Source organism: Aquila chrysaetos, chromosome 6 (assembly GCF_900496995.4).
Source record: "Aquila chrysaetos chrysaetos chromosome 6, bAquChr1.4, whole genome shotgun sequence".
Lineage (NCBI taxonomy): Eukaryota > Metazoa > Chordata > Aves > Accipitriformes > Accipitridae > Aquila > Aquila chrysaetos.
In genome coordinates this window covers 19,370,071-19,658,428 of record NC_044009.1, presented here as the reverse complement: position 1 = coordinate 19,658,428, position 288,358 = coordinate 19,370,071, and the positions used below count along the sequence as shown (strand labels likewise).

Genomic DNA, 288,358 nt, shown 5'->3' with positions numbered 1-288,358 from the left:
AGGCACATCTCTCCAGAGCTGCTGCTTGCACCAGCAGACATCTCTTCCTAAACTGGTGTATTCAGAGGCTGGACCAGCCTCTGTAATGCTCAAGTGCCTGGAGATTTTTGGTGCTGCTTTGACATCTGCTATTTGCAAAGTAAAATCTGGTGGAAAATGGACAGAAAAAATTCCACCAGTTTCACTGTTCATCCTTTAAGAAATCTTGATTGTTATAAAAATAGTTGCATCTCCCTCCTCCCCTTGTTCCCTTGAAAATACTACTGAATACAGCAGGAGGAGGGACAGGGGGATTACTTGAATTCTTTCTAGATAAAGCTTGCAAGAATTTTTTCTAATTACAGTATAGCTACACTTAAATGGAAGACAAAAGTACTGATCATTTTGTTGATGAGTTCCCATGTGGCTGCTGTATTTGAGGTTACTGTAGAATCCCAACATGTGGCAACAACTATTTTGTTTCATCCCTGTGCTTTTTTCCTGCCACATGCTTTTTGCTTCATTTCCTTCTTATAACGCTGTAGCATATTTGCTCTACCTGAGCTTGCAACTTTATTAAACACCATTATAGTCCATCTTGTCACAATATCAATGTATTGCTACTTTCAGTGAAAAGGCTTTGTGTATTTTTTTAATTAAAGAGGATGTATTTTATTCTTTGGAACTGTAAAATCATAAGTAGAAAGACCAGCATAAAAACACTGAGAAGTAATTAATTACAAATGGGCTTCTCGGCACATAAGGAAAGGTTTTCATTTTGATGTTAATATACTGAGGATATGATTAAAATGCATCGGGGAAAAAAGCTTATACAGTTCATTTAAACTGTATTGGGTATGAATAGCAGTTTCACACTTCTCCTGTGGAAGACGCTTACCTGGAATTTAAAACGTGTGCACCTTAACACATAGCTCTGAAGTATTTTCTGTAGTGTCTTCTGAAGTAAACTGTCATGTAGCCTGGGGTGAATGGTTTTGCTACTCAGTTTTGTATCCAAACAGCAGTAATAAGTGGTTGCCCACTGAGGTATAAAAGTATCTGTGTGTGTGCCAGTACTCTAGCGCTCTCAGTTGCCAGAAATGCTGGGGGGAAAAAAAGGGGACGGACACACACACACACACACACGGACACACACACACACACACCCCCCCCCGTGTGGGGGCCTCACCTGCATCCAGCAGTCTGTGAGCTAAGGGTCTGGTCCCAGGGCTGTATGTTTAAGAGCTGTGATATATTTGTTTTAAGAAGGTGTCTAATGTGAAAATCCCTGTATGTATTTGGGTTTCATGCCACTTTATGGGCAGCAGGTTCCTCAGGGCCCATTGGGTTTATTATCCTTGTTGCTTCTATTCTTTTGAAACTTGGGGGAAGGGGAAGAAGAACTCTTTGCCTTTGTCCTCATCCTCCAAGTTTTGCATGGGCCTTGAGCCCTGCCTCTGTAGATGCATTTTTAAGGGCAAGACCTCTATTGTGACTTAATGCTGACAATGAGACAATATTATCAGAAGCCTTTTTTGTGACTATTAACTGAGACTGTGTGTTCTGCCATCCAGGAAGTAGATTAATTCCCAGATAGTGGTCTTGTTTTCTTCCTTTCATGGTGTGAAAGTACTGTTTTCATGGGTTAATTATCTGCATGTAGCAAGGAACAAAGGTCAGGGATCTGTGCTGGTATTCTGAATAAAAGTGAATTTTCTAAGTAATTGCTGAGAAAAGTCAGGAGTTAAGAAAAAAAACTGGACTTTGGGCTCATGCAGACCACAATCGCTCCTCTCCTGCCTTCTGAGATGCCACTTTATTAAAAAAAAATATAAGCTAGTACTAATAAGCAGAGCCTCCTTGATGTCAAGAGACATGGAAGGATCACAGGACATAAAGAACATCATCTTTCCCTTCCTACTGTTTGAGCTGCAATCGTTTGTTGTGGCTATGAGTGAGCAGATCTCTCAGAAAATGAACAAGCTACTGTCTTGTTAAGCATGGTAGAATTTAATGAAAATGTGTTCTTAATTTCTGGGACCCCATTTTTTATTTCCTCTCCTATACTTGCTAAGGAATTGTTTGTTAACTTGCTAGTCATGCAGGGGTGCATCATAGAAGGGGGAGTGAGATGTCTGATGAAGGACACAGTTCTGACATCTCTATGTTTATAATGGGAATTGTTTTCCATGCTAGTATCCTATTCCAACATATTTGCTACTTAGAAGCAAGTACACAACACCTTGTTTTGGTTTGCTTTTTACATCGTTGCGCAAAACTCTGTGTGTCAGAGCACGTGGATCAGAGTCGTCTTAAAATTGGCTTGTTCATTACCAATTAAAACAAGAAATGATAGTGCTTTTCTCTGTTTTAAGGTGGCATCTCTGAGAAATGACTTTTCAAATACTGTTTTAAACACTTCAATCTTTTGATGAGAACTCTAAGGCTGAAAGTAGTATGTTAATTAGTAGAGCAGCGAATCAATAAATGTATCACAGTTGCCTCATATACTGTCCAAATAAATGACTTCAGTATTTTACATCTGCTTTTCCCTTCTTTACCTCTCACACACACACACCCAAGATAAAGAATTTAAGATCTTTGCTTCACTTGCAGCTGTACGAAGGACAAATTAGAAACTGCTACTTTCTGTGAATACAACAGACTGATGTATTAAGATTTTTTTTCTGAAAATGGCTTTTATTGGTACAGCCAGATAAAGTAATTTATTTTAGATCCATCTGTGCAAATAGGTCCTGTTGAAAAGGCTGACTGCTAAGACTGTTTGGCTCTCAGAATGAATCTTCCTTTTGAAAAGTGTTTAAAGATTTTAAGCTTAGCCCTAGACATCAATTTCCAAAAGCTTTTGGACTTCAAACAATGAGCTTAACTAGCCTCTAGAATAACATGAAAGGTAGTACAATGTCCAGAACATCTATTGAAAAAACCTCTAATATCTCTAAGTGCCCAATTTATCTCTGGATTTAACTTTAAAACTGATGGAATTTTTAAATGAGGAAAGAGTTCTTCTAAAATATAATCATAAGCTGCTCTAAAACACTGTTCTGAACCGACTGGGACAGATTTAGTTTCTTACATACCTATTTGCAGTAAGATATGCTGCTTGAGGAGATGATTTACTGTTTCTGTCAAAAGGAGATGCAGTTCCTCTTGCAAAATTGTTAGAGGCTGAGTCTAAAGGGATTAGCAGATTTTAAGTTTAAGCTTTTTAGTGTGTCGTTTGGTTAATTTATGGTACTTCTTTTAGTGGCTGTGGAAATGGTCTGCTTTCTAATATGGTACCACTGATAGTTTTATAGGGAATTTTAATTGCTTTACAGTTAGCATTTTTAACTCTCTTCTAACCCCCTTCTTTGTTCTTTCCAGAAGTGAGGGCTCCAGCTGTTCAACTCTGGTATATCTACTTTCTCCTTACTTGTGTTCTTAATTGTAACACACATACATTTTAGACACGGATGGGAGCAAGCTGGTTTGTCAGAGTAACGGCAGATGTCTTCCTTCCTCAAATGTCTCCAGTATAATAATAAGGAGACTACAGAGGACTTACCAAGATGCAGCCTTGTCCACACAGACATGGCAGTTGTCAGGTTTTCATACCATTTTATTTTGCACTAAGAGAAAAAGGAAAGAAACAAGATTTCTTCATTTATTACAACAGTTCTTCAGTCAAATTTGCTCTTCTGTGATGATTGTTTAATCTAACATGTGGTTTAAATGGTTTTGAGCTTCTGGGTGTGTCTTTTGAATTAAAGTTATTCCATGATGTTGCATAACCTGGCACGAGGCACTGGAGGATATAAAAATCCTGAACCATTTTCCTTCCCCTGTAGTTCTCAAAATAGCCTTTTTGGGTGATCAGCTCTTCCCATGGGAAGTTCTGGTTTTATAAATGGGGGGGTGCAAAAGTCCTCTCTGGGGGTGCAATGTCTAGAACTTCATGTCTGAGAACCTAAGGTTAGGAGACCAAACCTTGTAGTTCAACAGAACTATGACGTTGGTCACTACTAAAACAAACCAACATCAATCTCTAAAGAAATGACCCAGAAAATGACCCAAACTGCCTGCTTCTAGAGCTATGGCTTCTGTGGTTGAAGGGGGTTTTGGTGGTGTTTTTTTACTACTTTGTTTGATACTTCTGACAGAGTGTATCTGACCTCATTGCCTCACTTCTGGGTAAGTCCTCTCAGTATTTCTTCAAAGCCAGTTAAGGTGGGCTGGTTGGTTTTTTGTGGGTTTTGAGTTTGGGGGGGGGTGTCCCCCTGAAGAATTTGACCTGTGTTCCTTCTGTTTCTTAGTGTAAAATGACAGTCTTCCAGCATTGGTTTGTTTCAGCTGTTCTCTGTTTCGACTTTTAAAGAGCAAGTGATGTATTTAGCCTTTCACTGGCTTTCATTCAGCTGTTGGCATAGGTGTGCTTTCTAGGTTTTTTTTAAACCCAACTAAGACATGAATGTTACATCTACATACGATCACTGAAAGAAAAGAAAACACTTTGGAAAATGAACTGAATTTTTTTCAAGTAATCAGTTTAAAATAGAAAATTTTTTCACTACTCTTTCTTCTGTCATGATCTACTTTGGTAGATAAAATCTGGATCTGTCACCTTTCCATCTGAAGCATCCGTATACAAATGTATCTATCCATGATGTCTCTGAATGGAATTTTTCCAATAACTATTTGATGGTGTCCATCATAAATTTTGTTGTCAGCTGCGTATCAGTCACTGAACAGAAAATGGAGCCCTTCCTGCTGGGAAGGGTGATTGCCTGTGTCCTGGTTGTGGCTGGGATAGAGTTAATTATCTTTCTAGTAGCTGGTATAGTGTTATGTCTTGGATTCAGTATGAGAAGAATGTTGATAACACACTGAAGTTTTCAGTTGTTGCTAAGTAGTGTTTAGACTAAGTCAAGGATTTTTCAGCTTCTCATGCCCAGCCAGCAAGAAGGCTGGAGGGACACAAGAAGTTGGGAGGGGACACAGCCAGGGCAGCTGACCCAAACTGGCCAACGGGGTATTCCATACCATGTGACATCATGCCCAGTATATAAACTGGGGGGAGTTGGCCTGGGAGGGGGGAATCGCTGCTCGGGAACTAACTGGGCATCGGTGGGCGAGTGGTGAGCAATTGCATTGTGCATCACTCGTTTTGTATATTCCAATTCTTTTATTATTATTGTCATGTTATTATTATCATTATTATTTTCTTCCTTTCTATTCTATTAAACCGTTCTTATCAGAACGAGTTTTACCTTTTTCCTTCTGATTCTCTCCCCCATCCCACTGGGTGGGTGGGAAGTGAGTGAGTGGCTGCGTGGTGCTTAGTTGCTGGCTGGGGTTAAACCATGACAGCCTGTTACAACCCTCTTGTCCCTCCCAGTCCTTTGGGCTATTGATCAGTGTTAGAAAGGTGGTATTTTGAGGTGTTAATTGGTATTTTACAACTTGTATCATTTCTCAGGACCACTCTACCTAGCCCCTTTCTGGGATTAAAAAGATGGTGTTCTGAATCCCATTTTTCTTTGGGAATGTTACAGAGTTGTTTCTAAGACCATGCTGGCATCAAATACCTGCATCTCTCCTTATCACAGAAGGTTGTTAGTGAAATTAATTTCCTTCTCATAGTCTCCAATTAAAATGCAGTTTATCATGATATACTTTACTGTGACTTACATGAAAAGACTTTAATGCATTATTTTTCAGCAGTGAAAATGCTATTTGTAAGGCTCTGGGTGATTTAATGTGGCACTGCTTATACATTTGGGAGGAGAAAGCAAATTCTTGATCAGTTGATGGATTATTTCTAAATTGTCTTTGTCCTTAATGTTACAGTTGCTAATAATAATTTATAATGCTTGACCATTTTCTCCTCCTTTAGGAACAGATTTTTAAAATTGCTGTATTTGGATCTTCTTTCCCAAAACCTGTTGTTTGTTAGGTTTTTAGCATTTTTATTGTCTTGTTCTGTTCTACAGATAGACACAGTGTCATGATATGAGGGATAACCTTGATTGCTCCAGTGTCACTGGTGACCGTGAATATATTTGTATAACCTGAGGAAACCTCAGTGTAATTACTAGCTATCAGGGAATATTACTCTGATACTCATAACAATTTCATAAATAATAAAGTTTCAAAGGATAATAGGGGCTATTTTCTATTGGGATTTTTAATCTTCTAAAACAACAAACAAGTGTGCCCTTCACAAGCACTTAAATGCATGATTGAATCCATTTTTTCAAGAAAAATAGCTAAATAAATCCCTGTTTTTAAGGATATTCTCAAGTGTTGTAGATAGCAGCTGTCTAAGTTTTAATATTAAGAGAATCATTGAGGTTTTGAAGACTTTGGTGCTAGTTTGACAGATGCACCTGATAATCCCAAATCAATTTCTGTCAGATTAGAATAATTTGACAGGTTTAGATGTTGATGGGGGGGGTGGGACCATTTTGCTTCAGTTATTCTGCCCAGCTATTCTAATTAATCTCCACTTAATTTAAAGAAATTACTTACTGTATCTGTTAATGAGTTAATTTGTAATTCAATTAGCAGCACCATTTGCAAGCCTTTAATGTTAACAAAAACACCTGCTGAACTGCTCAGCCTGCATTATACCTGGGAGATGGCAAGATGAATCTTCCTCCCCTGGCATGCCAGGGCAGGCAAGGCCAGGTCACACCACTGCCCACAAAGATGGACTGGTACCACCTGTCTCAAATACCAGTAAAATTTTACTCCTTATAAGCAGCTGTCAAATGGTGGCTAGGATGGGTTTTTTCATGCAATGTTTTCTTATTTGGGTCATGATGTAAGTATTGAGCTTTCAGTTACTGTATGAGAGAAGTATACAGTATAGGACAACCTGTTCAGCCTCTTGCAATCAAATAGTGTCCTTGTGGATGGATTGTTTCAACCCAGCTGTTAGCAAGGAGGTGCTCTCCTCTCCCGCAATACTAAAATATCATGCTGTGGTGTGTCCTGTCTGTGTGTTGTGTCCCCCACCTCACTCTGTGGAGATTTCTGGTAGCCATTTAGCAAAGCAGTTAGGTCTATGTTTAGTTTTATTGTCTATAGTGCCACTGAAAAGGGAAAGATGCACCATAGAGTTTTGATTGTTAGCAATGCCCTGAAAGTTCTTTTTCTGGAAAATTTTAAATAAGGTGAACTTATTGGACAAATAGATCTTTTCAACTGTAATCTTGGCTAAACTGGAAGAGAAATTGTGTTGTAGTAAGTGCTCTCCCTGATATAACTTATACAGTATATGTTACTATAATTTTTGTTACTTTAAACAGAAAAGAAAGGTTTTGTTTTGAAAAGCTTGTAATGAGAATACTGACAAAGAACAGCTCCATCTTAAAACAATAACAACAAAAACCCCAAAACAAAAAAGCCCCAATCAAACAAAAAAAACACCAAGTCGCTTCTATTATGGAGGAAATAGTCCGCAGATCAGTCACTTTCTAAAACTGTTTTACACCTGGTTGCACTCATTAATTGAAAATAGGAAGCATGCTCCTTAGCTATGTTAAGCTATAATGGAGCGAAGAAGATAGATGTGAAGTCATCCACTCAAAATGCTTACACAAAGGACAAGTCCCTTGGTAAATAGAAATTTTTTTGGTAGGTATGATAGTATGATCTAAAATGGGGATAACAACATAACCAGAGTAGAAGAAGCAGGTCTGCATAAAAGTGGCACAACAGGAAGGGTAACATAGGGTATCATAACACTTAGTTCACTGGGAAAGGAAAGGACAGAGGAGGGAAAAGAGATCAAGTGTCTGTATTTCCTACTAGACTGTGACTCAGGATGGGATTTGAGCCAAACGACCAGATTTAATGCTTCTAATCACTTTTTTTCTTCTAAGGTTCTTTTATTCCCTTCATGACTAGCACCATTTAAAAAAGACCTAACAGGCCAATGTTCATCTCAATTATTCTCTTTCAGGTTTGTGGGTACTCACAATGCCAAGTATTCAAGGCAATCCAAATTTCCCTGCCATTGGTAAAGGGAATTAGATGCTTGCCCCTAACACACAGCCTATGTGCTGTATGTCCACAGCCCCATTTAAGTAAGGGTGACAATGTTAAACTGAGGTTATAGCTTCTGAGTTTTTTAGATATTTAGGATCACAAATAGATTACAATAGAGGCTAGTGGGAGGAAGGTAGAGAAGAACTTGGCAGCCTATTGAAGACTGGTAATATATGTATCATTTTAAATATAAGAGTTGCTGGTTCATGCAGTAGCAGGTGTACCACTGTAGTGAGTCTCAAACATACAGACCTTTGGTATCTGCATTCAGAATTGCACCAGTTGTCTCAGAAAATTATTTTTGAATGAGCATCAATGTAAAATGACAGTCAGCTGGCTGCTGGGGCGGGGTTTGTTCGGTTTTGGAGTGTTCTAGGGACTTGGAGGTTTGTGTTGTAATGTGGTTCCCAGGAATTGAAGCTGCAGTTTAGCCAATTACTGGCTCCTGTTATTTCTTTGTCTGTGTGACTGGAAGGCCCTTACTCTGTGATGTGCTTTAAGAGCTCTTTATTTGTGGCTTTTAGGAACAGGAAACATAAAACCACTATAATTTTACCTCTAAAATTTACATTGGATTAATTAAATAGACTGGGCAATGTAGTTAAAAAATCATAGTCATATCTTTTTTTGCCACTGACTTTTATGACTTGCTGTTATTTTCATATTCCTAAAAATATGGGTTCCTGAACTGGGATGCAATATTTAGAAATGTATTTCCCTTGGTATGCAACTCAGGATGACATTAGCTCTGCTAACTTAATGTTAGCTAAGAGCTCCTCTTGAACAACTTAACTCTGATCCTTAAATACTCTCTGACTTTCCAAGATTTTCTCATTTCATAGTTACAGCCAGTGGGTTTTTTTTCCATACAGCTGTATTAAACACGTAGTCTTGGATTGTTGCCAGTTTACCAGGTCACTGAACTGCCACCAGTTTACCTACACACTTTTTCATCTTACTGCCAAAATAATCTTTGTGCCCTCTGCACTTTCACAAGTTTTTCTCGCTATACGTGCTTCGTTATTGAATTACATCAAACCTGATCCCTTCAGGACTCAAGTAATGTCTGGTTTGCTGATGTCAACTATGTCTGGCAGTAGCTGTACAACTGTAAGTCTTGAAATTTAGAAATGAACTATTTAGGCTATTATGGAGTTAATTAATATGTGCACTGTAAAGATTTTTAATTATGTTGTGAACATCTAAGTCACAGTAATACCATGGTAAAATACTAGCTTGTATCATAATTGTTGCTCTTATCAGTCAGGTCTTTGGCCTTCCGTGCCTGAAAAGCAGAGGGGGAATTCTTCCAACTCAAATTGTTATCAAATACTTTGATAATCCAGTAGTAACTTTGAAGTTATTTTGTATTGTGTTTATGTCAGACAATTACTTTCACAGGATCATGGGATAATTCAGGTTCAAAGGGACCTTTACTCTAACCTCCTCCAAGCAGTGTTAGTTGTGAGGCAAGGCTGCTCAGGGCTTTAACCAGTCAGACCTTGAAAACTTTCAAGTGTGGAGACTGCACAGCCTGTCTCGGTCCCCATTCCTTTGCTTAACTGTCTTCATGGTGAAAAGATTTCTCCTTTCCCTTTCACCTTCACACAGTTTTTATGAATATCTGTAGTGTTTGAAGTTAAGGGAGTTTTTTCATACTCTTTATTAAGCTGGCCTAGCTTATTAGTTTATAAATGTTAGGAAGTGATGGGACAACATATAGTTATTAAAGCAATGCAGGATACTATTGCAAACCTGAAGTGGAAGGGTTTCATCTGAGCTTTCCGCTTTGACACAGAAAGGGATTTTGTTGTGAAAATAGTTTCCATTCAAAACTGAAGAACTGTGGCATTTTTCAGACAAATGAGATGTTATAATATAATGTTCTGTAACAATATAATGTTCTACATCTTCAGAACAGACATCTGAATGGCTGAAGGTCGCTACAGCTGAACCAAGTTGTCACTGTGCAATGACTAGATGCTCCAAGGCTAGTTATCACAAAAAGCGCACTGGGCTAGACAGCATCGGTTTGTGCTTCAGTTGGCAGAAAAGCTGTGCTGTCCCTGGGGACCCTGATCCAAGGCAGAAGGAAAGCCTTTCCAGAGCTGAGCTCTTTCCAGTAGAGGAAATGACATCTGCTTGTATTGTTTTATACCTGTTCTGAGAGTCTCTGCTGAACAGTCTACTGCGTTGGCGTCCAAGGCTGCCAACCCAGCGTACCTCACAAGCACTGCAATTTTGCTGTAATCCCTCCCATGTGAATTGAGGCACACTCTCTGTGTGAATTACTAGGAAGAAAGATGGGAATCACCTTGTTCTAGCAGAAGCACTTTAGGAGCAGATACTGAGTGTGGAGGATGACACCTGCACTGGTCATAACACCCGCTCCGTTCTGAAGTGCTGTCCCTTTGTCTCCCATAGCAGACTTAAGGGGGTGCTTTGTTTGGTTTATTAAACTTCATTTATCCCCCACCTCTTTCTTTAGTTCTTCTTAATCTTCTCTTCCTTCTAGTGCTGAGGAAAACAGAAGCCCACACAGGAAAATACTTGGTAGGCTATTTACTCAATAAAAGTCCAACAATGTCACTAAGAGAAGGGGAGCCAAATTCCTAACAACATATAAGTATTCATAATGATGGACTTCAAGCTGTCTTGATGACAAAATTACAGTTGCTTTTTATTGCAACTTTAAAATACTGGTGTCCACATTTAAAATACCAGCCCCACTCTAGAGCAGAAATGAGATATTTTAATGTTAGTTCTTCATTGTAGGCCTTTGTTAGGATATATGAAGTATAGACAATGGCTGAAATGGGCCTATAGATTTGCTAGCTTGAACACTTTAATAAAAGTCTTGTATAAAGCCTAAAGCCTATGTTCTGAAAAGGGTGATTAAAAGCACTGTTGTTGCACTAGGTCAGGTGAAATGTCCAGCCAACTTGTGTCTTATTTCTAACAGTAGCCACTTGAGGATACTTAAGGAAAGAACATTAAAAAAGGTGTGGAGCAGAGGATCATCCTTTCCCTGGTATGTCTCCAATTTAAGGACTTCCTAGGGCAGTATGCATTTTTCAGTGCTCTGGAAAATGTCAAGATGGCATACTGATGTGTATAGGCTCATTCTGATCACTAGTTAGATAAATACAGTGTGGAAATAGAACTAGTGTTTGTCATCTCTTCTACCCTAATAATTTCTCTCAAAATTTATCAGATAAACTGCATTCAATCTGGGAAATTCAGACTCATAGTTAAACTGTAAAAATCTCAAGAATGGGAATGTTCAGCTAAGGCACACACATACCCTAAACCCAGTCCTTTGCCAACAGTATGCATTAATTATGATTATGATTTAAGTATTTTAATATGGTCTTTGCTTGGATTAGCTGCAAAAAATGCAGCTTGTTTTTGGAAGACTCATCCAATTGTTCTTTTTTTTATTGTTTCCATCACTATAGGGCAGAGTTAAGGCTGTTTGGATGCCCTCAACTGTAATTATGCAATTGCAAGCAATTTATCCAATGTTTACATGCATATAATACATTGTATATTAACTTCATTGACCCTAATGCGCTTTGGATGAGGTCCAACATAGACGTGTTGCTGAATTTGTAAAATGCTTTGGGATACTTCAGATAAAAGGCACTGTGATAAAGTGGGAGTTAGTAATTACCATAAGCACGAGGAAGTGGTTATACTTGACTCTAGCTGTTGACCCATAACTCTTGGAAAGAAATTGAAAGCTAAATGATAGATATGGCAGAACAGCATCCCATCAGAAAAGCTATGCAATTTCATAGTCTCTAATCTAACTACGCAGTTCTGAAGGCAGAAGGTGAGATATTTTTGTCTGGTTACAGTTAAAGTGCCAAGTTGTTTGGGTTTTTTTCTGACTTGCTCTTTGCATGCTGAGCTGTAGGCTTATCTGAAGTGTGTTGTAGCCTCTGAAGCATCAGTATGACCAGCTGCGCTGTTTTAAAGACAATGCCATTCTGCAGTGTCCTCCTTCCTTTAAGCAGTCGTAACCATCCTTTCTTTGTATTGCTTTAGTACAGTGACACACAATGCACGTGAAGCACAGTCTTTGTAATCCTTCTAGTGATTTGGTTTTGGCATTTATCTTCATGAAATTACTCAGCTAAGTGTCAGCAAGACTGCAGATTGACATGGTCAGATACCCAGCAGAACAGGAATTTGCAATGTTCCAAATCTCATGAAATCTGGGCATCATCCATTTGGCTGCCAGCAGCGAAACCTGGTTAGGAGAAGACAAGCAGAATGTATCTGAGAAGTTACAGTACAATGTGTCTCAGTAAAGCCAAATTAGGAGGACTGCAAGTGGTTTTGCTAAGTGTGTGCTTGCAGGTAAGTGTAAGGAAGGTAAGTGTATTGCTTCTGAGGTAAGGAAGGAAGAGAATACTTGACAGTCTCATTTGTATAGGAAGCAACTACTAAGTACATCTTGTCATTTTCTTGGGATTTATGTTTCTTTTTTAAAGTTGTCTTTTCTGTTTTTTGAACAGAAGATTGTTCAACCCCTGTATCTTTGTATAGAAAACTATATAGAAGATGATCACAATGCTAACTATCAATCATTGAATGTCATGATAGCATAGCCGAGAGCTTTCTCAACAGTAGAACAAACATGAAAACACTTACAGGGTCTTGCATTAAAAAAATTAAATAACTTTAAAACAACCATTGACTCGTCTATCGAAAATGGATAGTGATGAAAGGAACTTGGGCAAGAGGGCATTTCTTCCAAAGACTTGAAGGGGCAGATGCTCTTTCAAATGTGAAGTATGCTACTGAAATCAGCCTATCTCTGCAAATTCTGAATATAAGTTCCAGAGGTGATGTACAGTTCCTGTCCCTTTTTGAAAGGATCATGCTGTCTGTGGCTTAGGAACATGAATTCATTAGCAGGGTGTTGCTTGTCCCCCCTGAGGAGTGTCCCTCTTCTGCAGAGCAGCGGCAGGTGCCCTTTGGATTGTTGTTCAGCTGCGGTGGTGTGGAGGGGCCTGGAGGCACCACAGACAAAAGGGGTTGTCCTGGTTTCAGCTGGGATAGAGTTATTGTCTTCCTAGTAGCTGGTACAGTGCTATGTTTTGAGTTCAGTATGTGAAGAATGTTGATAACACTGATGTTTTCAGTTGTTGCTAAGTAGTGTTTAGTCTCAAGTCAAGGATTTTTCAGCTTCTCATGCCCAGCCAGCGAGAAAGCTGGAGGGGCACAAGAAGCTGGCACAGGACACAGCCAGGACAGCTGACCCAAAGTGGTCAACGGGGTATTCCATACCATGGGACGTCACACCTAGTATAGAAACTGGGAAGTGGGGGTGGGGAATCGCCGCTCGGGGACTAGCTGGGTGCCGGTTGGCGGGTGGTGAGCAATTGCACTGCGCATCATTTGTACATTCCAATCCTTTTATTATTGCTGTTGTCATTTTATTAGTGTTATCATTATCATTTTTAGTTTCTTCTTCTCTGTTCTATTAAACTGTTCTTATCTCAACCCGTGGGTTTTGCTTCTTTTTCCCGATTTTCTCCCCCATCCCACTGGGTGGGTGGGGGAGTGAGTGAGCGGCTGCGTGGTGCTTAGTTGCTGGCTGGGGTTAAACCACAACAGGGGTGTGAACTTCCTTCCCATTTCCTGGTGCTTAAGGACTTTGCCATTTTATTGGAAATATGAATTATTATATTTCCTATATTACATAGGAAATATTTGTCGTGGTGAGTAATTAGCATGTATGTCATAGCAAAGGCCACAACAAATGTATCTTTAGAAAACAGATAGCTAACATCTCTTTCCTGGGGTGCCAGTTTTTGTGTACAAAAGCTACTCCTCACTGATGCAGAGATTCCAGTGGAAGTCTGTAAAATGCAAATATCCTTAGTAGTAAGGTGGATGTCAGAACCATCCACATCATTTACAGGGCAGCTGTATTTCTGGACAGAAAATGTCCTTGATGTATTTAAAAACAAAAAACCCCTCACAGCAAGGAGTTCAAACCCTCCTTTCCCAATGAGAAAGAAGTTAAGTGTGCTGTGTGGCAGTAAATATAATCTGCTTACAAAGAAGGCATATTTTTGCCAGTAAAGCAATTTATTTAGAAAAACAGACATATCAATCTAAGGTAATTACAAATTGCAACAGGAAAATTAAAGTAAGTACCTAAGAGGCACTTGTTGTGGAAGGAATTTTCAAATAGAAACATACTGGGTGGAAAAGTACAATACGTATTGTTTCTGTCCACAGTCTAGATTACTTGCTGCATTAATGTGCACTAATGTACATTTATGCACTCCTGCTAATCATATCCAGAACCCTTCTGAAGTAAATAAAGACTCTTTCTGTTCCAGCTAGTCCTGTTGTACAAAGCATAGCACTAATCAAGCAAGTTATCAGTGTAATTAGGGAATAGAAATCACTAGGGGCATCATGCATTATGATTTGTCTGCTCTATTTTTAAGATCCTGAAATGCAAATGGGTAATAAATTGTGTTAGTGATAAATTGTTTTTACTTTATGTTGAAATTAGTATGAGACAGGCACCCAAATGACACATATTGACAGAAATCGCTGGTTTCTTTCATCCCTTCCCCCCACTCCCCATGCATGATGTGTTACTGAAGCACCTAACCCTATTTCCTTGCCAGAAAGACAAGAATGGGGCTTCTGTTAGGTCCTGTGCTATCCTAGACACAGATGCTTTTCTCTGCCTTGCAGTGCAGGGAAGGGAGGGGCAGAGGGGAGAAATTGGAGGGAGTCAGGAAAGCAGGTGCAATGGTCTGTGCAAAACACTCTGAAATGCTCACTCTGCCAGAGGATATCTCTGAGTCTGGGGGAGGGAGGGTGTCCTGAGCCTGGATACTAGGAAGTGAGAATTTGCTCATTTTACTTGACAAATTACCCGCAGGAAATCTCTGGCAGGAGCTAGAGCCTGAGCGCTGTCCTTCCTTTTAGAGCTCCAAAAGTGGTATAGAATAAAGCATGTGACAGCAGAGACCATCAGCGCAAACTAAACAGCTATGCATGTTGGCTTGGGTGGACTGGGAGAGTGATAGTGGCTAAACTAATTGATTTTAAAAGTAGGAAGGTCATTGCACATGAGCAACAATTCTCTCTTCCACATCTGTTTGCCTGAGCCATTCATGTTTCAGCTAGAGCACAGACTTAAATTCCCAAAATTATTTGTTGTGGCTTCTTCTGTGTTTCTGTTTATAACCTCAGAAAATTCCTGTTACAAAACCACTTCTGTGTCATTTGGGAGGATGTAGAACCACATCTTCTGGAAATCAGTAACCAAAGATGGTCCATGCATGTAGGAACAAAGGAGATGTGGTCTGAACGAAGAGGAAAGCTCAAATAGTTAATTTGTTTTTAAAGCAGCAGTTACTTAATGGAGAAATTTAATCAAACATCCTTAGTTCCTCAGGCAAGTCAGTGCACAGCTATGATGGAAAGATGCCACACAGGAGGATAGGAGGTCCCTTACCACAGTCTGAGAGGAAAGCAATTGTACAAGCAGAGAAGGATCTGGCCCACAGTACTTGTAACTTCTGATTTTGTTTATCATATTATATCATTTGTTTTCCATGAAGTAATGGAAATGGTATCAAGTGACAGGCGACCACTAACAGTTTAATCCAAATGTTGGTATTCAAGATGCAGAGTGAACAGGTAGTGAACAGCTTCATCCCTGTAGAGAGAGGGAGAAATTTCTTTTCCAAATGTGAATAATTTCAAAGACTGAACACATCTCACATGTTTCTACATGTAGGAAAATAACCTAAATGTATTTGAAAGCACTTCATTTTCTTTGAATTATTTGCTTATCTCTAAGTGATATAAACCAAGCACACGTGGGGTCTTTCTGGGAGGTGAAGAATTGGTGTCTGTGTGTCATAAATAGCTCTCTCCAAATATCTAGGCCTAGCAGCTCTGAATAAAGAGTAGTTGTTAAAGGGTACACAGGTGGATGCAGACAGCAGGAATTTATCTACAGTTACCTCGGAAAGAAAACTGTCTTTCCACGTGTGTATTGACCAGCGCATCCCAGGAGTATCTGCTGTCAGGTAATCTATTGATTGCAGACGGATTGTTGCAGGAAATAGGAGAAGTTATTGGTCAAAATATGGTTCTTTTAAGAAGATACCAGCAACTGGAGCTGCTCAGAATTATTAACTGCTAATAAATTAGCTGACATGTTTGATCATCTCCCTCCTCCCTTTCCTCAGACAGCCTGATTCCTGAAAACACATGGTGATCAGATCTGTTTTTTTCAGTGTTTGAATAAAGTAGGTTTATTTTTTCTCAGCCTTTCAGTAGTAGATAAATCAATAATTGTAATCCTGAGGGGCAAGGAGGAAACATTTCCAACTGGCTGTGAGTCTTGAGCCCACAGCTTGTAGGAATCACCTGATGAGAAAGGGATGTGCAGGTAAAATATATTCAGGCTGCAGTGAAAGAGAAATGTGAGCAATGAAACTAAACTTAGCAAAGAAGTTAGTGGAAACCAGAAAGGAGTAAGGGCTGCAGATGTTGGGCAGACTGAACGAGCCAAAGGATGCTATTGGTCCATGGCTGCTCTCCCTCTACATTTGTTGTGTCTGCTGGTCTTTGGACTTATGTATTTTATGGGGGTTTTGCATTCGTTTTCTTTTAAGGCTATTTTCAAAATAAAAAGCCTACATTTTGTTAAAATGAAAGGAAGTACAAATATTATTGGGGGTTTTGATATGGCAGTGGTTTTGCTATTGGGATGCTACAATTTATAAGCAGTAACTTTTCTTGGCATCTCTTCATTGTTTGATGTTAACTAAATGAAACATTCAAATTACAAATATTAATCTGAATTACAGGTTGTTTGAAAAGAGAAAAGATTTCCACTTTCCACGTAAACAACTCCTAAGAGGAATATCTTGTTTTGAGGGAGGGAAATTAAAATAGAAAAAGCCAACCAAAACAACAACAACAACAACAAAACCAAACAAAACCCCCCCACAAACCCAAACCAACACAAAGTAAAAACCCACCTCCAAATATTTATCCTGGAATGAATTACCAGTTGTGCTGTGACAGGAACACACATCTGCAAAAACCAAATGTGTACTGAAATAAATACCACAAATGGGTATTTCTTGCAGTAGGTATGCAGTTCTATACAATGTATCTGTAAATTATCAGTGTATTGGTACTATTAATGTATGTAGAGGAAGGTATTTATTCTAAACCAATTCATGATTTGTCAAGCGTTGGGAAAACTCCCCTGTTAGATTAGGTTAGCATGAAAGCCTTATTTCTGCTGCTTCACATACATATTGCACACTTGCCTCTGTGCTTTGTCTTTATTCCACAAAGCAAATAAGCCCCCAAAGCAAGCAAAGTACCTAGCTAAATGCCTTGCTGAATAGGAATCAAGATCCAGTAGGTGCCTTAAGATCCTGATTTAGCAAAACATGTAAATAGAGACTAAAATCTGAGTGTGCTCTTAGCCTTCTGCAGAGGGATTCAGGAAAGCATGTGCTCTGAGGTCTCAGCTGAGTGAACCGCTTCAGTGCATGCTTGGTTTCCATGAGTAGTACTTCTTTCAGCATCAATAATAAAGCACTTAGAGCACTGATTAAGCAACTCGCACATTGGAGGCAAGATTAGCTTCAGCTGATCATATCTTTAGCAGCTTCTGTCTCTTTTATACCTTTCTCCACTCCTTTGAACAGTAAACAAAAAGAAGGTATATTTACAGCTCTGACAGAAATGGATTTGGGTTTCTCTGGAAATGTTACCCTCCTGTTTAGACAGGATCTGCTAGCAGCTGGGATAATCAGCAGTGTCTTCATGTGTGCTGTTCTAGTCATCAGTGTCAGAAGGTCATATTCTTCCTTCTTCTTTATTAAAAAAAGAGGGTGGGGGGAAGGAATTATATGTATTTTTAAAAACTCTTAATAACTGAAAAAATCTACTTTATGAAACATCTACTCATCAGTGCTTTATTATACAATCCAGTATGCCCATATGAAACTCCAGTGCCAAAGGAAAAATGAGATGACAAAATCCTTTCAATACAGAAACACAGCTGAACTGCAGCTCTATTGCTATGCAGAGAACCTCAGCTCTCTGTAATGTGCACTGCTATTGCAGTGATTGACATGTAGTCCCAACTGCATGCTTTGGATGGGGACCTCAACCTCCGTTTGATGGTACAAGCCCAGTAATTTTGGATGAGAACGTGGTGTCATCTGAGTGCTTATTGGAATAGAATCTGCTTTGTCAAGAGTATCATGTAAAATCTGGCTGGGTTTTGGTGACACCAGTGTTTCAGTACTCTGTTGTAAGAACATTAGGTCACATCCAGGTCCTCTGGATCCCATTTTAGTTAAGAGAATAAATTCTCTCCACCTTTAATCTTCTTCCCAAATCCCGTTCCTCCAGTTATCAGGTGAAAAGCAGAGACCAAGTTGCAAGGCTCATGTAGCATCCCTTTTCATGCTGGAACTCACTGGTTTCTGTAGATTGCAGTTTTAATGGGTACTGAGGTAGAGGCCAGCATCAGGATTCAGTGCCCTTGTTTCCCCAGGACCACCATCAGTCCATCATTTTCTTTCATGGTGTACTGCTAGTTCAAAAAAAATTAAATCTAAATGGGAGAAGGGGAGGGGTCATTTTTCATGAGTAGCTGATAGCAGTCTTTATGTACCCCAGAAAATGTCAGTTCAGACAATGTACCCAGATGAAGAAAATCAAAGTGTGCAGGTGCCATGGGTGAGTAAGTGTATTCCTTTCCACCTGCATCCAAAGAATGTGGAGCTCCATGTTCACAGGCATGAAATACAGTTGTGGTTAATGCTTATGCAATATCTTGGATGCAGAAGGACAGCAATCTTTAGGTTCTGGGACACTTTAAGAAGAGACTTTTGTCGCTATGGTCTTGGAAGTTGTCTGCCTTACTTCTTGGATCCTCCCAGTGCGGTATTTCTGAACAGACACTACAGGATTTGCAAGGCAATGCAAAATGACATTGGAGATACCAGTCCCAAACAGAGACAGGTGAATGTATGATAGATACCAAAAGGTCAAATTCTGCTCTGACATTTACAAAGACGTCTCTAGTGGTCTTGATATTTTTTCTATTATTCCTATGCTTACATTTTATATTCATGTTGTCCAGATCCTACAGTTTTCACCTCCAAGCACACCTCTTATTTTAACCATCTCTTTATACCTGTTCTCCCCTATGTGTGTCTATGTATTAAAATAATTACTAGATACCTAGCTATACCTTTTATATGAAGTTATTTAGGGTTGGTCAATTGGACCACCACAAAAGCAAGAATATGTTTATAGAATATTAGCTAAACCCCTGGTTTTCTCAGAAATCAAATCCAGTAAAGGTCTAGTAGATGACTTGGGAAACCTTGAAAGAGGGAAAGTGGTGGGAGAGCCCTACATTCCAGGCACAGCAACCTATCAAACGCTAACAGTCATAGGTGTGGAGCAGAGACCAATGTGCAAGGAGAATTGCTGTAATGAGTTTAGGTTGCAATAGGAAGCAAGCATAAAAAGATGAAGAACCCTTAAGCCTAGGCTGGATGGGAGCAATTTATAAGTTCCTTGCAGGGCTTATTTTACTTAAAGGCCAACAGAAGAGTCAGGCATATGTAGTCTCATAAGTCTCAAGTTATGGTGCTTTGTGGATACCATGTAGTTAAAAGAAGTTTTGTCCCATTCCCTAACAGTAACTAGTTAAAACCAAGATTATTAACTGCAAAATAACCAGAAGACCAGGTTTATCCTTAAGTGAAGAATTTCTAAAGGCCAGGAAATAATTGGTCTGAATTCTGAAGTTTGCTCTTCTCTGGCTTTGTGAATGCATCAGTAACTTACATTCCTTATTACTGCCTGCAAATCATGGGATATGACAGCTTTGAGAATCTGCATGTCCAGTGTGCTCTCACATTGACTGTAATTCAAAAGGTGATGTCTGAAGAACTTAAAGATGATGAAGTCTAATTTGTTTGGAAATGCTGAAGTTCTTTGTGCCCCCTCAGTTCAATGCCCTTGTTCATGCTCTAAAATACACTGTTTTAAAGTACCTGATAATATGCATTAGTGTGCTGCTTCTCTTTCTTCCTGAATTTCAATCCCTACCCTGGGTTGTAAGAGGATTTTGCAAAGTAGAAGGAGTTTCAGACTTAGAACTTAGTGCTGTTTTAGGTTGTGGAGGGGCACTCGCCTTGTCACAGCTTCCTAAGTGATGGGCAATTGCTTAATGTGGTTCTTTGTGCAGCTAGTATGTTGGAAGCATAACTGTCACCTCGTGTATCTTCCTTTCAGTTAAATCAGAAGGACATACTTGGCTATTACAATCTAACACCTAAAAAATGGCGTGAACTGCTAGTGAAGTTGCATGTGAAAAAACTTCACTTAAAGGTATTTCTGTGCTTTTTTCTTCTATTGTAAGCCAGAACCCCTTACCCTCAACAAGAATGTGATAGTAAATTAAATGCATTCATAGACACTGCAGGACAAGACAATGTAACTGAAGTGGGAATTCTGTAGTGATTGCAGTGCTTGTACCAAGAAAGTCAGATTTTCTTCTTTTTCTTTTCTTTTCCACCCTTTTGTGGTTTAGTTGCTTCATCAGCAAAAACTGGGTCACACAGAGTGTTCATTTGTTTTTCAAAACATTCTGGACTTAACAGTGCCATAGAAACTCTTATTTTAGTAATATTGCTAATCATAAAATGATATGTGATTAAGTGCAAATTAAGTAGTAAAACTAAATAATTGAGTGAATAAAAAGAACATTAAACTGAGCAGAAGGTGATATTAGGAACATTAAACCACAGAGAAACAAGTTTTATATCAGAGTAACAAATAGGTTCTCTAATCTGAGATCTGTATCTCATAGCTTGTACTCAAAAAGCAGTTCTTCACTTGTAAGGGAAATAGATCTTTAAATACTCAGAATGCAGTAGCAAGTTTCCCTTCTTGTCTGTCTGTATGAGGTGAACACAATTGGGAAAGAGATTACAGATAAATAAAGGGATATTGAAGTGTCAGTGATGACAAAGTATGATCTGATTCTGCTGTTGGGCTCTTTAAGTAGAGTGGTGAAACTGAATTTGTATGTAAAGTGACTTTCCCTTTTTGGTTCATCTCCCTTTTTAAAGCATATATGGAGAATAACTTGTTCCACTGCTGTTGCCTCTCTTCACAGGTGAGTTTTGATCAGAACTGAGCTACTGATGCCAGATAACATTTATTTTATTTCATTCAAGCTCTAGAAAATGACCACAGAAAGCTTTCCAGAAGTGGAAATAGTTACGTGATCTCTGCCAAGGAGCAAGTGTGTGCTTATCTTAGATCTGCAACCTTACATTCAGAATTAGCCCCGGGTGCTCACAAGTCAGATCTCTGAGTTGGTGCATCCCAATCTGTTTTTTGTTTCACCTGTGAATTGTGCAAGTGCAAACTTTTGTGTACATAAAGCAGTTTTGTAGTTTTTGTCTCTTACATCACTGGATTCTTTTTGCCATTCCCATGTTGCCTAGATTTTTTCCTTTTGTGTATAATACAGCTTGCTTCAATTCTAATGTACTGGAGTTTGTGTGTTTGCTGCTGGATGAAAGATTCAATATTTCTCTAATTTTAGTTTTCCATGGCAATTTAATGACTCCAGGTCATTCTTAAAAGACTTTATGTGGCATGACACTGCATTTACTGTAAAAGGAAGAATAGGACATGTATCACTTTTTTTTTTTTTTTTTTGAAATAAAATATAATGTAGAAAAGAAAAAAATGCAAGTTTGTTTAGATTTTTCAATGGAGTGAGCAGTAGGCTAGCTAGCTAGCTACCTGAATCAGATGAAGCTTTCCCATTGACAACATATCAAACATAGAAGTTGTGGAACAGTATTTTAGAGGAAAAACTCTTTTTCAGATTTTAAGACATTGAAGAATATTATTGCAGAGGATGAGATTTGCAACTAAAAGATGCTATAGTCTTGATAATGGAAAACAAAACATTGACAGTTTTATAAAGTTCAAGTAGCTGTGCATAACTGCAAACCAGATGTTACAGCACACTTTTGATCTAGCCACTCAGCCAATATCCACATTGGGAATGAACAGCTCCTGAAAATAGTTTTCAGGAGGGGAATGAGGTTCATCCATTCTCTCTGAATAAATACATTTGTCTTTGCTTGTCTCCCTCATTGCTCTCATCCTATGAACTATACGTATGAGGGCCAGATTTTTTCTGTGCAGAGAAGCAAGGCTTGTCGCTGGCTTCACTAGCTAAGAAGCTTCTGTCTGTAACAATTTCACCAACAATGAGGATGTTTATTGAGTAGATACCCACTAGAGGTTGGGCATTTCAATTACAGAACATCACTCCTTGCCAGAGCCTGCCATAACAGATGTCTTATTTCCTAATACAGTACTGAATTCTCTCTGACATCTGAATTTTCATCATGGAAATGCTCTTCTGCAGATACACAGGCAAAATAAATTAATCTGCTGTGCTCTAAGTGAAAGAGAAAGGGTCTGAGCCTTTTTGTGTGTGTGTGATGCATAAAGCATGGCAAACAGCAAAACTCTTGATGGCTTTGTTATGGCTGTTTGTTTTTTAAGTAGTAGAAAAGTATTCTGAAGACATATGGAAATGCAAAACAGGCTAAGCCATGAGATCTGATGGGATATGTGATGAAAAGCAGGTGTACCGTGTAGGAGGACAATGGAATAGCCTCCAGCACTTTATTTATGAGAACATCCTTTATCTCTGCCTCTCTACAGCAGGCGTGTGGCAAAACTGTCTTTTCAAAAGTGGATCAAACAATGCTACCAACACATTCTTCTCATCTCCCATTTATCCTTCCACATCTGTCATACAACCCATTTATTTTAGGCTCCAAGGAAAGTTGAGAAATTAAATTTTCTGCCAACTTGATTTCAATGGCATCTTCTTTTGCTTCAGATTAATTGGTGCACATAGTGTAACGTTTTTAAATAAGCTGTTATCTAATGCAGTGAAAGCAATGGAGAGGCAAGGGGATACCCTTTAGTAACAGTACAGCTGCTACCTTATATGAATGCTGTGGATTATCAAATGTGACTTCTGGTCTTCAGGTTCTCTTCAGGAAAGACCTATTGGTGGCAGTCCCAAGAACAACTCAATTCAATAGATGTGGGCACAGAAACATAACATCTCTTTGTACTAAAATACTCTGCCTAGAGTCATCAGAAAGACTAGCTTGCCAAGTACTACTTAGGTGGCCTGTGCACCCATAGGGGTATTTCCTCATGTCATGGGCATGCTGAGATGCGTCTAGGAACTGAGTTGAGACCTGGGTTGTCCTTTCCTGAAGCCATTCAAGCAGCCTCCTGCATTTTCCCTGTCCTACACTATTTTGAATAGAAGCATATTACAGAGAAGCATCAGCTTCTCTTTACTTGATGGTGAAGAGAAACAGCCATTAGTTGGACATTTTCCCTCAAAAAAGAAAGAATCTCTTGTTTCAAATCCCAATGAGACCGGCCTTGCTTTTATTTGATCCTTTTGTCAAAGCCTCAGTTATCACGTCTCTAGGAAGAAAAATGAGGAGGAGTGGGTATGGAGAAGGGGACAAGTAATGATGAGGGAATAGCTAGAAATCAGAGTCCACAGAAATGTGTCAGTTTAGGTTCATCCAGTTCTGCATTTAGGTCTATCTCTATTCTCACTGAAATTGGTGGCATGACTCCCACTTCCTGCAAAGAGATAAGAATGAATGCTGAACCTACGGAGCTGTCTGTTTTCTGAGGATACTTGTTCTGGAGATGAAGAGAAATGGAAAATCGTCAAACACACTGTCAGCAATTGTATAATTGACTATTTGACCACTGCTGCATGATAGCTGCAGACAAGAGCATTGGGCCTTTAGCTTGGTGTAGGTCAAACATTACTCTTCTGCATGCAGCTTTGTAAAGATGTGGAACAGACTTTCCAAGACAAATGTGCAAAAAGAAACAGAGTAACTGGGATCAGCTGTAGCCATGAATTTTATGAATGGTTTGCTGGAAAGAGCGTTAAATGTTAACTTTGGTCCAAATACGAGGTCTGCATTGTTTCTGTTCCAAGCCCGCAGATGGGTAATTCACTATGCAAGAGGTTTTCATGGCCAACATTTCAAGCCATCCTATTTGCCTTGGAACAGCTTTCCTTAAAAAGAGAAAGATCTTAACTTTTTGTATCAGGAAGTTTTTATTTCTTTTGGATAGAGTGTAAAGAGAGGAACCAAAGGAGAAAAACTGCCTGAGGGTCCCCCCCCCACCCTTAAGTGAGCAAGATAACACAGGAATCTTTCATTAAACTGGAAAGTGACAACTGAAGGTTAGATGGGAATGCTTCTTTCATAAAATGTGCGCTAAGCTCTGGAGGTCAATGCCGCAAGATGTCATCCTAGCTAGAAATTTAGTAAGAGCCAGGAAAGTGGCTGAAGTATTAATAAATTTTGAAATACTTATTTAAAAAAGAAAGCTTTAGAAGACATTTAAGGCTTTGTGGTATAAGCTCATTCCTAGACCATAGTGAGAGAACTTCTCCTTGTATCATCCTTGCTTCTCTCTTTCCTTCCTGTCTTCTTTCTGTCAGTGGCCATTGTCCAGCTGGCATACTGAAACACAAAACTCTAAATCAAAGTACTCTGGTTTTTCCCATTTCAGACAAACTGAGCCTGCTCATCATGAACAACAGTCTCAAACACATTGCTCATGAGACGATGTTAAAGTATTACTCCACGTTTGCCATACAACAAGCTATGAGTTAATGTTCCTAGGTGTCCACCTTCTATTTTCTACTGATTTCTGTTTGTGTTTAGCAGACAATGAAAGCAGCATGTTGGTGAGGATCCTTTTGGTAAAATCCATTGCACTGACTTACGGCAACTGTCTGCCTAGAAAGATTCTACCTTAGCATGCTTGACGATGCTTCCCTCATTTTATGCTGGTCTTTCTTGTAATTGAGCAAATGAGCCTTCCTAAAGAACGATGCTTCACCTGATGCTTAAACGACTGTGAAGCTGATGAGGACTTCTCGTGTGTCTGTTCAATATCTGCATGCATGCCCGCATGCATACTGCTTTTTAGATCTTAAAATGCAATCTCACTCTAGGGAATGTTTTCCTTTCTCCCAGATGGAAGCTTTTAAATATCTGTATTTAAATAAATGTAAAAAACTCTGCTAATTAATTCACAATAATAAATTTTAAATGTTAATTTTCTCACCCATGTCCACTTAACATTGTGGATAATGAAGACAGGTGATGTGAGCAGCACTAAAATTTCTATCTAATCAACACCAAGATGAGATCTATGCTTGTAAGAGTGAGGTGACACAACAGTGTAACCACACACATGATACCCTAAGCATTTTTCCCCCAAAACTGCAAATGTATTTTCAACAAAAGGCTAATATTTTGCCTTCTATTTTGTCCCACAAGCATGACTGGTAAAGTTTAGAGGTTGCTTGCCCCTTTCAGCTGTAGCCTTGAAATATGAAAATGCAACATTGCCATGGTAACAAGCTGCTTCTACCATCCATAAAAATAAAGGGCCAGCTATTTGTTTCCAATGATAACATCTTATGTTTAACTGCCTTGAGCAGTGCTGACAGGGTCAATCCTTGTTACAGTAGTCAGTTCTTCTTGGTCAAACAAAGAAAAACACCTGCTAAAACTGACTGTGATGGACACAATCGTAACATTAACTGATTTTTTTTTAATCCTGTAAACAATTAAATGGGTAAAGTACCCTTCTGCCCTGCTCCCGTGCGAGGTCATGTTGGTTTCTTATTTGGAGAAACATATGATGGTAAATTTAAGGTATTTTGGGTTTTTTAAATATGGTTTCACTCCAAAGTGCTTTACTGTCTAAGATGGAAATGCCCCAGTGAGACACAATCTGGTGAGAAATACCAGAGACTGCCATCTAAGACCCTTCATAGCAGTAGAAGTAAAATACAGTCATTACAAAAACATACACAGCCCTCTGGCCTAAAAGATCATTTCATTGTGTCCTCTGCTAGGATTTCTGGCAACGTTCTTGTTGACCTTCCTGCTGCTGTACCCAAATGCCTCATGCATGCCCTCTTGAAGGACAACACTCTTCTCCTCAATATACAGTTGAAAAATGGAACACAGAAATGGTGAATGGGAGTATTTTTACACAAATGTATTTTCCTGTATTTAGAGCAGATTGTGCCAGAAATTACAGGTAAATACTTAGCTGCGTTACAGAGCTTGTACTCCTAGAGTCAGTAAATGCAATCTTGTAATTAGTGCAATGAATTATACCTAGGCATTATATTTTGCTTTTTTTTTAGCATTATTATTATTTTTATGTTCCATTTGTTTGGGACTAATTTCAAGTTTTCCTTATTCTGAAATGCCTGCTAGTTATTCTGTCCATCATTCAGGTGAACTTGGGTACATCAGGCTTAAAACTTGGTCCTCCTCAGCAGAGACACTGCTTGGGATGTGGATGCTTTGGAAAGGTTGTCTGGAGTGACAACGCTTTGGAACTTGAGTGTACATCAATACCTATTGGAATCTCTGTGTATTGCTCTTAAAACATAAATCATGTGTAGACGTCTAGAGCTTGGGACAGACTCAATAAATCAAAATAATTACACTTAATGCTAAATATTCATTACAGGGCCTGACACTGTGGTAAAATGTAAAGAATCTATACTTCCAAAGTGTACCAGATGTTCCAGTAATGTTCCAAAATGCATATGTTGCCGATATGTCCATATTTCACAGTGAAAGCTAAGCCTTGCTGAAGGTCTGAGGGGCGTGAAACCATGTTACTCATTGGCTAATAGCAGGCTTCATCCACTGACAAGTCAGGCCATTGATACACAGCATGCAGTGATAGCTGTGACCACAAATGGACAAAAAAATATAGGTTTAAATAACTTATATGGCTTTTTGCGCTTATGGTGTACAAGCATTATCTTGTGCAAAGGTTATTCAGGGCCATCCCATCCCTTTCTGCATTTTGCTTAATTGGACTCCAGAAGCATTCAATAGACAAAAAGGTGCTTCTGCAAGCACATTTGAATTGAGGTCTTTGAGTTTTCAGAGAATTTTCTCCTCCCTTCGCCAGTTTATAACAGAAAGCACCTAGGGAGCACTTTTCATTCCTCTAGCCTTATCTTGTGGGCTTGATCAGTAGCAGGAGGATAAGTCAGACAGTGTCTCTTCATGTTCACGATCAGTTCCCTTTGAAGAAATCTTGCGGTGCTATCCTGAGGTGATGGGAGTCCTTAGGAAACCTATCTTCCTATCCCTTTTAACAGACCAAAGGAAATAACTGGTTTGCAATGGTTGCCAACAGTGCAAATGCTGTGAGGGGGCTGTTGTGTGGTTCTCAGCTAAGTGATGACTCCATGGGACCTCCTTTACTGATTCTGAATACACCCAGGGTAGCTTCGTACTCCTTCATGGCATGTCCTCTGTGTGTGCTCTGTTCAAGCTAGCTGAGACTGTATCACTGCTAAAAAAACCCTGTAATTTCTTAAGCAGCAGGACTGTGGGTATGTGACGTAGGTCCACACTTGTGCATGTGATCTGTGCATCTCTTCTGCACTGACTGAGGGATTGTCAGGGGATTCTTAATTGTTAATATTGTTGGATGTTTTCTTCAATGCTTGTTTGAATGGAAAAGTTGACCAATCATCATCTTTTCTTGACATGAATGTTTTAAATAATGTTGGTTACCTTCTGCCTCCTTGCTTTCTTACCTTACTAGTTAAAAGTATGTCTTTTCTCCAGTAGTCAACATTGAGGTGACATATCTAGATATAATTTTTGCCTTTGAATCTAATAACTATTCAAAGAAAACTGCCCATTGCTGCATATGCTACTTCCTAGGACTTTACCATCATTATGAGGGTAGAATCTAACTGTTTCTTTCTGTTTTTCATGAGTGGAGAAGGAGGCTTGCAGAAGTTTGATCAAAAGTAGTGTAAGATTCGTGTGTTTGTTCTTGGTGTCCTCAATTTCATCTCCACTCAGCAATAATAGGACAAATGACTCTCCAACAGGACACCGATGCTCCCAGTTGATCAGCTTTCTGGTGACAAAATACTTAGTGAGCTTACTTGGAAAGCAGTATGTGTGATATATGAGGCTCTTGTCTCTGGCAGTTATACTTTGAGTCCTGCTTACTTCAGTACCAAGGTTTGGCATTGTAAAGTTCATCCTCCTCTACACCCTCCCCAATTTTTCTCCCCTCTTTTTTTTTTTCTTAAGGCAGTGGCAAAATTTGTAAAATGACTGAACAGTAGAAACTACAAGAAGAAAGCTGTTAATCTTTATAGATCAGTCCTGAGAATTTGAGATAGGTTTAATCACCCTTTAAATGAAAATGTTGTGCACTTCTGTGTGATTCATGCTCTTGTTAAAGTTTTGCTGTGAAACTCCAGCAGACTTCAAAGATGAAGATCAGGCCAGCTACAACAGGTAGAGGGGTGTGTTTATCTTGAACATTTCTCACTGTGGAGGAGAAGAGAAAGGAAAAGGGAGAATGACCTTTCCAATCGTATCTCGGGCTTTACTTCTTGGAGACAGAATGCAACAAAAAAAAAAAAAAAAAAAAAAAAAAAAAAAAAAAAAAAAAAGAGACATTTAGTTTTGCCAAAGGACATTATTAGAATTAAAATAGGCAAAACTCAATAGACAAATTATCTTCCTATAACTAGTCAGTTACATGTGTAAATTCAGATCAAATCACACTTTTCTCAGGGCAGCACCATGGTATGTGACAGTGTAAAATAATTTTGCTATTTAGATCATATTATTGAAAATAGAGAGGGTTTTCAGACTATGATTAAGCAAAGCCTTGGGGATCCCTTTGTGCTTTTGGGGCACAGTGGCTTTTTGCCTGGAGGTCCTGTTCCTCTGCTTCAGAAGCCCAGGGCTGTGCAGATTCTCCCTCCCTGCATGGCACTGCTGCGTTAAAACAAAAAGGGAAAAAAGGTAATGAAAGATTTTTTTTTTTGGGGGGGGGGGGGGGGAGCTAAATGCAAAAATGGGTTTCCTGTCCATGTAAAACAAGTAATAATTTATGGACTTTTAACTGGGCTGGCCCTCATTACATAGTAGTAAATGTTGATGCTAGTATCTTACTGTTGGCTTACGTTTTAAAGCTGTGCACATTTAATTATAGGGTACCATTTAGAAGGGAAACTCTCTTCAAAGACCACACATGCATTACTGGAAAGGATATTGTGGTGTGAGAGAGATCCAGTGGTAGGCATCCAATGGTTTGCTTCTACCTGAACTTAATGGATGATAATGCATCTTTTATGTCATGTATAATGATAAATTTACTACACTAATAAGTCCATATGCCATAACAATAGACCACTGCTCCAGTAAGTTCCTCTTTTATATGAAGAATTGCTTGTGTATTGAGAAGAGGTTGACAGGTAAATTGCTGGATGCTACCATCTTTGGTTCAGTGATGAACTATGTCTCCAACAAAAACTATTAAATCAAAGTCTGTTAATGAAAGCAGGAGGGGAAAACAAGAAATTAGGTAAGGAGGAAAATCACTTAAATTCTCTGAAAGTAAACATACAGCGAATAGGGACTACTATAAAGAATTGCTCTGCTGGACTGCTGATCTGCAAAACAACTTTTAAACTGTTTTGCAAAAGAAAATATCCAAATATTTATTTCAAATAATTTGTGTGTAGGTAATACACCTCCAAGGCATTCTGTTGGTAGTAGGCAGCTACTAATCCTTTAGTTTTTCTTAGTACCTCAGTATTCAAAATATATGTGCAACTATATATTCAAAATATATTGAACTCTAATCAAACAAGATATTCAAATAGTCTGTGTTTTTACAAATTCAGAATTAACTGGAAAAAATCTCACAAACATAAGATTTCCATCAGTCCCTCCTTTCTCACCCCATCTCCCTTCCTCCCTCCTATTCTCATCCTTCCTCTTGTTTCCATCCCCAGTGTGCAGTGTGGCCCCAGCGAAATATGTTCCAGAAGGAGCTAAAACAACCTCTTTAGACCCTAGATGCAGATGGCCTTCCATACTTTTGTTAAAAGACGCTATTATTTTACACTAGAAATTGTGTGGTTCTGTTTTACAGGATGTTAGAAATGCTTTTTCCTCACGCAGATTTAGAGGGAATTTTTTTTTTTTTTTTTTTAGGATCATAAAGATTACCTGTCCTATACAAGCAGAGCTGAAAGCAATGCAATTTTCAGGGCTGCTGAAAAAATAAAATCACTGAATATGTGCATTGCATTTTGTCCAGGTAATTTATCTGGCAAGCAGTAATGGTGGTTGGATTCTTCAGTTGCGTTAAAAAAGTTGTGATTCTTCAGTTGCATGTGTGTGTGTTTTGAGGGTAAGAGTTTTTGTGGGAATAGAAATTGGTTTTGGTTCATTATGGCAAAGGGGGAGCTGAAATTAATTGTCAAGTTCCTGCTATATCAGCACAGTGCACTACTTGTGAGAAGAAATTTCATGGCAGTAGTGACCAAAATGGATTTTAAGTCAGCTGGTGAGGTCTTGACATGTTACCCATGTCTAACACTTAATCACACTAATATGTTTATTTGAAATGTAGATGTGACATCTACAGGACCATGTCAGTCAGAGGTAATAGCATGCATTACTCTAAAAAGAAATGAAAGAGTGTATGTAATGATCATCACTGCACACTGACTATTTGAGAATCTGTTGTGAGAGCAAATCTTGTGAAATCTTCTAAGCGTTAGTGAAGATAGTGACCACAGGTGGGGTATTGTGAGGGGAGAGGAATGAGTGGAGTAATATGGAGTATTCTAAAAGGCCCATTTCTGAATATATATTTATCACTTGCATTTCTCCTGTGCCTGTAAATTATCTTTGAAACCTATACCTAGCTGCTGCAGTCCATATATAACACACATATACATAGCTCTTCCAGAAATATTCTTTTGTTCTTTTTTTTTTTTTTTTCTTTTGGTATTAAACTGATGTAAAATTCCCAGAAGAATTTTGGGATAGGTGTCCGATCACTCAAAGCAGTGATAAGAAAACCATCTCTTTAAACTGATTTCTTTTGTATCCTTGAGCACCAGGCACACACATGCTAAGCATAAATAGTGTCCATCTGCACTTTGCAAGAATTTTAAAATAAATAAATAAATAATAGTTGTAAAAAAAAACTTTCACTGTTAAATATTTCCCATTATCTTCTGAGATAAATTACTTGCTGACAGATCATCTGGCACATTCCTAAGTAATATTTCTAACCTACTGCATTGGTTACAATGAAATTCAGTGGAAAAACAGCCTGGAAATGTGTAGTTCACTGAATTTCTGTAGCAGGACACTTGCATATAAGGCATTGGTATACAAGAATCCCTAGCCAGTTCTGGGGATCCCCTTTTTCTGCCATACATTTACACACAAGACAGCTGCTGCCCCACACAACTCATGATCTGAATGTCAAACATTTCTTGAGTGAACCAGAGGGATTAAGTGATGTGATGGAAATATATCGTAAATATTTTGCGCTTTAAATCAATGCCTGAGCTCTAGGGTTTTCTAACTAGTTCTTAATAATTTAAAGGTCCAGTTTTGTTTCATGTCTGTCGAAAATAGACAATGGATCACTATTAGTGACCATTTGGGCCACAAGGAGTTCACAAACCTAGACATGACTTCCCACATAGGGTTAGTTATAGAAGAACAAAGCTTTCCGAAAGAGCATCGCAAAGGGACATTCCTGTGTGCTGCTGAATTGCAAAATGCAAACCCTAGAAAGTTATTATTTAAGCAAGAACATCTTCTAAACACTCAACAGTTAAAAATAAAACTAAAAAATCTGACTTCAGTAGCAAGAGTTGCATGGGCCACTCCCTTAAAATGGGGCAGTAGGGCAGCTGGAGGAGGGGGGGGTGCTGGCAAACAAAGGTGTGTTTACTTTTTGAAGGTAATTCTCCACCGAGTAGGTGAAGGACCTCTGTAAGAGACACAAGGTGATCCTCTGCAGTGGGAGGATCTTAAATGCATCATTGGCACCCATTATTTCAGCTTATCTTTAGCTGAACTATTTTAACATAAATTAAAGGTAATGGTTCTTACAGTAGATCTATTCAGCAGTGAAAAAAGCACAGAAAAAAAAATTTTAATTGCCATATTTCAGCAGATTGTTGTGAATCTGGACCAGGTGGAACTGTGCTGGCTGATCCTCATGGAGGCCATGGCTCAGGCCCACTGCACAACGGGACTGGATGGAGAATGGATGACATTTGTCAAGAAGCAAAAATAAACACAATTATCATCATCATTATAGTCTCATTGTTTGCTTCACTAAAGAATGAATGTCACAACAGGTTTTTTTGTACAGGCTATTATTAGAAGTTGACCTTGGCAACATGTGCCAGAACTCTGCTAAAGAGACCATTTTATTTGAAAGAAATTTGTTCTCCTTAAGCAAAATAAAAGCATGAATTTAAAACTCAGCTATCATCTTTGAAAAGGCACGGTAGAATTTCTTTTCTGTGAATGACGAGAGAAAATGGACAATTGTGAGCCAAGTTCTGCTCTACGGGCTTAAAATCATCTCTGCTAGCGTTATGGAAAAAATTCGATTAACTTCAGTAAGTGTTGGGTCAGGCCCATGTTTTGTAGGGTATCTTACTAGTAGAGTCTATCCCAACACTTCTAAACACAAGGAGCAAAACAATTATCAGTGGCAGGCTGCAGTCTGTAAGGGCTGCATATGCTTGCATCAAAGCTAAATATGATCCCTTCTTTACTTGTGCAAAAACATGTGTCAGCCTTCATTGTGCTCCTTTCCTACACATTTGATTAAAGAATTATATAAAGTGAAGCTGTTTGAAAAAAACACATATGCAACTTGAAGGATTTCAGATTTTTAATTATTAGTTTATTATACCTTATAAGTAACAGAGGAAAAAGTTGCAGACAGAGCTGTATGCATCTTTGTTTTCCTTTTGGAGCAACTTCAGACAATGCTATTGCACTGTATTAGCACCAATTTGTTCTCTTCTGGGGCCAATGAAATGAAACCTTAATTTGGCTCAAGGACTGGGAAACCAGTAACCCAAATGTCTTCATTGACTGAAAACCTCTGTAAGCAGAGTGACTAGATTTATTACTTTTTCATTGCTATTCATATTACATTAGTAGTAAGGGTACAACACATCAGATCCTCTGCAAACAGATGCTTGGAGGCATAGCCAGCTCGTAGTGATGATAAGTAAAGGCTTTTTCTGTTGCAGAGCACACTGTAGCATTGAGATTCCTGAGTAAGCTCTAAGCTGGATAATCTGGGTACCAAAAAAATGATTTCGTGACTGTAGTGTGAAGTCACCTAGCATTTGCTGTTTGGGTTTGAAGCATATTTTATTAGCCTATTTTCCAGTGACACTCACAGTAGAATTAACATGTAAGGAAGAAAGCAGATATAAAAATTAATAGAAGACTTCATGAGACAGAGGTTGCACGCAGATCATTATGAACAAGATAGACCTGCTAGAGGCTACTTAAGTGCTGGGCATCTTCTGGAATCCACTTCTGGTCTCAGTAGCCAGTCCTTCTAGTGCTCAGGCTGCCTCAGTCATCTCCACTACATGTTTACTCTTTGCTTTTCCATCTGTTGCCCCAGCCTTTTGATGACAAAAATGGCTAGCACCCTACCCTTCACCGTCTGGGCAAATTTACCCATTTCACCTGTAGTTGGGTTCTCAGTCTGATATGTTATTTATCATTTGGGATAATAGAAAAGCCAGGCATTCATCTCTTGTTTTTTAAGCCATGTTCACGTAACAGGGCCACAGTTCCCAGACATAACTAATGTTTTATGCTTATTGTGGCTATCCACTCCTACAGAGTGCTGGAACAGTAGCCAATGCACATATTATTAAATGCATAGCCATTTTCCAAACATTTTTTGGCAAATCCCACTAAAATACTCTTGAGAATAAAAAGCTTAATTAATTACACTGAATGTTCAGGCATTGGATCCAAAATGCCACAATAGAGAATTTAAGGGAGAAAAATATTTGAAAAGAAATCTTGTGTTCCTGTTTATGCCAAAAGCCATATAATTGTTCAGCTTTATTTGTGAATATAAAAATGGAAGTTTTATCCCCATGATCATTTTTGCAAGGAAAATACAGATAATATTTGTCAACCGTAAACAACTAATTCTAATGGGAAGTGAAGACTCTAAATTGATGAAGACATGAGCATGAGATAGGAGTTTATCAAGGAGTTGCAGGGGATTCTGCCTGGGACAACACATAGAAATAATTAATTTCACAGTATCATCACCAGCTAGAAAAAACTGATGATTTAGAGAAAGGAAAAAGAAAGAGGAAAAAAAACAACAAAAACTCTTATGTCAAAATGTCTGAGCAGTATTTCCTTGGCTGTCTTGCTTTCAAGAAAATACTGTCCTTTTGCTTGGAGTCAATTTCAGGACTTTTTCTCATGGCAGCCTCTTTTAGTTGTCTGCCTGTGGCCTGATGCTAATGGAGCTGATGGTCACCAATATTCAGAATGTCCTGACAAGAGTGTTTGGGTTCAGACAGCCATTGCCTCTGCAATCCTTCCCTCTAAAAAGCAGCTTTTCATGTAAGCAAAGAAATGCAACTGAGGTACAGGGGATCCCATTTTATGCTACCTTCTTATTTATTCAGAAGAGGTTTTACAAACTGCTTGAGAAGCTTAATAGTCATTTAGTAGTTGTTCAGATTCTATTTTAAAAGATTTAAATGTTATACCAGAATGGAAACTTAAGTATCTATTGGTTTGACTCTGGTATGAATAATATCAAGTCTCTAGTGTTTCCCACTGATTTTCTTTGGAAAGAACTCAGATTGGATGCAGCTAGTACAATGAGACCTACTACACTGCATCTAGAATAGACTTGCTACATCTACCTGTATGGTGCAGGCATCCAAACCTGGAGACATGGAGGAAAAAAACAGTAAAACTTACTATTAAAAGTAGACTGATTTTGTATTTCCTGGCCCTAGCTAGGGAACAAAGATGTCATGGAACTGCAGAATTGCGAGACACAATTTTTGTGTCATTAAAGTTCAAACCCATTCTTGAAAACAAACAGCTTCTAAATTTAGCATGCTTTATCTATTCTTTTTCAAGCTCCCTCATCACCACTTTTCACCCATTAGCTTGTGACATCCATCATAGCCTCAGTGCAAAGAAGCGGGACATCTGATCTTTTCAACTAGAGGTGAGGAGGGAGAGCCTGACATCATCAGTGAGTGCCCACCCAGGCAGAGTGCTCTGATCTCACTCCACTTTGAAATATTCAATTAAAATAGGTGTAAAGGATTGACAAGACCCACTGAAAGTGGCTGAATATTTCAAAGAAAAGAACTTGTCATGCTGGGCTGCAGGGTGTGGGAATCTACATAGGAGGGCAAAGAGAAAAAGATTTTTAGTTATAAAATATTCAGGAATATCTTGGCTCAGCTGGGGAAGGAGGATAGGAATCTGCTGCTGCTGGAAAAGAAAGCTCACAAGAAGAGTATTTCAAATTTAAACATACCTGTATTATTCATCCTATCTTGAAAGAGATCGGACAGACCCTGTGCTTGGAAAAGTTGATTTTTGTTTTTGAAAATCCTGGGTTTGAATCATGGCCACTGTGGCCAGATTGCCACCATTGGGTGGGGTGAGGTGAAATGGGTGCAAAGCCCCTTCAGTTTAAAAAGGTGAATTTGCAACCACAGGTACCAAAACCACAACCAGCCTTTGCACTGTTTGTTTGGGTTAGTGGCTGACTTTTCAACTGTATGTTTTTCCACTGTGTGGTTGGAGATTTGCTTCTAATCACGTTGTTTTTGAAGGCTGGTCTACTAAGGCAAAAGGAGAAATGTTTCTTTCTCCCTTCTCAGCAGACTTACTCCAGGCTGATGGTTGCTTTCATGCTCCCCTGACTCCTTCCACTAGGAGTTAAAGTGGGGTGATAGCCGGCCTTTAGTTACTCTTGCCACAAAATTACAGTTCATAATTCCCTCCATGCCCACTAAAAAAGCATTTAAAGATTTTTCAGCTTTTGAGTATGTGATGATAATTTCCTGAAATGAGAATGTCATGGTTTAACCCCAGCCAGCAACTAAGCACCACGCAGCCGCTCACTCACTCCCCCACCCACCCAGTGGGATGGGGGAGAAAATTGGGAAAAGAAGTAAAACTCGTGGCTTGAGATAAGAACGGTTTAATAGAACAGAAAAGAAGAAACTAAAAATGATAATGATAACACTAATAAAATGACAACAGCAATAATAAAAGGATTGGAATGTACAAATGATGCGCAGTGCAATTGCTCACCACCTGCCGATCGACACCCAGCTACTCCCCGAGCGGTGATCCCCCCGCCCCCACTCCCCCCAGTTTGTACACTAGATGTGACGTCCCATGGTATGGAATACCCCGCTGGCCAGTTTGGGTCAGGTGCCCTGGCTGTGTCCTGTGCCAACTTCTTGTGCCCCTCCAGCTTTCTCGCTGGCTGGGCATGAGAAGCTGAAAAATCCTTGACTTGAGACAAAACACTACTTAGCAACAACTGAAAACATCAGTGTGTTATCAACATTCTTCACATACCGAACTCAAAACATAGCACTGTACCAGCTACTAGGAAGACAATTAACTCTATTCCCAGCTGAAACCAGGACAGACAAGAATCATGAAGTTACAATCAACTGGGTATTCAAATGAACAGCCACGAGCTGCACTTGCTCCTGTGAAACGTAAGCAACAGCGCTGCATGGATTTCTGTCAGTTACTTCCAGCAGGAGCAGCTCTTTTCTTACATACTGTAAGGGATGTGTAACAAGTTATTATGGGAGAGGAATAAGGAATAATTGGAGAATCCTCCGGGATCCATGAGTAAGGGGATCCAGGAACACAGCTCAGAAACATTTAGGAAGAGATCAGTGAAGGCATGGCGAGGCTTCTGTAGCTGCAGCATACTTCTTCACTGCTGGCACAGCTCATAATCGGAACAGACACAGACTCGGGCAGCTGCCCGGAGAGAAATCTCAGCAAATGCTAGCAGCTCTTCCTTACATCCCTGGCAAACACACATACAAGTCTTGTTTCCTCCGTAATTCTCCTGTCTAGTCGTATATGGAGAACTCTCCTATATTTACAAGATGTTTAAGTTCCCTTTTCTCCACCCTACTATATTTCAGACCCCACCTCAAATGCCAGCCCAGGGATGTGAAATGTTGTTTCCTGATTAATTGCTCACAGCCAGCCTGTATGCATCCTGCTGTATAAATGATTTGCGGGAATTTTTTGAAAATGACATGCACACATAAATCTTGAGATGATTCCTACTCATGCTGGTTTGTGGGGGCTTGTCTTCATGAATTTATAGTTTACAGGAAACCAAATGTGCACCCTACTAGAAATTACTGGAAGAAAATGCTAGTCTTATTTAACTGGAATGAGGAAAGCAGTTTTTCTAGCACCTTTGCAGATCTCCTAAAAAAGAGCAGTAGAAAAATTATTGATACCGCATTTCTCTTCCTCCCTCTGTATATGCAGAATACAGCCTGCAGCCTCTATGTGGCTGGAAGTCTGTGATTTCTGACTTCTCATGTAAGAAGTGCTGGTCATCTCCAGCTTGAGTATCTTTCTGTGGGCTTGCATTTTAGGGGCTCCAGTCTTCTACATTGGAAGATTCAGGTACCCTCCTCGGTCCTGTGGTGGGAAGTGTCAGGAAGTCCCACACATCTGGGTGTTCCTGTGAATTCTTGAGGTCTTTGTTGCTGTCCAGGAGCATCTCTCGCAGGCTTATTCTCTTGAGACACCCATCAGGTCCTGTGTGTGGGGTGGTGGGACAGACAAGGTCCTGGCTAAGGCAAGAAAGCGCAGGTCTCCTCTGCATGCCTGGTCACGTGCAGAGTGCACCCCCCAGCCTCGCCATTGCAACCTGAAAGAGCTGAGACGTTTCTCTTACCGAGTGCCTGCTCTGGGTTAGAGCCTGTATCATGGGGATGATAGGGGAGTCAGGGAGGAGTGCTGCCAGCGAGCATGACTGAGCCCGACCTGCAAGAGGACGGGAGCTCGTCCAGTCCCATGCTGTGCCGGAGATCTGGCAAGCAGGCAGGAGTTCCCACTGGGAGGTTGCTTTGTAACCCTGGCTGTAACTGTCAAAGCTTTGTGTAATTCTTTTGAGATTTCTCAGTAAATTCCCATTAGCGGGGAAGAGCGTGGTGACTCATTGCGTTACCGTATGCACCAAGAGCAGTTTGCCAAAACCACACTGGCTACAAGCCGCTGCCTCCTCCAGGAGGGCTATGCCCTGGTTGGGGGGGCCTGCAGTGCTCCCTTGATTCCATCAATGCCTCCAGCTTCAGAAGGCAATCTTAGGGTTGTGCAGTTCAAGCTTCTATGTGGGAACAAGGGATCTGCTGAATATGTCCACTTAAGAGGACTATTAGGGATGCTCTGGTCCAAGCTTTCACCCCAGCCATTTTTCTGGCTGTGCTCCACATTAGGCTTAGCTGAGCTCGACTGAGTTGTTTGTGACAGCTCTCCAGTGCTTTCCTTCCTTTTATCCTGGCATGAGGGTCAAAGGTGGCTCTCTTCCCTGTGTTGGGAAGAACAGGCTAAGAGATCAGTTGGTAAAATGCTGCAGCCCCTTCAACTCTGGGAACAGGTAACAGTTCAAGAAAGGGATGAGAGAAGAGGTGAGGGCACTTTGGAGGGGAGAAGGTCAGACAAGCTCATGGATATTGTCTCCTTCTATTAGTCTTAGCCCGTGTTTGTATCCAGATCACAACCCATCAAGTAACTGAGTCTTTCCTTTAAATAAACACTTTTTCCCTTCAAAAACACATACTGTTTTACAGTTGAAATACTTTAGGAATGTGTTCCTGATATTTCTACAGCACTCATTTTTTGGCACTCCAATAGTCTTTACGATGTCACTGCCACTGTCCTGGGTGGGTCTGTGCGGTTTGGTGTTTGCATGCAGATCTGCGCCTGGCTACCTCCCTCTGGTTCATTCGTATAGTGGATACAAAGCAGATCTAAAGCTCTTGTTTCCCATGATATTTCAGAACAGCTTTATTCTTGACTATCCAGTGGAATTTGCAAATAAAGGAGTCTTACCCAGCTTTATAATCAAAACCTTCTGTGTCTTCCAACATTAAGCGGAGGGCTTTGTTTTGTTTTGTTATTTAAAGAACAGATGGGGTCTGGCATTCTGTTAAGTGACAGCTGAAGTCATCCCGGACACATTTCCTTGTGTTTCGGGATGGAAACCAAAGAAAGTGAATTGAACTGTGTGCTCATCCTCTCTCTTTCGTGCATGCACCCCAAAATGCATGCAGTGCCAGTATTGGCTCTCACAGCTCGACAGTAGGATTGCAGCTACCTCAGGGGTTTGGGTCTAGACCTTTGTTATTGTGACGGAAAGCAGATCCTGGTATTCTGAAAATGTTGGTAAAACCTGACATAATGGGAGAAGCAATTGTGTCATGGCAACTTTCTTGTCCATTAATTAAGAGTGGGAGTTCACACTCCTCAGCTTGTCCCTGTCTCCCGGCAGGGACACAAGGAGATGACAGCTGGTCATGTTCTGAAGTTCAAGATGGAATTTATTAGAGACTACTGTTATTAGCTCTGGTATTTCTGTTGACAAACAGGCATGAGAAAGTCTCTCTTATTACCTCACTGTCACAGGAGAGCATTAAGCGTAATTAAGTCTTGGAGAAGATAATCATTAAGTACAGTTCTGCCATATCTCAGAAACCCTGGTTACTCATCTGCCACGGAGCTAGTCTGTGCTCTGAATGTGCCGCCTTGTTGCCTGAGATGAATAAGGCTATATTCTGAGCTGATGTAGCTGACTTAGTTCCACCAGTTGGTGATATACATCCACCAATGTTCTGACTTTTAGACAGGTCATTATGAATCTGGTCCCAAATCTGCCAGCTTCAGTGGACTTTGGCTTTGGCCATATGTCTACAGAAACATGGTTCTATAACATATAGTAATTTCCATAATGGCAGATTCCTGGGGAAGAAACGTGTTCTGTTTTCATTACATCTACTGTTGTGTTTCAGTTCTAACAGCAAACTAGAAAGATCTCTGAAATATTCCAGTCAATCTCATAACATCTTAAAATATCTCTCCCTAATTAAACAATATCCAATTTACTCCTTGTGTAGGAACAGAATGAAGCAATTTATCTGTGTCATGGTTTTGAGCCCACTCTGGACAGCGTTTTTTACTGTGTGGATTGAATAAAGACATCCCAAATAAAGTATTTCAAATTCTTCAAGCTTAACCCTGGCCTGCCTCTCAAAATATAAAAGATGCCTTTTAATACAGTATCAAATATCAAACACTTGTTTAAACTGTTGTATTTGCTATCATAGTGGTTTATTTTGATAGCTTTTGATGTAAACCTGTGTAACTTTGTCAGAAATTTTTAATATTGTCTTATATGTGATCTAATGTGACCCAGCAGATAGATATTCAACAATATAAATTCCACCAGGACAATCAGTATATTGGTACCAAATAGGGTTTGATGAGTGTATTGCTATCGAATCTAAGGTTGTTCTCTAGAATTAAATGAAGCTGGCAACATGGAGTATTTGGCTGAAGTTACCTGCAACTCCACCAGAATCTACTCATGGTGTAACATTCTGTGTGGTAATATTAATTATTTAGCTTATTTTACAATTGTTGGAAAGGATCGTAAACCAGAAAATTGAGAGCAAAAGTAGTGGAATTCCACATAACTACCCTTTCCTAACTTTTCTTCAAGATCTTTCTCCATCCTACTTGCTTCTGCAAGCAGTGTCTTAAAATGAGTTTAGATTTCTACTAAACTCTCAATGCTCCCCAGCTCTTATTGAAGCCAAATTTATAATCTTATTTTTTAAATATGTTCCATAGCGTGCAATTACTTCAGGACAATGGTGTTTGCTGTGGTTTAACCCCAGCCGACAGCTAAGCCCCACGCAGCCACTCGCTCACTCCCCCGCAGTGGGATAGGGGAGAGAATCAGAGGAGTAAAAGTGAGAAAACTCATGGGTTGAGATAAAGCCAGTTTAACAGGTAAAGCAAAAGCCACGCATGCACAAGCAAAGCAAAACAAGGAATTCATTCACCACTTCCCATGGGCAGGCAGGTGTTCACCCATCTCCAGGAAAGCAGGGCTCCATCACGTGTAACAGTTACTTGGGAAGACAAACGCCATCACTCCAAACGTCCCCCCTTCCTTCTTCTTCCCCCAGCTTTATATGCTAAGCATGACGTCATATGGTATGGGATATCGGTCTCATCAGCTGGGGTCAGCTGTCCCAGCTGGGTCCCCTCCCAAATTCTTGTGCACTCCCGACCTACTCACTGGTGGGGTGGGGTGAGATGCAGAAAAGGCCTTGGCTCTGTGTGAGCACTGCTCAGCAGTACCTAAAACATCCCTGTGTTATCAACACTGTTTTCAGCACAAATCCAAAACACAGCCCCATGCTAGCTACTATGAAGAAAATTAACACTGTCCCAGCCAAAACCAGCACAATGTTAAATTAAGCATTACGTACTATTTGGAAAGGCTTATTAGGTATGTATGACTGCTCAAAGAACTGCTGGGTGCAAAGATGCAGTCTGGAGAAGTTGTCACCTACATTCAATTGTGATGTGAGCAGTGAAGGTCATGAACAGAGTAGGGAAGAAGCACTAAAGTTACTCCATAACTCTATGATACTTCAAAACTTAAGCTCTCCAGCAACATTCAATTGAGCAGTTCTGTTAAATATAGCACTCTGCTTTAGCCTTTCATTTTGGCTGTGACTCTTTGAATTCTCATCCAGCCTCCTCCACTCTGTCTGTCTTGGTAGTTTTCCTGCTTCCTTTTGCCCACTCTTGGCTCTCTGCTCCCTGTCTCCCTTGCCAGCCTTCCCCTGTACCCACTCTGCCACGGAGTGCGAGAAGGGAATCGGTCACTGCAGTGGTCTTGTGAAACGGGACGCTTCCTCCTGCGAGGGGTCAGGCACGGGACAGGCTGCATCAGGCACTTTCTCTTCGGTTGGCTAAAGAACAGCTATTTAACAGCCTGTTTCATAGCTTTGGGAAAGAGATCAGAGAATGATAGGGGCTTCTTTTTTTTTTTCTTTTTTTTTTTCATTCTCAGTCTTCATCTCACAATGCAACCGCCTCCTGTTTCTTTAAATCTGCAGCAGGTAGATAGGCAGGAGGCTGGAAAAAAAGTTTTAAAACCGTAACAACAGGTCTCTAAGAAAAGGGCAAGTTTTACGTGCTTCAGCTGAGGCAGCCTGTGAATTGAATTCTGCCAAATTCTTTGTTCATCTCACTTTCCAGCAATGCCCTTGTCTGCCCTGAGCACGGTCCTCAACTTCTCTTTTCTTTGACTATCCCCACATGTTGGAGGAATTCACATTCTCATTTAAAATGCTAGTATTACTGGCTCTGACTTCTCATATTTTCTTTTCTTCAGACACTTTCAATGCTTGGATGGTTTTTTCTAGCCAGAGCTCAAGAATCCCAGGGTTATATGAAAAGCTGTTTTTATTTAAAGACAGTATTTTGCTGCACTTCTTGAATATGAAGAAAACTTTGCAAAATAACTTAAATGTTCTCTACAGGCTCAAAAGGCAGCAAGGGGGCAATTCTCTGCTTATTAATATCTTGGGGTTTGATCAGCCTTGTGGGTTTCGGCAATGTGACACATACTGGTTTACAGCTGGAGGTTAGCAAAGCTGAGCACAGGGGCTGTTCTCTACATCTACAAAGAGCAAAATCAAGACCTCACATCCAAACACCCTGGAGTTAGAGGTGGATTCACTTTCCTATGCAGAGTCACCTCTTACCTCAGTACCTATGTGATCTGAGGTACCACACAGATGTCCCTTAGAAAATATGCATCTAGTTAAGGCTTCAGCAAAATGATCCCATATGAAGCATCCAGGTCTGATGAATGTACCTGCACGGCAAGGCTCATGCTTTCTCCCTTAATGCTGCTGGTGACTGACGATGAGAGTGGACTGATGACCCTGGCAGGTGGAGGAGCTGCACTCTCCTGTCTTACAAGGATCGTGGGAAGTGTAAGCAATGCACCTTGCTGACATGGACAGACTCCCCAGTTCACGCTGTTCCTGATGACTGCTGAATAGCAGAGCTTTGCAAAGCCCAGGCTCTCCTAGACATCAGCTGCTTTCACTGTGCTTGAACAGCTGAAAGAGGTGCCTGAGCCAGCACCAGGAAAGGGAGACTGCTCCCTACAGGGAATAATTGCCCGGCTGTGGAGAAAGGCATAAGGGGGCAGGAACTCCTTGCCGTAAGTCTCATCAGGCCCAGGTGAAGTGAGGGACGGCACACGTTCACTTACCCGTGCCAAAACCCAGAAGAGGCCAAAAATAAAATATTATCATTAGCAATATTCCCTTCCCATAGCAATGTGTTAAGTCTGTAGTAACAAGACTAGAGAAGGTAACTGCCCTAATATAATATTCTTTCTCTGGTAAGAAACAAAAGCTCTTCTCACCTAGAATGACCACCTTTCTGCTATTTGAGAGAAGCAGAAATAGGGTGGGTCATGACACTTGCGCTGGGGAAACTTTGAAAAGAGGAAAGACAATATTCTTATTTTTATTGCCCTGACAGTTCTCTGTCAGTGGACTATATGAGTACATGTTAAGCAGTGTTATCATATAGTCCAGCAGTTTATCTCCAAAGAGAGCTTGCTGATGGTGCTGTGTTTATAGATCCTAACCTGTATTTCTTCAGAGGTCATGTAACATCATCCTGAAGCCTTGCATGTCTCTGCCCTGTTTGTGATGGGTGAGAAATGGAAATCTCTAGGCAAAGTCTGTTCTGTGCACCTAAGCTCAGGAAAAAAAAAAAAGATCCAGATTTACTATCCCACAGCACCCGCTGAGAGACTGGAGTCACCACTGCTCTGCCTGAGCAGTGACCACTAGTCCACAGACTCAGTCCACTCATAGCTAAAATACAGTTTGTTCCCAGGTCATTCAGGTGGAGAGGGGGGACACTGAATATTTTACCTTCATGTGCTCCAGCAGTTTCTTGCAGAATGGCAAAAGTACAGTGCTCTAGACCTGCACAGATCCCGTCACACCACCAGGATCTTCACCCTAGAAGTGAAGCTCAGCAACAGTTCAGCCAATACTGTGGAAGGGTTGAGGGGGCAGCCTGTTTTATTCCGTTTTATATGGTTTATGCCGTTCTTGGACCTATAATACTGAGCACTTTCCACCAACACCAACATATCAGGCAATGTAACTGATGATTGGTGTTGAAACAGTTACCCAATATTTTTGCCTGAAAGCAGAGGCTGTGTATTTCTTTGTTATAACAGATTTGTGTAGTCCCTAGAAAATGGAGCCCAGATCCTTATATGCACTAATTCAGTGACTGACATGATTAGTTTCTTTTAAATTATGAGTACTCATATGGTGGTTTGATGTACTAAGTCAGTCCTATGTTTATTAATAGCTTTCATTTTATATTTGCTTCCTTATCTTTTTAATAAAGTGAGCATATTACTGAATAAATGTGGTACAGTTTCACTGATACCACCAAAAGTGGATGTGATGACTGAATCATGGCCACAATTAAAATAGAACAGATAAATCCAGGGACTCAACCTAGCAAATCACGAGATTAATATGGCAGATAACTTGTCAAGGGTTATGCAAAAGGTATTTGCTTTGTGGTGCTTTGGCATGAGGGAAAGTTAAAGGAGACTATTTCATTTCAACCCAGGGCTGGAGCCTGTTCTAGGCAGCATGGTGTGGTGACCTAGACAGCAAAGACACACCAGTCCCTTCTGGTCCTAGACCCTTGCCAAGTGAGACTGCCCAAAACAGATGGTAATCCATCCTGGTTCATTTAATTTGCCCTCAGCAGCTCTATGTGAATGGTCACTCGTTAAATCTCACTGTTGTTGCAAGTTTCTAATTTATTGTTGGTTTTTGTTACTTCCCCCTTCCGCACACTAACGCAGAATCTGTCAGCACAAAGATGCTATTTAAATCCTGCACGTTAGCAGTTTTTAAATAACGTCCCTCGCTAACTGCGGACTATACGCAGCTGATGGTGGCAGACACAGAAAGGGGGGAGGAATGGAGGGGTGTGCTTTTGAGAACAGAGAATAGCTAAGAAGTAACCAATATTAAAAGTTCACTAAAATCCATGTGTTTGCATTCACTACTGAAACATGAAGATGTATTTTCATCGTGATAAAAATAAAGTGCCTTTGAATTTTCTCTGCTTCATGTTTTTTTGGCATATTAATGATCTGTGGTTCCTGGGATCCATGTGATGAGCCCTCAGCCTGTCTCTGCTGGAAGCCGTCTGTCAGGTTTTCGGGTGGCCTGACCAGACAGGAGAGGAGAGATGGTTACTCAGGTGACATTGATGGTGGCCAGAGAACTGGTGCTTTCCTTCCTTCTGGCCCACAGTTTCACACAGTCATTTCCCAGTGAAGTGGCTTTGGGATCCTTAGTGTCCTAAGTGGGTGGGAAGGAGGGGACGCACTCCCACTCCCCTTGCATTGCTCACCCGTGAGGTCCAGGTTATGGCGGAAAATCTCATAGCCAAACAAGTACAGTTGCTGTTTGCCTGCTTAATTTTTTCCTGGAATTGGCTCACTCCTCTGTAGCCAGGTGTTCTTCCAGAAACATGGATTACGGGGAGGTGGTGGGTCCGTGCCAGGAAGAAGGGTGTTAATGCCGCCACTTAGGTTAATGGACATTAGTTCTGCTGACTGTGGGTCTAATGATCTAATCTGCACAGTCACTGCCTTTTCCTTACAGTTGTTATTCCTCAATCTAAATTAGGAAACTAATAGTTGTAAGATCATAACTTGCTCTAATGACTTTTAACCTAGAATCAGAAGCTGCTTTTGCATGTCTCAGAATAGATTGCTCTTCTAACTAAACAATTAAAATTTTCCCAGCTCAGCTGGAAGCTGAGCCTGTGTCCCTCATGTGTAGTCTAAACTGTATGTAATTAGCTCTTTAATTTCTATTAGAATATGAAACGGCAGCCTAAGGTTCATCAAAGACAAGACAAATCCCATAACCTTTACAGGAGTGGTAGTAGTTCAGTGTTTGTGTGCTATCAGATTGTGGTCACAGCGGCAATTTATTCAAAAGGAGTTTTGCTGCTCGCTCTTTGCAAGGACTCCAGCTTCTGGTTTTCCCCTAAAACAAATGCCTGTTTAGGAGAGTTGATCCTTGGTCATGATGTAGAGAAAAAAAACAGTATGTGTCAGAAAGTAAGAAACCAATCTGAAAGCAGGCAGGAGCTGAGCATGCACCGGTCTGTAACACGTGGGTTTCTGTCATTGGAAGCATCTTCTCCCCTTAAGAAAAAACACTTCCTTCTGCCGCAACCTCCTTACTTTACCTCCTTACCAGGAGCAGTGCTTTAAAATGCCACAGCAGAGGAGGACGGATGGACAGTCAGGCAGGGGACAAGGACAGTGGGTCACCAACCCATTTCTCATTTGTGGAGGCCGAGCCCAGGAAAGGGGTAGATCTGTCTGTAAGGCCATGTAAAACTTTTTGGAAATACTTTCCTGTTTAACACCTTTCATCAAGAGTAGCTGATTGTCAGTGCCCTGGGAGAAGGGTCGATCTAGCTTTAGTACATGTTGTTCTTTGCCCTACATTACTTTAATTGCCTCTCTCCTTAACAGACGGGGATTGAGGAACAGTACCTGCATTGGCTTCTGTATTCAGCTTCTTACTGCAATTAAGTGTTTAAAATGTCTTCTCATCCCCTGGTACTATAAATATTTAGATAGCTTATTGTATGATTATATTTTTGCATGCCTCTTGTGGTACAGGCTGATGAGGATTTTGAAAAAATCTGTAATGCCAAGAAATTGGGGAAAACTGTAGAGGTCCATGGGGTTTTGTACATTTCTAGGCATATTTGTTTGTGTTGCATGTAGCACGCTATGCCATTTGCTATACAGCTAGAACATTTCATAATTTTTTCTCCCTGCAACAATTACCCTACTAATAGTCATTTTTCATTATTTTAACTAGTAACCCAGGTGTGCTATCTACATTCCAGAGACAGAAGCTCAGTTTTTGAGTCAGATAAAATCTAGAAAGGATGTAGACACAGAAACACAAAAATGGGGGTGGGGATCATGTAGAATCAAATGATCACAGTAAAGACTGGGACAAATCTCATCATTTTAGATGCTTGCTTGGTTTTCTGTGTTAAATACATTTATCTCCCTTTTTCCCATCATATAAAGTCAAAACAGAAAAATATACTGCAAATGTACATTATGCCAATTCATGCAGATTTATTAAACAGGCCTTCAACTAATGTGAGCAAAGATACCTCTTCATCTGTCATAGGAAAAAATTCTGGTAAAATTTTAGTTTCAAAACTAATGACTGATTATTTTTTTTGCCATTCACTGTTGTAGGGCCAAGACCCAAGTCACCCCTTCTACTTCACAGTAGGTCAGGAAAAGTAAACAGCATCCTTATTTTTCTCTAAAAATGTCCTTTGTTAGTAAACATTGATACTGTATGTGTCTTGTATATTTTTAAAGGATTCATCCCAATAGCCTATGTTATGCTATTTCAGGATGTTGGCCTTTGTTTTGCCCCCATTCTTGAGGGTAAATCCAGAGTCATTTGACTGAGGTCAGGGAAGTTATACTGATACCAAGCCAGTCTAAATGACAGATGAATCAAACTACATAGCTAACTCGGACGAAGTTTATGCATTGATTGAGTTGGGTATAGATTTTTTTCTGATCTCTCTGCATATAGATGAATTTTGTTTCCAACAGTCATCTGCTGGGAAAATAGAGATGCTGTATTTAGCACAATCTAACTCAAAGTGCAATGAAGTGTGTAGAGACATTCCTGTTGATAACTGAGTTTTAGGTTGGACCCATACAGTTTTGAACAAAATTCACATTATATTGATTAATCAAATTCTCAAAAGCAGGAATGTTGTAACACCTTCCAAATCGCATGACAGCTGCTTGCAGAGGTGGCCTTCCAGCATATGGGAAAAGCAGTATCTATGCAGCAATCTCCTGCAAATGAACCTGTATCACAAAGCCAAAAATTGCCTCCAGTGAGCACTCTCTGACCAAGGAGAAGGTAGCTAACTAACAGCTGTTTTCCAGCTGACTCAGAGAAAACAGCTGCTATCAAAACAGTTGCGTAGCACTCAGCATAACAGCAGCCAGGTTTTTTGAAGTGCCTTCTAGGTATAAAGCCAGAATTTAGCAACACAGCATCTGTAATTTGCAGGCATAGGTTTGTGTGTAAAGGAATGGAGCCAGCAGGAAAGAAAAAAAAAAAAAAACAAACCCACAAAACCCAACAACAACAAAAATTCAAACTCTGCTTGCACAGTAGATGCAAAGAAGTGAGTTTGTGTTCCAAGATGGGGGAGAAACAGAATGCCACTTCTCGCTTTTGGGTGACCATATATACAACAGCTGTTGTATCTGCATAACTTTGTGAAAGATGTGGCTACCTTTCAGAAAGCAACTTACACCAGATGTCCTCAAGGAATGAGCAATTCAGAGGTGTAATTGGAACCAAACTTTGTGAACAGATGAATGATAATTCAGTCGTCCATCTAGAGCTGGCAGATATACCTTGTTTTGCTACCCAGAATTTTTTGCTGGTTTGGGCTTCATTAGTCTGGCAATGTAATAGACAATGTTACCCAGGTATACCAGGAATGTTCTCCTCTTTTAAGATCCACTTAGCTATTTGCAAGCTGTGTAATCTGTTGATCTGCTTAGATATGAAAAATTGTGGATAGTTATATCATTAAGTATGCGCTTTAAGCAGAAGACAAGTGATCCAGCGATATGGGAGTGCCTTTGTTACTTTCATTATCCTCTGCACAACAGTAAGAAAGATGATCTATGGCTAGATATAAAGGGATCTGTGGGGAGCCACTTCATTTCTGTCTTTGTCCTGGACTGCCTACTGTATATGAAATGGGTAATGCTTTCATTTCATCTAGGTGAAATAAATAGAAGTCACCTTACTTAAGCATTTGACAATTTTTTTTTTTCAGAAGTAGAGATGGTTTGAGAACAGCGACAAGTGAAGAGAAAATGAAAAAGTAGAGCAGAACTTCTACCAATTAACAAATGTTGAGCTTTAAAGAAAAATTAATGAATTGGGGGGGGGAGCTATACACTATACTTTTGAAGATACATATTTGTAGTGACCCTCAAAACACAGTACACAAAAAAGTGGGTGTAGCTACAAAAGGACACCAGCGCTTAGGAAGATCTGTGCTTGTCTACAAGTAATGACTTTTCTCCAGCTGTTGGGGATTAGTAGATTAGATGACATACCCTGTGTCTATGGCTCTTAATAGGTGATTGCCATGTATTTTTTTTTCCTACTTGTGATGCTTTTGTTTGGAGACCTGCTCAAATTTTAAAAATTTGGGAAGTTAATTTTATAAAGAGTAAGTCTCAAGAGAAAAGTTACTGCGCATATACCATAGCAATCAACAGTGGATATAAATCAAATTGTAGGCAGAGTAGTAGTTCTCTGAAATACAGGTTGCCTCCAGAAGTGTATCAGCCATCCCGGGATGCCACCTCTTCAGATGCTTTGGACTCTTTTCCTAAAGTCTCATTCTGCAGCTATGAGCTGTTCCTCTAGTGCTTCCCAGGCCGATTACATATATTGAATCACCTGGAAGGAAATAATGGGTGACAGAGGATATCTGCTCAAAAAAAGATGAGAAACGAGATACATAAAAATAATGCCGCTAAAATCTGGAAGACAAGTTATGCAAAAGTGGGAGAAAAGAGAGGCTGGTATGATAATTTCCCAGTTTTCTCCAGGCTTAGGCATCTTATCTTTGTCTTTGAGATGCCCTCTTTATGTCCCCACACTTTGTGAGTACCTTACTATCTGTAGCATATTCTTTATACAGGCCAATGCAGTTATCCTCATTTTATGGATGAGGATTTGTACGATGATGCTAAGATCACGCTGGAGTGTGTGGTTGAGTACTAATGTCTCTCCAAATTTTAGGACACTGACCTAACTTTGGACTACCCTTTTAACATATCAGGCATTCATGCAAAATGCAAAGTGTATTCAGCAGCTGATGACAGCTGGTACAGATGCACCAAAGCAAATCTCTTCTGTGACTTCCTGGTGCCTCAGGACACTCATGAGGAACAGCCGAGTTTGCATGGCTGGAGGATGTTATGCCTTACCAGTCCTACACTGCTGATTGAATCCAGTTCAGAGCAGTCTGGTAGTATGTCTTGGACTCAGAAGTTGCTGCATACAGTTCAGCTTTTGAGGCCTTTTTGTGTACAAGAAGCTCTAAGAGCATCAGTACTAGATTTCTGTCTACTGGTGTCTAATTTGTGTCTAATGACCTTTGACAAAGGTCAAAGTTTAATATGGATTTTATCTGTAGTTGGGATGATTCAAGCATCTCCTCTTGAGGTCCTTTGGTGTCTATTAAAAATTAGCTTAGTTCAGAGCATGCCTAGGGTCTCTGTCCTTTTCCTATTGTCTACTTCAATGAAACTTACAGGAATTTAATTACTTTTGAGAAACCTGTGATTCTCTAGTTTTGTTGAAAGCAGCCAATTAAATAAATAATGGATGAGGGAGGAAGGAGTTGCATGCTCATAATCAATGTGTTCACATAAGCCCTATTTCCACTGGAAACAAGGCTGAGACCTGATCTCCTCACTGTACCATGAAGCTGTTTTGACATGTCTGATTTCAACAGTGAGGATGTGGCAGTAGTTATCTGTGCTAAAAATGAGCAATAACTGAAAATGATTAATGCCTCTACAAAGCAAGCACACATAAGAACATAATACTTGTTGTTTGTTTGAAGTTCTGTATGAACCTTTTTCCCCTAAAGTTTTCACAGTGCACTTTTATGAAATTACTGAGCTCAAATGGACACATACACTCAAAACAGTCTAAGGTTGCACATGCATATGTATATTGCAACAAGGTTAAATAATTTCTCATGACAAGTTAGTTTTCTTGTGGTTATTTCTCCAGTTAGACGCAAACCAATGGTGATTTCATTAATAGCTTGCAGTGCTCTAGTACTAGTGGAACTCCCGATTTGAGTGACTTAGCTTTTCTAGCAATAGAGAGATGATCTCATTATCATTCAACAAGCCAAGCAACTTCTGCTGGTTTGAACTGCTGAAATTGATGGGACAATGATTGTCATCGTTTTGAGTGCTCCTGTGATTACTTCCTGAGGGTATTACCTGGGAAGACTCTCTTAACATCAAACACCACTTACTATTTTGTCCACTGTTGCATGATAAATAACAACAAAGAAAAGTCTGTAATCTTGCTAATCTACTCTTTGCCAAACTGCACATTTTATAAATAGGGCAAGGGGAAGGCAAACCACTCCTCCCCATTTCTCAGCATAGATCGAGTGACAGAGGGTGAAGTGATTTTCTCTGTACTCCTAAGGTTTCATTACTTTTTATAAAATACAGCGTAGCCTGTTAAGAGGAATGACAAATTATAAAACCTAAATTACAGTTCCCTAAATCAATACAAAATATATATTTTGGTCACAGTATTTTTTTCTCTCTTTCTTCACTTACTTAGTAATTAACAAAATTCTGTAATGTGCTATGGGTCTCCTAGGTATTACAAACAGAGAGAGTATGCAGTAATTGCAATTGAAAACCCCAAGCTAGCTATTTACTTAATGCTGATGTATCTTCATGCTTTGTCACCATCTACAGCAGTGCTGTAATTTTGCTTTCATTTTGTACATTTTCCAGAAATCTTACTTCTAAGCTGTTTGATGGTCTTTAACAAACATATCGTTTACAGAATGCAATAGAGCGTCTGCCTCTGGAGCACCATCTCTCGCGGGTAGGGGTTGTTTAGATAAGTAGTCTTGGCTCTGTTGCTCCTCCACAGGCTCATGCATGCCCTTGGTCACTGCTGAGCTGGGCTGGGAACCCAGCCAGACCACACCACCAGCCCTCGTGGCCTTCACGCCATGCTTTATACAGAACCGCCTGGCGCAGGGGAGGGACAGGCCACATGCTCAAGTCTTCCCCCAGTGTAAAGTCAGAAAGTACCTTTGAACCCACATTTGGGAAGTGGTCCTGAGTTTAGATCCAGCCATGGCTTCCCGCCTCTTTGCGTCAGCTGTAGCCAGCAGATGTGACTCAGGTGAGTGATGGTGGGCAGCTCAGGTCTGCCCTGTGCAGCTTTTCTAATGAGGCAGGGAGACATTGTCTTTTTAATCCGTACTGGGGCTGCTTTCTAGCACAGAACAAATTTCTGCAATAAAGTGCTTGTATGCTGTCTTTAGGTACCATATAGAAATGTAGTGGTGCAGACATACTGTTGCTTTTAAGAAAGTGTTTTCTCTATCTTTGAAGGTGCCAAGTTGGTTAAAAAGTGCATTTGAAGGTCAAACAAGAAAACAGTTCATTTTGGTTCAGCAAAATAACCCAAACGTGCTTATAACAATAATAAAGAGGATCTGACCAGGCAATCCAGACCTCACTCCCCACATCTTTTGGGCCATTTTATGTTCTCTGAATGATACATGCAAAAGTCGTGGATTTATGTAGAACAGATGAATATGATTGGGAAGAGGGTTTGGACTGGATCTTCCCCCTTACTATTACAAAATGATACATACACTGTTATGGCAATGCAGACTCTTCACAATGATTAAGCCTAAGAAAAAAGAAACAAGTATTTTATTATATTCAAATAATCTTTACTTGAAATAAGTATTATTGACACAAAAAAAGGGCAACTGTCTTACTCTGAAAAAAAGTGAATAGTTCTAAATAAAACTTGCTGCTCGAGGTGTGGAAAATCCCCGATGCTGCCAGAAGGTCTGTTGTACAACACCTAGTACAAGGGTCACCTGTCCCTGCATAGAGTCAGTGTCCATTACTGCAAGACTACAGAAAAAATACTCCCTCTGGGTTCATGAGCTCTTGAGGATTCATGTTATGACACCGCATTTAGTGAGCGGTGTAAGAGCAGTACTGCTGTTACCAATAGTTCTGCCTTTCACACTCCTGAAAACCTTGAATCTGTGATTATTTTGCTTCATTTGCTGAAGCCATTGGCACTAACCTCTACTCTAAAGACATGTGATGCTAAAGAATTTTGTATGCAATGTTCATATCCAATCCAGATTGTTTTAGCTTTCTATTTGGATAGAGCTTAGAAGGTGCTAATCACCTTTCTATCTCCCAAATATGGTTTGTGCCAGCACGCAGCATTAACAGGCCCCTTATATTTGATTGTGCACAGTTGGAAAGCATTATGCTTCAGTATCAAAGAACATTTCAGGCAGTAAGCTATTAAGGCAGCCATCATTTAAATTAAAAAAGGTGCTTTGGCTTAAGTGTGGTTAATAGGCGCTGTTCTCAAAACAAAGGCTGAAACTTCCTGATGTCACCCTGCAACTGAGACAGGGTCCATGCGCGCACATGCTGAGCATTTCCTACTGTTTACATTTCCCTCGCGTAACCTTGGTGTCGCGTGTAACTGGGATGCGCTGACTTCAAGAGGGTCAGCAGACTGAAGAGGGCAGGCACTGAACAATGTCGGGGAGTTCAAACCACTCTGATCCCTAAGCATTGCTTGGACAATTTTTTTCAAGTAGTCTTGTGTGCAGAATTTCTGCCTTCTGGTAACTCAGAAAGTACTTTTTTTTCCCTCATGGTCCCATATCTGTTCAGAGCTGGATTCAGGAAGTACCAAGATAAATGAAAGGGTTTTACTTGACTGCTAAGTAGGCTTTTCTAAATCTCCTATGCTGTACAGTTTGCATTAGTTTTAGATTAAGTTTATTTTTTAGATTATCCACACTGGTTCAGCAATCCCTTCTAAAGCCCAAATGATGCAATAAATAATAGCTGAGGAAATAGGGAACCAGGCTCCAAGTGGAAGAATCTTCTTTTTAAGGCACACCAGATGTTCAGAATGGGAGATTGAATCAAGGCACAGATCCATAAAATGAGAAGCATAAAGTGAAACTCTGTGTTTCCTTTTTATCAAATTTCTGTTCAAAAATTCCCATCATCCCTCACCACTACCAGAACAGTTCTGTAGGGGAAGCCATGAATTCATTAGATAGCTCATATTTGCAGAACCACCACCTTGTCTTCTACACTTCAAGGTGAGCTTTTTCTTCAACAGTTTCTAGTGCTGTAATAAAAAGAAATGAGCACAAGATTCTCAAAGTTCATAGGGAGATAGTTGTATGTAAATCAAGGAGTAACTATATTAGCCGTGAAAGCTGATGGAAAAAAATCTTGGCTAACTAAAATAACTAACTCGCATTGATTTCAGTGGGATCAGAATGTCATCCAACTTTCTACCAATGCTAATACCAGTCTATACTGCTTATATGAGAGGAATTGTGGAAAAAAAGGGAAGTTACAACCTTGCGGAAGACTGGAAGCTTTTTTACATGTCTCCCAAAGCTTGTGGTACCCTATTAATATGTTAAAGGCTGCAGTTCAGGGATGTAATTTACATTGACATAGTTTAAGTTCAACAGTTCTTTCTTAAACCTGAGAGCAGAGTTTCATGCAAGGTTTTGAAGAGTATCATGGGTTGAGTGACATTCATCTTCTGTAGAAAGCACAAGTGCGGAAACCAAAATAAAGCAATTTGATCCTAGCTCAACTCAGCCCAACTTCTCAGCTAAAGTTCATCCTTTTTTAAAAATAGGCTGAAATACAAGAAGTACCTTCACACAAAACAGGCAGGACACCTAACTTACCTGACAAAACTAACCCAACTACTTTCCTTAAATTCCCTCTGTGGCCTGTGAGAGGAGTGGAGTAGGAGGGAGCAAGAGGAGAGACACATATGCACACACACACAGATTTAGGAGCAGGACCTGAAATTAGGAAGTATTGTCCCTCTGGAGGACACAGAAGGAAGGCAGGTCACTCAGGGGACTCCTAAGGTTGGATGGTGTCAGTACATGCCCTGTGCCTTCACCCTCATTTTGCTTGTGGCTGTGTACGTGGTTTTGGCACACTGTGTACGACAATAATACTATATTATTTTATTATTCTACTATATTACATAATACTGTAATATTCTACATACTTCCACTATTGCTCGATGGGGGTAAAATACTACAAGCCTGCATTTCTCCTTCCTATTATCGTGGGATGCAGCAGCTCTACACCTTCACTTCTATAGCTGCCTTTATCAGGCAAGACTGAGAGAAAAAGGTATCATTAGTCTAATAATGAGTGTGTGAGCTTTTAGCAATTACATTTTCTCTCTACTTTGCTCCCACAAAGTGCCAGGTACCTATAGGGAAAGAGATTATGGAAGTAAGTTACATTTTCTCACTAGCCTAATGAGTACAGATACATACAGAGAAAGCGTTCCCTTGGCTAATTATTTAGTCAGCAATCACTCCAGTTGTCCCTGCCATAAAACCAAGAAACAGAAGGAGTATAATAAATATAGACTGGGGTCGCTGACCAGGAAAATATATCACAGTTGGGTGGCGTAGGCCTCAGGATGTGCTATTTGGGAAAACTGCATTTAAAGCATCCATAGAAACAAATTTAATTAAAATTTGAATAAATTTTCAAGCAGAATTTCTAGTTCATACACTACATGGCCAGCTGTCTGAATAAAGTTACATTGTAGAAATCCTCTCCCTTGCTTTGGGAGTGATTAAATAGCTGGAAGAATCTGATCGCTTCTACTTTTGCTATCTATCTTTACTCAATTCACAAAATTTAGGCTTGGGATATAAATCACTGCCCAGATTCCCAGACTGAGATCTTCTCTTCTCTTCTCTTCTCTTCTCTTCTCTTCTCTTCTCTTCTCTTCTCTTCTCTTCTCTTCTCTTCTCTTCCCTTCCCTTCCCTTCCCTTCCCTTCCCTTCTCTTCTCTTCCCTTCTCTTCTCTTAAAAGAAAGCAAAAATGGCAATTACTGCACTCATACAGTTCTAAAAATTCATTTCAATGCTCTGTAGAATTGCTAACTGTGAGCTTCCCTCCTGGACTCCTTCCCCTTAGGGGTGTTAGTTCCTATATGCTTGAGAAAATCAACTCTAAATAGACACAGCTCAACGGTTTAGTTAAGAAAATCTAACTTATTAACTACATAACCCCACTGGGACTGGCAATACCTCTTCTTGCACAGAAACAGGGGTACTGTAGAGGTATTATCTCAGCTTTGTCTAGTCTGCTTAAACAGCCCTTAAATCTCACTTAAAGAATTAAAGGGGAATTTCAAGCATGCTTTACTGAAAGGGGGTTGCATTTTTGCCTTCAGTTATCAAAAATAACTAAGCTAAGAACTTTGATATTTTGGGGCAGGTCTGGAGAGAAGATGCCTCAGTTTCATGCAATCTCTGTCTTGCCACCTTCCCAAAATACAGTTTGAGTGGTTATTTTCTTCCCGGCATGCAGCAAAAGCAGCTATTACTCAATAACCAAGAAGTTGTCTCAGTCCTATGAAAGCCATAGGCCTCATATCTTGAGAGCCATCTACTGGCACCTTATCTATTATCCACATATTAGATATCCACACACGCTTCTCAGCTACAGAGCTGACACGTAGCAGGTTTTACATCTTCCTGCTATGATATAAATAAGAGCTACTTAAAGGAGTCTAAGCTCCTAAGTCATCTGCAGGGGATCTCTCGGAGACCTTATACCACCGGACTCCTCCCATGCCCTGTCTGCACGCATACAGCGTGGCAGTGGCTAATGCTGGACATGGGACTGCAGAGAACTTTTCATATCGGTTGTGTGTTTCTCCTGCACAGCAATTAATAGTAATTGCCTTGCTTTGAAGTCGTGGCACATTTTATGAAGCAAAGGAAAAAACAAGTGGCGAGGCTGTATTCTGGGCAGAGTGTGCCATTTCCATAGGAAGCAAAAGCCTTTGCTGGTCGTATCCTGCTTCTTCCCAGCCCACCCAGCTGGATTGAGATTCCCCCCCTCCTCGGGCTGCAGCAGGAGGAGGGTGGACACTCGACCGAGCCAGGTGGTTGTGCCAGAAGGTCCCGCTTCTCCCAGAAGCATGGGACCACTGGATAGCAGCGTGTGTGCTGTGCCTCGAAACCTTATGGGACAGGGGCTGGGAGTGGAGTGGGGTCAGCAAAGACACAGATCATCAGCAGAGGAAAAAAACAGTAGAGAGGTTGCGGAGAGGGATGAGTAACTTTGCAGATATCAGAAGCGCAAAGACATCTCGCTTACCTTCAGTTTGGGTCTCCCAATATTAGTAGATGCAAAAGCCAGTTTTATTTTCATGTGTCGGGCAGTAAGTACCTGGGATACTTCCTGTTTGTGCGTGTCACAGACCTATGAAAAATGACTGTGTGCCACCATTTTCAGAGCAGACAGGAGTGGTATTTAGGATGGCACTCTGCCTTTAATTCCTCTTTTTTTAAACAGAAGCTATTAAACTTTGCATTTAAGGCAGCAAGGCTGTCTCTATTATTACAGAGCTTTACTTGATGTACTTTACAAGTCTTTTTTTTTTTTAAGTTACCATTTATATGTATCATTTGACATCAATGTTTTAGCTAGTGAAGCATCTTCATTTGCATTTTTTACTGTTTTGAGTTGGTATGCCTTCAAATAATTTCTAAATAATAGTTACTTTTGCCTGACTGATCATAAAAAATGTTTCTATCACACCCTAGCAATGACATTTTGAATAAAAAATTAATTACATGATCGGGAGCGAAATGTTTTCAGGTTTCAACAATGCTTCTCTGTATTGCTGTTTTGTTTCATTTAAGGTAAAGTTAAATATACACATGATAGCTTGCAAATCAGATAGGAGATTAGTGTGGCTTGATAAAATACTATGCCTGGCTAAGTATTGTTGCTATACATTAAATAGGAAACAATATTAGTTTTCCTTAGAATATCATGACTGTGCTAGCTGTTGGTAGTCTGTTGTGTACAATGCCAGTATTGACAAAACATCCCTTTCAGATCCATGGATAGAAAATGCCAAATGATCTGTTTTTCAGAACATAGCTCTTCTGGCCCTCTCCCTTCTCAGAAATGGAATCTGATTTTGTAATACCTAAACTGTGAATTTTTATGCACGTGTGTGTGTGTGTGTAAAAAATTTCTAAGGATACTGACTTCCGATCCTCATGAGAATCCTTCTTATCAAATCCTTCAAGAGTCTTAGTACTTTTCTGTTATACTTAATTTTCATTGATGCCCCATTCCCAAGAACAATCAGAAACGCTCCCATGACCCTTTGTTCTCTGACCTGAGACAGGCCAGATGAAGGCTGCCCATCAGCCTTTCACTGCTTAGTGCACCGGACCACACCACCACTCTGGCATAGTCACTTTGGCATGACACCGTGACAGAGTAACTGAACTGAAGTCCACATTCGTGCATATCTTGATATTCGCCTGGGGCATACAAGTGCCCTTTGTTCCCACAAGCATCATGTGTGACAGGTAAACAGTGTCTTTGGATGCACGGTCTGGTACCCACACCATGTGCTCGGTTACTGTGGCAGGGACGCTCATGCTGGCAGTGCACACAACGGTCAGACATTGCCCATCGATGCTTCTCATAAGGAGGGACACTGATGCTAGATCTCCATCCATATGCAAAAGGAAAGCATGGACAGGCTGCTATCTGTTAGAATCATTTAGCAATATATCAGGAGACATGGAGCAGGGCTTACAGATACGGGCTGCCACAAGGTGCTGAATACGAAATGATTGTTTATTGTTTCATAATGCATGAAGTAGGAGTATCAAATGATGTTAGCAGGTGCCAAGTTTAAGAAAGTTATCTTCTCACACAGTACATGAAGCTCATGATCACAGGTCCTCCTGGCTGCCATATGTTTGTGTGGTTCATGGGAAATTCATGGTAATAAAATCTATTTTTTATGGGGAGCTATTAACCACAGAGACACCAGCTCTTGTCCCTGAGCAGTCCCAGCCTCCAGCTGCCTGCGAGAGTACAAGGAAAACACTGCTATAACCTTGCTCTGATCTCCTACTCTCAGCTACACATCAGAGGACCCGTATGAGGTATTTCAGCACAGTGTGTAGTGTCTTCCGTGGGCCTTCAGCAATGCTGCCTTTCTTGCAGGAAACGGTACTCCTCCTTCGCTGCATCTGTTACACAGCTGAGCGGTACTACCTACCTGTCCTCAATGGTCTACTGAAAACAAGCAGAAATGGCTCATACGTCTGTATGTTGAGCAGTACTACATCTGTCTGCGATTGGGCCCTCTCTCCTCTACAGACAGACACAGTTCAGGTGTTTCTGTTGACAGCATTGCCACACGGAGACAGGGGTGGATAAGTCAGACTGCTTGGCACTTGTTCAGTTAAATTATTAATTCCCCTTGGTGGTCTGCAGGAATTCTATCTAGATAGAAGGATGCTATGCAGTCAGTTGGGGTGAGCTGAATGTAACTTCTGCAAGATCCACCTTCATAGAAGATGAACCTAAAAGTTGGCTGAGAAACGCCATTTGAAAATTCTGTTTTCTGTCTCCAGGTTGTTCTTTTTCATTGAAACAGTTTTATTGCCTGCTAGGAAAAAAAGAAACCACTACAATTCCAATGAGGTAAAGTAGCTAGAAAGAATAGCTAGAAAGACCAATGGTATGCTAAGGCTGCAGTTACTCTTTCACATTATAGCACTTTCATGCTCTTTGTCTTGAAAAGAACTCTGGGCAAAAGAGCCCAAAGACAGAGAAGGAAAATAATGGGAAATAAGAGACGGATGTTACACTGCATCAGACAGAAGAAATAGTTCGCATGGCCAAGAAACCGATGTCACACAGAAATTATATCAGTGACTGGCTGCTGTGGGTTTTCTCCGTGCAGGCCGCAGTTCTGCATCTCCATTTAGTACTGTGCTGGGAAGAGAGCTGCAAAAATAAAGCTGAAGTATCTCCACAATGGTAAAGGTCCCCACCATCACCACCTCTTTCTGTATTTGATTCTTTGAAGAGCTGTCAAGCCACTTAATCCATTGTAGTGCTGTCTGTCCTGGGAGATGGAGGTGATTTCTACTGCTGGTAGCAAAATGTCCAGTGTTACAAAGGTGCTTGTAGGAGCAAAGCTCTTTGTAAATCGATCATGAAATAAGACTGTTAAGTTGGCTAACCCTGCTAGTAAACCAGAGTTATGAATTTCTTCTTCTCCCTTGAAGACATTTTGTTGCTCTTCAGGAATAAACACTGCTGAATAACCATGACTTTATATAAATAATACACTCCCTCCTACAAGCTGCATGAAATGTTAAAAATCCAGAATGGACTATAAACGGATGCATAAATCTTTAGGATCCCTGCATTTCAATCCATCTATTTAAAACTGAAGGTAAAAGGATCACAGTATTTATTCGCATTTTCCATGCCCTTTGTGCAATTTTTTCTGACATCAATTTCATGTGCGGAGCAGCACAAAATAGTGTTCCAGTATATATTGCAATACTTTGTTCTGTTTCTTGGCATGTGCCAGCACATTCAGTTGAAAGTAAAGCATAACAGAAGACAGCTTTTTTGGCATAACAGGTCACTAAAGTAGTGGAATGTTTCAGTCAAAACTCAAAGTGTGAGACACATTGCTGAAAGGCAAGTCGTCTTTCAGGAAAAGCTGAGACCTTTCTTCATCTTTATACATGAGGAGTCTTGCTCTGAAGCAGTTAATTACAATGAAAAATACGGCACACTTTTCTCATAACTAGCCATGAATTGTACTTGGATTACACACTAGCTCAAGTGAAGAATAAGAGCCATATTTCTCTCACAAGTAAGGGGAAAAAAAGTCTGACAGTATGTAGATGAATGTAATCTACTTGTTGTTTATAGACCCAAAGGATCCCTCAGAGCATTAAAAATCCATGTGATATCCAAGAGTGGTATACTTTGCATTGAGATATGTGATTCAGCTGAAAGCTGTATAAAATCTGTAAAATTGCACGCAGGCAAAGAGTACCGTACTGCCTGTGCGTTCGAGTGAAGCCATGTGTACTTTTCCTGCACACATAGAAAATAGATGATCATAAAATCTGCTTGAGATTCACAAACTTCTGACAGTAACATGTGTGTAGGCTAAGTCTGCCAACTTTTGGTCAAACCAGGCCTGAAAGAAAATACACAGACCTGAAATAAGCATTGCTCTTCCATGGTGGGGAGACACTCCATCTTCATACACAGCAAGTCCATACAGGTTGTGTGTCCTTTGCTGGTCTTCTGCTGGAACAGGCAACATCCTTTCCTTCTAGGCTGGGTCTTCTAACTGGCAGCTGGGCTCCCAAGCCTTTTCTGGTGGGGTCTTTGGAATCAGACCAGCTCTTCTGTCAAGAGGAATTGCCATTGAAAATAGGTGACCCCGACGCTCCATTCTTTTTAGTACTGGCTAGGACCTTGTTTGGTCAAGTCTCTTGTAGATTAAATAGATTTTTTCCACTTTTTTTTTTTTTCTAGGAGCTAACACTGCTGGTGGTATCTTGCAGTAGCTCATGCACGTGGTGTGGCTCTCATTCTCTCAAGAATTGTGCAGAGTGAATTTTTTTTTTTTTTAATACTGTACATACGTGTTTCATAAACACGTTGCAACATGGTTTCAGCGGTGAAGAGGCTAACTCAAATGTCCCTCGTACATTTGGTGGGATTTCTTCTTAGCAGCTGTGGAACCTTACCCCGTACTTCCAGTGCTGACTTGAGGAAAATGTAGTTGATAAATATTAGCTGGACTGTAAGAAGCCTTTTTTCATTGGTGTTCTTGATCAAGGTCACCTTCCTAGGGCCTTTAGAGACATCAGACACAGGCCATAAAGTGTTTTAAAGATAAGGATCCACGAACTTAGCTTTATAGTCTTTGGGTAGACTGAGCAGAAAGAGAACGGGTGTTGTGTACCCGTAGCTTTTATTGCTGAGGAGGTTTTGCTACACTCGTCTGTACCAGTTGGCTTCTCCCAAGTTCTGGGAAACTTTTTGGAAACTGCAGGCTTCCAAGAGCAGCACAGCCAAGATGTAATACAAGTGTGAATAACTGAGGTTGCATAATTCATCGCTAGTACACCATCTCCTAGCCAAGCACAGCAACAGAAGGCATTACTCACAGACGTGGCTACGTGGGACTGGGATCAGGTGCAGTCTGGCCCCAGGCCTCAGCTGCCGGCTACTGCTGCCCAGTCCTAGCTAAAGGAGTGCAGTGCACAGCCAGGGCAGACCCTGCCCTCGCATTGAGCTCTTCTGAAACATCTCAACCAGCTGCTTTTCATCTGGGAGCTGATCTCCTCCCAGCACTGGTACATGCAGCATGACCACGTGTGTTGGATAAAACTGTATCAGTGTCAGCTGCCCCAGAGGCCTTTCATCTGCCTGTTTCATGTCGTATAAGCATCTCAAAACTGCGCAGACCTCAGAAAAGCTCCACAAGTGATGGGTTTAATATTCAAGATGTAGTCTCCCCTCATCATGTACTAGAAGGGCCCTTCCAAGAAGCATTTGGATCACTTTTGCTGCTTATCTGGCACTGGAGCCAAACACGTAACCACAAGGAGCCATACCGATGGCTCTTGGTCTTTGGTTCTTGGTTTGGACATGGAGAATGGGGAGCCAGGGCACACGTGTCATGACCTCAACATCTCACTGAGAAGACGCTTGCCGCAATTTGTACATCACGCTAGCATAATGCTGCCTACGTGGTAGTGAACCCGTCGCATGGTTTACAAGTAGTAGTTTTTGTGTAGCTGTGAGATGGGGTGGGAACATCGGGGAGTACAAGAATTCAGGTGTCAACTCGCCAAAGTGTTGAAGTATAGCTGGGAATAACGTGTTACCAAGAGATTGTGCGTGCAGTGTCGCATTAATAGGGCAGAAGAATGTATGCTTTGGAGCTAGGAACTACATGAAAAAATGATTGTATCTCAGTCTCTGTAATTCAAAAGAAATTGCTAGAGAGAGTACTGGACAAATGGGGCTTGTGGGTCTAGCTGTCCCTTTTGGAACACTGACAATGTATTTTTATCATAAAAATGTTTTCATAAGTAAAGTTTTCATATCAACAAGGAAAATCTTTTTAAAGAAAATACCAGTGCTAGTCACAGCAAAAAAACGTAGTACTGTGCCTTAAGCAGATTGCCCTTCAGACAGTTTCACGTTCATAGTTCGAGCATCATGTTGTGACAATTACAGGACCTCTGGTGGAGCTTCCATATTCCAAAGTCAGAAAACAAGTATAAAAATAGAGGGGCTCCTTTGTCTCCCCAGGCAGTGCCTGTTGTCTGAGTGGCTGACAATAAAGCAGGGTAAATGTAAGTCAGAACCACGTGCCTGAGACTCGGTCGCGCCGGTGTTATACGGCACTCTGGGGAGAACACGGGCCGTAGCCAGGCTTCTGCTGCTGTATTTAATGATACTCTGTGAATGCCGGATACACTTGCAGTATCATCTTGGGCATGAGTTACAGTGACAGGAGAGACAGATCAGAGAGAGCCTGGCTGCAAGACTAGGAAAGACTGGCCTAACAGTTTCATTCCCTGTATGGTCTGGTTAAACTGGTCTCTAAATAAGGAGACCAGTGGTGATCTGTAGCTATGTGGAAATGAAGGGGGGGTTTGGGGTGGAAGAAGGGACAAGGTGGAGGAAAAGAAGAAAAAGAGAATGAGAATAGAAACTGTGGGCCATGGTAATTGCAACCAGGGGAAAATAGAGCAGTGAGACCACATAGAAGACCCAGGGAAGTGGGAAGAAGCAGCAGGCGAGGAGCAAGAAGAAAGGAAGAGAGAGCAGGACATTCCCCTGGTGAGACCGTGTGACTGTGGTACCTGGGCAGCCAGGACTTTTTTTTATTTTTGAGCACCTCAGTGATCAGCCAAGCAGAGAGCTGAGTTTCAGCAAGCAACAAATAATGAATATGAGAAAGAAGCAGCAAGATAGAAACAAAAAGGAAGAGATGAGAGGGGAAAAGGGAAGAATATGATAGTAAATGGAATAACAGAATGGCATGAAAAAGTGAAATAAAGACCTAAAGGGAAAGAAAAAAATTGATCTGGCACCAGGTGCTCAGCTGGCAGATGCTCTGTAAGCCCACGGAAGGTGAAGGATAACATTCAGTGCAACCACTAGCAGGCAGTAAAAATTAGTATTTCCTTTCTGCTAGGCGCTGCTTAGGGCTTGATTAGTCAATAGGAAACAGTAGGCACAGGGATTTGTGTGGATCTTCGTCAGAGCTTTAGCACGTATTGGAATGTGCGATTTGATACCCTTTTAATTGTAGCAAAGGCTTCTGGACTACAGGTGGGTAGATGAGGTCAACACGGAGAGCGGCAGGCGGGCAGAGCAGGGAGCAGATGTAGATGTATGGGTCAGAAAGGAGGCAGAAGAAAACCTGTCTTATAGCTTATGGGGAAGCCAGATAGGAATTACATGAGCATAAAATATTCCTTGGCTCCCGCGTACCGGGCCCCCATGTGAAGGGATGCTAAGCAGTAGTATGCGGTATGGATTTGTATAGACCCCTCAAAGCGTGGTTCCATCAAATACGTCAGCCAGTACTTTTAAAGAGCGAGTCCTAAATCTTTAACTTAGGGGTTGAAAGGGAGGTCACGCTTTCGGGAAAAGCAAACTTCCAGCAGGGCCTCCGCACGCTCGTTCGGGACCGCGGGGAAACCCTGCCTATTCCCGCCCGCGGCGGCTGCCCTCGGGGCTCGCCCCTGCCCGCCCGGGGGCCGCTGCTGCCCCGCCGGAGCCCTCGGGGGTCCCGAGCTGCGCCCCGCAACGAGAGGAGGGGGCAGAGGAGCGGCGGGGCCAGCCTGCCTGCTCGGCCGCTGGGCGCCCGCCCCGAGTCCCGGCCTCCCGCCCGGCGGGACGGGACGGGACGGGGCCGGCTGCTCCGGACGCGGGTCCCGCCTCCCCGCTCACCGGCCCGAGGGGGCGGGCAGCCCGCGGCCGCGGGGATTGAGCGCCCGTGTCTAGAAAGCGCTTCCCGGCTGCCGTCTGGCCAAATCGATCCGATTTTTTTTTTTTCCCCCCCCCCGGTCTAACGCGTCCTTGCCGCGACAGCCGCCGGCCGGCCCATCCCGCCGCCGGCACGGCCGCACGTTAAGTGCCGGGCGGGGGGCGAGGGGGTCCCGTTTACCTGGCAAGTGTCTGTCGGCTTCGCCACGCCCGGGAGCCGGCGGCGAGAGGCCGGGGGCCCGGAGACTCGCGGAGGAGGGGGCGAAGCTGAGCCGCCCCCACCCCTGCGGCGGGACTGGGACTGGGACTGGGGCAGGGGCCGGGGCGAGCGGCTCCCAGCACCGGCGGCAAAGCGGAAAGCACCGACCGGGGGTGGGGGGGTGTGCACTGCTGCTGTGCTCCCGCCGCCCGTCCTGGCCGCCGCCTCCCAAAACTGAAGCCCCGGAGAGGAGGAGGACCCGCGGCGAAGGGGGCAGCGAGGAGAGGCGGCTCCCGCAGCCCCGTGGCAAAGCGCCGGCCGGAGGCGGAGGGCGGCGGCAGCCGGGCGGCCCCGCTCCGCGCTCTCCGAGCCTGCGTTAGGCGTTGGGGGGCAGAGCAGCCCTCCGTGCGGCCGTGATGGTGCATTTTTCCTCCGGCTCCGTGCCGGGGATGGTGCTGCAGCACGACAAGCCCTCGGCCGCTGCCTGCCGAGGCCGGGCAAGATTTCCCTCTCTCTCTCTCTCTCTCTCTCTCTCTTCTCCCTGCTTTCCCCGCTGTGCTCGTTTCTCCCCCTCGTCACCTCGGCGGCCGTGTGCCCGCTCCAGACCCCACAGCCGCGATGGTGTTTTATTTTCCTAACGCCGCATCCGCGCGTGATGAGATACCGGCACCCGGGTGCGCGGCCAGCAACTTCAGCAGCGCCCGGGCGTGTGCCCGTGCGTGGTAGTGGTGGTGGGGGGTCACGTATGTGCATGCCTGCGCACCCAGGTGAGCCGGCCACCTGGGGCTCTGCGCCGGCCGGGGGGCGATGCGCCCACATGTATGGGCGCGCAGGGCGGGGAGCGGCGGGGAGCGGCGCTGCCCGGCCCCCGCCCCGTCGGGGGTGCCCGCAGCTCAGCGGCGGTGCGCGGCGCGGGGGTCGCCCCGGGGCCCGGGGGTGCCGAGCGCGGGCGCGGGGCCCCCGGCCCCCTCTCGCCGCCACCCCCCGCCCGGCCCGGCCCGGCCCGGCCCGGCCCCGGGCGCTGCCGCGGGGCGCAGCAGCACCGCCGGCCCCGCCCGCCGGGCCCCGCATCCCGCTCGGCCAATGGGGGCGGCGCGGCGGCGGCACGTGACGCGGCGGGCCGGGACCTGCTGCTTCCCCCGCGCAGAGGGATGCGGGCGGCAGAGCGGGGCAGGCGGCGGCGGCGGCGGCTGCGCGGCGGCGGCCCCTCCGCGCCCTCCCCCTGCTCCCCGCCGCCCGGCCCCTATGGCAGCCGCTTCCCCGCCCCGCCGCCGCCCGCACCCCCCGCGCCGCCCCGCCGGGCTCCGCCGCTCGCCCCAGCGTCGCGCCCGCGCTCGGTCGCCGCTCGCTGACCCGCTGCCGCCGCCGGCCGGGGCCCCGGGATGCCCAGCGGCCCCGCCGCCCGTCCCTGCCGCCCGCCGCGCCGCCCGGGGGGCACGCCGCCGCCGCCGCTGCCGGAGAGTTGAGTTAGGAAGTCATGGTGCCCTGGGAGCCCTCCCCGCCCCGGCAGTGCGGCGGCGGCGGCGGCTGGACGCTCTGCGACTGCTGCTGCTGGCTGCTGCTGCCCGCCGTGCTGCTCGTCCTCGCCCGCCCCGACAAGCTGGCGGCCTTCCCTACCTCCTTAAGCGACTGCCAGACGCCCACCGGCTGGAACTGCTCCGGTAAGCACGGGAGCGCCCCGCGCCCGGCGCCGCCGAGCGCCCTGGCAGCCCCGCGGTGCCCCGCCGGGCGCTCAAAGTTGCGCGGGCGAGCCGGGGGAGGCAACTTCGGAGGGTGATGCCGCGTCCCGCTGAATACGCGGGAAGAGAGAAGGCGACAAGTCCCGGGCGACGGGGCTCGCCGCCGTTCCCGGCGCGGCCGCAGCCCCCGGGCGCCCCGCTGCCCCCCGCGCCGCGGGGCCGGGCGCGGCGGCCGCGCCCTCCGCCGGTGCGCAGCGCCACGGCTGCGGGCGGCTCCCCGCGGCACGGCTCCCCGCGGCACGGCTCCCCCGGCCCCGCCGGAGCGCAATTCCCCGCTTAAACGGGGCGAGTCGGCGTGTGGCTGCGGGAGAAGGGGCAGCGGGGAGACGGACCGTGGGTGCGCATCCTGCGGGCGGCTCCGAACTGAGAGCAAATCCGGTAGAGGGGACGCCGCCACAACGGGAACCCGGTGCCTGTTCCTTAAAGTCGGGCTGACCTTTATAATGAGTTTCCTATGGAGGTCAGCAGCCGGCCCTTCTCCGACACGTGAAGTAATTCTGCAGTTGGACTGCGATAGCCTTCCAAGGGAAAGAGCGTTATTTGGGGTCACGCGTGCATCGCACATAATATGTTAGGCTGGTGGGGAATTTCCACTGTAAGCCCTCCACCTTAAACATGTAGCGATATGGTTAAGAGCGCTTGGGTGTTTTTTAAAAAAATGATGGATTTAGATCTTAATGGGTTCGGAGTCTGATATAGCTGTTTTGTTTAATACCTTGCTGCATGCTGTTAGAGTGGGAAGTCAGCTAGCGAAATCTGAAATTCATGCTTGTATTCGTGAACTGAATCTTCAGTCAGATCTGTTGGTTTTTCCTGGAGAAAATGAAGGCAAAGAGCTAGGTTCGCTCAGCGGCTTGTGGGGAACCTGGCACTTCTCCTGTTAACTTAGAGGTGATCAATCTTCATTGGGATCAGGCAGACCATCAAGGAAAACACACAGCCTGTTTGTCTTTATTACTGGGGGCTTTGTTGCATCATGGGCTGGAGAAATTCCAATTTGGACTTTTGTCCAACAGATTTGCCATCGGATGGGGATAAGTTGATGACATTTCCAACCCAGAGCCATGAAATAGCATAATTACTGGGTGACTTTTGAGGACACAGAGTCCGTGAAATAATAGAAAAAAGTGCGTGAGGTAGTGGGGAAGAAGGACTAAGAGAAAGACTGAGGGAGAAACAAGAGAAAAAGTGGAAAACTGAGGACAGGGAAGGACAAAAGAAAATCTGGACTCTATCGTTTCATCAGCAAGGTTATTGTGCTGCGTGCATTAAGATGCAATCATCCCATATTGTTCCTCTTACTAGACCAAAGCTGACGTCTTTTTTTCTTTTTTTCCCTCTTTACATTTGAGGTTATGATGACAGAGAAAATGATCTCTTTCTCTGCGACACCAATACCTGTAAATTTGATGGGGAGTGTTTAAGGATTGGAGACAGTGTGACTTGTGTCTGTCAGTTCAAGGTAAGAAGATTGATATTTCATTCTCTAATTTACTAATGAGAATACAAATCAAGGATCTCCCTTTATAACCTATCACTTGGCAATTTATTTCTCTACGTGCAGAGAAGTTAGAGGGAAAACCCGGCAGCATGTATAAAAGCTGGCAGGAGAACCAACTGGTGTCAAGAAGACATAAGTTTCTCTGGGAAAATGCAGATGCTGTGGCTTTAAATGTCCCTTCTGGTCTGCAGCTTCAGGTTGTGCATTTCTGATTTTTCGTCTCTGCCCTTTTAACGAGGATTTAGAGTCCTTTCTAAATTCATTTCTGATACAGATCATGGCTTATTGTATTCGGAGTTCTGATCTAGTTAAAGAAATGGATCTGTAATGTGCTTATGCAATATTTTCAGGAAGGGCTACATAGTGACAATGCTTCTGCCTGTTTATCTGCCCAGCTGATCAGATTAAGGAGCAATCCCTCTGTTCCAAAATCATGAACTTCCTTTAGGTTTTATATACTTTTACGGGGGGGCTATTACTGAGTACTAGGGTTTTTCCTTCTATTTCTTCTCTCTCCCTCTTGCAGCTACATCTGAACCTTAGGCATTCTTAAAGTCAGACGATTTCATTATGAAGGATTCCATTTAATATGTTTTAGCCAACTCACAAAACAGCTGTGCTTTACATAATGACCTGAATAAAAACTGAACAAATTAAAGGAGTTTTAAGCATGTACCAGCACGTGTTGCATGTACGTTTATGTCCCTGTGGTTTCTTGCATTTTAATGCAGATCTGTGAAGTTGTGGAACTTGTAACGCTGATTTGAGTGTTTACAGTAGAGCAGGCCAAGTAGTGCACAGTTCAAGATCGTGCACATCTGTGATGATTAAGTTATTATTGAGCTTTGATAGACTATTTGCTTTGAACCATGACAAGTATCGTTTATATTTCTAGAGCCAAATGTGTCTTCAGAGAAAAAACCCAAGTGATAAATTCCTTCTTTTAAAACAAAGAAGGAATTTTCTGTAATAAGAACAAGACAGTTGTTTGCAGAAGTGCTTGTGTTTCCCGTGTTGGGAGAGAATTCATATTGACCATGGGTTGGTTTTTTTTGTTCCACTTGTAGTTTGCATGCAATCAAAAATTCAATGTGAGAATGCTGTTCTAAGCATTTGCCTTGGCTCAGCATGTGCAGTGATTTAAGGGCTGGTCTGTTTTCTCTTTCTAAGACAAATCTGTAATGCAGTGAAATGTCTGTGACTCGTCCCATTGCCTGGTGGTAAGCTGGGGCAGATGTTGCCCCATGAGCATGGGGAACTTAGAGCAGCCACAGAGAGCACTTGGGTCTTGTCTTTGGTCCCAGTTCAGTGTTGCCATTTGGCACAAAGCAGTGGACTCGTAGCCTAGAAGGAGCAAACTCAGATGTTACTATCAGCAGGGAAGAAGGCATTGGGAGTGCTGTTTTCCCAAGGCAGAACGCTGGTCCCTGGTGATTCAGAGTACCTGAAGCTAAGTAAACCTCTCTGGGCTGTGTTGCTTCCTCTTTGAGAGGTGAACGCTCTATATATGCTGAGTTGAGCAGTTCTGTAGGGGCGGTTGAAACAGATTTAAGGAAATCAGATAATTGGTATATGAATATGTAAATGAGATCAAAAGAATGAGTTGGGCAATGGTAGGCCTGATCACTAGTAAATGGGTTGAAATCAGCAGCAGTCTTTGGTTTCAGTGGCCTTTGGATCAGGCCCTGTAAACACTTACAGCTCTTTGTCTTGATTTGAACCCTCCATGGAGCCGCAGGGCTAACTGTGACCTTGGAGGGCAAATTACCTGTGGCTGAGCCTGTGCTAGCGCTGCGAAGGGCGGTGCGGTGCCGGGGGCTTCTGTAGTCAAATGCGTCCGCTTTGATACAGGCAGAGCTTGGGGGGATGTTACCTTCTCTTGTAACATCAGTGGACAATGTGACAAGCCAAAAAGATATGCCACCAGAGTAGAAAATTAATTTCTAGTGCGGTGTCTGAGACTGGCTGACTAAGGCAGAGCCGGCCAAGTAATTTATGGCACGAGTAAGGGGGTCCTCCATCAGAATTCAGGTCCCCCATTTTGGTGACAGCTCTCTGGGGTGATAGTGAGCAAATCAATAGCAGACTCCTCATCACTATAATTACTTTTTATGTTTTCTCCAGAATTTTCCAGGGGCTTTAACGGCAGCTTGAGAGAATAGACAAGGACGGAAAGCTAATTTTGCCTCCGTACTGTTGAAAAGTCCTGGGCTGGCCAGCCTGTGTCTTGAGGGGCTGGGAGAGGCAGAAGTGGGGGCCAGGGCTGCTGCAATCTTGGTTTGGGTTTTTTCAAACCAGAATCACAGATGCATCATGTCTCTCCAAGTGGAGTTAAAATTAATTTATTTTTATTGGAAAAGGTGAATATGATCAGACTGCTCTGGAACACCTGAGTTAGGCTTCCATCCCTGAGAGCCAGCAGGCACATGCTAAGAAAGGGATTCATATCAGTTGGCTCTCTTGTTGTAGTCCGCTGCAAAATGATGGCCCATTCACTGACTCCTCACAATGAGACCTGTATTGCATTGGAAAGCACCATGTCCTGTTCTGATCAGTAATGTAGACCCATCCCCTGCTCAGGGCAAGCCCAGACCTGGATGTGGGCAGGAGGGGAAGGCACCGGGCCAGTGCTGGCTCTGGCGGTGGGGCTGAGCGGGGGGGAACTGCCACCCCTTCCCTCCCTGCATAGAGCAAACTCAACGGTCCACCAGAAGGTGCAGAGCTGTGCCAGCGGGCATGGGGTTGGAGACGCGGCTGGCTGGGGTCTGTACCCCAGTCTGCCCAAAGCCGTAGGTCTGGCAGCCTGGGTTCTCTTCCCTCTTAGGTTTCATGAACATATCTAAAAATATACCTGGTTATTTCCATCAATGTTGCACCTCTTTTCTCTTTAGTCACCAAGACTGTGGACATTCACTGTTTTTTATGTGAGGAAGGAGTCCTGTTTTCATGCGTGTTGAATCCCTCACACACTTCAGTGTTTGTGGAGCTGGAACATCACCTGGCCACCCTGCAGCTTTATGTTATATTTCCAGAACATATTTTCGTGTTACTTGGTTCAAGACATGGGTGGCATTTTGGGAGTGGTTAATCCATGAGAGTAGGAGGAGGTCAAACTTTTAACAGTGTTACCAGGAGGAGGAGTTATGCAATTTACCATTTTCTTCAGAAAACAAACCTTAGGCTTTGGGTGCCCAGCGCTGACCCCAACGCTTGCAAAGCTCATTTGTCCCTGGCTGTGAGCACTCGAGGCTGCTAGTGCCGAGGAAGGCTGCGTTTGACTGATACTTGGCTGAATTGGATATGTCCGTTTCCCTGCTCTACAGCTATATTTTAAAAATGTGTATGTATAAGAGAAGTGGACAGTGGACATGGCACCATGCTGCTGGGTTTAATGACAGTTTTGACATGGATTTCCCCGAGTGCTGGATCAGCCCTTACTTGAGGGATGGAGAATCACTCTCACATCTATGGCTTGGTCTGTTGAGCCCTAAACCAATGCCAAAAATGTGTCCCTAGGCTGAGGAAACTGACAGTCAATGTCTATTCTCCAGTACTAGCAAGAAGTATTCTATGATGGTGAAGAGCTGCGAGTATTGGATTCACCATGGTCAAATTACAAGAGTCTAGCTCTAGCGGGTTAGGAGTAACCCGGTGACTAACATCACAACCTTCTCATCGGTGGTCTTGTTTTCTTTCCTGGGTAACTTCCACTATGGTTTGCTGGTGGCTTTCAAAGCCAAGGCAAGATCCATCTGGAAGATCTCACTTCTTTTGTTTCTTGTGGATCCTGCCTTTTCCATCCAAATACTCGTTGTCCAATGGCAGTGGTGGGAAGAGTGGGCAGCAGATGAAGAAATACACCTTTGTCCAGCACAGTTTGAGAAAGAAAAGGCTGCATCACCTGTGCTCATCACGGAGTACCCTCTACCTCCTCTGGCCAAAGGCAAGCTTGAGTGTGACAGGAGCCACAGGAGATACGGGAAAATTCTGCCAGGAGAGTTAATCCTTCCTGGAGCCCTGGTGTCCCTCAGATGCATTTTAAAATTGCCAAGCTTTGGAAGAAGTTCCAGCCTAGCTCATAGCAGCTCTGTCACTCGTTTCTGTGGATCAGGATTTCACTCTTGATGCTGTGTGCTGTTAATGTAGGGCCGTCTGGCCTTTCAGATTAGCAGCTGAGTCAGTGTAAAAGATCATCTCTTGCTTTGGGCGAAACCAGCAGAGAGTTTGCCACTGTGTTTCTTGGGAACAGGATCCAACATTGTTTCTACATGTAACAGAGCCTGTTGAGATACTTGGGGCCAAATTCCACACAGATTGCTCTGGCAAAAAGTCCCATGGATGACAAGCAGATAGTATGTCTAAAAGAGGCATGATTTGATTCTTCATGCTTTAAAAAATTTTCATGATTGTGTTAATTGTCCTGGTTAAGTATTCCAGATCAGCCTCCAGCAATTGCTGTTGAGCTTCTGGATGAAGTTGGCATTTTCTGCTTGAAACATGGCTCAGATTTGGAACATAGCGGTGAAAATAGCATACAAACACTTTTTCATCAACTGTTTTTAAAATCTCGGCATGGAGGAGCCCTTCGTTAGGGGTGGAAGGAGAGGATTTCTACTGTTGTGGCTGCTGGTTTTCTTGTTCCAAAGGAAGAGAGCGCTGGGGGTGGGTAGCAGCTTGGGAAGATTTAAAAAAATACAATGCATAAGGAAAATGTCATTTGATTTGGCCCAATCAAAATGTCACTCTGACCAACTATGAATAATTTCTTGGCAGCTGCTCTGTGTGGAGGCCTGCAATTAATGCAATCTATGCAATTGTTTGTGTTAATCACTTCTGTAGTCATTCACTTTGAAGCATATTTGATGTTTATATCCCTGGAATTTCAGGTCTGCATTTTACATTGTGCCTGGTGAACACACCTCGGACACTTTGTGGCATAATACAGCTAAATAGGAAGCATGATTTCTTTTTAATTTTTACTTGGATTTAAGCAGAGGTGAGCATTTGTAAATAATAATTGTGATCATTCCATTTGTTATAATTAAACAATGAGGCATACCAGGAGTACGGTAATCATGAGATAATCATATCCCTCTTATAATTACCATGTACAGGGTACATCCAAGTATCTCTAAGCCTCAGAGTGTGATTATCTTATGATAACTGCACCCGGTAGGTTGCCCAATTTTCAATATAAAATGGAATTATTTTTATTAAAGTGAACAAGAGAGGGCAAAGCTGTATTTCAGGGGTAGAGGGAACAAAGCAGGTAGTTTGCAGAGCTGAGCAGGAGTTTGAGCCGAAGGAGGGGTGCATGGCGTGAGTAACTTCTGCACTCTTCGGCACGCTGGCTGAGCTCGCTGCGGTGCTGCTGCTCCCGCACGCTGGCCGCCGCGGGGAGAGCTTGGACCTCTGTGGAGCATCCCAGCCGCAGCTCGCCGGGAACAGACATGTCTCTGCAGAAGGAGGGGTGGGTTTTGATCATAGGTCTCAGAAATAATTTCCCTCTGTCCAATCAGTTCCAATTATAGCTAAGTACTTAAATAGAGAGTTATACACACACAGGCGGACACTTCTGTGTATGCAAACAACTGTCTCTGTAGCAGCCAGGGTGTGTATGTGCAGGAGGAGGGGAAAAGCGAGCCTGTTCGTTACAATTTGTCTGTAGCCGTCCAATGGAAATGCATGAGCTGCTATTGCAGATGCGAGGAGCCGTTTGCCTTGTCCGTATTCCTTCCCTGGGAATGCCCCCACCTTGTTCTTGCAGGGGGAGGCCTCTCTGGGGGCACTTATTGAACACTTTGCCCATTCAGATTACCTTTTCCCTCACCAGTTCAAGTCTGGTTTATGCTCCTCTGCCTTTTGTCCGTTTTAAAATCCACCCTTCCTCTCCCCTGGTAGCTGTAAAGGTGAAGGAAAGGGTCGGTGCCTCCCTCTCTGTTGTTTCCCCAGGGTTTTAATACTGGAAGGGGGCAGGGGGCACCCAAATGGATGCCGTGCCACCCTGCTTGTGTGACTAACACTGCTGCTCTCTGTCCGTTCCCATCAGTGTAACAATGACTACGTGCCCGTGTGCGGCTCCAACGGCGACACCTACCAGAACGAATGCTACTTGAAACAGGCTGCCTGCAAGCAGCAGAGTGAAATACTCCTGGTGTCCGAAGGATCGTGTGCGACTGGTACGTATAACGCACTCCAGGCTGCCTGCGGACCTTGCCATGCCCCTGAATAAAATAACCCGTGGATGGCAAAAGCCATTTGAATCCCTGCTTTGAAGTCATTATGGGATAATTCTTCGCAATCTTAGGCATGAGAAATTGCTGCCATCCTTCCCTTTTAAGGAACTAACTTAGTATAGGCTCACAGTCTGTGATACAGTATGCCCTTGACGCTGTTTTGAACAGTGCAGCACAGAAGTTGATTTCTTTTTGTAATGCGTATCTTGTGCTCCTGATCATCCCGTGTGCCGCATACACTTCTGAGCTGTTACGACAAGTAACTGGAAGCAGATTAAACTAGCAGATGTCTGATAAATGGGCATCTGGATTACCACAAGCCTCTCCATAATCTGGAGAGATAGAACTGGAGCATTATTGCCTGCAATCCAGTTTCTTAGGTTTTTCCTTATGCATGTAGGGCCAGATTTCCAGCTGGTATGATTCAACAGACCACTGGTTGTAATGAGCCCTGCCAGTTTATACCAGCTGAAGATTTGGCCCAAAACACACTCAATGAACAAGTCTGTGCAACAGGGGGTTTTTATGGACTTCTTGGAAGAGTTCATTAAAGAGCATATGTGAAAACTGACTGGCATTTGAGACATCTTTACTTAACTCTGAGCATCGTGAGCTATTTGTATCTCTGCTTTTATGAAACAGCTAGAAAGGTGTATGAGCGAAATCAGTCAGGAAAACTGAGTTGCTTATGTGCAGGAGTTCTTGATGTTTTTCTTTTGTGCTCAGTATCTGTTAGAGGTGGGCAGTGAAGTTAACTTGAAAAGAGCAGGAGGAGTAAGTCTTTGTTCTTGAGAGAGTTCTTTAAACTTAAAGCAGAATTTTCTTCTTGGCTGAGGACGGAGGAGTCAATAAAAAGTGCATTAGACAAACTTTTTGCAGTGCTGTAATTTTGTGTTTTGTACACCTGAGAGAAAATAAACTTCTTTCCCTGGAAATGTTGTTCTTCTCTGAAGCTGTTACCTGACAATTTTCAAGAGGAAAAAAACATATGCTGCAATTTTTTTGTCTATAAATTGGTATTAAACGGAGCTCAGGCTGACAAAGCCTATTGTGGCGTAGGATTTGTTCAACTTAGTAAATTCTCTCAGCACAGCAACTGGTCTTTTTTGGTTCAAACATTTTGATTAAAGGGATGATTTTAGTGCATCACTACATCTTTTCTTAAACTTGCTTGCCTACTGGCAATGGCTGTGTTGGAAGCATTTTCTCTGCAGCACATTGTGGATTTCAGAAAGTGAGAAGGGGAAAAAAAAAAAAAGTGCTTTCCTGAAGTCTTGATCGTTTGGCCTCTTTTTCCTCCCCCCAGGGAGGAGGCTCAGCAGAGAAGGTAGCAGCCATGTACCTCAGGTTTTCCCCATGGGATGGGGCAGAGAGAGGGTGCGCAGGACCCCCAGGAGAGACCGGGGCTATTGAGATGTCTGGCAGCGAGCAGCCCTCCTGGCCATGACTTGCAGGGGTCTGGGCATCAAAGGGTAGGGGCAAGAGGAGGGACACCTGGGGAGACCTGGCACACCTGGAAAAGCAGTGCTTCCCAGAGCCATGAGGGCACTGTAATGAAGACACCATTCTTTCCCCTTTCTTCAGAAGCTCATTTGGGAAAGCATCAGGACAGAAGGTCAGATCAGGAAAATGCAGGACATGGTCACTGGGAAAACACCATCATTTTCTGTTCTCTTTTCCAGCCCCCTTTTGCATCTGTCCTATGCAGTCTTGCTGTGTAAATCTACTGTTTTAAGCCATTCTTGTGACAGGTTTATTTAAATAAAGGTTTTCCTTTTTTTAACTTTGAGCGATGATGGCATGTACAAGCCAGTTCAAATCCACCAGACCTTGCTGTCAGTAAATTAGATCTAACAGTTCACAGGGTAATTGGATCCCAAAGGAGCCTTTCCAAACTCTTTCTATTAATCTTGATGCTGGTAAATGGATAACCCTTCCACTAAGGGGGAGGATGGGATGACACCTTTCTTCCCTTCCCTGCAAAAGAAACTCCTCTTGTGGATTATTTTTGGTAACCCTACAGATGTGTGCATTTCTGTGCTTTGCCTTGCTTAGAAAGTTTTGAAATGAAGCTCCTGGCTTGGCAATTTTGTGATGTTGCACTTTCTAAATTTGTGACTCTTGTCATTCCAGCCAACAAAACATCAAGCAGAGGAGAAATAAAGATAAAGCACTCAATTTTGAAACTCAGCAACAACCTCGAGAAAAATGGCATTTTAATCATTTATCTAAAGACTTGGAATAATAATAATTTCAATGGTTTATTCCAACTAGTTATGATCTGATGAGATGTCACTGTTTTCTAAAGATAATGACATGAATTTCTAATTGGTCAGGCCTCAAACAAATGGGTTTAAAGAATTCTCTTTGACGGTGAGGGTTTAGTAGTGGGCAAATGAAGTAACTTTGCACAACTGTTGGGAACAAAGGTTTATCAGTCTCAATACAACAAAACAAGGCAGAGGCTTATGAGGACGTTACAGCACTCCAGGGCTTATGTTATTTTAGTCTGATATAGAGACTTTAAAGAAAGAGTTGAGACATGAGAAAGATGGCTTGAGTGAACTATGTTCAGATTAGATCTCTATAATTTACACAGGGATGACATCAAATGTAAGGTACACTGTAATACACTTAACAGTCTTGCTTTGCATGTTTACAGGACATACTGTAGCATATGAATACAAATTTCTTTCTGTTCTTTTCTCAGATGCTGGCTCAGGATCTGGGGATGGAGGTAAGAGCCATCTTTTAGTATCTCTGTGCTTATGTGTACACACATTGTCTTTCACAATTTCAGATTGTAAGTGGATATGCTTTGCAGTTTAGTTGTTACACTACATATTGTCTTTCGTTTAGCTTTTTCTCTGGAAAAAGTGACATTTTGCATTTTAGTCAAGCTGGAACCTAATAATGACATGCTGTTTTCTAGGGAAATTCAGAAAGCTGTGTAACTTCTAATGGGACTTGGAATTATTCATAGGTTGTGCTAGGAGCTCTATCTCCATCTACTGTTACAGTTGCACTCATTTGTTTTATGTTTAGAGTAATATTTCTTTTGTTTTTAAAACATGAGCCAAACCCTTGGCTCCTCCTCACTGGAGGATTCAAGCCAAATATTTTGTGGTAACAGAGAGCATTCTTTCAAAGATATGAAGAAATGTCACAGGGAAAGAACAATGTGTTTTTTTAAGAACAGCAGCAGCAAAAATGAACGTGGAAATAGTCCAAACCCTTTGCTGCATACAGGGGATTCTGTAAAATGTAGGCAAACTTCCATTTAAGTTGGGCGTTGTTTTTTTATTTCTTAGGTGCAGTCATTTATGGACTTGCTTGTTTTAACACTGGTCGTAGGGTTTGTGACCAATCCTTCTTGGTAGTAGAAGTGTTGGGTCTGGGTAGTGCCCTGCCTCGGGGCAGGGAACATGACTTTTGGGAGTTACTTGCATGGTGGGGCTGGTGGGTCAGGCTTCTCTGGGAGCTGGGAGGGCCAGGGCTAGTTTGGGTGGCTGTGCAAGGTTGTCCTTAAGAGTTACCCTCGTTTCTGCCCAAGCCCCCTGAGTGAGCTCTAGGACCCCTGTGGCAGGGGAAGGGCAAGGTTGGCATCAGGCTGGGATGCTGCTGAGGTCCCCCAGCTGGGACAGCCACCGCGAGCTGAGCTAGCTTTCTGCATAAGATGCAGACAGCAGGTCTGGGGTCTTACCCAGTTTTATGGCTGGTCCTGGCTGGATTCAGGTTTTTCAAATACAGTCCTGTTATTTGGCAAGATGTCACCTAGTCCTTGTGTGGTTTTGGTAACCAGTATATTAGAGAGCACAATGTGTAGGTAAAGTATTATTTTTACCTATGAAGTGGTCAACAACATGAGCATGAAGCACTTGCAAGGAACCTAATTTTCCAATATGGGACTCGGGCTGCTTTCTGGAAATCAGGACACTTTGACATGCTTCAAATCTGGCTCCCCAGAAACCGCAACCTAAAATATTGCTATTAATTTTCAAAAGTTTTGTCCGGCTATTCCTATTTTACTCTAATGTCCTTTTAAATTGTCTTTTTAAACTGTTACACGAAAGAAATTCCTAATTCAGTGCTTAACAGAAATCTACGATTTAATTTATATTTATGATAAGGTTTTCATGCATATGGTCAATACATCAGTTTTCAGGTGAAGTTGCACAAAATTCGTCATGTATGTACCAAGGAAAACATAAAATTTTCAGTTTGTTTTATAACTGGGGAGGTGGGGAAAAAAACTTGGCTGCTTTCTAAAAGTAATGAATACTCAAAAAGCATAGGAATTTAAAAGCATGATTTCTAAACAGTTTCATTTTAAAAGCTAAGGTTGAGAAAACACAAGCAGAACAGGACCTCGGGGACTGACTGGGCAGATAGAAAGGAAGCAGATTTGTGAAGGAGACAGAACCAAGCTGGTGCATGTGTTTAAAGGTCTACAAAACTGCCTTGTATTATCCAAGATTTAGTAGGCAGCTATGGCTGTTCTTAAAGTAAAAAAGTATATTTATGTGCCCTAAGAAGCTAAATCCAGCCAAGTAAATGTTGTCACTACATCACTCTTTACTAGACACGGTCTTGTTGTAAAAGCTGTAATAAATTTTGGATGTCATCACAGTAAGTCTTGTAAAATCCACTCCAACAGTCATGAGTGGGATGTTTTCATATGAGAAGCCTGAGGTCTTAGGCAATCTTGTGTGTTTTCTGTTTTTATGAAAGTTTTCCTTTCTTGCGCTTCTTCAGGAAGTCTTGGTTAACAAACTGCTAACCAATGCAGCATCATTTTTTGCAAAGCTACAGCCATAGGGAGCCTCGCAGCTGGCCATACCTCTGCCTAAATCAGCAGAATGGGGCTGTGCTGGATGCTGCAGGTGTCAGAGGTGCTGGGTACATCCGCAGTGAGGTACCTGAGATATCTCAGATGCTGGGAGCCCTTAGGAACAGCCATTCTCTTGCTGATTTGCCCAGTGTCTTGCTGCTGTCAGAGTGCCGGCAGGACACGGCCTAGCACAACACTTCGGTATTGCTGTTTGCTCTATGTTGCATCTACATTTGTTGTGTTTTTCAGAGCTGGCAGACTTTCTGGCAAGGTTCAGGTTTGTGTGACTGTTGCGGTCTGTCTTTGGGAGGTTCCTTGCAGCCAGGCAGACGGAGGCTGGGAGCCCTGGGGGACTGCTGTGGGCACTAGCAGGCTGAGCAATGCCTCCTGGGCACGGATTAGGAGGCTCTGGTTAAAAAGACAAAGAGTGGACGGACTTTGACTTGAAGGCACCTGTAAGGGCTGATCCTTCAGTCTGAATTGCTGAGGACCATCCATAGCAGCAGGAATCCCTGCCTCTCGGCACTTGTAGGTAGAAAAGGATGTTGCTTCTTACTGCAGCCCCTCCATATCATTCTCATGGGTTCCCTTAGTGTTTCTGTATATCACTCCGCGAGCTGTGAGACGAGGGAAACAGCTTTTCAACAGAGTTGTATCTTGTGGTTGGATTTCTTTGATCTGATAAGGTACACATCGACTAGGAAATTAACTCAAATTGTGAACTACTACAGGACACCGTGTTTTTCCAGTTCTTGGAACGTGGCAAGTTTCTTGCTTTGAGGTGGTTTCCCCAAGACCAACACCAGTGCAGCTCTCAGTACTGCTTCTCCCTCAATGGAGCTTGTCACATGAAATTATAATTGGTTAAGGGTTCAGAAATTGCTGAGAAGGGGTTGGTGCAATGGACAGACGTACACAAACACACCATGTGGTCACACGAACCTCATTTTCTCAGGAAACTGGACAGAGCAGAAACAAGGAACAATATAACCAGAGGCTGTGTTTTGCTTGCCACATTTCCCTTCCGTGTGTTCCTACCTGGGTTTGCAGAGAAGTCTTCTCACTTCATTATTTAGGAATTGGGGTTTTCTGCTTTCCTGTCAGAGATGCTAGGATCAGAGAGGTCCCAGCTTCTTAGCACATTAATGATCTTGAGGGCTTTCCAGAGGTGATTTAATCCTTCTTCATGCAGCAATAGGCTGCCAAAGTCCCCTTATTTGTAAAGTGATGGGGGAATCTTAATCTCATTTGATTACTGAGCCTTCAGCATGCACTTTTGGGGATATCCAGTAAATGGGTAAGAACAGTAGGTGTTCAAGTTTCTTACAGCAGAAGACATTTTTCCCTGTAAATGAAGACTAAAAATGCAGAATCAAGAGCAGTTTCTGTGTTTTGATTGCAGAAGCTGGGAGTATGGTGTGGAATTATTTAAAAACCCGTATCACGGAAAGATGCTAATCAATGGCAGAAAGAATGAACGTGAAAGAGTTTATACAGAGAGTAATTTAAAGAGATTCCATTCATTTTCATCTATGCCGTTCTCTAGACAACTGGGTTTTTTTAGAACCCAATGATTCATGTTTTGGTCTTGAGCAGCTTTATAATGAATTCTTGCTCGTTTCCTAGCTTCCTTCAAACAGCGACAAACTCAAGATGCAGTATTTCATTATAGCTCTTAATGTGATAAGAACATCTCTCCTTGGTTTCTTTTTTTTCATTGAACACTTCTTTTCCCTCCCTGCATTATCTGTATTCTTAGCTCTGTTGATTGGCTTGCATTCATAGTCAGATGGATTTACTATGAGTGACTATTGCACTAGGTGTTTCTGTGATCCCCAGCACGGCAGTGCATAAGCACCTATGTTGAATTAGTTTCAGAGCCTCATTCAATTTCCCTTCAAGTCCTACTGGCTTCAGTGGGAATTGTATGAGGCCCCTGGGTACACAGATCTTATCCTAGTTTGATTTTTATGTTAATGCTTTATGATCTAGATTAAAGCAGAATGAAAAAAAACAAGTCATAATTCAACAATATCATCGTCACCATTTATTTTACAGTAGCATCTAGAGGTGCTAATTGTAAGATTAGGACTCCATTGTGGTACACCCTAATACTGTGAGGCACTTCTTCACAGTGAGGGAGAGAATAAAATCTGTGAAGCAGAGTCTGGATATCCAAGTTGGGCAAAGGCTGGAAGTTGCATCATGCTTCAGTGGCTGAATTGGGAATAACAGATGCCACTTCAGAGCCAAACCAGTGCTGTGTCTTTTGAACCATGCTGTTTGTCGCAGACCCATATGTAATCCAGAAAGAACTGGAGATTGTTCTTGAAGTTATTCCTAATTTTTTAGACAAACCTGGAAATCAACAACCTTGCAAGCCATCTTCTTTTCCCCCCTCTGTCTCTCTCACTTTGTGTGTGTGTGTTTTAAGGATGAGAGTGGCATTTTTGTTTGTTTGTTCATTCTTTCGATTTATCCCTTTAGTCTTATCCAGAAAAATTTAAATCCTGCGGCTCTTTGTAGGTGCCAACATGTAGATTTAATGATAGATTTGGAATTCTGGTCTGCCTTTCCTGTTGGCTTAGGGATGTGTGAGTAAGCACATACATATTATAAATCTGTACGGAGCAGCAGTCATCTTGAAACACTAACCCAGAGAAAATAGGGAAGAAAAAATTAAAGCTTGGAAACCTAAATTATTTTTTAAGGCAAACTGTAATGCAGCACATGTATCTTTTTTTCTTTAATCAAAGACAAATGGCTACTTTGACCCAATTGCATTTATACTTGTCTCCATGCTGGTTTTGTATGACTAACTTGCATTCAGCAGCTCTGCTGCTTTTCCACGTATTTCCCTTTCTGCTTTATTACAAGGTTGATTGATGGGCAGGACTATGCAGAACACAATGAATATTGCTGAAAACACTGTCCTAGCAATAACACTTAAACCAAAACACACCGTAAAACCTGGAGTGTATATTGGTTTGAATGAAGCAGTGTATAAAATGCAATGCTGATAAACACACACATACATGCATGTTCTCAATATATGGGAAAATACTGGGAGTGTTCTAGTTTAACCTCTGAAAGAAAGGAAATTCATATTTTGAACTACAGATCCTGTCCTTTCTTTGCCTGTGTGTAACAAGTGATAAAGGCTTCTCTCATGTGAATTTAGAATATCTGCTGACCCTGCGTGCTATCATCAACTGCAATAAGGCAATAGGAAAGCTTCTTCTACTCTAATTTAATTTGTGAGGTATAATTTAAAGCGGCATCAGAAGGTACAGAATCAACTATGAGCAACGTGCACTGACTGGGTAAATACCTCTGGAGGGAATGTTTAAATCTTAAATGATTGACCTGACTGTGGATGGTCAAATATACGTCTCCTTTGTTAAACAGGTTTTTACCTTGTTAACCTCAGCATGGCACTGAGCCCAAACCAATAAGCTCTTTGAAAGGCTTGGTTTATTAGCTCAGGCTCTTCACTGTCCTAACATGATTACATGACTTCTAGTTCAGGGCTGGTGCGCTTCTGACCTATACAAGAGTTAGGTCAGGAAAAGGCAGTTCATGTCTCTTCGTGGCCTTTAAAAATTAGGAAAGGATGAAGTTCCTATGTTTTTGTTGACTACATGAGAAGCACTTGGGCATTAGCAAGTGCTGAACTTTTAGGACTCTGCAGCGGGCATTTTGTGCTGGGTACACAGGATGTGTTAGAGGTTTTGGAAATCCTAGGAAGTTATGGAAATGACAGGAATACCAGCTTTTGGGTTCCTGTCGGGCTCTCGTTTGAGCTAAGGACTGAGCTAATTGACACTGCCTGACTGAGGTGTTCCAGCAAATCCCCACAGCTCCTGTGAACTTGAAGCTCTCCAGGGTTATATGTAAAGTACCAGTCTGGGAGATGATGGTTTTGGATTTAGTTGCCTGGGTTCTGCCTATATTTCGCTTGCTGCTTCTGCTGCTTCTGAAGTTAGAATGCAAAAATCCAATGAAAAGTGATGCGTTTTATCCCTGTGCTTGCTTTGTTATTAATGGGCCAAAGTCCCTGCTGTGTCCTTGGTGTGAATGCACAGGTCCCACCAAGAAGACCATCAACGCTGAGAAATACCATGGGAAAGACTTGACCCATAGTGAATGGTTTGTGGCCCATTTTCAGCCATTCATCCAAAACCAAAGAAAATGAATAGAAGGTACCATAAAGATGCACAGACTTTTGTAGACAAGAAGTAGGAATGTCGTCCATTCATAGCTTCTTTCCCAAATTATGCAGTCCTGTATGGTTTTTAGCACTTCTTTTAAGTAGTTCAGAGCTACACAAGTAGACAGTGAATGGAAGATGCTCACCTACATCAAAAAATACTGAGGATGCTCTGGGTTTGCTTTAAAAGTCAAAATTGCCTGCCCACATCGAAACAGAGCAAAAAAATCCAAAATATGCTGTCTAATCATGTGCCATCTGTAAATCCACAAATAACTAAGTCATCAAACCAGCAAACAAATCCTATGATACTCCAGCAAACAGATTAAAAAGGAGGCATCCAATCACAAATATTCGTTTATTGGTCTGTTATTGTAAACACAGCGAGAGAGAGATGTAGTGGACTAGATTTGTCTGCTACATCTCTGTAAACCTGGATTAATTTTCCCTGTGACAACTGTGGAGTCACTGGAGATTAGCTGTGATGACAGTGAGAGGCGAATCTAGCCCACCATTTTGCTTTCCTATGCAGGGAGTTCTTCCACAGGGAAGAAAAATGCTTCTCAAGCTTCCAAATAGCTCTATCATGCTTACTACCAACACCTTACTTCATGGGATAAGAGCATGTGTTCGAGCACATGCTTAATTTTTATCACATGCTTAAGTTCCATTGACTTTAAAGTTTTCTTCTGAATGTGGATGTCTTGCACAAGTGGGGCCTGAGGCAGCCTTGGAGTGACCAGAACTTCTTCAGATCCTTGTGCATCTCTTGGTTATATATTCTGTGGTTTAGTGATTGAAGAAGCTGTTTTACTATGCGCTTGCTTCAAACTGGCTTTGGCCTGACATAGGATTTTCTTAGATGCTCTCATGAGATCTTACAAAGAACAAATGGGATGAAAACTGCCAAGTCTCTCTCAAGGTTCATGTACTCACTTTTCTTTAACTCTTACATTTCAGACCTCAGCTGCATTTGCCAAATTAATATATTCTGCATTGGATGTTTAAATTCCCTTTTGTTTAAGAGGCTTTCTTTCCTGTCAGAAATTGGGAAATAAAACCAGAAATTTTGCTTGCTGTCTTTGAAGTCAGTGGGAGTTTATCTTCAGGAAGGGCATGACTGATTCCCGGACTCTTAGCAAACCAGAGTGCCACCTACTTTATGTAACTGCACATACAGGACAAGTTTAAAGAGTGTGGTGCAAGCCCAAGAATCCGGAACAATTCATAATCAAATCCAGACAAGTTAAAATTTTATGGTACAGCACTACCAGTTCTTAAGATGTTGCAACAAGTCTTTCAGCCCAGGTTTTTGAATAGTATAATAGAAGATGCTTAGTTTTTCATTTAAAACAAACACATAAAATGTTTTTAATCCTCATTGCTCAGAAGAATACTTTAATAGAAGCCCCAAATTCTCAACAATAGGGAGAACTCCAAATTGCATTTTGAAAATATCATGATTCAGGGAAGAAGAGGTCAAAACTCTTCCATGATATTTCACATGGTTTTTTTAATGCCTTGGACTTCTTGATCTCATTTGTTCTAGCTGCATGGGAGTTAGATAATGATGGTGCCTATTTAAATCCATTAAAAAAGCAGCTACTGAAGCAGCACCCTTTTTACTTCAGCAGTCCCAAATATCTTGCAGGCAGGAATTTAAAGAGAGCTGGGTAAGGGACTTTAATGTTAGTTTTCGATAAGTCTGAGAACATGGGAAGGTGCTAAAGGTCTGAGAGAATGTAGGTTGTGGGTATTAAAAATGGTGTGGGGGGGAAATTCAGATATTTATAGGCCTGTCAATCTGACATTGATTGAGGTAAAGCAGGACATGCAGACGCAGACCTGCTTAATAAAGAAATAAATGAGAACTAATGCTGAGCAATATGGGCTGATGTAATAGATTTTGTCAACTAATTGAAATGTTATTTATGAAGTTACAAGTTTGCTTGATAAAGACAACAATATTGATTTAGTGTACGTGGATGTCAGTGAAATATTTGGCATGCCACTACGTGACACTGTGATTAAGGAACAAGAATCATGCAAAATTAGCATGGTACTCAATTAGTGGAGTAAAAAAATGCCTTTCACAATGTAATTATAAGTGGATTTATCATTATTAGATGGACAGCACAGGGATCAGCCTCATGCTATTTATTTATTTGTTTGTTTTACCAGTGACCTAGGTGGGCACATGCTTTCCTCATTGATCAGGTTCTCAGCAGATATAACTGGGGAAGTAAGAAATGAACAGTTCACTGACGCAACCCAATCTGATTTACTGGGTATACTGGTGCAAGAGCAGGCCTTCTGATGTAGCCAAACTTAAAGCCACAATCATAGAACAAAGACAGGAAACCAGAGGAGCGAGGTGGGGAAACGCTCCTGGAAACGGTGATGCTACAAAGAAAGCTGGAGCCTTGGTAGTTAGTGGGCTCATTGTGAGAGTCCTCTGCGAACACAACGGGCCAAAGGGCCGCTGTTATCCCAGTATATTTAAGAAGCAGACTCTTGAGCAGGGGTAAGGATGTCAAATTACCTCCACCTTTACCAGAGGTGGTGCCTGCAGCTGCAAAGGTAATGAGAAGCAGGGGAGAAGGCTGTGCACAGCCAAGGGCAGTGGCTGGCAAGCAAGCTTTGCCGTGAAAGATTTGATGCCCTTAGCTTTGTCAAGGGCAAGGAAAGAGGTACGTAGGTCACGATCAGTAAGTACCGGTGTGGGAAACACAACTGAGCAGCAGGGCTCTTTATGCTGACAGACAAAGGTCTAATGAGATGCCAGGCTGGCAATTAAAGCTAGACAAACTCAGAGTAAAGTTTAGATGCATGTTTGTAAATGAAGGCAATAGCACATAGAAGTGATTAGAAGTTACGTAGGATTCTGTGTCACTTGAGGTTTTGACACTTGTTTGAGCAGAGCAATCTAGACATCCAAGGATGAATTTGAAAGTCCAGGGCCTCTGTCGCATGGGAGGTCACAACAGATGCTCAGTGAGCCCTTAATTCTAGGTACCATAAATTCGTTTACACATGAAATAGGCTGAGTTTAGCCTATTTTGTTCAGCAAGATTTCTGTGTTAAGCAATCCGGAAAGGGATTGATTATGTGGATATGTTTGTTCATTTCAAAATCCACATAAGTGTTTTTCTCTCTGCTCTATTCCATCTCATTGTGTACATTTACATATGCAGGTAATGGAAGAGATGTGGGCTTTAGTAGCAAGTGGAAAACCTCATGCGTAATGCTCTGCTAATTGCTCTGTATTTAAAAATAGGCCACACTACACTGCATTTCATCCTAAGACTTCTTTATGTTGTCTGGCACTGGGTAACTTCAGCAGGTCCCCATCTCATCTGAGACATGACAGGCCCCTTCAGGCTTTTCTCTGTCCTGCAGTGCTGCTCTGATTCCCAGTGTAATTACTGGTCTACCCCCATCTGGTACTTGGAGGGAGTTCTGAAGAGGAGGAGGATCACCAGCTATCTCTGGAGGATCTGTCCAGGATCCTTCTCTTTCCCATCTCTCCTGGTGTAAGGGGGAGAAAGCAGAGGGGAGGATCACACCCAAAGAGCTCTAAAGTTGGAACCCTTATTGATCATGATTAAATGTAATTTGATTTTTATCTGTTACTAGAAAGAGCCTCCCTGGTTTTATTAGTGTATGTCATGGGTTTGGGAGGTGAGAGAGAAGGTACTGGAGTAGGCTGTAATTGCTTTGGCTCATACACGTTGTCCACTAGTTTCAGATAGAGAGGCATCTTCATCTTTGCTATAATAGAGCCTTGATAAACAAATAACTTATTCTTTCGTACAGTGTCTGAGATTGTCATCAAAAGAGGAGGGAACCAGTTATATGAATCACGAGGCCAGTGCAGGACAAGTCTATGCTGTAATTCATTCAGACAAATGTTGAAGTAAATTGATGGACTCAGGTTTGTTTAGATTAGTGGCCTTTTGAAAAATGAGTTGTCCCGTGTGTACAATTTTTCAATCTGTTTACATCTAATTAGCTGTTCAGATTGGCTAAAATTAAGTGTTGTCACTTATAATGTATTCAGAGGTGAAGATATAAAATAGGCTCTTTCATAATCTCTTCAGCAAGTGGCTTGGAGCACTGGCATAGCATGAACTGAGGGCGTATGGAAGATCAATCTGTAACATGGAATCAAATATAAGCAAGCTGCAATCTCACAATGTAGTGAATAGTCTATAGCATCTCTCTTGTACTGATTCAAAGAGGGAGCAAGTGTTTCCATCATCCTCTCCCACAACTCCTTTTCGGTAGATTTACCTGTCTGTCTGGGGCATGGCATTGGGGTGGCTGCCCTTGTACACTGGCATCTTTACCTGTTTTGCTACTGATTCCTGTGCGCTAGATATTCCTCCTTGGAGACAAGTCATTTGAACAGCTTGAAATCTAAAAACTGACTGCTGCAATGTCAGGTTTCTAATTCTGCAGCTCAGCTGACAGCTCTGGAAAGTCCCTATCAAAGGCAGAAAATACAACACTCTTCAGCAGACTTTGTTCTGCCACCATACGGCCCCAATTCTATTTTACTGCTCCAAAGCCTACAGGCTTTTTCACATGTTTCTGGCCGAAAATTCTGCTATTAATATGTAAGCTTCTCAGCAATTAAGCTGTGCTTATTGCTGCATCAGTGCTTTTAGACTGTGACCAGCAAGCAGCACCCTCTGTGCAGCAGCAGCAATTTAGTTCTCATGCTTAGTCATGAATACATGTCGAAGGAGATTTTGGCACAGGTTTTCTCAAATATTTTTAAAAGTTTTTGCTAGTCTTTTCTTTCTTCCTTGGCTCTCTGAAGGCTTTTGCTAGCAATGTGCAGAGCACTCCCCTGCCTTTGTGTAACAATCCCCGAGCCTTACGGGATTTGAGTATTTGCCAAACTGTGAGCTTTCCCATGGTGAGTATAAGGTGCTGTCACCTGGCTCCTGCCTCCAGCTCCCTAGTGCATGGCACGGCAGTGCTCTCCCCTCTCAGCTGGCTGCTCGGCCCCGAAGCATGGGGCATCATGAAGTATGGGCAGGTTCCCCTGCCCCATTTGTGTGAGGAGCTTCAGTGGGGCCGTGGCCCCCCTCCTTGGTGTCCTGTCTCTCTTCCTATGACCTGATGCACCAGGGTCGGTGGTGATGCACCTGACTATCTGCTGGAAATGAAAGCTCAGCTCAGTGGCTCAGGACTGCAGGAGCAGGGTCCTGCCATTCGCTGGGGTGCCGCAGAAGCAGCAGAAGGGGATCTTTAAAAGCCAGCAGGAGGATTGCCCTGTGAAGCCTTTGTAGGCAGCACTAGAGAGGCTCAGCAGGTGACTTGGTGACAGCGCAGCACATGGCACAGGTGGCCTGGCCGAGCTGTCCGTGTGTGGGAATCCGGCTGGGACCTTCTACCTAGACAGCAGCAGTGAAAAAGCCAGCTGACGCCTGCCCAAGCACCTTTGTCATCACAACCCCTTCTGTCCCAGCTCCCTCGGGTACTGCCCATAGCTGCTTTCTGACCCCTTACATTTCCCAAAAGGAGCTGAGGGCGCTCAGTGAGTTACGACGTCAAACCATGAGATCTCAGGTGCCGGGGCTGTGCCAAGCTTGGCCCCATCCTTGCTGTTGGAGCTCTTTCTGGTTTCCTCCTGGGGCTTCCCCTCTCCTGCCCTGGTGCTGGTGACTGTCCCTTTGCTGTGGCTGGGCCAGGCAGGGTTCCCTTGTGTCAGCAGGGGAAGCTCGCATCTTGCCTGTGCTGTGAGTCCTGGAAAAATGCACTTGGCTATTTTCCTTTGATTTTTCATTTACCATTCACATGGTATACTCTATCAGGCTGTACCCTGTGGGGTGGAACAAATCTGGGGCCCTCGATCTCAACACTTCAGCATTCTCCTAAAGGTGAGGGTGGCAAATGCCTAAGCAGTGTCTACAGGCAGCAGCAATAATGTTTTTTGGTTTGGGTTGGGTTTTTGTTTGGGGTTTTTTTGTTTGGGATTTTTTTTGTTGGTTGGTTGGTTGGGTTTTTTTGTTTGTTTGTTTGTTTCCAAAAAGAGCATTTTATGTGGAAAGGAACTCTTCTAACCAGCAGAGTAAATCTGTATCTGAACCCGTTAGTGTTACGGATTTGGGTTGGAAAGCCGCAGCGTGCTGTAGCTCCTCTGCTATAAGGTACTCTTTTCTGGATGTCTTTAGATGGATGACAGGTGCTTTTGGGCTGAAATTTTCCTTATATTGTTCAGGAGGATTTTCTTGGATTCTTTTTTTATTTGAAAACAATACCATGAGCCATATTTGAACTGACAATAGTACATATGAAGTGAAAGGTTTTGTTTTTAAGACATTCATTCTTACTACTTGAAAAGAGCAGTTTTAACAGGCATAAGCTAGTTCTGGGTAGTCTTAAACAGGATTTTTCTATGTTTTCTTTGTGCCTATCCATCTACCCTCTACCTGAGGTTTAAGTACTTCCTTTCCGTCTCAACTCCTGTGCTACAGTATTTGTTGGTGTTGGTGGTTTAATCCCAGCCAGCAACTAGGCACCACGCAGCCACTTACTTCCCCCCCTCAGTGGGATGGGGAGGAGAATCAGAAAAAAAAAAAAAAAAAAAAAAAAGTAAAACTTGTGGGTTGAGATAAGAATGATTTAATAACTGAAGTAAAATAAAATGTAATCCTAACAATAATAATAATAAAATATAATAATAATAGTAATGAAAAGGAATATAATTTTAAAAAAAAAGTTAAAACCCAAGAAAAAGAGAAGTGATGCACAATGCAATTGCTCACCACCCGCTGACCAATGCCCAAGCAGTGATCCGCCCCTCCTGGTCAACTCCCCCCAGTTTATATATTGAGCATGATGTTCTAAGGTATGGAATATCCCTTTGGCTAGTTCAGGTCAGCTGTCCTGGCTATGATCCCTCCCAGCTTCTTGTACACCTGCTTGCTGGCAGAGCATGGGAAACAGAACAGTCCTTAACTTAGGATAAGCGCTACTTAGCAACAACTAAACCATCAGTGTGTTACCACCATTATTCTCACACTAAATCCAAAACACACTGTACCAGCTACTAAGCAGAAAATTAACTCTATCCCAGCTGAAACCAAGACAGTTGGTTAAAAGAGATCCCCTTGATTTCACTGGACAGTAAGGCAGTTGTGTTAACGCTAAGCCTGTTTTACAGAGGTCAACTAGATTGAGAATAATCTGTGGTTTGTTACTGTCTCAAGCCAGTGCCAGGGCGAACAAAAAAGTACCCTTAATTTGGAAGTAATGCTGAGAACAATCTATCAGTAATTTATGTATTGGAAAGAATATCTGAAGTAATTTGCTAAAGCATTATAGTTATTTGAAAACAATTATAAACATAGAACACAAGAAGGTTCAAAGTTGATAAACAGGAAGAAACCTCTACACATAGTAGCCTGGAAATTCACCAGGCTACTTCATCATATTTTTCTGTCTTCATCTTTAGGTCTTCCTTCTTCATTCCTTTTCAACTTAATTCATAGGAAGGAGAGATTTTTCTTTGTCTTAACTCAGAAATTGAACAGCTGCTAGGGACAGGAAAAATGGTGACATAATCAATCTTTCATCCTATTTCATGAGACATTTCAGAAGTCTCTTCTTTCTTGAAGAGGTTACTTGTGCAATCTATGTAATTAGGAATATGCAGCCCTGTCTGTCTTAGGCGATACATGATGGTGAGGCATATAATCTGTGTTTTCTCCCTTTCCATAAAAGTGCCATGACTTCAGGATCAGGGCCTCAGAAAGTAATCTCTGCTGTTTCTGTGTTTAACGGCTTTGTAGAACTAACTGATAAAATGCAATTAATTTGAAGGGATGTAGAGGGAACATAAGATCCTCAGCAGACTCTGATCTGACAGCAGGTGAACAGCATGGGGAGCTGTCAGATTGCACAAGTTGCTACAGTCAGGTTAAATTAGTGACCAGCTACTTGTACAGTGGTAGTTGGTGCTAGCATGTATGATACAAGTGTCACTGTGTAAATCCCTGCAAATTCCAGTCTTAGAGAGTGGCAAAGAGAAGTCATTTAGCCATGTCACTTGTCAAATGGCAGCGTCTCAGAGTGGGGCAGGCAATGAAAAGCCTTTGTGTTTTTTGGGACTTAGTGTCACTTTTAGTGTCATTCGTAAAGGGTTAGACTGGTTCAGCTTGATGTCTCAGCTGAGCTTATAAACATACTGGAAGTTCTAGCAACCCTCATCTTCATTACGTCCCATGAGGGGGAAAAAATGGTGATGAAGGTGCCATCATCTTGTGGAGACAAAAGTAAGCATAGTCTCATGATCGTGTATGTACGTAAAGAAGAGAGGGAGAAGACATCGCAGAGCACCCTGGCCTGGTGATCAGCCTTTGGCAACACCGCTCAGGGGTGCGTGCTGGGTACGTCCAAGAGAGGCAGTGAAGCACAGAAGAAAAAAACAGTAGTGAGGGAGGGAAAGCTCTTCCGTTAACTCATCCCCCTTGCTATGGTTGCGTTGTTATTGTCTGGAAAGATTTAGTGGCAGAGGGATTCATAAAAGAGAGCAATCCTGAAAATGTAGTGGAGAAGGATGTGTTACAGAACTTCTCTTCCTTTAAGGTAAGCTGTTGCACAAGGCTGCTGTAACTCGGCTCTTAGCAGTAGCAGCCAGTTATGCCATAAACACCGTCGAGACAAATGTAATGTTTTACCAGAGGCAGCCAGCAGATGCTTTGTGTAAACCTTAGTCTGCTGCTGGCCAGATTAATTTTTGGTATATTACGTTGCATTGTCTTTAAACAAATATGTTTAGAATAATAATCCTCTGCTAGTTTGAGTTTCTTCAAAGTGCTCAACAAAGATTCCCCTCTGTTTGAAGGAAGGGCAAAATTTGTGCTTTTTAAGAGCTCCTGTTGTAATCGCCAATTCGCTATATAGTTTACAGGCATTGTAGAGGATTAGCTACAGAGTACTCTAGAGGTGCTCTTCAATTGTCATCCTACAGCTGACAGTGTCAATTGAGGGAGAAGAGTGTAGGTAAGAAATGCAAATAAGCCAAGAGTGAAAATGTTTCTTTCTCCTTTGGCTTGTCTTTCGAAAACAGAAGATATAATTTCTGATCCTTTAAACCTACCCATGAATGAAAGCATGTCAGTGGGTGCTCCAAAACATTTTGGCTACTAGTGTCTCCTATTAGAACCCATTCTGGGTATGAAAAGCTGCACCTCTGCTTTTACGCTCAGAATAGTAATATGGTAAAAAAAATACAAGCTTTCAAGCCAGCCACAGTATCCTTGTGTTGAAAAGGAGAAAGGTCAGTGAAGCTTGTCCTTGATGAGAAACGATCCCAACTGACGTTCAGAAAACTGAAATGGTAAACTAAGCCATGCTCACGTGTGGCAAAACCTGATCAAGCTTTTCCCTCTTTTCAGCTTCTTCTGGACAATTCTTTTCGACTAGATCTAGTCTTCAGCTAGACTTAATTGAGAAGCTGGTCTTGCTAATGAATTTGTATGAGTTTACTGGCCCTGGCAGTTTTCACTGTAATGCACTCAGTATATTATATTAAAAATGTATATCACAACTGAAGCAGTTTTGTAAAACAAGCTTTAATGCAGCATCTGCTTATTTGTGCCTTGGGGATGTGAGACAACAGCAAACTGCTTACTGCTTGAGAAATCAGCACACCACCACAGGCATTGCTCTGGTGTTAGAAGTCAGGGCAATGCCTTAATCTGGATGTGGATCAAATTGTTGTGTTGATAATTAGAAGACAATAAGTCTGCATGAAATTGAACCAAGATATATTAAAATCAGGTAGTAATTCTCCTTAATGCTGACTGGAAGTAAGCCATGTCAGAAGGTAACCAGAATGCATTATTGTTTGCCATTATGAAAAGGTCTATTTAAATAGCTGTCTGTCACCTAGGGCTATTTAACCTTTTGTAGGTATGAGCATTACAAGGGAGCCTAATGCATATTTTGTGTGCATTATTGTGCATAAATGCATGCCCACAATTTTTATGTTCCTATGTGCATATTCATCATGAATCAGACCGGGGTCAATGTATTTCCAAATCATGTCACTGGTGATAGCCAGGAGCAGCTGTTTCCAAAGAAGGTGAAAGAAGCTTCATCCTTGAGCTACTCTAGTGGGAAATAGCTTGCTAAAACCTACCAGCCAATGCTTGGCTTGTGTGTCGAGGTGGGATTGTAAATGTGAACATGAATGGTCTCACATAAAAAAAGTGTTTGTATGTGAGAATCAGCTGTGAATACACCTAAATGCTGGGGTCCGATGATACAATAATGAGCTTAATAGTGATCCCTTTGCTGGAATGAAACCCTGGATGTCCTTGGATGTCCTCTTTTCCTGGGATTCTGAAAGCTGAACACGAGACCCGTCAGGACATGGAGGACCCTTCCCTGTGCTGGCCCTTATTTTGTTTGCCTCTGTCTGCTCCTTTCAGCTTCAAGTCCCTTGTAAAAGGTACGTGTCATTTTAGGGAAGCACTTCTAGGCTCAAGAACATTTTCTTTCCCAGCATTTCAACTAGTCCATTTCCTCCCTGTGCTTTTTGTACACTATTTTCTATGTTAATAGGACATTATTAGTTTTATTTATAAGTAGTACTCTTACTAATTATTAGGTGATTGACTGTGGTGTGTTCCCATAACCTGACATAACTGGTTGCAGTTTGCTGTATTTTTTAATAACGCTTCCTTCAAAACAGATGAACTCATATGCTTGTGTTGATCATTAACGAAAAGGAGGAAACTAAGGCAGCATTTGAAAGCTCACAGATACAGTATGCCTAGGAGCTCTCTTGGTCTGATCAGCAACCTTATGGTGGGTTTAATTTGGAAATCATTATTCGGACAAAACCAGGGCAGAGCTGAATCTCAGCTGGTCCTGAATAACTTCACAAACATCAGCCTTTCAGTGTCTGTGCAGCTCTGAAAGCAGATGCTCTGTTTATTTACAGACAGATGTAACAGGAATCTCAGATCTACACCTAGTTTGGCACTGCTGCAATGATCAGCTTTAAAAAAAAAACCTGTGCGGGCACTTTAGCATTGCTCAGGCAGCAGGACAGGAGACGCATCCTGCGGAGCTTGACCTCCCTTGGCCGGTGACCCCAAAGTAACGGAAAGAAAAGAAGAAACTTCCCATTGGCCTCTCTCCTGTTCTCAGCTCCAGAGCACCACTTCACATGGTGGCAGCAATAGGGGGCAGAATATTAAGAGAAAGTGTCATTTCTGTTTACGTCTATGGTGTTTATTCAACTATGAAAAACATCAGTAGAAGCTCTTGCTGAAACCGAAGGTGTTACTGTGCTGTTCACCTAAGCAGAAGAATAGGGAAGATTTTTAATACCCTTCATCCACTCCATGCCAGAGCAGTCTGGGTGCAGGCTAATAGACAGGACCAGTGGCACTGGTTGGAGATTTGTAACTTCCAAGGCTGCAGCTCTAGGAGTGAATCTGGTTGTGTAGCTCTGCCTGAAACCTGAGAGCTAAATCAATCCACCTACCCAGCCAGGGGGGTATGTAGGCATTTAATGCTTTCCCTAATCATGTCATAGTGCAAAAGGCAGCACAAGCGATCTGAAACTTGGATCCCTGAAGTCTGATGCCTCAGGAAATGCCTTTGTTTCTAAGTATTTATTCAAGTGCTTACATACCATTTGGTCAGGTGCCTACACAGCAACTGAATTCCTGAAAATGTTAAATGTTTTTCATCCATAATGTCTTGAAAAAAAGTCTGAGGTAGCCTTATCAGCTACAGTGGCTTGTGCCATTCCTCAGCGGGTTCTGGATTCAAAAAGTAGCAGTTAGTGCCTTCTGTTTAAAGGCATTTAAATGGATGATCCTTTTCCTGCTTTGTTCTTTTGGAAGCTCTCTTACTTTAAATATAAGGGTAAAGACTGGGGTAATTTATGGCTATTGCTTAGACCAGTAACAGAAGGAGAGAAGAGCTGTGTGATTGTCAGCGTTTGTATATGTGGCACATAGTGTATGGGCATACACTATATAAGACCGCATTACTTATATTTAAAAAACAAAATCAAAATAATTGGTTAATTTATTTTTAAAGCCATGGAAAGCAGGATTGTTCCTTTTTTCTTTCTTTTTTTAAAGGCCTACAGTAGGCACAGACTTTGAAAACCCACATTATTAAAATTGACAATCTCAATAATGCTCTAAAATTCACAGGAAGAGGCTCTGATGATTGAAAAGCCAAGGAAATCATCAGTAGTCAAGGGCAGACAGGGATCCTAAAGGGATTCCAGCTTGTAGAGAAGAAATAATACACCAGGAAGTAACAAATGGAATTAATTGTTTCTTCAAGTAGAACAGTTACAGGAGGACGGAGGATTATACATATGTATTATTATTTAAATAATGTGAATGAACAGAGGACTCCAGACCTGTGGGTAGCACACAAACACTGCCAAGAGCCCCTGGGCTGCTGAAATAAATCTGCATTACAACTGGGCAAGGAAGGAGGAGAATAAGGTACAGCAGCTCCACTTGAACTTATTTTGGCTGCTGATGAATTTGTTAAAATGTTAGAGCTTCAGGTTTTAAAATCTTATTTTTGAACACTGAAAAGTTCCATTTCTTTTTCATTTGTTTGTTTATTCACGGGTCCTTGGTTGCTCTGAAATAAGCAGCTTCAGAGTTGGAATTCTGCAAGCCTGACATTTAAATGGCAGTTTCAGTTGTATGTAATTTTCTTCTTCAGTTCTTTTGGGAGTATTTTAGTGTCCTATTATGCAGTGACTCTACTACAAACTAAAGTTGTCTGCGTACTGTGGATTGCATGTCCTCCTGCATTTCATCCCTGGCTCTAGGCAGGAGTTCTATGTGGGAGGCTTATAAGATTTGAGAGATGTTGTTGTTTGTAGTTTGGCTGTGTGCTCTTTAAGCATGAAGGTATTGCATAAACATAAATACTGTTCTAATTGTGAAGTGGAAAATCTTCAGCAAATTTTAAGTCAGAAACTTGTCATAGCAGCTATACTATTTCCATTAGAGGAAATCCCTATAGCATCTTCCAAATAGAGTCCGTGTGTTTCTCCTAAAAGGCATAAACCAACTTTTTGCTTTTCCCAGCTCTTATAATTAGCAGGAATAAAAATGTTCAAGATTTCAACAAGCCTTTCTGCTGGAGTGCAGATGTGATTCTTGGTGACTCAAACATTTCCCAGAACTTAGTTACCCTCTATGTAATTATTCCAAAGAATTATCTTTCCAAAATTAGAAGAAAAAAACATGTAATTACATCTGCAATATTAACATACTTAATGTCTGCCTAATGTCTGAGCATCAAGTCAGAGGCTGTATTTTCAAGCAATATACACACTGTAAGCAAAATGAATTGGGCCACGCAATTTCTTGAACAAAGATGCTAAATATATGAGCTCCGCATCATTTATGCCATGATTGGCCATGGAACTTGAAGAGGAACAGAGGAAAGTAACGTTTCTTTCTAATTACTCTTTCTCTACCCTCTTTCTCCTTTACATATTGATCCGGCTGTTTTGTCAAGCGCAGCAATCTCGGCTCCTCTCACCGTGGGCTGCCGAGGTCCCGCCCTGCATTTTGCTGGCCTTGCTGTTTTCCCGGCCCCTCGCCGCGCGCTTTCAGTACACCACCCGGCAGAAAACAGCTCGTGCGTCCGTAGCTTCGTCCTCTGCTGACTGTTGCAGTGAAGTGGCTCAGCACAGGGCTGGGCACGGGCCAAAAGCGCCTTGGGGAAGGGGCTGAGGAAGGGCAGCTGCCCGCTTTCCCCAGAGGGACAGCAGCAGAGCTGGAGAGAATAGGGGAACCTGTGTCTGATGCTGTGCTGCACGATTAAAGAGTGGTCCGTAGGCATCGTTGTTGTCGGTCCCACTTCTCTATTCCTTACAGAAGAATTTGCTTTTTGATTGGAGCCAGTGTTGCACCCACCAGCCCTGAACTGTTATGGAAAATAGGGAGCAGGAGATGGATCAGGCCAGAGGTGTATGTATTGGCAATGGTGGTGGAAGAAGAGATGCTGTTGAAAGCTCTAGAGACACACTTAGTTTAAGGGGTTAGTTAAATAGAAACACGGTGCCTTAGATAAAGTCAGGTTGCATAAAATGTGCATCATATACGAGTTGGGGTTTTTTTAAAATATAGCACCTGGTTCAACTCCCTCTTTTTTCCAGAGAACTTTTTGTGCTTTGTACTTCTTAGTAGCTAATTTGACTCCACCTGTTTAAAAAATGAGTTTTCAGATTGCTCAGCCTAATTAAATCTTGCTGTGCTTTTGTTCGCAAGGACCTGTGAGAGCCAGAGTGAGTGGAAAGGAAGGCAGCACATTCATATACGTAGTAGAAAATGTAACTCGCAGGATGGTGTTACATTTATGTGACATGACATGCTCATGTGAATCAAATGTGCTATTTTTACGGCATGTATTAAATGTGAAATTGTGACTGGTGTTAGTCAGAGCAGTGCCAGAACTCCTGCCAATGTGCCATGTAATCTCATTTTAAGAATGAAAGGTCTTGAATGAGAACCTTGTATTTCCAGCAAATTTATTCCATTTGTCTAGGGTCAGCTATGCCCATAGGTTGTTGCCCCCTTTTTGTTTGATTTCTTCCTTACGCGACATTTGATTTCATCTCAGAATACGAGCAGAGAAACCTAGGTGGCTTCTGCAGCTGTAAAATCATGTACAGCGCAAGGGAATCTCCCTTTTGTACATAGTGTACTCCACAACTTCAGCCGATGTTGACTGAAGTTGCTGGAGCTGTGCTGGCGTATGTAAGCAGAGGAAGAGCCTAACCCATGAGGCGTAGCTGGTCAATGGCACCCTTGGCTATGAAATAATCCCTCCCAAAAGCAGAGCGTGAGTTGGGTTGGAATTCGTGCCAAAAATCATGGTTCCATCTACACTGCAGACTTGGGCTGGGGGTGCGTTACTAATATGGCAATTAGTCCTAGAGCATGGGAGGTAGTTTGTGGATGTCTAACTTGAGACACCGTGAATGGACCTGTTTTGCCAGAAAAACTTGAGATTTCAGAGGAATTGTCTCCTTAAAGTCTTGTCACGCTGTGCCAAGGAAAATGCCTGTCCGTTTTTAAAATGTAGGCATGGCTTTGATCCTCCTTCGTCAGAACAAGGTGATTAACACCAGGGACAGACTGACACTTGAGGAAAGGAGAGTCATCGTGGCCATCAAACTCCTGCGGCCCCCGGCAGCTGCCACTGCATGCTGCAGCATGGGCCAGGTAAGGCGGCAGAGGAGCAGCAATGAATCACTGTTTCAGCTAATCGGGGTCTGTCAAGTCCAGGTACAAGACAGGATCACTGGGGACAAAAGGAGGCAATACATAGATGAGCTCAGTCAAAATAAGAGCGAGGGGATTTTAATATTTACCTCTGAAGTGTTTCTCATCTCTCCTCTGTTCACCTAAAGCTCATATCTCTAAAAATCAAAAAAACCCACAAACATAACTTATTATTTCAGGGAATTATTTTATTGTAATTATAGCTAATCCAATTAAAGGTGATTTGTAATGACTGCAAATTAATTACAGAAATACTGGATTTAATGAGTGGATTACTATTTGTTTTGATAAAAGAGAAAATGCAAATACCAAGATAGAATATTTAGTTCACTTAGATCATGCTGAGCTCGATACTGCTGGATTTACAGAGCAATTTGTTTCCAAAACGAGGGAGAGCATAGTCCCAGCTGAACACATCGAGACAAATATCAAGCTCTTTTCCTTTCAAAGAGTGTATCTCTACGACAGGGTCAGACTTTCTTGATTTTCTTATAATGGAAATCAGATGTGATGTCTGAGGTCAGAACTTGGTGTGATGCACTGGGAAGTAGAGAGGTATCTCTTTTTTTTTTTTGTAGGTTTTTATCTAATTTTTGGTGTAAGCTTGCTAGCTTGTACATAGGGTGCTACACATACCTTTTCTCCCATTCAGCAACAAGGTGAATCATTGCTGGCTTGGCTGATCCTGTTGTGGCCTGATCCTGCAGCTGGTAAGATGTATGGAGAAATGAAGAAGTGTCTGTATGTGATCAGGCTGGACAGCTGACAGCCCAGCAAAGCCAAGGTGCAAGGCAGTGGTCACTGGCTCTGCAACGGGTATGGTAGTGAGCAGTCGGGGGGAAAAGGCCTTATACTGCCATGTACACACGCTGATGTGTGTGTGTGTTGAAGGTGGAAGAAACACTTGTTGATAAGGTTCAAGTCTTGGGAAGTCAATAGGTTTATAAAGCCAAAGGGAGCTCCCACATTAGAAAATACAAGTGTCTTGAGGCTCTGATGGGGGAAGTCTCCCAGTTACCAAGTATTGCACAAGTAGAAACAGAGAGTCTTGTTCCAGAGATGTGCACAGATGTTGGCCAGGTGGCTCCTTAGCAGGCGTGCCATCTTCATCACTTTCTGTAACTCTTCACCTACCGCCTTCTCTCATCAAACTTGTCACTTCATTTTGACTGTCCAGCTGCTTCTTACAGAAGTGCCGCCACCTCACTGTCCACATGCTCCCCTGCACGTGGCTCAGACTTGCTTCACCCTCAAAACCTTTGCAGCTCTAGTTGTTTTCTAAGTGTGGGTCACGCAATTGTATTAGCAGACTTTTTTCAAGCAGCTAACTGTTTTGGTTATGTTATCGAAGGTGATTGACTAAGTAAATGGAAATGAGCTTCCTTCCCAGCAGCTCTTGCAGCAAATTAGGTATGGAACAAACTCTGGTTCCTAAGGAAGTCAGCAACTACTGAGCAACCTGTAATCAAGGTTCTCCTAATGTTGTGTTTTAAGTAGACCCATTATCATAGCAATGTCTTCCTGAAAGCATTTAGACTTCATTACCCCATTAGAGAAATTAACATATATTAGCTGATAAGCTTCTGGCACATTCAAAAACTTGCAATAATGCTGGGTGTTGAAGCTACCCTAAAACGTGCTTTCATTAAAGGGGTCTTATGCCACATAGGAAATATATAAATAGAAAAACCATAATTAAAATGCCACATTATCTTGTTCTAAACTTAGTGTGTCTTGAAATTTAAATATACAGTGCTGTCTTTAGAATTTTCCAGCAGAATTTTTTCAATTTTATTAGCATAGCAGAAAAGAAAGTGGGTGTTGGTTTGGGGGTGGGGGGGGGGGAGTTAAAGAACTCCCAAATTTCAAATGTGACTGTAATAACTGTCTTTTTAATTAAAAAGTTGGAATAAATCTTTTTAAACCAGTCACTGCTTCTAAGAGGTAACTGATCATTGTTGAGGTATTCAGAGCAGAGATTGCACAGGAGCAAGTCAGGAAGAAATGACAAGGAGGATCAGCAGGGTCAATGCAGAGCCGGTGTAAGCATTGTGTGTAATTGCAAAGTCAACAGAGAAGAGCCAGTTTATGCCAGAAGCTGATCTTGAACCAAAATGAAAAATACCAAAGTCCATAAATACAGATGTAAGGAGGCCTTCTTTTTCACTTTTTGCCAAAATAGCCAAAATTCAGATTTCCAAATGCTTTCATGGCCAGGAGAATGTATAAAGCCAGTTCCTGTGGTTTGGATTCACAGCAGCTCTCTCCTCCAAAGCTCCTTAATGTTGCAAGTACAGCACAATTTCTAGTACAGCCTTTCAGTCAGTGGGAGCTCCGTTTGGGGTATCTCCTCTGAATGAAGCCGCTTATTCTCATGAGGCTTGTAGGCAATTAGTATTCTTTTAAAATTTGATCCAAAAGTTGTGGGAATCATGCAGAGACTGACAGAAAGAGAAAAATCAAAAAGTTATTGTGCTTCTCTAACAGTGATAGAAATGGCATGTGATGTCTGGAGGAGCAAATTTAACTATAGAAGAGCTAAAAGATTTTTTTATTTGTACGTATCCAGTATTTGTGCTGCAGGGGCTGCCCCGCTCTCTTCCAAATCCAATTCAGTGCTTTACTGTAATGGAGTTGTGAAAGTTCAAGCTACAGCCCATGTGGAGAGCGCTGCATGGGCCCCGGGGTAAAAGGGAAAGCATCCAAGGAGAGGTGATCAATACAGCGACTTGATTAGCAAAAGGGTGGTGCAGAGCGTAAGGCTGCATTGTTGGACAACTTCTGATTTTAATTACTGTCACCTTTGCCAGGTCATTTCGTGCCAAGGGAGAGATTTTACAAGTTTTGCCTTTTGAAATATTCTGCAAGTATTTAAAATTAAAAAAAAAAAAAAAAAAAACCAAAACAAAAAAAAAAAATCCCACCATCCTCATTCCTGGTTCATGCACAGAAATCTTTGACTCATTATTCTTTGCACATTTCCAAAAGTTAAATATCGTTCTGCTTTTTAAGAGGGACTGCAACAGACACAGGGAGGCATGCAAACATGATACTGTCCACATGGGGCACTGAGAAATCCTACAGATGCGGGTGGAGGTTTGAGTGCTCATACTACCTAATGGACCCTGGATAATTGGCTGCCTTATTAGTCAATAAATGACCTTCTGTATGCTTGTAGAAAATTATACCTTGATCGATTGTAAGCATGTTGTGTATTTTTGTTTGTTTGTTTCTGCTGATAGGGAACACCCCAGAAGCGTGGTCAGAGGCAATCTAGATGCCATTCCGTGGGCACAGCTTTCTGATATATTGGCCGAGCTCAACGCAAAAAGAGCAAGTTCCCATTCATCAGACTGAGCTTCAAAAGCATGGCAGGGAGAGAGGGTTGTCTCTGTACTAATGATCTAATACACACTGTTTGTATCAAAACTGTCATAGCAAGGACACTGGTGGGAGTAAGAATGCAGTCAACTCAAAGCTGTGCTTCTGGCATTATCTGGCACGTTTGCAAAATACATCCTCAAAAATGTAATTATACTGAATTCACAGAGGTCTTGCGAAAAATGTGTCAAGTTGGATATTTATTCTAATGGTAAACCAACTCTGACATTCCTCTCTATGTTGAAATGTGATCATGTGTGGGTGTGTAATGATATGTATGCATATACACATAGGTATCTCTGCATATTATATACAGACAGAATGTGTGTGTCAGCGTCTGGGTGCATATTTGTATGTTTGCTCTCTCACAGATGCAGCAAAGCGGTGATTAGATGCCAAGGACAGTAAATTTTCACAGTAACACTGTAAGGCCAATCTGTAATTATCTGATAATGTATCTTATCTAAAAGTTACCATGTGGCATCGGCCTAAATCCTGCCTTCCTCTTCTGCTCTGAAAAGTTGGTAAATTCTGTATTTCAAGTGGGGTTTTGAGGTCGTGGTAACTGCCTCACAAACGCACCACCTCTGGGTTATCTGTGGTGGGCAGGCAGGTGGGTGGCAGGGTGTCATCTCCTGCCCCCGCAGGCAGCGCTGCTCCCTCCAGCGCTGCACCGGGCACAGGACAGCCTGGGGACCTGGTCCCAGGCTGGAGCAAAGACCCAGGCACAGGTAGTACGGGGACCAGAGAGTGCTTCCAAATGCTGCCTTTGGCCTCTCCGTGCTTGACTTTTAGCACAGCGTTTGACTTACATGGCCTCTGCTAAATTTATAGACGTGGTTATGCCAGGAAACTCTCTCCTCCAAAAACGCTTAGAGGCTCCACAGAGAAGACGAGCAAGCGGGCAAGGAAAAAGTAGTAGCTCTCTTTCCATTTTACTGCTAAAGAACTGAGACGCAAGAGATTAATGGATGTGCCCAAGGTCATATTGGAAATCTGCAGCAGAGCCAGGCGCTGAATCCAGATACTCTGCATCCCAGCTCAGTGCTGTAGCCGTAATTTTTTTTCTGCTAGTATTTAAAAGAAATACTGTTCCTGGAGAGTGAAACAAATCAGAAAAATAAGCTGGTAGTGTGCGAATGAGAAAAGGTCATTTGTCCTGTTTCATCACTTTTTTGTCCAAAGATCTAATTACTTCTGGAATTACCTCAATGGCTTTCAATCAGTGCCTGTCTGTCTTAGGTCATTCCGCACACCTCACCTTGTCAGTTTAAGATGCTTTCTAAAGATTTTTTTTTTCCCCTCTTAATTAAAAAATAATGCTCCTGGCCAAATCTTCTGCACGTGTTTTTCAAACCTATGCGTGAGGCTGAATACCGGTACAGCCAAGCACTTTTACTCCTGACTTCTTATGATTGCCGTGTAAGAAGCGAGACGCTTTTACCTGTAATATACCAGAGCTTTCCACAGATTGGAGATGACTTATAAATTACACCGTGGAACTTCTTCACCTGCAATTGAAATGTAATCGCTGTGGTGCTGGGAGGTGCGAGCCATTTAAGAACACAGAATTTCTACACTGCAGAGTCCCTCACAGCACATTCCAAAATCAGGAATGACACTGAATCAGCTTGTTTTAAAATAATGTGTTTCAGTTCTGTTATTGCCTTTCAGTTTCAGGATCTTTAAGGGTGCATTTATATTTTCAAGTTTTTTTCTCTGCAGTCATAGAGTTGGGCAGGACTCCTCCCCAGTCCTTCCCCTACCCCCTCCATGAATTTACTTGTGTGGTTTCTTGGTTCCAGCACCCGAGGCCTGCACAAAACCAGCAGGTATCGTATGTATCACAACAGAACCATGACAATAAGCAGTTCTCTGCGTATGGCAGGTTATGTGGGCAGCTGACCTGGAAGAAATAGAAAATCAAAAAGAATGTGCTCATTCTCAGTGAATAACACTTTAAGCCTGAAAGATAGTTGGGATCATTCCCCAAGAGGTCTTCCCCCCTCAACTTTGTAACTCTTCCAATTTTTTTTATGCTGACACAGATTCTGGATGACTGATTTTGGGTAGGACCATGTGTATACCCCTGAGTTCTCAGGAAAAGCTTCTCCCGGCCTGGCTCGTGACTCATGCTGATCTCTGCATGGAGTGGATGGTTCCTTATTCTAACGCTAGAGATAGTGGGACTTCATGGAAGGTCCAATTATTAAACGGGCCAGTTTAATTCTTCCCACTATACCTCATAATCTCAAACCACGTTCTACCTTGCCAGCTGTTAATGTCAAGTGAGAGCTTCAGAGGTCCTCCGTCAGTGGGCACAGCTGCTGGCACATGGCTAGCTGAGGCTGGCTCACCTTCATGGCCTGGAGGGTTAACATACCGGGGCCCAGGAACTCTGGTCAGGGACATGGTCCACATTTTGCAAGACATGCAGGTACAGGGAAGAAGAAGTCTTTGCCCCCAGAAGTTTACCATCTAAGTAGGCCAAATCTCAGTTAATGGCTTGAAAATAATTTTTACAAAGCCATAATTAGGTTAGATTGTACCTTACCCTCCTTTCTTTCCCCCCTCTATGAATGGAGTCAGTGACCTAAAAGCTCTGCTAGACTCCATCCCTTTGTTTCTATTATTAACACTGTTTACTTAGTATTTTCCTTACTGCTGAGAGGGACAAAAGATTTTTTTGTTCCCCTTGGATGCAATCTGTATGATACTGTATTTATTTAGAATTAAATGACAATAACCATGTCCAATCTAGGCCCTTTTGCAATTAATCAATCTCCCTCAAATTCTGTGTGCAATAATGAGCTCGCTTGGGCAGCAGAGAAAACAGAAGGGTAAAACTGCCTTGTTTCACAGCTTTCCCAAAAGTGTGCCCTCATTTTCTCTTCTCTGCTTCCTCCTCTCTCTGCCTTCTCCGGTTTGCAGAGCGGCTTCCCTCGCTCTTTGTGCAGTCTGCTGAACCTTATTAGTGGATTGCAAACTGATCTTTACCTAAGAGCATAGTTGTAAATTTAACCCAGAATAAGCTTAAAGTGCCTTCTGAAAGAAAAGTAGAGAGTAAGACGCTTTTCCAGCTATACCTTACAGCATTTGTTCAGTCGGGGACATAGAGGAATAAACTCTTCAAAGGAAAAAGTTTGGCTGTTTTCTCAGACTTTTTGCTTATTTAGGGTTAGGACATTAGCTTTCATCAAAGATCTTAAAAGTGATGGACAAGCCAGTTCAGTTGACACTAAGTAGAAAGAAGCAGCAGGTAAAGCCCAGCAATTCTGTGCCAGCTTCTGTCACTGTGAGTGGTCACAGATCTTTTTTGCTTTTATTGTAGAGGAAAGCACCATGGGCTGGGTTTTATAAGACAGCACCCAGCTCACCTGAGCAAGGGAAACACCAAAAAAATGTCAGCCAGTGAAACGAAGAGATCCACTCTTTGCAGGGCTCTGCAAAGTGTGCCAAACACCAGTTGACAACCCCATGGGAGTAATGGTGAAATGCTAAAAATATTGAGGATGAAAGGTGTAAGTCAAGGATTATGGTAGTGCTCTGCTGAGGTGCTCTTATTGGCAATTCTGTAACAGATTTACATCAAGTCCTAAACTAGCAAGTCCCCAATTAAACAAAGCTGTGTTACTCTGCATTTCTTTTTTCATGTCAGCAGCTAATTCAAGTTACTGATGAACAAAGGTCCTTTCACAGTCACCTGGCAACTTCTACTGTATCACAGTAATAATCCTCATAAAGATGCACAGAGGTGAAAGAGCCTTTACCGGTTTCAGACTGAGAGTGTATTTTGAAAGAATAAATGGAATGATTTTGTGGCATTTAAAATACCACAGTATCACGCTTCAGTCTGCACTTCCTTGGGTGAGTTTAGAATTGTCCTTGCATTAAGCACAGTTAATGGGTCTTTTTAATGTGCCTGTAACAGTCTGCTGCAGTATATACAAGGATCACTTCTTTCCCCCCAACGGGACAAGAGCAGCGATATCAGTTTTGAAACTTTTGGACTGATCCATTGGCTTAGTCCTTTACTCAGCATGACCTTTATCATCCCATATCTCATTAGAGCCAGAGATTAGTGATTTGTCTTTTGAAAGATCAAAATCATCATTTTTAGATACTGTTTCATATCTGTATATTTATATCATACTCTTTTCCTTGGCATTTCAGTACATGCTATGAAGCATTGGTCTTTAGCTCTAACAATTCTGAGAGGGGAAGAGCGAAACAGTAGTAAAATGTCAGCATTATTATGGCTTAAAGAAGAATATTACAGTGTTAGCAGTCAGTGTATGTCTTTTTGTGATGAAGTTAAGTTCCTCTATGAGAAGAGTACAGTTATTTTCATTTTATAAATAAGCAATTGAGATATAGATAAGTATAATAGTTTTCCTGAGATCGTAGAAGGAGCTTTGAGAGAGCTGGTTCACCCCTCATAAATCTGACCCTGACTAAATGAGCTAATGGAGGAAAAAGATTTATGCAAGAATAGAGAAAATGGAACTCACTGGATGGGTGTAAGAAAACATCCATAACTGCCTCAGATCGGTGCTTTCAGAAGCATCATTCTTTGTACCTGGAATTTGGTTTCTAAGCATTTACTACATGAAGTAGAAAGTGTTTGTGTTTATTAATACTCTTCCTTGATCAAAATTATGTAGTAAGAAGTATTATCGGTTTGTGATCACCGTAAACACTGGTATGTACGTACATTTTCACATAGGCATAGTGGCAGAATTACATTTTGCCTTTCGAAGGGATGGTGTATCGTTAACCAAAAAGCACGCAGAATTACAGCTCCTTACCTGTTTCTCCCTTGATAATGTGTTACTTTTAACATAATACTTGTGCAAGGGAGATGTCCTGTTACGATCCCTACCTCCTTCACTCATCGCAGGGCAAAGGGAGGCAGTTGCCTTGTCCACTGGCCTCTGAATGTAGGTGCCTGCAGGGGAAGCTCAGCCTCTGCAGTTAGCCCTGTGCACGATGGCAAGTGGGGCAGGCTGGGCCAGAAGGCATTCAGAGCACTCAGATTAGGCTCTTCCTCCGAATTGCTATGTGCCCTCCAAAGTCTCTTTGTCTCTCTGCCTGTTGATATATATGGGCCTTAGAGATAACAGGTACCAAAGCTAGGAGGCCTGAAGGAGAGAGAAGTGTTTGTGAGCCCCTACTGCTTCGTCTCTGCTGCCAGCCCCATGGGGAGATAGCATGAAGGCCTGGCCCCTCTTCTCCACGCTGGACCTACCTGTCCAGAGCAAGTATTGCCCTCTCCTCCCCTGGGCAGAAAGACGTAATCTGGGGTGGGCAGAAGGGATAGTTTGTCCTACGTTGGTCTCCCATATGATGGTGTGGTGAAAGTTTTGACCTTCTCGGTGCTCTTTTCAGGAGGTCCATGTGGAAATGATGCTCAAGGAGTTTCTGATGCATCTGGGGTTACCCATGGGATATGATGGGCAGGGAAATACGAGTTGACGTGGGTTAAAGTCAATTTACTCTATCCTGTAAGAATTACTGTATATTGGTAGTACCTGGGGAAATTGAAAATAACTGCAATAGCTAGAACACACCTATTTGTACAGTGCCTGGCACAACTGAGCCATGGACTCTTCTCAAAGCATAGCAAGAACCTCCCACATCACCAGTGCCCCTCTTATGCCGGTGGAGGGCACATTCCGGCCTTATTCAGTAGTGAAGTATCAGCCCGTAAATCAGATTGACCAATATTGGGTTGTGTACGTAGCAGTTCCCTTTTCCTTGCAACTGATCATAACCAAAGCTGGACAGAAAATAAAGTGGTTCATATATTAAGTATGGCATTTTATGAGTGTTCAACACAGTAATTCTCATAGTATAGAGGATTAATATTTAGGCCAAGTGATAAACCTAAAGACTGATAGGAAAGACCTCTTTTCCTTTTAGAAATTATATTTTTTTAACAAGAACCAAACTTTGTATTATTTGTTGAACAAAATGCATGAAAGTTCATTAAGCAAAATAAATAAAGGAAAATAAAAATAATTAATCACACAACTACAAAAGGAGGAATTAAACAGCTTGGCAAATTGCATTTGCAGCACAGTAAAATGTGTAATGTGTCTGCATAAATAGTACATCGGCATTTTTATAGCAATACTATGCGAAGCCACAAACTAAATACATGTACATATTACAAAGTACAGATATATTTGAATATAAGAAGGTAAATACACCAAACCAAAGTCCAAAAGTAGGCAATCACCTCCTAATAATTACTTGTAAACATTCAGTTAATCTTAGAACTCTTTATTTGATGTTTTAATACTCTGTTCAGTGGTGATACATTGCATGTAAGGCTGCATTCAAATAATCATTAGTTTGGAAGTTTCCGTTGTTAGCAGGATACCGAGAAGATAAATGATGAATTGTGGTTTCCTGATTCCATCTTTTCTTTGCTCCCCGTAGGCCTCGTACTGTCTCCTCTTGATTTATGCCAGAATCAGAGCTTGCTTTCGGTCTGACTGGTCTAGTCTGAGTACAGGCTCACTTTTGGGTCCGTGTCAGGGAAATCAAACCTTTTGGGAGCTGCCACACATCTTGCCTCTGGGGTCTGAGAAAACCTCCATCTCAACATCGCTGGTTTTCTCTTTGGTGGCTCAGAGACTGACTGTCTCCAGAGGCCCGCTCCGGAGATCATTAAAAGCACTGGGAATGCTGATATTGGCTTAATAGGTTCAGGCATAGGTATATATTGTTGAGAGCTGTAAATAAATGCTTTGGGAAGATGGCTTCTTTCCCAGCTGTGTGTAGCAAGGGGGTGGCACTTGCTGCCAAGTTTTGTGGTTTCATCATGGGCTTTGTGGTATTTTGAATTTATACACAAGCCTAGGATCCTCCACATGTGATTTATTGAAGATCTGAGCTTTCTCTGATTGTTTTTAAGGGGAGTCTCTTGCCCCTCTGTGGTAGAAAGCAAGCTGGCAATGCAGTCTGGAAACCCAGGGGGGAAAAGGTGGGCCTCCGATTTATAGGTTTTGGTGGAAAACTTTTTTTAAGCCGGTCTGATGGTTCCCGAGTCCTCCTTCGTCAGTCTTGAATTCTTGTCCTCATTCACTGAACCTTTGCCCTGCAGCTATGCTGCTTTGCTTTCTCGCTCCTCCTAACAGTGCTGGGTATTAACATACCTTATCCTGTGTTCACCCAGTTTACAGTCTTCCAAGGTAACTACAAAGAGTGGAAACACAGAAAGGCCTAAATAAAGCTTGTGTTTAAAATGGAGAAAAGTAGCTGTGGAAAGACAGCTTCAGGGATTCAGTCCAAACGTCCAGCTCAACAGAAATCTTTTAATTGCAGATCAGACCCTGAACACAGATGTCCTGTTCTCTTCCTTTGAGTCTGAACCTTGATAAAGTACTTTGACATGAATACATTTCGGGAAATAAACAGCAGATTCCCAGTACCGGGCAGTTGTTCCAGCACTGCCCGAGTAGTGGAGGAGCTGCTTATCGCTCATGGCTTCTGCCAGTGCTTTGACTGAGAGAGTACAAAGAAGATGAAGAGCCAAAGGAGGGTGGAACCTGAACAGGAACTTGCTCCAATTAGCAGAAGGCATCACATCAGGCTGAGCTGAGCACTGAGCTCACATGGGGTTAGCTCCAGTCTCGCCTTTCCCGTTGAACAGTTACATAATAAGTGTTCGGAAAAATAACTTTGCTTGGCAGAACACGGTGTATGGAAAATGAACTCGTTTCTCGTGATGATTTAGATGCCACAGAGATTATGATGTTAAGGCTCTTGTTTTAAAGGGTTGCAGACTCTTAACAGAGATCACAAGAAACATCTTGCTTTGGGATTTAACATTTATTCATTCAGTTCATCAAGTACTGATATGCACATAGTACTTTGTTGCAGGCATCACAGTGCTGATAGTAGCCTGAGGTTATGAACAAGGGATCTCTAGACAGTATAGAAAAGGTTGGCCTTGCGTAGTTCCAACCCAGTCGTCATGTAATGTTTCCTTAGATCTGACTTGCACATTTTGTACTTTGAACAAATACATGTAGTGCTTTTGCTCACCTCCCCTGCTTTCTGTTTATAAAAGGCTTTATGAATTGATTCTCGAAGCAGCTGTGAAATGGGTGATTTTTCTTTCCAGTGAGCTTCAGCCATACTGGGACTGTGATAAAATCACCAGAGCCCGTCTGTTCTGAACACCAAAGCAATCAAAATGAACATACTACTAATTTTAGCAGCAGTCTTTGAGTTACAATTATTAAACACCTTCCATTCCTTCGAAAACATTAACCCAGCCTAGATCTCATTATTGCAGAGATTGTACAGTAACTAGAGCAGGGTTTCAGCTGGGTTCATAATGTCAGAATTTCACTGGCCTCATTCAGGGGGAGGGAAGGGGACGTGACAAATACAATGTAATATTATCAAAAACAATACCCATTGATTTCAGCAAGGAATAATATTTACATGTGTATTTCCTTCTCTCTTGTGCTCTCTTTTTTTCCCACTTTGGAAGATTCTATAGCAGGTTTTAAAACCTTACAGAAATGCTGTAAATTTTTCCAGAGCGGTGAAGAATTTAATGTAAAAATTCAAACAGAAAATTTGAATCTCATGGGAATTCCTGGGTGGGAATCTTCTATCAGGAAAGAATTTGGCCAAGGTCACCCTCCAGATCTCTTCTGATGAGAGCCAGCTGAGTAGCTACATACAGAGGTGGCAGAGACCAAATGGCTCATTGATCCCATTCTTTCCACTTCCTGACACATCTCCTCTCTCTCCACTCCCACAATATCCCATGATAGCCATCACACTTCTTCTCAACCTCTGTCTCAGGTCAAACAGGCCACAGTCTCATGTAATTTCTCTATTTCCCCTTATCCATTGTCAGTTAGATTCAGAAATTAGGATTCCTTGAGCATGGCTAACTAGAGCTTAGCACAGCACTCCAATAATAGTATTAATACTTTCTGTTTCTCCTAATGGTGAAAATATGTCATCTCAGAAATCCTAAGATTTTGTCACCTTTCTCACAGTGGCATCATAGCCAGATGTCTCACGGTCTGTCCATCACTGCCTCGTTACCCCTGTGGTGTTGCTATATCCGCAGCATTTCTCATGACTAGGGGAGTTGTGGTCATTGCTGCCACCATCTAAACTTGACTCTAAAGTCTGGATGCTCAGATATCACTGGAAGTTACTTGATGCTGGAAGTAACTTTGCTGTTAACTTCATGGGGAGGTTTTTTGCCCAGACAAATTTGTTAGTGTCCATCTACCGCTTTGGCTGGTGGCAAGTTGTTCTCCTGTGTCACTCATCTCCAAGGAGGGAAGGAATACAGGTCAGGCATAGGATCCCACATGGGGGTGTCTTAATTTTGTCACAGATACTTCCTGATGGATAACATGAACAGTGGGCTGTGCTTTGACATGTGCTGTGGCTGTTGCTCATAGAAGTTTTTTCAGCATTTTGCTGAGTTGGGGTAGAAGGATGGAGATATGTTGTTTTTTCTAGTCAAGCAACTGATGATAGTTGATGAGCTGGATGGCATCAGGCTTGTTCTCCATTAATGCTCTTTGTAACTCTACTGCACAGTGCCAGGATCTGCTGTACGCAATGTGTTTTCATTTGTGCTAAGCTGTTTGGTTTTTTTTCTCAGAACTCAGCTCTCTATATATTCACAGTAACTATTATCCTAAAAATCTTCATGAAAGGTTATTGCAGTTGTAAGTTAATTTGATGAAACGGCACTCTTAATGCAATTATTCATGATAACAATGATCACAGAAATGAAGAAAATACGTGTTGAAAAAAATTATTATAAAACTGGTAAAAGCAATATTGCTTGCATTGTTGCTTAACAGCATTCAATTGCTTTGTGTTGCTTGTTACATTGAAATCAAGCGTCTTGTTCACTATCATCTTTTTTCTATTTGTGTAAATACAATCTATGTTAATGAATATGATATTTGAGCACATCCAAACTGGTTTGTCTTGGGGACTATGAGTAACAGTTTATTTATAACCTCATCCAAAGCAGATCAACATCCAGGCCAAGCTTTTTTTCTCTTCCTTTATTAAGAGAATGGAATAACTTCCATACAGTAATATTTATGTTGCTAGACTAGAAATCATGTAGTGCTGGGAAGCTCATAGCACTGGATTATTTACCACGTCACTAATGTTTTCAGCAGTGCTGCAAGCTAACCCTTTAGAAATCAGTCAATGCTTTTACTAAATGGTAACATTTAATTTTTGAGTGCTTTTACAAAATCCACACAGTTGATGAAAGCAGATTAAAGGAGCATGAAATTAGTGGGGCTTACATCTCTTTATGGTTTGTGAGCTGAACTATTATTGGTCTCCAGACCTGATTCCGAATCCCAATAAACGAAGGCCAAAGTTTCTTATATTTAGATTTTCTAAATAAAAGAGCTTTTAAATTACCTTCTTCACACCGAATGAACACCAAATCTCTTGTACATTTGTGTATGAAATTACCCTCTGTCCTTTTCTTTAAGCTGTAACAAAAAAGAGCAAAATGTTGAATGAACTAACACTTGGGCATGAAATTTAAGGGCCAATAGTGATTACTAGGGCCTAGGGGGAAGCGTTCCCTAGGGCCACATTATTGCCTTCATGTCTAATGATGGGCTGGCGCTGACTGCATTTGGAAATCAAATAATGCATCAGACTGTTAAACTCCCATTAAAACCACAGTTTTTAATACGTCTGTGGATCGGAGCTTGCGTTACTATATAAATCCCAGTTCAGCGTTAAAGAAGAAATGCTCTGTAGGAGCACCTAGAAAAGATACATGCTTGTCTACTGATCCAGATGACTATATTATACAACTATTTTATTATTTATTATGATAATATCCATACTGTGTTAAGCTCCTTCTGGCTGAAAATGAAGACCCAGAGAGTTCAAATTCTTAAAGCAGAAAAGTGAGTAAGTGGAGACGGTCATTACAGAAAGGCTGCAGGATGCAAGCAAAGCTGTAAAAATTGTTTGTGGTCACACCTTAATGTAGTAACTTCCCTCTTACTGTACTGATGGTTTTGTTTCTCTTTTCAAGTATGATTCACGTCAGAAAATTATGTTCAGGAGAGCTGTCATGAAAGTTTGTAGACTTTACAGGTCTTCCAGGAAAGGAGCAAAGCAAGAGATGTATGGGTTTGTAATGTTTGTAAGAGCCAGAGACATGAGAAGGGAATGGGATGGACACCAGATGACCAGGAAGGTGCCAGGGATTCAAACGCATGGGGAGAGCAGGGGAAAAGTGTCATGCTGCTGAAGGAGGTGTAATGTAAAAGCAGTATTGCACCCTGGAAAAGGGGAGGGCTGGTCAAAACACTGGTTTGAGAATGTTTTCACTGGCAGAGAATCTTGTTTGTGTTCGCAGCGTTAGAGAGCTAGGCTATAAGACTGCATGGAAAGTAATGAAATACCAAATAAGGTAGACTTCTTCTAGAAGCAAGAAATGGCGGGTGGAGGAAGATCCTCACTGTGTGTTGCAAGACAGCAGGAGCTCCAAAAAGTTCTGATCAGTGGTGGGTTTGGGCAGGTGGTTTCTTTCCTCCCGGGGAAGTGAGAGGTCTCTGGGATTTATTCCATTCTCTGGCATATTACTCTTTTCCCAAAGTTGGTGTCTGAAGAACTGTTTAACAGACTGACAGCTCTTTTTTGCATGGTCTGCATGTATATGGAAGCTCTGTTGACATTTTGGCACGTTGCTCTCCCTTTATACACAAGAATATATGGTGCAGACGCTTCACCCTCCTCAAATGACTGTTCAGAGATGTGAGGGGAAGGGCCACATTAATTCCAGCAACGTGTCTGAAAGGAGGTGCAGTGACAAAAATGTTTTGTTTGCTGTGAGGTTTAAAACTCATGCTGCCAAAACCAGTTCAGTGTTTAGACCATCTGCTTTCATGCCAAGATTTAAAAAAAGGAAGAAGAAAGAATGTTTCCGATGCAATCAGAAGCAGAACGATCTGTGATTCCTAGAAAGCTCAGCTAAGCAAGGTTTCCACAAACATGAGAGGGTATTGGTTAGAAAAAAAGAGGAAAAAGGAACAACGTTTTCCAGATGTGAAGTTACACTTACACTTTGACTTCTGTTATTTGTTTTCATTTTAAAAAAATTCTTCCAGTGGCTTGATCACAAAAAATACAGTTTTAAATTTGAGGCGCTTAACGAATGTGGATTCTCAGCCACCCCCAGATAGTTTTAGTTTTTGAATATAAAGACCATTATTCTTTTGCCTTGTTCTAGTTACAGTTCTGTAATTACTATCTTTTAAGATAATACTTTTTCATCCTCATTGTCTGTAGAGATACACAAGTGCAAGTCATGCTAGCATCACCACACTAAGAAAATATGTAGCACAGAATTGGATCCCAGATATTTCTAATATAAGAAAAATACCAACTGAATTGCTGTTTATGCCTGTTCACTTACTCTTAGCACGGTGGTAGCATACATATCTTGTAACGGCTGGAGGTGGCAGGGGGTGCTGTCATTAAGAAGAAACCCTGAAAACATCAGTTATTTGCAGTGAGCCTGACACTGTTGTAAAATTGTACAGTTAGAGTCACCCAAATAAGAAAATAAGTTTGGTTGGTGTTCTTGCACAAAAAAAATCTGAAAGTTTTCATTTAAAGCAGAAACTTTTGCATTGAAAACCACATTTTGGTTAAAAAGGACATTTTTTATTGAAGAAACGTTAAATTTTCAGTCAAATTTAGTATCTTATGCTTTTATTTTTCATCCATCCATCGACGGATGGATGCATCAAGCACATTAGCTGTACCTATGCTGCCTTTGGTTGCTGCATTCAAGTTTGGGTTTGAGTATAGAGAGCCAAATATCTGAAGACAGCTGTCAGTGCTGCTTTTAATGGGCAAAGCCTGACTGTGATCCACTCCATCACCCAGGCCTATAACTGCCTTTGCGGAGAGCTGGAGGGTGAACCAGCAAAGCAGACAAGCAATCTGCACAGCAGAGAGTTTAACCTGAAGCCTTTTGTGTGTTCCTTTTTTATGTGCTGGGTTATTGCTGAGTTATTGCACTCATACCAAGGTACATGAATGTTGTGGGGATTTTTTTCCTTCTCCAAATGCACAGCTGTAAAACCCTCCTTGCTGGGAGAAAAGGCAGTCCTAACAACTACATTTTCTTCAATCTCTTTCTGTTTCTGTTTGGTCCCTCTAGCTGAAAAATATTTCAGTCATCAAAGGTTTGATCCAAACTAAGAGAATATGCACATCCTTCTGTTTTCAGCGGGAACTTGCATTCATGAACCATTTTTGATTAATATTAACATCAGGTTTTAGATTCTCAGTTCGGATGATGGAAGAGACCTTTGAATATAGCTTGGCTGCATTGCCTGCATACTTAAACACCTTCACATATTTCAAGACCGTGAGCAAAATCAGCCATTTGCCCATAGTGGTACTTTTGAGGTGGGGGACTCGGAGGAAGGCCAAGTAGTGACTTCTGAAGAGATCTCATGAAACAGACAGGGCACCATGATATTATGCAATATCACAGGGAAATAAATCTGAATGAATCCTTTTAATCAAATAAAGATCAGAGTATTAGGACCAGAAGATAGCTTTTTCATCTACAGGAAATGAATTCCCAGATGAAAAATTCTTGACAGATACACACAAATGTATTCTTACTTCCAGCTAACAAAAGAGCAAAGATCAGAATTACCATTTCACCTGTAAACAATTAAACAAGTGAGAGCTCAAAGAACCATCTACCAGTGACCTTAAAATGTGTCAAAACCTGAAGTTTCTGGCAAACTTGATGTGAATCTCAGTCCCATTAAGTTCTCATTAGGGCTGCAAGTTTAATGTTTAGTGTTGGCACAAAGAAAAAATAACTACTGGCAAATGATGGCAAATGTGCTAAGTGTTAAAAGTAACAGTGAAGCTGTTGTACAGTTTGCTTAGAATTTAATGAATTAACACAAGATAGTTCCTGTATGCTAGGTGCTCAGTTCATTGAAGGCAGTCGAGATCTTCATGACTGGCAGAGGAGCTCTCTGATTTATTCCACCTGAGAAATTGCCCTGACTTCTCCGAGCCTGATTTATTTTGCCTTTGTTTGTTTTAGAATACTAGATTTTTTGAGGCCAGGCTACCACAGGCTATTATTATTTCTTTATTTAATATCCTGCACAAGAAAAGCATAAACCAAAACTTTCTAAAAAGGTCAGTCATAATATCTCATTTACCTAATCAGATCAACACTCAACAAAGGGACATGAGACAATGAACTATGCAAATGCTGTTCTGCAGATGGTAAGCTGTTATAATCTGGTGCATGAGGGTCAAAGCACACAGAGATCAAAATAAAAACCTCTGTTGATTTTGGTGGATCATACCCTTGGTTTCTAAGGCTTACTGACACATGCAGTTTTTATATCTGGTAGCAAAGAATGTTATATATGTTCACCAGCAAGTAATACCTGATGGTTTGGTCTGCATGAGCAATACTCAAGATCTGAATGGAAGACTATAAAAGCCTTTGGGATTTCTAGTTTTTCCATTCCTCTTTTATAAAGTACTATTTGTTATCAAAATTAAATTCTGCATTTTATTTGTAATGATTTGTCTAGCAAACAATTGAAAACACAGGTCACCACTTGTCTGAGTGCATGGTGTACAAGTTCATGTAAAAGAAATGGATTGGCCAAGATAAATTCAAAGGCAAGCGTGGCAAAATAAAAATTGTACATGATTTATTGGTCATTTTTTCAGCTGAAGATTTGTACCCCAATGTTAATATCTCAAGATCGTTAAATAGGTGCAAAGAACATACAGTATCTGTTGTGTTAATGAGCATATTCAAGTTGGCTCACCATGCATGATTTTCTAGTAGTCCTGTTTGACTTACAAGAGATTTTTTCATTGTATCACACAGGGATATGTTCTTACTAATTATCATTATTAATAGTATCTCTGATTTGATGGATTAATAAAGAATAGGTTGCCAGAGTCCCTTTATTACTTAAGTAATCTGTGTAACTATTCCTACTATAGTCCATAGCAGTCCGATGTGGTAATTGTGTATTTAGTCTTAGATACTTCTATTGCATAGTCCAAGAATGGATGGATTGCAAGTTACCACAAAGTTCATGATACATATTATACTTTAAAGTATTGAAGGATGCTACTAAGCTGAATTTATCACAGGTCTGTGTAGCTCCTTTTGTGAAAGGCACTAAGTTTATGGTGTTCATAACTTTGAAGCCAGTCTCGAAGAAGGTGTATTGAACTTTGTATCGAACTTTCTAGAGTCAATATCAGTGATGTGATTATATGTGTGATCTTTCTTGTGATTCTAGAGAACTGGACCTAGTGACTCACTTGATCCCTTCCAAACCCATTTTTCTAAGAGAAGCAAATTTCTGAGATGGTGGGAATGGTGATTTGGGATTTTCTCATTGGATCCGGTATCGGGCCGTTGCTATTAAAAGATTGTAAAGGCTACTGTAAGGGGAGAGGTGCTGACATTCAGACATAACACTATTAACTTGTGGTCATTAGAAAAATCCCATGATACTTTTTGAAAAAGTAGAGTAGTTAACCTTGGTGGCTTGGCCAGACTCCAGCTTTTGTAATTGCATCCTGCCTAACTAAAATTGCATTGCACACATTCAATTGAATGGGGTATTCTTCACCTTTTACCCTGAGCTGCTGAGTAGTTCTGTTCAATATTTTCTATATTTCAACCCAGAAATGTCTTCATTCAGCATTATTTGTTTTGAATGATAGTTCATGAAGTGCTTTGAAATCCTCCTGGCTGAAAGTTGCTGTCTACTATAAATGTAAATTTTCTTTGTTGCCAGCTGTAAAATCATACAGGATTTGACATCAAAAGATCTATGCCTTGCACCATTATGATTTGGCTTGAAGAACTCCTGAAAACCTAGGCAGAGCGTGCATTAAACACAGCCATTTTCTGCAAGGATGCCGGAGAGAGAATGCATATCTCCCAAAGCCAAGCAACTAACATAATCTACCTATGGATCAATAGTATGCCCTTCAGGGACACTGATACTCTGAGGCAGTTGGGGAATTAGCTACGTGGTGTGCAAATACTGTGCTGGTAATGATGGCATTAGCTTTAAGAGACCATGGCCATGCTTGAAATACTGCAAGAGGTTAAAATTCATCACCCTGGTAGACTACTGGCTTGTCTGAAATGTAACTTTTGTAGTCAGCCAAGGGAAGCCTTTGCTTGTTTGCACCAAAACCTGTCAGGGGAGTTGGGAGTGGACTGTGGTCTAAATATAGCGGTGCTTGTTTTCTAAGCAAATCTTACATTTTTTTGACAGAACTCTTCCATCCATGCATCAAAGCAAGTGCACTTCAAGGGGCTTTATCTGTGTAGATAAGGCTATGTGATACAGGAATTAGGAAAAGAATAAAGCTGGAATTAGTGCTAAATCCACAGTAATATTCTGCTGCGAGATACTTCGACCCGCAGTTCTTTTCAAGTTGTACTGTGTGCGCTGCGAGCCCACTGCATGTGCTTGTAATGAAACATTAAGGAAAGTTTCAGGCACCTGAGGGAGAAAATCACCTGTTTATTGTTCTCTGAGTAATATCTACCACGAGAGTCAAAACCTGCCCGTGTCCCCAGAAAACAAACAGAGAATTCAAGGGTGGATGTGAAAGAGGAAAGAAAAGATCTGCCTAGGGAGAGGGTTAATAAAGACAAAGCTTTGTGCTTTGCCCAAGTGTAAATTCAGGATTATTTTCCCTTCAGATAATTCTCTGTACTTCTTGATTTTTTTCTTGTGGGACGTGGGCAGACTGCACCGGCACAAGCAATGCTACTCTTGGGATGGCTTTTGCTGGCATCTGTGGCTCAATCCAAAGCTGACCAAAGGCAGTGTGGTGCTCCCTGCAGACTTTGGGGAGTTTGAGAGTAGAAAGCTTGAGTGCTCTGACAGTGTCTTTATTCTGCCAGTCTCTTCAGAGGGAAGATGCTTAAAAACGCCTTTCATCTAAAAAGTCGGAAAGTTTTCAGACTTTCATGTGCGCAGACTGGGGACGTTTTCTTACCTTTTTCTACTGTGAGCCTGTGGCCCCTCTTCATAGGCACTTAACCTGTTCAGTATTTGATGTGTCCGAGCAGCATATCTTTCTGTAGGGCTTATGTGGAGCCCAGCAGATCTGCTGCCTGCAGAAGGGGTGCAGTCATTTTCCAGGCAGTGCTGTCTCCTGTCTTGCGGAGCATTGCCAGTCAACAGGCAATATTACATTACCTGAGACACAGCTTATACATGTCTTTAGAGGACCGTTGGCTGTAACAATCATGGCCCAAGGAGCAAGGATAATGATGGCTTTGTGGTGAATGTGGGGCTAATCAGGGACCCTTGGCACAGAGGGTATTTTGGAGTGCCTTGCCCTGGCAGGAGTGACAGGCAGAGGTGACAGCCTGCCCGCAGCCTCCATTGGAAGGGTTTTCGGGAGCAGGGACACCTTCTCCCATCCATCATGCTGCTTTCTGGTGAGACTGGAGCAGGCAGGGAAAGGGGAAAACGTCGGCGGTTTATAAAAAAAAACAGCCGACCTCTTCGGTCTCGGGGCAGCACGACTGCAAATCTGATTTCAGATCATGTTCCAATATATGCAGTAACAGCCGGATTTTATTCACACACAGCCAAACCCCCTTCCTTAATGCAATGACTTTCCTTCCCTACCCAAGGAAATACAGTACCTACCCTTCTTCATTTCTACAAATGGTTCAAATTGAGCCCACAAGGCTTATTTACTCAACTATGTGGCTAGCTTCATGAAATGCTATGTCTATGAAAAAAAACTATAGTCTATGAAATGAATCATAGGCAGAGGTGGTTTGGGTTTTTTTAAATACTGTAATGAACTCTTGCTCTTGGCCCTCTTAATAGCCACTTCAATTCAGAGCATGCAAAACTGCTACCTGGACAGTGTTGCTACAGTAGGCCTGGATGTATTTGCTATAAATTTATTAAATTGGTGGCAGTATCCTGGATTGCCTTAGAAATGCAAAATTCATAGAAATACGAACTTTACAGTTGAACTCAGTAAGTTGGTAGTTTTAACAGGTGAAGATATATGGTCTTATTTAGGTGGGCAAGGCACAAATCTTGGTGTAGCTAGCATTGTTCCTCCAAAACCTGGTGATAGAGGCTCTGGTGTTCTTTGTCCTTATATACTGTGCTTTCTGTGTGCTCTGGCAGTATAGGCAAATTTTCTAGTTATCTACACACCCACCTATTTTTCTCAGGTATTCTCCAACTGTAGCTGTGAAGATAGGTTTGCATTAGGCCTTATAGAACATGCCGGTCTCCTGAAAAGAGCTCTTCCACCTCTAATGAAGTCGTGTGGTGTTGCCATAGTAATTTCTTCTTACCTGTCTGTGGAACGTCTACCCTGTTTCATCACCACAAGCCTTATCTTCTACAAAGCCTTCTGCTCCACTGTGGGATGCTAATATTCAAGAGGAATGCTGGCCGATGGCAAGAGCATTAGCCCGGACTTTTGCAAAGTTGAGTTCAGAGTCTTACTCCCAAAGACTGTGCTGAGAGTGGCCACGTCCTGTCCCTATATAAGGATGGCGTATGATGCATAATCTGAGCCCCTACCCTTAGTATGTGCAAAGTGAGAAAATCCAGGTTTGTTGCCCCCAGAAAGAAGCCAAGTCCATCAGGCCACGGCTGGGCAGTGGGAGCACACAGCACTGCAGTGCCCACACAGCAGGCAGCCTTGGCAGAGACTCCCTGCTTAGGTCTCTTCATGTGAAATGTGAACAATGATACTCTTCTCTCTACGAGATGTTCCATGTAGGTAGACACAAATATTTAAGATGCTCAGTGGGACCATATAGCTACAAGATATGTTGCAATAGAAAGCTAGGAACCAAAAAGGCAACTAAGAGCCAGTGAGACACTGTGAATGGCCATCAAAACCATCCTCTGTCCCCTTCCATTGCCTTCAGCATCCAGCAACCACTGTTGTCCTGTGCAAAGCCACCCTTTTCCTCTAGCTCAGGACTCACCTGGCTGCCCCTGATGGTTAACATGTGCGTGGTAGTAGGTGTTTCCATTATGCCATTGCTGAGTTCTCCTCAGGCATTCAACAGTTTTGAAAGCAGATGACAGGTAAATGAGAATGTGGTAGCTACGTTTTGGTTACCATAGTCATCCTGCCAGAATAAATGTCCTTGGGCTCAAGGGACACCTCCAGTGTCACCCCTTCAGCAGATGAGCTCTTTGGTGTAGGTCCATGGCACTTAGCCCTTGTGTGATAATGGTGGGATCTGCTACCACATATCAATAGGTGACATCTTTATTTCTCTTTTGAGCTTTTCTAGCAGGTTCTTCATCTGGTTACCTTTAAAGCTTACAAATGGCTGCCTAGTCCTAGGAACAATAATTTCAGCACCTAAAATCCCAAATCCAATTAAGGCGTGGGGATAGGTGCTAGAATACGTAGAGAGAAGAAAAATATATTAGCAATGGCATGAAAGCATTATCTGCATCCCTTAGCCTGTTCTGTGCAGGCAGGGTACAAAATTGCTATGAATTACAAGTGTACTTAAGAGGTCTGAAAAAATAGATCTGCAACAAATATCATGTTCTGAGTAGTCAGTGGAGGTTGTGGTTCACTCCTCCCCATCTAATTCCAAAGTAAGAGGCAATAGTGATGTTTAAAATTTGTGGAAGCAATTAAGGAAGAAGCCATGGTGTCACGAGGCCTATTCAGGATTGTGGGACTGGTTTATGGGTTCGCTGGAGAGTGTGGGCAGACAGGGAGGCTGGCGGCTGCTCAGCCAGAGCGGCATGGAAAGGGGAAATATCGTGAAGGTTTGGCCTTTTGCACAGTGCACACCAGTGAACAGTGCACTGAAACATTATATAGGTGCTGCAGAATGTCTGCTGGCATGAGGCCAGTTGCAAAAGATTAAAAAAAAAAAATAATGGAGCAATGTGACCAAAGACTCTCTGGGAATAAATCACTGAACTCTGGTCAAGTCTCTGGGATCTCAAGGCAAAATAGTGCAAAGAAAGAATGTGGATAGGCTACAGGAAATTGAATGTCTCCTACAAGGACCTGTATCATTTTTTCCATTTGTTAATGATACCTTTGATGTGATTTAGAACTCAGCTGGTTGGACTATTTAGATCCATCCATTTGGATACTGGTAGCAATAGGGAAGCGTAGCTCACAAAGACATGGTGTTTATGACCTGGCAAGGATTTTTGCAGCTGATTATAACATTTTTCAACTGCTTAATGTCCTTGTTGGCTTTGAAAGGTTTCTGAACCAAATATTAGAGAAGCATGCGTAAAGCAGGTGCACTGTTTTGCCTTGGCAATGGTGAAAGAGCAGAAATGATTCGGGATGGCATTTACTCAGGTGCTTAGGTTTGCCACTATTTTAGAAGGATCAGAAAAAATGTGATTCAAAGCAAAAGTTAAAGTAATAGTACTACTGGGTAAGTAGTAATATATTTCAGCATCAGATCCTGTATTTGAATAGAGGTCGGTTCGAGCAAGAATAACCTACTCCGGACCTGTCAGAGAGGCAGTGACAATCAGTAAGTATAGATGGTGCTGTACAAAGTTGGGAAAAGGTAGGTACCTATCCCACAGGCACGCGTGACCCAAAGCTGAGATGAAGCTTTCCGATGCTGCGTAACTTCCGTTAATCTATTTACATCGTAAATGAAAAGTAACCATTAAAAATCTTATGCTTCCAGAGGGAAAATAGATGCTCTGTAAAAGTTAATATCCAGAATCAAGTCTAAATAGAGACTTTTGTTTATAAATCTGTTTTGTAAAGGGCAAGAATAAAATGAGTAAGAAAAAAATGTAGAAGCCTATAGAAAACATAATGCTGGATTTTTTATTTTTTTTTTTTTACTTGTTCTAAATAATGGTAGTGTGGTAGAATAGCTTTGTGGACTTTTTTCCTTTGATCAGATGCAAATCCAAGAGCAAAATGGAATCCACTTAAGTAGGATATGCATATATGTCTTACAGGTCACATACTGCAGGGCGTATTTTAGTAAACCTGACCACAAGACCCTAAACACTACTTCTGATAGCAGAGAGTGTCTAATGCACACTGTTCTTGAGGGTAATTACCAGGAAATGCAGAGGGATCAATCATACTTGATGCACTGAGCAATTATATTTTATCCCCTGAAAAGTCTTTTACTGTTCAGGGGATGCGAAGTGTGTGGATTTCATTTTAGCATGGAAATATTGTTAGGAAAACAGCAGCATTAACAAAGCAGACAGGCACAGTGTAAGACCATGAAGCTGCTCAGATGTTAGGGAGCTGCTTCCCATAAAATAATCCCATTTTAGAAATGGGAACAAAGAAAGAAATACCACCGTGGGAATTTGCAAGCTGGGAGGAGGTCTTTGAAAAGAACCATCCCCTACGCAGGCCCAAACCCTACAGGGGCAGGCGTTGTGCTTCTGTCAGCATGGACCCTAAGATGGGAAACAGTTAAGACAGTGAACCCAAATCCAGGCAAGAAGATGGGATGTGATGAAAACAGGCTGTGGCTGATTTAAGAGTGATAAATACCAGGTTCTTCGAGAGAAGAGAGAACCATGTTTCATGCTCTGCTCCAGGGTTTTGGATACACTGGCGGGGACTTGGAGCTCCTTGCAGGCTTAGCTCCTGGAAGTGGCCCATTGTATTGGCAGAGTCGGGTCGCCCATTTTGCCGCCAGCTCAACCACCAACTGTCAGGGCGCTGGAGGTTTCTGTTTATCTAAAGCATCTTTCTTGGAACTAGTGCAAACGCGTGGCTGTGTTTTCCCCGCTTGCTTCGTTAGCTCTTTGATTAAACTACCTGCGATAGTAAAGCTGGAAGAGATGATTTGTTTTCATTAATAAAGCAGGAACACAGAGCTAGACAGAGCATCTGGTAGATGTTGGTTGTGTGGTGCAGCTGGGATCCTCTCAGATGGTCTTCTGCTGTCCACCAGCCCTCTCGCGACTTCTGCAGCCATCCGTGGCATGCTATCGATGGTCTTACCAAAACGTTGGAGGGCAGAATTCCGCTCTACCGAAAAGCAAGGCCATCTGCAAACTTCATCCATCCACGGTTATCTTAGAAACGGGCCATCAGCTCTGGTTTGGGAGGCCGGGATTTTGTGGCCTGTCCAGATCTCGGGCAGCGATGCAAAAACCTGTGCTGTCCTCCTTGAACTGGTCCCCCGCGGGTCTTCAGACTAAAAAGAAACTTGAAAGCGTAAATCAAAACTGGTAATTGTTTCTGTTTTGTTTGGCCAACGTGATCAGAAAGGTGATGCTGCCTGGAGCTGAGAGCGCGGCCTGAGCCCACGGCAGGCAGCAGTGGTGGCGGGGGCTTGCTGCTGCCTTCCCGCGGCGCCGCAGGCAGCGCGCTGCCGCTTCCGCCGTGAAACGGAGGCAGCAGGAGCCAGCACGGAGAGCTTTTTATTTGAAATCCCAGAATGAGAGGTGTCATGCGGATGCCAAGTTTCGTTAAGACGAAAGAAGCCTTATCAGACGGTGGGTCGCAGATTCGGGTGGGTTTGATGAATCACCTCTGTCTGGAGGGCCGCAGCTCGGCGGGGCTGCCGGGGGCACGGGCAGGGATGGGCCCACACCTCCGAAAGGGGCTGACACGGTCCCTGCCTCGCAGAACAGAGCCTGAACGAACCGTGTCTGTTCAGTGTTATCCCCTTCTCGTTTTTTACTAGCCACATCTCGAGTAGTGATATTTAACCAACATTTTTTCTTCTTTTTTCTTCTTCTTTTTTTTTTTTTCTTTCATTTTTGCTTTTTGAAGTTTGTCTTTCTGAGGTTTGTGATGGGGTATCCCAAAAGTTCCCCTCCCGCTCAGCCAGGCAAGGCTGGGGGGGCTTGCGTAGCCCTTCCGGATGCAAAATGATGAGAGGTTTCACAACTCCCTTGGCAAGAACTCATTGCAAGTATGTCTGCAAAGCATGCAGGTGCTAAGAAATTAGGCAGGCACAGAGCCCATGTGAAGAGTCATGCCTGGGGGGGCTGTATAAACCAGATCACATATGCCACACAAAGTCCAAGCCTGTGTTTGCTCTTCACCCTGTCAGACCATTAACACAATTCCGCTTGCACCCAAAATGGAAAAATGACGTAAAAAAAAACTTTGGAAAATAAAGCAGGCAAGTAATCAGGCTACAGAGAAGATGCGTCTGGGTTTTTTAAAGTGTATTCACAAGTTAATTCAGGTAGGAAATTATTCTGACAGGTAGAGAGTAAAGTTTACTCCCGTGGGCTATTTGTGCTTTATTTAGGGCTTAAATGAAGCACAAAAGCTCACGAAAGACAGAAAATCCTTCAACGTGGAAGACAACCCTCTGGAGGTGAAATACGGCTAATCTAACGCCACCTTCCCCCACAATGTTTGCAATTGCTGCCTGAGAGCGGCACGAGGGGGTCGGCAGCCCCTGTTAATCCCAGCCCTTGGCGTGCCTCGGGACCGGGGTCGGAAAGCCGGTTTCTCCATGTGTAAATGGTCTCTTTTAAGCTCACCTGTGCATGCTTCAGGGGTGCCAGGCTCCCAGGGAGGATGAACGCCCCTTAGAGACACACGTGGTTGTTTTTAAAACCATGCATTGCTGTCAACAAGCTTATAAGCAGTGGCAGGCGCCCAGCCTAAACTGGGACAGCCCTGGACCACTGGTAGCTGGCAGAGAGCTTTTTAATGCGTGGCTTTCCCCTCAAATGAGTCGTCTTCTGTTCTTCTTATGGTTAAAACATGGACACAAGCTACGCACCTTGCACTTACATTTTAATGTGGAAATATTATTGTGGTGCCTGAGGTAATTACCCGGTTGTTCCTTTTACTGCATGTAATTACAACAAAATACTACGGGGATAGTTTATAGCAACTCAGTGTAAAAAAATTGTACATGAAAGCAGTGGTTAGGTTAGGTGATGTTTACACTTCTTCCACTCTGAACAGGCTTTTGCAAAGAAACTTACCCACATCTACCACACGCTAATTAACTTTTCCTAAGAAATTTTCATGGTCAACACTCAGGGCTTGGTCCTAACCTGTTAGGAGGCAGCTCTACTCCACTGAAGTCAAGTGGGCACCCACCTGAGAGGAGCTGAAAGCTGACCTCCCCTCCGTAAGCTAGGAGGCATTTCCTCCTCCCTCACCATGCTGTATGTCTGAAGCCACAGCATATCTTGCGTTTTAGGCTGGCACATGCCAGATGGAATTTATCCCCGGGGTTTTCCTGAGGCCAAATTTACACAGTGTTTTGAGCAAGAACGACGATGCATCTTCTATGGAAAATACTTAATATGTGATAATGTTAAGACTTTACCCCACCACACTGGGCCACGTCCTTTTTTTCTGTGTCTGCGTATGTAGACATGGGGTTGCACTGCTTAGCTATGTTTACATTGCTTGGTTACACTTATAGGGTCTGACCGCCTTCTGTGTGATTTTTTTTTGGTCCAGATCCCCTCTTCCTATGTTTGAGGGGAAAGACACAAGGGGTTTGCTCTCTGCTGAAATAGCATCCGTACCACCTGTATGCATTCTATACGTATTCATGCATACAGATTTATCGCATCAGGGTGAGTGCAGGTAGCTTACCTGATGCTTAGCTGCCATTTCAGAGACTAGGCTTTCTTGCTTCTTACCTCTGTGCTGTATCTACTCAACCAAACGTAAAGGGTTTAATGTGATTGTTAGCAGAGGTAATGGAGAGAGTCCCGTTGATTAGAACAGGACCTGAATCAGACCCTTCATTTTCCCCAGCTGTCACACGGGACACATTTATTATTCTGGCCTTTCTTTCTTTTTTTCATCAGAATTCACTGCAGACATTTTTTCCATCGTTATCTAAGAGTTTTTGGAAGGAAAAGTTGCATTTTAAAAAGAGCCTGCCTTGCTTCAATTTATTCAGCTCACCATTTCCTGACTCCAGCTGTGCCCTCTTGCTCTAATAGGGTTAAAGAGGTTGAGTTCCCCCAATGCTAAGTAGAGAGAAAATCTCAAGGTGATCAGGACCTGTGCATCTAATATTCTTAATTGTTCTGTGCATCATTAAAATGTTCATGCATTTCATGCACTTCTGGCTGAAAATAGCCCATTCAGCTTTAACAGCTAATTACAAGAGTGACCAGGCATTCACATGGCACACGCATGCTTATTGGATATGACAGATGGATACGTCCGGACCTCCGATTCATCATTTTATATTTCCTTTCTGAAAGGCTATGTTACCACTGTGCAAATAAACTGTAATTCTGCCCCAGGCCCGACTGCTCACAAAGGAAAAAGGAGGGGAAAAATGCACACCCCATGGGCACCTAGGCAGCTACATAGTGTGGGTGCTAGCTGCAAACACCGGAGGCTGAGGAACCTCTGAAGACTGGCTTTGCTGTAAAAGGGCTGCTCACTCCTTGGAAACGGGAACAGAGGGGACAGATTTTGAGCTGTGCCTCCGGCAGATGCAGCACAGAAAGCGCAGCTCCAGGGGACGCAGAACAAAGGTGGCTGCAAGCCCTCTGTGCCGCGTGACTCTCGGCTGTTGCACGGGCCACTGAGGCTCCTGACACACATTCGGGCGGTCGCAGTCTGCTCTGGTTGAAAGTAGGGCTCCCCGAGACACCCAGCTTTGCCGTCCGCAGATTTGGAGCTGGCATGAGCAGCTTCATTCTCTCTGCCACCTTCTGCCCTTTGCATCAGGGCCACAGCCGCTACAGGGTCCGTGACGGGTAGCATCGCTTTGGCATGAAGGCGGCAGGCTGCTGGGCAGGAACCCTACCCCGAGCAGGAGTGGGCCCCCAGGTTTTACCTACGTAGCGATGAGCTGAGTAGCAACACTGGAAACTCATTGCCAGCTGCTCTGGGAAATGCAGTGCATTATCCGTATTTCTCTATTAACATAGAGTTTGCAACCCATTTAAGAAAATTTTTTAAAATGTTTTCCCTTTAAAGAGGTCTGTGCCTTTTCTCTAAGAGGTGTTTTATTGTAATGGAACAAAAACTTGGTCAACTGGAACAGATATTTTCAAACCACCGTGTCTAAAAAAAGAAACTTCTCTCCTGAGGGAGGAATAAGATGCAGTTGGCTCCCCTACCTCTTCAGGATCAGAAGAAGAGCTGAAGTCTTGTCCACAAGGTCCGAGGTGTAACCAAATCCTCTCAATTTGCAGGTGTTGGGAACTTTTGGAGATTAGGCAAAAATATATACTGGCGCCGTATGTGGGCAGACATCACACAACCAGCTGACATGAAGACGTTTTAATTACAGTACCAAGAAATGCCCCATGATTTCAATGGAAATTTGTACAAGTAAAGAGTGAGTCATGCATATTATGGAGCCCAGCCATTGCCTAACTTGCAGAAAATAGATTATATGGTCGTAGGCATATAGTTCTGGAAGTAGCTTCAACTGATCATCTCATCCGTCCTCCTCAAGTCTGATGGAAACAACTATAGTTAGACCGTCCCTCGCAGAGATTTGCATGGACTGATCTCAGAAGCCAGTTATGAGCACACCAGCTTCATTCCAGTGCAGCCTGTTCCAGCACATGGTAATTCTTAGAAGTTGGGAAAAAAAAAAATTCCTAATATCTAACCTAAATCTCCTTTGCTGTAAATTATATCAATTATTTCTTGTCTCAGAAATATAGTGGATGTGGAGAACAATTGATTATCCTTCTTTTTATAGCAGCCTTTTTAACATTCCTTTTTTATCAGACTACTAGTCTCTTTTCAGTCTTCTCTTTTCCAAAGTAAAAAATTTCCATTCCCCTCAGCTCACTGTGGAAGTCGTGTTTTCTGAATCATGTCACCCTTGCAGCTCTCCCTTGGACTCTGCAAAGGTGGCTGCTCCTTCTTAAATGCTCTGCTGGAGCATTTGTCTACATGAAACAGCATCAAGCAGAGTGGGATAAGAATGTCTTATAAATATGTCAAAACAGAGAGGGGCAGGGAATAAATAGGTATCAGACTAGCGAAAATGTTGATTTGTTGATTTATATTTTTTAAGACCAGAATGAAATTGGGAGTGAAGTTTCTTCTGCATTACACGTTTTTTCTGCCAGTTGTACTGTTTTGACCTTTCCTGTCGCCAGGAGGTATGTACTGACAACTTCTATTGTATTAAAACAATCTGGTCCTAGATAATCAATGAGCAAGGCTCTCGGTCTCTACTAGGCTACATGTCTGGATTTCCTCCTCCGAATCGTTCATGCTTTTTCTGTTTTGATGTTCAGCCACTCCATTAATAAAACTTCTGAGAAAATTGCTTACCCTCTCTGTCAAAGGATAGCATCTTGCATGTTCCAGTATCTTGTAGGTCTGAGTTTCGCCTAAATAATTGTTCTTACTCTGGCTTGGATTTCAATTTAAAAAAGCATTAACCTGATATTTACTCAGCATTGGCAGCAGCAGACCATTCATAGGATTTTATGTTCTGAGGGTAGATAGCTCATTCCCTTCATTGTTCATTAAAACAAATACAGTTTGCGCCCTTTGTCTGTTCCCTTAAAAAAAAAACCCAAAACTTTACTATATTGCTCACCAGCGAACATTTCATTATTTATTGTTTAATTGCTGTTTCATACTTGGCATAAAAGATGTAAAATAGGATGTGACTACTAGAGGAATAATTACTAGTGGTGAACAAGAGAAAAAGACCCAAAACATCAGTGGTTGTGGAAATGCTATTTCTCACTCGGCAGCGTTCGGTATCATTAGCCACGACAGCAAACCGTCTCAGCCGGCATGGTGAACCCTCACACCATGAAGCACTTGTAATCGTTCCTCTGTGGCGCTGCGCCACGGAGAGATACCATTTCCTAACTCGTTTCTATTGTTTTGAAATGAGATCTACAGTCTGCGGACACGACCTCTTGAAAGGAGCTCCGTGCTTGATCATCCTCGTCGTATTTAACTGGGGTTTATAGTGTCCACTTGAGTCTACTGACACAGTGGGTGAGGAAATAGAGAATTAATCTTCTATCACATTCCCTTCTGTAGAGAAATTTCCTAATTACACATAGCAGAAAATTACTTTAAAAGTAGCAAGAGGAGACAAAAAAAAATCCTTCCCCTATTGTGGGCATGGGCAATATTAATTGAAAAATTGTAATTTATTCATGCAAAGCTTCTAACTACACCTCATGTCCGCAGTGATTTCCCATACATGGAACTAGCTTTGCCCCCAACAAGGACTTGTGTTAGGAAAATAGAAGAACATACTATAATTACTGTTTTGCTTCTGGTTGGTTTGCTTCGGCTTTTCTGTTCATATTTATCTGTGTTTCCAAAGTTGAGAAAAATCCCTTGATAATTGCCTCTTCTCTAAGATCGTCTCACTGTGGCAGTTGTCACACACTGAGAATTTTCATTTTAATATTCTGGTCTATAAGCTGCTAAGAGCATAGATAAGATAACGAGAAATGAAAGTCCCCTTTTTAAGCATTTTTGTTTTAAAATGACAACTTTAAATGTATTACTCTATTTAGAAAGAAAAATCTGAGTGGATGGCATGATGGGTAATGATATGTAAATGACCATTCATGCATGAAAATCAGGGCCACAGTTGAATGTATTAAGCAATGACTGATATAATCATTATTTTGGATTTTGCATCTGAAGAGGGGGATTGCAGATATCAAGTGAATTGCATATTTAAAGAAAACATTCATGTGTGTGTGGAATAAAGAATGTTTTCGACATTTTTGCGTTAAGTATCCTAGTGTTATGCTGTTTGGACTTAAATAAGGTCAATATGTTGGGTTTATGCTTTTCATATTATCTCTGGCTCTCGCTTTGGCAGATCCTCCCTTTCCCTGTTTATGCAGCATGCCATCGGAGTGCCAAGTTTGTAATGTCAACTCTCTTCAGCTCCCTGTAATGCTTTTATCTACAGAAAGCTGCCTGCTGCTCACATGGGGGGAGAGCTCAGGGAGAGCCATTCGCTGGCATTTTAAAAAATATGTAAAAATTCATCGTCGCTGCGATCCCTTTGTCGCTCTCACACTTACACAGGCTTCCCGCGCTAGCAGGGCGGTGCGGGAAACTTAATGCTGCGGGTCTCGCGGAGCGGCGAGGTCGAGCCGGCAGCCCCCATCCTGGGCTGACACCAGTCCCTATCTCCACACGTCACAGCTGTGACCAGGGTGATCGCTTAACTGGCAGTTTCTCTTTCAAGGGTCGGGGCGGCTGCTCCGGGGTTTGGGGCCACGGCACTGGGGTCACAGGTCGGGAAGGAGAGAGGCAGCACGCAGGCACTGATGCTTCGTGTGGCTGCTCCTTCATTCCCCAGCGCGCACATTGGCGGCGCTTCTGCGCTTGATGTTACAGACAGGGAAGCGGGACCTTAGCGTGGGCTCAGAGTGCAGCCGCTGTTCAATCACCTCTGTAAATTTATAAAATCTGTATGTGTAAATACATGCGTATTCTGAGTAGTGCTGCCTAAGTGTAAGCTACAGATGCTTTGTTCTGGTGACCAGGGGTGACAGGCAGCAGGAAGGCTGTCTGAAGCTGACCCCCAGAAATGAGGAAAGTGTCTCTGGGGATTATTGTCCAGGAGGTGACAGTATAACTCGCTGCTTCGCTTCCTGGCCAGAGCTCTGCAGTCGTTCTGCTTTTAAAGCGCTGCTTTCATGAGGAGACTGGTAGTCAAGACTGAAATAGGGAAAGGACGTGGTAGCGGTAGATACTTGAGACAGTGGCGTTTTCTTGTCTTATCTCATTTTGTATTATGAACCTTAAAGAAAAAAAGAAAATACCGTTTTGGAACAGGAGAAAAATAAGCTTCTGTTATACAATAGCTACATTAATGGATTCCTTCTATCAAAGGCAGAAAAAAGCTGTGTTACTAAATATAATTAATGTATCTCGAGTTTGGAGAACATTATGCTAAATGTCCATGATACATTCTCTGTCCCCTTCGGCAGTAGCACATGATCAATTTTGCTACTCTGTCCTTACCTAATTATTGCTGTCGCTAATGAAGGGAAGTAGAGAAAAACATGTCTTAGTAGGTTAATAAGCCATCCAGAAAATTATATTAGCATGATCAATCCTTAATGATTATGGTTTCTCATAATATTAGATCACCTGAAAGGTGTTTTTTGTAGGAGATGGGAGGGGAAGTAGATATCATTTTGCAGCCATTCTTCCAGGTGTGCTCAGTTGGTTTTTGGAGAGAAAAGCAGTCAAAGTTTGGCTCGGGAGTTTTGACTGCTTTTGCAAACATTGATTTACTTAGTGGAGCTAGTTTATTTTATCATAAAAGCATCTGGAAGAGCAGCAAGTATGGGAGATTTTCTACCTTCCCTCCTTCCCCAAATTTTTGACGCTTTGGCTTTCACCTGGGCTGATGGCATGCGTGTTCTGTGTTGCTTTTAGTAAGTTTCTGTGAATAAGCTGGCAGTCTCAGATCAGTCTGAGCAGCTTCCAACTGGCATTTTCCCCCTTCCTCTCTCCATGATGATACACCTTCATTTGCAGTCTAGTATCTGGTTTAGCATCTCTCAGGATTTCTTTCATTTGTTTGTTTTTTGTCTCATTGATGCTTCTTTAAGTACCCATGTATGCCAGTACTGCAGCATACTCAGGACGTGTTTATTTTGATGAAAGCATTTCTCTTAGAGCATGTCCATGGCATTACAACAAATAGCAGAGGGGAATGATCCTCAAGCATCAGGCTCTTTTTTTTATTTAAAGATTTTCCCCAAATTAAACGGAATCACAATCCTCCCTTTTAATTTGTTAATTACACTTCTGCAATGGTAATGCAATCAGTGAATATAGCTAAAGTGTTTGTGTGTGGGAATCAATATTAATGAGAAAGAGTATATTTGCAAAGTGTGATACATATCAGCTATTTGCTTTGCGTCCATCTGCTGGTGTAAGACTGCTCTAAACTGGACCCACCTGAGCAATGCAAGGAAGCGCAGCTGCAGGAAGAGAAGGGCGAGAGCCCCTTCTATGCTTTCCATGCTCGGGGAAAGGTATGGAGCAGGGTGCACTGCCATTCGGGCAGGAGAGGCCCGCATTTCGGGCAGCGCAGCCCTCGGAGAGCTCAAGCTCTGAGCTCAGCAGCTGCGGCACCTTGCCCAAAGCAGAAAGTCAGGGCTTTCTCAGCCTGCCTGCCCTGAATGACTTCGCAGGTGACAAAACTCTGAGCGAGCTCATAAAGGTTAATCACGACTAAGTGAGAATGAAATCTGGCATTTTCCTGCTGGGCTTCCAATTTTCTGTATATGCAGTGTATTGAAGCTAAGTGAGATTAAATGTTTAAACCTTTCATGCCATATGGCTCTCCCTATATCATAAACACATCTGTAAAATTATACTCAGAAGGGCAACATCATTCTGGTGTAAATAGATTCAAATCCACGCTTCTCTACTGCTCCTATCAAGGCTGAGTTTGACGTGTCACACACTAAACCTGTTTGTCCTGTTAGTGGAGGTCTGGGACGTTTTTCCCTACACAGTCATGTAAATTCCGGGTGACAGCACAAAAATAGATCCACAGTTTATCCACAGACCTGGCCCATGGAGGCTTCTTCTCCTAAATCTTTGCCACTCTTCCAGGAGTGGCTGTGCTACTCGTGAACTCCCTTGCCTTTCTGCTTAGGCTGTCAGCATTGCTGCCAGTATTTGTCATAGGTTTTGTGCTGTGGACATGACTATTCCACCACATAAACCATAAACCAATGAGTACAATAAGCCAGTAATGGTGCTACTCGTGCAGTGCCTCAACCTGCCCACTAATAATGGAAATAAAAAGGAAAAACATGGTTCGACTGATTTTTTTTCCCATTTGTCCTGAAAGGTCATCTTACTTCTGAACATTTTCATGCAATTAACTGATGCAGTATGTTTTCGTGTTTGTTGAAGAACAGGATTATATAAAAGATAGGATCTATGCTGCATAAATATTGTATCTCCTCCTGCAGGACTTAGAAACTTTGCAGTTGCCCTCATCTTGGCTTCTAGCAAGTTCCTTAGGTGCCTGCGCTCCTGTGCACCCTGAGCTACAGCAGAGGCCCAAGGACTGCCTAGCTACAGGCTTGGGAAGGCAGAAATACCTTTACACATGTCAGGAGGGATATTTTTACAACTAGCTCTGAGCCGGATTTTCTTTTTTTTAAAAGGAAATTCTCACTTCTAGAGAAAGGAGCAAACACAGGGATGAGCCCTGGTTGTACGAGTTTAGAGGATCAGCTCAGTGGTGACAATTGCAGATCAGGGAGTGCTACTGCGGAACTACAAAATTCTTCTGGGGCAGGAGCTGTGAAGGGGGATTGGGGATCGCCCTTTGCATACAGGCTGACCGCTGAGCTGATGGAGGAAGAGGCAGATAAGGAGCAGTCTATCGTGGCTCCCAACTAGGGACAAGGGTATAGCCTGGCTGAACATGGTTTTTGACTGCCAGTTTTGGCACCTGAGCTGCCTCCTTCTGAGACTGTTACAGAGCGTGAGCTTGGCACAAGTCTTCTTCTCAACTTCTGAGCTCCAGGGCAGCTCCAGCTCTCAGTTACGTGTGTGTAACCTGCATTAGCATCACAGAAATAAACAGAAAGGAGTATGACATGGAAGAAAAGCAGAGTGGGAGAAGCAAACTGCGCTCCTCGTGTTGAATTCAGTGAAAGGTAGACCCAAGTCATTTTTATAGTAGAGCCACTTTACACCACCCTGATTATGTAAATGGGACATAAAGTAAATTGGACTTTCACTCGCTCTGACACTCCGTTCCATTGCCAGAGTGATTTACAGAAGCCTTAGTGTGAATTAGAACCAGGACCGGTGTCTGCAGTCCACATTTTAGGATTTAAAACCAGTCATTTCCCAAGATAATTGTGGTGCAGTCAAGACTAAGAGCAGCTTCCTAAAATTGGTTAATACCCAGATTTGGGCTTCTTCAGTGGCTTAAATGGAGTGGCATATTATCTCCTCTATAGTCTGCCTAAAAGATAAATTTGATGTCTGCGAGCAAAGACATGAAATTGCTATAGGCTTCCACTCTTATAGCCTGCCACCTATTTGATTTATGTGATAAGTGATCTCAGATGACCCTCCAAGGCACTGAACCATTAGAGAGTTATGTTGCACAGCGATAAGAAATCTTCAGAGATACCTAAATCTTCTTTTACCACTGGGAGTTTCATCTGTTCTGGAATAAAGAACATTTTTATGTATGATGTTGCTATCTTGCTAGCCATACTAATATTCAAAAGGATACACAGACTTAAATCAATAGCAAAGTGACAAAGACCTTAAAACTGAAGTGGTCACCAAGTGGATGCTAGACAGCTCTTTTAGGTTTTATCTTTGCTCCTTTCATTCTGTTTCTTGAACGATGAGTAGCTGTAAGGGTTCACATTCAAGTCTTCTGTTAATCTTTCCACCAGGTAGGAACCTGGCAAAAGCACCCTTTCAGTGCGGAAAGCCCTGGAAAGTCAAATCACCCATTTGGGACCTCCTTACTGTAGGCTTTGTGAAACCATGGGTTGGATCCTTCCTTATTTTTTTCATTGAATTTCTCTGAATTCAGTGATCTAGGTTCCTCTGTCTGTAGAATGAATAAAAGTGCTTAGGACCTCAGGTGGGATGTTAATTCTTGACAGAGGTCAGGGAAAGCACAGACAGGTAATTTCCGTGGTTTACATCCAACTGTAGCATCTTCCTCTGCAGGAAGGCACTGCTGACTCATAGTCCTCCAACAGAACCTGTATCTAACGCAGTATTTGCTCGATAGAATTTGCTGTAAGTGCAATGTTATAGCATGTATATAGTCCATATGTTCCATCCGTCAGATTATCTTTGCATCATGTGTTTAGTGCATCAAGCATAAGGTATCTGGCAGCAAGCTCCTGTTTCAGACAGTATGGGATGCAGCTTCAGCCCAGACATACAAAAGGAAAAGGAGGGGCCAGAACCAGTCCCTGCTTTTCAGCAGAGCCCAAAGATCCCACGCCTCATTGCAGGTCCACAGGGAGAGGGTGTTTGGCAGTCCACAGAAGGGATGATGAGGGTTTCGAGCCTGGCCTGCTCTCCTCCCTTCTGGCACATAGGGCCAGCAGGCCACAAGCAGCTCACACTTGACTCTCCTCCTGAGTAACCTTTGATGGCCGTTTTTCTGACAATAAGAAAAGCGTTATGATATTGGGTATTTTCCTGGACTGCAGCTTCCCATCTCCCTTGACACAGCACTGGGGTTTAATGATCCGTGTGGCCCGGCAAGCCAACCTGAGGGAGGAATCAGACATCATCTTTTTCTGTTTCTCCTTGATCCTGAAAAATCTTCTGGTCCTTGCAATTAGGACTACAGTAATCTCCTTCCAGGCCCTTTAGTAACGGTCTTGGTTGGTGACCCGTCGCGTTGCATCCATCCAGCTGTGGGCATGTCCACTTGGTTGTTTTGTTTGCACTGTTGGGCATATTGAAATACATGAGAGCAGGGACTGATGCCACAAAAGCTTTGGCAGCATCGCAGGCATGTTTTTACAACAAACTGTATCTATTCCTTGAAAATTCTCCTGCGAGGAAGTGATTTCTCTTTAAAATTAAATTAATGCAAGGCAGAGATGAATAGTCCCCACGTGCTATTTGGCTTTTTACTCAAAGCTGTTTATGAGGGGAAGCTTTTGGCAAAATTAAATGAGCCTCCTCTTCCTCAAGCTGGCAAATACTGTCAATGTTGGTCATCGTACACCTTCATAAATCTGCGATGTTGGCAACCCACACACACCAGGCAAACATCAAATTTTGTAGGGGGACCACACAAGAGTGCAATAATCACAGCTGTTTCATGTCAGCATTCAGAAAGCTTACAATAGGGTTTTATTCAATGAGCCATTCCTTTTGAAATGCCATTAGAGATATTTGCTAGGAGAAACTGGCCTCGACTAATCGTATTTAATTTTTTATCAAATGCACTGTGGGAGCAGCAGGGATATACATGAGGCAGAAACAAGCAAATGGTGTTTATTTAGAATAAATAAACTTTGAGTAAGAATTGAATCCATCCCCTCCTGGCCACAGTTGTACAAATACAGGCAGGTCCCTACAGAGGTCTGTAGGGGGTCATGTCCCGACTTCAGAGCCGGATGCTCTTGGAGACCTCCAGCTGCGCCTGCTGAAAGGAGAGAACAGCAGTCAGATAGATGTAGAGGAGCAATGCTGTTCCTGTGAAACCATTCCCGTCCCATTCACTTTTAGCCATGATCAGTGAGGTTCAGAGGGTGTGAAGGCTACCCATCTTGCCAGGGGAGGCCTCCAAGCCCCCAGACTGGATGACAGTTGCAGAAGGCTTCTAAGGTTTCTCAGACATTGAGCTGTGCAAAGTGAGAGGCGTGCGGCTTTGCATGGGCCCATGCCTCTCCTCCCAGCAGTATCAACTCGTCTGCAGGGCTGCCAGAGCTGCTCAGTGTTGGGCCCTGTGTTACGGTAATTGCAACTGAAAAATTGGGGGCAGTGGGGAAAGGAAAGAAGCCAGAAGAGAATGAGAAGGAAGGCATGACAGGAAGCAAGACAGGAGGTAAAAAATAAAGACGGAACTAGAGAGAGCAGCAGCGCTTAGTAATAATGTGAAACCGGTTTTATACTAGTTATTTATGGAACTCAGGGCACTTCCCAGACACTGTTTTCGTGCACTGATTAGACTCTATCCAGGGCAGAATCGGGGCCTTCAACACAAGGTGCAGGTGAGCTCAGCACAGGGCCTTGCACAAGAGTGAGCTGTTTCAGAAGTGTTTCCTTCCTGTCCAACATAAACTCAGCATTGCACAGGACTGAAAAATAATGAATCAGCCCTACAAGAATAATTTATTTTTAAAAATTATAAACTTGATAGTTTCTGGTATTTATTAAACTCACAAGCTTTTTCTCCACAGCTCTAAAGCTTAGACATACCTTTCAAAGCAAATATGCAGAGAAACTGAGATCCTTATACATTGAGATAATCTACCAGCTGTGATTTTAAGAAAAAAATATAACCTGAGAGTCACAGTAGAAATATGAGAGCTGGAAAACACTGAAAATTGAATCTGAGTGGCATCAAAGCAAGTGCCAGGCTGTATCTACATGGTCTTTAGCAAGAAGATAAGAGCACATTTTATCAGCAATCTGAGCTGGCTGGACACATCTAGTTCGTCCCCAAAAACCCTGTTAGGTATTTGCATCAGGCTGAAGTCATCCCGTTAACCTTTTGCAGCACTTGGCTGAGAATAGCAACATGAAGTACCCAAGATGGGACCTGAAGCAATACAAACACTGGCAAAGGTGGTCTGGTTTCCTGGGCAGCTAGCTCAGGTATGGCACAACCCTCGTGTTGTTTAAATAACCCGCCCATCGATAGCGGAGAGGTGGTTTCAAGGACTGGCCCTTGGTGGTATGGAGAAACCAATCAAAGGCCCGTCGGCATGAAGGAGAATATTTCAGGTCTCCTTAAGAAGTTCTGAGTCGGGTCCCGAGCTAGGTAGAGACACTGTTTTCTCGTGTGATAAATAATTTCCCCAGCATGTTTGTGGGTGTGAGAGAGAGCAAATTTGTATTTATTGAGATGGAGCCAGACGGCAGGAGTAAAGCAGAACAAGGCATGTCAGAGTTTGGATTTATTACTGATATGGTAGGCCATTTTCTTTTCATTTTGACCGTAATGCCGTTGTGAGCCTCTGCCAGACTGTGAGAGCAGAGTCATTCGTGAGTCGACCCCCTGCTTCTCACCCTTCATTTTTCTCACTTTGCAGGTTTGACTGAGCTAATGCTTTCAGGAAAAAAGACTTATTGATTAGAGTGAAGTCGCTTGCAGCATCTGGGCTTTTATTGGTCGAGTTTGTGAGGTGTTTTTAGCCATTTGGTAGAGGTGCAGGTAGTGTTTGTTCTAACACATTTAGTAAATTCTGCTGGCTTCTCTGCCCTGGTTTCTCTTTCTCGCTTCACCCGCTCGCCTTGTCACCTGCCCAGAGCACTCCTGTTAGGACTGAAGCATGTGGCGAGATCACCTCAGCTGCTCTGAAGAGCATTCTTCTCCTCCTCCTCCTCCTCCTCCACTTTTTGATTTGCACGTTGTCTTTCATTCCAAAATACAGAAATGGCTATGAACCCTCATCGCCACATGATTTTTGTTATTACCTAGATTTTATAGCTAAAAACAAGTGGATATCCTGTTAGGATGAGCTAGAGCAAGCTTTGTTTGAAGTTCTTCTTTCAACAATAGCCCACTGTGAGGAGTCAAGTCAGAATCAGGGATTGCGATGAGCATGCATCTGATCACATCAATCAAAGGGAGACTACATAATACAAAAAACAATCATAACAAATCATTATAGTCATATTTCTGTATATTGAAGTGTGTGGTGATGAAGTTTTATGCTGTTTCTTTGTTGTGTTCTCCAGTATAGTTAAAATATATTGAATAAGGATTATTATAATAGTGTTAGCAGTCCTACAAAGCCACATGAAAACTGAACTGAGGCTCTCTTGAGTTTGCCCTGTTGCCTTCAGAGGCATGTTAGCAAAGAGAGATTGAGATATTTGTGTTTAGCTGGTGTTGCCACCTAATTGTCTCTCACCCTCGTGGCTCACCAGCTACTCTTTCCACTTCCATTTACTCCTCACAGTATGGTCCATCAGGCAAGTTACATGCATGTCCCTTGTGTCACTTAGGAAATAGGGGACACTTTGTATATCAGATCAAGACTATGAGCTGCTGTGCATATTCCTAACCATCCCATTGGAGCTGCTTTTCTGGAAATTGCAAAGAGTTTACTTCCATCCCGCCTTTGACTTTTGCTGAGCATCTTGGGAAGAAGCTCGAGTACAGAGATATTGATGCCTAATTGTTAAAACAACTAAACCACCAGTCATCAACTCCTAGTAGAGCATGAGTCTGGGAAGCTGTGTGGATAAAGTCATAGCATGATTTGTTGGGGTTGTAGCACCTACAGAAGACTCTTGACTCAAAGAGATTGAAGTGTAAAGAGAAGGTAGAGGTGTCTATGGTGGGGGGACAGTTTGGGGCTTTTTGTTTTCTCCTGATATTGCAGGAGATAAGCACAGAGTCAGACCAATCTACTGATGAAACTTTCAGTCTGTTTTTTCAGCTATGGAAACAAAGTAAAATGTCTCAAAAATGGTCTCTTTCTTGTGGGACTTGCAAGCAATACGGATATTCTTGAAATCACAACTCTCTGATCTGAGTGCAGTGAGAACGCCAGCAAAGGACCGAATGATTAAAACAGGAGCTGTTGTGGTTACCACAGTCCATTGACTCTAAATTGTGTGTAGTGCCTTCCCAGCTAAAGAATTTATATTGCTTAGGAGATTGAGGTAGTCTCTGAAGTGACTTTCAGATAATGTTAGTGACCTTCTAACCCATGTTAGCACGTTTCCTTGAACTCTGGAAGTTGCTAATCTTGGTAATACAAATAGGAACTTGCAGCTTAACATTTCTCAGTTGCGTGAGTAATAAGTGGTGGGCTTCAGCGATTAGCCTCCCTGGAGCCCTACTATGTTGCTACCAGGTCTTGGCATTAAACCTCAACAGTTGCTAATATGAGAACTACGTAATGTGCATGAGAAAAAGAGAATCGTATGCCTTTTATTTTTAGAAGAGGAACCCAGAAACTGGATTATTTTTGCTAACAATTTCTTTTTAGTTGGGATATGAAAACAAGTGCAAATCAGCAAGTGCAGCGGGGAAAAAAAATGAAAAAGAGTCACCTTAGAAAATGAGCATCCACTAGTCCTCAAGCTAAAAAGCAGCAGGAAATGTTGGGAAAATAACTCTTTCTAAGATGTCCAGATTTATCAAAGCACTTATCTGCACAGCACAGAGAAAACAAGCCACTGTGTGTGTCCGTCCTGGGTGTTGGTGCATATGCCAGCGTGTATATCTGTGTAGGGAGAGAAAACACACCTTAGGGAAATGTTAAGAATAATATTATCTGCGGTTACTGAAAACGGGAAAAAAAAAGAGAGACAGATAAACAGCTCTCTTTTTTAATCAAGACTGCTGCATGCTTGGACACTTAATGACAAAGTGCATGTTGACTATGGAACACTGGATGCAGAGCTTCTTCAGAAAAAGCTGAAGTAGTGACCTATTATTTTCTAGTAGAAATTAAGAACTGTGTTGTGCCTTACTGTGGATGTTCTTCTCTGAATCAGTTACTTCTCTTCAACATGCTCAATCTTTCAAATGCCTTCCTTTAATGACTTAAGTAGCTATCTTACTCAGCGTGTGATGTGGAACTGTGTGAAGTCCCTGGTCAAACCACACCTGCTGGACAGTAATAAATAGAAACATTCCAGGGAGGAAAAAAAATAGGGTGTATGTTTTTAATTAAAAGGAAATACAAAGGAATTGATTTGCAGAATAACAAAATAAAGGAATTACAGCTCTTTTCCATAAAGAATATATCCTCACCCTCCTGAACTGGAGCAATTGTCATATTCCTGGTAGGTGAGGAATGCTCGGCTGTCATAAGTTCTGCCCATAGGTCCCGTTGTCCTTTGCATGCAGTCATTCATTACATGTCCTGTCTAATATCTTAACCGCTGGAAATTCCCTGCCAAGATCAGCTGTCAAAGTTATCTCCTCAGTAAAAGAGATTTCTATATTTAAAATGTAAATGAAACTTAGTGAAAAACACAGGCCTGGGTACAGCTGCAGAGAAGTGGGGAGGAGCTGTACAGCAGCATGAGCCTCCGGTGCTGTTGGGTCAGGCTCACACAGGCAGCACGTGGAGATGCTAATGGTGTGAGGACATGGCACTTGGACACCTTGTCCACCCTCGTACATTGGCTTTTATAAAATGTGACCCTAAAGAGTTCCTCGGTCATTTAAGGAAACAAAAAAACCACAGCTCAGACCCTCCCTACAAAGCCTGACAATGCAGTAGAACAAAAATCCAGCATATGTTTCCTGGTTTCCCCTTTGGTTTTTTGTATGTGAATTTTATGGATATAAAGGTGAGCAAACTTGTACAAATAGGGCAAAACCCTCTTTTTTTCCTTTTAGGGTAATCAGAATGCTCATCATAGGTGAATTTTTCAACTTAATATGGTCTAAATTCAAGCATGACTGATAAAAAAGTGCTGCAGCACAGCTCATACTTAAACATACCAACACTTCCTTTGACTATATTAAGCCTCAGGAAAAAACTTCTTAGACAAACCATCTACCTTAGGTATTTCTGTGGACTGTATCACTGCAGTATCTAAGCATATCACAATCTTTTAATATACTTCTTTCCATATTCTCTGTTGGTAGACAGTGCTATTATTCCCGTTTTACACAGTGGGAAACATGACAGAGGTTAAATAACTTGTCCAGGGTAAGAACACAAGCTTGTTGAAAAACAGGCATCGGGGTCACACTTGCTTTTCTAGGGACAAAAGCCCTTTCTCCTCCAACAGCTTTTTGAAAGCTTGGGACTTCTGTCCTTTCTTGAGTAAATAACAAAAGCACCCTATTTCAAAGTCAGAGCACTCCAACGCGAAAGCCTCCGGTAACAACCCGGTTAATGGGTAACACCCAGGTTAACGGTCTCACGTAGTGGATGTACAACATCAGGCACGTGATTTGTCCCATCAATGTCACTGGGGCTACCGACACACTTCAGCGTGTCCACCAGCTTTGGTAGGTTGGATCTGAACGTGTAATAAGCCTACACCACAGTGCTGACTCCAAATGAAAGAGAGAAATGAAAGAATGACACTGCTGAGGCTGTTTATGCAGATAACAGTATCAGTCAAAGCTGATTGATACTCAAAGTCTGGGTTGGTTTAATTATTCTGTAACTGGCAGGATATCACTAGGTACTGTGTCTTGCTAGAAAGCAGCATCTTTCGAAAGATATCAAAACGTGCTTATATACTTTAAATGTAGATAAGGTTTCTTCTGGATCTTAACAAACCCTCTTCTTGGTGCCTACCTTTGTGGTCTCTCTCTCTTTCAGTACTCAGCCATCAATATTTTTTGCAGTCCTCTTACACCTGTATTTTTATTTTCCCCTTAGTTCCTTCATGGTTTTGACTTAAGGGCCAGGTACAAACCTTACACAATTGCAGACATTGGCGTTGACTTTCCTGGGTTTCAAGTTTAACCTATGCTGGAGATCATCCCCTCCTCTAGACAGCACTAAATCTTTCCTGCCAGAGATAACTAGTCCTTGGGGCTCGTAGCTGTACTTCTGAAGAGAAAAATGGTTTGCCTTTGGAATGGACTAGATTGCACCACACGGCAGGTAATTTCAAAACATTTTCGAGGAAAGCATCCCCTTGGGTCCGTCTCAAGGCCTTCACTGGTAAAGGACACAAGGCAGCGCGTGATGCTATCAATACATCTCCATTATTTTCCCAGGGAACAAAGCAGTGAGGCTGAGTGGTGACACAACCTTCCTGGGCTGCAGCTTGAAGGGGTCATTGTTTAAGTGGAAAAGGAAGAGGAAGGGTCTTTCTCCAGTTTCCCTTTTAACTCCATAATTCAGGGAATTTATCACAGACCAATACGGAAATCTCTGCGTTGGCCCCATTCAAAAATAACATCTGTTGGCCAGGCATCGGCTCTGTGAGAAGCGCATTAAGCTGATGCAGGGAATAGATTTTTCTAGAGAGAAGTGCTTTGCTACAGTGCTGTCTTAACTAATGTATATTCTTCTGCTTTCCATCAAACAGTCAATGAAGGCTCAGGTGAAACCAATCAAAAAGAGACATCGACCTGTGACATTTGCCAGTTTGGAGCAGAGTGTGACGAAGATGCAGAGGATGTTTGGTACAGTAATTTGGTCTACTCTTCTATTTTAATGAATGTTGTATTATTTAAAGGTACTGTGGTTTAGAAAGCATTACAAATATTAGATACTCAATTTTCTGCACCCAGAGATTCATCACACAGTGATTGAGGTGGTTATTACTCTGAAAAAATGTATAAAACAGTCTGGTTTATAATTTTGGAACATGTACAATTTAGACAAAGTCTAGAAACACAGTTATCCATTTTGTTGCTGTTATAACTTATGTTATTCCATCTGGGGTTTTACAGCTTTATACTTTGGTAAAAATAGAATTGGGAAAAATAATTGACCTAAAGCTTTTCCAGTTAAAAAGTATCATTAGTATTATCATCATGTTAATTCATGTGTGGCATTAGAAACACTGGGAAATCTGTCTCGCTTTTTCCTAGTTGCTGGAGTTGAAGACCTAATCCTCAAATGTTTGAAATAATTAGAGTGTACATTTAGACATTTTCTCAATGGAAATTGTTTGGGTTGGTTTGGGGTTTTTTTTTTTAAAGAGGTTTCAAAAGTATTCAGGGTTTTTTTAATATTTTAAACCTTAACCACATAAGCTGAAGGGAAATACTTCTATCTACTTAGAAATTTTTTTTTTCATTTTGCCTAGAAACTGTGCAAACATCTATCAAGCCAACTTTAAGCTAATCATTTTATTGTGATTTTGGAATGGCCAATAGATCAAAAAAGCCGCTATTCACAGAGCTGTACTTCTAACACTGCCTTAATGCCAAGCCTCGTATTTCTATCTAAGTAATTAATACAAATTTAGAGAGACAACAAAATAATCATGCAAATGTTAGAGCTGTTGTCTGGATGATGCTTCTCAAACTGTGGGCTGGTGGTAGCTAAAGGATGGATACAGAGACTGGGCAGTGAGATGTCAATAAAGCAATATTGCCCGAACTCCAACTTGGATGGTAGGAATGGAGCAGAGAGGAGTCAATGAATGAATGAATGAGCGGTGAACATGACAATTGGGCCCAGTGTTGGGCAGCTGACCTCATCCAGGCAAGGCATCCATGCACTGTTGGTCAGGCATGAAATTATGAACATTTCTGCTATTCAGTGAAGAAGCTTAGGAATATGGTCATGGTCATCCATTTGTGCTTGTTTTCATTTTGTCTTGCCAGGCTTTTAATAACCTCCACTTCTAGTCTTTAAAAAACACCAAGTAAACAAACCACAGAGCCCTTGCTCTGGCTCCGGTCATCAAAAGAAATTGTGGTGTTGAAAAACAGGAGCAAGATGCATCATGGTTATAGGTTTGCCGTAATGTAATGAGATTTGTGTGGAAGAAATTGCTTAATTTTGACTTTGCTTAAGAAAATTACCCCAGGTGTCAGGATTTTTATTGTCTCCTTGACCAGTTGTCCTTGAGAGTTTTGGTGGTGCAGTGTAGAAACAAAACCGTGGTAAAATTAATATATCAAAATTCACAGTCTAGTGCTCATGTTTTCGTAATTAAATGCACTTCCAAATTGGAAGGCAGGAGAAGAGAGGGGCAAGGAATAAAATTAGCTACACGATAACGTTATTAATCATAAGCACCGAGTAGCAGTGTTTATTTTTTTCCAGAAATAGCTTGGTAAAATAGTCTGATCCAACTTACCGCAGTTACGTTCCCGCTGCAGCTTTTGCACTATCTAATTCCTCCCCTTTGAAACAACTTGGCTTATACAGAGCAGTGTAATGACTGCAGGAGCTGAAGTTCTCAATCTTTATTGACAGGCGGTCTTTCTGTAGGGGAAGATGCTTCTCGGGGCGGGAAGCAGGGAAGGGCATTTACTGGGAAGATGCTACCAGACAAACTGTTAAAAAGCAGGAAAGCAGATTTCCAACCAGAAGTACAAAGACCATGTAAAGCCTGTTAAAGGTCTGCTTTGAAGTAAACAACTTCATATGCCATAACAGAGCCCTGTTTTCCTGTCCCTGCCCCTTGATTAGTCTTGGATAAACGTCTTTCTAAAAAATGAGCCTTCTGGGTTTTAGCTCTTTGTTATTCTTATTTCTAGAATAAAAGCAGACTATGTGTGGGGGACCTACATCCCTCTTTTAAATGTACGTTAATTGAATTTCCAAGTTTGGCACCAGATAGACATATTCTCCCACTCCCCCTGCCAAGATCTGGCATGCAGAAAATGTCCTTAGATTGAGTGGGAAAAGGAATTTCAGTTTATTATTTGAACACTATTTTTACGTGGATCGAATTTCAGATGTAAGCAGGGCTCTTTAGCTATCTCACCTGACTGATGAGCTTTGTAAAATCCAAATGGGGTCACTGGGTCCAAGTGGCCCCGGGACCTGTTGTTACAGGGTGACGAGCCCGGCACCAGCAGTGTCCCCTATCAGAAACAGTTTGAGAGTGCAGGGTCAGTGCCTGATCCATTCCAGGTAAGAGGGATACAAGCTGGTAGCAGAGCCAGACCGCGGAGAGCTGGCGATATGAGGCTGGCTGTTTGCCTAATATTTCTAGGGTGCCAGAGTAGATCAGAGAAGAGAGCACAGGTGTGATAGCAGATGTGGTTGGGCTGCTGATGATTTAAAGCGACAATTAACATTATTCTGCATTGCCACAGTCTGTTATTTTGCAGTCCCTTGTCTCTGGTTTAACTCTTCCTTTTTTTTCTTTTTTTTTTTTTTTTTTTTGGTTATTCATTGCCAGTTGTCACTCAGCTAAATTGTGCTATTGTACTGTGTCACCATTATTTTTAAATCTTCTTGTTTGCGTAAAACCAATCTGTTAATGACTAGACTCCTGGGATTCTGATAGAGGGCTTTTCACATAGAAGACTACTTGAAGGGGTAAGATATGTGTGTGAATGCTCTCTGGAAAGTACAAAGAAAAGGCAGAAAAGAACCCACTGTAATAGCAGGTCTTCTGCAGCATGGTAAAGCACACATGTATTATTACCGTATTCTGCAGTTTAATATCACAAGGGTGAATGCAATTTGGCATTCCATTAGTGAATCTCTTTCTCTAGGTTAAAACCAAAGACTGTTCAGTTGAAAGTCTTTAACATCTTGCTACTTTAATATGTGAAAGCTTCTTGTCACTAAGAGGATCATGTATTACTGGCATTATTCCCACCTTTAATGCATTTTGCACCAGTGGGCTTCATGAATATTTAAACAGGGCAGTGGCTATGCTCTTTAGCACTGGATTGCAATCTATTGGTAAATCAGACATTTGGTGTTGCTTACTTTGAGTTTTATTTCTGAGCTGGCTAAGGAATAATTGATTTTGTAAGACAGGGCTACTCAACGTAACACCCCGAGAGATATACTTAAAAGGAAATGAAGAATGAAGCATAACATTCTGAACCATGGTGTATTTCTAAGATCTTCCAAAAAGCATCTATGAAATACTCACTCACTGTATATAAATAGTACTCACCAAATGGAGTGCCTGCTCATCTGCTAAAGTGGCTTAGTGTCAGTGCATAACCACGTCAGAAACCTGGATTCCAGTATTAATCTCCTCCTTATGGGCCACTGAGGAAATAAGAGCACTCTCTACACTGGACAAGCCATGGTTTGGATAGATACTGGGCAGCTATTTCAGAGGTCCACAACATGTCCAAGTAAGTGGAAGGAGATAAATAAGAGGAAAAACCCTTCTGTTGAATTTCCTGTTGGAAAACGCTGAGAAGAGAGGACAGGAGTGTTTTCTTAAAACAAGATTAAAGCCTGCAAACCTCTGACTTGTAGAGTTAATCAAAATCAAAATGATGAATTGGGGTTAAATATGCATGCTTTTCCTTTGAATTTCAATATCAGCAGGTCAGCCAGCAGCAGTCTCAAAGTGCAGCATTGCCCAGAATAAGATGCATTTTGCTAGCTATAAGACAGACACACAGAGATGTACAACGTGCTCGGGAGAGAGTGCTTTTCCTGCAGCCTGGCAGCATCCAAGGAATAAGGAGGCCGTCTCCGCATATGGCTCTTCTGCCTTCTCCTTCCTCCCTCCTGGAGGTTGCAGGTGGAGGAGAGAGGCAGCAGTATCCGTGGCAGGAGGTGCCTGACCTCAAATGGGCCACTTGGGGGTTTGCACCAGTGATAAAAAGGGGCATAAATACTCCTGCTGCTTCCCGCAACTCAGTCCCACACACCCCAAGGACTCCTCCTTGGCTGAGCCTAGGGTTTTGTGTTCTGCCATAGACACCATGCTTGTGGTAGGCAACTTTCCTCCTTCCTCATGAGCCTGGCCCATGCTGGAGGGGTCTTTTCCATTTCTTGCAAGCAGACGAGTATCCCACTGGGCAGGTTCAGCTCAGGAGAAGATGCTGAAACCATTCTGTGGGGACGCTGTGTCCCTGATGACCCAAAGCTGGGAGCTTGGAGGAAGGCATCCAGGCCTGAATGAAGGGGCTTGGCATGTTCAGTGTCTAGGTCAGTGGGTGAAGGAAGGAGCGTCGGTCTCAGGTATGCTGTGCACCTGGGTGGTATTCCCAAGTGAGGTGGTGACGTTGCAGCACAATTACAGCAGGTCCCTTGTGTCCTGTGCTTCTTTCCGCATGGCTGGGACAATAAACTCCACTTACCCACAGCAGACGGACACACACACAAAATGTATTAAGAAGATGAACAGTTTCAGTCCTTTGTTTCATATTTTACTGCTAATCACTGGTATATAGTTTGGGTAAATGCTTCTACAAGGCAAGTGAACATTCTGCAACACATGAGGATGGTGAAACTGCATTCTCATGCAAATAAGCAGCTCTGTACAGGGGAGATACTTGTACAAATCATGCAGCTGCCATCTGCAGTGACCCCTACAATCAATATTGCTCTAGCAATCAATATTTATCTTTATTATAGTATAGAAAGAAAACATAAAAAAACCCTAATGATTTTGCCAGCTTCTCAATCCACACAGTAATTAGGTCAGTCAGCTTTGGGTCCCTTCCCCCTTCCATCAGTTGCTCTCAACCAGAGCATCTGCAAACAAGATGCTGTACTACTATAAAGTACTAAAAGGTAGTTTGAAAGCTCACATACATTACACGGGTATTGGCTGCTTCATGTTCAGCAGTGTGTATAATAACTATGTGTGACCTACTTGTTCCAGATGCAGAAACAACAAGCTTCTTTAACATCTGCAATGTCCCGTGCATCATACAGTAGATATATTGCTGTTTTCTGCTGCTTTCCTTTCTCTTCTAGAGAAAAAGTAGATCTTTGTTTATGGCTATGTATAACACTTAAACATACTCATTGGACTTGTGGTTCAAATAAACACAGAAATGGAATCAAATTAAATCAAATTAAAAAACCACAATCCTACAAAGACCTAAATTTCTGCTTAACTTGAGATCATACCTAAGGCATGAAGTGAATCTGCTGCTGCATAAATCTTCACATGGAGCTTAGTCGTCATGTCTAATAACAGTCCAGGCAAGGGTTTACAGAGGAAAGTAAAGGCACTGCAGCATGCAATCTCTGCACTGCACAGCAGGAGATGACCAAGCAGCTTACACCCTCTTACACCTGTGTCACTTATCTTAGCCCCAACCTAAGAGCTACCTCCAGTGCCTGCCCAGAAATTAGCCCAATTCTGGCTCTGTTAGCTGTTAATGTTTCATTTGGTGCATGTTCTATGGTTAAAAGATTTTGAAATAAAAGGAAAACGGCTGACTTCCAGTGTAACTCTTGAGACGCCATGTTGAGATAACTGTAGAGATACCTTGCAATGGGCTAAGAGTCAGTAATACTGTAAAAAAGTAGCCTAAGCAACTGGAAATTGGTCAATGAAGGATTTGCAATGAAAGACAAAACATCGGGAACGTTAGAAAAAGCAAGATGACACCTACCTATCTATATGTTATGTTTTAATTATTAAGCCTGCTCTGAGAAAGGGTCAGGTCGATAGCTTTTATAGGAGGCTGCTCAGCCAGATCTACTGCCTGGGGCGTGAGAGCTGAATAGAGAACCCAGCCATGTTCCTTCATTTGGGCTGTGGAAAGAAATGCCATGTGAACTGGCATAAAAATGGGAAAACTAGCAAAATACAAAATTGTAGCTTGAATTGCTGTCCACAGCACAAAGAAGAACAAAGTTGCAGCAGTTCCAGCTTAGGTGAAAGCTTCAGGCTTATTAGTAACCAGTGTCTAGACATCATGTAAGAGTCACAAAATAAGGTATTGAGGTGAGCATTGCATGAACGCCACAGTTCCTATCAGGTTTCTCGCTGGTAAGCTACTGGGATATTGTAGGACTCTTTCAGTGGGCAGTTTCAAGTTAAAACTAGCCCAGGTGAAAAAGTGACTTTGTTCCCAACCATAGCCAGAGAAAGATCCCCACTGACTTCTAAAAGATCTTAAATCAAGCCAAGAATATGTGGTTTTCCTCTTTCTCAGCAATGAGTCTGCAGAAAGACCAAGTAAGATATCAGAACAAGAAGTTAGCTTTATCTTCAGAGGATGTTTCTCTAGGAGCAGCTTATGGTCCAGTCCTCCAGAGTAGGAGGCAGGAATGAGCACATTGTATTTCTAAACTGAATGCACTTCCTAGTGGCTTGGCTAGAAAGTTAATGCTTGGAAAAATAGATGGCTTGTTTGGCCATCTGGTGAAATTGTTTTACTCTACATACATTTTATTTGGTTTTAGTTAAAAACAGCCATTTTTCCCAGTCAGGTAAGTTTCACAAAATCGCCTTACCATCTTTGCATCCTTCATCCTGTGCCAAAATAGCCTATTTAATTTTCCAGTGAGACTGATTCCCAGCTCCCTTAGGGTGATGGTTTGGAGAATTTGACCTTTCCATCCATTGAGTCAATGCAATTCTTCAGAGACTTATGTTCATTTGACAAAGTCCTGCCTTTCCAGATTCTCAGGATTTATTTTCTTAATAACATTCTTAAAAAAAAAAAAAAACTGGTTTTAACGTAAGCCAAGATTGTCTGGAGTTACTTATACTTCATAGTGTTTTATTACCAATACACTTTGGAACACTCTGGTAAATAATTCAGCCTACACAAAGAAATTGGCTATATTTTCTCTATACATCGAGGAAGTCTGTTATGTAGACTATATATCACGGCTCTAAATGTTCTCAGATAAATGCAAACCCACATTGTGTTCCATCTGTACTACTCACCCAAGTAGGTCTTTTAGGGACCTTATAAGACACATCCATCTCTTATCCAAAAACTAGAATCCCTAACGTTTGGTTTTGTAATAAAAAAGACATTTTTTATCTTTTGCAGTTACAGCAAAACTCGCTGTGTGTCCAGGGGATAATACCCTACACAGTCATAAAGCTTATAGATTTTTTTTCCTTGTGCTCCTCTTTTCAGCTGCTGATCCAAACTTGGTTTTCAGTTTCAGAAGGTGAACTTCCAGCTTGTGGAAGTCAATGAAAGTTATTCCACTGACTTCAGTGAAACAAAGGTTCTCTTCCAGTATCATAATCGTGGAGTAACTTCTCAGTAGCCAGTGGAGCCTTTCACTGGCAGAAGGGAGAACAGACTCTGTCGGAGTATACATGTGCAGTCGTTCACAGAGTGCAAAGGAATAACTTGGAAATTGTGATGATAAAAGGAGAATTTGGCTTACTGAATGCTTCAATTGCTTCAGAGGAAATATTGATCTGTGAAAAGCAAAAAATAACTTGTGAGATTTTGGGGGGTTTTCTTGCCTTGTCATGGTGCCATGGTCCTGTAAGAGCAAGACAAAAATTCTTCTGAAATTTAAAGGGAGGAAGGCTTGTAAGCCATGTAGAGCTGTCATTTGTTTTCACAATTATTAGTCTGTCAACAGTAGAGCTGAAAAAAATGCTACAATAATTTTAAAAGTGTGGCTTAGAATAGCCAAATTTTCCTGTTAGGTTTCCATGGCCAAGAAGCCTATACCTATGTTCAGCATGTGGTGTGTGGACAGGATGCATGGAGGCATAGAGGGATGGGTGGTCAGGGCAGAGAAGGCAGGGGGGATGGACTGGGAAAGGGCAGAGGACTGTGGAAGCGGGGAGAAAACCTAAAGCTGACTTGAAGCTAGTCCATTGTGCTGTTTGCTGGAGAGCGGGGAGGAGCCGCAGCGGCTGCCCACATGCAGGGGCTTAGGGAGGGTTTTGGGGACACTACTGGAAGGTGGCAGGGAGGTCTTCCTCACCTGCCTTCCCTCTGCCGGGCTTGGAGGCTGAAATGGCACACCCAGCGTGGAGCAGGTGAATCAAACGTTTATATGGCGGGAACAGCTGGAAGATGTGTGGGGTAGCAGCTCGGCTGGCATCGAGGTGGTGTGGCTGTGGACTGCATTAACACCGATCCGTGCGCGTTACAAGGGTGCACGTGTGTGACTGGGCATTGTGTGAGGCAGCAACAGCATCCCTCTCTATTTCCAGGAAATGTCCGTATACCACATGTACATGTGACAGCAGGGCAGCAAGCAACCATTTTATGTGCCCGGTTTAACAGGGGAGCAAATGAACCCAGGGTTTTGGTTTTTTTACTCCTCTGCCACCAGCTGTGACTGCGGTTTTAAGTCCTAGGTAGGAAAGTGTAGCAGCCTTCCGAGCGCACACCTTTATTTGCATTTGAAGGAATGGTTTCGGCAGTCGGTTTTGTGCTCTTGCTGTAATACAGGGTGTTGTAAAGATCATGCCCGACTCCTGCCGCTTTGTGGGAGGTACACAAAAGGATCCCTTTTGGCTCTGCAAGGGCAGAGCTGTGCACGGGTGCTCCAAGGCAAAGCCACCGCTTGGTTGTGTAACCCCATGGCTGGGAGAGCCTGGGCTCACCGGGCTGTGAAAGTGCACATAAGGGATAATATGATAATGCACATCAGATATTAATGTGCATTGACACATAATCGTCTGCATACATCAGGGCATGACAGCATGAAAGAGGAAGTGCAGAGACCTTGGAGAACAACAAGCTTTTGCACCTTTTTTTTCCTGTTTTCTTTTCCCCTTTTTTGTTATTTAACAATAAGCTTTCCTCCCTCCCTGGCCCCCCATTTAGCCAAAGTCATACCCTAGTAGTAAAGTGAGCGGTGCCTTCATGACGGCCTATTTAGTCGCAATAAAAAGCCGATTGGCCTAATGTGCAATCAAGAAAGGAGTGACATTTATTGCTTCAGTTTTATGATGCTGTGAACTGAGCAAGATTTGGAGCCTTACAGTGCCTTCAGGGGGCAGGAGATCACCAGCAATGAATTGTATTTATACCTTTTCCAATTTCCTACTAGCATTTTAGCAATAAATAGACTGTGTTGTTATTGAGTTTTATGTAAGTATGTTTACGAAAGCAGGAATACAACTTTGTAGCTCAGAATTACATGTGTTGGCTAAATAGATCAGCAGAGAGAATAACTATGTAAAGCACTGGGAAAGCACTTTCCAATTTATTATCAAATGTCTTAATAGAATGCTTCATCTCTTCCATCCCACTTTATGTTAACCATTAAATTAAAACTGCATCCATTGCAGAAGGTCGGAGGCTCCTTCACACACCCATGTTGGAACATCAAGGCCACGATTTGTTCACACATCTAAGCCATTAAAAATACATCCCATGCATTAAATATGAGCCTGAGGAAAACTCAATAGGAGCTGACGTGCAGGGCTGACCTCGGCTCTCAGCCCCTGCAGGGTGGCAGGTGTCCCTTCCCCATGGTGCCCATCTCCTGCCCTGGTCCTTTCCCATGTGCGAGTCACAGCTAAAAGCCTGTGTGAGACGTGCCCAGATGTACAGACTTAATTGCTGTCTCTCAGCCTGCCCATTTTGTAATGAAGCTCTCCCATGCGGAGGAGCACGGGTGCCCCAGGGATTCCCGTCCCGGCCAGAGCACAGTGCTTGTGGTGCATCCCTTTCAGGAACTGCAGGTGCATTCTGCTGATCTGTGTCCCAGACCTGAAGAAGGTTACTCTCATCTCGTTAGTTTCCTGGCAAGGACGTTTCTTTGAGATGGCACATTTCATTCATTCCTTCATCTTCCTTTCCGTGGCAGCAGTACTCTCTCTTGAGGCTTGCTCCCAAAAGCACTTAGCCACTGTGGTCATCATGAGACAGCAAGAGAAGAGGCAGCATCCCCAGCCAGTAATAACGACTGGTTTTGTACAGCAGCTTTCCCCTACAGACCTGAATGCTCTGATGAAAAGGACGGTTACTACTGCTCTCTCCCTCTTGTACGTGCAGAGATTTGCTCGGGTCCCAGGCTCATACCTATGGGCCAAGACCTCATTTTACCACTGTGCGGGATGATATGAGATTATTTTGCTTTATTTCTGTCTGTGCAGGAGGTGTAAACAATGCCTGAAGGAAAGCCTGGAAGTATCCTCCTAAAATTTCATTAAATAGCTAGACTGGATTTTCTTTTGTAATTTAAGTCAGTTTACCAAGCAGGGTAGCCTGGAGTACACAGCCAGTTCAGGTGGTGCTGCCTCAGGCAGGTCTCCTCAGAAGTGGGAAGCACACGTTTGAGGACGCAGAGCCGTTTATGGTGAGAGGTAGTCTGATTTTGCACGTGCGGAAGGAGTCTTTACACGGAGGAATTATTTCACCACAGTTTTCTTCTCACTAGTTTTAGGAAGGTCACTCCTGAGCCTTGCCTTCCCCACTGGCAGGAGATAGCTCATATGCTGCATGGGATGGGGCTTGCAGCACACTGGTATCTGCTAGCCACAAGGCCATCATCCCTCTACTCCCACTGATAAATCAGAGTCCACTTTCTGCTTTCGGAATTAACTTCTAGTGTTGTTAACGAAAGTGTTATCAGAAATTTGCCGTTGGTCCCAGCTGGTGCCGCAGTTCTTCGTGAGCAGACTGAGCCTTCCTGCGTGGCAAGGTCCGTGCCAGGACCTGCAGCTAGATGGTCTCCCATGCTTCCCACCAGATGTTGCAATATTCCCACTGGCTGTTGGAGGCCGGGGTGAAACGCTGGGATTCGTGGGAACAATTCTCATTATTCTGCTGGCTTCAAGATAGGAGCGAACAATATCAGCAGTCTGAGGCACACAGCGATAAAACGTTCATGAAGGACAGTCTCAAATGTTTACAGAGGGAGAGAAACAGTCAGCAAAGCTTTGTTTTAGCACAGACTATAGAGACGTGAAGGACACCAAGTGTAGGCAAACCATAAAAAGGCATTTATTTTATTCTGTGTGCTTTAAATAAACTTCACACGTTGGGTACCTGCAGACACTTGAATTGGCATGTGAACAGAATTAGAATTTTCGTCTCCAGTCACACAGCTAGTGTGAGGATTTTTCCATCGCTCTTCAAACCCAGTTGTTAGCCTTATAATTCTCTAGTTTCTTCGTTCGGGTTTAAAGCATCCAGTCTAGCAAAGACTGCTTTACACAGCTTAGTTCCTTTCAAATAGGAATGATATTTAAAACAAAATAAAATGAGACATTTATTTTGCCCTAAAGGTGTTAGCATACAATTCAATGTACTGTTGAGGGCACTAGAGGCATCGGGAAGCCAGATGAAGGTCATATTACAATTGGTGCTTTGAATTGTAAGAAGGAAGCAAAGGTGAAGTTTGTGATGTTTTTTGTCGAAAACTTAGTAAAGAAAGTGACGGGGAAAAAAACGAAAGGAGAATTAGGAATTGAGTTGCAGTGCCTTGCACAGCAGATTAAAGCAGTTTTCATGAGCTGTGGTCTCCAGGGTGAAGCCTTGAAAACTGGTGGAGCACGGGACCAGCTCCTCACCGAGCTGGTCCGGCTGCAGGAAGGAGCCAGTGTCCGGGCAGCTCTCCTCACGGCTCTAAGGTGAGGTGCCTCCAGGAGCGGTCCACGAAACCATTTTGAAACAACTTCCACGAGCTGTCATAGCAAATGTGCTCTGAAAAATCCATATGTATTTTTAAATATTGCGAGTCGCTCCCTGCTATTAAGCAGCAGCAGCAGTGTGGCAGCTGTATGGCAACTGCCCTAGCTCCTGGCTCGGCACTCCAGCTAGCCTCCCAGAGTATGTTGCATTTGGTATGCAGGGAAGGGCATCAGTAAATATATTCACCACTTTAGTGCATTTTAGCTTGACATATGTCCAGTAAACAATATTTTGGTCTCTTGCAGTCCAAAAAAAAATAAAAATCACCTGATTATTCAGCGCTTCCTTCTGTTATGATGCTTTGGGGTCCTTCAAATCATTTTCATTATGCACTACATAATAATAAAAATCTCTATGCAGTATGCTGATAATTCCGTGCATGGTGTCTGTGATTTCTAATTGTTTGAATAACAGGATGCTATTGAAATGCCATGCAGAAACATTGCGTCACCCTGAGGGAATCAAGCTTTTCTTCTTTTACTCCTGGTGAAGATAAACATTTGAACAGTTGAAATAGGTAAAATATCCCAGGGAAGCCACCGTGAAAAGTAGACATGCTAAAGCCCTTAGTGCAAAAGCTGTGCTGCAAAGGACAAAAAGGAAAAATAAATTAGATAAATAAATAACATTGAATGGAAGGCACTCAGAATAAGCCGTGCTTTTTTTTTCTCTTGTGATCTTAAAGCAGAAGAGAAGCACTAGCAGGCCCAGGAAAGAAATATCGCATGCTATTTTTGTGCTGCCATTATAAAATATGTATTGTTTATTGTTCTGCACTGCAGCTAAAGTTTTGCATCAGCCTCAAAAATACAGCAAAGTTTGTTTTGAAGGAGACACGCAGCGTCTCTATTCTTTAAGCCTCTTAATGATGTTCTTAAGAGCGCGGTGATAGGATTTCAATCTCCTGGCAAGTACAGGCAGGTTGTAGGGTATGATTCATAGAAAGCATAAAATATTGTGTGCCTGTGTGCATTATGAATATATTTTATATATACTATTTTATACACACGTATGTCTGTGTACCTGACATTCAGCTGTATGTGAAACCAGGCAATGATGCCAGGCAGTTTTGTCTCCGGGCTGGAGGCATCATTGGGTGCCATCCTCTTGGGCTGTGGTCCACGTGCTGCAGGGACCACTGTAGCGTATCTGAGCTTGGCCAAGCTACCAAAATCCCTGTTGAGTCTGTATTGAGGGTGCCAGGACTTTACACTAAAACTTACCTCTCTGTAAAATGGGTATAATAGTACCAAGTCATTGCTGCTATAGGGCTGTATGAGATTACTGTAAAGCTTAATGGTGTACTTGGAAATGGGCTGAGGGTCAGAGGAAGAAGCTGGTATTTATGTGGTCCTTTTGGGACTGATGTTGAAACGGAGGGGCGTGCAAGCCCCCTGGAGCAATCCAATTTAGCTGCCTGTGTGTGCGGGCAGCTTTGAGGATGACTGACGTGGTACCAAGGTGGGTAGCAGAGGTGATGTGTCGCTGCTCCCCAGTAAAGGGGTATTGCAGACAGTGTGTTTTAACAAGGCACGATGCCGCAGCACACAGACGGTCTGAACGGGCTAGCTGAGCTCCCGGAGGCTGGGTCTGCCCAGCCTGGTTAACCTTGCCAGTCCCTGCTTAGAGCCAGTTCAAGTATCTCTGCGTGGTGTTGTGTTGAGACGTATTAAACATACCCAAAGCTGCCTGGGTAAATGAGCACTCCCACCAGCCTCCTGACACGCGGCTGAACCACGGTACAATGCGTGTTCGAATGTTGAGGCGTAATGTTAAGCCTGGCTTCATTTCAACTTGCCTGCTGGTAATGTCAACAAAGATGCCCCGTGTACCAGAAAGAAAAACCTTGCAGGAATCCAAATGATAGAGAAGGCATTTGGGACTGATCGCCAGGCTCTTTATGCAGGCGTATACTGCCAGGTTTGCTTTAAATGGGCATTTAATGTCCTACTCAGAGGGGCAGGGGGCTTGGAGAGGACCGTACTGACGTCCAACCAGAAATTTGAGTTTCTGATCACCGTTTTCTAGTCAGAACAGAGGAAGATAAGAAATGTCTCTGGTGGAAATATCATAAATGTACAACAACCGTGTTTTTATTTATACACTGTTTTATGGCAAAGGGAAGGCTTTGGGCTTTTTTATGCTGCAAAATGTTGTTGGTTTTTTCCTTGCTTTCTTTATTTTTGCCTGGAGAAAATATACGACGTTTAAAATGATTGCACAACGGAGCATCACTTTCCCTGTAAAATAGTGCTCACTGAGACATGGTGGGATCTCACACTTGACCAAATTAGCATATGCGCTCAAATATCAGAGCTCTGACTAGTAAAAATAACACTAGATTTGCATTTCCACATTTTTAGCTCTCTCTTCCCTGTCTGTTTGGTTTTATGCCTTTTTTCTTGACTGACAATTCTCTTTGTGGCAGATTTATTGCTGTTCTGCTGTTTGGACCCTGTAATCAACTAGACACTTGGCTGAAGACGTTAGTCATTTCATTAAGTACTTTTTTGCAGATATCTCAGACACAATTTTCTGTTGCTCTGGTTCCAAAAAGCAAATGACCCATGGCCAGCAAAGTCTGAATATGAATCTTTAATAAACAGAGGTAGTACCAACAATGCTCTTAGGTTTCCAAACTGCAGAGGGCTAATTAAAAGATGTTGAATAGGGAAGAACTGCCATTACCATCTCGCCCTGACAAAAATATGCCTGTGTCTGTTCCCAGTGAAACCGCTCTTTTAGAAGCATTGTCTCATTTATCCTCCTTCCCATCAGAGCTACATATGAAACCTTCCTCGTGCTATGCACAGATATTGCATAGTAATTTTTTTTAAATTCTTTTTCAGTAATACATTGCTGAAAACAAAGACTGAATAGTTGTCTTAGGAGTAAAGATAAAGCATGGAGCGGGGTTCTTTTTATCATCGCCCTGTCACTAATGATTATACTTTATTCATGAACTAAGGAAATATAATTATAGCATTCCCCTACACTTCATGGGCAAAGAACCATTCTCTTGTTTTATTGAGACACCTCCTTAAAACGCAGTTCCTCCCTCCAGGGACAGTCCTTCATAGCCGTGAAGCCTCTCTTCAGTGGCATGCTCTCTGCAGGCAAAGATACTCTCTGTGCCCAGAAAAAAATACCATATGTTACTTGCAGAAGAGTGGGGAGTTAGGAGCCTGTGTGCTCACCAGTGTACTCACCCGTGCCTGGTTTATTGACCCCGTTAATTTTTACAGAGACTAATTCAACAAAAAGCCAAGTTGGCTGCTCCAGCTTGGCCAAGCAGCCTGATGCAGCACATTGGCATCACTGCTGGGACACAAACCTCTCTGAGGTCTGGGCAGCTTTTTTTTCATGGCCAAGATCTGTACAGGAAATAACTACTGGTCTATTTCTGCGCTCTTCTCATTTCCTTGGGAAGGGGAGAAGCATGTTACGCAGGTGAAATAGTGACAACCACTCCCAAAATGCGCATGGGTTCCCCTGTGCTGTTCAGTACATTTATTGAAGTTACTGCCTTGACAGAAGCTCAGTGACAGAAGCGCAGTGGCTTGCACCCCACAGGTCAGTAATGAGGCACAAGGAGGTGCCCGTCAGCATCTTACCTGCCACAGGCTTAGTTCAGCTGTGTCAGCCCTCCCATAAGCAGCCTTGTGGGCTTCGCCAGCATGTTAGCTAGTACCACCTGCGTCTGCAGAGACCTTCCAGTCCTGCCTTGATGTGATATTTTCATCAGAGGGGCCAGCAATGTTGCCAAGCTGTGCTGTAGGATGCGCCTGGGGGAGTTAGCCCAAAATCCCCTGAGGAAGTGGCCAGGTGTCCCCATTGGACAGTCTTTTTAGTTTGTTTTGGTTTTTTTGCTTTCGTGATCACTGAAATAACTAAGTGGATTGCTAGATGTTCAGCTCCTCCAAGATTTTCATCATATGAAATGAAATGGAATAAAATGAAGCATATAAAAGAAGTGGAATTCATCAGAGACTATCATAATGACCTGGAAGAATAGACATAAGAAAGTGAGCCTTGTTTAATGATTGTTTACAGTGACAGCCCAAATTTTAACCAATTAACATATGAGCCCATTACTTGAAAGATACGATGGGCCTGTGGGACAGCATTCAGTATTTCTTCCTTTCTCAGGGGAGCTGCAGGGTATCGGCTGACATCTTGGAAGCACTACTTCCTCACAGATGCTTTTAAAGCTGCTTTCCTGACTGCAGAAGGCATAGTTAAGCCTTACACATGTATTTTGTGTATGCTCTTGGGTACAGTTTCATCCTGTGACCCCCTAGGAGACCTCATTGACCTTCTCACAGCTTCTTGAGCCAGAGGAAAGCTCAGTCAGCCTTTATATTGCCAAGCTTTCTTCAGCGCTACACTTAGGAACACAGAAACCAGATAGATTTATTGATATAACTATAATCAGAAGTTACAGCCAGGATGATAAAATGGTCAAATGATCAAATTACTTAAAATTAGAGGCGTACGGAAGTGCCTTGGGGACCGGGAGGCTGCAGGCAGGCCGCCGGCCTGCCGGCCAGCCACGTGGCAGCAGGCTGCGTGCTGCCAGCCCCGTGTGGGCAGGAGGACCAGGGGAGAGCCCCGGGACCAGTACAGCCAACGACCAAAAGAGGTGAGGCTGCTCCGATTTTGTCACTCCTGAAAGAACGAGAAGGTGGCGGGGCAGAGCCTGGACAAGGTTGCAGGTTGAGTGTGAGATGGGAAGCACCAGCGCTGGGTGCTAGCGAGGAGCAGGACGGGATCTCTGGGCACAACAAGTGTTGGGGTGAGGCTCTCTTTGGGGTAGGGGATTCCTGTGTCCCACAGGATCTGAAGTCTTGTACACCATTAGGACTCTCACCTAATGTACGCCCTAGGGGCCAAGCGGGGACGTCACAGTTTGGTTCTGCTTGTTTAATAGGAAACAGTCCCACTTCTGCGTTTTATAACGCTTCAAGAAGTGAAGGCACCTTTACCTATGGCTACAGGATTTCATTCAATCAAATATGTTAAGTGCCATTCGTTTTGTGTTTATTACATCGCTGGTGGATCCCGCTTAAGAATGATGTATGCTCTGTGGCTGCATGTGCCCGGGCACGCGCGTTTGGAGTAAATGCCCCACCTTTTTTCTCGGTAATTTATTCTTCTGGACTTTGGGGGCATGGTTGAAATGGCAGGCTGCTTGTTCCTCTAGTTTGAAAAAACATGTTTGAATATACTGTCATTTTCCCTGATAAGAAGAGCACTATAAATTAAACAGAGTCAGCAACCCAGGCACATTAATCTTCCTGATGCAATCCTACCTTTAGCATTTCCTGACATATATTTGATGTTGACTTAATTGTGCGGCCTTAAAGTAGGATTTGAGTATATAAGTGCAAAATCAGTAAGAAACTGCAGATGCAAGCTAGAAGCTGTCCGCTGAAAACTGTGCGAGGGGTGGATGATGCACAGATCCTTGCAGCAAGGAGACTGAGGTGACAAGTTTATTGTGGTGTTTTTCACCGCCCAGCTAGTCAACCCTGAAAATCAGGCTTCATGCAGGACATCTTATAAGACTTGAGCAAATAGTGTCATCCGGAGGGTGTCCCTTTCTGCCTTCCCTCACACACGAGCAATCTGGCGTCAGCACAAGTAGTGCGTGGTTCATGGTGCTTGTGTGGTGCATCCTCATAATGCAGCGTGTGGCTACAGAGATCTTGCTTGGAAAGAAAGGCTGCTCTCGCAGTTAAGATTTTAGAATGGAGTTGAGTAATATCTTCGTTCTCTTCTCACTTTTAGTGAAAGAGGTCAGAAAAGTAATTTTGGAACTTTGTTTTTTGGAAGGTATTGAAAGATGCAAATAAGTGCCTAATGGGCTCTGAAATGGTCTTTGAAATCAGTGGGAGGTAGGTCTCTGAGATTTCAAAAATCCCCCACAAAGTGTTTGCATGCATCTTTAAGCATCTAAACACCTTTAAAAATATGTCTCTTAAGTGCCTAACTCTGAGCATAGGTTCCTACATCCCCTAGGCATTTTTGAAATTGCATCCAAATTTGCTTAGATTTCCCCTAAAGAGCACCCTTTTGTTTTAATTTTCTTGTTGACTTAATTTTCTCTTGACTTGAGACATAATATATATTAACCTACGCTCATTTTTTGTAGCAAAATGTAGGGAAGTGAAGCTGTTTCTGAGCTGGTTTATTACAAAAAAAGAGCATATGGCTGATTGTGTCCCATCTGAAATGCAAATGGTGGAGCTACGTGGAAAGAATTACTATTACTTGAGCATTAAATGTTTCCTAATGAACTGAATTTGACTAAGGTGGGAAGCTGGAAATGGATGTGGGAAGAAATGACAACGGTTAATATTTCAGTGGAGCAGAACATTCTTATTCCGCTGATAAGGAGGTTCTTAGGAAATGGACTAGATTTTTTTTCTTATATTCCGTATGTTCGTCAGTGTGGTGAAATTGTTACACAGGGAGCTAGACTCTTTTCTTCCACTAGTTACAAAATCATGTACTTTACAACCACAGCTTTTCACCATTGGCCTCTTTTTGAGCAGAAGTTTTCTGTATTTTGTAGAACATTTGGGGAAAATAGACCTATCCAATGTAAAGAAAGTCCAAAAGAAGACGAGTACTGGTTCCACTGATTTTCATCACCGTGGGCACGTTTGCAGAGGCCAGAGGCCAGAGGGGGTGTTGGAGAAATCTGACCCATGCTGTCTAATTTCCTGTGCTTCCTCTTTCCACTGAAGTTTTTCTCTTGTGCATATCCCTCTGCACTTCCAGTGGTCAAAGCTGTCCAGATGTCTGCTGCGAATGGGAGGTGAACCGACTTTTAAACGCTTTCTTAAATCAAGCAGCGAGGCTAGAGGCTGACATTTCCATTACTTAACTTTCCAAAGGGAGAGCTATGGAGTCGGCGCTGTGAGGTTCAGCGCAACCAGTGGGCTGGAGATAGAGCATCGGTCACATTACTTTGCCTTAAATGTCAGAAGGAGCCAGCAAGAGTTTAGATAGCAGCATGTGCACAATTACGTGCTCAGAGGAGCTGAAGCAGCTGCCAGGTTAAGACCTCTGGCTTTGTCCCCGAGCAGGATCACATCGGTGTTAATGCAAGCGTTGCTGCGGCTGAGCTGTCTGTTACATGGCACAGTCGGGGGACAGAAGATTAGCATGCCTTTCCCTTTCCGATGCCCAAGGGTGTCTGACATCACTAATGATAATGAAATAGGAGAAACCTAAAGAAAAAAGGCTGCAGCCTGCTGTTGATGGAAGTAATTAGGTTTCTCCATCTTCTGAGCAATGGCAAGGCTTGCTGGGATCAGGACGCGTCCACGTTAGTGTGTTAGTTCAGATCCAGACCAGACTTTTGAAGTGAATCCCCCACTGTGCTTTGGTTCATGTCTCAGGGCAGCCCAGGAGCTCATGAGCTGGGTCGATGTGGCCCTGGAGATGCCCTAAGCTCCCTGAGGACAGGGCTACCACTGCCCTACCCGCGCTTGCCCGCGCTCTGCTCTCGGCCATGGAAGCCTTCACCCCACACAGAACACGTTGCCAGGTCGTGAGCGGGCACTGACCTTCCTGGGTGACACCTGGGTAAGGCTTTTTGGTTGCTGAGTTATTTGAATGCTTCAGAAAGTGCTTGTGCACAAAGTCTCTCCTAAAAAAAGCATTCCCCTGGTTTTAATACTGAGTAGCCTCACCGCATCCAGGAGCTGGGGGAGATCCCACCGGCCCTAGGCACAGAGTGAGTACAGTTGCATCGCTACTGTCAGTCTCAGTCTTGGCAGGTGCTTTTATCCCAGTAGGGTGAGATGAGGCTTCAGTATCACATCTTTTATGATGATCAGAGTGCCCCTATAGGTGCTGTAACTATTATCAGAATTAAATCATAAATCAATATAAAACCACATTTATACAGTGTTACATACGATGGGCAGCACCTCGATAGAGGTGAATTTTATGGCTTCTTTAATTGCAAGAGGGCACAGTAGCTTGAATTATTGACATATCTGCTTGGGTGCTCTTTGGTTTACATGAAATTACAAGTGGTAATGCTGTGGCGTAGTTTTCCATGTATAACACTCTTTTTTACCTTTCCTTTTGCTTGCTTTTCTTTTCTGTGTCTCTTTCCTCTCCCCACATTTCATTTCCAAATGACCTCTTGACAGAAATTTCCACTTTCATTCTGTTGATTTGCATTGTGCAGTCAGGAAAATACAAACACTTTTATTTCTGAGATGTATTTATGATGTCATGAAAAAACTTTCTCATATTAGCCTCTTCTTTTTTCTCTTTCTTTATCTTTTCAGGTGTGTGTGCAACATTGACTGTTCTCAAACCAACTTCAATCCTCTTTGTGCTTCCGATGGGAAATCTTATGATAATGCATGTCAAATCAAAGAGGCATCATGCCAGAAACAGGAGAAAATTGAAGTCATGTCTTTGGGTCGATGTCAAGGTAACTCTCATAACAAAACTCATTTCAAAGAATGTTTTCAATTTTTGTTCGAGGAAAAAAAAAGAACAGGGGCTGGCTTCTTATTTGGCACTTCTTACATTTCCATTAGACTCTTGCAATTTATATTGTAGAGCACAGGCTGCGGGAGGGAGCAGAGCCCTCCACGGTACAGATGCCAAGCGAGGCGCGAGGAGCGGTGTGCATAACCCTTCCCACACCCTGCCCACAGCGGCAGGGGACTGCCAGCCCTGCACTGGTTTCAAAATCAGGCACCTGTACTTTGCCCAGAGCAGCTTGCCCAGAGCTCTGCCCTCTCGGTAGGAGCTGGAGCAGGACAGCAGGAGAGCCCCACAGATACATCTTGCCACCCAGGATGGATCCTCTGTTGCTCCCTTAACTGGAGCAGCAGGAAGCAATCTCAGGAGGCCAAAGAAGTGCTCCCAAACACAGTGCTGGTGCTTGTTTCTCACGTGTCCTGCGCTGGGCCCATGAGGTGCCAAAGGTGCCTGGAAGGAAATTTTGCTAATAGCAGCTCAAGACTCTCTGTGTTTCTCCATGAATGCCATGCTTCTCTGTGCCCAGCTCATGGGCTACTGCATCACCTGTAACCCTTGAGTTGACTTTAAAAAGTCTATTTTGTTCTAAAATAAAAATGAAGAAAATTTGCCTTTAAATAGCTCCCATAAATAAAGTGTCTGCTGAGGCTCAGACTCTTAATAGCTTTTTTCCCCTTAGCTTCTGACCTATAAATCCCCAGTACAACTACTTACAAGGCCATACCGTACAGGTGTATTAAACACACTCTAGTTTATTCCTACCTCTTTAAAGTTAACCACCCTACATGGCAGTTCATTTCAGGCTACATATTAAAACTCCCCAATTACTTCAAATAGAGCAGAAATGACAACTCCTGCTTCATACTGATATATTTATCCCAGCTGCAATCTGTTATCACATATTGTTAGAAAAAAATGTGTTTTCTTAATGGAAGATGTTTCATGTTTCATTCCAAAAAGCCAGATCCTGCTGTTTTCACCTGGCAGACCCAGGGGAGCCTTGCAGCCAGCAGCGATGCTGTGCATGCAAGCGAAGCTACATTTGCCTGGGCACTGGTGGCTGGGGTATAGTCTGTATCAAGTACAGGCTTCCCAGGCAATTCAACATATTTCTTTTCACACAGATAATACTACAACAACTACAAAATCGGAAGATGGGCATTACGCAAGAACAGATTATGCAGGTACGGTTCCTATTCTGTGAGAATCACAATTCACGGGAACTTCCTAAGTATCTTTTGTCCTCCGTTTCCTAAGGTGAGGTGTTCTCATCTTCTAGTATGGTTTTCTTGGTTTACTTTAAGAAAACACTATCTTCGCATTACTGTTTCTTTTGCTAGAAACTCTTTTTCTTCTTAGTAAATGGGCTTCTTCCATTTTTGTAAATGTAGAGATATTCTGGCCATAAAACACCTGTTCTGGCAGTGGAAATAAGTATTGTAAACTACTTGCCAGAATTAGCAGACATTATGAAAATTATTGAATCAGTGCACTAGATTATGCATGTTTTTGTCACGATATGCAGGTTTAAGGAAGTGAAAATCCAGGGCATAGCACAGCTGTGATACCATGAAACCTTGCCATAATAGTTAGTATTACCTGTTGGTGTTTAACTATGAAGTTAATAAGGTTCTTAAAATGGTTTTTTTTAAGTGATAAATGGTTTTAATTTATTTAGAAGCTACAATAAAATATAATGGCTGAATAGCCTTATATGGTGTTTGAAATTAAAAACATGTAAATACTAGTGAGGTTTGGGAGACATATTTTACACCCTTTGCCTGGGAGGATTGATTTAGAAATTGAATGTGTGTGTGCGTGCACGTGCGCGCGCGCACGTGCCTGCAGATATTCACAGCTCACACTGAGAATTCAAGCCTTTGGGAAGGTATTGTGAAAATGGGTCAGGTGATGCATTCATTGCTTAAGGTTGTGATATTTCTGTGTTTTGAAAGTATGTAGAGAGAGTAGGTGCAGATTGCTGGGTTTACCCGAGCAGCTTGCTGCATGGCTTAGGTGAAATCCAGCTGATGGTTTCACAGATCTTAACATGTCTTACTGGGAGACTCCTCTGACAGTAGTTAATTCAGCTGGTCATCTCTTGTGAGGGCCCTTTATCATGACATCCCTGCATTAATAGGGTACCCAGCCGTTAGAAATGATTGTTCTGTTCCTACTTAAAAATGGTGCGTGATGATTAAAACATAGAGCTATGAATAAATGATGTCTCAGTGAGGCAGAGAAGTGCTAGGTGTTGGGGGTGGCTGCAGCATGAAGCAGAGAGGGTAGAAATTTCTGTGGAAAGTAAATGCTGGGATTAATTTCCAAAAGATGAGCCATGGTCCAGGTATTTCCTACTGGCAGGAGCTCTTCTGTGGGTGAAGAGAGAGTCACGCAAAGACAGAAAAGTCTTCAGTCTCTTTCCCCCAAACCCTTGATTACTCTCAGCTTTTTTCTGGGAGGCAGCAGTCAGTTTTCTTAAAAGGCTGGAAAGGCTGATGTTGTACCCTGTGATGGGCAGGAGATATGAAGAAGTAGGCCAAAATGATTTATTTTAAGTTAGAAATAAGGGCAAGTAATATTGTTGTGTTAAATCCTTTCTCTTCCTTGCTGAGGAGAGCACTGGCACCCCCAAGACAAGATGAAGGCCTGCAGCCCCTTTTTAAATGTTGTGCAACCTGTCCTACTCTGCTACTGTCCTGTGGTTTAGCTTTAGGATGGCAGTGACTCACATCACCTAGAGAGGGGACAGCACATTTAAGCATGAAGCAACTGAGTTGTAACAAGAAGGGAGGAAAGGCAGGTTGAGGATTAGGGAGGAGGAGGAGATCACAGCGATGACAAGAGAAAGCCGAGTCATGGGTCACAGAGGAAGAGGTGCACAGAAGGCACCTTCAGCTCAAGTGGGCAGGAGGAAGAGAACAGCTCTTGCTTAGGAGAGAGATGATATTTCAGCCCACGCTTGAGAGGAGGGATGGTGGGCAGAAGAAAATTGATTGCAGTAAAACGTTGTCAGGGGTTGGGAGTCGAGCAGGGAACATGGGAGGAAACTGGGTTACTGGGCAGGGAGGATGGCAGAGCTACGGCGCAGAGGAGCAGGTCTATAGTGGAGGTGGTCTCCGAGTGCCAAGAGGTCAGAAGGAGTGTGGGAACAGAAGGTCCAGCGAGAGGTGACAGGGGCCTGTGGAGAGGAGACAGGGCACCTTACTCCCCTAAAGCTGTGGGAGGGATGGAGACATCCTGAATCAGCAGTGAGGTCCAGTAGGTACCTCTTTGGCACAGAAAAGCACCATCATTGCACCTTGGCAAGCAGCTTCTCGAGGCTTCTGGTACGGCTCAGGCCCCAGTGGGCTTCTCGAGAGCAGTGACTGTGTCCCCTGGGTGGGTTTCATCAGGTGCCATCCAATGATTTAACCTGAACCATAGTCACTTGCACCAGCTGATGTCTTCTTTTTGTGCACCTAACTATTATTCTTGCTTAAATTTTTCATTTTTACATATGGTGACAGCATGCAGGGTGAAACTTGCAAGTTCATGCAGGGCAATCCACATGCCTCCAGTGTCCCCAAATGTCTGTGGCATAACCCTGCCAGGAGACCCTAGGGGAAAGGGACCGCTGTATCAAACAGCTTTAACAACTCCAGCCTTTCAGAAATGGTGAGAAGGAAGACAGCAGTATAAAACCGAGGCTCGGTGAACATTCAGGCTTCAGCATTTGCCAGGCAGGAAGCTCCATGCCGTCCTCGTATTCTTTCAAGTGCAGAAACATTTGATGTTGGCTATTGTAGGAATGTGGTATGTGCCACTTCTTTCCCACCTTCGTATCATCTCAGAAGGGAAATGCTGCCCTGACCATGTGGAGCTTTGTGTGAAAAAGCAGCAGTTTTTCAGCTGTTGTGCCTCTGAAGCAATTTGCCTGAGCCTGCACCTTTCCAGAGAATACCTTTGTTCTCTACCATTTAATGGCACTAAAAATTGCCGAGACTGTGAGCACTACATGCTTTTAAAAACATTGACTCGTATGGACTGACTTTCCCAGGGGAGAAAATAGCAGTGGGCATAATTGATGTTGTCAATTATGCTAATGCAGCAGTGCCAAATGCTCTTTGCAGAGATTGTGGTAGCTGAGTGGTGTGGGTTTTTCCATAAACACCCCCGCACGCTCAATGTGGGGTCCCAGGAAGGCAGCAGCTTTGTGAACAACCACAAGTCCCAACACCCAGCTGATTTTTTTCATATTGAACTATTCAAACCGTCTGTTCAGTCGGAGTCTTTGCTACCTCCTGTTCTTTCAAGCCCATTGATACTTGCAAAGAACGCACATATCTTTCAGAGAGTACTCATTCCTTTGGAGCGTAAATCTTTGCATTAAGTTTGTATCGCCTTGGTTTTTTAATGGCTCTCGCTTTACACACGCAAGATTTACTCTAGTATTGGAAATGCCTGACTAATGTCAGAGACACCCGGAAAGCAGTGTCCCCTTTTTCAGCAAAGCAAACGTGGGGAGAGTGAGCCATAGGTGGCCCTTCTATAACGGTGTCCGCCTCTCCAGGTTCATCAGTCCACCCTTGCCATGGCTGCGTGTGCAACACATGTCAGCACAGCGTCTGTACACGTGTGTGTTTGTGCCTCTCTCTGTACAATTCTGGCCTCTCGATTTTCTGAACCCCCAAAGTGTTTATCAGACTTGGGGGGATTTTCACTCTTTTCAACAAATGGCAGATTGTTGACATTGATCAAGTTTGTGAAATAAGATGCGGTTTTAGGGTTTTTTTTTCCCTCAAATCCAATAGAAATACACTTTACCTTGCATTTAAACATTTTAAGCGTAATGTATGTTTTGGAATGTAGTGCCTGCGCTGAAAGTCCTGTGACTGATGTTTTCTTGAATTTCCTCATTATATGCGTAAAGAAGTTGGCTGTTTCGGTGGCATTTTTGCATTCAGAGTCTAGGCAATCAAGGAGTTCTCATCTTGTTTATTCATTTGCCTATTTATTTTTATTCTTCAATATTTATATTCCCTTCTTAAGATCTGGATATTAGCAATTATCCCCCTAACTGATTTTATCCTTTCTCATTATCAGATTACAGAGATTTTTTTCAAGCCATTTTGAGCACTATAAAGAATAAGTCAGTATGGATGAGCCATATTTCAATGTTATATATTCATGAAAATTGTCAGCGGAGACACTGACAAATCTGATAGACCTATTCAATAATATCATCTTCCAGGCCAGACAAACCTCCCTATATGAGCATTGATTAGATCAAGTCTCAGCAGCCAAACGCCAGCAGCACAGCAAAGCTGATGGAAAGGGGAAGAAGGCGTTTTCAGCCCTGATAGTCTCCTTTGGTAAAAAATGCGCATCCGCAAATGATCGGTTTGGGCCATATTTTTGGGTTCCTCGATGGCGGTAAACCCTCCCTTGGCAGAAGCCTTCGGTGGTGCCTTCTGCGGTCTTGGCTAGTCCGGTGACTCTCTCGCAGGCAGTGCCGTGGCCCTTCTTGCTGATGCTGTTGCTGTGCCCAGGAAACGCTAACGAGCACAAAATGCTGCACGTCTGCTCATGGCTGCTCTGTTCCCTGCTCTCCCTCCTGGTTTCCCATGAGATTTCAAATCTACGTGACAGGCTTGGATCTTTTTCAGACCACTTTCTGGCACCGGGGCCTTCCTGGCACTACCGGAGGTGCTCAGGCAAGTAATCCGGCAGATGGCTGTGTTGCCCAAGCAAACTGAACGCTCCACCAAAAAGGGCAAAATCCATCTGTGTCAACACATCATCTTCCCTTGGCTGGGCCAGGGCTGTGGGATGAAGGCCATGGGAGCCATCACAGATTGCCTACTCCAAGGATAAAGAAGAGTCTTGGACTCTTCAAAGAGTCTCTTCAAAAGTCCAAGAGTATTGGACTCCAAATTAAATACGTAATATTTATATCTGAGGAAAGAAAACTATCCTAAAACTTTACCAAAACCCTGACTCTGCATCGTTAACTTCTAATCCCTTTGAGTGGGAGAACAAGCCGTGCCTATCAAAGAAAATGCGGAGAACTGGCAGCGGTGCACTGACCCAGCACTTGTGAGAAGCACTGGGGTGTGATGCATCCCTTTCTTCACAGGCTCGATACAGAGCCCACTGAATTCAGTCACAGTCTTCATTGTCTGTAATAGGCCTGGAGAGCGGCCAGGAATCAGAACAGCAGTGCTGAATTTCTATAGAGTGACTTTTTTTTTTTCCCCAGGAACAAAATATGAGAACTTCAAACTAGATTCCTTCTCCAGATTATAACATTTTCAAAGTAGGTTAAATTTTGAGTGCAAACCACTTGACATTGTCCCTTTAAATTGAATTTTGTGTCTACTACCATGTCAGCCATTGCCTAAACTGGTGAAGAATAATAAAGCCCCAGAGCTTAGCTGTGGAATATAAACTATCATGCAGTTTTGCTCTGCCTTTGTGAACCAGGCTTTCCTTTCTTCTTAATGGAATTAGCAAGTGAGACATAGAGCTGAGCACTGCACATCCATCACAGCTAGAGAGAAACCATTTCTCATCTGCAGCTTTGTAAAAATGCTGGGGAAATTGCATCCTTGCATATGCAGATTTGCTTGGCTTTCGATTCCACAGACTCCAAGTCAGAGGTTGTCACACTAAACAAATGGATTATTTAGGAAGCGTTCCTGCTTTTCCATCAAATCACTTAAAACTTGAAAAAAACACATTTTAATATTTTGACAGCTGTGTGGCAGCATGAATGCTGTCTAGCTGCGGCCTCCACCTGCACTCAAACACAGGCACACACGCTCCTGGCATTTGGGAGTAGAAGAATAATACAATTGATATATTCTTTAAAAAATGTGAAGCTTTTAAATATTGCTGCAATTGTTAGTTGCATTTACAAGTGCAAGGTTTTATGAAAATATACCTAAGTTTTATGCACAGTGAAAGTCCACAAAAGGTGGCAGATGAGCTCTACAAAATAAAGAAAAAAAAACAGTAGAAATTGTATTTCAGGCTGTACAATTTAGGGGTTTTTGGCCTGTGACTTGAGGAAAACAATGAGGGCACCTCCCTTCAGGAGGTGTGACCATATTATGCCCCACAGGCCTGAATGTCCTTTAAGATGTCTGATCGTTCAGCAGTATAGATGTCTACAAATAGCTGAAGTCTGGGGCACATAAACTCAAGATGGTGTAAGAACAGAGCCGGTCTCCACTTATAAAATAATTTCCTAATAGAGTCAGGTAGAGAAGGCATTGTTTTGCCTACCTAATCCAGGCACTCCTGACAGAAAAGTTTTCAAAAATAGAACAAAGGAAATGTCTCAGCTCATTGCTTCCAAAATCAAGCTCAAATTTACCATCATGGAAAGTAGTATAGTGTTTACTCAGGAATAATAACTATGTGTAGCTTAGTTTAATATATGGAGTACTATAAAACACAGATAAGAAAACTATTCCTATTCTGGGTTTCTTCTGAGTGATTTTCAAAGGTGAGAGAGATCACCGTATTCTGATATCACGGTGGTCTCCAGCCCTTCCGCTGCCTTGCAGCTCCTCCACTGTTGTTGATATCCAGAGGAAAATTTAAAAAGTAGAGATAGAGGCCAGCTGGTAGGTTAATAAATCTTATTGTCAGCTACTTCTGAATTAAAGTCTGAGTAGCCAGCAGAGTCAGTCCCAACTACTCACTTGGCCCCCAAACCTTCACTTGTCCCGGGTGCTTTTTTTAAATGAAAAATTGCAGCTGTTTCTTTTTGTAATTTAACTCCTGGTTTTCAAAAGGTGGAGTGCAGAAAGTCCCACTCCAGCATTTTTCTGTGTCCTCACGAGGACCGGATGCTTTATTTCTAAAATATGAAAAAACAGGGCATTAATGCATTTATCTAGTGGTGGGCACGGCAGCGTAGGCTACCCCAAGTGTTTTTCTTCTATAGAACACTCTCAAATTTATCTTCAGATCCTGCTTGGCTCCATCTTACTGAAATCTACATAATGTTTTTGGAATAGGAGATGGACACGCTGTTGTAGAGGTCACATAATAACCTCACAAACAAGTCCCATGCCAGGAAGGAAGCTGCAGCACTCCGGAGCGCCACGCCATGTGATTTAACAGCAATTACTCCTAACAGTCTTTTCCTGAGAAGCATGCAAAATCAAAACAGGCTTATGGAGATTTTAAAAACAAGCAATACGGAGAGAGAAATATTGCTCATTTAATCTGCCAGCCTCAAGAGAATACCTCACTTTTTATGAGAGTTCTCCTTTAACTTTGAATCACATATGCTAAGCTTGGTAAAATGTGCCTTGTTTGGGGGGATTTCTTTTTTTTGTGGTTTTATAATGAGAGAAATTGTGCCTTTTCATTACTTACGATTTCCCAGTGTCATGCTCATGGAACCTGTAATTGTTAGCATTAAAACTTAAATTAGGTCTCAGGTGAACTGCTAGGCATCTCTTTACCTAGACTGATGTAGCTCAAGGAAAAAGAGCATTTCCATTTGTGCCTTTAAAGCTTAGCCCTTAATTTAGTCACTAATGAATGTGAATCAGAAGTTGCAGAATTCATTTGTGCTTTCTTCCCGTAATAAACAAATTCAGTAATGTCGTGAGTGAACATTATAAAGCAAGCTATTTGATTTGTGTAGAAGCTCAGTAGCCTGAAAATTCAGTTCGTCCAGGCTAAGAATTTGATCTGTAGGAAATAAACAGGAAAAGCAAGTACCAACTTGTAACCAATATTGGCATGGGCAGCCTAAAAAATACGAAATCGGACTAAGCTATTTTACTGGTTAGCAGCCGTGAAGTATTTAAGTCCTGGAAATGAATTCAGAAGTAAAGCTTCATCAAGATTTGGCGTGAGGGTGGAGTTTGTAATGCAAGTATATTTCTCCATCTGGGGTTTCCTTCAGAACTGTGCAAAATTCATAAAGCTTGCTCCAAAGACTGGCTCCCGCTTATTCTGCTTCCCCAAGACTGTGTACCTTGCTGATTGTTTTTTTCCCTTGTACTATCATGTAAGTAGTCTTCTGTAACATTTTGTTCTGTTAAAGGTTATGGTTAAAACCAGAAATTGTATGTGCAATAGAGATGAGCAGATCTGAGTTCACACAGGCATTTCTACAGATTCTTCCATTTAGTGTCCCAGTCCATAAACACATCAGGTATCATTTACATACATTTTGTCTTATTTGGAGCATAGAAACCCATCTTCCTGAGCAAATCTGAGCCTTTCAGTACCTGCTGATCTTTTCCTCCTCTGCTCAGTATCTGTGTTTTGATTAGAAAAATGAATAAGCTCAGAGAGAGGTAGAGCTTGCAGGAAAAAAAGGACACTTTCCTGCTTACAGATAGAAATGTGATCCCTAAAACTCAACACAACTTGAATTGTGCCTGATTTCTCAAGCTGTCTTTAACCAGATGCTTCTTTCTAAATAGGACCTCTAATGACAAGGGATACCCAGGAGAAATGAATGCAGGAAGGGACCCTGGGAAAAACATTTTCATGGTTTGCAGTCATGCTAGTTGTTATGCTCTAGTTAAAGCCACTCCCAGAATTTGTTTTTCCCAACCTTTGTTTTCAGAGGTTTATGGAAATGAAGATCCAGCAACATGATCCACAACCACTGATCACCTGCCTTTGACATATGGAATATGTGCCATAATACTTGGCGCCACAGAGCATGAGGGCTCCGCCATTGTGAAAGGATTTACATTTATCAAAAAAAGGTCATTTTATATCTGACTAAATGACATTGTGGCACCTAGTTAATACTGTATCTTTGCCACTTCTTAGATGAGATACCCCCCACTTGCAGGCCCGCCCTTTGAGATATACCAGCATTAAATAACAGGGCTCTGTATTAACTCCATCTAACAATGCAGGAAGACTGCGGCCACAATGTGGTTTTCACAGATCTGTACTTAAATTTACTGCAGACAGCCCCAAACCCACTTCACATCAGAAGTCACAGGGAAGCTTGGATTCTTCTCCCTTTGGGGTCTAGAAAAACCGTGCGGTCTGGTTCTTCTCTAGGACCAACAAAAGCGTGTAGTAGGTACAGTCTGAGACTTGCTGTGGCACAGGGTGGTGGCAGACGTGACTCTCCAATACTCTGCTACGGTGGCTGGGTTTCACTCTGTGGCAGCTGTGGTGCTGTTTTAGGTATTGGTCTGTAACTCCTAGCACTTCATCCACATGCCAGGAAGGTGGTAGACACCAACTGTCTTTGGCCTTTTGACATCTTGGTGAAGGCATTTTCCTTTTGATAGCATCTTCTTTCCCTTCTCAACCCCCTTGCCTCCCCTACAAGAAAGGAAAGTAAAAAAACTATTTGAGACAAGACTCTGTCAATCTTCCCCAAGGAATAGGCTGGGAAAATTAATCCTGTTGTCTGGATTTGGGGAGGAATTCCGCTCGCCCTTGGTTCCACCCTTCCTCTGGGCCCCAGGCACTTTGATTAGCTCAAGAGTTGTCCTTGAAGGATGCTGTTCGAGATGGTGCACAGCAGCTGTTTGCCATCCATGACACTAGTTTGAATTAGTTAATGGATATCGAGGAGTACGACAGTGTATTTTTATGCCTAGCAGCTCTATTTTAGGCCTAGTTTCTGTAAATCTGCTGTTAGGAATTACAGAGCCTTCCCAAGGATTTGAGAGTTAAAGTTATAATGAGATGCTAGAATATCCGTTTTCAGGAAACATCAACATTTAAATATTTGTGTTTGATCTAGTCTGAAATGTAAAAAAAAAATATTTTGAAATATTTATAGAACTGAATTTCTTCAGAATTTTGTTTCGTGGGATGTTTTGGCATTCTTTATGAAATGTTAGATATCAAAATACCATGAGATGAAAGCATATGACAGTTGTAATAAATAAGTTGTATAGTAAGGAAAGTTGCTACTTAGAACTGACTGAAACATCATCTTTTCTAGAAGGAGTATCATCATGTCACATTACAATACAAACACAAGATAATTTGATCATTTAGACACGTGAAGTGGTAACCTGAGCCTTAAAATAACAAAGGCTTTCACCTAGACTCAGGAAGTATAAGTGCTTCTGGTAGAATGAAAAGAAATACAGTTGGGGAAGAAAAGAAGGAGCTGCTGTATTTATTTTTAATAGACCTTCAGAATTAGACTACATGGAGACAAGTAGCAATTTTTGCCTAGTTTAATAGATTTGAGTAAAGACAGACAAATATCTTGCCACGTCAGTTTCACTTTGCTGATGGTTCCACATCTTTTCATTGAATGCGTGTGCTAAAACCTACATCTTGTACTGATTGTTCGAGCAATGCAACATAACTATTCTTTTTGTATTTCTTAACATTTAGTGTATGAGACACTGTAACCACTAGTGACAGAAATTTGTTACTTAAGAAAAATGGAAATGGTTTATAGGAAGTAGGAAATTCTGTGGGAGATGCAGCATTTTGAATATCAGCTATACCTTCTCCCATACTTCTGTCCATAGAAGCATTTCTCTGCATTCGGGAGAAACCCAGCCTTGGCAGTTTGAGGCGCACATCTGTACCACTGAGCAAGTGGAAGCGCTCTTAATAACTCAGGTTTGAAAAGCAGCATTTACCTGCTTAGCAAGGTGACTTCTTACACACTTGGGCTGTCATTTTACCATGTACCCATGAGCGTTAAGTTAGTGTGAAACTCTCTTCCTGGAAATACAACAGCTGTAAACGAAATGTGCTATTACAGAACCAGTGGCAGTGCATTTCAGAATGTTATCAGCACTGAATCGAAATGCACTTCTTTGCCTACTGCTGCTATCAGCGGCCTTAGCCATTTTAGACAGCATTACATAATGGCAAAATATTTTTCAGGAGGGAAAAAAAAAATTAAAACCCTCCCTATGGTTTTAATCTCCCTCTTTTATTTTGTCTGTAGCTTTAAAGCTGTGTCAGGTGTACATCAAAAACACCCCCTCCCTGGGGTATTTCACTTACAATTTCATTTAATAATGGAAGTGTACTTCCATCTAGCTAGGATGGGAAAGGATTAAATAAAAAACACTGTTCTAAAATCAAGTAGCAGAAGTCTAGCCTGTCTCTGTGTGCTCTGCAAATGAAGTAGCCATGGAAGGGCTTGTTATTAGTCTATAATATCAAAACTGATAAACTATTAGTGTTTTGTCAGGCATGATATATGCTAAACATTTTCCTCTGCAGATTGCCTCAACAAGAACTGTGACTGTTTTTAGACACATCTGGCACTGCAGGTTTTTTTCCATCCTGCATTTCAGTGATTTAAAGGGCCTTGGCTGGGCAGAAGGATGTCAGCTGTTTGGTTTAAAATACTGTTATAAGAGTGCATAAGATTTAAAGAGGCAGTAGGTAAAATTCTGGCCTCGCTGAAGCTAATGGCAGAACAGCCATTGAATTTAATGGCTTTGTGATTTCTCTGTATGGCTTTTTCATCCATTTTTATTCTTAGTAAATTTTCCATTTCCCAAAATTGCCCCTTCGTTTCCATTCAGCTTCTCCCACTTTGAATATTAGCTCTAGGAGTGAGCGCTGAGATAAAATACCAAACCCTTTATTTACACAAATGCCATCTCTACAGCTCACTTCTGTGACACTTCTGTAAGACAATAATGGGTGCGGGCATATAAAAGCAGTAAATGCAGGTATTCATTTATAAAAAAGATGTTCTTAATAGACTCTTCTGGCTGTGCTTCAAAATGGGCTGTGTGACCAGTGATGAATCTCAGGACTTCTGTGGTGTAGAGAAGCTATTCTGCTCTTTATGGAAAGAAATAGCAGGGCAAGCTCTGCGCTCACATTGTGTCCTGTCACGCCAAAACACATCGACATGTAGAGGTGGGGAGAGCTATGGGGTCTGAAGAAAAGAGTTGGATGGGAGATGGCCATCACAAGGCAACCAGTGACGATCTGCAGTTGGCTTATTTCAGCAGACAGAGTCTGAGCTGGGTCAATGGAGAAGTCACTTCAAGGGCATTGTGCTTCTGGAAGTTTGCACTCATCAGACAAGAGGTGGTGGCTCCGTGTCTTCAGTGCTATGTGTGCCCTGGAGGGGTCTCTCTCAGCTCCTGATAGGCACAAAGTATGTTCTGCAGCGCTGGGTGGTCTCCTCGCCGCATCTCAGAGACCAGTTACTGCCTGATAGATCTTTGGCATTTGAGTAATAGACAAAAAGCTTAAATTTGTACCGTGCAATTTAGACCCTTTTCTTGCAAAACCAAGAACATGCAAAGGTTTTGGCTTTGTCCTGCCATTGCCAAGTTTCATGACAGATGGGAAACAAAGTGTATCTTTGGTAAATTAGATAAAAGAATATAGCAAGTTTTGTTACAGTGGCATTTTATATTGTTTTACCATTTTCTCCTACACTTAAAATTAGGAATAGTAAGGGTTATCTTTCTAGCTTCAGGCATGGGAAAGGAAACATATTGAACTCCTGATTATTGAGTAGGAATTTCTAACGTATAGTCTGCTAAAAACTGATCCTCTCAGCAGCCACAAAAGATTTTAACAATAGAACTGGGCAGATACAGAAAGCAAAGTTGTAGACTGTGTGGACCCATTGCCATCACAGTTTTACAATGCAGGACTCAGGGGAGACAGGTGAGTAAAAATAGAGACAGACTGAGCAGGATTCATCCCTCAGCAAGTGTAGTGCTTTGCTTTTTCTGGAGGAGTGATCACAGTTTTGCAACATGCCAATAAAATGTATTTACTGTTCTGAATAGCCCGAACAAAAGCAGCGAAAAGCATGACTGAAACCACACTTTTAGCCAACAACAGTCATATCTCTGAGTAGTCACAGGCCATTCAGGGTCATGTTCTGGCAACTAAAATAACCAAGATATGCACAAAGGATTTGCCAGGCATGTGATTCAGGAAGCATTCAAAAATACCACATATAGGAATTATATTTTTTTATTTCAGTCTCCTATTTTCTTACACACACTTGCCGCAAATTCTGCAGCTCTTTCTTCAGTTTCCTGGATTAATTCTCTTGGGCAGCATGTTTTTACAAGCACAGATGCTACCTTGGAAAAAAAGAAAGGAGGGAAGGGAGCCAAATGGGTGTCACACTCCAGTTTGGCAGCACCTTACCAACATGCGCCCCCCCCCAAAAAAGGGAAAAAAAAAAAGACTGCTTTTAGTAATCAAAACTGAATATAAAATTAGTGCAAAACCTTCAGGTTGTCAAAAGGACTGAAGGAAATGCCCTGTGGCCAAAATGACATCCCTGACCTACTTGTCTGTGCTGGCACATACCTGGGTAACCTTTCCATCTCTGTGCCTTCCATCAAACCTCTCTGACAGTTTTGCCATTCATACCTGCTTTCAGTTGTAATTTTTTGAGTTTGTTTGAAGTGCGCAACCAAAAAGTAAGTTCTCATAATGTTGTGCTGGCAGGCCTAAATATAAGTCAGAGACCTTTTCAAATACTGCTTCTTGCCATCCATTGATCTCCGCAGAAAACAATCCATTCAGACCTGGAGTTCCTATTGGAATTAGGGGACAGCCTGGTAATTGGATTAGGGTCCACTTTTATTTGCAGCTGTTTCTCAAAATGAAGCTCCTGTTTTGTTTCATTGATCGCCTGCCCAATCTTTCTGCCAGTAAAAGCCACTCACATAGCTGAAGAGACAGGGTGAGGATTGATTGAAAATGCAGCTTCGTGTTACGTAAGATGTGCGTATTCCTCTGAATATGATCAGGTAGATGCAGATGATAAGTGCATCTCCACACAAACATGGAAACATGCTTTGTTAATCCACAGTTAAATTGCTTAAAGGCAATTTTTATCAACGTAGCCCTTAAAAATTGGAAGAGCCTCTAGTTGCATCAGTACTTAAATTCCTGCCAGCCATCTGCATAGGTGTCAAAGAGGGAATAACTTCAGGACACTGGGATTGCATGTGTGAATTGGAGACCTTTGGAGTCTACATTATTGTAGGGTATGGAGGGGAGAGGAAAAAACTGTATTTGACTTCCATATTTCCAGAGATGGGTTGGAAATACTAAGTTAAATTTACAGGTGTACTCCCAGAAACACCCTGGGCTTGATCATGTATGGAGAATGAGTTAGCCTGGTGGCAATTGCAAGGCCATAACTTAGGGGACTACAACACCCTGTTTTACTAGTCCTCCAGAACAAATCTGCACCAAAATTGTTGTTTGCAACTCTTACCCAATCTAGCATTTTCTTCCGTCAGAACATATGCATACTTTATCCCACTGTGTTTATGAAAGATGTCCTTAGACAGTTGAATTTCCGTATAGCCCTTCAAAGCCATACAGCAGTTGCAGCTAGTCGCAGCCTACCCTAGTGTGAGCCATGTTGCCCTCCAGCCACGCAGAGTCCCACCAGGCACTGAGAGCACTCACACCTCATTTCTCCCATTTCATCATCCCCATGGAGGAAAAGGTATGTCCTAGGTGGGCAGAGCTGCACTGGCAAGCCGAATCCTTTTTTTCCAGATGGGCAGTGAAGGCGCAGCCGTCCCCAAGCCCCCTCCCCGCACACCCGTGGCTGGGGGACAGGAGACATCGTTAGTCATGCGACTGTCCCCCGGGGAGGTGCCAGCAAAATGATCTTGCTCCCTCCACACATCAATATTCTTGACACCTGTCTTAAAACTTAGGTCATGCATATCCATCTACTCTTCAAAAAGTGTCAGAAGGGTACAAATATCCCTTCACTATTTTTAGGGCCATATCAAAAGTATTTATCAGCTTTCTGGCACCTCATGCCATTTGTCATATTTGATGCTATCTACCAGTTGGCAGGGAAGGAGGATGAAGTCCTTCAGAAACATAGTGGCAGATGGGTGAAACTCCATAAGCTAAGACCACAGTCATGGTGACTCCCAAGGGGTGGTTTTGCCTGTTGTCACAGTCGGGAAGCGCCTGTCGTGGTCCCCCGACAGCAGGTGGAGCAGGGGCTCGAGGGAGCGGCTCGTCCTCACCTTGGCGTTTGCCCACCCATGGGGTAGCGGGGATATGGAGGAGGTCTGCTCGCAGCCGTGGAGCATGGCTGAGCTATGACAGAGGAGGATAGCTGATGTCTGGTGATTCCGCCATCCGCTCTGCATGCCATCAGCACTCCCACGCCGCCTGGTGATACCGAAAGACCGCTTCCTTCAGCGCACACCCTTGGCCGCGCATCCCAGCACAAATGTGTACGAGGATGGGGCTCAATCTGTGTATTATACATAATTCATACTACTCAGGCTAGGTAGTACGTGAGAGGTGTTGAGATTCTTGTTTTTCCGTACACACGTTGCCAACAGGAAGCTCTTCCAGCTCCTCTGTAGCACATACCTCGAGGCCCCATGTCAGGCGGCTCTTTAATGTGCAGGTAACATGTTCGTCCGCCTCATGCCACAAAACTGGGTTGGTTTCCTAGTGCTGTTGGTTTTTAGAAGGCAATGTATTCAGGTTGAAACTTTGCCCACATACCATCTGCTTCAGCCTTATCTTTCTTTGACGAGAAAGCTGAATATATAATGTCCACTTGGCTTTCCCGATGTTACATAAGGTTGTGGTTTTGTGTTAGGTTTGCAGTTTTGGAGCTCCTCAGCAGCTCTTGCAACAAGCTCCTGCTCTTGTTTTCAAGTGAAAGATCAGTGACAAAAATCAATACCATCTTCATAGCTATAATGAATGTGACCCACAGCCTTTTTTAGGATGACCACAAGCTTCCATCATATGTCTGAGGCCTATTTGCAAATATTGATTGGTATTGCAGATTATCTGTAGCCATTTCATATGAAATCTTAAGGTCTTGCAGTTTTGCTCTCTGTGCTCAGTTTGGTATCAAAGGTACAGCTATAAATCAAAAGACCTGCCCATAGACACTATTGATAGCCAAGGTTGCCAAGTTATGAAAATGAGATGTTTAAGGTTTTTTTAAGCTTCTTAAGAAGGATGGTTCTCAGAAAGCTCCAATTGAGTCAAAGCACTGCTTTGGAGTCACAGCAGACTCTGTTTACTCGAAGTGGGGAAAAAAAGTGGAACCTTCATATGCAAATGTATGGCATTTGGAAATGTCATATAGCCACATCTACATATAAATAAGCCACTCTCTGAGTCCTGCACTAGCGAGGCTGCTTTGATATAGAAATTGCATAGTAGCACACAAAGCAGAAACAGCAGGACACCACTCGGTCAAGTTCAGGGAGTTTTGTTCCTTAATCACCACTTAACTAAGTTAACTAATATTGCTGTGTCGCTGCGTGTTAGACCAGGAACGGTTGTGAATAGCTGCTGTTTGGTTTTGCTGCTAGGAAGAAGCGTGTGTTTGTACGTGCGGCATGGGGCTGTGCGGTAGGGCTGATGGTCTGGCTCTTGTGCCCCAGAAGATAGTGCTGAACGTAGAGATGCTTCCTGTGTCAGCATCCCTCCTAGCCACCGTCTGCCTCGTTCTGTAGATCCATGCCTGCTTGCTCTGAAGGTGACATGATTTGGTCATATAAAGAAGCATCTGCTGCTGCTAACATCCACGTACTGGGATGGTATTTCCATCTCTGTTTAATCTGGTATTAAAAAGTAAATTGCAATTCTCAAGAGTACTTTTTCAGAGAGGAGGACATAGAGAGGAGCCTTGGTCCGGTTCCCACTGTCCATTTTTTACCCCCTCCAGCATTGGCACTAATGAGTAGCTCGAGGAGAGGCGGATGCGAGGGAAAGCGAGCCGTCAGGCAACCTGTTAGGAGGAATTTCTCACAGAGGGGTGACACCCGCTCTGCTTGTGCCGTGCTGCCTGTGATGGATACAGCATTCGCCCCTCTGCCTTCAGGCACACAGCCTAATTGGAGAGAACCGCACAAATCTCTAAACTGACACCAACTTTTTTTCAACAGAGAATTACAATAATAATAAGGTTAACTCATCCTCTAAGGGCTCTGTCATGAGCTGTCTAAGGAGATCATACGCAAGGAGAAAAACTATGACTTTATTCCTTTATATGGCTGGTTTCTGAAGGGGGAGGAAGCCGCTCCCATGGGGCCGGCGGCATCTCTCTTAGACAGGGGGATCTGAGTGAAGGGAACATCAGCGGCGTGCCAAAAACAAAGACTAGCTGAGTTAGCACAAAGAGGGATTTAATCTATTCTAGGAATGGGGTTAACACAGATTTATTCAATCCTCGCACAAAAGAAGGAAGCACAAACTGTAAGGGCCCCTTTACCCAGGGCTTTGATAAATCCACAGTACGGCCCCGCATCATTAAATCACATCCATAGCAATGATGGCAGGCTTCGAGACCGGCCCCCTCAGCGGCGGTCTTAAAGAGCTCCGTCTGTGCAGTTTATCCACAGAAGTATTGAGAGATGACTTAGTGACAGCTAACACAGAGATGACATGGGAACACAGAGATGACATGGGGAGCTGAAGACCTTTCCAGTCTACCAGACTGGGAGGCAGGCAGGTGCCATTCACATGTGGCGATGAACCGCTCCGTGAAGCTGCTGAAGGAAGAGGTCAGTGCGTCATCTCTTGATGTCCTCAAATCTAGTGTGGAGGCACTTGTGCAGCATCTGCTTTAAACAACAGCAACCGCTGCTTTTACTGATAGCCTCGATAGCATTAAGTGGATGAAACGGGGTGGGGGGGAAGCAGAGGAGGTCTGACAAGGTGAGACAACAGCCTGCTTTACCTCCCTGAATGAAACGGTCACCCCAGGGAGGAGTTTTGTCTAATGTGAGCACTTGAACACTGAGAAAATGCTGGTTTGGAGCAACACATTAGCCCACATGGCATTTTTTTTCTTTTCTCTTACAGCTTGGCTAATATCGCTGGGTGTTCCTGTTCAGACATGTGAGCAATGGTTGCTAGCGTGTACTTGTATCGCTGTGCTATTTTGGGGTTGTATTGCACCTTGTATTCCAATAGCTACTTGGTAGCACCTACTCGTGCATGTAGGAGCCTGTGCTGCTAGAGGTCTATACAGTCTCTAGGGTAAGGCATCTGTGCCTAGCCCGTGAATACAGGTGGACTATGGCCACTGAAAAAACAAATTAGGGTAAAAAGCAAAAGGTTACGTTTAGTTTTGAGTAGACAAATGGTCTTGTTATTGTGCAGGAAAACGATTAATAAATTGCCTAATTTCAAGCAGTCTTCTCCAACAAGGAAGATAACGTTCACAGATGTTGTAAATAAAAGTGCTTCTCAATTTCAAAAGTTCTGAGATAGCTTTAACATATATAGCATAGCCCACATATATATGCTGACAAGCTGAAAGTATTTTGTTCTCTATTTGAACATCTGGGGATTATTAGTGTCTTAATTCATTGGTTTCTATTATTAATTATGGCAGCAGGCTGAATAATTACGATACATTGCTGCAAAAGACAGAGCACAGTATTTTTTTTTCCAAGTGCACTAGGACATCTTGCCATCATCTCAAACATAAAAAGCACTAGATTATTTTTAAAAAGGAAAGTGGATGTTATCTTATTCGAGGGAACTCATTTGCATAGGGACATTTAAAATTAATAAATTACCGTGTTAAGCAAGCCTATTTTGTGCCTGAGAAAAGAAGTGAATGTAATTTAATTCACAAAGTTCCATTTCTTTTTTTTCCTCTTGGTAAAGTAGCTAGTATGGGGAGGGTATTTTTTGTGTGCTTTATGGAGAAAGACTAGCTTGAAGTTTGTACTTGGAGTGGCTGCAGGATGAATTTAGGCTAGGGCTGCAGCATAGTGGTGCCAGACGTTTTCAGCTGACATTTGGTGTCTCACTTTCCACTAGCTCTCAGGGAGAGTGGGCTGGTGAGCTCCCTCTTGAGCGGCAGCAAGCACTTCCTTCTGAATTTTCACTCCAACGCCCACCCAAACAGTGATCTTCAGGCGAGTTGCTTGCACACATATTCTTCATTGTTAAGAGACACTCTATATTCATAAGATCAAGAGCAAGATTTTAAAGGTTTTGAAAGAAGGGAGCATACTGTGTCAAGATAATTAATAGGTCAGATCTGAGCAGCTGTTAGTGGTGAGGTATGGCTGTGTTGGTGGACGGCAGCGTGGTTTCTGGCAGCTTTGTCAAGGGCAGGGTGTCTGGAGCTGTTGAGCGGAGACGCAGGAGAAATCTCTTTTCTCTCATCAGAGCTGGGTCTGAGCTGGGATTTATCATCACAGTTCTTCATTACAAGTAAGTAGGAAGCCTGCTTAAGGACTTCATCCTCATAAGTTGCTGTGGGACCTCAATTCCTGCTAGATGCTACTAGAGAGGAAGGAATGTACCAGAAAACCTGCTAAAGCAATTTTGCACTTTCAGAGGGAGCAACACCGTTACCACCCCATTCCTCCTGACTTTGCAGAGGGACCTTCGAACCGTTCCTGCAAACGTTCCTGGGCTGAGGAAGCTCCCTTTTACCCCAAAAGAGCAGCAGTTGCTGACTCTGTGAAGACTGCAGATAAGTAACATAAACCGTCCCTAGGCTCACCCACAGGATTCAGATTCCCACCCCTAGTCAATCACTGAAGCTCTTCCACTCAACTCTGGGCGTCCTCTACCTTTGCTCCACAGGTTGATACTCTCTGGGCCTTTATTTTTATTTCAAATAAGAATTGCCACACCAAGTCTCTATCAAGCAGAGCAGAAGAGCTTTGTTAAGTGAGTTCCCAATGCTATGCTCTGCAGCATATTTTTGGGAAAGCTGCCAAAAAGGTAAAGGGAGTGGGGGGGACACACTTCCAAAAGGGGTTGAAAAAGGTTAAGGACATACATTTGACCCAAGAATCCCTTTCCTCCTTTATAAATCCTCTGATAATGTGATGTGTAAAGAGACACTACCTCAATATCAGCAAGAGCTTTCAGCTGCAAATTTGACTGACTTCAGTGGTATTAAAAGATTAAACTATTATGTAAGTCAATTCTCCTTAACCACTGTTTCCAATGAGATAGGTGTCAAAATAGCTTCTGCTGCACATCATTCACCATCTCATCCCTTATTTGATGAAATATATGTGTATATATGTGTATTTTCAGGACCTCCCTTGGTCCAGTGATGACTGTACGCTAGGTATTGACAATGTAAATGAGCCAATATTTTCTTATATGGGCATAATCTATCAGTTATTCTTTCCATAAGCTCCAACATTACACGCTGTACAACAGTGAAAATGCTAACATGAGAATTTACAGGCTGTGGGCCTCTACTTTGCTTGCCTGAAATCACCTAGAAAGTCTCATTGATTCAGACAAAGACTGACAGAATTATCAGCCCTGCTGATTGTTAAGTGCCTGACAGTCAATTTTTGGATGTAAGAATCCTATTTTTTGCCTCAATTTTTATCTAATTTCTCCAAAGTGGCTTGCAGGAACTTATGTCTGGAAAGAATTTGCTGGGCACTCTAGGCAGTACTTCATATAATCCTCATCAAGGGCACTAATGGATTTATTCGTTTGTCAGCGGCACTACTCCACATGTTCAGTTGTGTAACAGAAGATCCACACTAGCCCAGGTGGGAGCTGGGGACCAGTGAGGCCTGCCCAGAGAAGAATCTGGCTGCATTGTTTTCATCACTTGCAGAGTCAGGTCCTGCAACTAGGCAGGCTGTTTTGGCTTTTGAATTTCAGCCTTCACCGAAATATTTTCCTGAGAAGCCTAATGGAGCACATTCTGCTTCTAAAAACTGAAGAAAAGGCATATAGCTAAACCAGAAATTAAAAAGAATACAAAAATATATTTGAAATAATTCTTCCACTCCTTCTTAACAGAGGATGGGAACAGCCATAGATACTAAGGAATTTAGACAAGATAGCTTTAAATAATTTATTTAACATTTCAGAAGATAATCCATCAGGAAAAGCAAGATCACTGAGTGGGTGGTCAGTCGCATTGGATAACTTTTCAGGATCCATTTTCTTAACCCAGCAAAATAGCTCATCGTCTTGGCACCTCCCTGCCATCCACAGAAAGGTTGGAGAGCAAGTGTTCAACTGGGAGACTCTTCTAGTAAGCAAGATGATAAGCTGTTTCAGTCTACACAAAGTAGCGTCTGGCCTCAATGCATTTAAAAATAATCTGTTTTGACTAGTATATCTTATATGATAGGCTATCATGTCATGTTCTGGCACTAACAAAAGATGGGAACAATATGAAATGCCATGTTAGGCTAAAGATGCAAAAAATGTTGCAGAAATGCAAAAGATGTTGGCTTCATCAAAGTGACATTTTCTATCAGAAAATGCTTCAAGAAAAATGTTTCTGAATACAGTTGATCTGGAGGGTGAGGATGTATTTCTTTTTACAATAAAAAGGAGAACCATTTTGAGAAATGTGGCGGGAATTATGTTTGTCCAGATAGGAGAGACTGACCCAGTCGGTCCAATTTTTATCTTTAGGCTTTACAGCTTCTGTCTCAAATTCCAGCTATCACAAAAAGGCACAAATCTGTCTTTTTTGTGCAAATAAAACTTGCACACATAGTTGTAAATAACAATGCAGCAAGTCTAATGTTTGAAGAGGAGCTACTTAATTCAACGTTACTGAAACCTGACTAACTTTGAATTTGGTCTCTGTCATCGCTTTATGAACACTAATCTGCTGTGCTTGGAAAAAAGTGGGTAACTTTGTATTTAAGCTTTGCTCTCTGTAGGCATAAGGTTGGTGGGGTAGCGGGGCTCCTTAGTTTAGTGATACTATAATCTGATTAGTGCAGATTGCCTCCAGTACTGAATTTATAAATTATCCAAGATTATAATAAGGGGGGAAGTCTTAATTTATTTCATTTAGTTTTATTTTTTTAAACTTTGTACAGTTCTTATTTGATTCATAATTTAAACTTTTTTTTTATTCATATCCTCTCTTTTTAGAAATGATTTATAGTTCTTGTTTTATAGTGATGTAAACCCTGTAATGCATTCATGACAGTATCTCATCGATGGCTGGATTGCTGAAAAGTGCTCACATCCTTCAGGAATGAGAGCAATTAGTTTTAACACGAAGGAACTTTTAAGGCATATCTTGGTGTTTGGGTCTCTATTTTGAATCTGAAAAAATGTTTTGTGTAATGAGAAAAATAACCTGTTTTGAGGCAGGGGAGTTATTTTGGGTGAATTCAAAATGTGCTGCAAGAGGAGGGGAACTTATTTTCTGACGTAAATGATGCTTTCATTGTGGTCTGTCATTCAAACGACCAAAATGGCAGATCAAACTAAATACAAGGGGTTTTTCCCTCTCTTCCTTTATGTTCAATCCCTAACTCTTTTAGAGGAGTCATCAGTCAAAATGAGGGACTACAGACAATTCGTGTCTAAGTTTTGTGGTTTCTTCCAAGCCAGATGACAAGGGTTCCCGTATGAAGTGTTTATCCTATGAACTGCTAGCAAAGCTTGGGCCATCTCATTTTTGATTCAGTAAAGCATTTTTCGTCATAACATTACACTTAGAGGTGTAATTACAAGTTCTGCAGGATCCTAGATTTACTTAAACTATGCCTTTTAAAGAAAAGACCTTTTTAAAGAAAACACAGTTTCTACCCACATGATTGCAGGAGGAGGAAAAGTCTTTCCTCTTTTTACCAGCCCTACAGCCTACACACAGAGAGAGCATCTGCAAGTCTGGGAGAGGTCCTGGTCCTCTTTTCAAGTCCTGGCAGATTAGTCTGTCCTGAAAGTAACAATTTCCCTCACCATCCTGAAGCGTGCCTTTAAAAAAAAGAAACCAAATGGTATCCTACCGTTTTAGCAACACTGCTGGCCCATCTGAGAGAGGAGGGATTCTCACACTGGTTGGTGGTGGCGCATGGACATCGCAGTGATATCTTGGTACCTGCGAAGGAACGATCAGAGATACACATGCAAACACACACACACACACACACAGAGCAGTCTCCTGTTCTTCAGAAAGGAAGCAAACTTCCTCTTGATAATGGAAGATTTGGAGGAAATGGCATAATATTTTCCACAATAGAAAAAATGTGTATTAATAAGGATCCCATATTTCTTGCTGCAGTTTCCTGGACAGAAATATATTTGTATGTGGACCATAGCAGCGGTCCAGCACACCCAGAAAACATCGGGCATGGTGCGTAGATGATCACTACATGGGTATGGAGTCTAACAAGTCCCGAGCACATTGGGATCTGTCTGTGTGCACTGGGCAAGTCCTTTGATAGCTGACACACATCACACACACACGTTTTTTCTGTTCTGGGAAGATTTCCAGGTGGAAAAAAGGAACATACTTGAAGTCCTGGTGAGATGATAACTCTCTATGTATATATTTCACATGCTGGTAGCCAGTGTCTCACCTAGAGGGTAATAGGTAACCAAAAATGTTTAGCACCAGACCAAATGGACCTTCTGCTCCCACCTCTTTCCAGTAGCAGAAATTCCTGGGCAAGGTCTCAGAGGAGGTTATACCATGTCTATAACGTGCCTTCTGTCAGCCCATCCTGTGCTGTCCCAGAGACCGCTGTCAGCCCCAAGCCCAGGAATCGTCACTGCACCATGATGCCCGCTTCTGCACTGCGTTGTCATTAACAGCCTTCATGGCAGCCTTGCACAGATATCCCAATGTAAGCAGGGAACCAGGAGAGGCAGACAGCTTTGTCTTCAACATATGTGCATTTAAAAAGGTGCAATAATGGTCCATAGTGCAGAGGTTCTGAAAGTCCTGACAATGAAAGAGAAGTTAATGCTGTCTACAGGGATGTAGAGGTTGCCCTGTCATTCTCGTTTGCTGGGAGCTTGTCCTCGCCTGTTTTAGCATAAGGACAATATAACCAACTTTATTAGTGCAAGTTGTTAGAGACTCTTAAAACTCTCCTTGGACAGCAGTGACAGGAAAGAAATTCATTATGAAAATCTGAATCTTGGATCTGCTGCACACACTTTTCCCAAAGGTGGGATAATACCTAAGCATACCTACTGCTGGCATGACTGGCTTGGAGGCAGAAAACAAATTGCAATTGTTTCATAACACTTGGGGACTTCCTTTGGAAGATACAAATGCTTCAACTTATTTGTGTGCAAACTACATTTCCTCAGACATCTATCATGAGATTTTCTTCTTCTGTTTTTAATTAATTGTGGCTAGATGATACCTATCACAGAAGAAGGATTTTTACCATTTGAGATATCATAAGTATTGATTAAATGGAAGAATTTGCCAAAACTACCCGGTTAATTAATACCTCAGTGGCCTACAATATTCATGTGAGTTTATTGCAAGTAACGCTCTGCATTTCAGCCCATGATGTAAATGTTGAGCACATACCTGTTTCAAAACTAAATGAAGCCTCCATTTTCCTGGCTACATGGAGGGAAGTATCTTCCAGGATTTGCAGTCTCAGTGACTGTTTAACAGCTGCACAAGCAGGCACAGAAAGTCAGACTAGTTCAGAGGTACCCGTGCTGTGGGACGGGGAGGAGGCCAGCGGGCTCTGGGGCACAGGCATGCAGCACTGATGATAAACTTCAGCTCTGGACTCCTGCTCCTCTACTTCAGCCATAAAATTGTCTTTCTGAATATGTTCTATTGAATGACCAAATATATTGTAATGTTGTATTACATGCAAATATCCAGAGCCTTTCTCCTAGCCTTGCCTGGGTGTGAGGAGACAGTTCGTAGAGGATAACAGAAATGATCAGGCATTTTTCATGTGCTATTCTGTAATCAGTTTTTGAATACTCAAATTATTTTTCCTGGTGTCTCATTTGCTGTAACTTGACAGGAATTAGATATGCAAAAGAATGACAGAAAACCTTGCAAAGCTTTGCATCTACATTGGCCTACCTGTTTCAAGGTGCAAACCCTTGCTCTTGCTTCCCATAAACAACATCTTTCACGTCTTGTTCTTCTGATTTTCCTTTCTTTTATACGTTGAGTTCTATCCATCATTCCACCTTATCCTGCATTGTCAGGTTAATGTTCCCTTCACCTGTGTTCACAGAGAATGCAAATAAACTGGAAGAAAGTGCAAGAGGGATCTACATCCCTTGTCCAGAGCATTACAATGGCTTCTGCATGCATGGCAAGTGTGAGCACTCCACTAACATGCTGGAACCGTCTTGCAGGTAACCCTTCTCCTACCAAGGAGGAAAGGCTAAACACATGAAAATATTGACTTGCAAAACCACTTAATCTAGATAAACTATAGAAAATAATGGTAACCATGGCCCTTTGTGCTACAAAACCCATTAGACTTAAATTATTCAACAAAGTCCTCATTTTATGTGGCAAAAGTGTATTGAGTTACGCACAATGCTAATTGATTGTAAAAACATTCAGTAACCTTCAGTTATATTTAGATACATCTTACAAAGCACTTCAGAAAGTGCCCAGGCAGCCGCTAGGTAGCCTCCTCAGGAGGAGGAGGAGGAGAGGAGCGCCGCCAGGGATATGTCCCTGCTCTGGCAGGAGTGACGCTTGTGGGGCAGCGAGCTGGGGCAAAGGTGGCTCCTTCATGCAGGAGGTGGCTTTGGAGGAGGTTAAGGCAGGGAGGAGGAGTAACAGTGAAAGCACACAGTTTTGCAGCAAATGCCTCCCTGCAGAGGTGGGGATATTACTTCTGAAGTCCAACCAGAGGCCTGCTGGCAAAGAAAAGGACTATTACGCATGAAGCACCATTTTTCCTGGGACATTGGACTGGGAGAGAAAAGATACGGACCAGACTTCTCCCCCAGGGCAGATCCTTAAGCCAGCTTCTCCCAGCTCCCACAAACAGCCAGGGCACGTTTTGCTCTTTGCAGCTGCTGCGTTTTAGGTTCTCCGTTCAGCTGGAAAATGTCCTTTCCTCAAGCTGCTGGCTGCTGGGGGAATGCAGGAGAGGGAAAAGGTGGAAGCTCAAGGCTTAACCCCTCAGGGTTAATGCGCCACTAACACTTCTGAGAGGAGCCCAAGCAATCTGGCTCGGTCCCTTATGGTTGCTGCTGCCATTGACCTGGATTTTTGCATTTTCTTGCTTGGGCTTTTTAGGGGAATCAGGGCAAGAGCTAAAATGGGAAAACCACTGCTTGTTCCCCAAAATCACAGAGGGGAGATGTCAGGCTGCAGGATGGGAACCGGTGAGCAGCGCAGCAGGCGGTATTAGGGTGGATGGTTGCAGCATCAACAGAAGGTTTTTTATAGCAACCAGACAAAATGTAAATGATGTATCCACTTGCAGGAACATCTAATCACATTTCATATGGAGCTTAGATGATTGCTTATCACCTCCTTAGGGGTAATCTGCATAAGGAGCCACAGCTAGATGGCTTTCACCCTCCCCCACCTCCCCAAAGAAAGGAAGAAATCTAAAATATGTTGTGCAAGGAACTAAATGGATTCTCATCACAACGTGCAAGTAGTTCCACTTGATGCTAGATAAGTCCCAGCCCCCTGGGCACCTCCTGGCACTATTGCAGTGTCGTCCACTCTCACAGACCTTGGTGATGCTGAGGTCCTGAAGTCTTCCCTCTGAGAGGTCAAGGAGGCACCAGTGCTCTCTCTGAGGAGCCCATCCTGCAAAAAACCACATCAGCTTATGCTTAGGCCACTGATATTTTGTTTTTCAGATATGATTTCTTCAGCATTCTTTGAAAGCAGCAGGTATAACCGGAAAAAATATTTTTTGTTTCAGATGTGATGCCGGCTATACTGGACAACACTGTGAAAAAAAGGACTACAGCGTTTTATATGTGGTTCCAGGTCCAGTAAGGTTTCAGTATGTCTTAATAGCAGCTGTGATTGGAACCATTCAGATTGCTATCATCTGTGTTGTAGTCCTCTGTATTACAAGGTCAGTATCTCTGGTACTTTGCAATAGAAAAAGAAAAGACTTTTGTTTTTCCTGCTTTGTCCGCTGATTATACAGATTTCTGCAGTGACACTACTGATAACAAACGCTGTTTAATTCACTAACAAACAGAAGATATCGTCTGGTCCAGCCAGGCAGTGCTGCTTCATTATTATGACTGAAGTTTTACTTCCATCTTAATCAAACTTAGGTAGCAACACTGCCTACAGCAAGTGAAGCTTCCTATTTTGTATTCAGATGCTTGGACAAATATTGTTCATATAAATAAGGGGAATATAAATACAGCAGCTGGATCAACACTTAATAAAACTAATCATATCTCCATCTGGTTTCCTCAAGGGCCCATTCCCTTAGTCCTAATCAGGCAGAGCATACAAACTTTTAAGCCTGTTTGCAATCCCGTTGATTAAATGATTTCATTAGGCTTGTATACATGTTCAAAGGTACCGCACATGTTTAAGGTCTTCACTAGATGGTGGCACACCAAGCCATATATGATTTTTATTTTTTTTCTTGAATGAGGAGGAAAGGGTTATTTGAATGGAAACAACAGCCCCAGGGTAGTTCAGAACGAGAGGGGTAAATGCAGTCCTTCCCCTCCTACACGTGCTGCTCTACCTCCCCACTGAACTGTGTTACTGTCTCTGGGAGGGCTTGGGGTAAATTCTGAACTTCAGACGTCTTTGGGCTTCTCTCAGAAATCATGAGGTTAAATTAATTCAGCTAGCAGCACTGATAAATCACTCTTTTAGAAATAAGTTTCTTTTTAAAATACAAAAAAAATAAAAGCCAGGTATCATACCTCTGCAGAAAATGAAATCTCTAATATATTTCAGTCCCTATCTTGCACTACCTGGCTGGAAGACAAGTGTAGCATTTGTTCCTGGAAAAGACAAAGAAAAAAAAAATCATAAACCCTTCTCTGGCCTAAAGGCATAACACAAAACCATCTGATGAAAGGTAGTTGCTTTTTTGGCCAAGCTGAGTCCATCAACTCAATGGTAGATGCCGAATGAGGCCACAGATTATGGTGGTATTCACAGAAGTAATTCAAACAACCAAAAATGTAGTGTGTAGTAAGAAAAAGAAGATGGTGTAGTAACTGATAATGGAACAAATGCTCTGTATCATTTTGTCAAGTGACTCTAGATTTGTCACCTTGATGCAGTAACGCAGAGTACTTTATAATGAAGAATGAAGGCAGTGTGCTCTGAGTGATCTGGTACTGTAATGCAAATTACCCATCACACTGTTTTCATACATAGATGGTACCTTTTCCCGCACACTTTGTAACCAAGTTAATTTATGATCTTTTGACTTTTTTCTGTAATGCATGTAATTACTACAGAGCATCCTCCATCCCAACATAATGATTCGAGATACATTTGCAAAAGTGTACTCTTAAGTGGCCTAAGAGAATTCTACATGACAAGAGAGCATTGTGGCAGCATATGCATAAGTAATTGAGTTTTTGAAGTCATCTGCTTTGGAGAACCTGACTGTGCTGGTTTGAACTCCACACCCTGAACCTTGAAAGCGCTAAAACCACCCTACCAGGATCCTGGGAGAAAGAAGGGAAACTTCACTCACTCAGAGGCCGCTGCAGCCAAATTCTTTGCCACTCGTTTCAGTGCAGCTTGACCTAATTAATTTACCAAACGAGTTTGGTGCACTGTGTCCAAACCCTGCCTTTGAGTCACATAAGACTATCACTGTAAATCTTTTAGCTATCGTTACTGTTGTTGCTCTTAAAATCATACCTGTGCAGTGGTGCAAATCTACAGGGTGTCCTCCATCGCTGGAAGGCTCTGAGCAATTCCTGGGCACTTTTAGGGCCACTGTTGCAGGGACACTTTAATCTGACTAAATGAGCTGTGCTGCTGACAGGGGCGGTCTGCCCTTGGCCCTTCCCCTGGCTCCTGGGCACTTGGTCCTGCCAATGCTCTTGTGCCACTATTAGCATTTCTGTAGCCACAAAACGAACCTGGTCAGGGGACAGATTCGGCTGAAAACTCAACCGACAAAACCAATGATTTGGTTTTAAGCAAATGGCTCGATTCCTCGATGAGGTTGGCCACCTGGCTACTCATCGCAAGTGCCAGCAATGGGAATAAGCAGCTGGGGTGGAGGACTAGGGGACCAGAGGCCAAGAGGTGCAGAGGGAAGGGGGTGGAGCAGTGAGGCACAGTCCCTGCGCCCAAGGACTTTTAGCTTAGAGGTAAAGCAAAAGAGAAGCAATGATAAAAGTGAAGGAGGATGGTAAATAATATAGGTATGGCCTAGTGTCATAATGATTCTCAGCAGTTTTCTTTACAGCTTTGCATTTTTAGTGCTTCCCTAATGTTTAGTCACAGCAGCTTATTTATGTGAAGAAATAACTTGATTAAAAATGAATGCATAATGTGTTTTACCTGCTATGAATCACATTGTGAGTAACTCAAGCTTGCGAGCAAGCTTCAATGGAGGGAGGGCAAGCAGCCTGTGCTCCAGTACCTAGTTTACATTGATGTAACTGCTGTGTTCATAAATGAAGGCATCCCACACACAGAGCTCTACAAAGAACTTTTGATTAAAGACTTAAGGACCAAGTAAAAGCTGTCACTCAATTTTAGCAGATGATTAAGTCTAAAAAGCTAGTTAAATGCCAATGCCCCTCTTAGGAAACCCAGCCGCACTTCAGACACAGGCTACATGTAAATGCAATAGCATTGCATTTAAACAGTCGTGGTGTCAGTACTTGGTCCTGGGGCCTTCCCAGGCTTCCATCAATTGGCAGCGTAGTGGATTATGCAATTAAAACATGGGCATTTTTGGTTAAAAGATGCTTTTTCATCATCTTCATTGGAGTAATCTCTACATTTGAATTGACTTCTCTCGACCCTGGACTAAGCGACTGTATACATACTGCCAGTGTCGGTTTTGGGAAAGCACCTGTGAGATGCTCATCTCCTTGCTTCCAGCTGAAGCAGTCGGTATCCACCATTCTCCAGGAATGCACAGCTGCATCCCCTGGGATCGCTGACCATCCTGGTCATCCCCCAGCCACCTGGTACCTCCATGTTTCTTAGAAAACCAGTCGGGTTGTGCCCACTGGGGCTTCCCAATCCTGGTTCCCAAACCCTGCTTTGCATGGCTGAGCACTGGGGCAAAGCAGGGCTGTGCCTTCTGGTGTGAATCCTCATCCTCTGGGACTCAGGAGGAACCCCTGGTAGCTCGGTCATACCGTGTGGCTGCCAGCTGCTGCAGCAGGATTTAGCAGTGCTGTCTCTCAGCGTGTCGAGGTGTCGGTGCTGTCTCCCATGGAGCGCTGCGAGGTCCTGCTGTGCCATCTCCGGCTGAATGGGCAGGAGAGGCTGCTTGGGGACAGTCGGGGCTGGGAGGCTGTCAGCGTGCACATGACATGCGGCTCAGTGAATCAGCCCTGTGTTTGCTAACAACGGCTCCCTGACTCACTCAGAAAGTTTGATCGCCTTTTTAGGAACACACAGTGAATAATGAGTTTGTCATGAAATCACAGACCAGCTAAAGTCTGCATTAGTTTCATAATGAAAGCTCTGCCGTGACCTCCAAGAGCGCTGGAGACGCAGGCTTATTTTTCCTGGAGTAATGGTAGCAGCCTACTTTACTGCTTCCAAGAAAGGAACAAGGCAAAATATAGCACGCAGCCATACAGTTTCTCATGAGGGGGTGGTCCTTTTGGCTTAAAAGTGAGGCAAGTCAGGACAATCTGACCCATATTTTGTTAGACACTTATGTAATTGTATTTCAGGGTTTTGAAATGCTTCATAAGTCCTTATGCTCTTGGTTAGCCTTTCAGTTGACATCACAAAGCTATAGCATCACTCCCATTCAACAGGGGGGGAAAAATGGCCTTTTTGATTTTAAGGGGCCAGTAAAAATTTATTTCACTCTATTTTGCTGTTAGTTATTTGACATAGAGCTGAAGGCAAGTGCTTTGAGCTCTCAGTGCACTGAGAGGGTGGGCTTTCTCCAGTGCATAACCCATAGGGTTTCACAAGGTGCCGCTAAAAGCCTTCCTGTAACAGAAAAACAAGTTAGCCGGATACAGAGGGAATTTTTTTCTGTGTCAGTATGGTCTGGAGTATTGTGGGGCTTTCTGCCATGCCACTCCAAGAGGGTGTTTCAGTCTTTCTTGTGTGGCTGCCCACACAGAGGGCAGAATGAGGTGCACCCGGGCTAAAAACTACTGAGCTTCAGCTGAAGAAAGAGAACAAAGGCACGGCCGAATTAGGAATAGCTTGTTCCTCCTCCTGTGCAAAATGTTAACTAGATCACCCTGGGTAAAGGACCATTTTTATGGCTGGTTGTTTTCCTGTAGCTCCCCATTTTCTACTGGTAGCACAACTGCAAAAAGTGCGAGCATTTTTAGTGGGTGTTGGTGAGCCTGCTGTGGTTCTGCTTGCCCGACAGTTTCTGCCGTTACCCCCTTGGCTTTCAGCTGCTTAGAACTTCCTGCGGCCTCCACCTGGGGCTAAACTTCTCCATGCTTTCTGTCTAAGGGTGCCTTTCCATGGGAGGAAACCAGAAACACGCCATTATCTTTGCATTAGCGGGGAAACGCTCCGTAGCATCCCCATAGCTGACACTGCTGCAGGTAAAAGGTTGAAGCGTGCCCTTGCTGAGGAGCACCGTGAGGTCCTGAGGCAGAAGAGATTTGCTTTTGCAGCCATCCAAAGGAAAATAAGATTTTGGTCTTTCCAGTGCGATTGCTTTCCACACTAAGCCAAGCAGCCGTGTGAGGAGCGTAGCGCCGTGCAGGCACCCGTAAGTAAAGTAGCTGCTCGCTAATGAGCTGAGCATGGAGCATTTCCATGGAGACTAATAGGGACTGCGGACGCTTAGCTCCTCGGAAAGGCAGCCCCCGCATCCACTTGGTAAATACTTCATAGACCTGGGACGCCGAGCAGGTGAGCGTGAGACCATCCTAAATCCTCCTCCTGTGCCTCGCTGAAAATAAATCCGTTGTTTGAAGATGAGAGATGCTGTGGAGTTGGGGCTGTCGCAGCGCAGCAGAGTCGCCACTGCTCACCAGTAAGGAGCAGGAATCTTAAAATTTCCCTTGCCATATTTTTGTTTACAGTATGTTTTGTGGGGTTTGGGGGGGGGGGGGGGGTTGTGGTACCATTGCCATTAGCCAGCCCACTTCATTTCACTGAAGAGGAAACGCACTGAGGGCCAGAGGATGCCCCTCTCGCCTTCACGTCCCCTGCTGCCCGTGCCACCTCTCGAGCAGACGCGTTGTTAAGAGCCATGTATTCTCATAACTCTCTTTTCCAGGAAATGCCCCAGGAGCAACAGAATCCACAGACAGAAGCAAAACACAGGGCACTACAGTTCAGACAACACAACAAGAGCATCGACAAGGTTAATTTAAAGAGCGCATGTTTCCACAATGGCAAAACTAACTGCAGAGAGCTTGGACTACAAAATACAGTATTATAGACAAAAGATTAAGACAAGATCTACACATGTTGCCTTGCATTTGTGGTAATCTACACCAATGAGAACATGTACTACAGCTATATTTGATTATGTATGGATATATTTGAAATAGTATACATTGTCTTGATGTTTTTCTGTAATGTAAATAAACTATTTATATCACACAATATAGTTTTTTCTTTTTCATGTATTTGTTATATATAATAAATACTCAGTGATGAGAAAAAAATTGCCTTTCTTAAATTTGCTGTATCTCATAGCTGTGTATAGTCTTGGGATATTGTATATGGACACTAACAAATCTCTTCTTTTTTTTTTTCTTTTTCCAGTTCTAGTGGCAATTTTGAGTCTACTGAACTCAGTAGTAGGGTTTTGAGTTGGTCCAAGATCAGCGACAATTATGGATGTGGGAAAGGTGAAGAATAATTTAACCTACATTGAGGAGGGATAAAATATTTCAGATCCGGAGTCAACTACATTTCATCAGCCTTCTTCTCCCATACCATCTATCTTTACTCTCCCATAGCTTAGGAAGTCTTTGCCTTCTAAATTAAATCCTAACCGAAGGGGAAATGGAAATTCTCGGTAACCGCGATGAGAGTGTCGGGGGTAATATCTTGAGTTGGGAGGGAATTAGGTGGCTGTCAAGGTGAACCCTACGAGAACGCTTTGCAGAAGCTCCAACTCTGGTCACTGGAGTGAGTGAAAATTGCTTCTTACTGTTGATTGAAAATTATTAGGTTAAAAAAGTTAATAACTTAATAACAGCTGAAATGCCAGCACCATTTGTACCTCATGAACATGCTGATATAATTTATTTTTTCAAAAAGAAGGTGAAAACCTCTCAGAAAATACCTTATGAATAACTTTATGGGTGACCCTACTCCATTAAATGGAATGAACTCAAATGTTGGCTATACCTCAGGAAAATAAGGGCATGTGTTTTGTCACATCCACATGATGGACAAGATGCAAAGTTATTTCCACGGTAGCTGAAACTCTCCAAAACACATTCATTCGAGAAGCTGATATTACTCTAGTTTGGGCTCTGAATCTTGAAGACGACAGAGCGAGACTGAAGGGCAGAGTGCAGTAACTTCACTCCTGCTGGATAACATCCGCTCCGCTAATTGACTGCCGGAGTACTAGTCACACTAAATAACATAACCGAGCTCAAAAAACCTTGCAACAGTATTCGTTATCGTGCTGCTCCTGTCCAAAGAGACTTTGCCTAGGCAGAAAGTACCCATGACGAGAGTTAGGAGTAGTTCGCGCTGTCATCACCACGTAAGAAATTACACTTGGGTGGGAATCGGATCTGGGGTTACCTGGGATGATGTCTCACGAGCGTGTTTCCATTTCCTGCTTCAGCATCGGTCTGACCACTCACAACAGTCACCGCCAACCCCACCGGTGACAGTCCACCCGATCTGGCCTTCAGACACGGGTGAAGCGATACTTCTACTCTAACATGGCTTTTGGTCTCCCCCCACCCCCTCCAGCCTGCTTTAAAGTGAATCCATTGCATGATGTTCACACGGTCTCAGTTTTTGTCTTGTTCTGGGTTTCTTGGCTTTTTAAAGGTAATAAAAGGCGATTGGCAAGAGATGCTTCCAGGCACCTGGTCTGTGCTGATTGATGGGAGTGGGAGTGCGGTGCTTTCGCAGGCAGCGGGCCTCCGTGGCTGCGTGAGACGACGGCGCGTGGCGGCAGCTCTCCGGCGCTGGGCTGCCGGCCCTGCCGGCACCGTCTGCTTCCCGGAGCCGTGGGCTGCGGCGAGGCAGAGGGAGCGGGGGGCTGCGCCGCCGCTCCCTGCTCCTCAGCCCTCGCCCCCAGCTCTCCGACCGACGAGGCCTGTTTTCGGACCAGAAGAGTGACGGTGCGGGCTAGGAGCGCGCGGCGAGCAGGCGTGAGCCTGGCCCGCTGGACCACAGGAACGCTTCCCTGCTCAAACCCGCCGTAAAGCGCTCCTCTTCGTCCTGGCCCTTGCTGGTTTTGTCTCCCACGCGCAGGCTCGGCAGGGGTGGCGCGACACGGAGGGGAACCCAGGCACAACCGCGCTGGGCTGTACAGGTTCGGTGGCGCACGATCCCTTCTAGGGAGACTTTGCAAGCTCTGATAATTAAACTGATACCTAAGTGGCGTTATAACACCCCTCTTCAGAGCCCTCCATCAGCTAACCCCGACGCAGCGATGGCAGCGAGCGCCTCCGAGGAGCACTTCAGCATGAGCTCGAGGATTAGGTTGGAGGTGGCAAACGTAGCCCTACCCTGCAACCCCACCCTGCCGCGCTTTGTGCTTTCCGAGTGAGGTGTTGGAGTCTAACAAGCGTCAAAACCGCAGATTTTTGAGCCAAATCCAAATGTCAGTCCCCCCCACTGGGACTATCAGATCTAGATTGTTTATTTCAGTCACTTACAGTAGCTACAAAAATCAAATGTTAACACATACACACTGCCATGTAGCTATAGCAATAAACCTAATTAAAAAAGGCAAGGCTTGGCTTGGCCTGGCCTAAAATAGCATAGCATCACTTAGAAGTAAAAATAGGAGTTCAGCACACTATCTCTAAACTTCCCAAAGTTATTTGCCTTGCTTTTACCATGCAATGTCACATTTAATGCCTAAACAGTCTGCGTTTGCGAGGGGTTATTAGCTGCATCCCCAGCCGCAGTGTCTGTCACAGAGCCTTCACACCTCCGAAAACAAGGCTCATATTTTTAAGTACCTGCTGCAGTCCAGAGGGCAGAGAGGGAAAAGTGATTTTGGTTTTAATGTACAGAGGGCAGCTCCCACCAAACGTTAGACCTCTTTGGGCCTTTCAGACTTTTAACCTTCAAGATGCTGGTATGGGCACACAGTCTGAAAATAATAGTGTCTTGGGGCTGTGTGTACAGGAGTGGAGATTTCTGCAGAAAACATTTGCAGAATTTGTATCAAAGACAGCAGCAAATTTGGAGACGGGGGCTTGGGGTTGCTTTTTCATTTTCTGAAGGGACTGGAAAGTACATTTGTTAAAGCCATACACTGGCCAGAACTCGAGATGTGAAAAATCTTTGTGCAGTTTAACTTCACAAACTGAAGGGAGGTGGGCTGGCCACATAAGGACCCGGCTGGGTGAAGCCACGGCCATGGGGATAGTGCCACGCGCGGAGGCAGAGCCCAGCTCCTCCACCCGGCGTCACGTGGAGGGTTGCCGATGTGTTGCCGTTTGTCCGCTTCTCCGTGCATTCTTACACCAGCAAGAGCAAGGCCCCTTGCAACGCCAACGGCTGTGGGCTGGTTCCTTGTCCGGGGAGGGGGGATGACAGTAATTCATTTATTTTGGCTGTTTCATAGACATGTTTTGTCATGGCACCACTGTGGCATCTGTAAATAACCTCAAATACCAGCACACACTTACTTTACAAGCTACGTGAGAGAAGACCTAGATGTACAAAACCAGTACTGACAAGACCAGTAGTACCAGGCTCAGCACAACATTACTTAGGGGCAACGCATGCCACCAACATCCCAACAGCCTGCAGTCACTTGCCAGCATGGCTGTTGTTTTACCAAAGCCAAACCGCTTGGTAAAAATAGGACTGCTGGCACACCCGTTCCCCAGGGCTTTTCCTCTCAGACTGTAACATTTTTGGAGCAAGGAGCTGTGATTCATTTAACACAACAGCATCCTGACCTCGGTCCTCAAAATAAAGCCAGATGTGTTATCGGCACGCGCTGAGTGTTGGTGAGCAGCGCTCAACCGCCCGCCCCCGCCAGGGATGTTCAGATGATGTTCAATCCCTCGGTGCCTTTGGATGCAGGTGAACAAGCCCTCTGTGCTGGATCCCAGCCCACAAAGAATTCGGTTCCGTACAGCCTGACTGCAGCGGATGGGTGACACACAGCTCTCGCCTTCTCCCACCCCAAATGCTGTGCTACACGCAGGACAGGCACAGCTTCCACACCTCTCCATCATGATGCTTTTCCTTAAAATAAAGTCTGATCAGATGTTCATTATCATTCCCTTTCAGCTAATGATAGTGAGACATGATTTACAGAACATTATCGTTACAAAAATATTATAATAAAGGGAGGTCGGACATTCTATTCTAGCTGCTGCCTCCCTTTTAGCTCGCCTGCCTCCGCATGCTGAGGAGCCGTGATGACCTCAAATGAAAAGACACCGGGGCCATTTTTCCTTGCTGCTCTAGCCATCAGGGCCTCACCTCCCCGGGCAGCACTAAATCAGCTCAGCTTTGCAGAAGCGTACTGGGTGTCAGCCTCGAGAGCCGTGGGATGAAGAAGGCAGGGATGCCTGCGCGTGTCTATGATGTCCCACGTGCAGCTTAACCGAGGGGGGCGGGTGGACGTGGGCAGAAGGTGGGCGTCGTGTATCGCTGCCTCCTATTTTCCAGAAGCAGCTCTCAAAAAGTCTCATCTTCAAAGAGCTCTCTAAAGCTTCTTTGAAAACAAAATGATTAAAGGCTATCTTCCCTCTCATCCAACATCAGACACATCTCGCGCCGCATCCTTGCTTTCACCCCTTATTATGCATGCAGCTTTTCCGCAGCTCCCAGTTTTGCGTCGGGATGGAAGTTACAACCCTGAATTAAAAGCGAAGTTCATTACTGCACATCAAAGTAGGCACCGCGCCTCAGCCAGGCGTGCCCTTTCTTTTATTTATAGGTATGTGGCCGGGCCGGAGAGGGGGTTACAGGGGCAGGGGTGGGGTGGGAGGGGTGGTGCAAGGTATTTACAGATATCAGCCCCCGCAGGTTTGAAAGGCAAGCCGGAGGCGGGAATGCCCACGGCTGGTGGTGCTGGTGGGGTTTTTCCCTCCAGAATAATCAGTACCTTCAACTGGACTTAAAGGTAGATGGAGATACACTGGGCCATTGCAATTAGGTCTTTAGAGCCATTTTTTATTATATTTTAATAATAAATCATCTATAGTTCTGGTCTGGACAGGCCACAACCTGGCTGACTGAGCCTGTAAAATTGTGCTCTGTTTGACACAGGAGCCAAAAGTCTCTTTTTTTTTTTTTTTGCCCCGCGTGCCCACGGCAGCCGGGACGCTGCACCCTGCCAGTGCCACCAAAGCAGCGTCTGCCGGCACCCGTGGGCAGGAGGGGCAGGAGGGGCAGGCAGATCCACCTCCTACCCCGGCCAGCTTTTAGGCTGATGCTTTGCCTTCAAATGCTTTTCATATTAGGTGAGCTTAATTTATTTTAGTTTCAGTTTAATTAACAGTTTTGTCACAGCAGGAGGGCTGTTGAAAACAAAGACGCATTTAAAAAAAAAAAAAAGCAGGATTTTTGTCAACTTTTCCTTTTTTTTTTTTGCCATATTGAATGCGAGCCACAAAGCAGTAAAATATTCCGCAGTCTCACACAGCAGCCGCCAAGCTGCATAATAAAAAAGCATGTGAGGAATCTGCTCTATAATGCTAACTAGGTGGCATATCCACCACGGCTTTGTAAATAAAAACGTGAGGCTCACTTTGCTCAGCTGAGGAAGAGCAGCCCCCCAGGTAGGAGCCTCCATTTCCCTCCTTCTCCCCTTCGAGTCTCCCTGGGCGGCGGGAGCCACTAGTCCCTCGCCGGGGGCGAGGGGACGGGAGCGGGGTTTCATCCCACCCACCGGTGAGCAAACCCCACAGAGGCAGCCGTGAGCCCGGCCGCGGCCGTCCTCCGGCTCGCTTTCCTGGGGTCGCAGTGCCTTCACCCGTCGCCGCCCCAACGGGAAATAAAAGCGACTGGAAGGTGAAAGATGTTAAGAAAACGTAGTAACGCCTCATAAACTTGCCATGAGAGAAGCTTTAAAAGGGGCTTGCTTTACATCGGGTCACTCAGAAATGAAGCGCAATTATTCAGGATGAAATCCGGCTTCTAAATGCAAATGCGCGCGACAGACCATCACCCTTGACGGGGGAAAGGGGCAGCAGCGGGTTTTACGGCGAGGAGCTTTCAGCAGAACAGGGACGAGCCGAGAGGTGAGGAAGAGCCGTTTAATGTGACCTGAATTAGCAGCTATAGATAGTGCTTCCTGCATGTTTTACATTTTCAAATAAAAAGGATCTTCTTGTTTAATGGTTAATAAAAATGATTAGTGCTCCCAGGGCACAGATCCTGACAGATGCAGACTGTGCTGGAGGGACCAGCTACAAGACGCAAGAGAAGATGAAACTGATTTTCTTTTTTTTTCTTTTTTTTTTTTTCCTGTGGAGTACATCTCTACCAGCATTTGCAAGTTAATTTGTAATATAATTATATGTTGCTTCTGTCACAGAAGCGCAGCATGTGTGACGGGCCAGCGGCCTGCCACTGCCACCGGCAGCCTGCGACAGCCCAGCAAACACTCTGCAGCAAAGAAAAAGCCAACAGCTAAGAGGTTGTGTGTGTGTACACATTATATATATAAAAACACACATTTATATGTACTTATATACACATATATGTCTGTATATATATATATACACACATGCACATATATATACACACACATATATTATATATATACATATAGATACCTATATACATATAATAAATACAAATATATATTGAAAAACATGATTTTTTTTATATATATGTGCGTGTGTGTGTATATATATTTGTGTGATGGATACTGCACAGGAGAGCAAGCTGATTGCCTTGGAGCATGTGATGCTTTAAAGCCACCCAGGCTAACCGGCCAGAAAAATCTTTGCCCTGCCCAGCTCCCCAGCGCAGCACCCAGCATCGCCACCTTCCTAGCAAGACTAAAACCTGCCATGCCAGCCTCTCGGCAGCCCTACCACCTCACTCTGAAAGCTGGGTTGACTTCTCTTTTTTTATTATTTTTTATTTTCATGGCATGCCACATAGAGGATTATGGTCAGTAATAGTTTTCTAAGAAATAAAGTCTATGAAAGTAATTGTTAGAAACAAGCAGCAATAGCAAATGCTTGCAGAGTGGTTGCCATAGTGCAGGAGCACAATTGGAGATTTAATATCATTACTAATGATATTTACTTGGCCTGCAGGAGAGAGTGAGACTTGTGCTCCCTAAATGTCATTTGACTGCTAATATGTCAGCGAGTGCACCCAGCCCGGCCCCAGGGAGGGCCCTGGCGTGACCCGGGGCAGCGCTGCCCGCAGGAAGGCGATGCTGCTGCTCCTGCTCCTGCTCCTGCTCCTGCTCCTGCTCCTGCTCCTGCTGCCCCTGCCGGTGTCCCCCCCACGGGCCGTGCCCGCCCGCCGCCCCGGGGAGCCCACGTTTGGCAGGCGTGGGGGTCCCCGGAGAGCCCCCGCACGTGTAGCCGCAGTGCCGGGGCTCGGCTCGTCCCTGGCACCCGCGGGGCAGCCGTGGCCAGCACCCAAACCCAGCCCCGGGCGCCGATTTACTGATGGGTTGCGGCCGAGTTACACAGCCTGCGCGTTCAGGCTTCCTCTCCTGTTGGGCTTCTCCACGGGAGGGGGAGACATATTGCGTTGCTGTAAAGTGAGCCATTTAGTTTATTAAACGCTGTTAAGGGTGCCCTGAGGTCTCTGCACATGTGGGACCATCAAGGCGGAATCGTTATTATTATGGTTCTTATTAGTCATAGTCATTTTCCCAGCGATACGTCTCACGACCAGATGTCTTCCCATCTATCTCTTAAATTTTGCGATGCCAACGCAAAACCGTTATGAAGACGGACTGGTCCAAGTCCCGCTTCACGCGGCGCAGGAGCAGAACGTGTGTGCAAAAATAAATATATACATACGTTTTTAAATTAAAAGACAAACGAAAGAAAGGGTCATAGTTGGCTAAAAATGAATTGTGCAGTGCATAAAAGAGACAACAGATTAGAGAAGATAACATTTTAGTTTAAGTGTTCCATCATTATTAATTCATTTGGTGCTCTTTATGATAATACCAATCATTTGGAATTCATTTGGTGTTTATGTGGATGTCATCTCGACTCCTGCAGAAATTCCAAAGTAATTCAGCATTAATGTGCTATTAAAAATTGTTACCAGCCACTACCTTCATTACTTCACCAGCACAGACTAATCTTTCTTCTCCCATTCTCTAAATTCAAATTTCAGTGTTTATTTTGCTTTTATCTTTATTAGGGTTTTAAAATGTAATGCTTCTATTTAAAAATTCTCCTTATGCTACATGAGCGTTGTCTTTTTTTGACAGCATCAAAACTATGCAAATAAAGGAGGGAGTTAATGGTGATTTTTCATTATGTTACTGGCATTTGACTGAAAAATCAACCAAAGAGGTTTCAGCTTACCATTTAAAACAGTGAAGTTACCGAGCTGGTATTTATGTTCACAGCAGATGACACTGAACCAAACCCGTATGAAATACCATCTGCACCGTGTGGAGCTCTTTCTTTTCGGGCACAGTAGATGCCCCCGCACCCCCGAGTCACGCAGGGAAGGGATGCGGCTGCCCCGGCCCTCCCAGGGGCGCAGGGTACCCAGGGGGGACCGAAAGGGCCAAGCTGCCACTGACAGCCCTTTTCTGGCCTCAGCCCCGGGGGTGCAGGAGCATCCTTCTGCTCCCAACTGGGGAACGCTGGGCCGGTGGCCCCAGTAATGCGTAATCTGGGTCCAAGCCCTGGCAATAGAGGAAGAAAGGCTGCACTTGCACGTAACATTAAAAAAATAAGCACTGGGAGATTAAATGCAAAAGCCTTGCATTAAAAGGGCATTAATTAGGTTTTATAGTCAAGGGCTTGAAGATTAGAAAATGCCAGATAGCTGGGAGTCTGAAAAAAATTTAAAAAAAATAAAAAAAGAAAGAAAAATACAAAGGCTGGGTTCAGTTCCTAGCTGTGCCTGTCTTGTTGCGCAGCCCTCCCATTACGTGATCGCATACTATTTTCCCCCTGGACACCAGCTTCTTTTGGACCGCAGGACACCAGCGTACAGGGGCAGGGTGAAGTTCGCGCTTGGCAACTCTCAGTCTGGCATCCGCAGCTGGAGGGCTTGACCGTGCAACCAAATAACACTCTTTCAATGCGGCTGCTTAGCAAAAATTCCTTGTTTGAAATTGCAGACCACCTCAGACCCTTGTGTATGTGAGCAAAGATATAGGGGGTGGGTATCATTCAGTGCTCTGTAGCCCAGAGAAAGTGGAGAATACAACATAAAGCTCACCATCAATCACTTGAAACACACTATAAAGGGCAAGCAGGGATGAAGTCCCCCCAGGTGACCGATGAAGCGAAGCCCATCAGCACAGTCAGGTCGGCGCCCGGGCAGCAACGGGTGGGACAAGGGAAACGGCGTGGGCTGGTCACACTGGGACTGACACTAAATACCCCCGGCCGGTGGTGGGAAGGAGCCAGCACCCACCTGGCTCCTGGCCATGGAGGAGGGAGATGCCACCACCATCCCCCGGCACCACCGGGACCCGGCCGGTGGCTGAGCATCCTCCGCCACTCACGGCAACTGCGGAGCACAGCTTTACACGGAGAATAAAGCCCATCGCAGAGGAATTTTCCACTTAATCAAAATCCTGTGAAGAATATGAATGCTTATAGGTTAAAGGAACCTGGCAGCTCTTACTTGTCTATCATGTCTTTAAGGATTGCCATTAAGTCATAAACGTGACAAAGATTAAAGAGTTTATTAATGTTATTAGAGAGTTGAGATAAAATGCTATGCCTTGCAGGGTCTCTCTCCCTCTCTCACTGTTTAATGAAAACATTTTCATCACTTTCTGAATCTATTATACCAAATATTCATTTCAGGAGTCCTAAGATGATTTTATTTTAATTAGAAAAGATGTAGCAACCACCTGAAAGTAATACAGTTAAAATACCTTGCCACGGTTCCCCTTCTCCCCGCCGCCGGCAGACGAGCGTTTCTCCAGCCGTGCCGCGGCGGCAGAGCGAGCCCAGGGTGACCGAAGGCGTGCAGGGAAGTTTTGCGGCATGGCAGGACCATCACGCCGGCCCCTCCTGGAGACCCTGTGAGCCAGCAGCACCTCAGCCCAGGCCTTGCAAATGGCTCCGTCCATCTCCAAAAGCCACCGCGTTGGCCAAGGTTAACAGGCAATGAGAGCCGCTGTAGCCACAGGTTGGACCGGGGGTACGTCCCTGGGGAGCGAGCGAGGGGTGGGAGCATCTTCTGCAGGCACAGGAGACGAAGTGAAGTCCTTGCCGGTAGAGAAAAGCAAGAGAAGGAAAAGAAGCTTAAAAAAAAAGAAAAGAAAAAGGGAGGTTTGTGGTGGCTTGCGAAAGGAGCATTCTCCTCTGCAAATCTATGGCAACAATTCACAAAACCAGAAGAAAATAAGCAGCCAAAGTCCTTCCTTGATGTGGCTGCTTTGACTTCGGTGGGCGTTACACCATGGCTGAGTTTTAATCCATGTTTAGAGCAGGTCCAGTCTTTGATAATAAAGACTGAAAATCAGCCACTTTCACACAGCACCTGGACAGTTATGTTTTTCTATGTGAGCCTTCCCTTCCAGCTCAAGACTTTTTAACGGTATTCGCAATGCAAGCAGCTCACAGACGCTCTTTCTTTTAAACTTTCCAACTAACCCGATTTAATTTGTTAATTTATTCTGTAACCTGATTTACTGTTAATTTATTTTGGTGCATAAGATATCCCAGCTTTAAGTTCCAATTAATTAAAGGGGAGGGCTTAATGTTTTTGCTACGCAATATCTTCATGCCACATTGTATTCCATTTTAACACCGCACTGAAGCATTTCCAAAGTTTATTGCCATTAACTAATATAAATCCATACATCTGCAAATTAATTTCACGCACACAAAAGATTACTCTTTGCAAATGTACCTTTAAGAGGGGAATATTGGCTATAGCAATCATCACTTGTTGCTTAGCAACAGCCATAGCATCACTTACGGCAGGTTTATCCTAAACAGCAATGTAAAACCCAGGGACGTGGCTATCCACTCCCTGTCATCCATCCCTGCTAGTGCTGCTCAGACCTGAGTTAAGAGAGCCAGACTTTGCTAATTTTCTTTCTTTTTTGGAGGGGTGTCTGATTTTAGGATTCTTAAAAATGATAAAATAATCCTCAGCCATTAAACTAATTTTAAGCAACAGTCCAAAGCTTGGTGCCCCATTCTGACCGTGATGGCAATGCCAACGCAAATCAGCGTGAGCACGAATGTCTGTTCGGTTTGTGGCTACGCTACTGCTGGCTCAGCATTTCGCACCAAAAACTTTTTAAAAATTTACACCTAGTTTGTTGCAATCAATTCAAGATTAGAAGAGGGAAATCAGATTATATTAAGACCTTCCTGAGGGTATCCCGAGGCTGTTCTAGTCTTCCTGAAGCCCAGGGAAGCCCCTACAGCCAGAAGCTGTCAGCTCTCATCTCTATTCTTGCAACTAGCCAGCACTGCGACAAATGACCTTTGCAATGGTGCCTACATCCCTGCGCCCGCCCGTCCGTCTGTCCGTCCGTCCGCATTGCTGTGCCTCCTCCAGCTCCTCCCCTCGGCGCGCTGCCTGCCAAGCAGCTCTCCGACGCGATGCTCCCGCCCGCCCTTTGCCAACCGTGGGTGCCAGCCAGCTGCTCCCCTTGGCCAAAGAAGTGGCAAGTAAATATTCTAACAGCATCCATTAGCCCTGCCTTTGACGGCCCGTGGAGAGGGGCCCGCAGGCTCGGGCCCGGGTTTTAAAGCCATTATGCCGTTATCTGTAGGCACGGCTAATTCACAAAAAATGAATGCAGGGTTTGCAATCAAGGAAAAATTAGCATCTCAGCCAGCAGAGAGGGTGAACATGTGAGCCAGTCAGCACTGCCAGCAACCTTGATTCTGTTTTTGGCAAAGCTGGCCGGCTTGGCAAACACAATGGTAATGAGATAAACTGAAACACCAGGCAACGGGGCTGCTCTTTGAAGTAATTATCCTCCAGGGCAACAAGGAACACGATGAAAAGGTTTTTAGAGACATGGTGTGGATGCACAGGGAACGTTATTTGCATTCCTGAAGTCAGCCCTCGATTTGCAAGGCTCAGGTGCGCCGATGCCAAGCAGCCAGAGAAAGGGCAGGAGAGCCCCAGCGCGGGTACAGCAACCAGGCAATACAGCAAGAAGAGGAGCCGTGCAAGGAGCCGCTCTACAGGGCGGCACCGCCCCGGCAATGCCGGTGTTAAGCCTTTATTGCTCCTGAGAAATGCCTGTCCAGGCAGCCATGCGGTACCCGCTGTACTGGCCCACAGGCAGAGGCTTCGCTGCAAACACTTAACGTTCAAAACCAGCTATCCATTTAGGGGGTAGAGCAGTGGACTAGAGACAAGGCGAAAGAAGAAATAACGCACTGTCAAATCTCGTAGTCGGGAACTACAGGTGAGCACCGAGTGGGATTTCATGTGGGGGGCTCTGCAATGCCGTGCACACGTGAGACAAAAACAAAAGGCAAGGCAAGGAAGCAGTAATATGTGGCACCGCATGCTCCCTCGGTCACTTGTGACTAACCAGGTAAGCGGCTGGCATTTTCGTATCGGGACACTTGACTCTAAATTTGAGGTCTTAAAATTATTTTCAAAGCAACAACATAACAGTTGGCATCACAAATCCCCAAGCACAATGTGCCTTGGTGAGCGGGTTTCACTTAGAGAGGCCCGGGGTTAAAGCTGATGCAGCAGCAGATGCCTCTCGCTCCAAGAGCGGGCGGGCGGGCGGGCGGGCGAGCATCTCCCTGGACCCCACCAGAGGGGACGGGCTGAGAGGGACGCAGGACACGTCCCGCTGTTCCCGGGCTTCCACCACAGACGGCAGGGCTTGTGTAATACTCTTTTGATACTTATCAGAGTTAAAATCTTTTCCAAAAGAAACACTAAACAGGTGAAAGGTTTATATTTTTTATAATTACTTTTTTGTTTTAATGAAAAGGAACACCTTTGAGCAGAGCAATGCAAAGCTAGGCCTGGACCAAGGACCGGGATGTGCAGGCAGAGCAGGTTATGCAGCTTTTACTCTGCAGTAATTCATTGGACTTCAGCGGCTTGTTTGAGCCACTCCTTGGTGACCCTGTCCCTGCCCGCAGTCCAGAGGAGGGGGCAGACAACTGCCCAATTCCTGCTGAACCTTAGAAGCTTTTGCTTTTCTCACCCACAGCAGACCTTATAATTTTTTTGTTCTGGTTTGGTTTTTTTAACAGAAAGACCATGAAAAGAAAGAACATGAAAAGAAAGAACACACATGAGGACTGGGAGGCGGTGAAAGGCAGAGTGGTGGGGACACGTGTGGAGGCAGCAGGACCGGGAGCAGTGTGGTGGGACGGGGGAGAGGGACCCTCAGCCCTGGCCACGGGATGCTGCAGCTTTCCCAGTGCCAGCCCTTCCTTCTGCCCACCCCCACGAGGCTTGTGGTGAAGGAGCTGCAGGCAGAGAACCAGGGTGTGAATCCCAGATGCGCTTCACTGAGTCCCCCCCAAAAAACAAAGAAATTTTTAAGAAAGATGCTGCAGGAACACTTCCTGTGGTGAGCCTGCGGCTCCTGACCGGGCTGGATCCCTGCAAATGGTGGTTTTGGAAAGAAAAGCTCTATTCTAGGCAAAACCCCCACGTTCCCTTCTGCACAGCAAATAGTCCCTGTTAGTACAGAGCCAACCAAGGCGAAAATGTTTATTACAAAGGAGAATTATAAAAGAGGAGTGCCTGAATCTGGAACAAAATGTAAAACAGGGGAAACAAATGTAAAAAGCTCTATAAAAGTTTTAATGGATACTTTCAGATATGGAGTGGCATTTTACTGTGATGTTTTAAATTATTTCTTTTTCATTTTTCTTTTTTTAGCTTTTAGGCAGACCATTAATCTGAGGGGCTCTTTCCGCCTGCAGAGGCGTAACGCTTCAAAGCAGGCACCTACCAGATGACTGCTGGCGGGCAAAGTGCAGCTGGGGTTGCAGAAGTCGGGGCCCCGGGGCTTTGCGGCAAGGGGAGCTCCAGCCCAGCAGGACAGTCTCCCGAATGCCATGCACCCAGCGAGACCCAGCAGCGCCCGAGCCCATGGGAGCTTTGCTGCTGGTTTGAAAGGGAGCAGCAGAGGGGGCCAGTTTGGTGTGGAGGGACAAAGAGCCGACACAAAATGGAGCGCACACATCTCCTGCCGCTTACAAATGCACGTATATACAGTGAAGCGGTCCTAGCCAGAAGCTTCTTCCATACTTGCTTTTTTGATGCCAAGGACCTACTTTCAGGATTTGACTCCAGCCTACGCACTTCCAACACCTTGAAAGTCTCAAACCATGTGCTTAAATATCTTTGGCCTATTGCTGACCTTTCCAAAGCCCAGGAACAGCCATTTCTTCTTGCTGATGCAGATGCAGGAAATTCTTAACTAAATCCTAACTGAAAGCCAGAAAAGCAGATAAGCAGGCTAATCCTCCAGCCCGTCAGACCCCGGGCTCCCTCGGACCGCAGGGCGAGTCCTTGCTCCGCAGACCAGCTCAGCTGTTTGCTCACCCCTATCTTGACCGTGTCGGTGTGTGCTTCTCCAGGGCTGGGGAGGAAAGCATCCCCGCTTTCCAAGGAGGGAAATATTTTGCTGCCGCTCATTCACTTACTGACATTTGTGGTGCCGGTCTCTGGCTGCTGCTCCCTTCACAAAACACCTTGCAGAAATCTATGGAAAACGCATTCAAAGAAACACACATAGTTCAGGTGGTGGGGGTTGTGTGTATTCTTTAGGTTTTTGGCTACATAAAACCCTCTCCTCCTCAAAATCCTAATTCTCCCTGGAAATATGTGATGCTACTCAGCCAGGAACAGCACTGCCATTTAGGGATATGTTTACGTTAGTTAATAAGGGCAAATAGTTTCAAATGCAGTAGCACTGTATATGCAAAAAGTATCGATTTTGATGCCTTCAGAGACTCTGCTCTGGTTAAAAGGAAGTCAAAAAGAAAAAAAAAAATAGAAGTAATTTCATGTAGAATACTGTATTCCGAATACTTTTGTCTGAATTTGGTCTGCTTTCTCAAGAAGGGGTCTGGGAAACCAGTACGGGGGGAAAATGAAATCCCAGCCACTTGCTCATTAATGAAACAGCAACAAACTCATTAAGAGCAGCGATTGCTGCCGAGGGTGCCCCAGTTGCACCAGCTGCTCCGCACAGCAGAGCCCTGCTGGGAGCCCCAATTAGGCTGATGGAGCTCGCCGGGCTGGCGGGGGGCCAGCCTGCCCTGGCAATTTAGAGGAGCTGGGCCCATGCGGGACTGTCACAATGACAGAGACCCCACCTATATTAAAAACATTAGCGGTCATTGCAAAAGCTGCTGCAGAAGAAACCCGCACTGAAGAACAGCGCGGTCAGGAGGGCGAGCGTGCTCAGTGCTTCTCTGCAGTGCTTTTTCATAACTCACATACACAGACCCCTGTCCCCTCCACCACCAAAGGCTGGAGGTCTTAAATCACCCCTTTACTCCTTATTTCATGCACCCTCTGCTCCCAGGCAGTTCTCCCTGAGCCTGCAGGCAGGATTAAAACAACAAGCAGCATGAAGAGAGTGATAAAACGATGAAGGTGGTTGAAAATAACCTCACTAAATTAACGCCCTTAGAGGTTAGTTTTGTCCTCTTGCCTTTCAGACTTGCATAGGACCGCTCTTACCGAGTCTGCTTATCACGAGACCCGCAGTCTCTGCAAACACCAGCAATCACTTGGTTTTCCTGTGCTGCACTTGTCGGAGCCCAGCCCTAACCTGAAGGACAGCCTGGCACAAGCTCAAAAGACAAGTGGGCAACCTTTCAGTTTGGAGTCATCTACAGCCCGTGTCCGAGAAGCTGACAAGTCCTGTTGTGCTGGAGGTGGAAGCCTGAAGGTCAAAAACCAACCCCATGCCCAAGAGTGCAGAAATCATTTCAGAAAAGGGTGAGTGACGTTTAGGACGCGCTGCTCAGAGAGGTACGTGGGGCTGGGGTCACGCCTGCAGGACAGCCTGACGAGTTCGCCCTGCTCTCCTCAAAGCTGGGAGAAAGGCAATCCTCAGAGGACAAGAATACAACATAGACAGCTCTGTTGTTTCAACAATGTTATTTTCTAAATGCATTTGCTCTACCAAATGGCACTTAAAAGCCTGGCTACGAATGACCATTGTCATTTCTCCCCCAGGGAACCGAACCGCTTCATCCCGACACACGTCACCTGCTGAGGCAGCCACAGATGCTATGCCAGAGGCTACACGAAGAACACAGGACCCCCCATACCAGAGTATACCAAAGGTCCAGCCAGCCCAGTTCCCCGCCTCTGGCTTTGGTCAACAGCAGAGGGTAAGAACGTTGGGTGCCTCACCAGGGCTCCCCTGACGAACACTTGCTGCTGCTGGCTTCTAGCAGTCACTCGCAGGCCCTCTTCCATCAACGCTACTGGGTCGACGCTGGGGAAAGGCAGCCTAGGGACTTCGGGGTGGAGAGATGCTGCCGTGAATGGCCCGCTGCTGCTTTGAGCAGTAACAGCAAGTGCAGCGACCTTGTCTTCCCCCTCTCTTTCTCCCACACCCTCCTGGCGTCTGCTCACCTGTAACCAGGGATTTGCTAGAGCGGGAAATTCTCCCTTCTGCTCCTCCTGCTCCTGCCAACAGTTCTCTTGCTTCTCCCTGTCTAATTAGTTCAAATTTCAGACTCAAGTTTTTCCCTAATGCTCTTCCCAATCCTCCTAGTTCTTCTCCTTGTACATGTCCATCCTGTCCTCCATCAAGGATGGCTGTAAAGTCATTCGGCAGTATGTCTTCACAAATGTTGGTGCATGCTTCTTCAGTATTAAAATTGGTCTATATTAATGTTGCCATAATTAGTACTTGAATAAAGTAAGCAAAAACCACAACGCTAAGAAATACTAAGCTGTCTTAAAAACAGGAGTTCAGCAGCACAGCTGAAGTACTTCCAACACTCTCCTATCAAAAATAGAAATACAGTGAAGGAACCTCTTGACCATGTCCTTATCTCACCCTTGTGAGAACTCCAGGGACTAGAAGGTTGGTGGAGCTTTGTGTGCTTTACACACCAGATTGTGAGAATATGAAAGGTCAGTTCAATGGATGCAGGATGTATTTGTATATCGCCTATTGCACAGGTGCCCTACGTTACATTGCCAAAGCTTCACCAATATTCATCCACATGAGTGAAAACAGTATTGCTTCCCGGTGAGATACCACAACCCGCAAAGCCCCCACAAGTGCTAGATATGATCCTCTCACTGGCTTGACCTGCCCTTCCACATCCCCGTACCTTTGGCTGCTCTATGTACTTATTTAGCCTTCCTAAGTGAGATTTCTTTTTTTGCTGGTGCATATTGACATTCTCTGATGACAAAACAGGTTAATCATAGCATGGTGGAGTAGCAATACCGACAACGTTACACAACGCTATCCTTCACCAGACTAAGACATACCATCCTGTACTAAATCTCTGGTCCCATCAGAAGAGTCCCAAACATGGATTGTCCCTGCCCCTGTACCACTTTTTGTAGTCATTCCCTGAAGGGAACAGCAGAAAGGCACCATCTTGCTGAGCAGCAGTCACAAAGAGCAAATACCCCACGCCATAAGATCTTTCCTGAGAGCAAGCTGCAATGATGCACTGGCCACCAGCCAGGATTTGGTTGCTTGCCCCTAACTGAGCACCACATAGTGCTTGTGCCACACCGCTCCCCGGTGCTCCTGGCAGAAAGAAAATTAAACTACTGTAGGGCAAGGATCTCTAAAGAAGAACACATCATGGCCCCTGATTTTGCTGGACATACCCAGCAGAATTTGGGGACACTGAATAATCTTTGAGGACAACTAAGACTGACCTGGTCCACTGGTCAAGCCATGCTGAATTTGATTAACACTTTTGATGAGAAAGGAAAACCCTGAATCCAGAAATAAATACTTTGAAAAAGGTTTTGCCATTTCCTAAAACTTTATTTTCTTACCTTGAATTTTCCTAGAAGGGCACACACAATAGATGTTAGGCATCCAGGTGGTCTCTCTGTAACCAAACGAGAGATTTCTTTAAAATGCTCTTAAAATTAGGCTCTGAAAAGCCTCTACAGATGGCCGTCATCCTCCACAAAGAAAGTGTCAAGGGACACCAGCTAGCTCTTCTAGACGCTCCGCACTGCTGATGGTGAAACCTCTCCTCCCGCTGTGTTTGGAAATCCCCACGCGTTTTAATGCTCCTGGAAAGACTACTGAAAATTGTTGCTTGCCCTTTAAAAGCAAAAACCTTTCAAACCTAAAAAATAATTACATGGATTTCACATGAAGTGACACTGGTAATATGCTTTTAAATAGAGACGTACAAGGCAACAGACAAAAATATCAAGATCAGAAACTGACTAATCCTAAAAAGCCATTTTTACAAGAGAGCCAGAGGAAAGAAGGAGACAGGGAAAGATAACCATGGTCTGAATAATATCAGAAAGAAGGTACTGGAAGGTGCGGAATTAACCTTTTCCTAATTAATTACAAGTTGTAAGGCAAAGGAAATCAGCCAGTTGAGAGCAATTTCAACGAGACAGGGATTTCAATGCGTGAAACACTTTGGCTGTCCTTTAAAAGCAGAAGGAGAGGAAGGGAAGCGGCTGGTGTCAGGAGAGGGGGGTGAGATGGAGCTGCCATACCACCCCAGCACACCAGCCACGGCCACGGCCAAGCCCACCAGCTCCGGGAGGACCACGCTCCAAATGACGGTGGGGAAGATTTCATTACAGGATGTAAGCCCGCAAGATAACGATCAGTAAATGCGTTCTAAACAGGGTTATTCGAAAGGCAATCAAATTTTTGCAAGAGGAAAATTATTCGGGAAGTTGTACTTCAAAAGACTTCTTTAACCTCCTACGACCTGATATTTCATATGCTCCTACACTCAGCTCTTAATTCTTGAAGTATTACCATATTTAGTAACTGGAGAAGATGCGGAAATATTTGCTGAAGGTATTCAGTAGAGAAAATTTGATTCTTTTCTTTTTAGTTTGGATCTTTACTTCTCAAATCACCCAACAATTCACCACAAACCTCCTGCATCATCCCTATGGCAAATACCTTCAGTGCAACTTGGCCAGAAGCCTTTTCTTCTTTTTTTCTTTTTTTCTTTTTTTTTTTGTTTTTTTTAAACACTTCGTTTTTATTAACACCCACACTCTTACATCTCAAGATGGAGAGCTCTCATGGATGCAGGATTCTCACAAATGCAGATATGGCAAATGACATAGAGAGGATTCAGGTAGAGAGTGACACTCTGCTCTGTCTGCCTGGTCCTCATGAACCTCATTAAAGCCGCAGAAGGTGCAGACCTGCTGTCTGGCCCAATAATGCTGTATCTGGGAAAATACACGGCTTTAAAGCATGCTGCTTCTTTAGATTGTGCTGCCTTGAATTACGCACTGCTGCACTACACAAAACTGTGGACCGTTGTGACGATAAACAGGGGGGAAATGTTTATCAGCATTTAAAAAAAAAGAGAAGGAGAGAAGATGGAAAGAGTGCTATGTTTTAATGCAAAATTTAGCTTGCTTTTTTCCCCTTACACTTCCCATTCAGCTGAGTGTTGTTCAAGAGCAGAAAATATTTTTCTGAGTCCGTTGAATGATATTTTTCATCACAAGTCAGCTAAAGAAGCTAGTATTTCCATTCATATTAGTTCTTGGAGTTACATGGAGCTAATTTACAACAGCCAGCTTTTTTGCTTCCTATGCATGAGGGTTAAAAGCTAAATAGCATCAAGAATAACACTGCAGCACCTTGCTTGCCTTAACCCACTGGGGTATCCTCAGATGCCTAGAAATCATTCAGAAACAAACAAACAAAGCTGCCATAGCACTGTAAAGCAATACACTGCAGAAGAGTTGCTATGATGCCTAGCGCTAAGAAACATAGTAGAGTTATTAGTGAAGCTCTGAGGTTGGGCAAACATGTTTAGCAGTCAGGAACCAGGCTTTTTTTGTTCTTTTAAATGGACTACTTTTTAGGACTCAGTTTACTAAAGCACAACACTAATTGAATTTTTAAAATTTTTTTCCCCTATAGGTTTTATAAAAGGGGGTTTATGTGGAGAAAAAAAGCAAAATCCTGATGCTCCATTTCCTCAGTCACAGCTTTCCCCTTCATGGTCTTCCTTGCTCCCATTCAGTACCGGATTTGTGGCTACCGCTCCTGGCAAGCAACGAAGAAGCTGGAAAGTGAGATTCTGTGAAAAAAGCAAGCTAGGAAAAAAAGCCCTCCCCAGATGAAGATTAATTTTCTCAATCCTTCTTTCAGCAATCTGCAGTGCTGTCAGAAGATTCAGAGGGGAAAATGCTTTGCTTTTGGTTTGGGGGTTTTTTGGATGGATGATGTCCCTTTAACAATAGGTCTGCACTACCAAAAAATCCTATGCTGAGGAAAACTCTAAGCTAGATGAGATGCCCATGTACTCCTCCCGTGCCCTAAATCCCCGAGCTCTCCCTGTCCTCCTCTTCTAAGTGATGAAGAGCAGAAGAGATGAATCTCCATTCACAGGGGAAGCCGTGGGACCTGGGGATCTGCCTACAGCTGGCACTGCGCAGACGGGGAAGGTACAGTTGCCACTGATTTATATGCCACTTATGAGAAATTTTTGTGAAATTATTCAAGCAGCACTATGTGGGTATGCAGTCGGGGTGAGAGCCAGTTGAAAAGCAGTGGCATAGCAGCTGGTTGGTTTGGAGGACTAATTATGGGATGGAGTCTTACACATCTGGGTCATCGCTTCACATCCATCTCAGCTGCATACTAGCGACAAGGTCATTACTCTTTGATAGTTCTTTGGTGACAGACATGAAATGGCTCTGCAGGTCCAGACCACTTTGTAGTGCACTGGTCTCCTCCTTAGAGCACCCTGTATGACAGGGACTAATTGATCTTTGCATTGGCAGCGTGAGCAGAGATCTCAGGGCTGATCTGCTTGGGAACGGCATCCAGATTTGATGCACTGCAAGAGGCCAGCCTGGAATGGAAGAAGCTATCCCACCAGCTTCCCTGCCACACCGCTTCCGCAGCCAGCCAGAGAACAGAAAATCCTTCCATGATCTTGTTCAAATACATTCGACACGGCAAAACAAAATGGGCTTTGGCAAAGGATCGTTAGTGGCAGAGTGCACCCAGTACAACCGCTTCACCATCCTTTCTCACAGCAGGAGTAACCTTTACGTGGCTGCAAACCCCAAATCGCGGTTACTGTCTGAGAGATCTCCAGAAAGCCTGGCAACACAGCGTGGAGCCTGTGGGCAGAGTCAGGCCTTAGGAGCTAAAGATCCACGACCTAAAATAAAAATAAAATCTTTGCAGGGAAAGGCATACACCTGCTTCACAGCTGCAGCAGCCCCTCAGTGCTTCTGGAGTAGGCAATGGGAAACTCTCTCAGATGACAGCCAGAGGAGGTACGCAGCACCGGGGCTGCTGCAGGGCACAAGCAAGCGGTCATCTGAAACAATGAACAGCACCACGGGTTCAGTTCGGCAGCCAGTACATGTAAATAACTCCTGGTGAACTGTGCTTGGGTTAAAAACCAAGTTCACCCCACTCATGGCTTTGATTTGAATGTGGGTTCACCGCCTGTAACCTGGAGCATGACAGCACGCAAGAGAGCAGGTCTAAAATCTTCGGTGCTCCCCGTGTAAACAAACTAATTTGCAGCTTGACATTTTAGCCGTGTCCTATGTAGATGACTTTCTGCTTATTCAATACTTCTGAATAAACACACTTAATAGCTGTGCAATAATAAATAAGGTATTAATACTATTCACCGCAGATGCTCGGTACCTGATTTAACCTTCTTATTTTCTTCTAACCTCAACAGGGGCTCTGAAAAATATGCAACTTTTTTTATAACTAAGTTAATAAGTGTTTTCAATCACTGAAAATAATTACTATCAAGAACAGACAGTTAGCAGCGTGCATAGGGCATATGTAAGACATCAAGGCGAGAGTGCAGGAAAAAGAAAGAGAGAGAAAACAAGAGAGAAGGAGGGAAGATACTGTCAAATACCCAAGATCCTTCCACCCTAGATTTCTGTTTTTCACATGCAAGAATAAACAGTTTTCAAAATATTCCTCTGTGAAGAGGAAGAAACTATGGAGGCCCGGGACTCACCCCCACTTTTTGGAGGCTCTCCAACCCTGGCTCTCCCAGGGGTCTGAGAGGACAGCTTCTCCCTGGAGCTCTGCCAGGTCACACCAGATGCAGTTTTCAGGACAAACTGGCTGGTCAGTGTTTAAGTCCCAGCTTGTTTTTTAATCATTTGATTTCAACAGTTCCTCATTTACCCAATTCACGGAACTAAACGTATGTTTGGGGGTTTGTTTTTCTTTCCTTCTTCTTCCGCTACCTTAACACAGGCACGCTAGTGGTGACCTGAGGATTAAAAAGGATAGAGAAAATTCAAGAGTGCTGCGGTGGGCAAATGCTATCGCTGAGGCCAGCTGGCTCGTGACAGATCCCGTTCAACTATTTCTCACGTCATTATCTTGCTCAGCCCCAGGAACCTCGCCTTGACCAGGTACTTGGAAAAGAGCTCTGGGATGCGCACCCGGAGTCTGCTGTTCTTTCATCCTTTTCATGCCATCTTGTCCCACCATCGCTGTTCATCAGAAACAGTAACTCAGGTTGACATCACTCCTACCAGAGACAGGAGCTATTGAATTATCTAAGACAAACCTAAATACTAGCTTTTAAAGGATAACTGATCTACTAAAAGCAAGTATTGTTTTGGACATGCCATGTCATATATATCACGCTTGGCTTTGCATTGCACTGCTATCTCCGGCGATGTCATTTGAACAACATGAAGTCGCATGGCACAACATGACAGATGCCTCAGCAATGAGGGAAAGATGCTCTCTAGATTCCACCTCTATTATAGCTCATATCAAATAAAAGATTCAAGGGATACGAATGACCATGTGTCTGCAGACCAAAAGTGACTCGAGTCTCCCCAGTTATCTGCAGAAAACAGATCTCCTCAATTCACCCGCTTCTCACATAATTAATGTTCTATTTGCTTCCATTAAATGTGATTTCATTATCATCTTTTTCCAAACAACCTGATTACAAAGTAGGAAAGCTTTTTACCAATAATAACAATCCCAAGGAATGTGCCAGATAGAGGCAGACTCCTCTTTAGCACAATACTGATCATAATCCCCGATTTACCGTTAGATCTCCCCTCCATTAGGAAGAGGCACCACCTCCAGCAATCTCCATAGAGCAACATGAGAACACTCTGCCAGTCTTCACAGGAGCAGACCGTCCTCGTCCTTTCCAAGAAGGTTGTGCTCTTAAATGTTCCTTGAGAAGTTTCAAGAGACAATGAATCATTGAGAATGTATTGTAATAAAAAGTATCCTAGAAGAAAAAGCATCCATGTGTATTCAAATTATTAAAAGTTTTCTAATTTTTACTCTCTTTTAGTGGAGGAGAAAAGAGAAAGCAGACAGGTTATCTCTGCCTTTCACTGAAAACTACCTCCTCTTTTTCCAGAAACATCCAAAAATGAAAGGGAAAAGTAGCTCTCTTTCCATGTACAGTTTCTGATCTGAAATTGGGGAAAAAAACGGCATTTTCTTCCAAAGAACCTGGCACCTTTGAAGGAAATTTAAAATGTCGGTGAGCATTTTAATCATACTTCCTAAAAGCCCATCTTCCAGTTGGAAAGGGCTTTCCCCAAAAACAACAACAAAAAAACCCTCCCTCAAGCTCCAGTTCCCTGGTCCCTGTGACCTTGCAGATCCTCACACCCACCACAAAGGCTTGGCTGCGGGAGCAGGTTTTGAGGATGAAGCTGGTTCTCTGCTCCAAAAGCAGAGCTAGTTCCCTGTAGGTAATCATGGCCCATCCTGCAGATCCTGCCATTTTCCAGGTCCTTTTAATATCACCTCCGTATCTTTTTTTATTCTGATATTAATGGACTCGCTTATCCTGCTCTGTGCCCCACATATTCGCTAGATGAATACAATAAATTGGCAAGTCCGGTCTGACTGGCCATATGCTCTTCAATTTGTATCTGCTGGTGTCCTGACCTCGCTTTTGTCTGAGCTGCTAAAAAGTCCAACTGAGCGGCTGAAATGTTCTCCGTTATCTGAAGCTAAGGAAACTATTCTTTCCCCTCTCACAAAACTTAATTTGCTTTTCAAAGACAAAAAAAAAAAAAAAAAAAGTAGTTTATTATTGTGCTCCTCAAATGTCTGAGGAAATACACAGAAAATGCCTGGCACATATGGTATTTTTATGTGGCTTATTTTTTTTCCTTGTCTACAAGTCTGCACAGAATTATTACTATTTGGCACACAGCAAAAGGAAGTCTCCTGTGCATAACATGATTTAGTCTGGCCGATAAAGTGGAAGTGGATTTCTTCGTTGCATATTAAGTTCTGCTGGATACCATTTGCACAAGAGAGCAAAATTGCAGTTTCGTGTTCTCCTGTGATGATACGTTTCCCGTCAGACAGCCTCATCTCTCTCTTTCCCCAAACATTAAAATTTCTCCCAGCAGCGACTCTCCAAATTTCCCACTCTCACATATTGGCTCTCCAAAGACAGTTACTCGTGTTTGCACGGAGTTGCCAGCTAGGAGCCAGGCCCTGGGGGGGTTCCCTCCTTTGGGGAGCGGGCTGGACGGCCGTCGGGACGAGCAGAGCCCGTGCAGGGAGGGTGCGATGCTCTGCTCCCCCGCACGCCCCAGGGTCGGTGCAGCAGCGGGGAAGGTCTCTGCCCGGAGCCTCTTCCAGCCAGCGCCTCACCCACAGCCTCTCGACGCTTCTCAAAGGCTCGTGCTGCCAGCGCACCGAGGCTGCTGCTGCTGCCGCTGCTGCACCCTCCTTCTACAGGTCCCTTTTCACCAGCCTCCCCCTCTCCCAGCAGAAGTCCCGGGGTCCCCACGCTGCCCAGATCCCAATCCACCCCGTACCCAGCTGGTGGGTTTCCGCTTGCTCACCTCATGCTAAATATTCTGCGTGCCCGCCACGCTGCGCGCGGCCTCCCAGGTTGTCTCCCTTGCCCCGGGAGCTGTGAAGCCGTAAGGGGTTTCTCTTCCCCAGCCCAGTGCTTGCTCCTACATGCAAAACACCACCTCGCATCTGAGATGCTGATACCTTCTCAAAATGTAAGTACTGGTAACTCTTGCTAAAGGAGAGGCCGTCCATGATCCACTGCATTTACTGGCATCTATCAGCAGGGTTGGGTTAGTTGCACTGGTCCAAGCTGATTGCTCAGTGCCAAGGACAATGCAGTAAATCAGTCACTGTTTCTCTAACCCGTTACATTTCTTCTCTAATGCTTTTACAGCACAACACAAACTGGGTGCTGCCGGTGAGATTGGTTCATAACAGCCATAAAATTTTATTTTAAAAAAAACATCAAAAGGCAACATTAAGGATTGATGGACTAACTTCTCTATGCTGTGCCACTGGAAGGAGCAGCCTGGGGCCGAGGAGGGGAAATGCCTTCTGCTGGGACAAATCCCTTCAGCATTTTTAGCCTCACTGCCTAATAACACAAAACTCACTCAATCGCCATGCGTGTTTAACGAACCAGCCAGTCTGGCCTCCGTCTCCCCAGAAGCTTTTGGCCAGTTTCAAACAACCCTGGCTGAAAGGCAGAGGCTCCAACAGTATGACAAATGTCACTGCAACAGAAGGCGCAGACCGATGGGAGGGAAATGTTAGTGGGTCCCAGGACCAGCCCTCAGAGAAACCCTCCAGCAAGAGGCAAACAAGCGTCATGTCTTCAGCCACTCGCTGGTGCAGGCACCGCTGGTCCCTGCAGCAGACATCAGCCCCCTCCCTCCCTCCCCTCCTGGGCTCTCCTCCCTCCCACACCTCTTCTCATTAACCAGCTCTTCGCCTACCTACATTCGCACAGTTAGATGGCCTCACGCCATACCTTTAAAGTCAGTGGGAGCTTGGACATGAAATTCAATAAGCTGTGGATGACCTGTACGGTCCCTGCCGTTCTTCCTTCCCCTATTAATTCCCCTCTCCTTCCTTTCCTGTCACATTGTTTTACCTATTACTCCACGCCTAATAAATTATCAGTAATGCTCCAGCATCAAACATTTATTATCCTGAGCACCACGTGACTAATGAGTGAGTTAACCTCCAATTTCTGCCCGTATAATTCACGCACATTGATTTTACATGAAAAGAACTCTTGACTTACATTGGATGACCCTGATAAATTTAATCTCTTTAATGCTTCTTCTTTCTAAATAAACATAAAACGTTTTCCTCTAGAAAGTTTCTCACCAGTAAAACCTGCATTGCAACTTGGCAAAAAAACTTCTCCGCTACCCTGCCGATTTAATCAATAAAACTAAAAAAAACACCCACCAAACCTGCATAAAAAGTCCCCGATTCCTCCTAGCACTGGCAGCTCAGCCAGCCTGACAGCACTGTTACAAACATGACAGGTAATCAGAGCTGACAGCTGGTGTCAAAACCCACAGCTGGAATTTAGCAGCTGGATGGAAGAGGTACCAGTTTGGGGCCATCTTATTCCTGGCCTCATTACCCCTCCTTTCCCCATGGCATCGCCTCGGGGCCGGTGACCCGAGTGGCAAGGCTGGGCAGGGAGCACAGGGGTGACACGGCACCTCCCAAGCCACGGGGACCCCAAGGAATCCTCGGCGGTGGGTGCTGACAGCCCTCGCAGCTACATCAACGCTGCTGGCCCTGGCTCTGCTTTGCCAGGTCAGAGGACTGACCGGGAAACCACACTTTGGATTTTGTGCTGGCTACCATGGGGCATTGCAGCTTTTCCCTAGGATGCACACAGGGCTAGGAGTTTTAAACACTCAAAAACTTGCAGAACCTTTGCAGAAGGCTCATAACTGGAGTCAGGAGAGTGTTTATTTAGATTACAAAGTCAGCGTGCATACCTTCTCCATCATGCATATATGCCACATACAGTAGAAGGTCGATGCAGAAAGGCTCCGGGAGACAGGCTCCAAAGTGCAAACTGGAGACGGGCTGGAAAGCCAGCTTCTCCAGCAGCTGGGACCACAGCCAGGCCTAGGCTTCGCCACAGCTCATCAAAACTGAAGAAAAAATTAGTTTTGAAAAAAAAAATTGATTTTGCCACGGTAAAGATAAGTAGCTGGGCATGGACAGAGTTGGGTTGCTCCTTCCCTGGAGAAAGAGGGAGAGGAAGAAGGATTGGAGCTGAAACAGCAGTGTGCGTCGCCTCTGCTATAAACTGCGACCGGTTTAAACTCCTGCCCTTCTCCCAGCCACCCACCGACAGCGCGTCAGACCCCGCCAGACCAAGGTGAGCTGCTGCTCTCTGCAAAAAATACCTCCTTCTCGACCGGGCTCCAAGGTCCCAGCCAAAAAGAAGGGAGAGAGCAAGACCGAGAGGGGCAGACACCGGCAGCCCTTTGGAAACCCGAACGTCTGAGGAAGGGCTTATCAGGTAGTGCTGCCGGGGAGAGCCAGCGGAAACAGAGGGGTTTGTTTCGGTTGCCCCTTTAAAATACGTCCACTCCCCTCTGAGCCTGCATATTTTACAGTCTTGGCATACTTTCCTTGTTGACGACTCTGGCAGACTCGGTGATTTTCTTTCCTAAGTGAACTCACTCACCAAATGCATTTTTCAGGCTCCCACAACTTGAGAAATAGAAATTGCAGCCTGAAAAAAAGCAAGGACCAAAAAACCAGATACTAACAGTAACATTGCAGAACATTCGGGGGCTTGAACACACAGTCATTGAAATGGCTAACTCATTTGCATTACTCTTAAGTCATTAATTTTTATTCCTTTTCATGGTAAAATGATTAAAATATTTTGGTTTCTGTGTACAAAAAAAAGGGTGAGGATCACGGCCATTTGGACTCCAAATAGATGTTTTTAACCTACAGGATGCAGGAAAATCATGGAGGAATTATATATACCCAAGTACTAGAAAATATTACATTTCAGCTACCCAAGTACTGGAATTCTATATACCCAAGTATTAGAAACATCTGCGTTGCAGCAAGAAGTCCTGTTACCAGGCAAATGTCAAGAACAGAAGATAAAAAGAAATTGGCTGTGCTTCAGAATGTCAGTCTACGGATGAGCAACCCAAGTCCACAAAACTTTGTAGTATTTTCCCTGACGATAACAGCTTTGGATCAGACTTGGGAACAGTTATGTATTATTCTAAATAAACAGCTTGGTATTTCTTCATGCCAAGTAGCTCCTTTTGGTGCTTTGCAAAAGCCTGAAAACACTGTCCCTCTGCTACCACACCCAGTTTATCGCTATTCCCCCAAAACAGCTGTTCTAACCCTACGATTTTTTACCAAAGAAATGCTGGAGAATCCAGTCAGGGCAACCAGAGCGCCCAGCTAATCTCCACATCGTGGGTGGTGAACCCAATCTCCTGGCACTACTTCCGCCAAGCAAGCACCCCATGCAACACCAGACTGGTTTGGTTTTTCTTTTAATAATAAAAATGAGAATTAGAATAATATAGAATAAAGTAGAATAGAATAGAATAATAATCTAAATTATTATTAAAAAAACAGAAGAAAAAGAAGGAGGAGGAGGACGATTTATAATATTATTTAAAAACCAAAAAGTCTGGTCTTGCATGGGGTGCTTGCTTGGTGGAAGGAGTGCCAGGAGAGTCGATTCACCACGTATGAATATATTGTAAGTATGTTAATTATGATGACAGTTGCTATAGATAATTATATTAATATTATATAAGAATAACTATACTAATATTATTATATCTTGCTATAGCATGTTAATACACGATCGTTACACTAATTGTTACGCTGATTATAGTAGTAATTTAATTTTATTTACTTTCCTCCTATTAGCATAACTCCTCCAGATTACACGACGGGCTTTAACTCCAGCCTACACCCACAAACCCTCCCGGACCACCTCTTCCCCCCTTTTCCCAAGCCCTTCTCCAGAGCAGCCGCCGATTTTTTTCCTCCCTCCTCTCCCATCCCCGACCGCATTCCGCGGTATCTCCTGCCACCTACTGATGCTGCCGGGGAGGCGACTACTGCATTTCGCCAAGCGTGGGGCCAGAATACCCCCCTTGCCTTTTAAAAAAGGGGGGTGACGCGGGACGGGGGGGGAGGCACCGGGGGCCCGGCCCCGCTCCCGGCCCGCCCCGGGCGGCCTCCGGCCGCCCGGGGCGGGCCGGGACCGGGGCCGGGCTCTGCCCGAAACCTCCCCGGGGGAGGGGGAAGGCTCAGCCCTTAAGAGCAGCACCGGCAGCCGCCATCCCCATCCCGGCGCAGCGATGGGGGAGGCGGCGGGAGGTAGCGCGGTACCTCCGCTCCCGCCGTCGTCGGAGGCGATGGGGGGGCAGGTGAACGCCCTGACCGTCCTGGCCTTACTGGAGAAACTGGTCTCTATGTTGGAGGCGGTGGAAGGGCAACAGAGGCAGATGGAGCAAAGGCAGCGGGGTTTGGAAGGGGCGGTGAGGGGTATTCAGGGGGACCTGGGGAAATTGTGCCGCAGCCACGGGGCGACGGGCGAAGCGGTGGAGAAGCTGCTGGAGAAGTCGCGGAAGGTGTGCGCCCACACCCGGGCCGTGCGGGAGCGGCTGGAGAGGCAATGCGACCAGGTGCGACGCCTGGAGCAGCACCACGCGCAGCTGCTCCGGCGGGACCGCTTCAAGGTGCTCATCTTCCAGGTGAGAGGCCCACGCGACCGCCCCGTGCCCCCCCTCCGGCCAGCGCGTCCCGCACCTTCCCCCGAACACGGGGGGAGAGCCCGTTTCTGCTAACTCCTAGCAAAATCGGGGACAGAGCCGAGCTACCACCGACTCTCAGCAAACTTGGAGAAAAGGCGCTCTGTTCGCGAACTTCGAGAAGTTAGGAGAAAAACCTTTCGATCTCAGCAAACGCGGGGAAAGAGCAGGCTTTTTCGCTAACTCTTAGCAAACTTGGGGAGAGAGCTCTCTCTTATTCTTAGCAAATTTAGGAGAAACGCCCGCTTTTACTCTTAGCAAACTTGGGGAAAGAGCCTGTTTTGCTAGCTCCTAGCGAACCTGGGGAAAGAGCTGTCTTTTTCGCTAACTCTGGGCAAACCGCCCCTTAAGTTTTTTGCTAACTTTCAGCAGACATGGGGAAAGCGCCCTTTTTTTGTTAACTTTTAGCAAACCGTGGGGAAGGAGCCCTCTTTTACTCTTGGCAAACTTGGAGAAAGAGCTGTCTTTTACTAACTCTTAGCAAACTTGAGGAAAAAGACCTTGTTTTGCTAAGTCTCAGCAAACTTGGGGAAAGAGTATGCTAAGAGGTAGTAAAAGGTGACGTGTTTTGTTGTGGTTTGGGGTTTTTTAAGCAAACTTGAAGAAAGGGCCCTTTTTTTTTTAGCAAACTCAAGATAACTCGAGAAAAGAGCCCATTTTGCTAACTCTTAGCAGCGCCCCTAAAACCCACCCTTGCATCTGCCCTCAGAAGCAGGAGAGGGGCAGCGCTGCAGCTCCCTGTCACACTCAGCCTCACGCCCCGCTTTGCTCCTCAGGCTGTTCTGGCCTCTTCAGGGATGAGCTAAAAATTCAGCTAAAAACTCTGCTTCCTGGGAGTCCATCCAGTGATAGCAGCAGTTTGCATATTTTCCCCTTTTTAAGCAATGATCTGGACTGAACACAGTGTGAGCTTTAACTAAACACAGGACATGACTTTTAAATCTTTTTTTAAAAAAAGACAGACCTCCACAACACATTCGGGGAAGGAAGGAGAGCCTGCCGCAGGTCAGGCACATCACCAGCTCCTCAGGCTAAACTTGTCAGCTGCGTGTTACGTCTCTCAGTAGCTAACTCTACTCCTTGGGTTGCTGGGGTTTTTTTCTATTTAAACAAACGCAAAACAACAGAGCAGAACTTCATTTTAAAAGCTGGCAGGCCTGGTTAGTGCACAGGCGCTTCCCCCAGAAAGGAAGCCCCCACCTCCCTGCTTATTGTTCTCCCAAATTACCATCCAGGCTTGTCAAGCCAGAAGAGGAGGAGCTGTGGCACGTACCGAGCGTGGTGGTTTCCACCCTAGAAAGAATGTGGAAATTATTCCAGGGACTAGGTAAATTAAAAAGACACATGTTCTCTGGACTTCTCCAAGTAATTTAAGATCCATTACTGTAAGTCAAGACTTTGCCATCTCCCAGGCTGCGTTAGCCAAGGACTGGCTCCCGTCTCCAGGCTCAGACCTAGACCTTGAACGTTTCCCGTGGGGAGGGTGCACCAGCATGGCCTGTGGGAACGTAATTTTGTGGCATTTCTGCTAACTACAAGCATGAGAATTAAGGCCTTGCTATTGCAGCTACAGAATTTTCCTCCAGAGAACCCAAATTTTAGCACCGTAAGGAGACATAGCATGTAGACCAAAGACAAAAGCACAGCTGTGTGGGAGCAGTACAGTTGCCTCAGCTAGGGATCCCTGTCACTGCTGCCTAGGGGCAGTGATTTGCGGGCACTGGGTAAAAGTACTGATAAAACTCGGGTTTGAAGGATAAAGCAGCGTCCTGCCAGGGTAGGGCTGGCTTGGCTTGTTTCCCGATACTAAATAGTATTGCAAAGCTAAGGCCTATTTAAACCTCTGAGCCTTTCTTTAATACTGGGTCCTAAAGTGCACAAACCCAAAGCAAACAACACAGGTCTGTGTCCCAGAACAACAGCTAAAGAAAATCCACAACTGCTCCACCACCCGTCACCGGGGTGGTACCTTTGGATGGGAGGTCTGTTCTTCGTTACTTTTACAAGGATTTAGCTGACTCTGTTCCCATCTCTCACTGGAAAATATGTTGCCGTGGTGGTGGGGAGATGAACTTAACCAATCCCAAGCCGATGCAGATCAGAACACAAGCCTTAGAAAAGAAACACTGCAGTTAAATTCAGTAAAAAAAAAAAAAAAAAAAAAAAAAAAAATTCAGCTGTCAACTGGGAATGGCTCCTGGCACAGGCCTGTTGCTAAAAGGCAGCGTGGCTGCCTGGAAAACCAAGGCGGCCGGCAGAGCTTCCCGGGATGTGGGAGGGTGGCTGGGGCAGGCAGCGCCCTGGCCCTTCTCCGCTGCATCCTGGGAGGAGCTGGGATTTTCCACTGGGGAAGCGGCTGCACCAGAGGGATGGCAGGTGCTCACAAGGCGTGCCCATATGCCTGCTGCCAGGCTGGGCAGGCACCTTACCTGGGTGCCCACCTCCTGGAAATCTCCCCACGGGCTCTCCTTACAAGGTGGAGGTGGGATGACTTTGCAGCCTGCGGGGCCACCGCCTTGCTAGGATAGTTGTACAGAGGGAAAAGAGCAGAAGGCTGGCTGGGTTTCTGTCCTGCCCCGAGCAGGAATCCATCGAAAAACAATTACAGGAAGGAGAAGTTGCAGCAATGAAGGCATATTGATGCCAGATTTCTGTAAAAACAAAAGGGAAATCTGGATGTATGACACTTCAGTTGGGGGATTCTTCTTTTCCACTGAAAAAAAACCAATCCCAAACTTCACACAGCACGTTTCCTGTTAGGACCCGCTTTTCCAGCTTAGCAAGACAGCTTGGTATAAAAATAAACATACACATTTGTGATTCAGTTCTGCATTCACCGTATACCTCAAACTCCCTGATATTTGGTGGGAGCACTGAGCATAGCCAAAACACACGACTGAGCTCCAGCTCTGCATTTTATGAAACCGCGCTGCCGCTCGCCAGCATCAGCTTTCCCTCAGCGTACATGCTGAGAATGAACTGCGTTTAGAAAAGTTCAGCTATTTACATATTTTCCATTAAAATGCTCTTAGTTTTCTCTCCCTAGACTGTCTGCATTGTTCCTGGTTTGCATATATTTCTCTAATTGGTGACATATTTTAATGGACCTCCATTCCAAGCATTTGAGGATGCCGAAGTTATTACAAATGCCACAAGTGACACAGCAATTTAGCAAAACACTGAAGTGACTGTTTTAAAAATCCTTGTTAAGCTTTGGCATTGTTCCCCTCTATTTTGTTCTCACCACATGACCAGCTTTTTGGTTCTGGTTTGGTGGGGTTTTTCTTTGCTTTTTTAGCTGCAAAAGCAAAATGCAAGATAAATAAGGCTCATGTTTAATTTTTCAATTAAATGTCACATTTACTAGTGAATAGGACAGATAAGTCAAAATTACAGCTTGGGGTCAAGCACGCTGATATTCAAGCCCCTTTCAGATGCTGCTTTTGGTAAATGCTTCATCCTGAAATGAATCAAGAGGAGGGCACAGGAAATTAGCCATGTGGGTGTATCTTGTTGTTTGGGTCACTATAATAATCTTTTGAAAAAGCAACTTCAAACTCAAAAATTAACAAGGGAGGGAAACAGAAGAATTACAAGCCGATAATGCTATTATCTAACTACTAAATTTCCCACTGGAGCCTTGCAGGGAGAATACTCTTATATTGATGAATGACAAAAATACCTCCCATGGCTCTTAGGACTTAATCCAGCTGTGCTCTGGGAGGTCGCGGGGCCAGTGCAGCCAAACAGGACCTGCAAACCGGCGGCTGGCAATTTCTTCCTGCTTGCCTGCAGTCCCAGCCTGCTCCCTGCCCAACTCCCTCCCTGTGGTGACATCCAGGGCTGAAGAGCATGTGTTTGTCCAAAGGAAAGGAGGTGGAGCTATAGCTGTTTTTAGAAGGATTTGTCATCTTTCGACCTATTTTGTGTAGGAAAACAAGTTTTAGACTAGTAATCATTTAGGCATATAACAGCATCTACAAAACACAGAGGAGCCTGGACTGTCGTAAGCATGACAAAATGCCATCTCCCCTTCCTGAAGGCTATGGCCTCTTACAACAAACCTAACAAAAATGCAAACCAAAGCACAGTGATTTCCCTTATGCAGCATCAGAGATTCAGTACTCCTGAGTAAATTAACTACCTGTTCACTCAGGCTGTCCCGTTTCATAGTACAGCTTTATGGATGTTATCTGCCTTTCTGGTAGAAGATAGGGATGAGATTATGACCTGTAGAAAGTTCCCAAGAACGGCTGATCACAGCCACAGGGAAAGCACTGATTTTAACTTTGCAAGTATTGCTAGTATTAACAAGAGTTGTTTTACACAGAGAACTTGCACTGTTCTATTTGTCTCCCACATGGAAAAATAAAGTCAGAGGAGCTAGCTACCTACAGTCAAGCTCATCTGAGAAAATGCAAGTGCTGTTTTTGAACTTGGATGTGGAAAATAAAAAAATGTATTGCTTTCTCAGAATTTTGGAGTAGATCAAGAAGAAAAGATCAAAGTTCTACTTTTTTTGGTATGGAAAATAGTTACACAGTTTGTAACAGTTGGCATTTTTCAGTGTATTGTTCTAGTCTTCTTAAATGAAATACCAGACTACTTGAAAAAATGTATCAAAACAAAATATAGCTGTCATATAAACTTGTTAGACCAAAAAGTTACCAATAGCCCACTTAAAACATGTTATCAGTAACTGTATTTGAAATAGAAACGTCTGTTCCACCACAGAGCATTCCTACTACACCACCTTTGTATTTCCAAAGCAATTTACTTAATTTATTTTCATTTGCATTTTAATAGTTCCTGTGATCCTAAGGCCTTTTAGAAACGTGAGGTAGGAAAGCATGTCATTCCCATTTTACAAGCATAGTAATAGATGCCCAGAGGCTGATGTTTTCCAGGGCCATGCAGGAAGCTTAGAGAGAGGTGATTTCTTGGATGCCGGTACTGCCTCATAGCCAAAGACAGCCTAGGATCTTCTTTTAATTCAATCATTAGCTCATTATTATGTAGTATATTTTTGATTGGGTTTTTTTCCTTTATAAATATGGAGAGTTTGACAGCCTCCCTTCTACTCAGTAACAAATTTGATAAAAATTGAAATAAAATCTGTGTCCATATTCTTCTAGAGCCTGCATGCAGTACTTCAGTTTAATGTGAACACTGTAGACACAAAGCTAAACTGACCTTGAGAAGAGTCACACAGGCCCATCTCTGGCTCAGACTGCACTGTGATCAATCTCATATGACACCACTTTCCTAGATTAAATACTTCAAAAGTTACAACCCATCTTTACTCATTAAAACCAGAGTTTTCTGTGCCATTCAGGCACTTACACCTGAATGTTCAGATGTTTAAAACTGTATGCAATTACCTAGGTTTGGAAAGAATGCACAAGACATGTAAATTATGCTTTATACTGAGTTCTCATGCTCTGGGGAATAATTTAACACTGCACCCACTCATGTAATCCACATTTCGTTAACAGCAGTGGAGAGAAAATATAAATATTTGTACTGCAGTTACAGCTGTTTTCACTTAAAGCTGGTGCAGGTTTTCTTTGTTTTGTTATCTTGGTCACTGTTGCTGATAGTTGCAACAACGTAATAGGTGTCTGGAGAAGAGCGCTGGCTTCATTACATGTTCCACTGCAGGCAAAGGGCTCGGAAAGCTTGTTCTGTGCAGGTGTATCCAACCGAGGCTGCTGGTCCAGAAAGGTGTGCAGAAACCATAGGAGTAAAGCACATATGAACTGTCAAACCACCATCCATTTTTTTGATACTTTTCATTTTTATATCCATGAGGGATATTCATCAACACACTTGAATCACAGCATATATGATTATATGCTGTGTATATATGGTATAAAATGATTCTGCCTGTCCACGTGCATATATTCTTGAGTTCAGAAGCGCTACAAGGTAGTCAGAACTATTTTGTTTTTAAAAACAACCATGTACAACGTCCTTGTACAGCCTCAACAGCAAATTTAACCCAAGACACTATTCTCTCCAGTGATCAACAACTGTATGCTCAGTCCTGAAATAATGAGCATGAACTTTGAAGTGTATGTGGCCTTTTTTTCCCCTTAATTGTACACTCCAGCCCTGCCAGGGACAGATCTGAGACTATTACAACCATTTCACTCAGCGCTTACTGCTTTTCGTATCTAAAGATAAATGGGGGTGGGGGAATCCCTCCAATCCATATGACTAAATGATATCGCACGCACTCTGTCCGAAAGTGATAAAAAATGTAATGAATAGAGACTATGCAGATCTAAGGCATAACAATCCTGAAAGGAAAAGGGAATGTGCGAGGAGCCTCGTTTTCTTTGCATGGGCAGATGCCTGCAAAACCTACCGCAGAACAGGGCGTTCATTGTGCTGCCTTTGAGCTGCTCGGGGTTGCAGAGCTGCTGTGCTCAGTAGTCACAGAGGTCCTTCGTTACGAATTGCAGCTTCTGCCCTTGTTCAGCCTGGTTTGTTTTCAGATACCTTCTTTCTTTCCATGCCCTTTCTTGGTTTTGTTTCTAAAAAGCAATCATTTTCCTCTTAGCTAGAAGTGACTACTAGCGTTTTCTGTGTGGTAAAATGTCTGTTTATTTTTGCATACCCTAAACTTTTTTTTTATTTTTCAAGAAGTTGTCCTGTCCATATTTTTAATGTTTACCAATTTACCAACCAAATTTACCAACTTTTTTTCTGTAAATAGCTGTAAAATAGCACATACTCTAAACATCATGGACTGCATGGCTTCTCAGTATCAACAATCCCTTTTTAACAGCAACATACATTTTTCTGAAACACGGTGAAAGTGCTAACTGGATTTGCCACCTAAAATACCTCTCAGATGCAACCAACATCTCTGCAGAGATATCCCCAGTCTTTGGCTAGAGAAACTGAAAGCTCTGGGGTGTTACGTGACTTCTGTAGGTCTACACAGGGGTCTGTAGTACAACCTCCTTAGCCACCATACCATCCCTTCTCCCCAGGGATAGGCGTACAACTTTAGAGCTAAACTCGTATTAAAAAGTATCTAATTTAAATGACAAAGAATGGGATTTCCATTCTGTATACATTCCAAGTCACTCTGAAAGAGAAATCTTACAGCTGACAGCTCATTAGTCTTAAACTTTACCAGATAAAGGTTCAGTGGGCTTTGAGTGGCTTGTTACTAGTTAAATATACTGAAACAACAAGAAACGTTCAGCGTTCTTCATCTCATCATGGGGCGGGGGGATAGTAATGGTTCAGGGTTGTGCTTTATTAAATTTGCATCCTGTGAACTATGAAACTCAAATATTGTCAATTCTTTCAGGAGGAAAATGAGATCCCTGCCAGTGTTTTTGCAAAAGAGCCTATTCCCAGCATTACAGAAGGAAAAGAGGAATCTGTGGATGAGAACAAAACACTGGAAGAAACCTTGCACACAGTGGAGTTGGGTTCAGATGATGAAATGTTTCACGAAGAAGATGATGCGGATGACAGTGCAGAGGAGAAAACAGAAGAATCAAGAGCTGAGAAAATCAAAAGATCCAGCCTCAAGAAGGTAGACAGCCTCAAGAAAGCATTTTCCCGCCAAAACATCGAGAAGAAGATGAACAAGATCAGCACAAAGATTGTCTCACCTGAACGGAGAGAAAAGATCAAGAAATCGCTTACTGTACATCATCAGAAATCCTCTTCTTCAAAGAGTCCAGCTTTCAAAGTATCTCCCCTCACATTCAATGTGAAGAAAGTCCGTGAAGGAGAAAGCCCTGCTGAAGCCGAGGACAGGCCAACAGAAACCACAAACAACGACCAAGCTGAGAATGAGGATGAAATGTCATTCGCCGACATGCACTCGGATATGACACCTACCACCTCACTGACCGAGGAAGGCAAAGCAGTAGCCGATTCTCTAGAGAAGGAAGCCAGAATGGAAGGGAACGCCATGAACAACAACATTGAGCTGTCCATTGTTGAAGATGATGAAGAGTATGGAATGCCTCTAGAAGTTTCTAGCCAGAAACTGTATGATGAAAGGAACAACCCAGTCGGTGGGGAAATGGAACAATCTGATGAAGAAACAACCCAAGCAGCTGTCCTGCAGATAGACCAAACAGCGTAATCAACCCGAGCCTTCCTTTGCCTTCCAGATACGCATGGTTTTACTTAGGCGAGTAACTGGTTTCTGCTACACAGGCAGTAGTAGCGATTCAATTTCTTCCATCCTTTTCTCTGCAGTGGTAATTTATTGCATCGTATTAGAATGCAGAGTGAACAAGGTCAATGACACAGGCTGCAATATGCTCCGTTTTAGGCCAAGTCACTGGTGTTTGTTAATTTGGAGATGCTGTCAGCTGGCAGAATAGACTAGCAGGAAAAAAGTATGTCTAGTAGAAGCAAGCTGATCAGCTGGCTTTCTTATAGTTAGGTAAGAGGAACGCGTGGAGAGTAGTCAAAAACCAAACGTTTCTGTTCTGTTTTCTTCTCTCAGTATTTCACAGCACTGTGAGTAGTTTTGTATGTAAATGTAGAAATACCAATGAGAACATTTGATTTCAGTTTCCTTGCTATGCTACGTGAATGCCAACAGCCTCGGTAACTGTGCATACACGTATAGTTTGTTTGGGGCTTTGCTCCATAATGCTGTAAGACTAAAAGAGCAGAGTACTTAGAGGGCGACGCTGAAAAGTTGGTTCCATCCATTTCAGTGGGGGAAAGATTTTTGCCAGTAGTCTCTCGCTATTCACTTAGAAGAAATTACTGTGTTTAGGTGGAAACGAAAAGACGTTTTTCAATCTACCGGAGTTACGGAGGTACATTAGTGACAAGCATGAACGTGTGATCAGTTACTGTACCTTTAAGGGATCAGAAATTGAAAAGAAAAAAAATAGAAGGAATTTGATAGAAACATGGAGATAGTCTGAAGAAAGTATGAAATATTAAAAAAGCAAAAATAAAACCCTACCATATTAAATCTATACTCCCAGCTTAAAGAATATATACTCAGATAACACTAATTAATTAATTCTTAGTCTTTATAGCAATATACTATCAAACTTTGCACCTGCACAACTTTGTATCTCAGAGTATTTTGAAAATAGCATAATTTATCTTTTTACAAATTATTTCATTTATAGAGCTATATCTACACAGAAGAGTTAGATAATTACAGGGATGTAAGGACAATTTTTTCAAAAAGGTGAAATATTCTTTTTGGCAGGTCTAAAGGGAACAACGTGTTATGGATTGAACTTCATGGCAGGGATAAGTTTACGTAAGGATGAGTCTGCAGAGCCACAGGATTTGATTCTCTGCTAGTAACTTTCATCAAAGTTCAAAAGTTCAAAATTACAAGTCTGTAATTTTTCAAAATTAATTGAAAAGGAGAGGTTACAGGGTAGTTTGTTCACTATGAATGTTCATTCCTGTCACTTAACAAAGGTAAGGGGGAAAGGGAGGAAAGGGAAGCACAATACCCACAACAGTTACCTTACATCCTTGTTTGTTTATGCAGTGGGTTATTTTTATTTTTTATATATATATAAAATTCTACTGATACTTAACATTGCACTAAAAGGTTGCTTCCTTCAACTTGTATTTAGAATCACAAATTACAGGGGAAATAAAAACTACAGCAAAAATAGCATTATGAAATGATTAACAGGTATTACTCCACAGGGGTAATATCTGCAACCAGTAAATCGCACTGGAAGTTAGTTGATAAGAGCTTAGTGTAGGCACGTACTATTAAGAGTTAAGCTCTTAAGTGTACAGTATCATATAGGAGATACTGTCTGTAAGAAAAATCATGGCATAACTCGTGCAGCTATATTTTTATTTTGTATTAACTACAATCTATTTCAATCATTTTTACTTGTAACTAACTACAAATATGACAAATAAAAGCATAACATAAAACACAGCCATGTCAGTCTTTGGGAGAAGCAGTCTGAGAAGTTGGCAAAGATGAAATTTAAAGGTCAAGCATTTATTACTTCAATTGATGTACCCATTGTACCTATACCATTTTCTTTCTCATCCTCGGCTGTTATTTAGCAATGCAAACACCATTGCTTTGCTTTCCAGATACTCGCCAGATCTCTAGCCCATCTGTATGTAGTCACGCCCTTTCCAAAATCTGCTAGCTCCATCTGCATTTTTTATTGGACTGCAGCATACTTCTAATACTTTAAATAGTCCTGAAAGCATATTTATATTGAAGTGTATATTCTGTTTACGCACACAGATAAACTCATGTCTTTTGGAGTGCCACATAGTCTTTAGCAGGCTTAATTTTACTGACAGACCAAAGAATGCATGTTTAACCTTTATGTAACAGCTGTCAGCTTCCCGCAGCCACCAAGCGCTAACCAGGAACCCCAGCATCATGTTTACATTTCGCTTTCAGATATGCCTGGTTTGTTTGTCCTCCTAAGCTTTAATTCAAACAATACCCCTGGTCACGCTTTATCCAGTTTTAGAGATGCTGAAATGAATCCCATGCACAGTGTTTTAAGAGCATTACAATGCTATCCAGTAAAACCATTGGAAATGCAGATACTGAGCATCTGGGAGAATCAATTCAAATACCCACTTCAGGATAAACTACACACACAGCCATCAGTTGCAGGACTAGAATTAAACGTTTGCTCCATCACGATCACACATTTACAAGGACAAGCGGGCCTGTAATCCTTACAAACATAAGAAAGCATGCTTTGCAAGAGAGAAAAATGTTTACTCAACTCATGAATGTCTGCTTTTGTGCCATCTTATAGACCAGAGAAAGAAGCAATCTCATGATCCCGAGATGTCCCCCAAGCTGTTACTTTTCCTCTCCTTCCATTTTCGAATCCTGACTAAAAACATTAGTCCTGACTAAAAACATTAGTCTGCAGGACTTACTGTTTCAGGGAGGAGACAGGCTGCGGCACCAGCAGCACTGTATTCTTTCAAGTATCTGAAGTATGTGCCTGGACCTTGTCAGGCTGGCAGATGTCAAGCATATGCACCAGTATTCCATGATTGTGCTGACAGGTTTGTCTACAGAATTGCGTTTTTAAAAAACTGCTTGTTTACCCTTCTTGACACGATAACATGAGTACAGCACCTGCCTGTGAGCTCCACTTGTACCTTTACTCCTTGGAAGACCTGACCTGTTAACTGCTGCACCGATTCAAAGTTTGACCTCCACTGAAATTGGTGGGAGCTTTGCACAAAGAAAGAGGGTGTGATAAAGTCCTTGTGGTATAAATATTTAAACTAGCAGCACTTGGTGGCTGCTGATACTTCCATTTTCAATGCCAGAAAACCAGCTGACATTTCTGTCCACTTTTAGGGGAAAGGGCAAAGAGCATCCTGTTGACCCCCTTGTGCAAATCCATGAGCTGTCTCCTCTGTGAAAAGGCACAGATATGGGCTTTCTGGACCATTTCAGTGTCAAATAAGAGAGTGCAGTGAAAGCCCTCACACAGACCAGACTGAAGCATGTTTGATGATTAACGAGAAAGAAGAAAGGGAAGAAGAAAAGGATCAGAAGGTAAAATATACCTGTATGCCCTTTACACTGATGCAGTGAAAACCATTTGTTGTTACAGGCTGTAATGCCAGTTACGCGACTGATGACTGATAGTCACGCAGTTAAAAAAAGAGGTAAACTCAGAAGAACTAGTGAAGTAATGGCAATTAGTTAGAGGGCAAACTGTTCACCAAAGGGCCAGTCCAACCCTGAAAGTCAGTGAAAAGCCTTCAGCTGGCTCAAAGGACTCTGAGCTGTACAATGTTTTTGGACCACATGTACAACTCCTGTGACCATCAGTAAGAGCAGTGTGCATAGATGCAGGACATGAGACCTGTGTATTTCCCTAATCCAATCTGCTTAGCTCATCAACAGAATAAAAAGTTTTACTGCCATCAGCACTGCAGATGCAACAGTGTGGCAGAAAGAAAGGCTATAGCCTGCTTTGCAGGGTGCATTGTGAGCAAAATTTCAAGCTAAGTTCTGACTGCAAGGTCTTTGCTGTCAGTAACTGCATACTACGGAGCAAGTGTAGCTCCAGCTCCTGAAAACAAAGTCAAGTACACAGGTAGAAAAGTTTTACTGTGACCCACTAAGACACACACACTCACTGTGGGTGTCAAGAGGAAGGTGTCAGGTAGTCTTCCTGCATGCCAAGAAAAAGATTCACCACTGGAGCAAAGCAAGCACGCAGCTGTTTGGCCCCAGTCCTGCTTAGGGTTTTGCCTAGGCAACTAAACAACTGGCAGCAAACAACTACCAGAGCAGCCCGGAGGGTGCTGACTCAGCATGTAAGTATCCACCACTCTGACTCATGGCCCTTGCTTTCCCAAATAAATGGAAAAAGGCGGATAGCCACTTTCCACCACTTTAAACTACCCATTGCCAGGGTTTTGTTTCAGGATCTGCATTTGAACCAGCTTCAACCCTAGGCTGAGTCTAACTGCATGCATAAAGAAAATTTTAATCAGCATACTTGCAGCTGTTGGTGGTGGGTGATCTTTCCTGCCCTCCTTTTGATCAAAATGCCTTTTTTCCCCTTCCTCTCACTCCACCAAGTCATTTGCAGGAGTCTGAAGTGCACACTAATTCAAATAGGAACTCCCTCTAACTGCATGTTGAGAACTGATAATCAATGTCATCTTTAATTTTTCTTACATGGTTATCCCCTTTAATGGAGTGTGCTGCAGTAACTGAGAATAAATCTGCTTTGGGTTAAGCTAGAGATTGTTATTTATTTTTCCTTCAGATCAGAGATTAATATTGCTGTATGACCATTGGCACTAACCTCTTTTTCCATAGCAACACTAAAGAGAACATAAACTATGAGTCATAATTTCTCTCTGGAGGACTTTTTTGTAATTATGATCATTCCACAGTTCCTAAAATACGTTAGCTGATATATAGCTCTGGTATAACAGCTTTGATTTTCCTTCATTTGAACACGCAGGCAGAAAGAAGAGACTTCCATTATTTTCTCTTTCCCAGGCTGAGCTAAACACTACACAAAGTACCATGCATTAGTTATTCATTATAACCGCGTGGCCCCTAAAAACTCCACATCAATGTTTTCCTTATAAAGGTGGAACAGGTTTCCTCACTTTCAATAACCTTAAATGATACTGACCTTCTAAAAGAAAACTCCTGTCCTTCCCAACATGGTTAGTAAACTGGGGTCTGACAGCTGGAATTGATCCAAACTGGAAACTGTATTATACTCAGTGGCAGCAAGGTTGCACACCAGCATTGCTCCTCTGCAAGTCAACAGCTTTAGACTCTCCAATGTTTCCTCTCCCACAGAACACAGCTGCGATATACAGCCCAAATTCAGCAATAATCATGATTCTCTTTACTCCCTTCAGTGAAAACCTGGCCTTGGAACAACTTGACCATACAGCTCCTTGGAATATCTCAACAGATGATCATACCAGGTCATCACAAGAGATTTTAAGACTTTTTGTGTGTGTGGTAGTCTCCTGTGTTTCCCTTACAACACAGTCTGCTGCATGCTGGTGTGAAGCACTCAGAAAACCTATAGTGCCTGTTGCAGAAGAATAGGAAAACAATTAGCAAACCCAAGGACACACACATTCACTAAACAGTCATAATCCAAAATGGAGAGACAGAACAAGCTTGCATCTCTCGGTGTGATCCCCGACAGCTAAACCAAACCCAGACTGCACCAACACAGAGGGTATGTGGTTTGCTCTTGCCTTGCCAGTATGAAGGAGTGCACACAGGCTCAGGCTTGTGCAGGCAGGCAAGGAAAGACCAAAACACCAACTAACATAGTATCAATCACTCTACAGACTTGTGTACTCCTCCCTGAAGGTTTGCAGAAAAAAACCCAAACCTTCAAATTCCTGAACAGAAGGAGCAGAAGGTCACTGTAACGCCCTATGCCATTAACTCCAGTGAGGAGAGTCTGGCTCTGTCTTCTTTACTCCCTCCCATCAGGCTTAAGCTGTGTAGAAGCATGGGTGATGTGAACTGTGCTAGATACTGAAAATGTGCAAGACAGCGTTAGGAACAAATAGCACACAGGGGATGTCTATACTGCACGCCATGTACACATACCTCATTTAGATCAAGTACCAGGCACAGCCTAACTACAGAAACACAACGCTCCATTCAAGCAAATTTATCTTATTTCTCAGCTACTTAGCTCCTGATGTCCTACACTATTCATTTAAAGCAAGCTTCAGCATCTTTTCAGTACACTGCCAACTACAGTTATATATGCCCTTATATTACTTGTTCCTTCTGACATGCCTGTAGGCAAATGAGCCCCATGAGGGTGACAACATGAGCCGCATTAACCAGCCGCCCGGTCCCTGAATCATTACAACTCAACACAGCACTGAGACAGACATGGAAAAAGGGACAGTGAGAACATCTGACGAGCAGTAAAGAAATTATGAACACACAGAAGTTGTCTGCATTTGCAGAGTGAGTTGTGACTTCCACACTACCACAGTGGAAGCTAAATGCACTATATGACTTCTTTTAAATAACCTTCATTTTCCTACAAGGTTTACTATTTTACTGTTGATGATTGCTGGAAATTGAAAGTCAGTAAGCAGGTTATGACTGAAAATATTGAGAGGTGATATGTCAGGTAAGACCTGTGTAAATTGGTCCTACATAAATTTGAAAAGCGGGGGGGGGGGGGGTGTTTGCATGTCCAGGCGTAAGCTCTTTAGAAGAATGACTGCGTCCTCTGCATGCCACTGCAAACCTCTTCAAATGAAAGGCAAGCCTGCAGTACATGGAAGTATGCATTTCTGGGTTAGGTTTAACAGCATGGAAATCTCAATTAAAACAAGATCATGTTATGCAGTAGCTCTAAAACACTATGTATGACATATATATATATGATATATATATGACATCCAGTTTCAAATAAGGTGAGAACCCAGAAAAGTTTTCATGGATTTTGGAGTGGCTGTAAATTGTTTTGCTAAAAAGGAAACAGACTGACAGGATCCTACAAATCCAATCCAAAAAAAACAATCCATCAGGTTTGTTTTTTTTAATCAGATCCCATTATTTCTTAATGATACAAAAGTTGACATTCAGCTGGGAGTGGAGGAAGGCATTAAGACAGGGAGAAGTGTGTGGGATGTGCATGAGAGGGGGAATGTGTGAGGGAAGGAATCAGTGGGAAGGGTGGGGAACTGGAGGAAGGAGCTGAAAGGCTACTGAGAAAGAAGCACCAGCAGAGCGCCCAGAACCTCAAAGCAAAGGATGGGACAGAACCAAGAGGGACCATCAAAACAGGGAAAACAAAGAAAAACAAGAGTCAATAAGGTCTAGGGTTCAAAAGGATGGAAATGAGAGTAAGGAATCAGAAAAGGCTGTGGGATAGCTGCCATGTAAAAGACAGCAACAGTGAAGAAAGAGCACAATATTTATTTTTTCATCTCCCTACCTGCCAATCTGTATTGCAGAGGCTGTGCCCAGGATTTAGGTCTGGAAGTGATTTTTACTGTGCAATGTTGTCAAGGCTTTTTGTTTTGCTTGGATTTTTTTGTTTGTTTTGAGGGAGAAAAGTTAGTCAGGAATAGGCAAAAGCAACATCTTATTCATACACATCAAAATAGCTCAGCCTGAGCCTGCAGAAGCCTATAGTGGGAACAGCCCTTTCCCAGGTCTGCAGCGCAAACTCACACACCACCATACATTTGTCATGCCTACTTGCTTCCAAAAAGGCTTGGGGGGAGGAAGGTTAGGGGGGGAAGAGGATAGATGCTCCTAACAGCAGGGTGGAGTCTCCTCTTGTCCAGACATTTAGCTAAACCCCCACTCAGTACAGACCTCCTGCACACAAAGGACAGGCAGGATCTGCTAGAAGCCCTGAGGAATGCACCTCCAACAGCTGGATTTCACTGCCAGATGACTGAATCCTAACGGTTTGCTGGAACAGAGCCAGTGGGATTTCTTTGCTATTGCAAACAGATTTTTGGGAAAGCAAACCCAGCTCTCCTCCTCCACCGGGCCTCACCGTCTTGCTTTGCCAAGAAGTCTGCTATATTAAGATATGAGGCAGCCATGCTGGCTGGGCCATTTCGCCTTCGTGCTTGGCCTCCCGTGGGAGTTGCTCCATTCTCACATATCTGCTGAGAAACAGCTTGTTCTTTCTGGTTTTCCTCAGTTTCTTTTTTTAGTGGTGCCTTTCTGCCACTTCGCACAGCAGAGGCCGGGTTCTGCTCCGACGCCAGCACGGACCTGCCTGAGTCACCTTCTCACCATGCACCGCTCACATCAGGAGCAGCTTTCTCCTGCTCCACTCCTAACATCTCCTAGGTTGTTTCCTGACATTTTCTTGTACTTTTCCAGAAGCTCTCCAGTTCACTATATAACTCTCTCATAAAATGAAAGGCTCTACAGTGAATTCTTGTTAATGGCTCACAGGATACAGGTTAATGGATACAGGGTTTTTCATACCTGCCATACTTGGATCATTTTCTATGCAGAAGAGGGAAACGTAGGGACAAAATTAAGAGCTTTGGAGCCAATAGAAGGAAAATCTAGATTAGGACTCTTCAAAAGGGAAATGTCTCCTCGCCTACTTGTTTGCTGCTGTCAAATTTCAGTGCCTGAAAATAAAGTCTCCTTCTACAGAAGAGAAGAAGGGGGAGATGTATTGAGAGATAAAAATGACAGTGGAAACTCAGGAGTTATATGACTTCTTTGTCATACAATTCCAGTGACGTATATGTATCTCATACATGCGTACATATATATGCATACGTCTATATATACACGTGACACATACATATCTTTATATGCACACCTGTATATCCATCCTTACTATTTAGTACAAGGATTAATGTGCTAAACCCTAAAAAAAAAAAAAATATTTGGCATCCAAATCTCATTAATTCTGAGGACACCTGCACACCTGTAACTCATTCTATAAACTAATGAAGACAAAGTTCCTCAAAAGTTTTCCTCCTGACATTTCTTATAGTGCCTATGCTATCACAGTATTCAGCATCCATCCTGAAAAACTAAACAAATTCAGGCACTCCCCTTTCACATAATGTGACAGTAGTCAAAAATCTATGCCAGCAGTGGGAGACTAACAGAATCTAAATGTGTTTAGAGAAAATCACAGACAAGAGAACTTGAATTGGTAGGTCTTGATCATATACAAGAGTTACTCAAGCTGCAGCTCTAATAGGAGCAATTTCATATTACAGTGAGTGTTTCACTTTATAAGGATTTCACAAAATCACTTCGTAAGTCTTTCACACACAGTTTTGCGCAATATTTTTCAGGCAGAGGCAACGTTCACACTGAGACAGATGTAAGCTCACTCTGCTTCAAGCCAACTGGAAGACATGTTAAATGTCAGATGTTGCCCCAAGCTAATATGCCACGTCTCTTATTAGCTCAAACAGGGCACTGCACTAACTGCATCCATATGACGCCTGGTCAGCTCAAAACGCAGACAGGATGAGATCATCTCTGCCTGTATGATACTGTTAGGCAACACAGACAGAGTTTTGCCTGCATGAACAATGCAGTTGCAGAGGGTATTACTCCACTGTTGCTCCATTAATGCCTAACCTACCCCAAGTAATAGAACAAAATAGATCTTCAGCCTATAATTTAAAAAAACAAAAAAAAAAACAAAAAAAACCAACAAAAAAAAACCAGAAATGTGGTAAATGTTTTACCTGTAGTGGGTACTGAAGTTGGAGAAAAATTATCTACACAGAACTCATCTGATTTGCTTGTTATAGCAGAAAGCGTGGCAAAAATTCCTCTTTGATGCCATCCTGCTGGAGCAATCTGAAAGAGTGTTTTGGCTCTATAAATTTTAATCATCACACTACAATACAGTGCTTAGTGTCTGCTCTCATTTTCTTTGTACAGGGCTCCCATATGAGAGTGAAGAAGGCATCAGCTAAACTCTGCAGTGGTTTTCTTCTGGTCTAAACCCTCTGGGGGAAGCGGCATGAAATATTGCCTGGGGACTCAGCAGTAAGGCATGTGCTTGCCCCTCCATGATACCGGGGCCCATCCACCAGGGATCAGTCAGATCTGTCACCAGCAGCAGTTCTGCCATGGCTCTGCCATCCAGATGACCACAGGGACTTGAGGTGGAAGAAGTGGCAAGATGCTTTCCTGACATTCCCGAGATCCATGGAATTCAAGAAGCTTACACAGAATAATTACTTTGTGTAGGTAAGGACAAGGCTTTGTGTAGGTAAGGACAAGGCTTTAGCCTACTTCCATATCCCCACTGCGATGGAATCATAGAATCATTTAGGTTGGAAAAGACCTTTAAGATCACTGAGTCCAACCGTCAACCTAGCACTGCCAAGTCCACCACTAAACCATGTCCCTAAGCACCACATCTACACGTCCTTTGAACACCTCCAGGGGTGGTGACTCAACCACTTCCCTGGGCAGCCTATTCTAATACTTGACAACCCTTTCGGTGAAGAAATTTTGCTCCACATCCAATCTAAACCTCCCCTAGAGCAACTTGAGGCCATGTCCTCTTGTCCCATCACTTGTTACTTGGGAGAAGAGACTGACAGCCACCTCACTACAACCTCCTTTCAACTAGTTGTAGAGGGCAATAAGGTCTCCCCTCAGCCTCCTTTTCTCCAGGCTAAACAACCCCAGTTCCCTCAGCTGCTCCTCATAAGACTTGTTCTCTAAACCCTTCATCAGCTTTGTTGCCCTTCTCTGGACGCGCTCCAGCACCTCAATGTCTGTCTTGTAGCGAGGGGCCCAAAACCAAAGACAGTATTCAAGGTGCAGCCTCACCAGTGCCGAGTACAGGGGGATAATCATGTCCCTAGTCCTGCTGGCCACACTATTTCTGATACAAGCCAGGATGCTATTGGCCTTCTTGGCCACACTTGGAGACATTTTATTCTTTAAGATTATATATAATTCAGTGAGTTCTGCCACCTTTCTCCAAATATTATTTTCACTCAACAATGAAGCTGGCCAAATACTGCAAAAAAGCATTAGCTGAAAAAATTATTTGTCAGGAAACACGGTTTCCTCTTCTCCACCTAATGCATTCCAGCAAGTTCCAGCTACATTGCTTCCTCCCAGCATTTAATTTGACAAAGCATGTGGTGAGCCTGGCAAGAACCTGAAGACATCAAATGTTCATTATTATTCAGCATTAACAGTTGTTATTGTTCTTATATCAATAGTTAAAGCTTGCCCTCACTAAGAAATGGTTCTTTTTTCCTGACTACCAGAAATTTCTTTTGCACAATAATCCTCTTTACATGGCATTGTGATATTTTCAGATTTTCCTGTTCAGCTTTCAATGCTACATGAATACCGCCTGGTGAGGAAAAGCCCACTACATTTAATATATCTTACAGTTTCATTCTTAACTGGATTTAGTACAGTGGTCATTTGTTGTTGTTCCTTTCCCAAGTTGCATTGCTGTGGCTGCAGCCTTCTCATCTTCTTGCTTGTTTTCCGTTCTTATTTCACTGCCATTACAACCATGATTTGCATTATCAGATTGTTTTTCACTAGGCTTCTACTAACCCATGCTAAACTTTGCAGCCACCTAACTTTACTGGTTTGGGGTTTTTTTGGCGGTGGTGATGGGGGAAGAGGGGTCCTGACATCCATCAGCAGTGGCACCCTAGAATTATTTGTTGCACCATCCATTTATTTACATTTATCCTGACCATATAGTAAGAGTCCTTATGTTGCTGCTAGCCTTCAAATCTGACTGAGTTTGTACAGAAGGTACTCAAAAGTGCCTTTTTCAGAAACAAAATCATCAGTGGTTAAACTGAGTGAGAGGTAAGTATGTGGAGCTTAATTCTACTCTTGTATATGTGTATGCAGTTTTGGAATGGAGGCACTGAAGCCAATGGAGCATTGTAAGCTCTGTCTGTGCTGTGTAGCAGAAAAGATGACCGTGGACCAGACTCCCTTGCACAGCTAGGTTGGGATTGCAGAATTCTTGTTTGTAGGAATACAGAAGCCCTATTTGAGCATCTTCAAAAGACAGAATCTTTACTACCTTCAGGACTAAAAGCCTGACCTGAGAGCCAATTGATGGATTCAAATCAACTCCAGCATGCTTTGCATTTGATTAAAACCAAGATCCCCCTCTTTGCTATAACTTCCCCAAATACTTTCACTACGTAAACTAGCTTTTAAGAGAACTTTCTCTGAACACAGACTGAATACACATCTGCAAGACATTTCTTTAGATTCAAGGTAAAGTACCCAGATACTGTTCTGAGGAGTATGATACACAAGATCTTAATTCTCACTCAAACAGTTCCTGTTTATCTTCATGGAGAACTAACTCAAATATTAGCTTTTGGATTTGATAAGGGACACATTAAACAAACACTGATGCCTGTATCATAAAAAAGCTGGCTCTCAGCCAGATAAGCGGAGCACTGCCTACAAGTTAAGTATTACTATATTCAGGCTTTGCTTGCAGTGGTATTTTCTTCTACAGCCTGCATTTTCTTTTCAGTAGTGCATAAGCATATCTAATAGAGTGGCTTACAGGGAGATTTCAATCACCCCCTAGCACATGACAAATGAGACATTTCTTATGCCAGCTCAGCTGCACGCAGTACTCCTCTCCCTCCTGAGAACTCCGTTAAGAACTTCGGGTCTGAGACACCATTTTGTTACTCCACTATCATGCAGTGATGAAAGAAACAACACTTTAATTGTTTTCTATCCACAAGATAATGAATTACTCCTCTCTCTAAAACAGAAAGGCAGCAAAAGAAGGAACATGAATAGTCATTTCCTTTTCCAGTCAACAATTAAAGCACTTGTCAAAAAATGTGACTATCGGTAAAAATCAATGTAAAATTTGGTAATAGCTTGACACTTTCAATATTGCAAAAACTCTCGCCTAATACTCTCAACTAATCAACCTTGCTAAAGCTGAATGGTTCCTTGAAATTAATGGTGCTTCCTGTGGACTACACTGCTTCTCAGCATGAATTAGACAAGCAAAAAATCCCAGTGCTTTACAAAGAAATTTTGAAGTAGATCTACAGTAACTCCCCCAAGGAGCTTCTTCTGATTTAAAGAAAAAACCAAAAGCAGCCAATAAAACAAAACAGAAAAAGAGGGGTAAGAAAAGGTCACACTTAACAGAAAACAATGAAAGTTTCCACAGGCATTTACCAACTTTCTTACCCTGCACCATGCAAATGTTTAAACACACTGTTACTAGATCTTCCAATAGATAGCGAATATTTCACCCCTTGAAGATGACTTCCACATCTTCTCAAACCTGTGTTTTACCTCAATATTTTCTGAAACCACAGGCACAGGCTAAAAATGCCAGAATTTGCCACTGAAATGTGCTGCCTAAATGCAGTAACGCTTTCGGAGCTCAGCTTACAAGCTTCTCTTCCCAGGACTCAGACTTCCACTGCTCACATCCTGAAGTAAAATGCTGAAAGGAGCTAGACTGCTTACGTTGGCCATAAATACCAACAGCTCTGTCACTCATTTAGAAACTAGTGTATTTTTTTCCATAAAACTTGAGAAAAATACCAGACTTCAGCCCATCCCTGAGGAACCATTCCCTTTCATCCCGGTCCCGCTCATAATCAATTCCCTGCACAAGGGGGCTCTGAACCATGACTGTGGTTCTCAGATACTACCACAATAAAAAGTAAATAGTGGAAACAACAACAGGTTTCCCCCCAAGAGGATTGCATCCAGGCACTTGCCTCACAGCGATAAGCGAGCATCCAAACAATCAGAGGCGCAGACGGCATTGCTCTCAGAATAGTTCCTGTGTTCCCGAGTCTCATGAGAGATGAGGGAGAAGATTTCCCTCTCAAGGGCCACTGCTTCGCACGCATGCTTTCCTGAGCCCTGGCTCACCTCTGGCCCTTGTTGCTCAGCCTGCCCTGCTCTCCAAACAATTCAAACAAGAAAACGCCAGAATCGGAAACAGCACAGCTCACTTGTGCACTATTTGCCATAGATTTAATGTGCTTTCTAACCAGCCCCCAGGTTCAACAGCATTGGTTGTACCTGAACACTACCATCTACTCAGGGAGCATTGCTGAAATGGGTCATTGCTGATGAGGGTCACCTCTCAGGGAAAAGCAGCACTCTATTTCAGAAAAACTGGCACTAGCTTAGAGCCTAAAGGAGAGAGAAAGAAAGGGTGAGTACGGTCTTTTCCTCAGGCAGGCAAGTATCCATTAGAAAGCTATTTCCAAAGGTTTAGGATAGAGTGTGGTACCTGCCAGGTGAAATAAAGCCCAGAGCATCCTCAGCAGATCTTGTTCCACAAGCAGGTAAATAAGCTTCCCGCAGCTGAAGCAGCACGACACCCAGCTTTTGGCTCCATCTAGCAGATTCACCCAGGAAGCAAGATTTATTTTGCTTAAGGGTACAGAAGGTCTGTTCCCACAGGAGAGCTTCGCTTCCTGCTTTGGGAAAACTAAATAGGTTGATTATATCTGCTACAGCCTCATAAATCCACGTCAGCTGCTGCCTCAGGGAGAGCCATTGCTCCTCTGGGTGATTTTCTTCCCCACTTAGAGAAGATGAACAGCTGGTTACGTATATCACAGCTCTGGCAAAACACTTACTCGTAGCCTTATGCCACTGAAGGAGCAGGTTTATGTCATTGAGACCACAGGAAAGCAGGAGGCAAAGCAGAAGCAGCTTGTTTTCTTTTGCACCAGCTTTTTCAGATCAGAAGACAAAATGGTAGTCAGAGCAGGCTTTGGTAGTTGGCTTCCCGAATGGAGCTAGCAGCAAACCAAAGAAGTCAAGTTTTAAACCTGCTTGTGAACATCAAAGTAATTATAATTTGCATGCACTTATATACCAAAAAACTGCATAAGCCTAGATAAAACCGATTCTGCACTGAAGATGGAGGGCTTCTGCAGAGAGGGACAGACTGTGCCTCATGACAGATGCAGTTACACGAGGCTCCAGTGCCAGGGCCACGTCACGCGGCCAGCATTGCTGCTCAGGATGAACAGCACCAACAGCTATGGTGCTGCGAACTTTAGACTACCCACGGCGTGGCACACGCTGTAACCCACAGCAGTTCAGCCGCAGGGGCAGCCTGTATACCGCCTGCGGGCAGGCAGCCGCAACCTGGGCAGTGGGGTAAGTCGTTGGCAGTGTCCAGTCATCTGGATCCCACGTCATCCAGTGCAGCTTCTGACTCCAGGGCGTTGTCTCCAGAGTCAGCCTGAGCTTTAGGGAACCCAGGCTCAGCCCTCACGTACAGACATATAGACAAAAATATTAATCATCATGAGCAGGTTTAGTAAAACGAGGTCATTACTAAGCTCCAGGAACTACACGGCTCTGAAGTTTTCTCTGACAACACATACAGCTCCAGTGATACCAACAGAGATGTATCAGCTTATACCCATTGAAAAATCAAGTGCAAAATAAATTAGGCTAACACTGGCATTTAATAACTTGGTGCTTATAAGAATTTTTTAAGACATGCAGTTTGCAAGGAACATAAAGTTCCTTTATACTGGGGCAGAAGTATTATCACACGAGTTCTCAACAGTCTGTTTTTTCCTTGCATAGCTGGATGTGTCAAACAGACCACAACCAGCAGATAAGAAATGCCTGCAAAATCAAAGTGCAGATTAGAGAGGCAGCAACAGCAGCTGAGAGACCCATCTACCATCTACCACAGCTGTGAGACAGATCAAGGGAGCTGAGAAAAGCTAAGTGCAGTTTCAAACTTTACATGACATTCAATCTATTACATAAATAAATAGGGCATTACAAGGCTGTGAAAACACTGATTTTCTTTCCTGCTTGTTAGCCATGGACTCTGCGACATCAGTTGTGGCTAGCGCTGCTGCTCATGATGCTGAAAGGCATGAACATAGAGCAAAAATAAATTAGTCTCTTCCCTCAGCTTAGAGGGGAATTTTCATGTATCAGTGTTTGTGAGGATGTATACATCTGTTTTTCAGCAAACTGTCACAGCAATATTAAAACCTAGAACTATTAATATGGGAGCACTCTGTGATTCAAAGACACGCCTGACGCGTAAATCTTTCCCTCCAATATATGCATTCCCTAGAACTAAAACAAGTACAACTACAGCAGAGTTTGCATATCCAGGAACAAATTTATGTCATGCAGTGTCAACGTAAGGAATGCAATAAACAATGCACAGACAAGGCCTGCAGTATTTTCCAATGCTTCAGAGTTACAAGTCAGCTCTGATCAGGGACACTGGCCAAACTCTTTGTGTAAATGAAGCTATGCAATATGGAAGTGTTCCCTAGTAGAGAGACCCAAAAAAGGTCACGAGATCATGAATTTCCCCAACTCAGACAACACAGGGCTCTGATCAGGTAGCCCTTGCCCGCATTGGTGAGCACCTGAAGTGGCAGGATCTCCCACCGGATGAAGATCAGCATTTACAGGTACTCTGTAGGCTTCAGGGAAGAAAAAACACTACATCTATGGGAAAACTAAAGCCAAGCATCTGCTCTCCAGGATCACATGGGCAGATGAAAGCAGCACCAGCTACAGGAACTTAATTCCCTTTAATAAAGTACTGCTTGTTAAACCAATTAATTTGTGTTTGCATGTGAGGGAAATTAGCTTATTAGGCAGCAGGTAGTTCGGTTTAATTTTCCTGAATTTTCAGGTGGGAACTCCAACCAGCATTTAACTAGCAATCCCTCTCAATGTGAGCTGGGTCCATGCAGCTGCATGCCAGCCAAATTCTGGCAGAGGCTTATCACATCTATAACAATGAGAATATCACCTGACAACCAATGCCCTGTAACACCAACTAATATTGAAGAATCTTATAAGATAACAGCCATTGAGATTTCTTAGCTGCTCCCCAGAAGGCAGGCCACAGAGCCTAGCTATTTTATCTTAGCTTTGTTCTAGTTAAAGACAAGAGTACCCTAAATATACATGGCAGAAATCAGACTACACAATTTCTGATTTTAGTGTCAAAACGGATATATAAATAAAAAAACCTTAAAGACCATCTTCCTCCTCTTCACTATTGTAGCCCTTCGTTCTACAATAATCCTACCATCTGAAATTCACTGTTTCCAAAACACATCTTTCTTCTTGCTATGAGAATAGCAACTCAAGGTGAAAATATCAAGTGAAAGCAACTGTGTTCCTGATGTCAAAACAGGAGCAGAATCTAAGAGTAAACAAATAAAATTTACACGTCATTTGTCCTTCCCTCAAAAGAGCGGCATGATGCAGAGGTCTGTAACGCTCCTTACAGCACAGCTCCTTTTTGTATGGCTTGAAACACCGCACTTTCAAGGACTGTATTTTTCCCCACTCACAATAAGCCAAACAAAATTGGTTGGAATGAAATTGCCAAACGTAACAAAAAACATTGTTGCAGCTTCAAACATCCACCCCATTTCCTGCTCCATCTCAATGCGGCTGAAGACACGTTTATGCTGCAATGATGAAACTACTACAATGCACACACAGTACAAGAGGTAAGAAAAACATCCAGGGTGTTATTAAGTGTCAGTAGAAAATCTTACAGCACTTAAAGTATCCAGTTATTTTTACCTGGGGTTCTGGTGATTAACAAGCTGTGAATGTCAGATCCATCTAACTCACCCTGAAAGTACAGGAGAGGGAACCAAGGAACAGGTCCTTAGCACCACTTACTGAAACAATACAAAAGTAAGAATTATTATTATTGCTAGTTCCACTATTGTACTTCAGTTCAACTGAAAATCTGCCTTCCGATAGCACAAAGGTGAGTCAAGTGCCTCAGGAAATGAAACAACTAGCATTACTTTCCAGCTTAGCTTACATTATACCGTGCAAGATGAAACTATTAGAAATCAACATTCTTTGTATTCCTCACATACACAGGTGCTTCTAATTCGTAGCTCTGCCTTCTCCTCCCCTCCCCATGAAAGAGTCGGAGGGTTATGAATATCAGTTAAGATAAGAATATGGTGCAAAATGCTTGACATGCCTCACTACGCACTATCAATGGGACCGCATGCCTGCACGGCAAAGCATCAGGCCAAAGCAGGAGACAGCGTCTGCTTCGGGAAAAAGCATGTAGTCAGGAATTACCTTTCAGTGGAAAATATTTAACCAGATGGGAATGTTATTTCTACGTGATGCTTCCCATTAGTGGCGACTAACGTTCATGGTATGAAATCTCATCTTATTACAGCACTAGACTTACGCCACGCTTTTAATAATTAGTAGAACTATTCTTTTTTTCCCTCCCCAGCCCATCCTTTCAAGCAGTCTATGTGCTTTCAAGTCGTCTATGCAAGAACCACTGAACTATTATGGCCTGGTGACCTGCTTAGCATGAAGCAAGGCAGCAGCCAGCAGATAAGCAAGGGAAGAGGGGCAGTCGCAGGGACTGGAATTTGTCACTGTGTTATGATTCACCACTAATTTATGTGGGATGCTGCGTAGCACAGGCAAAATCCAAGGACGCATTGAAGTTCACCCTCTGCAGCTTCTTTTCTGCTTATAGGTGGGGCTCAGTTCACAGGATTTCCCCTTCCTCTACCATCAGAGATCTTCAAGGTCGCTTACCCGACAGGGACCACGGGCTGGAAACGCTTTGAGAAAACCCAAGTTTCACCCCAGCTAAGGGGCAGGTCGGTGCTGTGCCCTCGGGACAGCTCAGGCTGCTAACGCCTCAGGACGCCAATTTTTTGGACCAGCAAAATGTAGCGTGAGTCAGTATCTGTTCACGTAAAGGCTGCACTTCCCTTCCACAGATCTTGAGCGTAAAATCGCAGTATGTCCGGTACGTGCATCTTTTCTAAGGATACTATTCATTGCACGTCCAGCAGCACGAAGTCCCGGTGCAGCCATTTTGCAGGCACACAGCACCTGGCTCCCGCCGCTGGAGAAGCCCGGCCTGACCCCCACGAGCTCGCCCCTCGCCCAGCTCCAGGACGGCCGGCGCTGCGGCCTCTCCTCCTCCTCCTCCCGAGCCCGTGCACCCCGGGAGAAACGCAGCCCCTTCCCCCCGCCACAGCCTCCCCGTGCTGCGGCATCAAGGCCATCCACGGCGGACGGGCCACGCGTGTGCCCGGGCTGCTCTTCCACGGAAGAAACAGGGGTCTGACAGCCCGGTGGGCCGAAGCCTCCACCCTCCACACCACCCACCAGCGGCCCGGCCGACGGAGAGCCCTGACGCACCGCACCGGGCACAGCCCGGACACGGCCGGGGGGGGATGGCGGTCCCTTCACGCTGAGGCGGCGGAAACCCCACGGACACACCCCGCCCGCCCGCCCGCCGGCCCCGGGGCAGCGCCCGCCGCCGCGGCACTGCGGCGCCCCCTGGCGCCTCGCCGGCAGCCTGCACCAGGCGCGGGGGAGGCGGCGCCCGCCCGTCCTCAGGCCGTCCCTCGGGGTCGGCTCCAAACGGGCGGCGTCCAGCCTACGGCTCCTCCCGGAGGCCTCTCTCTGGCCGTGAGGGTGCCGTAACGCCTCTCCCGGCAGCGGCGAGGGTTTCCTCCAGCCTCCTCCGGCCCCAGGGAGGGCCCCACAGCAACGGGAGCCCAAACACGGCCCCCACCGGGCTGCTCCCTCCCGCCGCCCAACGAACGGGCGGCCCCAGAGAGGGGCCGGGGCAGGTAACCCGGCTGCCCTCCGCTCCAGGACGGCCTGGTCCTCGGACCTCTCTGCAGACGGCAGGCTGGCAGGGGCAAAGGCCCGTCTTACTTTGGGGGGCACTGGTGACAAAACGGGCTAAAAACGACCAGCGCTTTGGCAGCAGTTCTCCGGCGACTTCCCATCCGTGTCCCCCTCATTAAATCTCCTTTCAGTACAGCCCTGCTGAGGCAGTGACTTTCAGAGTTGGTGCACTTTCTGGCTGCGTTTCAAGTCCTGGTTGAAAGCAATTAAAACCGCTAGTGTGGTGCTGAGCTCCCAAGGTCCCGGGCTTTGTTTAGTAGGTCGAGGCCGGCAGGGTAACGCGAGAGCGTGTCCAGTCAGCACGTTCGTGCCTTGGATTTACGTAAAGGCAGCCTGGTCAGGACGCGGTACGGGATTACATCTAAGGAACCGAGAGAAACCGACTTGCCTGCATGCTGGCTAACATGAGAATGTATTCTTCTGTCTTAGCCTTGGTCATCCAAATCCCATAGGACTCAAAGGAAAAGAAATGTGGAAAGGAAAATCCCTTGTGCCCATTCCTTCCACCTTGGTCTGTCCATCAAGTTTGTCCCTGGCTTAGTGGGATCAGATAGTAGGACAGGACAAAATTTGCATGACCATCCCTGATCATCTTGTGTTTCCCTTCTTACTTAAAAAAAGGAGCGATGATACATATTTTGCCTTCAGCAAGGCTTTCTTTGCAGATACAATCATAAAAAAAAGAAGGAAACATGACCTAGAGTGCAGAAGATACTCTGTCCTCAGAGAGCAGTATCAGTGGTTCACTGTCAAATTGAAAGGATATTTTTCATGATGATCTGTCTTGGGTGACTTGAACACTTTCATAAATAATTTGGATGATGGAAAAGAACATGCTTACTAATTCTGCAGATGACAAAAGCTTTAAGGAATTTTGAAGACAGAGCTAGAATGAACATGATCTTGGCAAATCAGAAGAACAAACTGTAAGTCTTAAAAATGTAACCCAGTTTGTAATCTAGTGAAGAAAAATGCAGTGGCCTACACTTAGTCAGGATAAGCACCTTTATGAAACAAGGAAGGGCAAGGCAGTGGCATGGGAATGTTTCTGGGATGTTTGTAAGGAATCGTAAAATTAATATGAGTCAAAGTTATGCTACTGCAAAAAGACTTATGTCATAAAATGCAGTATCTATAAGAAATCCCCATGGAGTAACAATAACAGCAAACCCAGCAGTCCTTAGCCCTTGGCTGAAATACTGCATTTAGAAAGCTACGGGCCAAATGGAGAGAGCCAAGAGCATCAAAGGAACAAAAAATACAACATGATGCATTTGTCACAATACTTTCAACCTTCCTGCACAAAGAGGAGAAGACTGAAGGAAAACATGACTAGCTGCCAGATACAAGGAGGACTTTCCAAAACTAAGAAGAAATCATCTAGGTATTATCTCCCTAAGGGAAGGGGAAAAAGTAATGACCTAAGATGTCAGCAAAGAGAGTTAGACTGAACATCAGAAGGGGTGAGGGGATGCTTTTTAACAGTAGCCACCACAAAGCACTAGCAAGATTGCTCAGGGAGGCTGAGGAGTCTCCATCACCAGATGCTGGTAACAGCAGGTTGGACAAATCCCTGCCAGGAATGACATACCTGTGGCTGGAGGAAGTGGTGGGACTACACCCCCCGCAGCACTGAGCCTCCAGTTCTGTTCACTGCCAAGGGTGGGAGCCAGGACACTGCCGAGTCTGCCCATCCCCAAGTTGTCATCAAGCATCCACTCAGCTTCTTGCTACCCTCAACCTGCAGGAGCAGAAGCACACAGTGAGTTTTAAGAGATTGACCAGTCCTCAGAACAGCACTGCTTAAAATACCTCCCTTCCTCACAGGGCTATAAACAATCTCTGCATATGAAATGCAAAACTGGAGTTAAGTCTCTGACTGGCCACAGGAAATGTGAAATTATATACTCTGACTTGAAGGGTTTATGTGAATCCAGTCAAAACTTTCTGAAGTGGATGCCTCAGATCAGGCCATTAAGTCCCTACACAGAAGCCTAAATCAGTGGCCTCATTTTCAAACACAAACTGAGCACTCAGCAGCTCCTGTAGAGTCTAAGAGGAGCCAGTGATTGCTTGTCACATCTGAGAACTCGTGCCACTTTGGCTCTGAAACATGGACCTGAAAGCAATTTTCTATGCAATTTTTCACAGTCCTAATCCTGGTGGTTTGTGAACACTTTCCTTGGTTTTTTTTTTTTTTTTTTTTTTTTCCTAGGCCATTATTTTCTTTGTAATGTAAAAATAAATATTTCACATTAAAGCAGCTCCAAAGCTCCAACTTTGGAAACCTTCAATGGGTGCAGAACTTCAGGCTGAGAATTACAACACGCCGAAGATTTTACCATATCAAACGCAGTTTGCACTCCCACATCCCCTCCTGCATTCATAATTACGTTCTGACTCGCATTATAATCACATTTGGGTCCCAGTCCTGCTTTGGAAATTTCATGGCTGCAGGCAGGGACATATCTTCCAATGCACAGCACCCATCTTTGATTAAGCCATATGCAATCATTATTGCCACAGCCAAGAAACTGGTTCTTCACCATTTGAATGCACCAGTTACCACACCTGGACTTTTGGCTGCAAAAGCCATATGGTGCAGAATCCTCAACACCCTCTTTATTAAAGAGAGGCAAAAAAGGAACACAGTTCTAGCATTAAATGGAGAGATTTTGTTACTGTCACTCTCAAAGAAGTTATAATGCTGGGGATTTTCAGAGCTTAGCAATAGAACAAGTATGCTGTATCTGTAGGAGGGACAAGAAGTTGTGGTTACCTACAGTTACAGTAGAACAGGAAAAATCAATTTTACCCCCAAACTCTGAGTGTTTTATGCAAAATGCATCACACACATGATTTGGGGTAAGCTTTGAACAGAAATTCCCAATTTTTCCCAGAATTCATCCTCAACAAACTGTAAGAACATGTTTCAGGAATTTTGCCAGGAGGATACACAGCCAATAGCAGATGCTTGCAACAGTGATAAAAGCTCAGAAATAGAAGAAAAGGATCCACTAAAAATCTTATCCTATTACTATGGAGCATATGACATATGTGGTGGGATTACTCTCACCTAACTTCAGATATCTACAAGGCAGACTTCTGCATGGGACATAGTCACCCTTAGCTGGCACCATAGCCAGAGAAATGAGCACGTGGTATCAAATGAAATCAGCTTAGCCAGAGCAGCAGCATTTGCACAGTGGGGAAAGGAAGAGCTCCTACTCGCTTTAATAACTGCTTTTCCTTGCATTATCAGTTGGCTTTCTTTAGTCTATTGCATTTATCTTAAGTGGTTGCTTGTATTTATTTTAGTGTTGCAATTCATACATCTCAAAGTTTGCTCTCCTTTACCCTTCCCTGTTTCCTCTTCACAAACCTTACAGTTAAGAGATTTATAGGGAACTACACATGTACCAGAGAATAAGAACCCTTATCTGACCTAAGCTGCTTAGATTTCAGCTATCTCAAATGAAGTACCAGTTAATTACTAATCCATTTACAGTATTTTAAAAGCATATTTCTTAAGAAAGCTTTATTTTATGTGTGTTCATGCTGCCCTCTCATTTCCACACCTAGATATCAAAATATCCCAATGATATCATTGAACCATGCTGAAACTGGAAACATAGCCAATGAGTACCTGCTGAGCCCACCTGGGTCAAATGTAAACATCAGCACAGCTTCCCTTAGTTCAGCAATTTTCTCTTCATCACTATTAAAACATGAGGTTTTTCTTATCTTTAATTAAAAATCCTACCTGCCAATGAAAAAAACCCAAACCTTCCACTTCCAGTGAGTAAGTCACCCTGACATGCAGCAGCTATAAATTTGGAAGCTGTTTCCCACTCTCACATTTGACACCTCCAGTTTCTCTGGAGAAAGTCAATCTAACATCACCCTGCAGTCCCAGCTGCTTAATCAGAGTGCTGGGAGATGGTGTCCCCACGCCTGCACGAGACAGATGGAGAAAGCCACGTGCTACCATCACGAGGGCCGTGCGAGGTGGTGGTGAGTTTCCATGCATCTGCTCAAGTCATCCTGCGCACTGCTGACACAACTCTCCTCTGCAGCATCCGAGAAGGCAACAACCCGCAGAGCCAGTGAGCAATTCCCCAGTCTTATCCCTCTCAACATATTTCATTACCTTCTGAAAACAAATTGGCAGCTGAAAACAAACCAACAACTGAATCAACATCAACATGTGTCTGAAGTAGCCACAGATCTGAAGAGCTAAGGAAGCAACAGTTCTGCAGGAGGCTGACAATATTAACATTATTTTGGGGTATAATTATACATGCTTCAATAATTGACTTTGAATACTTCATCTCTTACCCAGGAAGCTTTTGTTATTGTGAATTCTTTTGTCTGAAATTATAATTATTTGGGTTCAGAAAAAGAAGAACTGGCAGCGGGTTCCTCTTCATAAGAATTTGGTTGTATTTCAAGGTGTGTAAATAAATTCTAAACCAATGATATCTATTAGCTACTCCAGTTAGAGATGTTCAGAACAATATAGGCAATACTAATCATGAGTTTACAACTCTTCATTAAATGATAGGACAAGACATTTGTGTTTACCCTGAAAAGCAAGTGCTAAATACTGAGCGCAATCATCAAGGAGTTGTTTCGAGCAGAAGAGTCGGGCTTGTGGGCAACTCCAGCTCTGGAGGACACTGATGTCAGGGATCAATCAGTCCGGGGCAGCCACAGTACAGACCTCTTGAATATCCGCTGTCAGCCACAGGAGGGCAAAGCGAGCCTGGCCGAACTAAAGAAACCACAGTAAAGCAGCCAAACCGAGGCAGGATCACACGTGGTAAAGGGGAGAAGGTGTCAGGACCAACTAAAGGAAATACAGAATGTTTCTAGACAGCCTCTAGACCAAAGTTTTTTTCCATTACTCATGAGCAGCAGGAGCCAGCTCAGGAAGGAGCAGCAGACAGCGTGGAGGGGAGCAGCCTGGCAGGGCTACCGGTCACCAGCAAAGGGTCTCCCACGGACCAGACCCCCTTTGTGCACACCAAGTCCCAACTGGCAGCACTCCCCACACCAGAAAAATCAGGCCCAAAAACCTCAATAGCTGTCGAGCGGTTTGCCAATCACAGTGCCGAGCACTGATTTCAGAGTAAACTTATTTGGCCATCACAGACACTGCAGCTATTCATAATTCCCCCTCAATCAAAAACAATTTTGTGATTTGAAAGAATACTCGTTTTTCATAAACACTGGCATCTCCCCAGCAATCAGTGAACTCCCTGGCAGCTGGCCAGACACATCCACTGGTGGCAGCAGTAATTCCTTCTCATTATAATGTTTATATGTGCATAAATCTGAGCCAGGTGAATTCACAATATGCAGTAGAATGACAAATGTATCACATACAGCAAAGGGTCGAGAAGGTGACTCTGGATATTTTTCATCACTGGGTGACAGCATGATCCAAATACACAGTTCTCAAGGTTTTCAAGTTCCCAAACTCATTGCCAAGTTTCTACTAGACCTTAGCCTTTTACTTTGTCCGCAGATTTGCTTTAGTTTTCATTAAACAGATGATAAAGGTATCCTGTATATAATTTTTTTTGTAACTCAATTCAAATGTTTAACTTAAACACTCAAGAAATTTTTCTAAAAAGTAAATCTTCGTTTTTCCTTAGAAAAATAAGGCAGAACTTTCCCGGCTTTGCTGAGGACCTGTGGGAAATAAAGGGTGCTTACTTTATGCATTTTTCATCCTAGCTTAGAGCTGTTATATACAGGTTTGTTTTCTTCCCCACTTGCACACAATCTCTCTTCTCACTATCAGAAAATCAAGTCTGGGGGGGGACCCAACAGAGCACGAAGGATGCTCAAGATTTTAATTTCTTCATTGTGTGTTCACATCATCCAAAGGAAAAATTACTTCAACATGCACGTGTTGGAGACGTGACCAGAAAAAGACAGAAGGCTGCTTCAACCTTCACTGGCAGCGAGGGATCTTTAACTGAGGTGCGCTTTCCTCAAAGTACACGTGTCAACAGCCATGTTCAAAACAGCTCAGCTGAAAATCCATGTCTTCCAGTCTAAGAAAAAACAACATTTCAAATGTAAAATTCATACAAAACAAAAAAGACTTTTCAAAATGATCTTTTCCACCCTGAGATATATCCCAAAGCAGCAAAACCAGGGGAAAACATACTTTCAGGTGCCACCTTAAAAATAAAAACCAGCTGTGAATAGTTGCCAACAGCACACCAAAATCATCACCCTGGTTTCCTCCAAAGAAATCATGACCTCTAAAGCCAAAAAGCTTTAAAATGGGGGCTTATGTATCTTTGTCTTGTGGTTTTCAAGCCCGTTGCATCACCCTATTGAGCACCCTCATGCTTTCAGGCCAATTTTATTTAATGAAAGCAGTCTGATCACAAGACTGGAACTCAAGCCCTAAGGAAAATACTATCATGAGATTCCCTAGTGAAAGAACAGGGGTGAATTGTGAAGTGCAGAGGTCTTTAAACACAGAGGCTGCATTTCATATCTGTGCCATTTGCCTGTTTGTGCAGGAAGCTCGTGCCTGGTTTCTTCCCTCGGGTGGCAGACATTGAGCTTTCCATCTGAGAACTGAATTTGCAATTTCCAGGTGTATTTCAAAAGGAATTTGAAAGATCCTCCTTGTCTGCAGGTATTTCAATCCCATCACTCAGGCAGGAACTGAACAGCTGCTACATTAAAGGGAAAGCCCACGCGTCAGAAGCAGAAAAGAGAAAGATGTTACAAGCAGACCTGAGCAAAAGGCAGCTTATGATTAAGTCATGAGAATGTAATTAGGGGTGTAAGAGCACTGGAATACCCTAGCAGATACTTTCTTTGAGGCCTCCACCTTGGGAAGGCAAGAGGTTCTGCTGCAAATGCATGCAGGATCTATGTCAGCTCTTCTTCGTCACGGATCCCTGCTAACTTCCAGGTATCCTACAAGGAGACAGGCTAAAGTAGAATCTCATGAAGGAAATTGGTGCCACCATGCTTGTGTCAAATTAAATCTGAAGAACAGTTAAGTACTAGGGAAGACTGACTTTTACAGCACTTGGGAAAAGGTATTGAGCCTGCGGTAGCCTGTCTTGATGCATTCAGGTCTGCTATTAAATCGCCCCAGTTACATCTTCCGAGGCAAGGATTTTTAGCTCACGGTTGTAGTGAGGCTGCAGACAGGCAGGAGAAACGGGATGCACCAGAGCGCTTAAGGCAAGAATGGAAAGAAGGGATAAGGCAGCAACTGAAGGACCAGGGGAGTGCTACTGGACTGTGGGATGCAAGAATGTGCATGCAGGCAGAACAAAAGAGCATTATTTCAAAAAGAAGGGAGGGACAGGAACGGCAGAGCCCGAGATAACAGGAGTTGGCAAGGGAAGGGGCTGGGGCAGACAGAAGCAGGGGAACACGGCCACTGAACAGTTTAAGTGACAAAGAGATACTGGGGGTTAGTAAATACAGGAGAAGAAGGGGAAGTCAGAGTCTCTCTATACGGGGCTGTTCTGAGGAAGGTCAAGGCCTGTTCCTTGCATTTGGGCCGGGGGGGGGGGGGGGGGGGGGGTGGAGAGGGGCAGGGATAAGAAATTTTTTTTTTAAATCCTTGAGCTGCTTTGAAGTCTTCTGAGTTAACTTGGGTTGAGTTAATTCACTATTTGCATATAATTAGTTTTTGCTGCTAGGTGGTCATATTTGCCATTTTGAGTCTAATTAATCATTAAGGCACCTGCAGTCTTTGTACCAATGTTTGAGAAATTCCATATATAAAAGCAGGTTTGCTTTGATTTGTGTCTTTGTTGAAAATAGGCTCGCTTGCTAGCCAGGGACAGAGCTCACACCACCCTAACGCTGCATGCTTCTGAGTCAAACTCGATACTTGGAATATCTTTCACTGCAACAACTGATCTTTTTGGTGCAGAAATAGATTTTAAAAAGCCAAATACACACAAAGGGTGTAAGGGAGGGAGTAAAAATACTTCCCTGTCTGTATGTGCTTAACCAGGGAGCTTACGTTAGGCACCTTCTCAGCCAGTCATAGCCAGTGAGACGGCCCTCTCCAGGGAAGCATTCAGCATCATCAGGGTCAGCTGTCTGAACATGTAGGACAGCAAACAGGCCCTGGGGAATGGCACACCTCAGGGGACTGATGGCAGGGTAGGAAACCTGGGACTACAGGTTCAGTTCTGCCCATTTTTAAAGGAAGCAAAATGTAGTATCTACTAAAACCAGGCGTTCCCAAGGGGCCGGGATGCAGATGGTATGAGGCAGAGGAGAAGGAGGAGTCTCGAACCCAGCTGGACTCAGCCCAGCAGAGACCTCGAGGAGAGACCTCACGATGCTCTTCCCAAACTTCCGGCAAGAAATGAAGTATTTTGAATAAATTTGCATTGGTCATCTGGGCAGCCAATGGGAATTAAAAGGGTAAAATTCATAACAGAGAGGTCTGTGAATATCAAAACTCACAATAAAAACCTTGATTCTTCCTGAGTGAATCAGACAGAGGAAATGAGGTACATTTCTGTCTGACACTGATTTACTAGAGCTGCACTTTGCATTTTTGCTATTACCATTAAAGTAATGGTTTTGATTGACAGGAGCTCATTTTTAATTAGCCAGATCAACCAAGGCACAACATCAGCATTTCTGAAAGCATCTGAAAAAGCAGCCTACTCCTGCAAGAAAAGCTTATTTCCATTTGAAGATTAAAGGTTTTAGACAGCAGCAATATGTTTCTATCTGCCATTTCAAAAGGAAGACTTGAAAATATCAGGCTGTACCACATGAGAGATTAAAAGATACAGGGAGATAACTCACAACCAATCCTGCTTCTCATAGGTCTTTCTTCCTTAATCCTGTCCAGCAACAGCCTTTAACAACAACAGTATAACCGCATTAATCAAGGATTATTAGCAAGAGATCTTAATGCAGCATTTTCACCCATCCATCTCAGATGCACTCCGCATTTCACCGGAGAGTGCCATCATCCCCGAATTCATCAACAAGAGAACCACACGCTATTAAGTGAAGTGACCCATCCTGCTTGGCGGAACGGGTCGCGTGGCGGGCCAGAGCAGGACCTGCCCACCCGGCAGGGAAGCTGGGGATGACAGCAAGGTCTGCTCCTCGGCTGCGGTGACCGGAGATCACTGCAGCTTTTTGCTGCGGCTTGACTTCAACAGCAGCAGGAGAAAGCTGTCACCCTGTTCAAAACTGTGCTGTGCGAGGAGATGCAGCTGGGAAGGGGAGGGAGAGAACGAATGACAGAGATACCAGGGCATGATCTGCCTTAACTTTGCTCTTCCATCCTATCTGGCAAAGGCCTTGATTAATCCACAAATGTAGCAAAGCGACAACGTAGTAGAAAAGCTGTCTAAACCCTGTTATCGCCACTACTCCTATTGCCAGTAGCGTTCTTGCTGTTTGAGACATTTTTAACCAAGCAACATTTTCCTGAAGCATGCTGCTTTTCCAGAAAACCGGCTTGGAGATATACTGCTTTCAATTAAAGCTGCTCGGGAAAGCAGGCAGGGAGTCTGGATGGGGTGAAGGCAGGCACACGCACACACCATGGGTTTTGCAGGTCTGTGCCACAGTGACCGGGGGGGACCCGAGTTTCCCAGTAGTTGCACCTAATGCCCTTGCACATCAGGACAAGCAGAAGCAAAATGTGCACTGTGTTGAGAACACACCCGCTATTTTTACACCCAAACCAGATGTTTCCATTTTGATGAAAACGGTCCAAAAGAATTTTTTTTGTTGTTTCGATATGAAACAGACACAGTTAAAAACCTTGAAAGCTGCAGCAAAGAGAAATCGTCATTCCCTGGACAGCTGTGAGCAGGATGACTGCCAGCTACAGGGCACAGAAACAAACCCTTTTAGAAAACATTCCTGCAGACAGACTGCACCGCTTATGTTACTCTCCCCTTGACTTGATAGTCTCCTTACATTAAACACTGAATGGCCTGAGCATTAATTTCTTCTCATGTTGGGTAGACCTGCAAACAGCTATCCATAAGGATCTATTTTGAAGAAAAAGCTGAACCCAATATTTCCATATAATAAATTTAGACTCCACAACCCCACAGTTAACCACTGGAAACACTAGGACAGAACTCCTCTGGCAGTGGAAGTCCTGATGGCCTCATGTTCCTGCAAACTAACTCTGCCTCTCTGATTTATACCAGATTTCCCAGACCTGCAACACAGCCCATTTCAGACCTTACAGGACACGTTTACAGTCTGATCAGCAAACTGTGCAATTGCACATTCAGTGTGCAAGGATTTGTTAGATACCCGGCTTTGGCTTGGATCCTCTTTTTTCTTTTTTTTTTTTTTTCTTCTTTTTTTTAGCAGTCATAACTGCTTTAGCTGACACCAGAGGCTTTGTTACTTCTGCTCCGCATCAGCAAGGTTTTCACTTTCCGTCATAACCACTTAGTGCTACGCAGAACATGGAGACTAACAGTTTAATTGCTTCGCTGTCCTCCCTGCTGCAGCCTTTTTTCTCCAGGAGCTCATTTTGAGGAAGCACAGCTCACCCCTCTCAGCTGCAGAGCTGAGCTGCGCAGCGAGGCTGGGGGAGCCCCCGACAGCAGACCCGGGGCTCCCACCGACCTGGCCGTTATGCTTGGGAGCGCAGCACTGTCCGCCCTGCCGCTGCGAGACCTGCCTAAATGCCACCCACCGGGCACCGCCCCGGGCACCTATGGAAGTAATGCACACAACAGCTTCTGCTGTTTTAGAACTGCCCAGACTATTGAGAGTGGTTGTATTTATGATTCAGCTTTTACTTACAGCTGGCACAGCATTCAGCTTTCCCTTCTCCGATCCCACTACGAGCCTAACATGCGCACTGCAATCTTTGAAAAACGCTCCAGCCTTCCAGAAACTGTAGCAAACTTGCACCACCTATTGACACGACAGAGCCATTGGTTTAGGGCCAGAAGCCCAACACAGCAGTTCAGCAGTGCTCCTTAGTACAGAAACTCATCATCGTACTTCCAGCATTTTACATTATAATATGCCTCCAAAAAGCAGCGCTTGATCTTACCAGCTGTTTGGCAGACACCAGGGTGCACCTGACCTGACTGTATCTTCTGCCCTCCTACGTGTCCACCCATCCCAGCACGGCAGGTGAGCCTGGAGGTCCAGGGGTGGCTGAGGTGTGCTGCTGCCCCTTCGTGAGCAACTGTGCTTTGCAGAGGAGGTCTTGTGCCTCCTCACCTCTGGCTCAGGCATTTCTGGATTCCTTGCCACAAAGAGCCCTGCCCACAGAGAACTTCCTCCGCTTGAAATTAACTTTCTCCTCCCCATGCATTTCAAGAAGTCAAAGACGACATCTTCTCCAATTTAATTTATTCTTACCGTATAGGAAACTCTCAGCTTACCCCTACCCCAGTGGCCCCGCAGCAAAGGGATGCCCATCCCTCGCACGGGTTGCAGACATCCCTAGCAGCTCCGCACCGCTGAGTCTTTTCTGCACACTTCGCAGCAGGCACTCAGACATTGGTATCATCAGAAATACTACATTATATAAAACTTTCTCCCAGCATCATCTGTCCTCTGTGTGCAGCAGAGAGCTATGGATACTCTGGGAGGCTGTCCCAGGTGGTGACATCTGTGGTGACTTCTTTGCATACCGGTTGCAGCTACGAGCATTGAACATGATGGAGAGTCAGCACACCTGCCAACGACCGAAGGATGCTATTTCTTCCTCACCTTTGACCACCACTCACTGCCCTCAGACCATGGTCTCTGCGGAGGAGGCATCTCAGTGACCCTGAGGACACGGCAGCCTCTCAAAATACAGAGCTGGCGTGACCGAGACAGATATCAGCCCTGCCCCGCACACGGGTACTGGGAAGCTTTTCTTCCACTTTTCCCCAGAGTGGGAAAGGACATGTCAAACGCTCTCAGAACAAGAGCTCAAAAGGAATATGGGGTTTCTGGCTAGGCTGTTCCCAGATGATTTAGCTGCTATTCAGCATGCCCATGTTTTGACCACAGATATAGTGTATTAATTCCACTGTAATGCGCTGAGCTTCCTGCTGTGGGTATTGTGGATGTGCTTCATATTGTAACAATTTTAACTTGCAGGCTTCAGCATTACCAGCACACATTACACTTCTACTCCTTCAAAGCCATGTACTCGCTGGGGAAAGCTGGTTTTATTCCCATTTTCCCCATTCTGCCTGGCCTGCTCCCCTTTCTACCTGCTCTGAATTTTTTTCTAAGAATCAAATCAAGGCAATGGTGTCAGCATTTTCAGACTAGGTCCAGATGTCTATGACCCTCAGGGATTCATTTAATTTTCTTCATAAAAGGAACACGGGGGAAAGCACTGCCGCGCGAACACTCAGGATTTGTACAGCACCTCCCCATTCCTCGTCATGAATCTGTTTCTCAGACACACACATTAAGTCACATCTCTATCAAGTTTTAAGTCAGATCAGTTCCACTGAAGATAAAGAAATAGAGGCAAGACCGACCAGGTGAGAATCTGCCCAACAACGATAAAACACATGGTGCAGAGTGCAAAGACAAGCTGCTGTTTTCTCCTTTTGGCAGTGACCACCACTCTCCACCTTCTGCAGTAACAGGGTTTTCCTTCAGCCCCTGACAGGATTCATCCTTCTCTCCCAGCCCTGCAGCAAGGGTCTGCTTTGATTTCCTTGCCTACAAACCCTTTGGCTCGCAAGTCTTTTCTAACCTTATTAACAATATACTGAAACACATGTAGCTGATGGAGGCTAAATATGTATGTGGGCACCGCTGCCATCAGCCAACTCCATGGGCTTGCAGCAAGCAGGATCCGGCTTAAAACCTCTGGCTCAGAAGGAGAAAGCTCTAGCCACAGGTACCACATCTGGAGCCAGGCCAGAGGTGATGGGGAAGGGGAAAGGCTGGACAACTCTTTTGTCTGAGCCCTGTCCACAGTCTTCACGTCTCTGAGTGCCACAAGACGTGCACATCAAACCTCAGAGACAATCAGAAATGGGCCCCAGGCAGGTTCAGAGGCAGGACATGATGGTGCTGTTTCAGAAATGCTTCAGTGGCTTCAGCTGAGTTGCCTCAAGCTCAGAAATTCTACTTTTTAGGGCATTTTGACACTTAGCAATTAGGTGGAGCTTCCTTCCTCAATTGAATTAACACAAATCCTTCCAGGGCAATCGGCAGCTGGAAAAAAAATCATTGATTTGGAAAAATTTAGGAGCTTGGGATTTCAAAGTTTAGCTTTGAATTTTATTAAGGTGTAAAACTGCTTCAAACCTGTATCAGTTCGGAGGCAGTTTGCTGGAGAAAGCCAAAAGTACAATTCAGCTCTACTCAGTGCAATGTCCAATTGCCCCTAATGACCTTTAATATAACAGAGACTATTCTAGTGTTTATGTTATATTGATGCACCACATGCAACTACTATACAAGGGATTCAAAATTTGGAAACTACTTTTTCCGGCAGTTTTCAAAGACAGAAGGAGAAGCCCACTTTCACAACAGAGCTTGTTCAAATAAATGAATAAATAAAAAGCTATTTCAACCTTACTGGCCTGATATACTACAATAGGAATCCATCAAATCTTTGAGAGAGCCCAAGCAGCTTACTTGTATGTTATATGCTTACACCCAGGGTACATTACTCAGCACTTGGAAGAGAAATTGGTGGCATCCAGAAGCCAATTTATTTCTTTTTGCAAAGGATTCAGCTTCCTACCAACTTCAATGCTCAGTTTTACATAGCGCAGCATCTGTCAAATGACAGCAGTCTCCAAGCACAGGTAAGAATCCCATGCCAAGAAAATACAGCAGTTATTTCTTCAACAGTTTTTAACAAACATGTCTTAGCTTTTCAACATATCTATTAATATTACAGAGTCCATTACTCTGCACGAGCTCTACAACTTGAAAGGTCTGTCAGATTTGAGGTATTTTAATCCATTTTCTTCCAACTGTCTTTCTGATATTTGGAAGAAAAATACACCGATGTCTTTCTTCATATATTATGTATCAGTAGTTAATTGCAGAATAACCTACTGTAGCCTAGAAAACAATAATATTATTGTTGACTGTTTCTCGAATGTTCCTTGCCCAGGACACTCCCTTAACTGTGATAAAGCAAGCACCAAAGGACTGCAGTGATCCAGAAAGTGCTTGCCGACTCACATGAGGGCCAGGTTCTCATCTTTATTATAATATTATTACTTTCCAAAGATTATGTACGAGACAAGTCTTTTGATATTCAATAACCTGTTTACAGGAAATGACTTTACACAAAACATCAAATCAGTTGACAGCAAATTGAATTTAAAATATGATTTTTTAAAATGCTCATGAAATTCATATTGCTTTAAATATAAATTAGCAACAGTGCCAGAAGGGATGAATGTATTTCACTACTTGACTGCAGATAATTTGAATGTATAGTTTTACCTACATTCCCTGTATTCATTGTACTTTCCTATTAAGGTGTGAAGGAGCCTTCTTAGCTTCTCTGCTGCCTGGTCACACACATTTCCTGGGAATGTCAGGAGGTGAAGGGGCGAAAGGAGAACCCTTTGGACAGGCATACTGCCATAGCAGTGCCAGACCAAACCTGGCTATCCTGGATCCGCACGATCCCAAAAGAAAACCAACAACTGCACGAGAGGAGGGGTATCATTTTGCTTTCCCAGCCAGCTTGTCACCTTGGTACCAAGGACATTAACTGCACTATTGAACATGCATGTATCCAAATTAAAAGTGAAACTACATCCTTATATCCTCTGACCAATGTTTACCCTCACTTAAAGCAGTATCATGCATCCTGGTCAAATTCCAAATCTAATAATTCTTCCGACATAAATTCTTTCCACAGTTTTAAATAGAGTCAATATTCTTTATTTTGTGCCCATAAGTACTCTGTGCTTTTAAAGATTTGCTGCTTGCTACCCTAAAGTGAAGCTGAAGTGACACATGCAAATTATTTCGAAAGGCCTCTGTGCTCCTAAGATGAAATACGCTCAACTGCAGAATCTTACCATAATTAATAAATTCTTACAGGAAATAATAATAATACACATTTGATGGTTCATGCTACTCTGATAGTTGCCTTATTAATCACATTCCCACAGATGAACAGGCTTGCATAAAATTATATCCAAAATTTCACTTAATATTTGAATTCAACCTCTTCCATGAGAAATACCTTTCCCTTCGCTTTCTTACTTCTCACACACACAACCAAACACCTCCGGACTTCCTATTTTTGCAGTGGAAGCAAACCATGAGGCAGCCAACATGATCAACCAAGAAGCAACCTAACTCATTTCCACAGCCAGAACCAACCTACTTGAGACAGAGTCCTCAAAATCCCAATACCTGCACAGCCGTGTGCTATCTACACATTGGCTCTTGTTTCACTCTAACTACAAAATATTTAGAGACATAGTAAAGTGCCGCAGATGTGCGAAGTTTAAGAGTGCTTCAACAGAGAGTGACAACTAAAATAAACCTCTCTGCATAAAATCAGCTCTGTGTATTTTTCCACCCTCTATCAAATTACAGCATCCCCAAATTATGTTAAAAGAAGCCCTGTCTAAAATGTGAGTTGCTGTATTTCATCAGCTATCAGAGATGACTCAGGATTACAAGTACCGAAATAAAATGAACATCCCGTTCCAGTTTCTTTAACTAAATTCACTCCCTCAAATAGCATCAACAAGTGACTCAGTACAATGTCATAACAAACAGTACTTTTGTACAGCAATGTACCTAGCAAACAGCAACTCTCACAAATAAATCAGTCACATTTTACTGTAGTTGCTAATCAAGAGATCTTCATTTTATCCTGGGGGGGGGGGGGGGGGGGGGGGGGAGGAAATCACGTATAACAACCAGATGGCAAATAAACAATGTTATTGCCATAAGAAGTGGGAAAACTGTCTGCATTTGGATGAACCAATAAATGATGTTTAGGACTAAATTTGGCTTCAAGTTGTGACACCAGTGTTATAGTGAGAGCATACCATTCTTTGAATTCACTGAGACCAGCAAAAGGGACATCTTTTCTCTTTCAGATTTTGGTTGAAGTACCCCAAGTACCAACGCCAGTCAGGTGAGGGAGAAAACGGTTTATGGCACAGCAGCACCAGCCTGCTCTAGATCAGAATCACTTGTGCAGTGATTAACATCATTTGGGGGCTGCTCACAAGCTGTACCTGTATACTAATCGGGGTGGGGCTAACACACTAGATAGATACAGTGCATCTCTCCCAGATGCCCAGTTTCCAAGCAGTAACTTTATTGCCATGTCACTGCTACCAAAGCATCAATATCTCTGCACTTTTGTCTGCACTGCAAGTTTCTTACATTTGGGAATCCTAGTAAAATGCTCAAAGCCTCTTCTCAAATAGCACTCTTTCTCCTGAGCAGTCAACCAAGTTCTCACACATTACATTTTGCATTATATTTGGAAAAAACCCAAAACAATACAAAACACAACCTACGTCACTACAATATCCAGTCCTTGGTAAATAATTCTGGATGAAAGGACATGCCATTTGGAGAATCTATTCATTTCCATCAAACAAAAATCTCATTAAAAATAAGCTCCTTCTCACCTGTAGCTAACTCAGTAATTAGGTGTAGCTACATTAATTAGTTATAATCCAGAGATTACATGGGATAATAGCATACTCTAATGACGAAAAATTATGTTCAGCTTTTGAACATGTGGGCTTGTGGCAATTTCCTTAGAGGGGAGCATGCGTTATAAAAACTATGGATTCAAACTAAACAGCAATTTTAATTCTTTACTGTGAGAAGTTAGTACAAAAACAGTTCTCAGAAGCCCAGGAAACCAACCTTGCTGCTTCTTTGGCCACTGTCTTCCAAACACAGGGTAGTTATTTTGAAGCTTGGTTTTTCATTGAGTAGTGGGAGCTGCAGGAGCCCCCACGCTGCCCCAGCCCAGCAAGGAGAGCAACTACGGCCCTTCGGGAGAGACCAGAGCACCTGCTGAGGCAGGGCTTTAATAGCACACAGGTGAGACCTGGGCAGCCAGCACTGTATGGCAAATTAAGGTCAGAGGGTTCATTTTCTAATCAGGAGTCCTGCGAGCAAGATGATAGGGCCGTGACTGAATCAGCAGAGGTGAAGGTTTCCTTTCTTGCTACAGACCAGGAGAATCAAAAAAAAATTAGCTTGTGTTTGCCTTCTCTACAGCCCTTAATAACCTCCCTATGAACCCCCCCACCGATCACCTTCAGCTGCCCACTTGCCTATCAATTCACCTTCCTGCTCTGCATGTTGGGGTTAGCCTAGTCATATACACAAAAGCAATACACAATTCAAGCAATACACAAAACCTCCCATTATTTAACACCTTGTTTCACCCTGACAAACAAAAGCAATGCCTGTACTGCTTCCCCATTTGACCTGCCCATTTTCTGCTAGATTTTTCAGCATCACAGTTTCACCATGTGAGACAGACTGCACAGCGGTCTCCCTCAAAAATTAAACAGGCAGCAGGGTATTGGATTTCTCCATGATAAAAACATAAAAGTGCTAGCAATGAAAAGCGAGCACAGATTTTGGTGGATGGGTTGCTTTTGTTACTGTAAGTGGTGACCTATCCTATGTGCCAGTGGAAAGCGGATTCCCCCCTTAGCCCCGCAGATTTGCAACACTTATTTTTTTACATCTAAAATCATGCGGTGGTGGTTCAGGCATTCCCACAGATAAGCACTGGGCTTTCAACCCTCTCTTTTCAACTTAAGAAACAAAGTTGTACTCTTCCAAATAGTTTTACAGTGACTTCATATTTAACTTGCAGCCCAGCAGGTCAGAATACTTTTGGTCATCTTTAATATACTTACTCAGGCGGTGCAGATATGACCGTATCAAAGCAAAGGCAGTATTTGCAGAATGTGTTCTTCAAATCACATGAAAGTGAATTGTTTTGTCTCAAAACAATTATTTGTTCAAAGCCTAACATCTTCATGCTATGGAACTATCCACAGAAACATGAGGAACATACACCAAACAATTTTAAAAGACTTATTCTACAATAACGCTACCAAAGTTAGGTGTTTTCTTAAGCAATTGTAGAAAGGCAGATGCATGGAAACAAATGTATTTTTATCTTGTAAAACTAAACAGTTTTCTGCTGAAGAGAAAGACATACTGGTTTTAATGGAGATCTGTTTTGAAAAGGACACAGCTGTTGCTCATTCGCTTACCCTACTGCTGCTGTAGTCTCCAACAGCCTCTTACTGCAAATTCAGGCTCAGTCTTGGGATGTTCAGATTTTGTTTGGGACCCTTGAATGGAAACCCGCATGAAGTGGGCTTCATGCCACCAGGCTGGTTAGCTTGCTGAGATGCCACTGTCTCGCCCAAGACTTCCACATCAAATGCACGGTCCAACTTTTCAATAGTTTGGAGTTTTCAAGCTGTCCTAGAGTGGTATTTGAGGTCCTAAATGCTGCCATCAGCCCACTGTGCTATTTCTGAACCCTCACCCACCTGCCCACCCCAGGAGAGCTCAGGACCGGCTCCCTGCTCTGCTGAAGAGTCCTGCTTTTAATGAGTTTCTTCAACAGTTCCTCCTGTCACTGCTGAGTAGATAAAAAAAGATCAAACTGAGATTAATTACAGTAATAATTAAAAGCTGACCTTCCTGCAGTTAAGCCAGACATCTTGCCTTCTGAAAGAGCTTGTCCTGCAGGTGCAAGGGACTGCTTTGATGCTGTAGTTCTTCCCGCTGAGTTACTCTTCACCCATTTACAGATGTGCAATTTGCCTTATTTTATAAATCACTGCCTCAAAACAAGACCAAAACAACCGAGACCACTCTCATTTTCCATTTGCAAGACAGCGCTTTTTCAGAAAGCAGAAAAACATTTATTTCGGTGGTAGAGGGAGAGCAGACTTCATTCTCTCCAGTACTAATCACTTCTGTCCTTGCATACAGAGATATAAATCTAGATGCTAGACATAACCAGGAGAGACAAAACTTACCCACTCTGGATTTAATTTAATTATTTTATAGCACAGACTAGAAAAAGATCCCTTTAAAATAGCTTGAGCTAGCCTGGAGTAAAAACAAGAGACCGACGTCCCCACTTCCCAGCAGAGAGTCCTGGTCCCCTGGGCACGGTGAGGAGGAAGGACAGCAGGCGACCCGACCCACTGCCTCCTCCACCCTGGCCGCACGCTGCCTTCACTCCACGGAGCCTTGGCCACGGTACGTACCATTTGAAAACGTAAGAACCCTCTAAATATGCAGCAGCAGAGCACTACGTGGTTTTCTGGACAGCAAAGAGCCACTAGCATGAGCCCCAAGTCCAGCAGCTGCTCCTCCCTGATGCCTCCCCCTCCATCACTTCCCTCAAAAACTGGTGTAGCAATAGGTATTTCCAAACCCAGCCAGCCTGGTGAGACAGGCTCTGGGCTTTGGTATTTGGTAACACCGCAGTCTTGGTTTAGGCAGATATTTTGTTATTTTTTTGTTCGGCTCTTTTCCCCCCACATCTTGGCATCTCATTGAAATGGACTTTACTAGGCACTTACATAGTAGAGCTGTAAAGAAACCAGCTGGTTAATTTAAAAGAGTGCAGTCCTTACAGCATTCCCCCTCTGGGAATTTCTTGAAGCGCGCAAAAAAAATTGTATCACTTTTTCTAGCACATCAGTAGTTTTATTTCCAAATCCATATTCTGAGGGGAAAACAAGTCTCAATATCCCTTCTGCATTAGGCTACAAACGTCGCAGGGGCAAAAAGAGCTACTACGTTACAAACAGAAGTGTAACAGCAGGATTCCAGTCCCACTTGCAATCCAAAGCCACGAAGATGCTACTGTCCCTGCCAAGAGTACATTTTGCCGCTAAAACAGTTGCTGCTGCAGGCCAGCATTAGCCCAGATCGACCACATATCGATAGAGAACACCTAACGTATACCTATACAGGTCTTAGCTGCAGCCCGCTGGAAGGGACAGCGACAGGCGGTGCGGAGAAGTTTGTATGGGGCTGACAAGGGATGAGCCGAGGATGGAGCAAGGTGCCGAGCCGGCGAAGCTGACATCGGGCAGAAGGCACAGAGAGACAGGCAGGGTCCTGAAAGCCCTCGGAGGCAGCAGGGTAACAAACAGCTGAACCGCTGGAGCCGCAAGAGTTCGGACGAGCCACAAAGCAAGACTGGAGGCAAAGGCAGGCAAACATCACCAGAAGCCTCGTTCAGCTGAAGACATGGGAACAAGAAGAATTTGAAGGAAGAAAGGGGGGTATTGCCCTGTGGGAACGATGCATATGTAGACATACAGCTATTTTAGTGACCCCCTTTTAGTAGGATCAGGTAGTGTTGTTTAGACAGCCTGAACAGCAAATCCTTCCAAGGCCATGAAGCCAACCAACAACCCCTTATCCTACCCTTGTCCCCAGAAACTACCCATTAAAAGGGTACTCTGCAGCTCTCACTCGGCGTCCTGCGCCCCATCTCCCCGTGCAAGGCATGACGGTGACATTCAAAAGACGTCCAGTTCCACACAGGGCCGACCCGCCAGATGTCAGAGACACAGAGCTACCCCAGCAAGTCTGCAGAGTATTTACAAAGCAGTTTGCTAAATTATACAAAGGGAATAATTTGCAATGTAATGGTGTGTTTGCATTCTGAATATCTGATTTCCTGTTCAACAAATAACCTAAACACTCCCAACCAAATGAAATGTAGACAAGACTTAAAACGTTTGAAGAAAAGCACTCATCCAGAAAATTAAGGTCAACACGGAACAGATGGTGCTTCTGAAAAATGTGGCTTCAACATTTATCTTTATGTAAAATAAAAATCTTTTAAAAACCTCCGGCTGTTTGGTGACAGTCCTACTTGAAATATTGAATCTCACACTCCATGGATAATAAAGAAGCACTAAAAAATTACTTCAAAATACTAAATCTAAATAAAGTTCTCTCAACTACTGTGCAATAAGATTTTTGTGGGCATGTAAATACATATCAATAAAAGATAGATTCAATCGCTTCTGTAACCGCTATAAATATTGCAAGTGCTCTCCCATTTCCATAAATATGACCCATGACTCCCAAGTGAAAAGCTTTTTCATTTGCAGCAGCCAGGAAAAAAATGATCCTTTCTTCTTTATCAAAGTCCTTTGAAAGGCTGAATTTGAAGCCCAGCGCACAGGGAGTTGTGAACAACTTGTTATGATGATGCATGAAATGCCTTCTCCAGCCTCAGAGGATTCAATCAATGGGATTGCAGGAGGATCGCTGTTATCCTGGAGGGCAGGCAATGTCATACCTACCTGGGGAGGGAAACAGGGGCTCTAATTGGGCAGGCCTGCAAATTACTTTGGTAATACAGAAATGAGCCGGAACAAGCAGAAAGAATAAAAGACAGACCTGTCAAATACCCAATGAGTAATAACATGTTAGAGACAAATCAGAATTATATTAAAGAAGTTGAGTATTGGCATAAGCATAAGCAGCAGTGCAAGTAATCACACAGCAAGGTGAACAACGGGCAAGGGGAAGGGTCGGCAGGACAGCAGGTGAACCCCCTCCGCGGCTGCTTGCGAAGACTTTCTCAGGACAGGTGAAAGAGAGGGCGGTCTGAGAAAACACGGAGCTGCACAGCAGGGAACTTTCAAATTTACCTGAAACAAGAAAAAAAACAAACCCAAAGTCCACACATCCTGGGCCGGAGTGAACGAAACATTTTTGGAGGAAGAGGAAACACCTGCAGAACCTAAAAATACAGTCCCAGGGAGACCTCCTCCCGCACGCCACCGTCAGAGCACCCTGCTGACAGCCAGGGCCCTCTGACAGGCTGTCACTTCTGATCACAGGCTACGCACATCACCCAAATTGCTGCACACATCACCTGAATCCCTTAAGTTAATTCCTAAGGGGCCACCTCAATGCCTGGACTGAAGAACTAGCCTGTGATAACAACTACAACTCACCAGCTTTGGACAGCAAAGCAGCCATGGCCATAGTAGGAGCTATCTGCTCATACCACCCAAAAAAAAAAATCAAAATTAGCCCAGTGAAAATAGACTGCTGAAGCAGTCCAAAAAACACAAGGCAATTACAGATCTACTACCAGGTTTTTTTTGACAATCACTGGACTTCGAACAGAACAACCATTATCAATGCACCTCTCTTTCCAATGTGGCTTCCAGCCATTTGCATCTACTAGAAAGACCCAGATTTTTGTAACTCACGCCTTCAGCTACAACACTGATGAAGTTGCACAGAAAGCTTCTGCAAATCCACTTTGCTAAAAAAGCTACAGGAAGCTTATTGCAGCAATTTTCCCCGAGTTGACACATCCTTCTTATTGGCTTCATGATACTGACTTACTGATGTTTTGGGTCCCGCTTCCTCTAGAAATTACCTCTGATTCCCTGCACTACTGGGGAAAATAAGCTCAGCTCAACATTTAGACTCACTGTCTCTAGCAATGGGCCCTGCCATCAGTAAAGCACAGCCAAAATGAAACTAGATTGCGCGTACCGGGGAAAGGCTTTCAAGACTGGCTTTTGCACAGGGGTTTCTTGCTTCAAGGTCATCCCAAACCACATCACAGACAGCTCTGATAAGCAACAGCACAACAACAGCTCACCAGAGTCTTACAAAGAGTAGAGAGTAGATCAAGTTCTCTTTCTCTCCCTATCTACGGCTTTTTTTAAACTAAATTAGATCTTTTTCTTTTAAGAGAAGGTTGTTTTGATTTTGTCAGTCCTATTGCATAGCCAAGCACTGCTACTGCACATAGAAATGTCTATCTGCATCAGGCCTCGACTCCCTATTTCTAAAAATAAAATAAGTCATATTAATTTGTTCCTCCAGCACCTGGTGTTTAAAGTTATTTCTTGGCAACTTCTGTTCTTGGCATTTAAACATTTTTCATATTCAGCTTAAGTCTGACAGCACTATTGGTTATCCTTCTCTGCCTCGCTAATAATTTGGTTGATGGCATGCAGGTGGGTTTCTCATAATTAAAAAACCCATTTGCAAAGTTTGCATTAGGTGATCTGAAAAAATAGAGCACTCCATTCAAAGGTTAAATATAAGTAGGCTGCAGAGCTCCATGAAAATATTGCATAATTTAGAGATAAAAATAGTTTTGCTTTATTCAAGCTAGGCTGGATAGGTAGATTTTTACCGCAATCAGCCTAAACCTCATCTCTCCGAGTTACATGCTCAAGTTGATTACAGAAAATTAAATTTAGTATTAATCAACCTAGGAAGGAGGAAATTACAAAAATTAAGCTAATGCATAAATCATAAGAAATAACGGTGGAAACGGCTACAGGAGATCGTTTAATGCATCTTCATGCTTGTCCCCCACCAGAATCAACTCCCCCCCTCCCCAAGCCACTCCTGACTGGTATTTGTCCAACCATTTTAAAAATTTGCCCACGACACAGGCACCAGAAGCCATCAGCCAGAGCCCTCCAGGGCCCCACCAGCCCTTCTGCTACAGACCTTGCCCCGGCTTCCCCCAGCTATCCTGATTTGGGGTATCCCCCTGCCCCTGCCCTGGTGGGAATGCACGGCAGGACCCAACCGAAGCAGAAGCACCAGCTCTAACAGATCAGTTGCCAATAGCTGCACATCCCACCTAGCAGGATGTGGTTTTTCCTTTTCTTCAGCAAAAAATAAAAGCAAGCTTCACCGGCAGGTCCTGCACAAGCAGTTTTTACGCCACGGGACCGCTGTGCCAGGCAGGCAGCCGGCATTGCCATGTCCGGAGCCACAGCTTTCCACCCACGCGTTCAGAGGCACCAGTAGCTGACACTGGGGTGGAAGGGATGGCCTCGCCCTGCTTGTTTTGGGGCCACACAGGTACCCACAGACCCCGTGCCGGGAACCGGCACTGCGAGAGCCCGAGCACAGAAGCGCTCCTCGAAGCAGCATCAGCAGGCAGGTCCCGGGAAAGCGGCAGCCTCTCCTGGTCGCACTGGCGAGCTCTCCGCGACTGGTGGGTTGCTTGCAATTTTGGGCACAGTACTGCAGCACTTGGCACCTCTGGAAAAAGAGCAAACCCAAACACCTAACTAGAAAGATTCCAAGCTTAGGAATATGTATTCTTAAACGTCTCTTGATTTAGAAAGAAAAATCTACACGTTGGCTGTGGCTTTCAGCTTTTCCACAGCATTCAGCTTCTTCATAAATTATGAATTTATCATCTGATAGATCTGCCCTACCACCTTATCCTGGTTTTACAAATAAGAACCTACTGCCTGCACAGGACCCGATCCAAATCATGCTTGAAGTCGGCGGGATCTCCCGGCCATCCCCACAGGGCATACGGCAGAGCTGGGCAAGCATGCTTCCAAATTTCCCAAATCGTCATCCAGTACTTTGTGAGACTATTTCACCCTCTGGCCATGAACCTGAAGAAAGCTTGGTAGAGGGCTCTGCTGATACACTACAACATACAACTACACTCCCGTGGAGTCTCAGTTAATCACGTAGTAAGCCGATTGTGTCTTTTATATGCCAATTTATCTAACATGCAGCAGCTAGTCAGCCTGGCAGTGACTGCACTGCTTCGGGTTCTCCACACTGCAGAGCAGATACCATCCCATTTAAACCTGTATAGTAAGGAAGCATTTAGCTCTGAAGGTACATTTACAGTACAAGAATTTTGTTTTCTGAGCTAAATCCTGATGTTTTACTCCTTCCCTAATCTTGCTCCCTAGGAAATGTACAAATCCGGACAGTCTTTATCAGCTGGGGGTGTGGGAGGGCAGTTTTAGATGAAGCTTTTAGAACTGCATTGCTCTCCTCCTGAGAAGAAACATCAGCAATTTAGAGAAATTTAAAAGCTAAATGAAGTCCTTAAGTGTTCCCCTTAGTCACTTCCAAACTTTTTTTCTAATCCCTTTGAACTCCATCCTGTGTAGTTTAGTCAACAGCTTGTGTAGGATTAATTTTTTCCATCCCAATTACAAGATACTGTGTGTGTTTATACATATTATATACACACACACGCGCGCGCGAACGTCCATCACAGAATAAATTAAAAAGCATAAGCCTTATAAAGAGCCATAACAATTTCAAATTGTCTGGAATCAAGAATAAAGGAATTAGTAGCATGATTAAGGCTGAAGTCAGAAAGCACATCTCCAACTTAATTCCTGAAGGGCTTTGCTGAAAACTTCAATCTCAGTTTTCAGGCAATTGCCCCTGGTTTGGTACGTGTCTTCCAGTGGGAAGACAGCGGCGCTTTTTTGTTGTTTTAATTGAAGCCACATCCCCATGAGTGGTTCCCTCCTTCAGCCAGCTCCAATCTCCCTAATTATGCAGCAGCAAACAAAAGCATGCCAGCAAAGAGGCTGTTAAATCAGCCAGGCACACAGCCCTGGAAGGTCTGCGTGTTTCCACGATCCTAAGCAAACATCTCCCCCCCCGCCCCGCCACAAAACAGGACAGGCTCTGGGGACACGGAGCATTACCGGCAGCTCCATTACCTCCAGCTCCCACGCGCAGCCCCGGACCAGCCTGAGACAGCACCACCATGCCCCTCGCTCCACCTGCAGCGCCGAGGGGCCGGGGTTGCTGGAGAACCCACCCTGGGAGGGGTGCTCCAGGCCACCCCAAGCGGGGCACCCAGCCCCGGCTGGCCAGGGGTCCCCTGGGATCCCCGCGTTCCCCGGCAGCGAGGGCCAGGCTCACCCCGCAGCATCGCACGGCGGGCGAGCGCCTGGCTCGGACACTGCGTTCCTACCGCAGTCATTAACAGGGCCTCATCAGACCCAGGACAGGGAGCCACGGCCCTGCAACCTCCCCCGTAACACGCGCTGAGGCTGGACTAAGGGGAAGCTCCCAAAATCAACCGGCTCTTGCTCAAGAGCTAGCCGCCAGCAAGAGCTGCAGAGAGAAAGCAAGGCACCTCCTCGGATCCCCCTCGAAAGCACTGCCAGAGACCGCGCTCGGCGGTACAAATAATTGCTTGGCTCGAGGGTTAAGAATAAAGAGTATGTCTGAAAGGGCAAATCTACAGACATCTGAGAGAAGCAGGGCAACCACCTGGTGGCTGGGAATGCGTGGGCCATGAAGCAGCTCAGGAAACTTGCCCAGAAACGCTCAAAACCCCATTGCTTTTACCAATTCCTAGTCCTAACAAAGCACTTGGGGAGCTGCTGATGAAAACTGCCTTATAGAACAGGAAAGGATCCTTTGCTTTGGGGGTATGGACACAAGTTGCAGAGGGTAACCATAGCACAGCCAGGTCATTAGCAAAACACAAGCAATAACATCTATGAAAAACACAAGGCTGCAATGGGCTACAGGAAACTGCGTCTGTCTACTAAACGCTCCCATGCCCAGAGAAACACACACACTAACAGAACATGGCTGACACCTCTGCAGTGGTGCTACGGGTGTCATCTGTGCAGACTGCACTCGTGTAGAGAAGATGTTTCATACTGCCTGTAGCAGCTTTGCACAAGCAGCACTAGCTGCAGATACCCTTACTGGAATTTGTATGATGCTGAAGAGCAGCATTATTGGAATGCACAGGACTGCAACCTGCCAGTTTGAAGTTAAGGCCAAAGCTAATTAAAGGAGTTGTGAAGGCAGAGTATGTATCACATGCCTTGGTGCAACATTTCTATTTGTTCTTACAGCACCTTCCCATTTTCACTGTGGAGATGGAGTGTGTGACTCCACCACGCACCCAAGGTTAGGACGGTATTTCACATTACAGGACTGCTTTTCCACTTCTGGGAGGGATTAAGGCAAAAAGATTCATGCTGAGGATGGACAGAAGGAACACACAGAGGACTGCACCAGACATAACAGCAAAACTCTCTCCACTGCCACACTGCTGCAGTCTGCCATCAGTCCTTTTGTTGGGGTGGGCGAGAGGAGATGAGCTGTTGTGGGATGATGAGAGCTGGGCGTCTTGTGACTGAAGTGTGTCAGGACTACTCAGCTGCACTTCAGCACTGTGAAGTTTGTGTCTGGACACATGAACACCTTCCAGAGTTTTTTCCTTTGGCAATCTGTATTATCTAGAATGAGACTACCCTAACTATAGCCTTGCCTTTAATATCTTGGGAAGGCATCTGTAGAGAGACTACCTAACGACCTAACCACTGGGCACCTATGAATTGCCTTATAGAGTAATTCATGACAACTGCTTGTTTACACAGAGAAAGGTGTATCTCTCTGTCTCTCCGTACACCGAGGTGGTATGATCCAAAGAGATGTAAGGCAGGCTCCCAGATTCCTCTGCAAGCTGAGAACTCACTATCTTGACACTGATACCTCTGAGGGAAGCACCTTTGTCTTAGGTTCACTGAAGATCAGAAGACCTTGAAAAATTACTATGATTATATTTACTTTAAGTCCATGCGACTTTTCAGGGCACAGATTTCCCCTGCAAAGAAGTAAAAATTTATTAATAAACCAAAATAGTTTCACATTTAGAAACAGGGAGGCAGGAATGCTACTAACCTTGAGAACATGAAGACCAGCCTCTTGTTTTTTTCCTCCCAACTGCAAATCAGTCATCCACTTGACAGCAAGATTTTAATCTTTATGCCACATATCAGCAGTAATCATCTCACTTTTTATTTGGAATTTGTGAACAAGTATTCTGTTTATTAGCTTAATAAAAGCTCAAATGCATAGAGCTATGAACATCAGGCACCTCAGCACACACTAACACACAGTTCCCCCCCATTTCAACTTTCTTCATGCTGTAGTGAAGACCACCAGGATTTGAGATCCATGGTGGAAATACCCCAATGAGTATGAAGTCCCCACCATGCCACCATCACTTGCACTGTTCACTTGCTACCTTTACAGCTACTACTGGAAAGCACAGCTCTCACCATACTTACATCTCATTTACCTCTGGAACATGTCATTTACACTTCAGAGGTTTAGAAGTCCTCTTGGCTTCCTTCTCACAAGCATATCAGATATCTTAACGCAACACTGCATAAGCGGTTGTCCATGCATCTAGACTATACATGACTTATTTAAATAAGTAAGCAATTTAAAGTCCCTGAGTTACACATCACCTCCTTACACCATTTCTCCAGAAGTCATTGCGTGCTTCCTGGTTCACCAATTAGCACTGTTCTTCCATAACAGCACCAGTGGGTGATCTCATGAGGCATGCCACTCTCTTGTGTCGAAGACAAGTTTTGCTAGTTCCACCTGGAAGCAGGTTATCAGGGTAGCATTTTACCAGACCAGAGGCAAAGAGCCATCAGGTATCCAGGCACACAGGTCTCTAAACCTCCCTTCAGAAGTTTGTTGTTGCTGCTGCTTCCATTTAAAAGAGAGTTCAGTATTTCAGACTAAGCAAGGAACTTTTGCCAATTAGAAGCAATTTTCAACAAATCATCACGATGGAGTACCAAAAGCAGAAGTATCAAATGTAAATAACTTGTAAACATTAGTGACATAGCAGTAGATTCAGTTAACATGAACAACCACAGAGACAACTCACAATTCAGAAATAGCCTTTTGTCATGAAGTCTTTATGGCTTGACAGAAAGAAAGTTAGATCTGTTTTTTAAATGGTTAGTGCAATCTTTTATTTGAGAGGTCAGCTATAAGAAGAGTTAAACAGATGAATCCAGTATGACACCTCAGCTTCCACGTTGTTTTTGAACCTGATCTGAAATATGGCACTGGACTTCTATCTAGAGTCAAGGCATTTGTGATCTCAGAAATAAAACCACAGCTATTTTCCCCCAGATGGTGGTTGCGGGGTTAAGTTCTTTAAGGGATAATTTGTATTTCATATAAAACAGAGGAAGGAAAGCTTAGCAGCTTAACAGCATCAGAAGAGCAGCTGTGTGCTTGGCCAGTACCTCTGTAATCCACACATACAGCTTCATGTAATACATAATTCATTTGGAAAAGTGAATGAAGGAAGGAGAAGCAGGCAGCCTCATTGAAGAGATGGGTAATGCAGCATTTGAAAACAGTTCTTTCCTGGAAATTCAGACTCCTGCAAAGTAACCTTGGGCTTTTACACAAGGAGTGGCTACAAACAGCATATTCCCCGATACTGTCTGAATTTAGATCCTCCTCTCCTATTTCACGCAAAGCAAGAATGAATATCCAAGCTTCTAACCAAAGCAAAAAATCAGTGTCACCTTCCGTGACAGTGATAACTGTGTTTATGGAGAATTTTTAAGTAGCATACACCTTTTTTGAATCAGAAGTCAAGCTTCAAGACACTCACCGTGTCTTCAATTTTCATCCGAGTTATCCATTCTCTGATTCAGGAGACACCACTAGGTGCTGGCACCACCATTTCCTTATACTTATTGCTTTTACAAGCTATATTCATTCCAAGGACACCTAGTTCACTAGAGCATCTTTGCTCTTCCCCTTCATTTCTCTTTCAATATGAAGAACTCCCATTAACCCTAATGGAAGTCAACATATGCACGCACAGGACATAATAGACCTTTTAAGGCTATATGGCTGACCAACAGAAACAGAAAAATACATACATGTAACTGAAATTTTCTTCCATTTTGCAAAGGGTACCGAGTTTAATTAAGATTCTTCAACCCGTTACCCTTACTTTCTTAGATCCACCTCCTCCCCCTACCCCTTAATGTATGGGGAAGACTCACTGTGCTTCCCTAAGCAAAACAAGAAATAGATCACATCAAGTTTGCTCCATAGACCAAAAGGTAAAAAAACAACAACAAAGGACAAACTGGTTCACAGTTAACTATAAACTATAAATAAAAGTGCAATAAGTGTTCAAGTAGAGTGTAGAGTTTAAGCAAGCTGTACAACCACATTTGGCATAGTCATCTTTTAAAGGCTCTGCGTGGGTCCCTCCCATTACTGACAGCAGGGAGAAAAGGCTGAACGCTATTAGCTGGTGCTGGATTTACAGGTCCTCGTCCATTGCCTCTCCCACTACCTGCATAAGTGTGGCCATGATTATATGTAAATGGAAATCCACTTGATTCAGGTCCAGTTTGTAAACCATTTCCTAAAAAGACAAAAAAAGGTTATCACAAGTTCCATGCACTGAAATCACTGCTCCCTTACATAAATTTAGCAACAGGGAACGCACAGAGTTTGCAGCAACCAGCAAACCCTGAGCACCAGAAGGAAAAGCCCCTCTGGCACTGCAAGACCCCAAACCACAGATTACCTTTTTCCCCCTCCCAAAATACCTCCCCTCCATCCCTAGCCCCCCCTCTCTCAACTAAAGCAAGAAGGGTCACAGAGTTGCACGCTGATTCAGAGTTGCACGCCCAGGAGAGAGACTGGAGCCTCAGGAAACTAGACTGGTGCTTTCAGAAACATGCACTGGCTTGTAGGTCACACACCAAGACATTCCAGAGAGACAGCAGGGCAGCAGAAGTCAAGGAGAAACCAGCAAGAGAAAAGCAGGCTACATAAAGCTCCTTGCATCATTCCCCACTACCAGGCACACAGAAGTAGAAAGCTGTCTTGTGAAGTCCAGCCACAGAAGCAATTCGGCTAGCACCAAGTTCTCATGAACTTGAGCCTCATAAGCATCACTGCTCATGTTTTCCTGGCAGGAGGAGGGACAGAGCTGAAAAGGCAGAATGATGACAGGAAGCATGGGGAGAAGAGGAAGAGACAAAAGGAAATCATTGCATTTAGAGACCACACAAGAAGCAGGAAGAGAAAAAAAGAAGTTTCAGAAGATACACACAAGCTCAGTGAAAACAGCTGTCCACCGCCCAAAATAGGGACACCAAGGAAGTACCTACACACTAACTGGGCTGAAAGCCTACTCGCCTCACCCTGGCACTGAGGAAACTGGCCTGAAAGCACTTCCCTTCTTTGCTCAGAATAATTAATTTTCAAGGGAACAGAAAGGGCTCGCAAGACAAGTAAAATAAGAGAAATGAAAATCATGTTGCTAAAGAGGAAGCAGACAGTCACTGAACTGAAGTGACACAGAGGTTTTTAACAGCAAGTTATGGAATCAGTTTGTTATCATCCACCAGCAGGGCTTAGCTATACAACATCAGGTACTGAGTCTGGGCATCATGTAGGCAGGCCATAACTAAGGATCCCTCTCAGGTTACACCTACTCAAGTCCCTGAAGCATTTTCTTATTTAAGCTTCGATGTTTAAATACATCACAAAATGATCTGGCCAGGTCAAATATTGGAATTCAGATTACCACTTCTGATTTGGGGAGCTAACCTGGCAGGAAAGCCATGGTGACTGGCAAGATTAAAGTCAGTCATTTTTAAAGCCAAAGGCCTCAGGCGGTTTAAAAAAAACCAGAATTTCACATGCTGCAAAAACTCTTTGAAAGCACCAAAACAATTTAGGATCAGGCAAGTCCCTTTACATGTTACAGGCACCTTGGATATTCTGATCTCTTCCTCTTCTAGGGAACAAATCCTGAAACCATTATTCAGGAAACATTTGTGCTTTTGTGCTTGCAGGTTCAGGCCCCAGCCTAAAAGACTTTTTAGAACATAGTACACTTTTGCCCCAGAGTGGAGAACCCTTAGCAAGATGAATTTCTTTTTATTCCCATTAAGTGCTTCTCATCCTTTCACTTCCACAGAATGAAAAAACTTACCCAGTGGCCCGAAAGTACAAGAACCCATATTACTTGATGCAGAACTATTATTCTGTTCACCCTGTGCCTTCAGAGAAATGTAAGGAAAAAAAAAAAAAAAAAAGACATTGATCAGAGAAAGAAATTTCACATTTTACAGAAAGAGGCTGATTTTTTTCCTGTGTTCTTATAGTGGCTCCACATGGAATTTATCTGCTACTCTAATTATTGGCTCATTTTTATCTATATAACACTTCAAGTCCATTTTTCCAGAAGAGTCACATCTGATCACAGCCTAGTGTGAAGTATTTAGAACAAAGAGCACTTTTGCCAGAAGCCTCAGACGAGTTTAACATACCAGTTTGTTCTGCCCGACGTGTTCCGAGTTGGGCTCACTGAAGTTTGGCACTTCTGAGTATACCATGCAGAACCTGGGGAGAAATTAGGATTATCAGGAAGTTCTAAAGCCATTTTTTTAACAGAGTTCTCAACTCCACAACTCAAAGAGCATATGTTCTTGACGTATCCCATCACCTAGAAACAACTTATCCAGACCCCACTGTTCAGACAGTATCCATAGGTACTAAAAAGCTCTTGGATCCCTTTATAGACTTGTGAAAAACCGGTCACATCTTCCTGGTGAGGGTGTTTCAGTCAAGCAGAGGCAAGTACACCTTTACTCTAGGAGGTAAAATAGCCTAAAGAAAACAAAAGGTGATGAAAGGGCTCCCTTCACCTCTCTCCCAGCTGCACAATCTTGTCCAGCGCCCACTCACAAGGTCACCTGAGGCACAGAGTCACCCAGCCTGCTCCCAGACTGTGACTGCATTGGATCTCTAGGGGGAAAACTACACTCCCACACACTCCCATGCTATGGAGTGCCCCATTAACATAATAGCGCAGAGGAGTCCGAAACAGGGAATGAAATTCAAAGCATCCTTTTTCCACTCAAGGGGACTATGGAGGAACAGGCCCACCAACTCACCATATGGAAATTATGGCAGAGGGGAAGAAAGATTTCTATCATTATGCAGCTTGGAGTGGTTAAGCAGCAATGGAGTTCCCACCTCTTGCTGGGAGGCACAACCCAGATGAGGACTCACCTCACTCCAGCCTGATGGAGAGTAAGCCCACTGGATGACACTTCTGAGGTGATGGCTTTACACCAAAGAAGATCTGCAGACCACCCCTTACAAAATCCAGCTGAGCACTGGGCTTTTTTGAACCTTCCGAGAAGAGAGGTGGCTACCCCACAGTCCCACTTCCCTGACGACTACAAGGCCTCCCATGGCACTTTGTGCAACAGCAGAAGTACTCTTCTGGTTAGAAAATGTTGCTGGTTTTCCTGTTGCTTGTCAAGTATGCTACTCCTGTTTGTTCTTAGTCAGAAGGAGTCACCACCTCAGTTTGTGGGCAGTTTAAAGAAGGTTTAATGAGGCTTGCTTCTGTTTAGATATGATTCACTGGAGTTACCTTTGTCTTCCTTCTTTGCACTGCCTGTCTCTCAAGCATGACACACACAAGGCTTCCACCAAAATAAAGCGGTTAATCAAGCTGAGGCCTAGGTAAGCAATGCAGATTAAATCCCTTGTCATTTATACACTTCCTCCCTCTACATAAATGCCAGCCCTGTGCCAATGACAGAGGCTGACTTTCCTCAATGTACCTAGAATCC

The 288,358-nt window shown here is 43.4% G+C and overlaps 4 protein-coding genes and 1 long non-coding RNA gene across 6 annotated transcripts in view; 2 read left to right on the top strand and 3 right to left on the bottom strand.

Moving 5' to 3' along the window:
- Window positions 1–66,478: 66,478 nt before the first annotated feature.
- Window positions 66,479–199,407, top strand: TMEFF2 (transmembrane protein with EGF like and two follistatin like domains 2). The gene is made up of 11 exons (XM_030016905.2): window positions 66,479–66,934; window positions 68,365–68,474; window positions 74,563–74,692; window positions 77,460–77,486; window positions 144,183–144,279; window positions 164,391–164,539; window positions 165,720–165,779; window positions 190,494–190,617; window positions 192,162–192,320; window positions 197,637–197,723; window positions 198,131–199,407. The coding sequence occupies exons 1-11, from the start codon at window positions 66,751–66,753 to the stop codon at window positions 198,225–198,227; spliced, it is 1,224 nt and encodes a 407-aa protein (XP_029872765.1). The 5' UTR covers window positions 66,479–66,750; the 3' UTR covers window positions 198,228–199,407.
- Window positions 186,432–190,495, bottom strand: LOC115342545. Its single transcript, XR_003923814.2, has 3 exons — window positions 190,337–190,495; window positions 188,277–188,368; window positions 186,432–186,547 (listed from the first exon to the last, which is right to left on the bottom strand). It is a non-coding gene; the product is annotated as an uncharacterized LOC115342545 (long non-coding RNA).
- Window positions 199,408–206,829: 7,422 nt separating the features above from the next.
- Window positions 206,830–224,736, bottom strand: LOC121233380. Its single transcript, XM_041124228.1, has 5 exons — window positions 224,624–224,736; window positions 220,938–221,037; window positions 219,497–219,554; window positions 207,588–207,959; window positions 206,830–207,281 (listed from the first exon to the last, which is right to left on the bottom strand). The coding sequence occupies exons 1-5, from the start codon at window positions 224,648–224,650 to the stop codon at window positions 207,230–207,232; spliced, it is 609 nt and encodes a 202-aa protein (XP_040980162.1). The 5' UTR covers window positions 224,651–224,736; the 3' UTR covers window positions 206,830–207,229.
- Window positions 224,737–226,883: 2,147 nt separating this feature from the next.
- On the top strand, window positions 226,884–237,362 carry CAVIN2 (caveolae associated protein 2). Its single transcript, XM_030016906.2, has 2 exons — window positions 226,884–227,386; window positions 234,771–237,362. The coding sequence occupies exons 1-2, from the start codon at window positions 226,991–226,993 to the stop codon at window positions 235,560–235,562; spliced, it is 1,188 nt and encodes a 395-aa protein (XP_029872766.1). The 5' UTR covers window positions 226,884–226,990; the 3' UTR covers window positions 235,563–237,362.
- A 39,194-nt stretch (window positions 237,363–276,556) lies between these two features.
- The window catches only part of NABP1 (nucleic acid binding protein 1), a 15,828-nt gene continuing 4,026 nt past the window's right edge, over window positions 276,557–288,358 (bottom strand). Inside the window, exons 4-6 of one of the 2 annotated variants that reach the window (XM_030018599.2) lie at window positions 287,042–287,114; window positions 286,705–286,765; window positions 276,557–285,120 (exon numbers count right to left, since the gene is read on the bottom strand). In XM_030018599.2, coding sequence (XP_029874459.1) covers window positions 284,933–285,120; window positions 286,705–286,765; window positions 287,042–287,114 — 322 coding nt within the window. In that variant the 3' untranslated portion in view covers window positions 276,557–284,932. Of the gene's footprint in view, window positions 285,121–286,704; window positions 286,772–287,041; window positions 287,115–288,358 lie in introns of both variants that reach the window. The other variant, XM_030018598.2, reaches the window with a different exon arrangement.

What these genes read in the sequence shown, in the direction of transcription:
- TMEFF2 (XM_030016905.2), top strand. Translation starts at nt 66,751, where the DNA reads ATGGTGCCCTGGGAGCCCTCCCCGCCCCGGCAGTGCGGCGGCGGCGGC. An exon ending in CGAAGGATCGTGTGCGACTG is followed by an intron (nt 74,693 to 77,459) that starts GTACGTATAACG and finishes TTCTTTTCTCAG; the next exon opens with ATGCTGGCTCAGGATCTGGG. An exon ending in CGCAAGAACAGATTATGCAG is followed by an intron (nt 165,780 to 190,493) that starts GTACGGTTCCTA and finishes CTGTGTTCACAG; the next exon opens with AGAATGCAAATAAACTGGAA.
- LOC121233380 (XM_041124228.1), bottom strand. Translation starts at nt 224,650, where the DNA reads ATGTGGCATATATGCATGATGGAGAAG. An exon ending in CTCTATGGAGATTGCTGGAG is followed by an intron (nt 219,555 to 220,937) that starts GTGGTGCCTCTT and finishes CATATTTTTCAG; the next exon opens with AGCCCCTGTTGAGGTTAGAA. An exon ending in AGAAGGGGAACCGTGGCAAG is followed by an intron (nt 207,282 to 207,587) that starts GTATTTTAACTG and finishes TATTCTTCACAG; the next exon opens with GATTTTGATTAAGTGGAAAA.
- CAVIN2 (XM_030016906.2), top strand. Translation starts at nt 226,991, where the DNA reads ATGGGGGAGGCGGCGGGAGGTAGCGCGGTACCTCCGCTCCCGCCGTCG. An exon ending in TCAAGGTGCTCATCTTCCAG is followed by an intron (nt 227,387 to 234,770) that starts GTGAGAGGCCCA and finishes CAATTCTTTCAG; the next exon opens with GAGGAAAATGAGATCCCTGC.